Source organism: Equus asinus, chromosome 3, assembly GCF_041296235.1.
Source record: "Equus asinus isolate D_3611 breed Donkey chromosome 3, EquAss-T2T_v2, whole genome shotgun sequence".
Classification (NCBI taxonomy): domain Eukaryota; kingdom Metazoa; phylum Chordata; class Mammalia; order Perissodactyla; family Equidae; genus Equus; species Equus asinus.
The window spans coordinates 6,467,083-6,755,440 of NC_091792.1; the positions used below are offsets into that span (position 1 = coordinate 6,467,083).

Sequence of the window (288,358 nt, forward strand, 5' to 3'; positions counted from 1 at the left end):
ACGTTTGATTGAAAAACAGCTGGCTGCCAAGAGGAATTTCCCATTAGATGTTCACCTTAAGAAGTGTCTTTATTTTTATGTCAAAAAAATATAATTTTTTTTCTTTTGACAACAACTTGGACATATTTATTTAATAGAAGTGTTAATAAATCATGTATCCTTAGAGGAAAAGTTATATAAAATTACAGATGTCTTTGTGTGTTCTTAATAACACCAAAGTGGTTTTCTATTCTACCACTACACTGACTTTTAAAGAATAAAGATGGAACTGTGTGCTGCGTTGAAAAGTCCATGATCGGCAACCAGGTGCCCTGAGTGAATTCCAGATCTGTCATAAGCCATGTGAAAGACCTTGCACAAGTTAATTTTGCTCTTTGAGCCATAGTTTCCTCATTTTTAACATCGACAGGAAAGAGCTGGTGATTTTTTTGACCCTTTTGAGTCCTATATGGTATGTACGGAGATAACATATTCCTGAACACTAATATGTTAATATATTAGCTATGGAAGTAGGATGGCCTCGGCACTCAACTGGCCTGGTGGACAGCCGGACTTTCTGCTAAAGCACCTCTGGCCAGATGCGAGTTTTATGTAAAACTGATGCAGTCTTTCTTCTTATTCAAAAGACTCACAGGATTTCTGGAACCTCTTCAAAACAACTCCTACCAAACACATTTTGATGAGTTATGTCTACACTGATCAGAAACACATGGATTGAATTTTCCTAAGGTTTAAAACTTAAATGAAATGAGCACAACAAAATGAATTTTGAATCTTGCCAAAGCTAAAAAATTAAATCACTTAAGATACTCTGTGGATTCAAGAAGCCGCTGGGCTCTTCCCACTCTGCTGCTGGGTCCCTGTTAGCTGGAACGGCTCCTTTGCTCTCCAGTCTATGCTATTTCTTTTTCTTAAACTATGATTAGAGCACTGAGCATTCAGTCAGTTTTTTAAATTTTATACTGGCTAGTGTTAGAAGAAAATCAGACTCAAACTCATGAGATCCACACGCCTAGAGAGAGCAGTTATTTCTAGCACTCCTTTTGGTGAGATGGTCTCCCTAACATTTGTCAGCAGCCTTGAAAATGTGTGCCCTTCACTACAGAAGGACAAGGTCAAAGAGGATGGATGCATCAGATCTATCAGCATCAACAGATGAACGACTCCAAGTGCACCCCTTTCCCAGAGGACAATCAAGGTATGAAGGATGGTAGGGTACAATGGTACAGTGTCTGGGGCTGTGTCATTCAATACAGGAGCTGCCAGCCACAACTGGCTATTTAAATTTAAGTACTTAAGTTTAAATTAAATTAAATTAAAAATTTGTTCATCAGTTGCAAGAGCCACATCTTGAGCACTCAGTAGCCACATGTGGCAGATGACCTCGTCTGTACTGGACAGTGCAGATGTAAACCATTTCCGTCATCATAGAAAGCTCTATTGCCCAGTGCTGGCCCGGTTTAATGCCTGGCATATAATAGGAGCCTGAAGAAAATTAAAGGAAAAAAACATGATAAACAAATGAAGACATTTGGAATAGCTAAAATTAATTGAGTAAAGTTTGTTTCCAAAGGAAATAAATTTCCTTTTTCTGCTTTCGTACATACTCAAAATTTGCTTAAATCAATCTTCAACTTTTGTGGATATCTTAATATATGTACACTATGCCAGAAAGATCATTATGCTGATCAGTTGATATAATTAAACTGATTTCTAACAATTACCATAAAAACATCAATTCAGCTATATTCTTTCTCAATTATCATTAATACTACCTTGTATTTGTAGAAATTTAATTATATGGAACTATTTAGCATAGATAACTTTGGATATTTATTTTGGATTCAGAGAACTCTGAGCACTAAGAATTATCATCTCTGTTTTACAGATAGTGAAACATGTTGATGGCACCAAATGACTTTTTCAGGTTACACAGCTATATTCAGATTTAGAGGAATTAAGTGTTTGTTTACAGTAGCACAGTAAGAACAGAATGCATCCGGGACTTAATCCCATTCTTCTGGCTTACAGTCCAGAGCTCTTGACACTAAACTATGTACCTCCTCGGCAGATCAATCAAAGGATAATGTGTGTGCTTAGATGAACACATATCTTTATAGTTATTATATCATTTATTAGTATAAATAAAGATATTAACTAAAAAGTTACTATAAAAAATAGATGCCTAGATGCTGAATTTGTAAATTTTAGCCTAAAATGCCACATCTGAAGTAATGGCCTGTAAATTTGACACTATCCATTGGTCACATCGCACAACGCCAGGTAACGCATTCATATTGTGGCCATGTGGACAGTTACACACTTCACATCTCCAGGGGATTTCACTCACATAGACCACAATGTGCATCACTTCCTGAAGTTGGGAAATATCACAATCTAAATTTGGCAAAGTCAACCTTAACATTTGGTAACATATCCTTTGCACATCAAATGGGGCTGAACTGTAGATCTATACTGAAGCATTTTGGGAATAGTGGTAAAAATATTCAGGGATATCATATCATTTTAAAATATTTTCTGACACTTTACTTAGCAGAGGCTTTCAGGTGCTATAGATATAGAGAGAGAGACGGAATTTTACATTTCTATGAGGGAAACAATGCAGCATTGTGCTCACTAGCACAGGCTCTGACAGAAGACTGCTTGGGTTCAAATTTCAAGAGAGGTAATCTTGAGCAAATTACTTAATCTGTCCAGGCCTCAGTTTTCTCTAGATTTAAATAAATTAACACAAGTTAAATACTAAGAATAGCATCTAGCCAAGGGAAACAATAGAAAGAATAAACAAATGGGACTTTGTCAGACTAAAGAGCTTCTTCAAGGCAAGGGAAAATAGGATTGAAACAAAAAAAAAAACCCAGCAATTGGGAAAAAATATTTACAGATCATATATCTGACAAAGGGTTAACCTCCATACTATATAAAGAACTCACACAACTCAACAACAAAAAATCAAACAACCCAATCAAAAAAATGGGCAGGGGACATGAACAGACATTTCTCCAAAGAAGGTATACGGTTGGCCAATAGGCATGTGAAAAGATGCTCATCATCATTGATCATCAGGGAAATGCAAATCAAAACTACACTAAGATATCACCCTACACCCATTAGAATGGCAAAAATAACCAAAACAAAAAGTAACAAATGTTGGAGAGGTTGTGGAGAAAAAGGAACCCTCATACACTACTGGTGGGAATGCAAACTGGTGCAGCCACTATGGAAAACAGTATGGAGATTTCTCAAAAAGTTAAAAATAGAAACACCATATGATCCAGCCATCCCACTAATGGGTATCTACCCAAAGAACTTGAAATCAGCAATTCCAAAAGTCCCACGCACCCCTATGTTCATTGAAGTGTTATTTACAATAGCCAAGACATGGAAGTAACCTAAGTGTCCATCAACTGCTGATCGGTTAAAGAAGATATGGTATATATATACAATGGAATACTACTCACCCATAAAAAAGGATAAAACCGTCTCATTCACAACAACATGGATGGACCTTCAGGATATTATCTTAAGTGAAATAAGCCAGTCAGAGAAAGACAATCTTTGTATGACTCCATTCATATGTGAAAGTTAAACACATAGACAAAGAGAACAGATTAGTGGTTACCAGGGCCAAGGGGAGGGTGGGAGAGGGGCACAAAGGGTGAAGTGGTGCACCTACAACACGACTGACAAACAATAATGTACAACTGAAATTTCACAAGGTTGTAAACTATCATAATCTCAATAAAAAGTTAAAAAAAAAATAGCATCTAGCACTTAATAACAGCCTGATAAATATTGTGTTGTTGTTGTTGCTAGAGTTGTGATGACGTTGATGAGAATGATAATGATTTAAAATCACCTACTGTAATAATTAGTTTCCAAAGATGGTACCCAATGAGCAACGGGCCTCCCAGCATTCCTGCCTTTGTGTAATCTGTTTCCACATTGGATCCTGGGCTGACTCTGTCACGGGTTCAACCAATAGAATGTAGTAGAAGTGACACCATTCTAGTTTTAGGCCTAAACCTTAAAAAGTCCTGACATCTTCTTCTCCTCTACTTTTGGGACTCTTTGAGCCACCATGTAAGAAATGCAGGTAACCTGATAGAGACCATATAGAGAAACCAGGTGGAAAGACCACAAGGAGAGAGTGAGGCCTTGGAGCCCGCATAAAGAAATAAGGAGGCCTAGGCATCCTATCGTCCCAGCTGAACCCAACTTTCCAGTCATCCCTCCCAAGGCACCAGAAACCATCCTGGATGTTCCAGTCCTATCTCTCATTTGGCTACAGCCAGGTGAGTGACCTCAAGTGAGACCAGCAGAAGAGCTATTCAGCTCAGCATTAGTCAATCAGCAGAAACATGAGAAATAATTGTTACTGTTTTAAGCCACTTGGTGGCGAAGTGGTTAACAAACAACAACAAACAACCAAAACACCTAATATTAGTTACAAAACTACATATTAATCATCAGAATCATTGTAACCAGAGATGCTGTTTAAGGTTCTCTACACATTGCTTTCTACTTTTGATGATAAGTTTTTGTTTATTATATCTGTCACATCTACCTCATATCCAATTTTTCCTAACACAGACTCTTTATGTTTTAAGCAGATCTGCTTGACCTATTCTTCATGTAACCTCTTTCTTTCCGTTTTTATATCTCTTATCTATAGCATTTTCATTACTTGTGATATTCCTCTCTTTCTGAGAAGCCAATTTTCATTTTCTTCTTCAAGGAACCCTTCTTTAACTTTACTTCCATTCTTCCTTTGCTCACATAGACACATTTTGTACCACATAAATGCACTGACAGGTAGTTATAGTATATAGTTTATTTAGGACTGTCTCATTTGTGCCTCAGTCTGATCTCCTCTTTGAAGAACAGCAGTATATTTGTTTTCTATGCCTATGCGGTATTTAGGATATTGCACTACTCCGTATACAGACTGTCTCCCAGGGACGGAGGAACAGAAACAAGCTCTAGAAATAGCTGAGTATGAAACTAATGTTAGTTCATTAATTTATAAGAAGAAGACTGATTTCCAAGGTAAATGCACCGTAGACAATGGTTTCCTCACATTACGGCATTTTTAACATACAGGCAATCAATATGGGAAGCCAAATTATAATCAAAAGTTTTCTTGGTGAGGGTGGAATGTTACCTCTATGATTTGCGTGTATTATGGCATCTGTCTAAGAGAGTCTTATGCACAATAGAGTTATGCCCATTGCCTAGCCGAGCAAAGCCTCAGGCCAGGCATAGTCTTTCCTAGACTGTGTTAAATAAACACTCTTCAACTGAATTTTCATTTATACAAAAATATTTACTAAGCATCAACCAAATGTCAGGCATTAGGGATAAAGCAATGACCTAGGACAAAAATCCTCCTCCTAGTGGAAGTTACATTCCAGGAAAAGTTTCTGGCTTACTGCTAATCTCCCTAAAATAAAGTCTAAAAGGACAAACGTGTTCACGTGTATATAGATACGGTGTTTCTATACTAGAAAATTTGCATTTTACCTGGAATTTGGAAGCTGTAATACCACCAAAATAAGCAAACATCCTGCTGAGGCTGAGATTAAGAACTGCAGTTTGCCAGACGTGCAAATATTCAGCCACACTTTCTAGTGTGTGAGTTGTAAAGCATTCAATCTTTGTATTAACTTAAGTATCATTATAGCCTTTTATTTCAAAAAAAGAGTTAGAATGTTTAGACAAATCCAGAGCAAGCGTCTAGTGCAGTCCATGTTCTCTGACATATGTTTTAAACTAATGCTTATTTCTTAAAATTTTACCAAAATATCTCGAAAGTAAAAGGAAAATTTTCTTTAGTACAATCTAACGTTATGTCACTTCTGTCAGTATGAGCTTCATCATTCCCTAACAGGAAACAAACATGCTCTGCATTTTACTAATGTAATAAGTTATCCAGGGGATCCTTTATATGCAAGGATTTTAAAAATATTTAACTCAATTTCATAAAAATCTGTCCCACCCTGCCTACTACTCTCTAAAAGTCTAAGCATTTTTGCGTTCAGTAATACAGCTTGAAGGATCTGAAAATGTCTATAAACACATTTTCCCTGCTTATCTAGGGCTCCTCTCTGTTCATTGGGATCAATGTTTAGATTATTTCCAGAGAGCGGACAGCACCTTGTCAATGCCTGTAAAATGTCAAAGGGTCATCTGAGCTTGAGTCCACCATTGGAGCCTGGAAGGAATGCATTTACTTTTAACAGGCTACAGTTTTAGCCTGTGAAAAATTAGTATGTCAATGGATAGCCATTTGAGGAGGGTTAGTGTAAAGTTACTCCACCATTAAGACTATTGGAGTGAAATGACCAGCACTTTATGGAGGCTCCAGATCATTAGTGGAAAAAGGTAATGATGACAACAAGGCAAATGGTAAAAATACAACCTACGTTAGTAACAACGCTAATAATAAAAATAGCGTCTAGGCAACACAGAGGTTTACCAATTTGAGTTAGTAGATGTGATTGCTGAAAAGATTGCTCACTATAACTTTGTGCTGCTTTTCCCTAAGTTCTTTTGTAACAGAGATACCTTCTCAGCATGTTTTTATTAACACCTCACATTTTCTATTTTATAAAAGTACAAGACACATTGTAGCGGTTCTTATTTTTGTCTCATTTAGACTCTTTCTACTTATCAATGCAAGAATGTGACACAAATTTCTTGGCTGAAAGTTTTTACTACAAGTCTTGTGAAAAAATCAGAGCATTTATGATCAAATTCAGCAAACTAGTTAAAGAGAAAGTTATGTATAGCTCAGTAATACAGTAGAAAGAGCGTAAAGTCAGGCATTTATTAGCTGTTTCTCATTGGATAGGTACTTAGCTCCTGTTTCCTCATCTACTAGAATGAGTGTAATAATATCACTTCAAAAGGTTGTTATCAGATAGAATGAGTGTGAAATGACTCTAATGTTGTCAAATCCATGAAGGTTAGTTACACATTTACTATAGAATTATATGAAAAAACAAGTCATACTAGAAAGAGTGAAACTGAAGAAATTTCTAAGCACCCAAAATACTTAATATTAATCATCACTATCATGCAATCCAACCAGACTTTCTCGTAGGACTAGCAGAGTCCCATTCCACACTAAATCTTTTTATTAAGTGCACTAGCTTCAGCGGGATAAAAACACTCTGAGTTAGCAATTCAAAAGCAAAGGTACAAGGGTTTCCTTAATGTAATGTGTAAATATGGATTTAAGCCAGGAGCTCCCTCGGCCCCCAGGGCTGCCTCTGCTCTCTCTAACGAACCCATCCTTTGGAGGGAGAATAGAGTAGGCAGTACAGCTTGAGATTCAGTCTCATGCGAAAGTTCCTGACCATCAGGTTTGTACAGCCAAAACAGTGTTGACAAAGGAGCTTGTGAACTACAAAGATGCTGTGGACAAGGCTAACACCCATTCTGGTTTGGTTTGAAAGCAGCTCTTTGCAAAATCCTGGCTATGGGTTAAATGATTTTCAAAGGACAGAAAGCTGAATGAGTTTTATGCTCCTTTCTTTTCTATTATCTTTCTAATACATCATCTAAATCCCTACCACTACAGTCCCTTCCTCCTCACTTCAGTGGAAAGGGAACAATTCAGAACTCAGAAGGGTGAGTTATTCCTAAGAAAGCCTGACCTATGCAAAATCTAGTAAGGGGATTAGCACGGACTTCTTGCCCGTTGCACCTTTATTTACGAGTAGTTCACAAAGGCGCACTGCTGATTCCCATTTAGTTTGTTATCCATTCTAATCCCAGTATTTTTCTGCTACTCTTGCTTCACTCTGAAATGTTTAGTCTGTGTCCTTAGGAGAGCTTTCTCTTCACAGGTGAGTTCTTCTTTATTGTCTCTATCAGACATCATCCAACCTGTCAAAGGCAGGCAATACTCTTTTCCAGGATCTCACTTTCTAGGTGCAGTCAAAATGCCTGCAAATATCTGCATAACTGACAAGTGAAATTATCTTCAGCATATGCTGAATAAACATCATGAAACGGTTATGGTATTGTATGGATCACAGTGGATAACATAAAGACGCATCATGCATTGTCCCCACTCAAGGTGATCTAAACTGTCTGGAGAGGCCTGACATCCAGAAAAGATGACCAGAAAAACAAAACAGTGTATGGAGTTTGGGAGAAGAGAGCCCGCTAAGAAGAGCCTGAGATGGCTAATAGACAGCTTCAAAGGAAGGTTACGATGTTGTTGAAGACAAAGAAGGGAAATTCCAATGACAGGGGTGAGGGAAACAGTTTTAGCAGAGACATAGAGGAATTCTGGAGCCCATTTGGATCATAATGAGAGGACGAGGGTGCCTGAAATCAAGACTTCAACCTGAGGCTTAGGGAAAACCTAGGCAGATGGGCTTGTACCAAACTACAGAGAACATTCCATAGTAGATCAGTCTGTCAAAAATATTCAACCAGGTGATATGGTGTGGTGGTTAAAGTACCATCTGAAAAATTGAGTCCAAATCCAGGCATTGCTTCCAGCTGGTTGTGAGTTCGTGGGGAAGTTACTTTCACCGGGTATCAAGAGAGGATCCTAGTAGTTTCCACTTACAGAGTAAGCGTGGGTAGATGGATATCACATATAGGGTGATTACCAGGACCAGCCTGGGCCAGGCCCTGTGGAGGCCCTGAGGATAGAGGTGAGCAAAACACATCTGATCCCCATCATACAGGGCCTAGGGCGAGGAGCTTGCATTTAATGGATCAAATGAAAGGCAGCAACATTTCTTGTTGCTGGTTTTAAACAGAGAAGTGTCATAATGAAAGTAACTTGGAGGCAAATAATCTAGTGATCAGGTGGTGGAAGATTCATACAGGGCGACTACAGCTCACGGCAGGTACCAGCTGGGGGTTTTGTAGCAGAAATATTAGAATGACTTTCTAGTTAAAAGCTATGAAAGACCAAAACTCTGAATTAAAAGGCATGTCATTCATTTGTATGTTGGCTGAGCTCTGAAGTGGTAAAACAGAAACAACATAGTTACAAGGGCACAGAACCTTTGGCATGATTCACCTTATATTTCACAATCATTATCTATATTCACTAAGGAAATGAGAAATCATTTAATGACTCATTACTTAGTCCTCCCAAGATTTAATAGTTGATTATAACAACTGAGCAGCAAACTACCTTTGTCAAGACTAAGGAAAACCCAGGCAACTCAAAATCATCTCTTGAGGCACTCATTAAGAAACAGGAATAAGTTAATGGAAAGAGCGCTGAGCTGAGGCCCAATAAATGTGTCGGGTCCTATTGCTGCCATTGTAACCTTGCAAAAAAATTACCTTGTCTTTTCGGGTCTCTTTCTTCAACATGAAGATGTGGAAACAGAGGTGCTCAAAAGTCCACTCAGCTCTCAAATTCCAGAATGTTATGACTCCAAATGTTGGTCATTCCAAGCAATCTACTCTTGTAGAGAGCATTATTATGTTCTCTTGATGGTTGTCGTAATTTTGAGTCATTTAATTAAGGAAGGATTGCACATAATAACGTAGAAGATATAGATGTAACAGTATTTTTCCTGAGGTGTACAGAAGCCAGCCATTGCTAGAGCCTATTATTAAATTTTTAGGAATATTAAAAGGCAGTTTGACATCAGGCTGTTAGGCTGGAATTGATTGTGGTGGGAGCATTTATACTCTGGACATTTGCAAATGCTACAAAGCATACTTTTTTTTTAAACTGGAGAACCAGTTGTTAAACATTCATCAGCACATTAAGCACATTAAGTGAGTTAAGTAAATCAATACTGTTAAACAACAAAGATCTTCTACTTCACAGTTTTTGAATTATGATTAGCTCCACAGTAGAAATAGAAACTGTTTCCAAGGGTAATTCAGAACAAATTAAGTACATTTAAGTAATGTGGAGCAAGACGTCATAAATAACAAGAGAAAACTTCTACTCTTCCATTTCATCTTTTTCCTATTGTCTTGAGATAATTTTGGTTTGTATAAATGAAAGCTACTGAGAAGATAGGGACCCTAATTCCATACCCCAGTTGGAAATCACAGTCAAGACTGCTAGCTATTAATAGAGTGACTTGTCCTCAGCGGGATGTCCTAGGAAGTGGATTAGCTTTGCATTAAACATCATTAGGGATAAACAAGAAAAACTCACCGAGGAGCACTGCCAGTGGCTTAACGTCAACCCGCAGAAAAGAGCTCAAGGCAAGCGTTACTCCTAATAAATATCCTGATACTGAATCTAAGGGGCTCTAAATTTGGTTTGCAAGATTGCCAACACATGTTACAATGCTTCCTGGGGCCCAGCACCACCACAGGATCGTTCTAAAGAGAGCCAGCAGTTGTGGGTGAGAGAAGAGTTTTAAATCTGGATTTAATTTCTCAAAAATGAAATAAATGTGTCTCTTTAAGGCTTTCGGCGTGCCTATTGACAAAAAAAGAATCACTGCCGATTTACAGGGCTACAGCACTGAAGTTTCATAAGTCTTTGTTTGAGAAGAGTGAGATGTTCGAAGCTAATTCATTACAAAATCCCTCCAGAGCATTCCAGATGATAATTAGAATTTGTATTGAAGAGAGTGACCAAGTACGATAATCCAAGGAAGATTTTATCTCTGGATTCTTGTATTTTTCTCACTGCTTTTTATCAACATGTGTTCTGTACAACAGTAAGAATAACAACAAAGATAAGTGGAAATATTAGTACTCGGTAGCTCATCTCATGGTAGGCAGTGCAAGCTATTTCAGATTGTGAGTGCTCACCCACATGGGAGTGCAATTTTTAGAGAAAATTTTTTAAAGAAAAATTGCTTAAGGATCTAGAATAGAAATCAAATCATATATCTTAAAACTCCATTTCTATCAGGAGTGTGAACTTTATATTCTCCAATTGTGTTGAACACAGGACCTCGTCTTAAGTTCCATTCCTAAGAGTAAGGCCCATAAAATGAGCAAATCATTCCTTTATGGACCTATCAAACCAAAGACTATTAGAATTATTAATAGCAGGAACATTTTGAAGTGTAGACCATTTGGAAATCACCAACATTTACAAAGTAGTCCTGTAAGCATTCTTAGGAAATAAAAGGATAAAAAGATTTTTTTCCCCAATGGAAAAGAATAACAAAGAGTTAGTGAAATCTTCAGCTCAAAAATTAATGTCAATGTTGTATGCCCAGCCAGGAATCTGTTTTCCTCTTCTAGTTCCTATGTATGTTGAATCTATGAATAAACATTTCCTGAGATAAGATGAAGAGGACAGAAAATAGTTGTAAAAACAAGGAAAGCATCAAATTAAGCTTCACAAGTGTAACCATATTCTCTCATTGATGTTGGCTTTATTATTATTAATTATGAATATTATTAGAACAACACAGTAATATACTTTTAACAGAAAAATGAGCAAAGTTTCTGTCATATAAAACATGAAAATCTCCTGTCACTCTCATGAAAAAGAATTATTGGTTGTGTGTAGTGATTTTCATTTCTGCTGGAATAATGGTATCTGTCAGTTGGGCAGAAAAAAAAGAACCATATTATAAAGTAAAAATGCTCACTTGAAATTTCCATGAAAATTCGGCAATGAAAAAAGACCTGTAAACAATATAGGCCTGATGCAGGGGATTCCTGCTGCCGCTACAAGCCAGCCCAGATGCATTAAAGGCATCACACTAACCACGCCTGACAGCGCAGGGGCGGGAGGCAGACATAATCTCATTATTTGGCTGTAGTTTGGACAGCTTCTAGGCACGACTTTAAAAACAGAATTCAAAAGATTGCTTTCTAAAATGGCTTTTTTTCCCATACAAGCTTCTGTTTCCAATTTGTATTCTCTCTCACACTCCACTCCTCTCCTCTCTCCCCTTCTTCACTAGCCCTCTTTTAGCTCCCTTGGTCACCTCCCTGCCTTCCCTCCCGACCTCTTGGCTATTTGTGGAGTGGTCACACACTTCCATGGGATTTCTTCTTTGCCTGTTATGAGCTAAATACAAATTGTCTCAATATTATGCTAACCAGGGAAGCCTGGGTTAGCCAACGACTCTCTCACATGTAAAGCTGTTGTTGTGTAGGGAAATGTTGGTGTGGGGCCAAATTTTTCTTAAACGATTTTACCGAACGCCATTATCAAGACACTAGATCTTTGGAAACATTTATACAAAACATGGTGATAGTGGGAACCAGATGCTTTAGCTTCTATTACCACACTTTTGGGAGGAAGGTCTTTTTCTTTTTTGTCCTGGTATAAAGAGTTAGTTTCCACACTTTATCATCAACATGTTGCAGTAAACTGTACCAAAGTTTGCCTCCATTAATCTGTGGCTGTTATTAATATCAAGGGAGAAGAGCTATAAATTCCCCTCTGACACGGTGTCAGTGGCGTGAACCCCAGATCGTCTCTAATCTAGAGATTAGATACTGAAGTGCTGCTTCAATTGTACAATATTATCACATCCTATCACCTGGCCCTGGTTCAAACTGGAGCATTTATTGACAATACTTCCCAAGCTGTTGCTAAGTTGTGAGCACTCCAGCTTATCTGTGCCTCCTTTTACAGCCTTAACCAGCAAGTCTCTCTCAGAGGAAGTGTCCTGCTAATAATACCACCAGAGGCAACCAGCCTATTTTCATTCCCCTTAATACAAATGGCCCTTGATAGTCATAACCATTTATTTACCCAAAGTCACCTTTTTTTTTTTTTGAGGAAGACTGCCACTGAGCTAACATCTGTGCCAGACTTCCTCTACTTTATGTGGGATGCCTCCACAGCATGGCTTGATGAGCTGTGCCAGGTCCTCACCAGGGATCCCAACCTATGACCCTGGGCATGAACTTAACCACTGCACCACAGGCTGGCCCCACTCTCAAAGTTACTTTTTAAAGTGAAAAGATCAGTCTCCTCTGATTTTTTTTGGACCTGTGTTAATTTCAAATTCCTGTCTCTTTCTCTCCTTGGATTTTTTATTGACCTCCTGAAAACCATATGAAGATACCAGGAACTATTCGTTGTCATCCATGGCCTTTCTTTTCCCCCCATAGAAGATGACTTAGGTGCATCTCTTTAGTAGGAATGGTGACTCAAGCACTTTAGGTAAGCAAGTGGATGCCAGTGACCTCGCTATAGTAGACAGTGAAGGTAGCAAAACAGCTGGAGATATCTGAGGTGAAAACCTGTCTTTTCTACTGAAAACAAGACTTTCCAAGTTTTGGGGATCATTGGAGTTTTATGAATATACAATTGTATACATACAAAACACTGGGTAATGCTGAATCTGCTTGGCTTCTCCACTTGCACGTCTACGTGAAGGTAAGGTGTAAGGCATCTCACACTCAAAAGGAGCAAAAGTGAACTGCAGATCATCCCAGCAAATCCACCCTCGACAATATTCCCCACCCTAGTTTCTAGCAGCGGCATGCTCCTTGTTGTTTAGGGCATAATCCCAGCATCTTCTCTGATTTTTTTTCACCCTCCATCCAGTCATTCAACAAATCCTATGGGCTTACCACTCAAATCCAACCACTACCCACCACTACTTCTCGGGTCTAAGCCACTACATGTTCTTACATGAATTTTTGCATTCACATCTTGATTAGTCTTTAGCCTTTCACTCTCCCTCCTTTCAAATCTTTCCTTAACAGAGCCGCCAGAGTGATTCTTGTTTTTGCTTTATTTTATTATTTTATTGAGGTCATATTGGTTTATAACATTGTGTAATTTCAGGTGTACATCATTATATTTCAGTTTCTGTATAGACTGCACTGTGCTCACCACCAATAGTCTAGTTTTTATCCGTCACCATACATTTGTGCACCTTTATCTCTTTTGCCCACCACCTTATCTCCTTCCCCTCTGGTAACCACTAATCTATTCTCTTTATGCATGTGTTTGTTTATCTTGCACATGTGAGTGAAATCATGTGGTGTTTGCCTTTCTATGTCTGGCTTATTTCACTTAACAGAATACCCTAAAAGTCCATCCATGTTGTTGCAAATGGGACACTTTTGTCTCTTTTTTATGGCTGAGTAGTATTCCATTGCATATATATATCACATCTTCTTTATCCATTCATCAGTTGCTGGGCACTTGAGTTGCTTCCACATCTTGGCTATTGTGAATTATGTTGCTGTGAACATGAGGGAGCACAAATCTCTTTGAATTGTTGATTTCATGTTCTTTGGATAAATACCCATTGGTGGGATAGTTGGATCATATGGTATTTCTATTTTTAATTTTTTGAGAAATCTCCATACTGTTTTCTATAGTGGCTGCACCAGTTTGCACGCCTACCAGCAGTGTGTGAGGGTTCCTTTTTCTCCACATCCTCTCCAATGTTTGTTATCTTTTGTCTTGGTAATTATAGCCATTCTGACAGGTGTAAGGTGATATCTCGTTGTAGCTTTGATCTGCATTTCCCTAATAATTAGCAATGTTGAACACCTTTTCATGTGCTTTTGGCCATCTGTATATCTTCTTTGGAAAAGTATGTTCATATCCTCTGCCCATTTTTTGATCGGGTTGTTTTTTGTTGTTGTTGTTGAGATGTTGAGTTCTTTATATATTTGGAAATTAACTCCTTGTCAGATATATGATTTGCAAATATTTTCTCCCGGTTGCTGGGTTGTCTTTTCATTTTGTTCATGGTTTCTGTTGCCTTGAAGGAAATTTTTAGTCTGATGTAGTCCCATTTGTTTATTTTTTCTTTTGTTTCCCTTGTCTTAGTAGACCCGGTATTGGAAAAGATGCTGCTAAGACCAATGCCAAAGAATTTAATGCCTATATTTTCTTCTGGGAGTTTTATGCTTTCAGGTCTTACATGAAGACTTTAATCATTTTGAGTTGATTTTTGTGTGTGGTATAAGGTAATGGTGTACTTTCATTCTTTTGCAAGTGGCTGTCCACTTTTCCCAACACTATTTATTGAAGAGACTTTCCTTTCTCCTTTGTATGTTCTTGGATCCTTTGTCAAAGATTACCTGTCCATAGATGTGTGGTTTTATTTCTGGGTTTTCAATTTTGTTCCATTGATCTGTGTGTCTGTTTTTGTGCTAGTACCATGCTGTTTTGATTACTATAGCTTTGTGGTATATTTTGAAGTCAGGGATTGTGATGCCTCCAGCTTTGTTCTTTTTTCTCAGGATTGCTTTGGCTATTCAGGGTTTTTCATTGTTCCATAAAAATTTTAAGATTCTTTGTTCTATTTCAGTGAAGAATGTCATTGGGATTCTGATTGGGATTGCATTGAATCTGTAGATTGCTCTAGGTAATACAAACTTTTTTTTTTAAAGATTGGCACCTGAGCTAACAACTGTTGCCAATCTTCTGTTTTGTTTTTTTTTATCTTTTGGTTTTTCTTCCCAAATGCCCCCAGTACATAGTTGTATATTTTAGTTGTGAGTCCCTCTAGTTGTGGCATGTGGGATGCCACTTCAACATGTCCTGATGAGCAGTGCCATGTCCATGCCCAGGATCCAAAAGGGTGAAACCCTGGACCACCAAAGCAGAGCACGCGAACTTAACCACTCAGCCCCGGGGCTGGCCCCAGTACAGACATTTTTAACTATGTTTATTCCTCCAATCCACGAGCATGGATTACTTTTCCATTTCTTTATGTCTTCTTTGATTTCCTTCAATAATGTCTTATGGTTTTCATTTTATAGGTCGTTCACCTCCTTGGTTAAGTTTATTCCTGGATATTTTATTCTTTTTGTTGCTAGTGTAAATGGGACTGTATTCTTGACTTCTCTTTCTTTTAGTTTGGTATTAGTCTATAGAAATGCAACTGATTTTTGTAAGTTGATTTAGTACCTTGCAACTTTGCTGTAGTTGATTATGTCTAACAGTTTTCCAGTGGATTCTTTAGGGTTTCTATATAGAGAATCATGTCATCCCTAAACAGTGAGAGTTTCACTTCTTCCTTCCCAATTTGGATCCCTTTTATTTCTTTCTCTTGCCTAATTGCTCTGGCCAAAACCTCCAGTACTATGTTAAATAGGAGTGGCAAGAGTAGGCATCCTTAACTTGTTCCTATTCTCAGAGGGATAGCTTTCAGTTTTTCACTGTTAATTATGATGTTGGCTGTGGGTCTGTCATATATGGCCTCTGTTATGTTGAGGTACTTTGTTTCTACATACTCATTTTAATGAGACTTTTCAATCATAAATGGATGTTGGATCTTGTCAAATGCTTTCTCTGCATCTATTGAGATGATCATTGTGATTTTTATCCCTCATTTTGTTAATGTGGTGTATCACATTGTTTAATTTGCAGATGTTGAGCCATCCCTGCAACCCTGGTCTAAATACGGCTTGATCATGGTGTATGATCCTTTTAAGGTATTGCTGTATTTCATTTGCCAATATTTTGTTGAGGATTTTTGCATCTATGTTCATCAGTGATATTGGCCTGTAATTTTCCTTCTTCATTTTGTCCTTGTCTAGTTTTGATAGCAGTATAATGTTGACCTCATAGAGTGAGTTAAGAAGCATTCCGTCTTCTTCAATTTTTTGGACTAGTTTGAGAAAGATAGGTATTTAATCTTCTTTGACTGGTAGAATTCTCCAGAGAAGCCATCTGCTGCTGGACCTTTGTCTTTTGGGAGGTTTTTGATTACTGTTCAATCACTTTACTTGTGACTGGTCTATTCAGATTCTCTATTTCTTCTTGATTCAGTTTTGGGAGTTTCTATGAGTCTAAGAATTTATCCATTTCTTCTAGGTTATCCAATTTGTTGGCATATAGTTTTTCATAGTATTCTCTTATAATTCTTTGTATTTCTGTGACATCCACTGTAATTTCTCCTCTTTTGTTTTTAATTTTATTTATCTGAGTCTTCTCTCTTTTTTACCTTAGTGAGTCTGGCTAAGGGTTTGTCAATTTTATCTTCTCAAAGAACTAGTTTTTAATTTCATTGATCCTTTCTATTGTTTTTTATAGTCTCTAGTTAATTTATTTCTTCTCTAATTTTTATTATTGCCCTCCTTCTGCTGACTTTGGGCTTTGTTTCTTTTGCTTTTTCTAGTTCTGTTAGGTGTATTTAAGATTACTTATTTAAGATTTTTCTTGTTTGTGAGGTAGGGCTGTATTGCTATAAATTTCACTGTTAGAACTGCTTTTGCTGCATCCCATGAGAGTTGATATGTTGTGCTTTCATTTTCATTTGTCTCCAAGTATTTTTTTATTTCTCCTTTGATGTCTTCATTGATCCAACAGTTGTTCAGTAGCATGTTGTTTAGTCTCCACATATATGTGACTATCCCAGCCTTTTTCTTGTAGTTGATTTCTAGTTTCATAGCATTGTGGTCAGAAAGATCCTTGATATTGTTTCAATCTTCTTAAATTTATTGAGGCTTGCCTTGTTTTGCAACACATGGTCTATCTTTGAGAATGTTTCATGTGTACTGGAAAAGAATGTGTAATTTGCTGTTTGGGATGGAATGTTCTCTGTATATCTATTAAGTCCATCTGATTTAGAGTTTCATTTAAATCCACTATTTCCTTGTTGACTTTCTGTCTGAATGATCCATCCATTGATGAAAGTGGGGTGTTGATGTCCCCTATTATTACTGTATTGCTGTCAATTTCTCCCTTGAGGTGTGTTAATAGTTGCTTTATATACTTTGGTGCTCCTGTGTTAGGTGCATATATATTCATAAGTGTTATGTCCTCTTGGTGGAGTGTCCATTTTATCATTATATACTGTCCTTCTTTGTCTCTCATTGTCTCTTTTATCTTGAAGTCTGCTTTGTCTGATATACAGATGGCAACACCTGCTTTCTTTTGCTTGCCATTTGTTTGGTGTATCATTTTCTGTCCCTTCTCTGAGCCACTATTTGTCTTTAGAACTAAGATGTTTTTCCTGGAGGCAGCATATTGTTGGTCTTTTTTTTTTAATCCATCCAGCCACTCTGTGTCTTTTGATTGGAGAATTCAATCCATTTACATATAGAGTGATTATTGATATACGAGAGCTTAATACCACCATTTTATCTTTTGTTTTCCAGTTGTTCTATATTTCCACTGTTTCTTTTCCCCTATATTTCTGACTGCCATTTCAGTTGGCTGGTTTTCTGTGATAGTTTTCTCAGTTTTCTCTTTATTTATGATTTGTGGCTTTGCTCTGATTTTTTGTTTTGTGATTACCATGAGGTTTGTATAAAGATCTCATTGATGAGATAGTCCATTTTCTGATTGCCTCTTATCTCCATTAACCTAAGTAGGTTCCATCTTTTTCCTCTTCCCCTTCTGAGTTATTGTTGTCACAAATTGTTCTTTTTTGTGCTGTTAGTTTGTGACTAAATTGATGTGTTTATAATTATTTTTGATGCTTTCCTTCTCTTTATCTTTTATGTTATAATTAAGTGTTTACTAACATATTCTGATATAGAGCTGCAATTTTCTGATTCTATCTGTCTACTATTCCTTGTTCAAGGTTTTGTAAACTTTCGCTTTTTAGTTTCAGATGGGAGGGCTCCTTTCAATGTTTCTTGTAAGGCAGGCCTAGGGCAATGAACTCCCTCAACATCTGTTTATCTAGGAAGGCTTTTTTTCTACATCATACCTGAAAGTTACTTTCTCTAGATAAAGTATTCTTGGCTGAAAGTTTTTGTCTTTCAGTGTTTTGAACACATTATTCCATTTTCTCCTAGTCTTTGAGGTTTCTGCTGCAAAATCCACTGAAAGCCTGATAGGTGTTCCTTTGTAGGTTATTTTTTTCTTCCTTGCTTCTCTTAATAATTTTTTTCTTCATTGACTTTTGCCAGTCTTACTATTATATGTCTTGGAGAAGGTCTTTTTGCATTGTGTAATTAAGAGTCCTATTGACTTTATCTACTTGGAAGTCCAGTTCTTCCCCCAAGTTTGGGAAGCTCTCAATTATTTCTTTGAACAAGCTCTTTGCTCCTTTCTCTCTTCTCCCTCTGGAATATCTATGAGATCCTTACATTTCTTTTTCTAATTGGGTTGGATAGTTCTTGAAGAATTTCTTCATTTTTTGTAAATCTTAGTTTTCTTTCCTCCTCCACTTGAAGCATTTCTATATTTCTATCCTCTTAATCACTAATTCTATCCTCCATAAAATCAACTCTATTTTCTATGATTTCTAAATTGTTTTTTAATCTCATTAATCGTGGTCTTCATATCCAGAATTTCTGTTTGGTTTCTGTTTAGAGCTTCAATTTCTTTGGTGAAGTATTCCTTCTGTTCATTAATTTTATTCCTGAGCTCATTGAACTGTCTTTCTGAGTCTTCTTGTAACTCATTGAGTTGCTTCACGACAACTATTTTGAATACTCTGTCATTTAGATTGTAAATTTCTGTAACATCAGGATTGATTTCTGGAGACTTGTCTTTTTCCTTCTGCTCTGAAGTGTTACGGTAGTTCTTCATGGTGTTTGATGAATAGATCCTTTGCCAGCACATTTGTGGTAGTTTCAGGTCACAAATTCCACCTACTACCACTTGGGGGGGTAGGAGCTACGTTTTCTGATCCCACTCCATCTGCTCAAGTTGTTTCAATAGGGCTGTTCTGCCTTTGCATGCTGGATGCAGCCACTTGGCAGGTCACACACGCCTGCACAAGTAGGGCTTCAGTCCTCTGCTGGCAGGTTGCTCTCATGTGGTCTGGACCATTGTGCTTGGCTGAGCTGCTGGGCTAGGCAAGAGAGAAGGGTTTCTTTCTTTCTCAAGTGGGCCAGCTCTGCACTCAAGCACAGCTTGACTGAGCTACTGTGCTTGGTCAGCAGGGCTCCTTCTCAGGGGCTGAGCTGCTGCCAGTTGGTGGGGAGTGATCCCACAGACAGGGCCTCTGTGGCACAATGGGTGTTCTTGTGCACCAAGCTGGGAAATGTTCATGCATAGGCCAGGCTGCCCTTGCCTCCTCCTATAATTGCACCAGGCACTGTGTGAGGACCTGTGACCTGGATCACTGCTACTGGGGAGGGGGTGGTGTCTGCTCACCCAGTTCCACTGTTTCCCGGGGATCCAGTCCACCCACCTTCAGATGGATGGCTGCACGGATCTATTAGGTGTCCTATTATGTCATGTAGGGAATCCTCTGTTGGTTAATGAATATCCATTTAGTTGTAACTTAAAGTGGAGAGACAAAGGGAACAACTCACTGCACCATGTGACATCACTCCTCCAGAGAGATTCTTTTTACAGCACTTCAGATTGCAGCAATCTTATACTCGACAGTGTCCCTTCCCTGACAAAGGAACAACAAACCTTGAAATCCATTATAATGGTCTACAAGGCTCTGCAAAAGCTGGTCATCAGGGCTGGCCCCATAGCTGAGTGGTTAAGTTTGCACACTCTGCTTTGGTGACCCAGGGTTTCACCAGTTTGGTTCCTGGTCACAGACATGGCACTGCTCATCAGGCCATGCTGAGGCAGCATCCCACATAGCACAACCAGAAGGACCTACAACTAGAATATACAACTGTTTACTGGGGTCTTTGGGGAGAGGAAGAAGAGAAAAAAAAAAAAAAGATTGGCAACAGTTGTTAGCTCAGGTGCCAGTCTTCAAAAAACAAAGATGGTCATCATCTCCTCCTACTCTCCACCTTTCCAACTTTACTCCAGCAACAAAGGTCACTTTGTTTCAACAGTGTCAATCTCCCCTGCAGGGTGTTTGCATGCCATGTTTGCTGGCATCCTGAATGTCCACATGGGTCACCCCTTTGTCTCTTTTAGGCGTCTACTCAAACATCTCTGTGATGCCTTCTTCATCTAGATATTTAAATTTTTAAGCCCACATCCCTCTGTATCCCCTTTCTCCATTTTCATTTTTCTTCTTAGAACTTTTCACAATGTATTATCTATTTATTATCTATGATATTTATTGCCCATCTCCCCTCACTAGATTATCAGCTCCATGAGGGTAGGTATGTACATCTGTTTCATTTGCTACTTTATTCATAGAGCTTAAGAAATGCCTGGAATGTAGAGGCACACAATAAATATTTGTAGAATATTTAGGTGTCTCTGTATTTATTGCACATCATTGAGTGTGTCATCTGTGTTTGGTTTGTTGGCATGATATGTATTATTTTTGGGAGGAGGGGATGAGTAGAATTACTAATATTGGAATAAAACTTGAGAAATCTAAATTGGCATGCCTTTACCACACTTCCTCTCTCCCAAGACTCCTTCATAATAGTGACAACATAGAACAAAAAGTCTGTTGTCATTCAGTCTATTGTCACAGTTGTTTACACTGGTGTCAGTTCCCTGTCTCATTTTTCCTATGCTACATGGGTCTTAAATATTTTGAATATGAACCTTAGATCAAATTCATGGTCATTAACTAGGAATTAAGGTATCAATAAATGTCTAAAAAATGAAAAGCAGACGGAATTATGTTGAAGGACAAACAGGCTAGAGGAAACTTCAGCCCAGAGCACTTGCATGAGGGGCTTGCAGTGGAAGAAGAAGTTATTCTTTCAAGAATAATCTTGGAGAGGCCCATGACTCCATCTTGGCAATAAAAAAAAAAGAAAAAGAAAAAGAATTAATGAAAGAAAAACATGTGTAAGAATTGGAGCTGGACTATGGGGCTTAAATGAAGATCTGTTTATGCCACAGTTGTATCAGTTGCCTTGTTTATACCACTCTCACCCAGATAGCTCTTATTGACAAACAAGAACAAGTGGTCTTCTCAATTGAAAAACTGAGCTATCTGCCTAGGAAGATCAAGTGTGCATGTTTGGGACTCAAAAAGACCTTGATAAATCTGTCTTTTTACAGAACCCTCAGTAAACTATTGTTTTCCTCACCCTATACCACAAAGTGAGGCCTGTCAGCCAGCCAATTCCACCCATGTACCCAGAATTCCCAAGCTTCTCATTGGTGGGAGAGTCCCTGGAACCTGTGGACGACCTGGAACCATGCCTACCTGAAAAAAGGAAAGAAAACTCATCACAAGCTATCTGAAATTATCACTTTTTAAAATTTCATTCTCAAACATGAGTGAGCAACAAAAGACTTCAAGACATATAGGCAAAATCAACTTGAAAATCTATAGTAGATAGGAGAAAGTACAGACTTCTGTCCCAAAGATGGGCAAATGAGTTCCTTTCCGGGGATTTTTGGATATGGGGCCAAGAAAGTTAGCATAGTCTATCTACAACCATTTAAGACTGAGAGATGCAAAATCCATAGCTTTTGCTACCTATGCTTTTTCGCTACATGGAGAAAGCTAATCTATAGTAAGAAAGAAGGAGAAATGAGCACCCAAAGAGAAGCAGAAATGAGAGACAGAAAGTTTTATCAGCATCTAAATTATATTTGTTTTAGCTGTTTCTGAGGCCCAAATATATCAATGCTTTGTCAGTAGCTTGACATGCTCATATAATTGTACTAAGTTCCTTTCTTTAAAGAGTTAGTTTGAGGTAATTCCTAAAAAATGCATTGTCTTTATATATTATCCAAGAAGACATTATACATTTTTGTGATAATGCACCAAAATTAATTCTTCAAGAATAAATGTTAGAAGTGACAAGTCAAAAAAAAATCACCCTGAATTTACTTATTTAACCTATATTTTCCCCTTTACACTACTAAGATGCTATACAGATATTCCAATAGTACTGCTGTTTTCAAAGATGACTTTAGGACTGAGTTTTTGGAATAGTCTTCTGAATATTTTATAGAGAGCATTACAGTGTTTCTAAAGATTCATGTCAGTGAAGGTGGTAAATACCATATTATTTCAATTTCCACTTTTATAAATTAGTCAGTTAATTAGTCAGAATGTGATATCTTCCTGAGTACACTGAGTACAGATGGGAGAATTAAGAATAAATGAGCATATTTAGCCTCAATCACTCAACATCTTAATCTCACCACTGAGTGTCAAAAGCCACTATGATGTGCTTTTTCTTTTCTTGGTGAGAAAGATTGTCCTTGACCTAACATCTGTGCCAATCTTCCTCTATTTTGTATGTGGGATGCCTCATACACAGCTTGCTGAGCGGTATGTAGGTCCACACCTAAGATCCATACCTGCAAACCTCAGGCTGCCAAAGCGGAGCATGCAAACCCAATCACTATGCCACCAGGCCAGCCCCGACTATGAGGGTTTGACCATAATGTTGTAAATTATTTTTGTCCTTAGTCATAACATGATGATTTATTTTGAATCCATATTGGACCCTTATTTAAATATAATTATAAAGTAATAAAGAATTTACACTTGTTTAGATAAGCTAGGTTATGCTGTGGGATATTTGGCAATGGTCCCAAATTCTCAGAAGTGTTTTTTGTGTTCATTCACAGAATATATCCAGGATCTCATCAAGATGGCAGTGTAAGCAGACTCTGAACTCATCTGCTCCCACGAACACAACCAGGTTACAACTATTTTTGGAAAAATTACCCCAGATTGAAAACTGAAAACTGGATAAAAAGAACCCCCACAATAAGGGACAGTCTTGACTAAGGCAGAAGAGGCAGAAATTCCTGCTGGAGAGGAAAAATCCACCTTTGGGAGCAGAGGAGCTTCTCAGCTGGCCAGGAGGGAGACACCCTCATGTACTCAGCCCTCCCTGGAGGAGTGAGGTCTGGAAAGGGGGCTGATACTGCTATAAGCATCCTTCAGACTCAGCCCAACTGAGACGGGGGTCTTACTGTCTGGCTTTGCTGGCTATTAACTGCAGCGAGGATACCCCCAGAAAAGCTGTGGGCTGAAAGCCGAAAAGACTTGGGTCTTAAAGGGCCCACGCACAAACTCACTCATTGAAGCAAACTAAAATCACCAGAGAGAAGGCTGACAGTCCTTTGGTGAAACGACACTCACCTGCTGGGCTCTGGGGGCATCTTGGTGAGAGGAGGGACCTCTCGGGAGACTGAGACATTGGTGGGTGCCATTGCTCTGAACTGGTCCAGGCGTGCTGATGCACACCCTGGTGTGTGCCAGTGAGGTTCATCCCTTGGCCTGTTAGCCCAGGGGCCTGCCATGCCCACTAGAGCACAGATTTAACTCAGTTCAGCCAGGGCAGGCAGCCCGCCCTAGGGACTGGCCTCACCTAACAGCAAGCCCTCAGGCTACTTTTCAGCCTGCATTGACTGGGTGCCTTGATCCTCTACAGGCAGGCAAGGGTGTCTGCCTCTGTGGGGCAGGGCCTGTGTGAGGACCAGTTGAACTGTGGGGAGCATTGGTGGAGAGGTGGGAGCCTCTGCAGTGCAGTGTCAGGGTACACTCCAGAGGGTTGAGAAGTTTGCAAGGACCAGGACTATGTTGATGGTGTGTGTGGTCCTGTAGGGGGTGAGGCTTATCAGCTTGGCAGAAGACCTGTGCTTCACAAATAGCCATAAAAAGGATCAGCCCCACCTTCCAAAGCCTGAAACAGTTGAGTGCCCCCATGCCTAGGGCCAGCCCCACTCAGCTGCACTCCTAAGAGAACTGACAACAGCCTTGTAGGTCTGAGGCCTATCACAACTGTAAGCCCCTGAGCCTAGCAACCAGCTACACTGGGTACCAATGCAATTAGAGGAAAATTGCAATAGGAGTGTGCTGGTAGACTTTGTAACCAACAGTGCTGAGGCTCCCCAAACCAGATTTACAAACAGCTGGCCAGGGAAGGAAAGACTAGACTCCCTGGATACCTGCAGTGGGAGCAACTCTGCCACAGCAGAAGGACACAAGTAGCCCACAAAGGGGTCAGTCCTGGATCTTCTGGACTGGTGACGAGAAGGAAGCACACTGCTGGGCCTCATAAGGCATCTCATACATAAGGCCACTTCTCCAAGATCAAGAGACATAGCCAACTCACCTAATTCATAGAAATAAGCACAGAGAAAGAGGCATAATGAGGAGACAAAGGAATACTTTCCAAGCAAGGGGACAGGACAAAACCCCAGAAAAAGGACTAAATGAAACAGAAACAAGCAACCTATTTGACAAAGAGTTCAAACAAAATATCATGAGGATGCTCACAGATATTGGGGAGAAGACTGTATGAATACAGTGAGCACATCAGCAAAGAACTGGAAGATATAAAAGAAAGCTCAGAAATGAAGAATACAATACTGGAAATGAGAAATTCACTAGAGGGACTCAATAGCAGAGTAGAGGATGCAGAAGAATGGATCAGCGAGCTAGAAGAAACACTAGAGGAAAACACCCAAGCAGAACAGAAAAAAGAATTAGACAGAATGAGAACAGTCTAAGGGAACTCTGGGACAACATCAAGCGTGCTAACATTTGGATTATAGGTGTCCCAGGAGAAAAGAGAGACAAAGGGGCAGAAAATTTATTTGAAGAAATAATAGACGAAAATTTTCCTAAGCTGAGGAAGGAAGCAGACATCCAAGTTCAGGAAGCACAGAGAGCTCCAAATAAGATAAGCCCAAAGAGGCCCACACCAAGACATATTATAATTAAAATGTCCAAAATTAAAGATAAAGAGAGAATCTTAAAAGCAGCAAGAGAAAGGCCACAAGCGACATACAAAGGAAAGCCCATCAGGCTATCAGTGGACTTCTCAGCTGAGTCCCTACAGGCAAGAAAAGAATGCCACGATGCATTTAAAGTGCTAAAAGGAAAAAACCTACAGCCAAGAATACACTATCCATCAAGGTTGTCATTCAGAATGGAAGGAGAGATGAAGAGCTTCCCATACAAGCAAAAACTAAAGGAGTTTATCACAAAGAAACCAGTTCTACAAGAAATGCTGAAGAGACTTATTTAAGTGGGAAAGCAATGACCAACAATAGAGATAAAAAAAATAGTTATCAAAAAAGAAAACAACAACAAAAAACAGTCAATAAAATCACTTGTAAAGGTAAAAATATAGTAAAGGTAGCAGATTAACTACCTGTGAAGATAATATGAAGGTTAAAAGACAAATGTACTAAAATCACCTATTTCAATGATAAGAGGGTAATGGGTAGACATACACTAAACAAGAGACTATATATGATTTGAAAAACATAAAATGTGGGAGGAGGGGAATGAAAAAGTAGAGCTTTTAGAAAGAGGTCAAGCTAAAGAGTCTATCAACTCGATATAGACTGCTATATACATAGACTATTAAATAGGATCCTCATGGTAATCACAAATCAGAAACCTATAACAAGCAAGAAAAAAAGTAAGACAAGAGAAACCAAACATATTACTAAAGATATCCATCAAACCACAAGGGGAAAGAGCAAGAGAAGAAGAAAGAAACAGAGAAGAAGTACTGAAACACCCAGAAAAAAAAGTAACAAAATGGCAATAAATACATAGTTATCAATAGCTACTTTAAACGTCAATGGACTAAATGCTCCAATCAAACGCCATAGGGTGGCCAATTGGATAAAAAACAAGACTCAGGTATATGCCGCATACAAGAGACACACTTCAGACCTAAAGACACTCACAAACTGAAAGTGAAAGGATAGAAAAAGACATTCCATGGAAATGACAAAGAAAAGAAAGCGGGGGTAGCGATATTTACGTCAGACAAAATAGACTTTAAAACAAAAACTGTAACAAGAGACAAAGATGGGCACTACATAATGATAAAGGGAACAATCCAACAAGAAAATATAACACTTGTAAATATCTATGCACCCAACATAGGAGCACCAAAATATATAAAGCAATTATTAACAGACGTAAATGGAGAAATAGACAGTAACACAATAATAGGAGGGGATTTTAACACTCCACTTACAGCAATGGATAGATCATCCAAACAGAAGATCAATAAGGAAACATTGGCCTTAAAGGACACATTAGACCAGATGGACTTAGTAGATATATACAGACTATTCCATCCAAAAACCACAGAATACACATTCTTTTCAAATGCCCATGGAACATTCTCCGGGATTGATCACATATTAGGCCACAAAACAAGCCTCAATAAATTTAAGAAGATCGAAATAATACCATGCATCTTTTCTGACCACAAAGGTATGAAACTAGAAATCAATTACAGGAAGAAAACCAGAAAAGCCACAAAAATGTGGAGAGTAAACAAAATGCTACTGAACAACAATTGGGTCAATGAAGAAATCAAAAGAGAAATAAAAAATACCTGGAGACAAATGAAAATGAAAATACAACATGCCAAAATCTGTGGGATACAGCAAAAGCAGTTCTAAGAGGGAAGTTTATAGCAATTCACGCCTACCTCAACAAACAAGAAAAATCCTAAATAGACAATCTAAAAGTGCATCTAAAGCCACTGGAGAAAGAACAACAAACAAAGCCCAAAATCAGCACAAGGAAGGAAATAATAAACATCAGAGCAGAAATAAACGAAATACAGACTAAAAAAAAATAGAAAAAATTAATGAAACCAAGAGCTGGTTCTTTGAAAAGATAAACAAAATTGACAAACCCTTAGCTAGACTCACCAACAAAAAAAGAGAGAAGGCTCAAATAAATAAAATCAGAAATGAAAGAGGAGAGATTACAATGGACACCTCAGAAATACAAAAGATAATAAGAGAATACTATGAAAAGCTATATGCCAACAAATTGGATAATCTAGAAGAAATGGATAAATTCTTAGAAACACACAACCTTCCAAAACTGGACCAAGAAGAAGTAGAAAATTTGAATAGACCGATCACCAGTAAGGAGATTGAAACAGCAATCAAAAACCTCCCAAGAAATAAAAGTCTAGGACCAGATGGCTTCCCTGGTGAATTTCACCAAACATTCAAAGAAGACTTAATACCTATCCTTCTCAGACTCTTCCAAAAAACTGAAGATGAGGGGAGGCTTCCTAATTCATTCTACAAAACCAATGTTATCCTGATACCAAAACCAGAGAAGGATAACACAAAAAAATAAAATTACAGGCCAATATCACTGATGAACATTGATACAAAAATCCTCAACAAAATATTAGCAAATCAAATACAACAATACATTAAATAGATCATACATTATGATCAAGTGGGTTTCATTCCAGGGATGCAGGGATGGTTCAACATCCGCAAATCTATCAACGTGATACACCACATTAACAAAATGAAGAATAAAACTCACATGATCATCTCAATAGATGCAGAGAAAGCATTTGACAAGATACAGCACCCATTTATGATAAAAACTGAATAAAATGGATATAGAAGGAAAATACCTCAACATAATAAAGGCCATATATGACAAACCCACAGCAAATATCATTCTCAATGGAGAAAAACTGAAAGCTGTCCCTCTAAGAACAGGAAACAGACAAGGATGCCTGCTGTCACCACTCTTATTTAACATAGTATTGGAAGTCCTAGCCAGAGCATTCAGGCAAGTAAAAGAAATAAAAGGGATTCACATTGGAAAAGAAGAAGTGAAACTGTCACTCTTTGCAGACGACATGATTTTATATCTAGAAAACCCCAAAGAATCCACTAAAAAACTTTTAGAAACAAAAAAAGAATACAGTCAAGTCACGGGATACAAAATCAACGTACAAAAATCGGTTGTGTTTCTATACACTAACAACGAAATAGCGGAAAGAGAAATTAAGAATACAATCCCATTGACAATTGCAACAAAAAGAATAAAATACCTAGGAATAAACTTAACCAAAGAGGTGAAAGATCTCTACACCAAAAACTATAAAACATTGTTGAAAGAAATCGAAGAAGACACAAAGAAATGGAAAGATATTCCGTGCTCTTGGATTGGAAGAATTAACATCATTAAAATGTCCACACTTCCTAAAGCAATCTACAGACTCAACGCAGTCCCTATCAAAGTTCCAACAACACTTGTCACAGAAATAGAACAAAGAATCCTCAAATTTATATGGAACAACAAAAGACCCCGAATAGCCAAAGGAATCCTGAGGAAAAAGAACAAAGCTGGAGGTATCACAGTCCCTGATTTCAAAATATACTACAAAGCCATAGTAACCAAAACCGCATGGTACTGGCACAAAAACAGACACATAGATCAATGGAACTGAAGTGAGAGCCCAGAAGTAAACCCACACGTTTATGGATAGCTAATATTCGACAAGGGAGCCAAGAGCATACAATGGAGAAAGGAGAGTCTCTTCAATAAATGGTGTTGGGAAAACTGGACAGCCACGTGCAAAAGAATGAAAGTAGACCATTCCCTTACACCATGCACAAAAATCAACTCAAAATGGATTAAAGACTTGAATGTAAGACCCGAAACCATGAAACTTCTAGAAGAAAACATAGGCAGTACACTCTTTGACATCGGTCTGAGCAGCATATTTTCAAGTACCATGTCTGACTGGGCAAGGGAAACAAAAGAAAAAATGAACAAATGGGACTACCCTACATCAAACTAAAAATCTTCTGCACATCAAAGGAAACTGTCAACAAAACGAAAAGACAGCCTAACAATTGGGAGAAGATATTTGCAAACCATATATCACATAAGGGGTTAATATCCAAAATATACAAAGAACTCTTATAGCTCAACAACAAAAAAAACCAACAATCCAATTAAAAACTGGGCAAAGGATCTGAACAGAGATTTCTCCAAACAAGATCTACGGATGGCCAACAGGCATATGAAAAGATGCTCACCATCATTAGCTATCAGGGAAATGCAAATCAAAACTACAATAAGTACACCTCACTCTAGTCAGAATGGCTATAATTAACAAGCAGGAAACAAGTGTTGGAGCACATGTGGAGAGAAGGAAACCCTTGTACACTGCTGGTGGCAGTGCAAACTGGTGCAGCCGTACGGAAAGCAGTATGGAGTATCCTCAGAAAATTTAGAATAGATCTACCATATGATCCAGCTATCCCACTGCTGGATATTTATCCAAAGAACTTGAAAATGCAAAGGCATAAAGATACTTGCACCCCTATGTTCATTGCGGCATTATACACAATAGCCAAGACTTGGAAGCAACCTAGGTACCCATCAAGGGACGAATGGATAAAGAAGATGTGGTATTTATACACGATGGAATACTACTCAGCTATAAGAAATGATGAAATCCGACCATTTGTGACAACATGGATGGACCTTGAGGGTATTTTGCTGAGTGAAATAAGTCAGAGGGAGAAAGTCAAATATTGTATGATCTCATTCATAAGTAGAAGATAAAAACAATGACAAACAAACACATAGCATTGAAGACTGGATTGGTGGTTACCACAGGGGAAGCGGGGAGGGGAGAGGGCAAAAGGAGTGATTAGGCTCACGTGTGAGGGGATGGACTATAATCAGTTTTTGGGTGATGAATATGATGTAATCTACACAGAATTCGAAATATATTATGATGTACATCCGAAAAAAAAGAATATATCCAGCATGGGATGGTGGGTTTGGGGGAGACAGAGGTACTCTGTTAAATGCAGTCACTCAAGCACCAGGATGATGGAGATGACGGAGGTGTCACCACCTTGTAGCTGTATCATCTGGAGATGTGGCCTTCTTGATCACCATGGCAAAAGAAGAGAAAAGGCTAGAGCATCATACATAGGCTTTTCACATCCTTGGCCCAGATACATATGCCATTTTATCATCACAAAATGCCCATTGGCAAAAACTAGTCACATGCCTTGCCTACTTGCAAGGAGGCTAAGAAATATAGGGAAACCAATGGAAAAATCTGCACATTACTGTCTTTGCCACAGAGCCCGAGTAATGACCCTACAAATGCACTTCAAGTTACTCTTCACTAGTTCCCTATAATAAGTAATCTTATCTTATACATCAAGATGCCCCTTTTATAAAATAAATCCATTGTTTAAAAAAATTGTGACAATTATTTCCAATTTGGCTTTTTGCTTATGAGGAATACCCATGTTGGCAATGTCATATCTATGCAGAAAAGCTTTCCAACGAAATGACAGCCTAAAACATTTTGTCTCCTCAATAAGAAAAAAATTGACTAAAGATTACAGAAATAATTTCATTATTTTGTTAAAGAAAAAGAGAAAACAAAACTAACATTTTTCATGTTAGCAGTTGTTTTTTATTTCGATTCTGTAAACTGTACTTAGATTTTATTTTAAATGTTCCCAAATCAAACGTGAAATGTTAGGTTATTTTCAAATTTATTGGTTAGCAATATTATTTTTCTTATATAATTTATTTAAAGTAAATTTAACTGATTTTTTAATTTATTAAATGAAAACATGTTTCATATTATACTATTAAGGATTGAATAAAAATACTGTAGAATAAAACCTTTAATAATGCACTCATAAAAGATTTTTATTTATTTAAAACCATTGCTTATCAAGTATGAGAAAAAGAAGTTTTTCAAAGTTCCTAGTGATTTTTAAAGATTATCTATAGGGATAAAATGGATTGCTAGGAGAAAAAATATATATATATATTTCGAAATTGCTAATATAGAAGAAAGATCACTGAGCTGATATTAGGAAATCCAAGTTCTCAAACTGGCTCAGCACCACATTTCACCCGTCAGTAAATCAAGGGTTCACTGGAAGATGACTGGGGTACAACAGTGGACCTCACAGGAGCCTTTCATCACTCCACGGCTCAGCAGTAGGCAGGCACGGAGAGCACTTCTTCAGACCAAAGTGTAATTCAACAGGCCAGAGCGCAAGTTCCCTTCGTTCTACATTCTTCTTCCCTTTTCCTTATGCTTTTGAACTATTTCTTAGGATCACTCCATTAATTAGGTAAAAGGTAAAGTATAAAACCTATGGGAAGAAATGGGATAGGCAAATAAAATTTCAGAAGGAAACAAAACCCTAAGGATAATGAGATTAGAGAAAAAAAGCTTCACCACAAAAGACTAGTCACCCAGGATATGATTGTTTGACATAGTATGGAGAGTATGATTAGAAATGCATTCTCTGTGTCTTAAAATGATTAATAAAAGTTTAGCAAATTAGTCAATGTGGAGAATTTGTAAAAACAAAAACAAAAATCGAATGCCGGCATTTGGATTTTTGTTCCATCAAAGTATCACAGTGTTAATAGAAAACAAGGATCTTAGTTTGTAGATATTTTATGGGCAATGTTGGAAATTATGGGTATCATAAGAAACTTTATCAGAAGAATTCAAAATAAATTTCTCTGAAGCTGAGCATATTTTCATGTATTTGTTAGCCATCAACTTATAATTCAATCACATTTTTTACCCATATTACTATAAAGTTATGAGTCTGCTTATTTTCAAGTTGTAGAAGCTTTTGCAAATGTAGGCATTAAGCCTTTATCTATCATGCATTAGAAATAGTTATTTTTTCAATCTACAGAATATCCTTTGAAATTATATTTTTTCCACAAATTTAAAGAAAAATGGATGCAAATATTTCCTTCATAATTTCTAGATTGCCTGCCTTAGTTAAAACAGCCTTTTGAACCACTAGGCAATACAAATAGTCACTTCACTTCCTGTTTTATTTGTACATAAATATTTTAGTCTATTAGGAATTTATTTTTGTGCATGATATGAGGCAGATTCTCCATTTTATTTTCTTCCAGATAGAGAACCAGTTGTATCGACACTATTACTTAAATAAACCTTATATTTCCCACTGTGTTGAAAAAATGCATTTATCATAATTTAAGTTTCTATATATAGTGAGATTGATATCTGAATTCTTCTTTGTTCCACAGATCTATTTCTTTAGTCTATGCCATACTGGTATAGTATCTAACATCATGCTGGTATGACCATAGTAGCTCTGCTTTATTTTAATATCTTTAAAATAAGTTCCCTTATTTTAAATTTTTAAATAACTTTCAGTTAACCTCATATATCTAATCATCTCTGTAAACTTTATCTTGTTTTAGCCAAATCTGAACAAAATAATCATTAGGATTCTAATTTAATTTCATTTAAAGTATATGTTAATTATAGAAGCAATAATTGTTTATGATATTGTCTTTTGTCCAACAACACAGCGTGTTCTTTCACTTGTTCAGTTCCTATATTATTATTTTAAAACATTATGTACCTTTATTCGTAGTTTTGTGGTTAATTTCAAAAGACTTAAAAAAGGTTTTGTCAATAATATGCATGGTGTTTTTATAATTTCATTGGAGTTAATTGTTGCTAGTATAGAGGAAACCTATTACACTGTATGTGTTTATTTTTATTCACCAAAGTTTTTTAATAAGTTTAATATTTTTTATGAGATGCTATTAGAATTTTTCTAAATATTAAGTAGTCAAGTTATATGGCATATATAAGATGCATAAATAATTCAATCTCTACATAAACGTTAATAATTTAACTTTCTTTTCCTGGTTGATTGACAGTACACTGAAGAATTTCACTCCTCAAATACTAAACAAGTTGCATGCAAAAAAATAATAATGATAACAAAATAGGCCAAAAATTTTCAGTTGCAATAAATCAAAGAAAATGGAATAATATTTCAAAAATTGGTGACCAAGTAAGAAAACAGAAAATTCTAACATATAAAAATCACAGATCAATTTCTAATCCTCAAGAGCCTTGTTGATGAGTCAATAAATCCCGAGATTCTTTATTGATACTCATAAATATGGACTTTAAAAACTCAAATAAGTTTTTTATTTTTTCTTTTGACCACTGAGAAGTGGAAAAGCTTTTTGGAAAATGAGCCATAGTGCTGACTCTTCTTCTCAATAGGAGATGCACTTTAGTCCCATGGGGGATAGGCTTGGGTCTCCTAATATTATTTAATTAAGTATATAGCTCCAGAGGCTTCATTTCAATCAGATAGGGTCAGCCCTATGGTTTACTCTTCACTTCCCCTCCAACAGTCTTTTCCACTTCTCCTCAGTACAAGGAAAAGATCAATTCATTCAAAGGCAAAGAACCCAATGCAGAGGAAAATATAAATCAGTGGACAGATGATTCCTCACAACTTCTTCTTTGCTATAGACTGAATGTTGGTGTCCCCCCAAAATTCATATGTTGGAACCTAATCCCACGCAATAGTATTTGGAGGTGGGCTCTCTGGAAGAGGATTAGTGCTTTTAGAGAAGAGACCCCCATCAGACACTGAATCTGATGGGGACTTGATCTTGGACTTCCTAGCCTCCAGAACTGTGAGAAATAAATTTCTATTGTTTATAAGGCACCCAGTCTGTGTTATCTGTTATAGCAGTCCAAATGGACTAAGTCATTCATACTGTAAAATACACAGTAAGAATGTGAATTAAAGACGTATCAGAGTTGAGATGTTAATATCCAGAATAGGCTAGGAAGGTATTTAATATTGAGGAAACAAATTGAGGAGGAAACAACTTTATTAAAGAATTAATAATAAATTAGAAGAAGAATGACCAAAATATGCGTGTTTCAAAAGTTAATTGGCATAGATAAAAGACTTCAGATGACCGACATAAATGCAGGATTGGCAAGACCAAAATCTCAGAGAAACTAACAAGAAGATAATATGCATGAAAGAGGAACAAGATGAAGTAGAAAACTAAACAAATGGACCAGAAGATGTGTTTGATGTTGTTTACATGAACCCGAAAGAAAGAAAAAAACCGAATCTGCCGTTTGAAGAGCACAGAGAAAAATTTGAGACAGAACGTTCAGTCTTAGTTTACCCCTAGAATTTCAAGGATTAGGAAAGAATTATTCAAACATCCAGATAGAGAAAGCAATTCACCTACATGGCTGGAAAAATCAAGCAGATTTCTCCACAGAAATATGCGGCGCCAGAGAACAGTTGCACAATGTGGACAAGTGTGACGCAAGAACATAATACCCAGCCAAGAAGTTATTCAAGTAAAAAAGCAACAGACAGATATTTTTACACATGAAAAAATTCAGGAAATGCAGCAGCCATAAGTCATTATTGATCAAAGAGAAAACGTTTCAACAGCGAAACCCAATTATTTAAGAGACGAAGGTCAAGAGCAGTCATTCCTGACTTTATACATTTAAACTAAGAATTTAAAAACAAATTGTACATTTTAATTCCTGGCCTTTTTTAATGCTGCATTTAAATCTCCTTAGATTCTCTTGTTTTTTTTATTGTTGCCGTTAAAATTGCCATCTATGTCTGTAGAAGGTTACTATAGAGAAATCAAAGGCCTTCTTTCCTTTTGTGTGTGAGGAAGATTGGCCCTGAGCTAACAACTGTGCCAATCCTCCTCTATTTTATGTGGGACACCAGCACAGCATGGCTTGACGAGCAGTACTAGGTCCATGCCTGGGATCCGAACCTGCAAACCTGGGACCAGTGAAGCAGAAAGCGTGAACTTAACCACTACACTACCAGGCCGGACCTCCAAAGGCCCTGATTTTCTCCCAGAAGTTTTGCTCGTGCTTTCTCTCTCTGGGTGCTGAGAGCCCTTAAGTGTTCTTCCAGGTGAACAGCCTCATCTGTTTGGAAATTGCAGCAAAGTTAAAACGGCTGCACCATGTGGTTAGGCAGAGAGCAGGCCTGAGTCACCTTTAACTTTCCTTGACTCTCATACAGCCTGGAAAGAATTGAGAGGTTTCTCTATGCCCCTCTATGCTGCAGGACACCCCTATCCAGCCTTCTCTAAGAGCCATCTGTTCACAAATCTATTCCAAGGGAAGCCAAGAGTATGCTGTTACTGTACTTTGAGACACAGCAAACTCACTACTAATGGGAAGTGCTGCTGTTTCTGCTCTCGTCAGCCAGCAGTCCGATGACTTGCCATCACTTCTCTGCTAAAACACCAAGAAGAAACCTCTCTTCTCCATGGGCTCTTATTAGTGCTCTCCTGGCCCCTGGGTAGGAAGAATCTCAGCCAATTTGTACACAATTGCCCGCCCTTCTTTTATAGGCAGAAGGCTCGCAGGGGTCCTACTAGCGTAGGCACCATCCTTCCAGTAACAGTTCATGCCCCATGGACCACGTTCTATGCAAAAGCACCAGGTTCTCCTCTTCTCTCAAGCCCTTCTACCACCTCAAGTCATCAAAATTTGGTGCAGCTTAGAGGGAAGCAAAGCCCTGTGCGTACTCTCACCTCTCGGTTCTGGCATAGAACAAAGTTTTGTACTCATTGCCCAGCCCTAGCCCACCTTCTGCCCTACTCTGGAGTGGTAGTGAGAGTGTAGCGACAAGGAAAAAAGTCAAAGATGTGCATTCAGCCTGAGTGGCAGTCATGAAAGCGCACCACTCAGAGTGCGCAGCCTCCACGGTGTGGACAGCCTTTGCCGCTGGATCTACCTCCAGCGTCGCCACCTTGTTTGCATGGAGGCTACACTTCCCACAGGCTGCTCATAGCCCATGACTGACAATGGTGCAGGTACCAAAGCAGGCCTGTTGCCATGAAATGCAGGATGCTTTCAATGGGCATCTTTGGCTCGACTCTTTGTGGCCTGGCAAGTTGGAGACCCTTCCCATCCAATCATCCTCACTTCCCTCTCTCCCATCACAAGTATCAGACCTGCATCTCCTCCTTAGTGGGGCAGCGGGAAGGATGAGAGGGAAACCCTGAAAAACTGGTCACTTATCAAACAACAACAAATTACAACCACAAAGTTTACCCAGAAGGCTATTTCCTACTGAGAGAGTCTTAAAACTGGAAGATAGCATACCTGCTGAGGTTAATTTTTTCCCCAACCATCTCATTCTGTAAGTTTGGATATTTTATGAGCATTTAGGCAAATCATGAACTTTTGCCTGTGGCTAAATGAGAAATAAGAATAGACAATATTTAATATAAATGAGGTATCATTCTAAGCACTTTTTATACGTATTAATTTATTTAAACATCATAAAACTTTGAGATATTAAAATTATTTCCCCCATTTTACATCGAAGAAAATGAGGCCCAGAAAGGTGAAGTAACTTTTGCAAGGCCACACAGCCAGGAAGCAGAAGAGCTGGGGTTTAAGCCCAGGGTCTCTGTGTCTTCCGAGGGTAAATTTGGCCATTAAGCCCCTCTGTCTCTTCACGTACTTCACAAACCGAAGGGATCTGCAGTCTCCCTGTGGAGGTACAAAGTAAGTACAAGCTACTGCGTCTTGCATTTAAGACCTAACAAGCTGTCCCCGAGCTCCTATTCCTGCTCCGTTTCTTATTACTCTACTGCAGGAAGTTTAATTGCAGTCAGGGGAAATGGGATTATTCTCAGTTTTCCATACCTAAATCTCTCTTTTCATATGTTCCTGATGTCATCTGTGTTCTGGCTCCCCAGCAAGTACCATAACCCCCAAACACACGTATGTGTATTTTATCACTCAATAATTATTTATGACTACCTATCATATGCTCAGCCCTCGGTAGACAATAGACATACAATGGTGAAAAAGACAGGCAAGTTCTTCATCCTCAGTCCAGCTTCATAGCCTAGTGTCAAAGACTAGATGAATCATACAAGATAAATACAGATTTCAGAGAATGCTATAAACAGAAATATAGAGGTGGGTAAGAGAGAGTAACTTGGGAAGAGAATTCTCTGGTCAAATGGCATTTTAGCTGAAATCTGAAGCATGAGAAGGGACTATCTGTGCAAATAGCCCAGATTAGGGCATTCTAAGAGGAAAGGAAGCCATTAAAAGGTCGTAAGCAGGAGAATGGCTTTTGGAGCTCTGGAAGTGAGGTCGTGTTGGTATAGAGGGGGTGGTAGCAGTGATGACAAGAACCAGAGAGATTCAGTCAGGAATTGGATGGGTGATGCTGGAGCAGGGTGTTGGGGGAAAGAGGAAGAATAAAAAGGATATCTCCCAGGTTTGATACTTAAACAACTAAGAAGATGTTGGTACCATTTGTCATGATGTGAAAGACTGACTTTATGAGAGAGAACTCCAAGACTTCTATTTTGGACATGAATTAGAAATTCTTAACCAATATCCAATCACAGATACCAACTAGGTAAGACACGGAAGTCTGGAGCCCAGGGTCTGGCTCTCTGAAGTGTTTCTGAATCTCTCCACTGCCAACAAGGCGAGATCTTTGGATTCTCCAAGCTCTCATCAGCTTTGTGCCTTTCTTTTGCCATTTGTCACACGAAAGCCTTTGAAGAATATTCTCACACACAGGGAATTTCTGTTTGACTCAAGCTAAAACATGCAGACAAATAGAAGATATTAAAGCCTTTCCTGCCTGAATCTCACAATTTATCTTCCATCTACCAGCATCCAGAAGATGGGAGTTGTCCTTGTTATTATTTGTTATATCCACCCACTAGATAAAGCTGATTGTTCACATTTATATTTCTTGTAGCTCCAAAGACAATGATTTGTACAGAAATTTTGCTTAATAATGCCATTATTGATGTAAATGAATATCTACAAAAAAAGGGGTTTTGTAAATTACTTTTGTTTATTTTTCTTGTGAGGTACTTATCTTTAGATAAGCACCAACCATTAATGTTACTCAAAGGAAAGAAATGACTGACAAGTTCTAAAAATGTCATGCTGTATTAAAGGAAGAAAAAGTAAATACTGCCCCTGCTAAAGAAGCAACAGAGCCAAAACCCCTTTGTGAAATTATCTGATAACTGATAAGCATCTGCAAAGGGTGTCAAAAGCAAGAGGCAAAACTTAATAGAGAATTTTGCAAATTCATAAATAGGTTTAAATCACTGTATGATAGAATTAACCTGAAATGTAAAAAAGATTTTCTCATTTTTATAAACATATCTCAGGAAAATTTTCATGTATTAAATCTATATATCTCACCTCAGCTGCATAATAACATTCACTAAAATATTTTGTCATCCATACAAAATTATGTAAATAAAGAAAACCATTCTTTTCCCTTCTCTGCTGTGTTTTTCACTTCCTTTCTTTTGTTATTTTTTTCTCTTTTCTTTCTTTTTTTTGAAGTGAAAGATATTTCAAAGTCATTCAAGAGGCTGAACTGGTTTTAGGATTAATTGTATAATACAGTGCTGAAATTACAAATTGATTTTAAAGACTCTGCAAAGAGTCTCTCTGTATTTTCAGTTGTCACCCAAGCTCTAGGCTGAGAGCTTGGAAAGGCAATAAAAGTAACCTACTTACCCTTTAAGTTTATTACTTTTAAAAATTGCTAGTGTTTGATTTCACGTGATGTTACATAACACGACTCCCGAGAAGGATTTATAGTTTTGACATACTGGAGAGGACTGCGTAAGCTCAGTGCAGTGCTGCTGTTTTATATCAGTAACTATCAAGCATATTTATTATCAATACCTACGATGTGCCAAACAGCTGCACTTGGTCACCTTGAAACATTTGGAACAGTTTTTATGAGACTATTAGCACTAATAATAATTTTCAACGTGAATTGATAATAGAAACAGATTTGCTGTCATTATGACCTCTCTAGCAGGAATGTCTTTTCTTACCTGAATGCATATTTCTCTTTTTCCAGTTTGATCCTTTAAAACAAAAGTCCAAACTTCAGCATCTAGTGCTTCACCAGCTGTGAGCACTAAGATATGTGAGGTTCTCCTTTGACTATAATAATCACATCTCCCCATTGTGTTCTCCATCCCTGTGTCACAGCGTCCAGCTGGACATTTGCTCACATAATCACTTACATTCACTCTTTTTAGAGACATGAGAGAGAAGCCAGAATTGGGTTATTACCTAGTATTGACAGTAATAATGATGACGTCTTAAATTGATTACTGTATAAAATCACAAAATTATGTATATAATCTACATGAATTGTTTCATTCTCTCAACCATCCTTTGAATGAGACACTATTACATCTATTTTTGAAGTAAGAAAACTGAAGATCTGTGGGCCAAATCCACCTGCCTCAAGTCAAACAACTGAGAAATAGCAAAGCCAAGACTCCACCCAGGCCTGTCGATTACACACATTCCCACCATCCAATGCCCTAAAGTTCAGCCCAAGCTCGGTTCATAACATTAACCAAGAGAATCAGAAGAGGTATTTGAAAACTGTTAAACTTAGCTGTTTAAAGGGTTCACGTGATTAACAGCATTTCAATGGCCTCGACAGAAGTACCAAAATTTCTCTGTAAGTTTGCAAAAGGATGAATTGGAATGGAATTTTGAAGAACTAGAAGTTTTTTAAAAGAATCACAAAAGTTTTATGAAATGGCCTTTCTATTGTTTTAAACTCAAAACATTTGTTTTTACTGGACCTGAAAGCAAGAACAAAGCATTTTGAGAATTTCCATTTTGAAGAAGGCCTCATACACTTACAGATATCCTCATGTAAGTACAAATATAGCACAGATTCTTTGATGAAAATTAATCTCATAGGGTAGGGCCAGAGCTTTCAGAGTTGATAAGAAAGTTTTCCCTTATAGACAAGGACTAATCTTCTCCCCAAACACAGCATATCACTTTCCCAATAAAAATAGTGCCCCAGTTACGTTGTATTCACACCCACTTACTTTTAATGCTGTACCTTAAAAAATCTCAGGACTATGCAAGGAGCAAATATCTTATTTTAAAGAGGGCACACAGGGGGCTGACCCAGTGGTATAGTGGTTAAGTTTGCGTGCTCCACTTCGGAGGCCCAGAATTTGCCAGTCTGTATCCCAGGGCACAGACCTACACACTGCTCATCAGCCACACTGTGGCAGCATCTCACGTACAAAATAGAGGAAGATGGGCACAGACGTTAGTTTAGGGACAATCTTCCTCAAGTAGAAAGAGGAAGATTGGCAACAGATATTAGCTCAGGGCCAATCTTCCTTACCAAGAAACAAAAATAAAAATGGCATACGATAAGCAGGATTGTTATTATCCCTTAGTAAATGTGAAGAGTTTTCTCAGTTACTCAGTTCTTTATTCTTAACATATATTTCTTCACTTTATATATTTTACATACATTTTTATTGTATCTCAGAAAGGCAGTACAATGTTATGTTAAGACAACAAAAGCCACATGAACTATTTGCAGAGTTAAAGATACATAATATCAAAGATAAGAGAAAGCTAATTCACAAAATTCCCTTCTCATTTTGATTGGTACTTTCCACTGTGAGCGATGCTGTAAGCAATAAGGGGAAACAGAAGAATGCGTAAGTGAATCTGCCGCAGTAAAACCTTTGATGATAACTAAACCTCAATGCAGTGTGACAGAGCTGACTGACAGAGTCTTGGGGTTGTAAATAGGAGACGAAACTTAAAAATATGTCTCTCAGTCAAAATCGGATTCAGGAAGAACGAATGCAGCATGAAGATTTAAAAGATAAGATGCAAAAACAATCTCATTTTCTTGTAAGAGATGAATTCAACAATTTCAGGAACGTGTTGAACTTAAAAAGTGTTTAAGTGCTGAGGTTGTCAGAACTGAGCCGTGGTCAGCCAAATACGTCACAAAAGTGTGGCTTTTGCTGATGCAGGAAGAATATTTGTATATGTATATGTATTATATGATACATACGTATGTATACATTTTATATACTCATATATATATATGAATATTAAGATATAATAGTGCTTGCTTCAAATTAAAGAACCAGTATTGGCTGCATATTTCCTACAAAATTATTTTAGAATAATGCATGCTATTCTGATATTTATACATGTGTACATGTATGTACATATATATGTATATTTATGTGTGTATTTGCATAGAGAGAGAGAGTGATGTATTTACCATAATTCTTTATGTAACTCAGGTACTTCTGTATAAGACAACTCCTTGTGACACCTACATGTTGTCAGCACTCAGCATCCTCAAATGAATGACGTTTGGAAGTCCTTCCTTCCTCTCCTGTCTCCATGCTGCGATGGTTTATCATAAGTTTAGTGTTTAAGGCTCCATCATAGTCACATAATCCATCTATCTAGGAAAAAAAATTCTTTTACAAAAGTGACTAACCTATTAAAATTGTGAGAATGAATGTATTTTAGCAATATTCACCGTAGCAATGACTAAATTACAAAAAAATTGGCTCACAGAGATCAGACGCCTGTTGAGCTCTCTCTTCTGAATTTTCTCGTGTCTCAAACCCTTTTGGTTTTACATGGGCATCAGACTAGCCATCGTAAAGTGTGATTTCATTTATAGTCATATCACAGAATAAGATTACTTTCGTTGACTGTGAGATTAGAGTCTCCCCCATAAATGTGTATTTTATAGCTATTGTTAGGTGTAAGCAATCATAGCTTAAAACTGGAAGCAAACACACAGAAATCATCCAGTTGTTTCAGGCTAGAGGCTCTTAGCAAGTCACTCTTCATTTGCCCGAGTCAAGATAAGCAGTGTTAACATTCTCATTATTCATCAATAAAACAAGAAGGATGAAAAGAATGGAAGGGTACTGAATGTGATAAATGCCAAATAAAATGTTTGGAAAAAGTGAATGTAGCAGTCAGGTGGAGATTAAAATACAGCATATCCTCGGGTCACTCAGTTAAAAGGCTGAGTACATTCATCAAGGAATTCTATAGTGTTTGGCGAACATGTTAATTACAGACCTAAAAGAATCCTGACACAGGTAATATAAACACCCAGCCCTTATCATATATCATCACCAAGTATTATAAACTATCCCCAGGAGAACCAGGGTTTTTTTTTCCAGCATAAAAAATGTGCAAAATTTGAGGTCATGGTACCACCCTGATGTGGAGAATTTTTAACCTAGTGGCACTCTTGTCAAGCACAGCTTGCAATAAATATTGAGATGAAAAGTTCAATCAAAAGAATATATTTTTAATCATATACTGCACTGTCTAAGAAAAGTAATACAGCTGACATCCCCAATAAACAAAGACGCGAGACACTATATCAAGAACGCGATATTGGCTCTTTCGGAATTTAGCTAACAAAATACGTGGCACTGTTTTAAACAAAGGAAAATATGAATACAGTGGGGGCATGTATGGACTTGCAACATGTAACACACTCAACTTATCGAACACTAATATGAAAATACTATGGTTTCAATATTACAGACTCACCAATAGAAATCTGCACTGCCAGCAGGCCGTCCTCCAACATTTTTGCTTGCCCACTACAGAAAAATGAAACATCAGAAGAACTGAGAAGAAATAGAAGAAAAACAAATAATCATAGGGTTCCTTCTCAGCACACTTAATAAGGTGAGCAGAAGGAAGTTACTAAACCTTTAAGTAAATTAAAGTAGTATAGCATGGCCATTAACTATTGGAAAGTGTTAGCAACCGACACATAGCAAACTAGGGGTGTCCTGTAGACTGTGATAAAACAACACAGCACTGTACACATAAATGAGACCCATAAAGAATGGCCAACCGGCTGACACATTACAGGGAAAATTTACACTTGAAAATAACCTCAGTCATTCGTCTGCTTTTACACTTTTATCCAACAAGGGAGAGTCAAGTATTTCAACTCCAGATGCAAAATCTACATCTTTAAAATTTTAGCACTGCCTAGAGTCAGGTCTGCTGTAAAACTATTGAAACTTCAGCATACCTCACTTTTATCTGCCCCTTCCATGACCCTGAAGGTTATGTGGTTTTGCAAAATCTTCTAAAATTAAATATTTTAGCTGAATTTTGTTAAGAAATCTGTCTCCTTCTACTCCATTTCTATCCTCTGATTTTGGATGACAAGAGAGTAGCCAAAGATATTTTTGAGATCCAGCCAAGGGGAAATTATTTGGAGACACATTTAGTTTAAATTTACTGGAGCACAGTTTTCGGATTTGTCATGATTTCTGTGTACGGTTAAGTTATTGCAATCCGTACGATGGCTCCCAGAAGTCCTCCTACCAACTACTGACAGATCCAGAGGTGGTACCATGACACGAACATGTTTTTGAAGGCCTAGGACCAGAAGTATGTGGGTAGCAGAGCAGGAAAAAGAGAGAAAGAAGTGAATGACCAGAAACTAGCTTTTAGATAGTTTTCCAATCCCCAAACATGTAAAGTTATAGGTGAAAGATTTGCTTCTCATCAATGCCAAGACAAAATGTGAGTTCTCTCTGATCCGGTAAAGAATGTACTCAATAATGCAGCATGTAAACCATAAATGTGTCACATACTTTATTTCTTTATGAAAATTACATCAGAATTTTATCAGAAGTCCTGTGTTTGTAGCATACAAGCTCCTTAGTACTGCTTCAACGGATACGTCTGTCGGCCCAATCACCCACTTTCTGCATGCCAACACACCGGATCACGTCTAAATGCATCTGACTCATCATGGCCTGATGAAGCCTGGAGGTTCCAGAGGAAAAAGCATGCAAACTTGCTGCAGATGCTGTAAGCAGATGTGAAGAGACAAGTCTCAGTGACAAAAGTCCTCACATATTCATCAATCAAGCAATGACTGTAGCAGCAAGTGTTTGCTTACATTATTGTGTAACTGCAGACTCCAAACTTGGACACAAATGAAGGGTAACTTTTTTAGTCATCCTTAAATTTATTTATGAAAACAACCAAGAAAATTCTGATTAAAAATTAGTAGAATGTGAAACAAAATGATAAAATGAGCAAGGAAAGCAATAGATCTTATTCTGACATTGAGAAGTTAATTATAACAAAAAATTAGACCATGCTAAAAGCACTAATTTTGAAATTTTGAAAAGGAGTAATGAATAGACTCTTAGATTATTTGAAAGTCTAACGAAGAAGAATAAATCTTATAAATACTTTGGCAAAGACTCACAATTTTTGCTGATTTGACAGAAAATATTGACATGAACAAAATAAGACAAAACCCACAATAAGCCTTTACAAGAACATAGTAGAAAAAAAAAACTGGTTAATGCAAACAGTATTTAAGATAACTTGTTGCATAAGTAACCTTGAAATGCCGTGAAATCTTAGAGCTCACACATGTAAGAAAGTTGATAGTTTTCCAAAATTTGAGACTAAGCCTAAAAATTTACTTGACATTACTAAAATAACTTGTGAAGCTGAAAGTTTTCTGATCCATCAATTTAAAAAACAGAAATTTCCATCAACTATTCCAGAAGATAGATTGAATTATTGTTCATTTAAAGAAATTACAAAATCATTGTTATATAAAGAGACAAAGAGTATGTAGAGTATTTCCTACAAAAAATTCAGGATAAAAAGAATTATAGAGATGTGTCAGGCAGCTAATTAATAAAAATGCTGAACTTTTATGGACTTTGAAATGTTTGTTATATTTGTTGGCTTTTTAAAAGTTTTACTTCTCGTTATATCTTTCCTTATTCTAAATGATTACTTCTGAATTTAAATTTATATTTTTAGTGTTGTATTATTTATGGAGGGCTCCTAAAATTGCATAATTTAGGTTTCACATGTCATAAAACTTAGATTCATACCCAGACCCCCTATATATTTACCTGTATATTATATAATTTGACCTTATAAGAGCTGAGTTCAATCCTCAGTCCAGCAATTTCCAGGAGAGGTGATATTAAGCTATTATTTAGGATAATAAGAATACCTCTGTCACAGATTGTCGTAAAAATTAAATGACATGCACATATTGTAGTGTATTGCAATTTATAAAGCTCTATAATGTAAAGATGTTACTTTTACTATCATGCAATCGAATTCCCTTTTAATATGATGATTATTCTTGTTTGCACAGGACATGAAACTGCATCTATATTAAGGGACAATCAAGAAAAACTGGCCCAAACCACAGGATTTAACTTAAGTATATGGATGAGTTTCCCAACAGAGAAAATTTTTAAATGTGTCCATGAATTACTATGGGAAATCATCAGGCTATCATATACTCTCTTGAAATTACATCTCTCTGAAGATTCAAAGTAAATGGTTCAAATTCTTTGTGATCTAAGTTAGCCTGAAATTTCTCGAAAAAAAAATGATGACTTACCTTAAGGGCATTCATGCATTTTTTCTTACTATAAAAATAATACAAGACCACTTTGGAAAATTATAAAATAATAAATGACAACATTACTATCATCCATAAGACAGTGGTTTTAACTTATATAATTAGAAGACACATACACATTAAAAACTTTTGAAATATAAGTCAAAAATCAACTCGTGGTTTCACCATGCAAAATGTCAGCCCACCCATGTCCTCATTACAATCAGTACCCCCTCTGGTATCTGTCTCTCAATTTCTCGTGTGTCACCTACTTCATGTCTCATTATTGTCCAATTCTTTTCATTTATTCTAGCCTCTTCATCTGCTTTCCATCACCAACATGTTTTAGTTGTCGCCTTTAAGTCATTTGTCATGGAATTCTCACCTTGTGTGTATTTCCTAAGGTGTGGAAGATTTGATAGCCTCCACCACTATGTGATAATTTACTTTTACATTTATACCTGTTGTTACATAACCTGGCAACTGTTTTATATCATCTTCTGTACACATATTCATTTTCCAACTGGACTATAAACTTATTTCAGATAGTGTATAAAACCGTTTAGACTCAACTACAATTAATACTAAAATATAAATTCACAATGTCCATAACAAGAAGTTTGTTTCTTAGTATGTGAATTCTAGGGGTGGGGGACTGGTCTAATGACTGTGCCCCACAATGTCCTCAGGGACCTAGCTCTGAAATCTGCTACATCAACCAGCTCAAAGGGGCACTATTCATAGAGGCCACGATGTGAAGTGGTGCCCCCTGGAGTTGTGCAACAGCGCAGCCCCCTGGAGCTTCTCCAGTCACTGCTCTAATACGCTTGGAGGTGGTCTCCTGCTTATGGTACAAGATGGCTTCTACTCACGCTCCAGGCAGCAAAAAGAGAAAAAAAAAAAAAAAGAAGAGGACAAAGGCTATGCTCATCTCTCAAAAAATATGTCCTAGATGCTGCCATAGAGCATGTCTGCCCGCAGCCCAGTGGACAAAGCATGTGACCGCCACATGCCACACACATCTGGAAGGGGAGCTGCACTGCATTTTGTGTGCCTGCAAGCCCTGGGTCACTGCAGGGAGAGAGAAGTGGGAGCAAAGGAAGAAATGAAAAGAAAGCGAAGCCATCATTGTGAGGAGGAGAACAAAAGAAACGAGATTTCAAAACTGAGAAAGTTTTGTCCTATTTTGCTTAGAATATACATCAACATAAAGACTTCCTGGAAAGCAAAACTTTCGTGTGAAATATACAACCTCACAGTAAACAGAAAACATGCATTTGTGTATCTCTTAGTAAGAGAAAAATTTTTTAAGACACTCCTAGTTTACGGTAATATAAAGGTGCATTTGCAAAATCAAAGACAACCATTATGAGGGAGAATGCACATTCTTTAAAAAAGTTTCCAATATGTCAGTTATGTTCTATTGTGGCCTAAGTGCTCAATACATGCCAGGTACTATTTGCAAACCAAGGACTTCTGAATGTATCAGATTAAAAATGTGTATTTCTGCAATATGTCAACTGTGCAAATTTCTCTTGGAAGGTGCTGATGGGAAGAGGAGAAAGGGCAGTAAAAAGTGAAAGGATGAAATTGAATAGTTTTCATTGAAAGAGATGATTCCAAAAAGTGCTGGAGTGTCATACTTTACATATTACAGTTCGTGTGCAAAACCATCTCTTCATCTCCTTCCCTAGAACTGAGATAAACATGAGCTTATTGAAATAACATACCCAAGAGGACACAAAGCAAGATGTGTCCGGAGATGTTTTGAAGTTAACCTTAAACTAGAGAATAAAATGGTCTGTGCAAGTTTAAAGACTTCAGGGGAAAATGAGAGGAAAGAATATGAATACAATTTTCTTTGAGGAATAAAGCATTCTTTCCTTTCCACTCTGCTTCTCTCTTCAATTCTCTAAGAAAGGGGTTAAATCTAAAACTAGAGCTGGAAAGTAACCCTTTACTAGCACATGGCCCCGTGTGCACCTTGAGCCACCTTTCCTGGGGCTGCAGACACAAGTGGGACATGTTCACTGCAGTTTAGAACAGATGGAACCAGTACAAGCAAAGAGTAATTTCTTATATAAGCTCAATGAACTTAAACCTGTGTGATGTTGTCCAACGGCAATTTGGAGTAGATTCAGATACTTCCAAACCACAGTATTTGGACTTTAGCATGCTCTTGTCTGGTAACGATTTAAATTTGATACCAAGCCAGAGTTCCAATTTTTCTATCCCCTCTTCCCCCAAATTGATGTAGAGAGCAATGAATTTATCATGCAGGAAAATCATTTTTGTGTTGGTGTCCTACCATTTTATGGATAGATCGTATTTGCAAGAAAAAGAAAAACTAATTTCATGTTCATATTTTCCATTCGTAGAACCCATAACAAATATTTAACGTTCTGAGGGCTAACTTTCTCCAAGCTTGTTTCAGTTAGTAGAAAGAAACGTGACTCTCTCTGTGGCTCACCAAGCCTCATGCGTGGCACAACACGATTTTGGGAAGAGACAGATGGAAAGAGTTTACTCTCAGTGTGAAAAGCTATAATTTATTCTTTGGTAAATAAATAAATTAAAGACCATTCGCATTTGGATTTGACCAGAAACAAATGTGAAGGGCCTTCTTTAGTATACAATGGTAGCTTTCGCATCCTTTTATGTAAACAAGACTTGAGCCAGCCATTGGCATTGGTATTAGATGAGTAATAAACAGTGGAGGGCCTGATCCTTCCTGTTAGCCATTGGGAGCCTGTGACAGTCTAGTCCAAGTACTAAAGCCATGCGCTGGGCTCTGGTTAAATAGTTAATATGACATTCACATTGACAGAAATAGAAGATGACAGACTCTTACTGTGAATGTCATCATGTTACGTGAAAAAGGGAGGAAGGGATTGGTGAATACCAGTCTTCCCAACTTTATTAGGAGAAATTCTATTTCTCCAATCATTTCACCACATTTTCACATTGCATGGTTTCAAATCTCCCCAACATCCTGGTCATTTCTGAATAAACGGTGCTCTATGTCTCTCTTAAAGTATAATACCCCAAACCGAGCAACATGAGTTGAGCATGATCTGACCATTGCAGAATAGTGGGTATTATATGAGCCTTTATCTAGACAATTTTTTAATCAAAGCAGATATCATGGTAACTATATGTATAAGACAAACAACAGCAATAATGATAATAAACAGAAGGGAGAAAAACCAAATCATGCAAACTCACCAGGCTGTGAACTCCACCTGAGACAAGGACGACGTCTGAGTCCACTACTTCCGCAGCAGCTACATTCTGGCTGGGAGATAGTCAATGCTCAATAAATGCTTGCCGTTTGAATTCTACTTTAGAATAATGGATTTAGATCAGATTAATTATCAGAGTTATCCAGATAAATCAGAATAAAATCAGAATAAAAGGTGACCTGTGGAGAAACAGGCTGTCCAGGACAGCGGCAAGCTGAAGGCTGAGAAATTATTCAAAACATCTGTGCGCAGATTCTTATATTTCCTCAAGTGAGCATGTGGCCTTGCTAACACTGAGCTTGGTGCAAAAACAAGGAAAATCCAGTGTTTGTAAACTCTCCCTGAAATAGACATACCTAGTTTGTTGGTATAAAGCACTCCAAATGGTGAGCATAAAGTGATGAGAACTGAGCACCTCAGATCTGGCAGGTACAAGTCACTGTCTTTGCTCTGTAAATCAAGGGAAGCTCAAATGAGATTTGTCCCATGAATTCCTGCTCTATGTGAACTTAGTACTTCCAATACGAATTTACATCTTTACCTAGTTAAGCTGGAAACTTCATTTACTCATACTATATGTGTTTGCGTGTGTTTGCACGCACATACATGTGTTTTCTGTGGTCTCTTCCTAATCACCTGGAACTCACCGGAATTCTTGTGGCTAGAAATTTAAAAACCAATTATATTAATAAATATTGACATCTCCTGCAACTAAGTAGAAGAGTCTTAAAATTCAAAAACAAAAGTTATAATATTTTGCTTTCAAAAAATATTAAATGAGACATAGAAAAAAATGTTTAAATGTAAATAATGAAAAACAAAATGTAATTATATGAGGCAAGAATAAGGAAATCAGGATTTGTAGTTGTGCTGACAAAAAACCATAAAAGACCAAAAGATCTTTTGATATACATAAGGACAAAATTCTAACAATTATCAATACCCACAGATGATAGTTAGACAGTGATGACAGATAGATAGATAGATAGATAGATAGATAGATAGATAGATAGAAAGACTCATGTGCCTTCAAAACTACATAAGGTTAAGTACACAGGATTTCAGGGCCTCACATATGGGCAGAAGCTGGGTTTTTCATGAATAAGTAAGGATGAGAGCCAACACTACAGACCTTGTACAAGGGAAGAAGCAAGAACTTAGAAGCCAGAGTTTATCCACAAATCCAGGAACCAGAAAGGAGTTGTCTCTTCCATGAAAAGAGAGCTAGAGTTAGTGAACTAGAAAAACAAAATCTGCCCTCTGGCATGGAAATGTAACACAGATACAGGCCACATGCTCTGGGCCATGAGATGAAAAAGAATATCCACCCTGTAGAAAAAGTGTGGAACCCAAACTCACACTTACTCCTAAGGTAAAGAAACCTGTGTCAAGAAGCAAACAAAGGAATAACCAGAACCAATTAAACCCGTAGGAATATGACAGAAATAAACTTGGGTAAAAAATTGCTGCCTCTACAACCTAGGTCAAGCACAGGACTCTCACGTGTTGACAATTTTCACTGAAGAATACACAATTAAAGTTTTTAAATAATAAGAAGGCAAAACCATGAGAGAGTCAATAGATTCAAAAAAGAAATCTCACACTCAAAAGTGTAGGGCAATCTGAAAATCATGTTAAAATAAGTATTGTTAAAATGTTTAATTGAACAAACAAGGTAATAAAATCAGTAGGACGATTAAGATATTAATTTTAGACATTGTTCACTCACACGTATAAGTGCTTACAGAATATATTGATGTAGATTGTTTAAACTTCAAAATTATATGCACTGGGTGGAGGAGACCAATTCGCAAAAACAAAGAGAGATGCAAACAACAACAGTCAATAAAAATTCGGGAAAAACACCCATAATACCTTAGGAGATTTTCACATGCTTCTCTCTGAAATTGATAGATCAAACACATAGAATATTAGCAAGGATGTACATTTAACACAATTACAACCTTGATCTAACATATATATGTAGAACCGCACACCCAACAGATAGAGAACACATATTCCTTTATACACATCAGAGTTATTTCAGAAACTGATCATATAGCAACCAAAAAGGAGGTCTCAATTAATTCTAAATATCAATATCGAAATCCTATTGAGAATAATAGAGCCTTGCAGACTCTTTTAAGGGAAGCCATTGGGGGCTTTTACCAGATGAGTGATGTATCTCTTTTAAGTTTTAAGGGTCATTGTGACTGCTCTATTGAAAAGAAATTGTAGGATTGAGGAAGGGTCAAAGATGAAAGCAAAGAAAACAGATTTCTTGATGGATGGAAGGTTAAAGAATCCAGACACAAAATTAATGCAAAAAAACAGTGGAAAAACTAATCACGGATGAAATGTTCGCTTCATAGAAATTACATAGAAATATCCATTACATAGAAACACTAGTTCTATGTAGAAGAAAATTATAGCCCTGCTCCAGAGTTAATGCATGATTAGGAAGGCAATGTATGCAGGTTTTCTGAACTATTTTCCAGTTTTAAGAAAAACAAATTTAAGAAAGTTGGAGTAAAGCCCAGAAACCACACCATTGTGGCAGCCCTGATGAGTCAGACTGCCTGGTAGTTTCTCCGACCACCCTCTCTTTCACAGTCTTTGAAATTGATTGCCGTGTGATATTGGGGTTTTAAATATCACAATGGCTTCAAAAGAAAAAATGACTCACTGTTTACTTACCAACATGAGTTAATTTGTCAAAAAGAAGGTCACTTAGCAAAGTAATTTATCATCTTTTACCATGTATACTGCTCATATTCCAAGTTCTCTAAAGAAACACTAAAATCTACTATCTTCTAGATAAAAAATAAAATGAATAAGGAAGTGGCCAAAGAAGGATAAGAGAGAAAATACCCTGTGTTAAACTGCGTGGCTGTATGTTAAAGACTGGAACAGGGTTTTCTTCAGTTTGGCCCCTAAAGGACTTGGATCTACTTTACCACATTTTTCTAATTTTGAAACCTCTCATCCCACTTCTTTTCCCTTCCTTCTAAGAAGCTGTGTGGGCTGAGCTTAGATTAGATTTACAACACAATTTTTTTTAAATTTTAAAGCAATTAAGAAAATTTCTTAACCACCTTTTTGTTTGTTTTTTTTTTTTTGTCCCCCATAAGGGCATATACACACACATTCGCACACTACAAATTCTTTAATTTTCTGATTCTAAAAGTGCTTTTTTTCCTACCATCTACATAAAGCTTCCCTGTTACTCATGAGAGCTATTATCCTCACTCTCTTGCTATTTCACGAGTTCCTTACGGGGGCCTTATTAAGAAGGAAAATGCAACTTCTTCCTTTATGTAGTCGTTTAATATAATTTGGGATTGGTGATCTTCCCCTCAACTCTCCTACGCCACAGCATCATGATAGTAAAACACCACCATAAAACCAAGAATTATATGCTCTTTAAACTATCTTATATTATCAACTGGAAAATATACCATAGGAAAAATGTGACCATTAAATTTTTTGTTGAACAACATGTCTATAAAAAGAAGACAATTTAGATTTAAGCTGGTAGTCCTATAGAGTGAAAGAAATGTTTGGATGTTCTTTGGTATTATTCATTTCCACAAGGTCTGTTATGCTCACTCAGTTCCAAATGACAGTGTGGGAACATGTGAAATTGAAATTAGGCTGTTGGAGAAATCTGAGAAGAGACATGGAGAGTCAGAGCATGCCATGCACAGCCCCTACTAAGTCCAGACTCTCGTTTTCATTATCAGTCACCTGATAGCTTCTTCTCAGATTATCCTAAATTGTGCTTTTTCTTAGAAACTAATAAACTTAGTAAATAAATTAACCCTAAGTGTTTGGAACTGAAGTATTTATAAAAAGCATTAAATTTATGAAAAATGATACCTAAAGTTTCAAAATATCGTAAATGATAATACAAGTCATTTTCAGTTGAATTTTGCTTGGAGAAGGAGTCTTTTAAAAAGGAATAATGATTAAATGTATTTAATTAACAGTTCATCACTCTTTTATATGTTTATATACCAAGAGGAAAGCCCAAATTATATTTAACCAGATGTATTTATATTCACATATTCAACAACTATTTATCAAGGTTTTACCAAATATGAAACACTATGCTAAGGATTGCGCAGCAATTTGAGTGAATAAACTACCATCTCTTTCCTCAAAATCTTTACAGTAAATAGGAGAGCTGTACACACAAGTAAATATTTTAACATGGAGTCTGTTAAACTTGCCATAGGTGAGATTGATATTGTATTATAATTCATTTTTTCATTCAATAATTCAACAAGTAATAAAGGAACTCCTCCTAAGTACCTGACACTCTTCTGGGTATGGTGGCTAGAGGCAACAAGACCAATAATGAAAAAATTAATAACCTCACATGATTATCCAAATAATAAGTGCAATTACTAATTTAAGACAGGGTTCTAGTAAGAGATAGGAGTAGAAGGTAGTTTAGTGTCCTATGATGGAAATCTATGGAACTGGTGAGGCTCCATTACCTGCTTTGAGAAGAGAGATTATTTTGGTTTATGTTTCACAGGAATCAGCCATTCAAAGCCCTATTCTTTCTGTGAAATCGCATTTATGGTATTGTTGTCACATAGACTATAATGCTTCTCTTAACATACATCATGCAATTATTTTACACCAAGGAATATAGCCATAGGTATACAGGATCAATTCTAGTTTCATCTTTTTCTGATCCCTCATAAAATATTGTCATTCAAATATGTTCCCGAATATCAAGATTCTACAATTTCTGATGCTATGGAAAAAGTCCATTTGTCTCTGATCAAAGCATGTGCATATGTCACATTCACATTTAATTCATTTAAAACAAATGACCTTTAAAAAAATGGAGTACTGTGTAGCTTGAGCAGTCCCAGGTAAATACTAGCTTCTAGGGCAGTAATTCTGTCCTCAGGTAGAGGTATCTATGGGCTTCTCACAACGGCTCTTGGCTCCCAGGACTCATGAAAAGGCAGTGAAAATCATGGCTATTATTTCTGTACAAACATCTCACATAAAGTAAATGCCAGGGCAGCTTCTATTATTAGAAGTAATTCCACATTTTATAAAAGTTGCATTTAACACAATTTTAACTCTCAGTGAAACATACGCCCTGTTATTGCAATTCCACACAACCCCTGATATCTGTATGGCTCTTCAAGCTTTACTCAATTATTCTTCCCAACTACTTAATAAAGTACATACAACAGTAATTATTCTGTCATTTTCTCCAGAGGAGTAAACTAGAACTCAGGCAGGATAACACAAATAATTGTAGATTAAGAACTCGAAACCAGATTTTTAATTCTTAGTCCAGTGTTCCTTCCACGATATCATAAAGCCTTTGCAATGATAAAAATTGATATAGTGGACCAACAGTTCCTTTCACTTAAATGTAAACTGTACATGTGCAGAAAAATTAGAGAATTTTTCCATATAGAACAAAATGGTAAAATGTATAGCATTTATACAGTTTTGAACAGTGACATCGATGCTAAAATCCTAAAATTCATACTATAAACATTCTGGGTTTATTTTTCATGTAAAAGGAAGATCACAATGACATTCAGAACTATTTCCTTCACTGATAAAGTTTCAAAAACCAAATTTTATATTTTCTAAGATTTCACCATCTTGCTTAAACGTCTTAAATTAAAACCTCTTTTTGTATGATAATTAACATTGTATTGTTTTTACATAATATCTCATTTGACCTATAAAAAACTCCATAAATTAGGAAAATATTATCTCTGTCTTTTGGATGTCTTTTGTCATAGTATGATAAAGTGACAGGCTACTAGGCCAGCCTTAATTTCACTGCATTTTGCACAGGCTGAGATTTCTGCTAGTGTTGAGACCAGTACATCATCACATTTAATGCAGACAATTTGATCTACTTTGAAGAGAAGTAGGGTCAAAGAGCAGCTATTGGCAAAGGGAAGCAGCTTTAGGAGATTCCAAAAGTAAAATAAACTTCCCCGATTTTTGAAACTCCTTGATTGGGTTGTGCTCTCATAGCAAATGCTTCCATAATGTCTTATACACGTTTCCATCACTGAAGTTACTGGCCCTGAGGGAGAGATTTATTCACCAGTGTATCTGCTAGACCATCTTAAAGTCTGGCAATAACAGACACTCAGTAAATTTGATGTGGATGAATCAATAAATTAACTGTACAGTTTTTGCTTTTAATATTTTTAAATAATAAAAAATCTTTAGTTAGAGACATTAACCAACCTCAACAAAACACTGATGAGACTTAATTTAGTTGCCTAAGGTAAACACATGACATCTTACCATTCTTCACCACCATGTTTCCAAAATAATCTAAATAAAAATTATTTTTACAAAGTGTTTACAATGATTTTTAAATAAGTTTTTTTACTGTAAGTCTTCTTTTTTTTTTTTGAAGTATCCCAAAATTCCTGTACTACATTGAGATCATAGTGATTCCTTAAAAAACAGAAATTAGGATATCTGTGATTGTATATGAGACAAAAATTTTTAAATTACTGATTATCCAGTTGGGATGGAAGAATAAAGAGCATACGACCATAAGTTCTTATAAATCACCCTTTCTTATCATTCAGAATGGAAGGAGAGATACAGAGTTTCCCAGAAAAGCAAAAACCAAAGGAGTTTATCACCAAAAAACTGGCTTTACAAGAAATGCTAAAGGGACTTATTTAAGTGAAAAAGAGAAGACCACAAATAGGAATTTTCACAAAAAAAAAAGAGCAATAAAATCACTGGTAAAGGTAAATAAACAGTAAAGGTAGCAGATCAACCACCAATGAAGCTAATATGAAGGTCAAAAGGCAAAAGTACTAAAATTATCTGTCTCCATGATAAGCGGGTAATGGATACACGCACACAAAAAAAGAGGTTACATATGATATCAAAAACATAAAATGTGGGAGGAGGGAAGTAAAAGAGTAGAGCTTTCAGTAAGAGGTCAAACTAAAAAGATCATGAACTTAATATAGATTGATATACATGTAGGTTATTATATATGAACCTCATGGTAATCAAAAACCAGAAACCTATAATAAACACACAAAAAAATTAAGAGAAAGGAACCCAAACATACTACTAAAGAAAGCCATCAAACCACAAAGGAAGAAAGCAAGAGAAGAGAAAGAAACAGAGAACTACTAAAACACCCAGGAATAAGTAACAAAATGGCAATAAGTATATACTTCTCAATAGCTACTTTAAATGTCAATGGACTAAATGCTCCAACCAAAAGCCATAGGGTGGCTGATTGGATAAAAAAAGAAGACTCATATATATGCTGCATACAAGAGACACACTTCAGACCTAAAGACACTCACAAACTGAAAATGAAGGGAGGAAAAAAGATACACCATGTAAATGGCAATGAAAAGAAAGTTGGGGTAGCAACACTTATATCAGAGAAAATAGACTTTAAAATAAAAACTAACAAGAGACAAAGAAGGGCACTACATAATGATAAAGGGAACAATCCAACAAGAAGATATAACACTTGTAAATATCTATGCACCTAACTTAGGAGCATCTAAATATATAAAGCAATTATTAACAGACATAAAATAAGAAATAGACAGTAGTACAATAATAATAGGGGACTTTAACACTTCACTTACACTGATGGATAGATCATCCAAACAGAAGAACAATAAGGAAATATTTGCCTTAAATGACACATTAGACCAGATGGACCTAGTAGATTTACACAGACTATTCCATCCAAAAACCACAGAATACACATTCTTTTCAAATTCACATGGAACATTCTCCAGGATAGATCACGTATTAGTCCACAAAACAAATCTTAATAAATTTAAGAAGATTGAAATAATATCAAGCATCTTTTCTGACCACAAAGGCATGACACTAGAAATCAACTACAGGAAGAAAATCAGAAAAGCCACACATATGTGGACATTAAATAAAATGCTACTGAAGAACGATTGGGTCAATGAAGAAATCAAAGGAGAAATAAAAAAATACCTGGAGACAAATGAAAATGAAAATACGACATGCCAAAATTTATGGTGTAACTGCAAAAGTGGTTCTAAGAGGGAAGTTTATACCAACTCAGGCCTACCTCAACAAACAAGAAAAATCTCAAATAAACAATCTAACAGAGTACCTAAAGAAACTGGAAAAAGAAAAATAAACAAAGCCCCAAATCTGTAGAAGGAAGGAAATAATAAAAATCAGAGCAGAAATAAACGAGATAGAGACTGAAAAAAAATAGGAAAAAATCAATGAAACTAAGAGCTGGTTCTTTGGAAAGACAAAGAAAACTGACAAACTTTAGCTAGACTCACCAAGAAATAAAGAGAGAAAGCTCAAATAAATAAAACAGGAAATAAAAGAGGAGAGATTACAACAGACACCTCAGAAATACAAAAGATTATAAGAGTGTACTACAAAAAGCTATATGTCAACAAATTGGATAATCTAGAAGAAATGGATAAATTCTTAGAATCATACAACCTTCCAAAATTGATTCAAGAAGAAACAGAGAATTTGAATAGATCAATCACCAGTAAGGAGATAGAAACAAGAATCAAAAACCTCCCAAAAAAATAAAAGTCCCAGACCAGATGGCATCCCTGGTGAATTCTACCAAACATTCAAAGAAGATTTAATACGTATTGTTCTCAAACTCTTCCAAAAAATTGAAGTGGAAGGGAAGCTTCCCAACTCATTCTGTCAAGCCAGCATTATTCTAATACCAAAACTAGACAAGGATTACACAAAAAAGAAAATTACAGGCCAATATCACTGATGAACATCGATGTAAAAATCCTCATCAAAATACTAGCAAATTGAATACAAGAATACATTAAAAAGATCATACACCATGATCTGGTGGGATTTATTCCAGGGATGCAGGGAAGTTTCAAGATTCATAAATCAATCAACATGATACAACCACATCAACAAAATGAAAAATAAAAATCACATGATCATCTCAATAGATTCAGAGAAAGCATTTGACAAGATATAGCTTCCATATATGATAAAAACTCTGAATTAAATGTGTATAGAAGGAAAGTACCTCAACACAATAAAGGCCATATATGACAACCTCACAGCTGACATCATTCTCAATGGAGAAAAACTGAAAGCTATCCCTCTAAGAACAGGAACCAGACAAGGCTGCCCACATTTACCACTCTCGTTTAATATAGTATTGCAAGTTCTAGCCAGAGTAATCAGGCAAAAAAAAAAAAAAGAAAGAAAAGAGATCCATATTGGGAAGGAAGAAGTGAAACTGTCACTATATGCAGATGACATGACTTTTTATATAAAAAACCTTAAAGAATCCATCAAAAATCTTTTAGAATAAATGAATGCAGTAAAGTTGCAGAATACAAAATAAACATACAAAAGTCAGTTGCATTTCTATACACTAACAACAAAGCAGCAGAAAGAGAAATTAAGAATACAATCCCATTGACAATTGCAACAAAAAGAATAAAATACCTAGGAATAAACTTAACCAAAGAGGTGAAAGATCTATACACTGAAAACTATAAAACATTATTGAAAGAAATTTAAAAAGATACAAAGAAATGGAAAGATATTTGGTGCTCTTGGATTGGAAGAATTAACATAGTTAAAATGCCCATACTGCCTAAAGCAATCTACAGATTCAATGCAATCTCTATCAAAGTTCCAATGACATTTTCCACAGAAATAGAACAAAGAATACTAAAATTTATATGGAAGAAGAAAAGACCTTGAATAGCCAAAGGAATCCTGAGAAAAAAGAACAAAGCTGGAGCTATCACACTCTCTGATTTCACAATATACTACAAACCTATAGTAACCAAAATAGCAGGGTACTGGCACAAAAACTTATACACAGATCAATGGAACAGAATCAAGAGCCCAGAAATAAACCCACACATCTATGGACAGCTAATTCTCAACAAGGGAGCCAAGAACATACAATGGAGAAAGGGAAGTCTCCTCAACAAACGGTGTTGGGAATACTGGACAGCCACATGAAAAAGAATGAAAATAGACCATTACCTTACACCATACACAAAAAATAACTCAAAACAGATTAAAGACTTGAATGTAAGACCTGAAACCATTGAGCTTCTAGAAGAAAACATAGGCAGTACATTCTTTAACATTGATCTTAGCAGTGTATTTTCTTGTACCATGTCTGACTGGGCAAGGGAAACAATCGAAAAAATAAACAACTGGGACTATATCAAACTAAAAAGCTTCTGCACAGCAAAGGAAATCATCAAGAAAATGAGAAGGGAACCTAACAATTGGAGGAAGATATTTGCAAACTATATATCTAACAGGGGGTTAATATCAAAAATATATAAAGAACTCGTACATCTCAACAACAAAAAACTAACAACCCAATTTACAAATGGGCGAAAGATCCAAACAGACATTTCTCCAAGGAAGATATACAGATGGCCAATAGGCACATGAAAAGATGTCAACATCACTAACTATCAGAGAAACGCAAATCAAAACTACAATGAGCTATCACCTCACACGTGTCAGATTGGCCACAATTAACAAGATAGGAAATAACAAATGTTGAAGAGGATGTGGAGAGCAGGGAACCCTCATACACTGCTGGTGGGAGTGCAACCTGATGCAGCCACTATGAAAAACAGTAGGGAGTTTCCTCAAGAAATTAAGAATAGAACTACCATAAAATCCAATCCTGTTATTCCACAGCTATTTATCCAAAGAACATGAAAACACGAATGTGTAAAGATACATGCACCCCTATGTTCATGGCAGCATTATGCACAACAGCCAAGACTTGGCAGCAACCTAGGTGCCCATCAAGGATGAATGGATAAAGCAGATGTGGTATATATACACAAGGGAGTACCATTCAGCCATAAAAAATGATGAAATCTGGCTATTGGTGACAACATGGATGGACCTTGAGGGTATTAATGCTAAACGAAATAAGTCAGAGGGAGAAAGTCAAATATTGTATGATCTTACTCATTAGTAGAAGACAAAAACAACAAACACATAGATACGGAGATCTGATTGGTGGTTACCAGAGAGGAAGGGGGAAGGGGGGAAGGTGAAAGGGGTGATTAGGCACCTGTGTATGGTGATGGATTATAGTTAGTCTTTGGGTGGTGAACGTGATGTAATCTACACAGGAATTGACGTATAGTGATGTACACCCAAAATTTATATAATATTATAAAACAATGTTATCGCAATTAAAAAAGAGAAGGAAATAATAATAAAGTAAATTACTCTTTCCTCGCAGTTGCATAAACTGTCAGACTCTCCTTCATCCATGATCACTGAGTGACTTTTCAACCTGAAATACTGTTGAGATGGCCAGTGTGGAGATCCAGACCTAATCATTTTCCCTCTATGAACAGCTTCATAGGATGAATGTGAAACAGAAAGAAACGTGATCTGCAACTGATTCCATTTGGATTTAAATTAAGATACACTATGTGCTAAAAGTCACTTTTAAAGCTTAAGGGATAAATGAACTTGTGGCTTGCCTCCCAGGTCTTTCTTCCTAATTTATCACTGAAGCGAAGCCAGTGTAAGAACAGTGTGACAGTGACGCTTGCCAATGACTAAGCTAGGTTTTGAACAATTGTGGAAAATCCAGTGCCAGATTTTTCTCAGAATGACAGTCACATTGAGATATCTGTAGCACACACTTTCCCGATACTCCACCCCCAACTCCTTCAGTTACAGAGAGAAGATGTGGACAGTTCTCCGAAGGATCTAGGAAGAGATGCTCATCAGCTCAGGGACAGTCTCGCCGAGGCAGCAAGTGCTGGAACAAAGACATTTGAGTACACTAGCAGAGCTCAGTGTGCATCCGTCAATACTTCTGAGGGGGCCTGGCAAGGACAGGGCGGTCTTACCTGGGCAGCTGTGCAGGTTCATGGGATCCGTATGGTTGGGCCTGCAATCTTTAGATAGAATACACATATGATTTTGCTGAAAACCAGGATAATATTAGTCAAATAAGCCCCCTCATTGATTTTCCAAAGAAACCAAAGACGTAAAGGAAAGCTTTTGAAGAATATGGTGCTACTGCTCACATGTGGTTGCTGAATGTTTTATGTACTGTTTCTAACAATAAGAACTGCAGGTGAAATGCACTTTGATACGTTTTTCACAGAATAATGTCTTCCAAGCTAAAGGTTGAAAGAAAAAGACGTAAAACTTTGTGAGAGTTATTAATTCCACAGATAATTGGGTGAAGAAAGAAGGCAGACGAGAGCAAACGTTTTGAATGATTTAATATACCAAAGCAAATAATAATCTAAATTACCTAATTCTGGAACTATTTCTTTCGGTATATGTGAAAGTAATAATCAAGATTATAAAAGTGATTTAGCGAAAAAATAGTTTTCAAAGCATTAGACAATAATCCTAATTATGTCAGCTATCTTGAGATGATGACAAGTAAATTTATAGGTGAGTTAATAAGACACAATATATATCATCAATGAAATTTTTTAGCTACATTCTGTGATTTATGTCATTTTAAGAGTCTAACATTGCAATGAAACCATGTTCAAAAGCCAGAGAGATACAGGGAAATAACTAGGTATTCACTTGAAAAAAAGGATAGAGCGCTGTAGCTAATAGAGAATCACCCAGCCATCCATCACTCTATGTTTGACTAACTGCCCGCTTCTCTCTTCAAATACTCATCTACTGGAGAACCGCCCTCCCTCAGAGGCTGGAAGCCAGCTCACACACAGTTCTAATTTAGCCTTTCCACGGGTTCCCAAGGTCTTGTGTTTCCTCTTCTGAATAGAAACCTAGGTAGACAGACCGGCAGACATACCCTTTCCACAGTACCGGAAAGAACTTTACTACAGTGGTGACCAAATGAAACTCTGAGTTTCCCTCAGTGCTGAAAAGAAAAAGAAGAAAAAAGGGCAAAATAGTGAATTTTAAATAAAATAAAATTTATTCATTTTTTGTAATTTGTGCTTTTTCATTGTTACAATGCCCTTTATATAATCAAAAGATGTTAATAAAGGATAGTAGCTGTTTGATTTTGTTCTTTGTCTTGATAAAATAAAAATGTCAAAACTATGCAGTGTTACCCTCCAGCTTTATTTTATTTTTACTCATCTCTAAAAGCCAAGAGTCTTGAAATAACTTGTGCAGAGTTTCACATGGAAATAAATGTGTTGCCTGTTGACCAATATATTTAATCACACTATTGTTTTTTAGTAAATATAGCTTTTGTCTGCCCCGAATATATATATATATCTTTCTAGTAATGTAAAGCCCTAAACTGGGTTTTTCGTGATATGGTTTCTGACTCTGCATCCACATGTGTTTTTGTCTGTCTTTCTCTTTCTCCCCATGACTCCTCCAAGCACCTACCCACATTTTCACAGACCATCAGTAAAAGAACTTTGTCCAAACTTCTGAATCTGGAATTTTCTTGCTTACTACAGTTAAATGTACTGATGACAAAAGAAGGCAAACATGTTTTAAATCAAATACACTCTAAATCAACTTCTTGATCTCTCGCTAGTAATTAGAGCTGAGTTTGAACTGAGACAAACAGCATGCCCTGAAACTGGAAATGAGTGACCACCACCATAAAACAGGGCTTCCGAGGATTTGGGACCACCATTCACAGTAAGAAATTCATCACACTAGCGCTCAGAACGCACATTCACAAAGACACAACCAAACATATGCAACTCAAGTTAAAGTCTCATAAAACAATGCTTATTCTTTTTTAGTGCAATGCACTCTGACATGTTTTATTCTATCATTTTTTAAGCTGACCACGTTGCCATATTGATTTCATGATCCACTAAAGTGTCGTGGCTTACAGCTTGAAAATTGTTGCCATAAAGCATATGTCGTAAGGTGGCTATTGAATTGTATAGCAATATAAAGTTCAAAACAATTAATTTCCATTAAATCAATATAAAATTAGAAACAGCCTTATCAAATCATTTTCTAGTGTGTTGCCTTTGAATTCCTGAAGGAAAGAAGCAAATATTTTTATCTCAGCTTTCTCAGTTTCCCTTCATCTCATCTAAGTGGCTCTATCTCTACCCTCTGTGATTTTTCTCCAGATATATTTCTTCTAAACTGGAAGAAGAATGGGAAAGAGAAGATAAATAAAAGTGCTTTTTTTAAAGGAAACTTTGAGGAGCCTAGTTTTAGCATCGATGATGACTGAAACCTGGACTAAGATTCTGAACTATATGTGTGAACTTCTCAGCAGATGTTCTTAAAAGTACTAAAGGAATAAGTTATTTTAAATAGCCTATTTCAAGTTTATATAATAAATTCTTGACAATGTTTTCTGATTTCTTTTCAAATAAATAAAAGGTAGGTAAAATTTTAAATTGGTAAATATATTGGTTATGTATACATAGGTGTGTGTGTGTGTGTGTGTGTGTGCGCACGCCACACTTACTATGGCAGGAGCCCAGGCTTTCGAATCCAAAGAGAAGTAAGTTCAAGTCCTGGTTCTGATCTCTTTTCTACTGTGTGATTTTTAGAATTTCTTCTAAAGTTTCCTCCACTGCAAAATGGAAAAATAATCACACTTGCCTCACAAGCTGTTTTGAGGGACAAATTAGACAAAGTAAGCAAAATCAAAGTGCTATTAAATTGTTCATTATGACCATAGATTTCAGGGGATGATCTGTTTAAGTGTATTTCATGCTTGTAAAAAAAATAAAATAGGCCTCCTTGGCCATTTCAATTGATTTCCATGCATGACTCTAATCTTACAATTCACTTAATGCATGTAAGTAGAGAAAAAGAGCCCCTTTAAGACAAGGAAATTATAGGGAAAAGATTAATAATATAGTTGAGGTTAGAAGGATATCAAATTCTGTACTTACTTCCTAAAATCTTTAGACATTTGAACTTGACCATCAAGTGATTGCTACTGAGAAGCTCCCATACTCTGAAGGACTTAAAATTCCAGCTCCTCTTGGCTCCCTTAAATTAACGACCATATAGAAAGTCCAGCCTGTGGAGTATGTTCTGTAGACCACATGAGGCATTGGCACATTATGGCCCACCACCTATTTATCTATGACCTGTGACTTAAGAATGGTTTTTATATTTCTAAATGGTAAGGGTGAAAATTAAAAGAAGGAATATTTTGTGACAATGAAAATTATACGAAATTCAAATTTCAGTGTCATAAATAAAGTTTAATTTGAACACAGTGTAGGTTTTTCATTAATCTATTGTCTGTGGGTGATTTCATGCTACAATAGCAGAGTTTAGCTGTTACAATAGAGACCACACAGCCTGCAAAGCCTAAAAGTAAATATTTATTATTTGGTTCATTATTGTTTGCCAATCCCAGACTACACAGGAAAAAGAAACTCAGGGACAAAATGTGGATGATGCTTATTAGCTCCATAATAAACCCAATATAGTTATTTTCAAATATAGCAAGGATGATTCTTAACCATAATTAGTATATTTGATACTTGATATAAAGAGTGTGCATCTGTCAACATGAACTACATAACCTATTTCTGAACAATGACATCGTGTTGTGCTTCCAAACCTAGTAAAGAAAAACAAATAGTTTTTATCCACCTAATAGTTGTAGCACACATCCAGTCAATGTGATTAGATATTATTACTATAATGGGATAGATGCCAGCTTAAGAGAAAGCCCCAAACACTATTTTCCACAGGACTTCCATCTATTATCATAAATGAAAATTCAGCATTCCTCCAAATCAAACTTTAATTCTGATCAAGCAGTACTTTATTAAGCTGCCAGGACTACAAAAACCACTGATTTGACCCGAAGGGAAGTGCTAGCATTTGAAGGAGTGGGAGGATTCTGTTTATGTATTTAACAGTGCCAATTAAACAGAGACTAACAGATAAGGCCTTCTTATTTATTATTTGCTGGCAGTTACTTGAGCAGAACAGTTAAAACACCAGCCAGACCAAGGAGTTCCGCTCCAATGGACCTATGAGTCAAAAGAGAATGTTGAACAGGAACATTCAGAATTCGCTTCTTTTAAATCTCAAGCACTTTACAATTTTATCAAATAAATAATAAATCATCACTAAACCTTGATTTAATATTTGAAACTGACAAGAGTAAATTGTCCACCAATAAGATAAAAGTATGAACTATTACATAAATATAAAATGTAATGTTTTCCCTTCATGGTTTACAGTGCTTCCTAGACTGGAGGATGCCCACACCTCCTCCACCCCCACAACACAACACACTGGAGTGTGAGAAGAAAACATTATAAAAGTCTTATTTCCCTTTTTGGTTAACTTTTTATGATGTACATTAGTATAATAATACTTTTATATAGTCATAAATGAATAAATGTACTGGGGCCGGCTGGGTGGTGCAGCGGTTAAGTTCACACGTTCCGCTTCGGAGGCCTGGGGTTTGCCAGTTCGGATCCCTGGTGCGGACACGGCACCGCTTGGCATGCCATGCTATGGTAGGCATCCCACATATAAAGTAGAGGAAGATGGGCATGGATGTTAGCTCAGGGCCAGTCTTCCTCAGCAAAAAGAGGAGGATTGGCAGCAGTTAGCTCAGAACTAATCTTCCTCAAAAAAAAAAATGAATAAATGTACCCATAATGAGAGCATATCACAAGAATATTTCACTTACGGGTAGATATAATCAAAAATAATTGAAAACTATTGATCTAATTTACTCTGGTTTGGTACTGAAGCATAATTAATTGCAATAATTGAAAGATTTTTGATATAAGCTACGCGAATAGATCTTACAGAAAATGTTTGGTTTCTCTAATACTCGACTGTGGTCTCTAAAAACCACAGCCCACTGGAAGGAAGCAGGGCTTTTTGAAGAAATGACTGATTGCAGTCCTGCTCTGGGAAATGCATAGGATGAGCATGGTGCAAGGGTGAGAAAGCTGTCAAAAACTACTGAGGGCAGGTCCAAAGGTCTCAGGAGTCAAAAGAGGCTTCCACTGACCAAGAATGGGACCATGCGGGCATCCATGAGGATCGTAACTGCAACAGACTGCCTGTTTAAAAAGTGATCAGATGCAGCGGTCACTTTTTGAGGATACTAGGAAACTAACATTTTTAAAACTGCTAAATAAAAGAAAGGATGCAGAATTTATCTCACCTTTCCTAAAAATAAAATAAAAATACTCAAGGCAGACAGGATAGGTGACATTGTGCACTTGAAGTGAAAAACGGCACCTTTTTTCCACAACCAACGGCATAACTTCTAATCTTCTTCTCAGTACAGGAATATTACTGAACCAAAAGAAACACAGTGTTATTTTTACAAGGAGTTTAGAGTCTGATGCCCTGACTGGTTGATTTTGTAAAGACAAATGATTCTGCTACCTAATTCAAAACCTCTTGGAATCTATAGTTGAGATCAATTCTTCATAGACGGTTAAAGTGAAGAAGTTTTAATAAAATTGTCTTCTTTCCAGTGGTTAATCCTTAAGACCTGAAAAATCCTTTTGAGCTGATAATGTTTCTTTTTTTTTTTTCTCCTGCCGGTAGAAATGAAGCCAAATAAAATACCCTATTCCACAGTTCCCTTCAAGGATATAAATGAGACCACAAGTGTCCTGGCTTTGCCTGCTAAGCTGGCTAAAATCCCTATAGCCATTTGCTTACCTCAGGGGGACTGGATAGCACCTTTAAATTATGTTGTATATGGTATGTCCTCGCGTTTTAAAAACCCTCTAAGCAGCAGTACAAAGTCTCATTCCTTAAAGTGGTGCAATGAAGATGCCGGCTCATTTCCCTTTGTGCCTTCCAACATGCTCGACGCATTAATATTTCTCCCTGCCACGGTCCATGAGCGCTTCAAGGTGAGGACAGGATGCAGCCACAGGACAACAGAATCCGGGAAATGAGCTACGAAAGAGGACATCATTTTCAAACAAAAAATCACTCTCTTCTTCCTCTTTTCCCATACTGATCACTCTATACAGCACTTGAGAGAGAAACAGCCTCAGATACTTGGAATTAGATGACCTGATTTCATATCTCCAATTCTTCTATTGAGTAGCTGCAAATAACTTAAAATCTCTCCGGCTCCCTTTCCTTATCTGTACACAAAATAACTGTTATTACTATCAAACTGAAAACTGGAAAAAGAGGAAATAAATATCAAATTGCTTGTACAATAAACGTAGTCAATATTGTCATCTTAAAAATCTCATTTGGAGAATAAAAAAGTGCTGGATTTCCCATAGTCCACAGTATCTACATGCCATAGACTGTGCTGAGCACCTTACATATATTACCATGTTGAATTGTCCCCAGAACAGTGAGGTATGTGCTAGCATCCTCAGCTTACTAATCAGGAAGTTGAGACTCAGAGAAGCTAAGTAACTTTTCAGAAGACACACGTGGAATAAGTAGCCCGAGGTTCACTGTGAATCCAAATCTACCTGACTCCACAACCAAGCTCTTACTCTTACCTTATTCTGCATTTCTACACAGACAGAAGGGGAAAAAATGAGACTGAGAGAGACAGACAGAGAGAGAGAGATTTAAAATATAAAATGACAATTTTTTTAAAATGTAAGCAATAGATATGCTGAGACAAATGGTACATCAAACACTTGAAAGAAGTTTACATAAATAAGGCTGCCTTCGTGGAGTATTGTATAATTTTGCTAAACAAACAATTTCAGTATAAATGTAATAAATTGAACTATGTCTATTGTATTTGATTCCTTAATAATCTCTCTTATTTGATTAAGACCTACTAAAGATATTATTTTCTCGCCTGCTCTGCAGGGATTATTTCAAGTGTTCCAGAATCCTCATATGCCTGAAAGCCTTTTTGATACAGACATGTCAAATCCTCTTATAGTCAACCTAACGTGAATTTAGAAAAAACAGTCTTTAGAGTTTGTTCAAAAACACCACGGGAGGTTTATACTCCCCCATGGTCATCAGCAAAGTGCCAAGTTGTTTGGCTGCACGTGCCGACGAGCGAAGGGCAGACTTGCTCTCCGAGCTCTGCTTCTCCTGCTCTGCTCCTCCTCTGCCCTTCTCCTCTCCTTTTATTTCGGACTCTACTCCCCAACAATACTCACTGAATTATTTGTGAAACTCATTTCATATGCGGATTTTTAGCTCAACTCCTCTGCTTCTGCTTCTGGTAAAAAAGAAATTTTTAACAAGGCAGAGTCGTCTCAAAATCCCTTCACTCTTACACATGTTCCATTCCAAGTATATGCTGACAAAGCAGAGGACTGAGACATCATCTAGTGAAGAAATAATCCAAAGGCTTGTTTGACATGCCTGAAACATAAGTTAATGTTTCTTGTGTTAGTCCCTCTTTTCCTTCCCCAGTCCATTGTAGTACTGCCCGCTAAGATGGGAGAAAAGGAAAACATTCGCTTTCTTTGGAGGGGAAGTTTGATGCCAGGAACATGTACTTAAAGTACTTTATCCAAATCCCAAATACAGGGCCTGGGGCCATACAATTTGTGCTTGATATGGTTAGGAAGCTCTCCCTGCCTCGGTCTCTCTGGTGTGATAGTCTTATCCCCAGGTGACTTTGGGGAGAATTCACCTGAAACTTCCAGAGCCTCCAGTGTATGGACTCATGTCATCTGAGGATTAGTAAAAATAGGTCTATTTTTCCAGGTCCAGCTTAAATCCCAACTAAGAAGCCTTCTTTGATCACTCAAATCCACAGCAATCCCATGGCACTTATCATCTGTATAATTCACAGAAAACCTGGAAATGTTTTTAGAATTGATATTTAACACTTTCTTGGTCATAGAGCAATTTCCCTCTCTTTTCGATATTTAGTAAAGAACTGAACAAAGCAAAACACTTTGACATCTACTAATTGTATCATAAATCAATAATAATGTCTATTAAAATGAGTACGGTACCAAGACAAAGTAGTCTTTATCTAAAAGAATTCAGAAAAGAATGGGATGCATTTTAGAAAGATTTCCATAGAAATAATTAAAATATTTACAAATTAGTGTTCTTAGCAATTACAGATAACCGATGCTCCCTGATGATGACAAGAATGCTGCTGCAAATACTAATAGCAGTGAACAAAAGCTAGGTGTTCTTCCCTTGCCAGGCACTGGGCTAAATGCCTTACACTCCCCCTTCCCAAAGCACAGTAAATGTGTTATTGTAATTTACATATTATGGGTGAGAAAACTGAGGGAGTTAAGTGAATGTCTAAAAATTTCAACTAAGTGGTTGAGTCAGGATTTAGAACCCAGGCAGTTTGACTACAGAACCCATGATTCTAAATCTCTAACTAAAATGAATAACTTTGGCTTCATAGTAATTATATTATGTTCCACTTCATTTGGACAATAGAATAAGTTAAGAAATAATGCAGTCTGTCCTACTGACAGATTATCATCTTCCAAAGAAATCTTACATTGAAACATTGCCTTGTAAAGACATGTAAAAACAAGAAGGTGAAATGCGTATTTGAGAGTTTCAGACAAGAGGTAACTATGCTATTTTTCCTGAAGAAATGTGAATAATGGAGAAATTTAAAGAGTACCTAGTGAATTACATTATTACAATTCAAAAATAATAAATACATTAATGAAAATTGAGAAAACAAGCCTAAATACCATTGATTATTTCTCTGCAGCACATAAAACCCAGAGGCCTAACGGTGTGAACGGAAGGAGTAGTTATTGGAACCTGGAGACAGATGGGCCTGGCAAAGTCCACCTGAGAAAGACCCACAGTCAGCCCCCAGTGGCCCAGTGGGGAGAAAGTAAAGAGAATGAAGAACCTGGCTCACGTTTCTCTTTGCCCTCTGGGCTCTCGCTTATGACTGCCTTGGTCTAATCCGACCAGAAGCCAGAGGCAAGGGAACCCCCGAATGCAGTCTACTGCAGGCCCATAATGTAGGTGGAGAGCAGGCTGGAGGGGACACTTGGACCCGAGAGGCCAACAGAAGGAAGAGAGCCAGCAGAAGTGTCAATCTGTGCATGTCTTCTACGTTTCTAAAGCCGCCTTCTCCTTCCGAGTTAAAAATATATAGTTATATTTGTACCATTCTGGAAAATCCCCTTACATATTAAAAATCTGAATCTAAAGCAGTCATTCAAACATGCATAATAAAAACCATTCACCCTAAGAGGCAGTTTTATCTTTGCTTCTTTCATCCTTACTTCTTCATACTTTTATTATTTCCTATCTGCCAGGTGCTGCCAGGTGCTGGGCATCAGACGTGACAAGACAAGCAATACATGCTCTTTGTTTTCAGAAACTCACATTCAATAGAAGAAAATAGCTAAAGAGTTAAATTACGTGGTGACTGGCTAAGTGACTTCAGTGGTGTTGGGGCCATTGCCTGACTTACTACATTCCTGAAAAGTGCTTTTCTCCTTACTTCTGCTGGAGTTGAATCTTATAAGCAATGAACACAATGCTTGGATAGTGGAATTTGTGGTAAATAACAATGAATACTTGCTCTATATGGCCATAAGATTAAAACTTGGTGCTCAGCATTCTAAAGCCTTTCTTCGTCAAGATGATTTTGCAGCAGGGTTTACTGTTCTTTTCTTCAATTTGTACTTCTAGAGCTCCCCACGGGGCTTCCTGATGTTTGTAAAGTCTTTGCTGAACGCAGCGTGGGGATGTAGGATGGTTATATAACAGGAACACGGCTCTTTATAACACAGAATGATTATTCCTGGGATTTGAGCTTAGGTTCCCGAGTCTTACTGGCTTACAGCATCTTCGTTTTTCTGGACTGGAGGTAAATGTACAGACTTACAGAAGAATGGGTTTAAATAAGCAACAATAAACAAACCCTCACCTCCGTGCCTCGGGGAGGAGCGAGAGGGACTAAGTCTCCTTAGCTTGCCTGAGATCATCTCAGGCATTATTATCAATGATTTTTAGAAGAGAATCTCCTATTCACAGGGCTAGTGATGTTTTACAGTTCGACAGTGCCCCATATGTAATAAATCTAAATCAAGCCAAGGTCAGGGAGTTGCTGGGTAAAGCGATTGGGTGAAATATTCAGAAGAAACGTGAAAACAACTTTTCTCTCCAGCAAAAGTGCCACGGAAAGAGAAGTTACCTTGCCATCGGAGGAATCTGAGTTCCCTTCCAAGCTCTCTCACTTTGTTCTGCAAGCAAGAATGTTAACTCTGTTGTTTTCAGATCATTTCTTTGTAAGGGAGAGATTGTAAGGCCTACCTACTCAGGGGTCTAATGAGACGTCAGTAGGATTATGTTTCTAAACAATGCATTGCGTGCTTTATACAAGGTAGCTTCTCTGTATTATTGTGCTTGTTGTGATTCCATGGTGCCCTAAAAAAAAGAGGCTGCAGTAGCAACAAAGTCACCTACAGTAAGGTCACTGCAGCTCAGACCAGTGCGCTGAGAGGGAGAGGAGTAAACAGTATGTATAATTTGTTCACAGCTTCCAAGTCAGACTGTGACTTGTTTCCATTCTTCTCAGCTGTAAAACACAAGTGCTCATCAGAACAGAGCCTGAGGGATAACGAACCACCAGCAGCCTGCGGAGCTCCTGGGGGCCGCCTTCAATCTCACTGCAGAAACTTCTCACTCACTGATGGAGATGCTGAAGCCAAACGGGGTCGGACCGGCTTCCCACTACCACAGTGTTCCAGCCCCATCCCATCCTCCAAGCAAACCACAACCATACACTCACCTCCCATAGGGCCAAAGCGCTCTCCCAGAGTGGGCTCCAGACATTTCAGATTTTCATTCCGAGTCGGTAAAGAACCTATGGGCAGGTACCACTAACACAACCATATTTGTTTATTTTTAAGGTATTCTCATTGAAATTGGAGTCCTCATACATTGGTGATGGGAATGTAAAATGATGCGGTCACTCTGGAAAACAGTTTGGCAGTTCTTCAAAAAGTTCATATAGAGTTACCATATGATCCTGCAATTCCACTCCTAGGAGTATGCCCAAAAGAATGGAAAATAGGGACTCAAACAGATACTCACCACGACTACCCACAGCAGGAGCATGCGCAAGAGCCAAAAGGCAGAAACAGCCCAAATGTCCATCAATGGTGACTGGATAGACAAATTACAATATACACAGTCCATGGAATATTATTTGGCCATAAAAAGGAACAAGGTACTGATATGTACCGCAATGTGAATAAACCTCCAAAACACTATGCTGAGTAAAAAGAGCCAGACACAAAAAGTCACATATTACATGATTCCATTTATAGGAAATATCCAGAATAGATAGCTCTGTAGAGACAGAATGCATATTGGTGGTTGCTAGGGGCCAAGGGGAGGAAGGAATGGAGACGAACTGTTTACTGGGTGAGGGGTTTTACGTTGGCGTGACTGAAATGTTTTACAACTAGATGGAGGTGGTGTTTGCACAACACTGCAAGTGTATTCAATGCCACTGTCTTGTTCACTTTAAAATGGTTAATTTTATGTTATGTGAATCTCACCTCAATAAATTATTAAAAATTTAAATTATACAAATATAATATGCAAATTTAAACATAAGCAAAATAGAAACTAAAATAATGAGCTATAGGTGAAATAAACAATATTTTATATATTTATTAACAGCACTAAAGGCTTTTGCTCTCACAAAAATCTTGATTAATGATAATATTTTTAAGTAGAAACATATCACTGAATATGTTTATTTTTAATTAAGTTTAAAAGATATTTTATTTTAATGGTAGTTATAGCTAAAAGTGTTACCTCGAAAAGAAAAGTAGATCCAAATGGAAGGGCATGTCCCAAAGGACATTGCCTAAGTTTACCAAGTCATGATGCCTATTTCCATAACCCCTTAATATCATCTCTAGTACAATAAAGTAGACAGTATTATATATTACATAACACATAATATGTATGATGACTACCGTATATTATTAGATAATCTATAACATATATATATGATGTTATATATAGTTACATATAATTCAGAAAAAACCTTATTTAAATTTAACTTGGAAATTCTGTCTCTCTCAAATCAATCAATTATTCTTATAAACCATGTGGAAGATATTGCCTTTTTATATCCTTAACACATACATGATTCAAAACCTATTAAAACTCCTCATTTTGAAAACTCTTAAGGAAGTTTGAAATTTCTACTTCCAAACTTAAAAAATTAAAAAGTGTGCAATTATGAAGGTTTTTATAGGTGATAAGCATATTTTTAAGAAGAAAATTACACGATTAAATTTCAAAATCAAATTTTTAAAATACTTTCTCCAAAATCACAAATTTATTTTGAACAGCACTTATTCTCTTAAGCACTACTCCAACTGTTAACTTTGTCTTGTGTATTATTTTGATAACACCTATCAGGCAGCATAGTATCATCATCTACTTGATTCTACAAAAAATGTCAGGAAAATTGGATCACTTTAATTTTAAAAAAGAATGTGTGTAACTCATCTTTGACAATTCTTGAGATAAGCAATAAATTTCTGTGTGGTACAAAAGATTTTCATATCATTCCACATAATACTAAAGATACTCAAGTTTGAAAGTCTCGGTTTCATCATAACAGAATCAATGACACCTTGTCACACAAACTACGGAGCCTCACAATAAGCCGGGAGTGAAGGAGCATGGGAGCGCGCTGCTGTCAAAGCACCCACCCTCCCTTGAAGACTTTGCAAGCAGCATGTGTGAAGACCAGACACAGGGTGGGCCAAAGTGGCAGAACACACACTAAATGTTATTAAATTTCATTCTTTTCCCATTTAGATGAAAATCAACATAAGTGGAATTTATCATCTTGCCCTCTCCCACCCCAGTGGATCCTCCTATACACTCCCAGGGGAGGCACCCCCACTTTGGAGACCACTGTTCCACTGGGCTAGTCAGGTGAGGCGGAGGGATGCTGGACATAGATTTACCCGTCACCCAGGTGTAAGCATAACCAAGCTCTTACTGATCTTGATATTGGCTCAACTATGCAACCAATTTTGAGATGAATTGACTTTCTAAATAAAATGTATACCCTGCAGCTATTGCCCAGAAGACAAGAAGAGCTGATGAAAACTCTATTTTGATTAAATTTTTGTGTTAAACAATTTTTGTTTCATTTTTAATAGAAATCTTTCTTATTTTAAAGAGTACTGATGAGAGATATCATGAAATAAGACTTTTTGCAAGCAAATAACTTAGAAAATCAAATAACGAAAGACAGAAGAATCCAGCTTTCCAAGCAAATTACAGAATTTTTTTCTAAAAGTGCATTACTATAATCTAATGTTTTGTGATTTCTGAAACTTTATTAAAGGATATCAAGATATTAATAATAAAACTCACATAGTTGCAGATATTGTATTTTAGGAAAAATTTATTTGAAAAACTCAACCTGAAATAGTTTATTCTTCCTGCATTGGTTCTTGTCCATGTAGCTTGCCCACGAATCAGCTAAGAGCTCTTGGGAGGGACCACCCATGAGGAGAGAACCCAGACCTCTGCGAGGCTTCAGGTCACCGAATTATTACTAATCATGCCCACTTTGATGCCCAGCATCTGGTCAACAACCTGCTATAAAGCACTACGCCTTCATAATTCTACTATGTTTTTCTTTTTTTTCACCTTAATTAATTGACGCACCTCATTATGAGAAACAAGAGGGAAATCAGAAATGGTATATTCCATTCCTTAAACAAATAACTTCTAAAATATTCCTGCCATCGAAAATTGTTAGCTATTCTATCTTTCCACCCACTTGGCACTATGCCCATTCCAAATAAGAATCCCATCTTATCTTTCTCGCGCTCTTTTCTACCTGCAATATGTCCATTATATAAAGAATTTCACTATCTATGTACATATACAATGATATATCCATAGTCAATAGATTTCAAGGATTCCAGTAGTAATATCTTTCAAAGAGAAATATTAAATCAATCTATTTAGAAGACAACGGTCATGGGAAATCTCTTACCATCGGAAACATGAAGTCAGTCCTAGGGAGACACAAACGTTATTTTTAACGTTACTAATAATTATCCTATGTCTCTGCTTACTTTTTCCCCACATTTCTTTCTGACTGATGACTCTACATATTAATCTCACTCTCTCCTGCTGTCACTTAAAATAAAGTGCTTTCTCTGGATAGTAACATTTTAGCCCCTCACCTAAGAACTAATGGACTAATAAATTTCTAAATATCTCCACTACAAGAAAATGGATGGTTTTAATGCTCAGTTGATCTAGACACGACCAAATCTGACAGTGTCAGTGACATAATTACTGTGAAATCACACAATCCCATGCCCCAAAGGCAAATGGCTCTTTATGTCCTCTGATCCTGATGGTTCCTTAGTCACATATCTTATCATGGAATGTGTGAAGACATGGAAGCAAAAAATAGCATGGTCACGTGTCAGCTTAGAATTTCAAGTTCCACCCCCTCCATATATTTGAAAGTCACTCTCCATTCCTCTCACCTCTGCTTTAGTTTTATCCACAGCACGATCACCACCTGGTGTGACTGCTATTTATTTATCTATATTCATTCATATTTCCTTTTGTATATAAACTCCAGGAGGGTGGAGACTTTCTCTTGTTTGCTCTTCTACCTCCAGTGCCTAAACTAGCTCCTGGCGTATAGACAATACCCAACTGATTACCACTGCGTGACTTTATTAAGAGTTTAACACTGTAAATTAAACTATTTTTCTTCTCTCTAGTTAATTCACTCTAGAGAGTTTTTGATACTTATGAGTGTTTTTTTATTATTATTCCTCTAGCAATGTTGGTTTCTTCTAATTAAATTACTTCCTTTTTACTTTTTATTGAAAAGCAACTCAAAGATTTGAAGAATTGCTATATTTATACTTCTTTCGCATAAGTTGGTTCTATATTATTTTTAGCAATAATATAATTTATAATGCTTTTAGAGAGGAAGATTAAATTCAAGCTTCCTCCTTACTATTTTATACATGTGGCAATTGTCAATAACACCTTTATCGAAACATAGAAAGTCCTGCATTCGACTGTCCAGCCCAATATCATGGAGACGATTTTCAGTCATTCTGTTATTCAAAATTCTGGAGATTTAGCTTGATAGAGATAAGTGCTAGGAAATCTTATTTTCATTCCACATCTACCAGTTGATTGTCAATATCTCTAAAGTTTGTTTCTGATAGAAAAATAAATTGATAAACAAACAAATAAAGATTTCATTTGTCTAATATGCTTTATCTTATTCAGATGGTTTGCCTAAGTGACAGGCCTGGAATTTGAAGGTCCTTAATACATATAGAGTCAGGTACCCTGACTTTTCTCAACTATAACTTTTCCTTAAACTTGAATAAAGAAAAGAGAATAAATTGGTAAACAGCTTGGACTTTGAAATCATATTATCTAAGTTTGAATCTTGATTCTTATGCTTACTCTACTGGTAACCTTAGGGAAGTTACTTTATTTCGCCAAGATTCAGTTTCCTCATTTATAAAATAGCAATATTCTTGTACCTATCTCATGAAAATGTGGTCAAAAGTAAGTCCCTGTGAAGTAGTTAGCACAATGCCTGGCACAAAATTATTGCTCAAAATACATTAGATGTTGTTCGTATCATTCCCCCAAATGCATGGAAGTTCTTTCCTCTTGAGCCCCCAATGTATTTTGTGTGTGTGTATCTCAAGATATTTTCACATCTATCTAGTACTAAAGTTCTTTGTATGTTTATCTTTTTACTGTATGACCCTCATATAGGAAATCTTACCCTCTTCATCTCTGAAGTGCCAGAATTGTGTCTTGAACATGTTAAGACTTTAATATATTTTTTAAAATTGAATTAAACTAAAACAGGACACACAATCATACGTCTGCACTAGATTCCTCTAAAGTCAAAAATAATTTCACTTGCTTCTTGTAAATAAATAAAATTACATTTAAAATCTTTTTAAATATTGTTTTCATAAAACATGAATGATAAATTAACTCAACAACTATGGCCCGCTCTTGTATTCACCACTTCAAAAGTAAGTATCTATCGTATGTTACTGCTTTTAAATGTGTCACACTTGAGCTTCATGAAAGAGTGAAGTAGAATCAGAGGTTCCATACTTAATCATAGACATGCAAATTTAATGCATGATATTTCAGAACACAGAAACTTCCCAATGGATTGAAACAGTACAACCAAGACCCTATTGAATTATTATAACTTCCCACTTTCCTCTCTTGTTCAATTAGTACTTTCTGCATTGGTCTAAAGGTCATAACTTCTCATATTTCACAGGAAAACTGGAACCCAAAGAGAATAACAAATATGTTTAAGATTTTTCAAAAAGCAGGAAACGAATTGCAGTGTTTCATTTTTAGTTCATCTAGTTTGGACCATCTCCTGATAATTATAACAACTAAACTGGCAACAAATAATGTAGCTAATTGAATTTTGAAATCTATGTAATTATTATAATTTTGATATATAATTTTTTTCCTAAAATGTCCTATTCCAAGACAAAAGCTAGTACAAAAATGTTAAGTATGTTAAGTATTATGATGACTAAACTACTACTGTTATCAACAGATCTGATTGGATAGAAAACAGGATTGATATTTTCCTAATTGCAATTACAAAACTGACACATAAGCATGATTTATTTATGATTGAAAATGTCAACCTCTCGATGACATCTGGAAGTCTCACGCTGCTAAAAGCCACGCATCTGATAAATCCCGGCCTTGTCTTGCTTTGCTTTGCTTTGCCGATAATTTCATTTCTCCAAAAGCTAAGGAGGCAAGAGTTGGGAAACTGTATTTTGAACTGAATTTTACTAAATCCTACATATCAAGGGTGATATTCAAACTATTTCATAAGTAGTACTGAACAGGCACCAACCATCAGGTCCTAGTGGCCCTCTATGCTCCAGCAGATACTCCATTAGCTGTTGGATTGTGGGTGTCCTGGACCTGGAGGGGGTCAGGAACCCAGTGAGTTGGGGACACATGAGTGTCTCAGGGAAGTGGTATTTATCAAGCAGTATTCAATACTACAACACTATACTCATATTGTTACACATCTGCTGCATATCAGCTTTGCTGATAATCCCGCCCCCTTATCTCTTGAATCCATCCCGACTCTACAAGCCAGGACCACTTCTTTGTTTCTGAGTCTCACTGCTCCCTAAACTAAACTGTCAGCCTCAGGGATTCCATCTCCTCAAAAGCATTCCAATTCTTTTCCAGACTCTAGAGTCTCCATTTTCTAACTCATCTTGGCCTCTGATTGTTACACTCTCCAGGTCAAAGTCATCAGTGTTTCTCCAATATCATCAATACGAAACCCAAAATTCTTAGCCTAAACATTAGGACACACCTTTCATCTGATCCCAGCACATCATTGCAAACTGTTTGTTTTCTTTCTGCTTCTTTTTATCCAGTCTATGATCCAGCCAAAATGAGCAATTTGTTGTTCTCTGAATAAAGGGCACATTTTTCACACTCTCATTATTATCTTTTGCCACTACTTTGAACTGGAATGTGGTTTCTTTCTTCTGCATCCAAGCACTTCATAGTCCACCTCAAACATGATCTTCATCACTGTCCTCAATGATTGCTACACCCATTACAATTTTTACATTGATTTATATACACTGATGATGCAAATAACCATCAAGTTGTGCAATTTATCATATTTATTTTTGCATATGTCTAATCTCCCTTTGTAGATTGTGAGGTTTTTGGGTATGATACATAGTTGATTCATTTTTCTAACATGATAGCTCTTAGCATAGCTGTTGTACCCACAGCAGCTAGCCAAGTGTGTTTGGCAAATGAAGAAATGAGTATAATTAAGAACAGGAGAAAAAAATGAAATTGGTAAGAATGTTGGCAAAGAGGGATTCTCATCTCAGAACTCATCTAACTGAAAAAATAAATGCTAGCTATAGTAAATAATGTGTCTTGGTCTCTAAAATGGCACATTCTTATATTGACTAAAAGGTAGATAAAACTGGAAATTCCAAAACAGTTAAGTGACCAAGGAAGATGAAAGTTCATAAAAAAAATAAATATGAGCATAAAAGTAAATTTTAACTATACCAGACAAAGCTGAAGAAATAAATCCACACGCACAGGAGTTATTGTGAACATCAGTTGGAAGGGAAATCTCATGATCCAAGACTCTTGAAACCAAACAACAGAACGGCTGAAACCCAAATAGAACTGAGTATTCTGAAAAATGTTGAGAACGAAAAACAATTGTGGAGTGGGGAGTAGGGAGTTACATGTTGTTTTGTTGTTAGGTGGTTTTATTTGGTTGATTAATTGAGTATTACTTGACATATTTCAACTAAGAAAAGAAAAAATATATAGGGAGAAAGGGTAGACCACTGTGTGGGGAAGGTAGTGATATTTACATAGAATCATATACATATCAAACTGTCAAGAAATGTATACAAATGTTTAGATTAAAATGGAATGAAATCCCAGTGTAATCACGAAGAAAACATCAGACAAACCCACACTGAAAGACATTCTACAAAATAGCTGACCAGTCCTCCTCAGGTATGTCGGAGTCATGACAAATAAGGAAAGACTGCGAAACAATCACAGATCAGAGGCAACTGAGGGGATATAATGACTAAATTCAGTGTGGTGTCCTGGACTGGATTCTGGAACAGAAAGAGGGTATAAATGGAAAGCTGGTGAAATCCAAATAAAGTGGTCTAGTGTCTGTCAGCATTCCCTGAAACTTCCATCTCCTGCTGGCGACGTGGGAATTTTCCTACTTCTCCTGAGCCAAGGGAAATTGTGAAAACAGTTAAGACCGTTTGGCCTCTTCCATGCTATGACTGAGTGACGGGAAACCAACAGAGAAAAACACCAACAACCTCCTCTTTGACTTCTCTGATGTAACCATCTCTCTGGACTGCCGTCTTTCAAGTGAATTTGATGTCGTTGGAAATGGGAGAGATCGCACCTACATGGGCACATCTACTACTTGGTCTTATCTCTTTCTACCTATAGCACTATTTATGACTTCCCATTCCCACATTCAGACATTAATGATATTACACGTTTTCATGCATCTGTTCATTTATTTAACAAGTATTTATTGAGTGCTCACTCTGTGTCAATGTACCAGCCCTTTTCTAAGAGCTAAAGATATAAAAAGACCAACAAGGTTTTCTTATTCTCAGGCAGCTTGTGTGCAACGTTTACCAAATGCCTGCTATGTGCCAAGAAGTATAATATGTACTTGATTAGATTATATAGAGATACAATTAAGACCAAAGACTGTTAATTAACGCATTAATATGAACTTGGAGGGAAGACTTTAAATAAGATCCCAATAGATTGGAACATTTGGACAATACTAATGAAATTAATTTTAAAGTCCTATGTGTAATTTTTTTAAAGAGCAAAACTCAAATGGAAGCCTGTTTTAACAGGAGCCGATCTTAATATATATTAAAAAAAAAAAGCCATAGGGTGTCTTCGATGGATCTCTACTTGAATGAATATGAGTCAACAAGAAATGATTACACAAAAAGGTAATGTACAATTTAGAGTTTATTAGGTAAAGTACAGTTTCCACTGCACTTTGAATGCTAGATATTAAGGGGGATACTAAAACAGTGGTGCACGTTCTTAAATATATTTTCAAAGACCATTTCATTTGAGGAGTGGTTGAAGGAACTAGAAATTTTCTGCAACTAGAAGACATGCCTTAGAGAAACTCTGAGAGGTTTTGAAGAATTGCCTTGTCAAAGAAGAATTCTGCTTTTTCTGGACAGCGCCAAGACACCAAACTAGAACAAGCAGGCCAAATTTATATAGCAACAGATGCCAGATCAGTACTAGTTAGAACAGGATAAAAACAAAGCTATTTGGAAAATCAAAGTGCTTCCTCAAGTGATAATAAGCTTCTCGTGTTAAAAATGTCAGAGACGTAATAGATTTGTAGTGGGTCACATTCAAACACCTTTGCATTTTCTCCCAACTTCAGAATTCTGTAGTTCTAAGAAGGCGTAGATGTCATTATGTTTGATATAAATAAAAGCCAATGAATTTGCCTTCTGTGGATGTTAATAGTACCAAGAATTTGCATCTCTTGCTGCCTCTCTGATCTGCACAAAATCAGTCCCCAAGAATTGATTTGGGTAGTCTACCTCAATTGTTCCTTTTGTCAATGACTCAGGTGAAGCCACTTTACTGTATTCATCTACACACTTCAAGAACCAAGAGCAGATGACATCCAGCTACGCTTAAGGAAACAAATGATATTAAATCGCAGTTTGTTTCTGTGAATATTGGACCTCTGGCCTACCTCCTTTAAGCTCTTGATGTGGGAATTTGACAGTAATGATTTGTAAATCTTCTAAAGAAAGGTGAAAATCAGAGAAGCAAGAATTCCTGAAGTCATGATGTTTCACAGATTAGTAGTCTGCCATTAAGAAAGTGTGGGGCATTGGGTGAGTGAGCTGAAGCCATAAACATTATCAGGTAAAAGTGAGGTTTCCTGGGGCTGCAGAAAGAAATGAGCTTGTTACTACTTCTGGTATTAATCATAATAAGTGTTTTATCTAAGCCTGTCATGTTTAGTTTCTCCATGCAATTTACCTCTCAGGCACGCTGTTCACAATATCAGTTGGCCTTATCTTTTAACTTATAGTCTTCAAGTACCTAAATGTATTTCCCCCCAAGTTCCCACAGTTAACATGACAAAAGTCAACATGAGAGCTATTTTAAGACAATGCTGCACTTGCATTATAAAAGACAGAGTTGCTCATGCCTGGCTGCTCCTATCATCTGTTGAAAAGTGTAACAGGCAGCACTGATTCTTTGCCTAATTGCAGTTTTTCTGTGAGATTTGCAAGATTCTAAATGGGGATCCCAAGTGCTTTAAAAAATTCATTTATTTTATTTTTTATCTTTAGCAAAGAAATAAAATAGAGATCTGCTTATGCTATACCTGCTCCTCTTTCATCAACTGACATCTGTTAGCCAACACGGTAAATCCACAGGCTGCCTTTGAGGGATCACATTAGGAAGCCCAGCTTCTAAGCATTGCAGAACACTACTAGGAGAAACCCAACCAACCAGACAATCAGACAAGAACAAATTCAAACCAACAACGATGCAGAGACAGACTTTTTACTAAAAATATCGGGGAAAAATACTGCTAGCCCTTATAAACCTAGTCCACAGTTCACACAGAAAAAAGTGTCAACCTGAGAGGATGATATGACTTGAAGATTAGACAGCTAATAATATTCCACTCTGCATGACCCTATTTCACTGTAGTCCTCTTATGATCTGCTAATAATCCTTTATAATTAAGCTTCCAGCATAATATTAAAATGTAATCCACATGAACACCAATCGCAGGGTATTTCAAAGGCTGAAGTGGTTCCTGCTTCCAGCCATGCATGACAATCACAGTGTGGCTTTAATTTCATATTTTTTAAATGGTTTGCCCCAAGATTTAAAGAAAAACTAGGATTCGTTTCTATCGATAAGACCAATGAAATAGGTCTCATTTAGACTCAAACCATTAAAAGTATGTCCAAGGTATAGGCCTTATGAATTTGCATTCTTCCCTTTAGAACTAAAAACCTTTGCTACATCCCATAGAAGTGAGGTCATCTTTTGAGGAGTATCTTGTGAAATGTTTACAGCGAATGAAGCTGGTGGTACCAGAAACTGCAAAAGGATGTCGTGGAGCAACACAAAAAATTCTTGATTCCACATTATATGTAATAAGATTTGATTAAACACTAGTCCATATTCAACTGTAGTACATGTAACATTTTCTGTTTCTTCTACTTCAGTGTTTTGTCCTAATCATATCTTGAAAAATTCATTTTTTGTCCAATAACTAAATAATAATTTGAGCTATATAATAATTATTAGAAGTAACACATTAAAAACATATTTAGTTTAACTGAGGTAGCTTTATCTTCCAGCATAGCTGGATCATGAACATAATCTACTTAGTAACTCTACTTCAGAACAGAATTGTGGCTAGAATCTTGTAAAAATTGATGCCAGGTCTAATGAGTTTCCTTCAAAAAAATGATTATAAGCAATTTAACCTTATGAGCCTATCTGATTCTGCCTCTCATATGAAAACAAGGGAGTTGGGGTGATGTTAACGATTTTCAAATTTAAAATGTTGGTTTTGACTTCAATAAGGAAAAAAAATGCAAGATTGTTGCACGATCTTTTAAAAGATTTGATTTGATTTGTAATCTACAGATAACGTGGTATTAGGGTATGTTCTTTTCTGAGTTGAGTGTCACTATCGATTAGGAAAATATGCTGTCAGATAGGAAATAATGACTAGCGACCATTATGATCTAGACTCATAAAGCGCTCTGAAAAAATAATGTTCCTCAAACAGCTATTTGGAGAGATTACTGTTAGACATTTGACTAAATGTGAACATTTTTGCTGAGGGGAAAGATTTTCCTTAAATTTTTTATGTGCTTTTAAACAAAAGCAAGTTCTAAGGAAATGAGTTACGAGTGCCATCTAAGCTATTTTAAAACGGTTTGTGTCAAGGTTAATGATCATGTTCTTTCAAAAATCTCTTGGAAACATTTAATTAGAGCACTTCTATTTTTATAGAGGTTTTATATAATCCTAAGCATTAAGAAAAACAAACCAAGAGATTTAAAAAGCCATCTTTTATTTAATGCTAACTATGTGCCAGGAACTGTGGCATATGGAGATGAAGCAAAAAGATGAATAAACTTAGGGTCTGACTTCAGAGAGCTTTAAATCTAGCTGTGAGGTTTCAGGAGGGGTGAAGGAGAAAGAATGCAAGGGAGAATATGCAGAGGGTCAACAATTCACAAGCCATAGAGTTCAGCTTCAAAAGCCTTCCAGATGACAGGCAGGAAGTACAAATTCAGGAACTAGCTAAGGGTAAGGCATTAGGGAGTGGTAGGACTTCTAAAGAACTGTGGAGTGCATGCCCCATGCAGAGGCATTCAAAATAATTTATCTTTAAAACATTGTGCCAGTAAATCAAAATGGTCTACCAGCTCAATTCAGCCTACGATTTACAATCCTTGTTTTAAAACTATAAGAGAGATTAAACTGTGGTAGGATACGTGTTATAGTAAAGGTACAAGTAAAATTTACCAAGAGCCTGAAGAGTAGTGAGTAAATCCGCGTGAGGGATTGGTGAAATCTTCAGAGAAAAGGCAAGATTTAACTGAATCTTGACAAACACGGAGGATTCCACACAGAGTGAGTGTTGGATGCAATATGATGCAGTGGCTAAAAACCTGCCTAGGTTCAAATGCTCACTCTGCCGTGGCCCGTGCTGCAATCCTGGCAAGTTACTTAACCTCTATAAGCCTCAGTTTCCTCATATGTAGCATGGGTACTTACCTCAGTGGGTTGTTTTAAAGATTAAATGATAAGATGCACATAAGTTACTAGTTTAGCTATTATATTTATACACACAGCTATGATATTAGCCATTTTACTGATCATTTCTAGAATTTAGCAAGGCCTCCTGTAAAAATGGCTCCCAGATCTCACCTGTCCCCTCCATTTTGTTGCAGGGCAGCTGCCATGAGCCAGTTGAGTTATCAGACGTAGAGCCAGAATCATCAATGAAAGGGCGAAGGAGAGGAGAGAGAGCAGTGTAGTCAACAAAAGTAGTGAATGCCAAGAAGTGTCACCCTGTGTTTCATTACATGGAGAAGGTCTTGCTATTCTAGAAGTTACAAGCTGTGGCAAGACAAACCTTATCTTGTACAATGTTGGACTCATTGGTTGGAAATGCATTCAATCAGACATAGGCGGTGCTGACCGGCACAAAGCAATTATGCCAAGCACTTGTTCATCTCCTGTAGTTTGTCTCTAACGTTGACTCAACTGCTGTGAGTAGATCCCACCTCTCCCACTCAGAACAAGGGGCCGCAAAGAGATTTTCATGGAGAGGAAGTTTTGGCTTTTCCTCTCAGGAGATTTATATTGAAAAGGCAAACATGGGGTAAGCAAATAGAAAAAATAATTGAAAACAAAAATACACCAAGTTTCTTCCCATCTTTATTTCATGCCTAATTTCCTACAACACATTCCAAATGATTTCATAGCATCAGTACACACTCCAGGGGCCGACTCCCAAGGCCCTTCTTATTCAGAGCTCTCAGCTCTTCCAACAGCACAGTCTGCTCCCAACAGCCCAGGGGGATCACTCTGCCATGCAAACATCTTCAGTAGCTCCAGGCCACTCCACAGCCCCCTCCTGACCACTTCCCCTCTGCTAAAACCATCCTTTCCTTCCCTTAAGGACCAGTTCTGGTCCTGGTGTGTTTCCCTCAACTGCTGCCATCCAAAATGGACTCTCTTTCTTCCACATTCCTATTTAATTATATCCTATTTCTTTACACCTTATTTGCCTCTATCAATCCTATTCCTATCAAGTATACATTCAAATCTATAATGACTTCAGTTGCTTCTAAAACTTGCCAGTCAAATGCTTACTCTTTCTCCCCAAAAGAAAAGTTAGATAGCTATCATATTTTATTTATTTTTAAGTGTTTCTATATTTTTGAACTGCTTGATTTGACTTGATATTTTTATATAAGATGTGAAATGTTAGGGCTTAAATTACTTTTTTTTCAAATGGCCAGTTAATACTATTTATTGAATAATGCTTCCCTTTACAATTCAACTCTAATGTCTTCTGAAGCCCAATCGTCTATTTCAAGGAATCCTAGCGCATTGATCTGCCTGTTCTCAACATCATTACTAAAATGTTTAAATCATTCATTTATATCTTGTGTCTTATCATTTCACTTTTTTCTGAATATATGTTCACAGGTTTATTATTCTAGATAAGTTTTAGAACACTTTTGTTAGTAAAACAAACCCTAGGTTTTCATAAGAGTTACCCCTATATACCTGGCAATCTGGTAAGGAGCATATTACTATATATTAGTTGGTAATTAATGCAACCTTTAGAAACATGTTAAGTCTTTTCATTCATACACATTCAATATTATGTTTTACAACTCCTCTACATTGTCTTTATGGTCTGAACAAACTGAATTATTCCCCATTCTCTGAACATACCCGATGTCTACTTTTCCAAATCTACTCACTTTCTTCTTCCCATTGAAAGTGTCCTCTATATGTTTCTGTGATCACAACCTAGCTAGAAACTGTTTAGTCTTTGGAAATTTTTAGATATATAATTGTGGAGAGGATTTACTTTACTGCTTAATCTCTGTCTTATTAAGTAAATAAAGAGGGATAAAATATAGGATATCTAAATAACTTAAGATTAATGTATTAAATTCAATCTATAACTAACAGAGGACATATTTTCTTTCCTGAGTATTTAATATTTATTAAAAAATGATTGTGCATTACATCACAAAGAAAACTGCAAGAGAATCCAAAAAGCAGAAATTTCACAGGCCATATTCTCTGATCATAATGCAGTAAACCCAGGAATCGAAAAACACAGTGACAATTGAAGAAAGGATAAATACTTGCAATATATAATGAAACTACATTTACTATCTAAACATATATATTTATTTCATATTTAAGTAAAGTAGAAATATATTTACTATATAAAAAATTCTCACAAATAAATAAGAAAAAGTTTCACAAATTGGAAAAAGTGGGCAACAGCAAATAAAATAGAGAAGTCAGAAAAAGTAATAAAATGGCCAATAGACCTGAAAAGTTGTCACTCTCATAGTCAAACAAGAGCAAATTAGAAATAAAATATCTCTGAACAGACATTTTTCCAAGGAAGATATACAGATGGCCAATAGACACATGAAATGATGCTCAGCATCACTAGTTATTAGGGAAATGCAAATCAAAACTACAATGAGATATCACCTTACACCAGTCAGAATGGTTGTAATTCCAAGAGAAAGAACAACAAATGTTGGAGAGGATGTGGAGAAAAGGGAACCCTCATACACTGCTGGTGGGAATGCAAACTGGTGCAGCCACTATGGAAAACAGTATGGAGATTTCTCAAAAAATTAAAAATAGAAATACCATACAATCCAGCTATCCCACTACTGAGTATTCATCCAAAGAAATTATCCTTGGAAATATTTATCCTTGAAATTAATGATCCAAAGAGATTTTATGCACCCTTATGTTCATTGCAGCATTATTCACAATAGCCAAGACATGGAAGCAACCCAAGTGCCCATCTATAGATGTATGGAGAAAGATGTGGTGTATATATATATATACAATGGAATACTACTCAGCCATAAAAAAGACAAAATCGTCCCATTTGCAGTAACATGGATGGACCTTGAGGGTATTACATTAAGTGAAATAAGCCAGACAGAGAAAGACAAATACTGTATGACTTCACTCACATGTGGAAGGCAACAAGTATATAGATAAAGAGAACAGATTAGGGGTTACCAGAAGGGAAGAGGTTTGGGAGGCTGGGTGAAAGGGCTAAAGGGGCACATATATATGTCAGATAAAAATTGGACTACTGGGGGTGAACATGATGAAGTGAATTCAGGAATTGATAAACAATAATGTACACTCAAAATTACACAATATTATAAACCATTATAATCCCAATAAAATTATTTGGGGAAAAAATAAATAAAATATCTCTTTTTTATCTGTCGGATTAGAAAACAATAAAAGGAATGAAAATAATTAATATGATGGAATATTGACACTAATAATCATGTGCAAAGGAAGTTAAAGCATAAAGTAATACTCTTTTCAAAAGGTCATACAGTAATATATATTGAAGTTTTAAACTTGGATACTATCTAACCTATTCATTTCACCCCTAAGACTTTATCCTAAGGAAATAAGTGTGAACCAATGCAAAGAGAGTATGCACCTGAATGGTCAAAATAATGAACACTTGAGAACAATCTTACCCTTCAAAAGGGAACTGCTTAAATATCCGTCGGTACATTTATACAAAAGAATACTCTTAGGTAATAAAAGTAATGAAGTTAAGATGAATTTTAAGACTGTCACATATACGTATGATCTCCACTTAAAGAAGCCAGATTGGGTATGTGTCAAATAGCTGGGGGAGGTGAAGGATGTAGAAATCTGTTCATTAAAGGTTTCCGTTAGTTCATTGGCTCTACGTACTTTAGACTTTTCTCTCTCCTGTTTTTTTGTTTGTTTGTTTGTTTTGTTTTTTTTGTTTTTGGAGGAAGATTAGCCCTCAGCTAACTACTGCCAGTCCTCCTCTTTTTGCTGAGGAAGCCTGGCTCTGAGCTAACATCCGTGCCCATCTTCCTCTAGTTTATACGTGGGACGCCTACCACAGCATGGCTGCCAAGCAGTGCCATGTCCGCACCAGGGATCCGAACCAGCAAACCCCGGGCCGCCGAGAAGCGGAACGTGCGAACTTAACCGCTGCGCCACCGGCCGGCCCCATCTCCTGTTTTTAATTTGCGATTATTTTTATATTTCTAAATATCAACTTAGAATTCATTTAGTGAAAAAATTTACATGTATTCGTTGAATAATGTGTGTTCCAAGTATTAGACAAATTTTTATTCTAAAAGCCCCAAACCACAAAAACTTAAGTTTTTGAGATATTTCATCCCAAATTAAAATCAGCCACATTTTATTCAGACCATTCTAGGGTCATCCCATTATCCACTGGCTGAAAGAAGAGGCAAAATTCTGACAGAGATTGGTCTCCTCATGTCAGTTCTAATAAATGAGTACAGGTCCTCTTTTCTGAAAAAAATAATTGACTTAAAAATTCAAAGTTCAAATTGTATTCTCATCCATCGATGTGAACATTGTTGTACCCTCAGGTAAATTGTACTATCTAGTTTACCTTCTGGGCTGTGGTCATTTCAAATTTCACCAGAGAGTGAGACAGAGTTAAAAGTTCTTTAAGCGTGATCAGTCTTCTTGTTTCACTGCCGTTTAGACCCAGATCTCAAAGGTCAATGAATTAGGCCAGTATTGTTTAGATTATGTTCCAACTACAAACATGCCATAATGTGCGGAGCTGATAAGAAACATGATCAATAACCAGATAGCATCTTACACCTGGTACTTTAGGAAGGAAAGATGATCAAAAATGACCTAACATGTTCAGCATTTGTTTACAAGGTATTGATCAATTGTATAGCAGTCAATGCATTTTAACCAGCATGACTGCTCCAGCTGAGGGTGCCGTATGTCATAAAAACCAGGCAGAAATCCATGAACCTGCATTTCTCAGTGTGGCTATAGATTTTTTGTATTTCTATCTAATATATAGCCTTAATGATGCATCCTGGCACATTTCTTACAACTGTTCTCAAAACAGTGTGTTCTTCACTGAGTAAATAAGTCAAATACAAACAAAAAGTAGGTCAACTTAAGCCCTGAAAAATCTCAGGTTAAAGGAGTATATGAGTGTTTTAAAATCAATTTACTCAGTATCCCAAAGGATCAGAGCTCTTTTCTAAAGCTCTAAAGCTCCGGATAAAATTCTGATAGAGCGAGTCTACATATTCCATCTAATATGAAACTTAAACCACTTGATATTTTCATTAACAAAATGCCAGCCTTGGATTCCTGACTAAAAAGTCCTAACATTGCAAGTGTAAATGAGACTTATGTGCATTTGTACTCAGGAGTAATTGCTAAACTGCACCAAGCACATTCTCTATGCCAGGCTCCATCTGAAGTGCTACATGTATACTATTTCGAATAACCTGAACAGCAACATTGTGGGACAGGATTCCCCATTTTAGAGAAGAGGAGAATAAAGCATAGAAAATAAGTTTCTCCCAGGACCAACCCCATGGCCTAGTGCTTAAGTTCAGCACACTCCTCTTCCGCAGCCCGGGTTGGCAGATTTGGATCCCAAGCACAGACCTATACCACTCGTCAGCCATGCTGTGGAAGCAACCCACATACAAAATAGAGGAAGAGTGGCACAGATGTTAGCTCAGGGCTACTCTTCCTCAAGCAAAAAAAGAGGAAGATTGGCAATGGATGTTAACTCAGGGCTAATCTTCCCCAGCAAAAGAAAAAAGAAAAATAAATTAAGTACTTCCCTGCCTACCCAGCTAGTGGGTGGTGGAGCTGAGTTTCAAATCATGCCAGTCGCACCCTCTAGTTCCTACTCTTAAACTCGGTGCCTTGGTGTAACCATTCAGGGATCTTTCTTGTATTTTGCACATATATGTTAAGGTATATATGTCTTTAAAATGGCTTTCCTCTAAGCCCACCCCATCCCCCCACCTCCCTTTACCCAAATGCTTATTTCTTGGTCTCTGGCTCCGCCCCAAGTGAGCGATTCAATTATCATTCTTCAACAATCCTAAAATTAAAGCCTGCTGCATCTCATCACAGAACTTAGAGGCAGTGCTGTAATAAAGTTGTCTTTCAAACACATTTTAACAGTGATCAATATAATCTTATGGAAGACTGAAGACTTTTACACTAGCGGCCAAATTTTTCAATTGCATCTTGTCTTTCTGATTTCAAATTTTATTTCCAAATTTCAGTTTAATAACTGTCTAGGTGTCAATCAGAACATAAAAGAATTGCTCTGCTTTAAAACAGGCTTTATCTTATATGGTGGAGTTTGACAATTAATCCCTGTTCTCACCTTGACTACGGAAGTCAGCTGCTTCATGATAAATTAGTCTGACACCCTAGTAAACTTTACCACCAACAAAACAAATAGGAATTTAAAGGAGTGAAAGAAAAGAAAGAACAAGGACAAGGGAAAGAGAGAGGTGAAAAGGATGCTAACAAAAACAAACCAAAAAAGCGTGAGAAAAAGAAAAGTCTATTTTCAAAGAAATACCAACAGTTATTGCCTGTTGAATAGAAAAAAGCAAAAGCTTTATATAAAAAAAACTATTGAGTATTCAAACACCAAAATGCTTATTCTCATTTCTCCTGCATAAGTTTTAAAATATAATTATTTGACAAAAATACATCCATCATCACAGTAAATAAACCAGAATAAAATTTTTAATTTCAAAACCGGCTAGGTCAGAAATCATCAAGTGAGCGGGGTGTGTGTGTTTATATGTGTACAAGTACACTCACACTTCATTGAACCACTTCTGGGTGTTTGTTTCGCATAAGGAACCTTCCTCATCTGTCATCTTCGGCTCTGTGGGAGGGAATAAGTGGGGAGGGGGCAAATTTGTCCTCTCCCTTAAAGAAAAGCCTGCAATTAAATGGAGAAAACTAAAGACACTCATTAGAATCGCAGTGATTCTGCTTCTCTCCCGAGGGATGGGTGTATGCTTCCCTCCTCCCTATTCACCTGGATCTCTTACCTTCCCAATATTGAAAGAGCTGAGTGACATTTTGCTACATTTCTCAGAAGGCTAAACTTAGTGGAACTTTTAAGCTCGCCTGGGGACACCGTGTTCACACAAGTTTTTTTCTGCTGTGGAATGTTGATGCTGCACGAGCAGATGGACTGACGTGCCTCGAATTCCAGCAGGAGAAGGTGATGTGTCATTCTTTTTGAATAAAGAGTGAGTATTTTTAAAAGGCTTCTTACTTTAATGCGCTCCATTTTTATTCTTGATCAATTCAGTGTGAGTCATTTAAATGCCATGCAAAATTAATTTATATTTACTCATTTGAAAACTTTGTCTAGTTATTTGCTCATATTGGAATCATCTGAGACCAATCTGTAAACAATATTCAAATTCACTATCATGCAACAAGAATTAACGAGTGTGCATATACAGCTATTGGGGGAGGCAAGGGATAAAGAGAAGGTAAATTATTGGCAAGCGTATTAGAAATTAGCAAAGTGTGAGTCTTTATAGTAACCAAATCGAGGTCTTTTTCTTTCTCTTCTTTTCTCCCCTAAATCAGTTTTGACCTCATCCTGACAATTAGGAAGTATTTATAAGCAATGAGTTGGCTCCTGGAAGTGATGTATATATTTTCAGACTACTTTAGAAGATTAAGACCTTTCACTGTATATGATCCATCTGCTTCTTTAGGGCCCACATTTTGGAGGAGCTGTCATGTGATTTTACGTAGGGATGTTCCTAACCTGAGTTCTTAAAGCTGTGTATGAAACAGATTTTAAGGGATCCAGGCCTGATTAAAACAGTTAGCCTGTTCACATCCTCCCTATTTACTGTGGATTATGGGAAGGGAAGTTGGGGTTAAATCAGCAGGTCTTCCTGCCTCCCCAGAGGTTAACCTGGCAGCCGGTTTGGCACCCACAGGAGGGCTGACAGGTAGCAGGATTTGTCTAAGCAGGCTGCCTGAGAGCCAACAAGGAAAGCGGAATGCTCTGGATTAGTTCTGGATTATGTTGTCAGAGTGAAGGCTGATGGACAAACTGCAGAGGAATAAAATGCAATCTGTTTGGGGAGTGAGGCAGCGTGCATAGCTTTCATTTTTCAAGAAATGACAAGAAAAATCATTAATAATTTGTAAATCCATGTCCATTAACTTTTCTCTTTGTTATCCCAAGACAGCCTTTTTAACATGAGTTTGCCACTGTCCTATATCTCTCCTGTCTAGTGACAGATGGCAAAATAGATATGAAATTGGATTCATAAAATAATACCCCCACCTCCAAGAAAGACAGAGCCTTCATTCTCCTCACACTGTGTCTCCCCGGTGCCCTCCTCTACACCCCCCAGGATGAAAGGAAACTGACATCAGTGAGAGGACCAAATGTGTGCTTGCTTTCTTCCCTCTGTAATACATTTTTAAGATGATGGTATTACTTAATGAAATTTAAAGCCAGAAAGAAGTAAATAATCATGATAGTATTAATATATTTATTATGATGATAAAATGTGGTATGGGATTTCTTTTTTTTTTTTTTCCTCACAAAAGGACTGGAGCATCAGTTCCAGGAACCATCTGAGATAATAGTTAATAGATATGCAGACTCAAGTAGGTTTAATAAAAACAAATTTAGGTCTCTATAGAAAGGGTTTACATTTTTCCAATATCAGAGTTACTAAAACTCTTAATGAGTAGTTATGAAATAATTATGGTGACACAATTTCTGTTTACAAACAAATCTAACATTCTAAAATGTCTTTTTTCTTACAAGTTTCATAATCTACTTTAGTATTTCTTAAAGTGAAAATTACCTTATCAAAAGATGTTTAGACTCAGTTGAAACTAAGAAATACTTTTAAGTGTTTCTCAAATATCAAAAATTTGAATGCTTGGATATTTTGGCTTATAGCTGAATTATTATTACTTCACAATAACCTCAAAAATAGAGCTTTTTGGGCTTTAGGCACTCTGATTCGTAGACTCTAACAGTAACACGCAGGATTCTTATGCTCTCCTCCAGGATTTCAGCAACAAATTTGCTCCTCTCCTAAGTAGAAAAGTTTATTTTCTTCTCCACAGGAAACAGTACAAATTAAGTCCCAGTTCCTCAGGATAAACTCAGGCTGGGTACTTTCGCATATATCATTACAAAAAGAAGGAATCCACAGCCCCAATTTAATATTTTGAGCTCAAGAAGAATTCCACCCTGAATTTCCATTGCTCTGATATATCACCACTTCTAGCCCATAGTAGGCAGTCAATAAATAGATGATGAAGAGATAAACCAATAAAAACATATTTGATGCAAAAATATTAAATTCACTTTGATCCACACAAAGCAAAAAATGCCTATTAGAAATTTTATTTTGCATAATATTGCTCTATTGGATAATGTTAATACATAAAGGATAAAAGAATAATAATGACTAAAAAACATAGACTCAAAATGGTTATTTTGCATTGTAATAAAAAAGCTCTTTGTTGGCCTGGCTATGTGACTTTTTTTTTAAATTAGAGTCAATTAAGACAGTCTATATGTATAAACACGCTTTCAAACCTGTGTTTACTCATAAGCCAGTTCATCCATAGACTATCATTATACAAGGTATTATGCAAAAAAGCAAGTGCTGATAATAATTATTCTCACTTTTAACAATGAGCATCAAACTACTTGCACATGTAAATATACAGTTTTATATTACCAGTTGATGACCACTAAAACAATTTTAATCTCTTGGTTTCTACTAAAAAATAATCTTTATTTATTTAATTATTGTGTAGTAATATAAACAGCTGCATCAAGGAATATCAAGATTTTGGTTTTCTCCATAATTGTCTCAAGATAAGTTCTGCTTTACTGTGAAGTAGTGCTTCCTGATTATTTTTGCATTGTGGTATACAAAGGAAATGATCATATTTCTTTGGGCGTTGGTTTAACAGAGAAAGCACCATTGGCTGAGAGGCTGCTTTGTTTCCCCAGGGCTGAAGACATCAATTTCTCTTCACACGTTTAAACCACGGGCAATAGGCCTCTGTGCCACAGCACCCTGGGTAGAAAGTTCCAGAGTACTGGATTTTTTTTTTTAAACCTCAGGACAAGCATGTGATGAATTTAGTTGTAAAAGCAGAGACTGGTTTATCTTTGTTTCTGAAGAAATATAAGCAATAAGCAATAATAGAGGATAAAATATATTTCTTCATTTTAAACGGTGAAATAGTAGTAAAAATAACTGCATGAATAATAGAACTTAGAAGACATTTTGAAATATAAAAGCTTATGAAAAACGTTATCCTCAAAGGATGTTTATAGAATAAGAGAACTCTATTTAACTGCCATTCATGTTATGTACATAGACGAGTCAGTGTAAAAACAAACAAATGGGCTATGGTTTAAAGTTATATAAAAACTCCAAATATTTACAATTTTAAATATGTGAAAAGATTGGCAGAGGAAGGAAAGGTTTTACAGATATTACTCGGGTGGCAATTATTAAGTCATTCCATGAAGCCACCTACAGTGTAGAATTTCATCCAAGTCTCTAAACTTTCCCTTCAAAGGTAAGAAGAATACCACATATTCTAGGCCAAAGAATTGTCTCGTCCATGACTATGACAACCCATATATGCTATAGGCCTGGATAAGTTATAAGCATTCAATGACCAAAGGTGAAGGGGTGGGAAGAGGAAGCGAAATCAGGACGCATTTAAAGAGTCTCTGAGCTCCTTGAGCCAGATGACTGTTTCCTAATGGAGTGGAGGCCTTGCGTCGCTTCATTACCCTTCTTTTCAAAAATGACAACAGCTCATCCTGAAATTCCGTAGAGTCCATGTTATGGCAGTTTTCCTGGACTAATGAGTTTTGTAGTTTTTGTTTTAGATGACGTTATTGTTTTGTATCTTTGCAAACCTTCTTTTGTATCTTTGAAACCTGAATAAGAACATCAAATTGTAGAGATATTTACATTGTTTCGAATTTTCTAGCATAAAATAAAATTCAACTAAACATCTGGGCAATTCAATGATCATGTAATATATGTCTTTTTATGTCCAGTGTCCACTCCAGTATTATCAGAATGAAAAACGATTATTGGGTTTGGAAAATTAAAATATGTATGTGTTACCTTAATAAAAGAAGTTTCAGTATAGTGGTTAGGGATAAAATCACATTTCAGAGAAGTGAAAATTTAAATTAAAGTAATGATTACTCTTTTGTAAAGTTTGGATGAGAAAAGGAGAAGAATAAAATGAATCACCCGAGAGACCCCAGGGCTAAGAGACATTTTACTACAATGGGAGAGAGCTGAGCATCCCTATGGGCTTATGAGAAGGACCCTCTAGAAAGGGTGAGTTTGAAGGTCGGTTGGGGCCCAGAAAAGTGGAGTAAAGTCCAGCAAAATGGGGAGATTATGGAACCAAAGGATAGGGTGGATGGATACATCTTCTGACTTTAGGGAAAAGACTTTTAAGATTGGTATGGACGTAGATAGCTTATAGGCAGAAGGATGAATTATAAGAAGAGTTTCCAACATAGTTGTGATGGGCACAATTTTCTCAATAGATCAAGAGGTCATTAGCTGACAGGAGGAAAAGGTTGAACAGGTCACATGAGAAATGTGACAAATGTTTAAATAGAATGTTAAACTGAAAAGATTGGGAAAGACATTAAAAGAAGGGGGCATTTTACAATGACTGGTCAAATCGGGGATCATATTTTCATAATGGTTAATGTCCAAGTTTATGTGATTATCCTTTAGTAGGTTCAGCTGCCTGGATATGAAAGCAGAGAAAGTGGATGAGGATTTTGTAGGAGGTAGAAGAATAGGAATATGCAAGAATCAAGGATGTTGGTGAGAGATAACTTGGAAAACCAGTCAAGAGTCCAGCCTGGGAAAAGAAACAGGGCAGCGGGGACCCAGGGACTGGGAAAAGCCACATTGATCAAGAAAATGAGCACCATTTGCACAAATAGTAGGAATTTTTTTAAAGTCAGGTAGTATGTGAGATAGCCCACGTGTAGGAAGGCTAAGGACAAAATACTGGGAAATGTTGACATTTAAGGAATAGGCAAGCATATTTTTTGTTCTAATTGGTGGTATTAGAGGAAAAATTTTAAATTTTCAAAATAGTCATAAAACATGAAGTCTGATGAATGCATCCAGAAATACCTCCCAAAATTTTTGCTGTAGAGATTTTGAAACAATTACATGAAGGAATCTGAGTAACCTCAAAACCGTTTTGTGTCCAATTCTATAAATAAAACTATTCAGTCCCTGAACAAAGTTTTAAGGGGACACGACTGATGGAGAAGTCACCGGCAAGACTTGCCCTTGAGGTAAACGGACTGATTCTTTGACCAGAAGTGTTTCCAGAGCTTCCTTGGGAACTACTCCCAAAACACAAGAAATAAAAATGTGAGCACCCAACATCCAAATCCACCCCTGCAGCATCTTTGCCTCATGATTCCACCAAAGAAGCCCCTGGAAACCTCCAGAGAGAGCGTGGGCACCTCACACACACACACAGGGCTAAGGACAGCTCTGTTCGCTCACAATAATCAATGAGCAGGAAGTCAACAGGCTTTCCACAGGACATTTCTTTCAGCTTCTAAACCTCTGTAGGCTGGCACACTCCAAAAGTACTACCTTGTGCAATTATAATAACTCCAAAGGAAGAAAAATATTATTCAGATCTCTTAACAGTAAAAGCACAACCATGAAATTCCAACCACTTCTAATAGGCAAAACTAAACCTGAAAATTACGGATTCAGTTTGATTTGAGAAATATTTACTGAGAAAACACTGTGTTTTAGACACTGAAGAAAGTGTTCGGGGGGTGAGAAAACAAAGAAGAATATACTTTAACCACAGTAAACTCAGGCTCTAATGTACAACAAACGGCAAGGGCAATAAATATCTCAGGGTGTGGATCACAAAAGAAGAGGACCTACTTAGGAAAACACACACACAGATGTGAGGAAATATCATCTTTTTTGCCAATATTCCTAAAAGAGACTTGGCAGAGCAACACAGTAACAGGTGTAGGAAGTTGAAACAATGTAATGCTTATACAACAGCTGATATGCAAGTTTTCCCACTCTTGCAAAGGCATATAATCAACGCCATGTTTTCAAAGACCCAAGTAAAGAAAGAACTCTGTGACTGTGTGTGTGTGTGTGTGATTCCTCTTAATAACACAGTCCTGATGGGTTTTAAGGATGATCACCATCATCATCAGAAACTATAGCAGCAATAGGTAGTACAGAGAAAAGTTACACAATCATTATTCTTTTTACTCCACCTCTCTTTCTCTATCACCATCCCATCTTAACACAACAAGTGCACACACACACGCCCATACACACACACACTCCATCACCTTCTCCTGCCTTATCTTTCTTCACAGCACTTATTAGCACCTGAAATGATCCATTAGGTTAGCGATCTTTTCTGTCTCATTTATGGCTGGACCCTCAGAACCTAAAACAGGACTGGTACATTGAATTGAGCAGCCGAATGAATGAAACCACCCAGCCCAGTGCTCCCCAGACACGACCCACAAACATTTTGAATTTCAATTCTGGCATGGCTACTCTTGAATTTTTTTATCCGTAACTTTGTTTTCCTTTTGTTCCTACCTCCTCCTACAAGCAGGTTTTAGAACTTACATTTCCAGAAGATAGAGCAGAATGCAAGAATTGACAAATCATAATTCACACCTGAAGACATAACTTGAGAGTCCTATGTAGACACATGACAAGTAGCTACTTATGTGATTTTTGCTATATTTTTAAAAATATTTTTTCCAGGGCATTTTTTATTGTGGTAAAATATATATAACAAAATTTGCCAATTTAACCATTTTTAAGTGTGCAATTCAGTGGTACTAAGTACATTGAACTGCTGTGCAACCATTACCAGTATCTATCTCCAGAACTGTCTCATCTTCCCAGACTGAAACTCAGTCCCCATTAAACTATAGCTCCCAGCTCCCTCCCTCCCCAAGCCCTCGGGAACCTCTCTTCCTGTCTCTGCGAATTTGACTATTCCAGGTATCTCAGATAAATAGAATCGTACAATATTCGTTGTTTGTGTCTGGCATATTTCATTTAGCATACTGTTTTCAAGGCCATTCATGTTGCAGCATATATGAGAATTTCATTCCTTTATAAGGTGGAATGATATTCCATTGCATGTATATACTATATTTTGTGTATGTGCTGATTGGCATTTGGCTTGATTCCATCCTTTGACTATTGTGAATGATGCTGCTATGAACATTGGTATACAAGTATCTGTTTGAGCCCCCTGCTTTCAATTTTTTGGGATATACACCTAAAAGTGGATTAAAGATTGTATCCTTGTAAATGATCTTGGTTTTTGTTCTGTTTTGTTTTGGTGAGGAATATTGGCCCTTACCTAAAGCCTGTGCCAATCTTTGTCTATTTTATGTGGGATGCCATCACGGAGTGGCTTGACGAGTGGTGCTAGGTCCGCACCTTGGATCCAAACTTGCGAACCTGGGCAACCAAGGCAGAGCACACCAACTTAACCACTATGCCACAGGGCCTGTCCCAGTGATCTTGTGGTCTGTTTTTTGTTTTTTTTTTTTTTTTTGAGGAAGCTTAGCCCTGAGCTAACATCCACTGCCAATCCTCCTCTTTTTGCTGAGGAAGATTGGCCCTGAACTAACATCTGTGCCCATCTTCCTCTGTTTTATATGTGGGATGCCTGTCACAGCATGGCTTGATAAACGGTGCATAGGTCCACACCCAGGATCCAAACCGGAGAACCCCGGGCTGCTGAAGGGGGAGCACATGGACTTAATCACTGTGCTACTGGGCCAGCCCCCAATGATCTTGTTTTTCACTCAAGTGAACTGGTAAGACATTGAGGTGCTTGAGCAGACAGAAATAATCTGACTTATGTTTTACCATTATTACTCTCACTATAGTTTGCAAATTTTAGGGAATTTACAGATCAAATAAAAAATTTTTCTTAAATAACAGTGAAATACCCAAAAGAGTATAAAGCAACATATCACCAAGTGAGATGTCGTTAGGCAGCTGGGGAGTCTAGAAATGCAGAAATCATGCAGAAAGTGATGAGATTCTCATTGGTGATGTTAAATTGATGGGAATACCCTGGGACCCACTTCGAAGGCCCTTGGGCTGTCATAATGAGCAGGTAGCTTGAAATACACTTTGAGCCGGGGAGGGCGGGGGGAGAAAAAAAAGAAGTGGAACTGCCAACTTCTACTGAAAAAGATCTAAGACCTGAGCTACCTGTGTAAGCCATTCAAAGCTGACATACAAACGTCATCATTACTTTTAATTTTAAAAGTAATACGGTTTGCCAAAAATTCAAATATTTTACAGATTAGAAAAAGTCTCCCAATAATCCCACTCCTCGGAAATAACCAAAGTTAACTATTGATTCTATTGGCCTAAATTTGATAGTCATCAAGAGAATAAATGAGCTCAGCAAAGGACAGGTAAAAATGGACCTAAAACAGAATAAGTAGGGAAATGTAAAAAAAAAAAAATTAAGTAAGATTCAGGAAAGGAAAGTAGAAAAACTCGTCAAAATATGAGGAGAATTGGAATAATGACATACCAGGAAACCGAAGGAAAAGAGTTTTAAGAAGGACATGCAAGTCTAGAATCTCAAATTCACAAAGAGGTCAAGGGAATGTGGACAGGAAAAGTCAATTTGCTTTTAATGCAGTTCTCGGTCTTGGTTGTGTGCAACTAGTACAAATGTCATGAATACTTATTCAATAAATTCAGCTAATTTGAATAATAGTAATAGTATAAGAAACAAGCTCTGTCAGGAAAAACAGAAATTTTCTATTCTTTTCTTTGGCACACACTAGTAATTTTGTGCTTTGTACAAGAGTAGAACTTTTACAAGTACAAATTACAACTCGGTGCCTGTCTACTCTTTTTTTTACTGTAAGCACTAATCATTTTGTCGGAACAATTACACACATTGACAGAAAGATTGCAATCTCTTTTACCCAATAATTTGTTTTTGACCTGCTGAAAGGCAAGAGCAGCTAAGAGTCTTTTTATCTACAAAAACATCTGAAGTATAAGCTGCCATATATGCCACATTCAATGGCTTGAACTAATGGAATCTCTGACAAAATAGCAATTTCTTATGTTATTTTTTCTTTTCATTCTGAGGCTCTATATTGGAAAAACAATGAGGACTGGTTCAATGTACTAAATATTTGCAGAGATAAAATGGCAGAGCCACGTAGCCTCCAAAAAAGTTTTGAGTTACTCACGAATGAAAACAGCACTGAACAAGCAGAGGAAATGAGTAATGACACAGAAAAAACAGCAAGCAAGAAATTGCTGAAAGAGCAGTCTCTGCAAGCTCCCATCCACAGCACACCAAACTCCTGGGAATCAAGACGGTCCAAGCATTTTCAGGTACATATACACACTTACATTGAATCACCAACATAAACCTTAATATATGTTGCCTAATAAATATAGGCTTAATTGATGGTTGGAATTTTCCACTTCTAGGGAAAAGCGGTAAAGAATGAGCACATGATTGGGTTCATGTATCTTACTGCTTCTCATATTCCAAATTAACATATTGCTTTCCATAGAAAACTCATCAAATGCATTAGGATATTTATTTCTTCTTAAAATATCCTTCTAAGAGGTATTAACAGTGGTTTTCTTAGCTTGGTCATAACATGAGTCAAAATTCTCCTCTGGAAATCACTCCTACAATGAGAATCCACAGTGTGTTATGGAACTCAAGAAAAATCATATATATGTGTGCCCTACAGGAGGTTTCTGACTGTTGAAACTCAGAAGGAAGCTCCAACGGTAGAAAGATTAGGGATTGATTCACATTTGATCTCATAAAGCCTTGACCTAGAGCCCTTCAGAGCCCACTGTGAACATCATTATTATGACTTCATGAAAGACTGAGATAGTCTTCTTTCACACTCACATATATGGAGCGTTTACTAATTTATAAGTAGATAGAACGGGGCTTCTCCCATCCCTCTTCCATGCAAATATTTGGTGTACTTATGCAGATAAGGAAACTCAGGATCCAGATAATCAAGAACTGTATTAAAGGAAGATACAATCAATTCCAGAATGTAAGGCTTATTAGCCAGTTTTTATTCTATTCCACCCAATAATTACAGATTACACTAACGTTGCTTTTCTTTCTCTCTCACAATTGCTTTTTTATTTTAAAAAAACATTGCTTTAATCATCTACGTATTTCATTTGTCATGCAAACTCGTCCCTAATTGCCAGGGGTAATTGAGGGTTAACTACAGATTGGAATTTTATTCATTATACAGTCAGCCCAACGAGAAAAAGGAATCAGACACCATTATGTTTACCCACACCAACCAGTCAATATGAATACTTTGTCAGAAAACTATAACCAAAATCACAGAAAGAGAATTAAATAACAAGGGAAATTTTTTCTACCTTCAAGTCTTAACATTTAAAAGCAAAACGTCTGACACTTGTAAGCAATTATACAATGTTTGTAAATGGCATTTTTGTACTTAAAATAAAAAAAGTTTTAAGTACTTCCAGCAACTTGTTTTATTAGTAAATTAAAACATTTATTTGACGAGCAGAAGCTGGACATTTCTCGAATGTCTTCTGCACATGTTTTCCCCTTGCGCTGTCCTGAACCACAGAGGCAGCTCAGCTGGCTGAGAAAACAGCGTCACTGGGCCTTTTGTGCACCAGTCATTGTGGGTCATCTAAACACTGCTCAAGTAGCAGCTCAGAAATGCCCCAGTTGAGGAGGGCCGGGAGGTTAATTCTGTCATTACCGCGTTGACATGAGGCATGTTGCAGCCTTCAGCACAAAATGTTACTCGTAATCTTTTAATCCCAAATTAGGTCAATATTTTATCAAGTTAATCTAGCATGAAGATTAATTGCATTAGTTACACACACATACACGCATGCAGGTTATTTGTTTTAGAGATATTTTTAATCAAAGAGAAAACCCTTGGTTACAATAGGCGATTTTTTAAAATCATCCTTTCTCCAACAGTATTTATCTTTATAAAAGAGACATTTATTCTTTTCATTGATCCTTAGTTAAGACTGATGTAAGAGAAAGGATAATGGTCTTATAATTACTAAAACAATGACCATTTAGAAAAGCTATTTATGAAGAAATAATGACTTCTGATTGAAATGTTTTTAATAAAGTAGCTCCTTATTTGGCCTCATTTCAATTTAATTCTACTTGTTTTCTTAAAATGTGTGATTAGTCTTGCAAAGAAAGCCTATAGTTTTCCGTGCATTTGCATCTTTGTATCTCTAGGCATGTTTAAAAATATTGTAACAGAGAATATGAATTAGAGTGGTTTTACACAAATTATTATCATGTTTTTTTCACTTATGAAAGTTAGGATCGGGCACATCTTCCTTTTTTTTCTTCTTTTTTCTTTTTTTAATCTAAGAAGTAGAGTTTAGGGGGTAGGAAGGTGGAAATATATTGATCTAAGTGGCATAAATCTGCTAACAGAAGCCACCAGAGTGGACAGATGCCTTTCTCCTGAGTTTCTTAGATAAGAACTGTCTGGTAGTTTAAAATTCCCAGGCGTCATTCCGGGTTGTATTACAGGCCCCCCTGGATGGCAAGCCAGAGTTCATGCCCTGTTTCACCAAATACCCAATGGCATTCCCCAGGGTCATGCTAATTATAGGAATTTCACAACCAATGTTTGAGAAGAGTGCATCTCAAAATTTTAGCTCTTGTCTTCAAATATTGGTTTTCTGGCATTCTTTGTTAATGAAAAATAAGAGGTAAAAGGATTCGGAAATACTTTCACATGACTAGCCTTTTGAATTAACAGATTAATATCAAGCCTTTCACATGAAGAATAAACCAACAGCAATCTCAGTGTTGCATCCTCTAAGAAGAGGATACTTGAATTGGGAAGCAAAGTTCACAATCCTGAATGTCAACCACAGAGTTATCATGAAGTTCAGACAAGCTAGGCTGAAGACACATGCCAAAACATTCTGTTTTTCATTTACTACAATATAATAGTCTTCCCATAATAAATATTAAGAAAAATCCACATTCAACTTGCTAAAAATCAGCCAAGTGCACAATAAACATAAAATGATAACCAATATTTTCAGGAAAGGGTACTATAAAAAAATCCCAAATGAAACCAAAAAAAGAATTTAAGGTCCAAGTTTCACTTTTTATTTTTTCTACTTTGTTCTCAAATTCTAAAAATCTTACATGTCCCTTGTGTCAATTCAAACAGCAACAATTATCAGGACAAGTTAAGCTTCTTCCTTGCCTCTGATCTCACCATCAGAAGCACCCAGTAGCAAACCTTTAGTGTATAGCCTTCTCACTTCTTCCCGTGTTAATTTAAATATAATTTTATATGTATATACACATTCATTTATAGGCTTCTTTTAATTTCTAATTTTAAAATGTACAAATATAAAAACTCATTGTTTTCAAATTTTAGAAATATATAAATATACACTGCTTTTATCACAATATTCTGTATATTTTTAACTAACAACTTCTTATAAACTCCTTTCCTCATCAAGACTGTAGACCTAATCCACTATTTGTAACAACCCAAATAGAAACCACCCGGTCCTGAGAAAACACTGCCTCATCTCTACTAAATTCCTCGTTAATTTTTTACTGTGAACTTATATTATGTGTACCTGTCACATATCATGTTTTTGTGGTATACAACAAGAAGGACAAGATAGAGTTCCTGACAATATACTTTAATTTATAAGAGGGAAAAAGACAAAACAGAAACCACACCGTCCTCAGTGGTGTGGTGCAGTCTGGTGCTTAAGAACACGGATTCAGGAGCTGGGCAGACCTGGTTAAGAACCAGGACTCCACGACCTGCCAGCAGGGTAACCTCTGGAAATTCCCTTATCCTCTCTATGCCTCAGTTTCCTTATCCGTAAAGCAGGAATCGTTAACAGTAGCTTGCTGAATGAATAAACGAGACAAGGAAAACAAAGCACTCAGTGTAGTGCCTGATACTTGAAAGTTTTTGATAAATTTTAGCTAATATTTTTGTCACCGTTATTTAGGCGATTCATGAGAAAGAGCTAAGTTGTGAGAGAGGGGAGAGTTCCAAAGGTATGAACTCTAGTGTGTAAACTCAAGACTCTGGGGAAGTGTCACAAGATGAGCCTGAGATGAATCCAACTAGGCACATGTGAGCAAAATCCCAGAGGATTAACCTCCCCCTGCCCACAGTTCTAGGCTCACTGTAAGGGGGGAGGGCTGCCAACGTGCGGGCCACTCAGCTGAGAAGGAATGCAAGGATGGAGGTAGGAACATACAGGTCAGATTTTGCATAAATTCATCAGTGAGATTATAGATTTTTGATGACAGGTATATGGGATTTCACAGCCGGAGAGAACTTTATGATTCCACTAGTTTCATTTTGCCTAGAAGGAAATGGAGACTAGAAGGACACGTCCAAAGTCACTCAGCTGGCCGTGGCCGAGTCAAGACTGGAATCTAGGCCTCCTGTCTCCTGGTTTATCTCCCTCTGCTCCATTTGGCCTGCCATATCAAGGGACTAATGTGATGACAGCAACGTTTTAGGAAGATCGATTTAGAGCCTTGTGTAGACTGAATTAAAGAAGGAAAGCCGGGGGGCTGGGGGAGGACAGAGGCTGTAGTAGTAATCCAATCAGGAGGTGACAAGGCCTCCGCGAGCACAGTGGGAGCAGGATGGAAAAGGAAAGAACAAATCCAAAAGGATGCCCAAATCATGAGATGGAAAAGTCAGCCACTCTTCAATACAGCTCAATCTTATGTAACTAAACATTATCTTCTATAACTTCTTGTCTTAATACAAAGTAAGCAGGAGCACCAGGAAGTCACGTAAAGCTATGACACTGCTATTTTTCTGTATTTTATCCACATCCCCACAACTCACCACTACCCCTCACACCAGAGATGGAGACTGGTTCATCTCCATCCAACATCTCCATCTCCATCTGGCATCTAAATGAAGGTGACGTTGAAAAATATGTGATCGTTGGAGAATCTTAATTCCTACAGAATTTTATTTCAATTTTTTTTCCCCTCTGAATGGGCATGTCAGTTATATGACTATTCATAAGTAGGAAGATGTCTTGAAGCAAATTATTACTTTTTTTCCCACAGAAAGAGAAGTGGCATTTTAGGAGATGACTCAAAATCACGAAATAAGCTTGCAAAGGCCCAGCTATTGATTCCAGATTAATAAGTGTATTAAAATGAATTCACAGGAAGTCGACATGTTTCCTACTCAAGACAGCTTAAGAATCAAGCTCTGCGGTCAGCAAAATCCTAAGAAAAACCGTTCCCCAAGATCCTGCCCGCCCCAGTGTGCACACACCTTCTCCTAATTATTGAAACACTAATCAAGGCACTGCTGTGAAGGCATTTTGCAGATGTAATTAAGGTCCCAAATCAACTGACCTTAAAACAGGGAGATTTTCTAGGTGGGCCTATCTGAATCAAATGAGCCTTTTAAAAGCAGAAAATCTTCTCCTGCTGATCCCAGAAGAGGAGATCAAAGATCCGAAGCACAAGAAGGATCCCACGCACCATTGCTGGTCTGGTAGGGAGTGTTGGCAGTCTCTTGGAGCTGAAAGCGGGCCCCAGCTGACAGACAACAAGAAAACGGGGACCTCAGTCCTACAAATGTGAGGAACTGAATTCTTCCCTGAGCTTGGAAGATGACCCTGAGTCCCAGATGAGAACAGTAGCCTCAGCCAAAAGTTGATTTTGGCCTGGTGAGACCCTGAGCAAAGAATCCAGCCACTCCATGCCCAGATATCCAACCTATATATATGTGAGCTAATAAATGGGTGTGGTTTTAAGTTTGCTAAGTTGATGGTAATGTGTTCCGCAGCAAGAGAATTCTAATACGAGTTCCAATCATTTACCTTTGAGCTTTTCCAGGGCCCTGACATTACATTAAATAGATAACCAGCCCACAAAATACCTGCTCCCTATTTTGAAAAAGACGTAACTCGAAAAACTGCACTTCATAAATTTATTTCATTCAGAAGTATATATCACTATTCCTAGTGTTATGTATAAATAAGTTCATCAAGAGGCTAGGGAAAATCGGCAGATTCAAATTTCAGACTTTCAATGATAAATAAGGTAAAGATCTTTGTAAAAAGAGAATCTATTGTTAAAGAGAATATTAGAGGCAGAAAGTATAAGAGTAATTAGATGAAGACTATACTGAAATAGATTTGTAGTTCTTACATATGAGGAATGTCATCTGTTCCGGAATACACATGTATAGGTACCTAAAAGTATGTATCCCAATTATTTGGCCTATTTGAGCTCAAAGAGAATCCAAATATGGCTACTCTGGTGTTAAGAGAAGCCACTTACTCTACCTGAGTCCTGGAGATCCTTGCTACTTGGTGTGAAAATTGGCATATGCTGTTCACATGTGACCAAGGATCCTGGTTCTAAAATAAGCACCGAAAGTTTCTCCTTCGCGTACTACTCACCACCTCATGGGCTGCCTTGGGAGATGGTGAGCACCTGAAGATGAGCAGCGCCAGGTGGGAAAACACTCTTCAGTCAGCAGTATTATTGAGGGGGCCAAACCTGGTGGTGAGCTCTCAAAAAATGTCCATTTGCAACATTAGAAACATAAGGAAAAGTTCTTTCATAAAGATAAATCAGTTCAAATAGAAGATATATTATAGTTATTAATCTTATCATAGGAGAACTTAATAATATGTCCGTTAAGTCTGAAATAAAAAGAACACATTCTCCCTCTCCCAAAGGTCACTCAATGAGATCATTAGCAAAACAAGGTTATACCCTTGAATTCCTCTCTTAGACACTTTAGTGGCCATTTTTATCATTCGCCATCTAACATTAAAACTGCAACATTTGAACTTGACTGTACTGTATATTAGTTCTCACATGTAGTTCTTAGAAAAGTAAAATTGTTTCACCTGTATTGGCCCAAAAGTTTCAGCTGGACTCTGTGTGCTTTCTTGGGAAATGGAAAAACAATTTTCCATTTGCTCTCCGCGATTATTGTTAGTAAGATCTATGCCAAGAACATAAACCATCTCCATATCTCAGTTCTATGGAGAACCAGATATAGAAAGAAATGCACCATAATTTAATTCTCTTAACACAGTAAAGGCAGAAATAAATTGAGTTAAAATAGAATTGGCTGCTTCTTTATAAATTTCATAAAACTTTAGAGGCTATATATATACTTACGAATAGCCTGCTCTTTTTTCTTTTTTTCTTAAAGACAAACCACTTGATTTGCTTTAGATACCTATCAGACGTGGCTATTGCCAAAAACATCTTGGGAAGTAAATCTAAAGTATTCTAATATAGTCTGTAGAAATTTGACTTAGTTCTTTTTGGTAGTCCTGTTAGAGAAAATAAAATATTATAAGATAATAAAAAGAATGCTCCTACTATAAATTTTGGTTTATCATAGCAAAAACTACGTTGTTTTAATTTATTTTGTGATGAAAATTCTGTCTTTTTGTGACCTAAAATAACTATTTTTTTTGTTTTGTCCTTTTTGCCTTCTATTTATTCCATTTGCTTTGACTTTTTTCAATAAAACTGAAATGCTATTTTTATAAATGCTTCAAAATGATATTTGATAGACAAAGACAAAAATAGATAGAATTGTGATAGAACTTGTGATAGAAGACCAATAACAATTTTCATGCATTAAACTTCTGAAGCATCTTTGTCCACATTGTTTAGTTGGCTATGTATTTCTGGAACAATTGATGTATCTTGTCTGACACATGTATGGGATCGCTTCTCTAAGCAGTGCATATGTTAGACAAGTGAGTCATTTCTCTACAATGCCACACTGTTCATTTTAATTAGAAAGTTTTCTAAAGTATTTAATTATTTTGGCTAGTAAATGAAGTTTCTTGCAAGTGTTTATGAGCGTTAAGTTACAAAATAATCATCTAGAAGATAACCAGAGCCCCCAGCATCCATAATTTGATTTAACTGTATTGTGTTTAGATTAGCCCAATTAATGTATAAACACTCAAGTGAGGAATTCGAGGTCATAATCCCATTTCTTTTTTATTTTTACCATTGTATAGCTATGCATTTAGTAGAAAACAAATTTTAAAAGAATATGCAATTCTCATGCATTTTTCCTCTAACATTTTACTTTGAAAAATTTCAGACCTATAGAAAGGTTGCAAGAGTCATAGTAAACAAGCACCCATTCACCTTTACCAGGATTTACCAGTTGCAGACATTTTGTTAGGTTTGCACGCTCTCATCACGCGTGTGTGCGAGTGTGTGCACACCCATTCACATGTGTTATACATACGCACATATTTATGCACACACATATGTAGATATTTATGTAGCTGAATCATTTAGGAGTGAGTGAGACGTACATTCATTATCTTATCCCTAAAGCTAGGTCTTATCAAGTGGCGTGAGTAAAATGACATTTTTTACTTCTGTCTTAATAAATGTATTACCTTTCTCATGAGAATTTAACCACGTTAATACAATATACTCATAAATGAAAGGAAATCTTAGGTCATCTTTTTCCCAATTACCACAGAGTTAAATTACACTTTATTGTGTCATTTAAACTAATGTCCAGAACTGGCCTCCCAGAGGCCACTCTTGTCTCCCCGGCCTTCAGATCTATTCACTCAGCAGCCAAAGATCCTGCAGAACTAGAACCAGGTCATGTCATTGTCTGCTCAGAACCCTCCAGGATTTCCCATGTTAGAGTGAAGCCGATGCTCTTGAATGGCCTATGGGAACCTGCACTGGCTCCCTGGACCCCTTTCACCACATCTCCTGATGTTCCCAAAGGACCAGGAAAGCCCCAGCCTCAGGGCCTCAGCACCTGCCACTGCCTCTGCCTAGAACATTCTTTCCTCAACATCCTCATGGCTTTCTCCTTCTGCCCTTTTAGGTCTTGATTTAAATACTACCTTCTTATGGAGAAGAATAAATATTACTTTCTCCTTCCTAGCCAACCTTTTTAAAACTATAAAAAATCAACAGCACACAACCTGTCTGCAAGGACGCCCTACTCCCTTTCTTGGTTAAATTTTATCATTAGCACTTACCGAAATCTGATATACTCTATCTTTTATTTATTTACCCACATGTAAGCTTCAAAAGGACAAGGATATTTATCGGTTTTCTTTGCTGCTATATTACCAGCCCTACAGCGGTGCCTGCCACAAAGAAGGTACTCTCTAGATATGTTGTTGTTATTGTTGTTAATGAATGATAAATACATATGAAGCAAACAATAAAGTAATATAATTTAGTAGTATTTTGCATATATTACTTAGTATCTTTAAGGCAGCTATTAACAATATTAATGCCTCAATTTTACAAGCATCTTGTGCATTTCCAGTACCTTCCACAAATATTAGCTTATTGATGTATGTTATCTGTTGCTGCGTAACAAATTCCTCAAAACTTAGTAGCTAAAAACAAGAAATGTTTATCGTCTCAGTCACTGTAATGAGGAATGTGGGTGAAGCTGAGCTGGTGCCCCCAGTCCCGCGTCTCTCCTCACATCACAGTCAACCAGTCAGCTGGGTCTCCCGTCACCTCAGGCGTGTCAAGAGCTGGGCATCACTTTCAGGTCCATTCACGTCATTGCTGGCTGGTCTTGGATCCTCACCATGTAGGCCTCGCCATAGCTGCCTGAGTGTGTCCTTGTGACGTGGGAGCTAGTGCTCTGAGAAAGAGCTAGCAAGGACCTCCAAGACAGAAGCCATCTCTTATGACCTAATCTTAGAAGTAACGTCTCAGTCCAGCCCACAGTCATGGGGCAGGGATTACACGGGTGTGAACACCAGAGACAGTGGTCATTGGACCATCTTATAGGCTGCCGAAGTGTTTGGCCATTTTACAGATGGAAGTGGAAACGTAGAGATAACAACTCTTCCCAATTTGTACGGTTAAAACGAAGAAAAACTCTGATTCCTTGCTTAGCATCCTTTGACAATCACAGACAAATTTAAATATAATAATTATTTTCAAAAAGTCAAGAAATAGATTTTGCCTTGCTATATGCCAGATGCTTTTTTGCTTTACATATGTCATCACATTTAATCCAGAAAACAACACTATAAGGTAGGTAGGCTTATTGTACACATTTTATAGATGAGAAAAATGAGGAATAGAGAATTAAAGTAACTTTCTCAAGGTCATACAGCTGAAAAGTGTCAAGATTGGCATTCTGGCTTGAGAGGTTGGCTTCACAACCAGTACTCTACACCACATGCCTCTCAGACACAAAAACTAAAGCATTTGACTGTCTTCACTTTATCAAAATCCATTTTGTAACTCTTATCTTCTAAAATTAAAAAAGGGAGGCATGGTGTTACTTTAAAATTCTCTGGTGAGGAAACTTTCATACAACAGGCAAAAGCACCTGAGATTAAAAATATCCACTGTGTGTGCTGAGCTGTAGGGAGAAGTCAATTGGACCAGCACATGTCCGCGGTCGGATCAACTCTAGACAGAACGTCTCATCGCTGACTGTGATGTTCTCTGGTGAATATTGCTTCTCCCTTTCAAAGGAGTAAGAAAGCCACACACAGAGAATGCCATCCAGTGCATGGGAAATACCTCTCCTCCTCTCTTTCTTCTTCCTAGCTTATAAAAGTTCCCCTTCCAAAAGGCAATAAGTCACTTCAGAAAACGCGTTTTCTAAAGGATGATTGCCCCTTTTGAGTAGTGACGCACTTAAGGCAGGCATTCAGTAATCCCCAGAAATGTGCTGCCTGGAGTGTCTTATTGCTTAATTAGAGCTGGCACTGGGCCACTGTTTCTCAGCCTTGAACCAGTGCAAGAGCACTGGAAAGATGCATGGCTATTAGAAGTGCTATTTCAGGGGGATAATAAAGGAATGGCACAGTGCCAACCTGCAGCAAACCAAGCCAAATTCTCCCACTACCATGATAAAATGCCCGGCTTTGTTGTAGTCAGCGATTAAATCCATCCCTGTGCCCACGGTCAGGGTTTAAAGATGATCTCTGTTGTTCTAAAAGACTTTACAATCCTTGCCCAAAGGACCATTATAACAATAAACATAACTTCCCCAAAAAGTATTCACTGAACAGAGGAGGAAGCCATTGTCATAATGACGTAAACACATTCTCTTACTTTCTTGAATAGCCTATCATCTTGTTTTTTTAAAATAGTACTACATTTTATCAAAGAATAAATGGCTAGTCCATACCAACTGGACGATAAACTTCTGTGCCTCCAGATGATGCCACCCCAGCATCCACACCTGCTCAAGAGGCTCCAGAGAGGTTTTACAAACATCAGCAACACTTTACAAGGCACAGGAAGTTTTACTTTTTCATGATTCCTACATTAGTAACTTCCTATTTCAGTACTGAAATAGGCCTAGGTGGGAGCCACAGCCCAGGTGGGCGCTACAGCACCCTATTAACTAGATCCTTTGTTCATTCCTCAATAATTGGTTCCCGCTCTGCTTTCTCCATCTCTTGTAGTAGTGGAATTTTCTCCTGATTATCTCAACCCCTTCCAGAACAGAATTTCTTGCCCCTAATCCTGCGTTTCCATGAGTTGGTCCTAAACCAACTCATTGGCTTAGGACTATTGGTCCTCACTCATGCTTTCTGCCTATCTACTCAAAACTCCATCAATTACCTATCCTGAACTTTCTTGAATAGACAATCTGAGTCTCAGACTAAACTTGATTATTTTGCCAGTGGTATTTTTGCCTCTCACCTCTTCCTTCCTTGTGTTGACCATCTCTAATTTTTAGATGACTAGTTACAGATTGCTAGACCAACAGTGTCGGCCTGAAAACAACTGACATTTTTCCAGCCCCACATTCAGATTCCTGCAGTGTCACCAGGTGTGGTGGGGTCTTGCCCTGGCCTTCAACTGGCTGGCCCTCACTACCACCCTCCCAGGCAAAGTCATGACAAATGGATAGGCAACCATCAGAAGAGGTGATGGTTTCAGGTAGAAAGTCCAGAAAGAAAGTTATAGAGTTCACAAACATTACATAAAAATCCACTGTAGAAACACAGGTGAGAGAAGACCTCAACTGGAAACTGTGTTTTATAGAAAGCTATGAGGTGAGGTTAAACAAACCTTCAGTGCTCATGCTTAAAAAAAAAATTAACTCAATTTTAAATTGCCAGAAGGCAAGGCAGCTGGAGCTTCAAATCTATGTTAAATTTTGATTTTTTATGAAGACAGAATAAATTGCTTTATTTAAAGTTCTCAAATGGAAGTAAGTGAGGAAAACTACAGGCAGATCCTCGAGCATCGATGCAGAACAAGGCAAGCTCCTTAATTTAAACTCCTCCTCACCAAAGGATTTCAGTTTGTCTACTGAGAGAATGGTCCATAAGTACAAATCCTTGTTTTCACAATGAAAGTCAATGGAAAAATCTATATGGTTATTCTTTATAAACAATCTCTCACAATCATCAGGCACCTGTGTTCCTCTTTCAAGATCAGGGCTCTACCTAAACCAAGAATTTATTGAGTCCCCAGTATGTTCTCATGGACAACAAACCAGCCCTCCCTTCCGGTAGCAATGTACCTGGAGGCCTAGAATCTGAAGGAAATTATCAGTGGAAGTCAAGGCCAGCTATATAATTTGGGGGACCCAGGGTGACATGAAATTCCTAGGGCCTTCTTCAAAAAGTATTAAGGATTTTAAGGCAACAACAGCAATGCATAAACCAAATGGAAGGCCCCACTGCATGCAGAGTCCTGTCGAACCGCATACATATCCTGCCCTTGAAGCTGGCCCCGCTGGAAGTCTAAAACACAATATGGGAAACGCAATTACATATATACACTCAATAGCACTGTTACATAGGTAGTTTTTCCCATATCCAGATAGCCTGTTAATCCACTCCTGACTAGTCAGTTCAGCAAAACAAACAAAAACATCTTCACTTCCACCAAATCAGCCAAAAAAACAGTATCTTAAAACAAGAGAACTCATCCTCAGATAACTGGTGCTCATGCCCTGCTGGCAAGGCCAGTGAATGGTCTAAAACTAAAATAAAGTTTGTAAAATATAACTATGCATGTATTTTAGTCTGTTAAAGAGAAAAAGTCATTAGCGAATAAAACTTTTTTAAAAAGGAAGACATGGTAAGTAAAAAAAAGTGGTGTGTGCGTGGAAGGGGTCCACTTAGGTATCAGTGGAGGAACTCTGACAGAGGCCTGGCTTCCTGGTTCCAGGTGTGTCTTTCATGGCCTCACATTTTGGAATTTCACTTCAAGTTTTGAATTCAGTGTTGATGTTGCTCATATTTGAAAATACTACGAGCCTCCACAGCCATTTCTGTTTTCCTTTGGACAGTGTATATTTCTCCACTAAGCCGATCTGGGAAAACACGTGGCATCAGTCTCAACAGTGTTGGAGGCGCAGGTTACAAACAGTCTCCTGATGGAGAGAAGCAAAGAGCGGAAGATGCCAGAGGCTGAGGTATCTCATTACTAATATCTGCCCAACAAGGATCGCAGTTAGATTTACGTGCTGAGAAATCAAGTTATCATTGATGTTCTAGGTAAGCGTCTCCAAAGCTTGGATTTTACTGGATCATAAATGAGGGAGAAGAAACAGATGTATCTTCCCAAATGAGGAAAAAAAGACAGGGTTATGCCTCAGAAAGAAACTATGTGTGGTGCATATGTCCTGATTACACTACGAGCCCCCTCCTTTTCACTTGTATCTAGAATATGCAATTTATTTCAACGTTTATGTATTGCTTGATATTCTATCAGTTTGGGAAAAAAATGACTGTTCCTATAAATGTCATCATGGAATAGAATTATAACTTGTTTGTTTAGATAACTTTTGTTTATCTCCTTGAGTTATTCCAATGCTGACAGAGACTCATCCACTCTCTCTCCAAACAAGGAGTCAGGAAAGACTCTTAGGAAAGTAGCTTTTTCTTGTTTACTTAGCACAAAATACTATTTTCTCCCTTTTACATCTTCTTTACAATCTCCTAATTTCGTAGTCACTTCATATTTTGAGAGTCTTTAAAAACCTTAGGACACAATATTTTTTCACTGGATAAATCATGTATGCATATCCTACTGATGTGAGAAGCACTATATTGCTCCTTATTTTTAGTTTTAAGTTCAGAGTTTGCCACTGATTTGCTGAATGAAAATTTTTACCTTTCAAAACCAAGCCGAAGACACTCAACAACATAAAATGGGAATATTGTACTCCAGTCCCTGACACAGAGGACTGTGTCTGTCTTTAGGTTTAAGACCAGAGGAAGACTGCACAAATCTTAATTCCCCCTGCTCAACATTTGTATGGAACGTTCCTCTATATTCTTTTTTAACCACGCAATCTACGAGTTTGGAGCAGACCATATGCAGCTCTAGGAATTAAGAGTACAATTTAAAAATCCCTTTCTATAATGCTGTAAATCTAATCTTCTTACCCCTATTAATTCCATAGTCTATGTATAGACAGAAAATTTCTTTTTACCCCCCTTTCCTTCACTCCTTTCTGTTCTTCCCTCCCTTCCTTCCTTCGTTTCTTCTCATTTTTATCAAGTTCTTGTGCAGACAAACTTCTGTAGAGATCATGTGACTTTCTAGGGCCACGCTGGCTTATGCCGTGGTCTAGGAACATAGTGACGGGATAAACAGGAGGCTGGACATTATTTGCATTCTTCCTCCATGGGGGGGGGGGTGATTGGGCTGCTTACATGCTCTTTACTTATGCAACATCCAAAAAGTCAACTACTATTAAAAGACATGTTTAATTAGATGTCAACGAAGTAAGCTGAATTCACACAGCCATAAATTTAAATTAGCAATTCTAACAGTGGTCCCTTCTGCCTTCGATTTTTTCAATGGTTTAGACATGATTTTGTTCAAGCAGTAATATATCAGTGCATGCTCTGTAGTGTGACATTACTACTTCAAGATGAAAACGAGTATGGGACTTTTTTCCAGAGTAGCCATAAATTAATGCTTTTTTTTTCTTAAGAAGTTTACGGGGAAAAATATGATCTCAGCCTCCTGATTTCTTTTTCTTGTTCACTTTCTTACAGTTGAAAACTGACTGCCTATTGTCTTTATTTCCATAGAAGCACCATATCCTCAGTGCATTTCTCCAGCCATATTAACAGTTTATGAGATGCATTATCCAAAAGAACATACATGAAGTACGTTTGGTTCTTTCTGTCTTCCTTCTTTTATTTGTGCTAGTGGATTCCAATTGAAACCACAGAAACAGAGGTGTTGAAATATATTCAGTTTTTTAAAAGGAAAAAACACTATTTCCATCAAATCATTATTTTTCTTCTATTAACATGAATTTAGAAAATCTTGCTAATAATTTTGCAAAATTGTGATTGTAAATATTCAAAAAACCTAAGTGAGTGCTATCAATTATACCTAGAGGTCTTAGTTATCATATAACATTTGGTCCACTTCACACTTCATTGACCAAATAGGAATTATCTCTTATCATCCATTATGTAGGTGTTGTCAATTTGAGATACTTGTCCTTAGTAAAAATGCAGCAGGAATGGCTACAACATTTGTGAGGCCCAGTGCAAAATAAAAATGCAAGGCCTCTTGTACAAAAAGTATTAAGAATTTCTAGACGGTTATAGTAGAACATTAAACCAAGTTCAGGGCCCTTCTAAGTTTGGGACCCTATGCAGCTGCACAGTTCAAAAGCCTATGGAGGCAGCCGTAACTGTGGCATATTTTAGTTACTTCTAAATCCTTTGCTCTATAATCACATTTCCTACCACCAATCTGCACTAGTGATGTGCAAACCTCAAAAAGTTTGGAGCTTTTATTTCTATTTCCACACATCAAGTAGCTATATGTTTCCACAGATTACTTTGGTTAAGAAACTAAGATTGTATTACATTTCATGAGCTGTTGGGTTTCATCCAGTTTGGTAAAAATCTCAGTAATCTTGCTCTAAGGTGGAAGAGTTCCAGTATCTCATGTGAACATACTGGGGGTGGGGAAAGGTAAAGCCTTCAGATCTGGAATTTACTCACTTCATTTGGAATGCTTCCCCCTAAGTTTACACGAGTTTATTTAGGAAAAATACAAGTTCTTTGTTGAGAAGACACAATTAGGATTTGCAGAATAATCACCTCAACTTTCACCCATGCCACGCAGTCATTTACTTAGTCACTTAGTCTGGTAGTCATGAGTCAGCATTTTTATTCCACAGGTGTAGCACCTTCAAAATGAAGGTCCGAAAAGGAAAAGGGGAGAGAGTCTGTAAGGCAAATGCTGCCATCTAGAGAGAGAGAGAAAAGAACATAGTGACAGTGATAATTTTCCAAATATAATTCAAACAAAAATGAAAAGCCTCAGACAGTGAATGTGAAAATTTTCCAAGAAGAGATCATCCCCTGGAAAAACACAGAGGCAGTAAACTCTTTGACATTAGTCTTAGAGATATATTTTTGGGTCTGTGTCCTCCGGCAAGGGCAACAAAAGCAAGAATAAAGAAATGGAACTACATCAAACTAAAAGCTTTTGCATGGTGAAGGAAACTATCAACATAATGAAAAGGTGACCTAGTGAATGGGAGAAGATATTTCCAAAGGATATATCTGATAAGGATTTAATGTCCAAAATATATAAAGAACTCATATAACTCACTATCAAAAAAAATCCATTTAAAAAATAGGCAGAGGATCTGCATAAACATTTTTCCAAAGAAGACATAAAGGTGGCCAACAGGCACACGAAAAGATGTTTGACATTATTAATCATCAGGGAAATGCAAATCAAAACTACGATGCGATGTCATCTCTTACCTCTCAGAATGACTGTCATCAAAAAGACAACAAATAACAAGTGTTGGTGAGGATGTGGAGAAAAGGAAACCCTTTCGCATTACTGGTGAGAATGTAAATTGGTGCAGCCACCATGGAAAACAGGATGGAGGCTCACTTCTGGGTATTTACCCAAGGAAAACAAAAACACCAATTCAAAAAGATATATGCACGTCTATGTTCACTGCAGCATTGCATTTACAGTAGCCAAGATACAGAAGCAACCTAAGTGTCCATCGATAGACGAATGGATAAAGAAGATATGGTATATACAACGGAATATTACTCAGCCATAAAAAATAACGAAGGCTTGCCATTTGCAACAACATGGATGGACCTTAAGGGTATTATGCTAAGTGAAATGTCAGACATAGAAAGACAAATGCCATATGATCTCACTCACATGCAGAATCTAAAAAACAAAACAAAACAGAAACAGACTTATAGATACAGAGAACAAACTAGTGGTTGCCAGAAGGGAGGAGGGTGGGGGGTTGGCAAAATAGCTGAAAGGGATTAAGAGGTACAAAATTCCACTTTTGAAATAAATAAGTCATGGGGATATAATATACAACTTAGGGAATATAGTCAATAATATTGTAATAACTTTGTATGATGACAGATTGTTACGAGACTTATCATGGTAATTATTTCATAATATATATAAATATCAGATCACTATGTTGTACACTTGAAACTAGCATAATATAGCATAATATTGAATGTCAACTATACTTTGAGTTAAAAAAAATGGTATTGTACAAGCTTAGGTAAAAGGGTTGGTTAGGTAAGTCTGAATTTTCATGGGTTCAGTTACAAAAATCCTGCCAATTTTGGTAAAATTTTTGGACCATGAGGAGTCTGGAACCTTGCCAAGATCTTTCAGTTATGTCTGCTTTAAACATATGCTTCCCCAAAAGACAGTGTCCGAATCAGCTATGACCTCATTATGAAGATGGAAATCCTGTGGAATTTCAAGGAATAGGCCTCACAAGGAGCATTTAAACTGGTAGTACTGATTACATGAAAAATCTCTTTACCCAGCAAAAATATTCTCCAAAAATAGAGACAATAAAGACATTTTGCTAACAGTCTACTTATTTGAAAGGAAGTACTAAAGGGTGTCCTTTAAAAAGAGGAAAATGATTCCAAAAGGAAACTCAGAGACTTGGGAAGAAATGTATGGCCATGGAAAGAGTAAACATGGGTAAATCTAAATGATTACTGGGTGGATAAACAAGGATAGCAATGGATCATGGGATCTAAAACAGATCAAGCCTTTCCCTCCAGCAGGGCCTGAGATGCCAGCATTCACAGCACAGCCTCTGAACTGCAAGAGGAGCTCTCCGCCAGCTTTGAGTTCCGGATGGCAGCATGCTGGCTGGTTTGGGGAGTTCTCTTTGCTCTCTAGGCCTGTCCCCTGCTTTCCGGGTCTTGAGCGGTCTTTTTCGGCCCTGGGGCACCCCTCTTGCCTTTGGAGGGTGGCTATGGCTAGCCCACACTCTGTGCCAACAGAGATTTCCCCCGGGGAGTGTTCTTTCAGCTGTCCTGCCCCTCCCCCAGTCTTCCTTAAACAGAAAACCTGAAGGGCCAAGGGTAATTTCTCTCCACTCCTCTTTCCTACGCCAATGTTAGGGTACCACCCCCAGTAAAGATGTGGGGTAAAGAGTTGGAGGGGCGGTGCAGCCTTCCTTTGTGTCTTGGGCTCCTCGGGACACTAACCCATCAGGCCAGCTCACACGCAGCCCTAAAATGTTTGTGAACAGTTGGGCAGGGTACTCATTACCTGTGTCACAGCGGACTGCTCCTGCTCTGTGGTTCAGAGAGGAGAGCTGCTGTGGACTGTTTTTGTCTTTTGAGGACTTGTCATTTTCTGGAATTTGGTTCATTTAGGTTTCTTTTTGTACTCAGTTCTTTAATGGATTTCAAAAACAGCTATACTTCTATATCTTATCTGGGTTGTTTGGGTTCTTAGAGTGTGTTATTTATTTTTCATCCTAATTTACCAATGGCAAAATAAGCCTTATGCTTATACTTGAAAAGACACGCCTTCTTGGAATGGGATAGTAGTATAAACAAAGTGGTGATGATGGTGTTGGAAGTGATTTCGGAGAAAAGATGACTAATAGATTTCATACCAGTTTTATACAGATGTTAAATTCGAGAATATTCTCTATTGTATGATAATAGAGAAACTGATTATATAGAACTTCTATTGCATGTGGAGGTATGATTGCAACTGAGGGTAAAATTCTGTCGAGAATGTGTTTCTGCAAGAAACAGTTTGGTCTCAGGTTTTAAAACTGGGCACTAGACTTGCTTATTTATCTGATATTTTTGGAATTTTTAATGATCTTATTGCATCCACACAATGAAGGGATGCAACACATTGTTAGTGGCAGAAAAGACTGAAGGACAAAATTTAAAGTTAGACGTTTAGAAGACAGAGTTTCGGTAGATTCTATAACATGTTCCACGATTTAAGCAATAATTATCCAGGAAGCAGGTGACAATCTTGTACTGTTCATCCACAAAAGTTTATCACCAAATACTTCATGAATTTGACGGAATGTTTTGAATTTTATTTTCCATCACAAGAAGATCTTGCTTAGGAAATTCACTTCTTTCATAAAATTATATAACAAATTTAACTATAACTTTATAAGACAAATTGTCAGAACTGGTTACCCATGAAGGATTAAGTATGAAATTTGAAAATACAGGATCGCTTGCTTGATTTTAGATAAAAGTTAAAAAATAATAACTTGAGCTTGTTGAAATTTTTAAAAAATCTCTTCTTCCATTCCCATCGACACATTTGTACTCTGGTTTCTCTACTGTGTTTTTATACTAATAAAAAAAGAAACAGTTTAGACGCATTATCTCTTGCAAGTAGCATTGCTGTCAGTCCAATGTAGATTAGATGAATTAACAATCAAGATGCAGTATCAACTGTCACGTTAAAAACTTTAAATCTTGATCTACATGCTGCTCATTGAAAGTATGCATATAGGTGTTTAATATAAGGAGACATTTCAATCATAATTTCTTCTTGAGTTGTAATTGCAGAATGACAAAAAGTTAGGTGTCTAATAGCATTTCTGTGTATTGGTCTCTTATATGCACAGTTTCAAAGAGCAACTTGTACAATTATTGCAATTCTTTTATTTTTCCTCTGTTATGATTGCTCTAATTATATTTATTAAAATGTAATTTTGTGTCCATGAAAGCTAGTGAGAAAGAATGCAGGCTTGAATTTTGTATATCTTTTTTGTCTGTTTCATTTTTCTTTTAACTTACTTTCATTGTAGTTCACAAAAGTGTTTTGTGAAGGACTGGAAATTTTTTAAAAATTGGTTCTTTGTCACAGATAGTTTGGAAAGCACCATTCTAAAACTCAATTATAGAATTTCAAAATTTAATACTGTATACCATTTGTGCTCTTATTACGCAATTTGTTCAAGGCTCCCTTGCTATTAAGCAATAAATTTTAATGCCTTTAGAAAAAAGAGATCATCCCTTAGAAGAAATCAGCATTTCATAAAAAGGAGCCATTAAGAATTCACTTAACTTGAGATGAAAGGTTATTCTGTTAATGATTTTGTATAACAAGGAACCTATCGAGAGATTTTGTTATTATTGTTATAAGCAGGAAGCTTTAAAGATGATTTTCCTACAGCTGTACAAAATAACTGCATGAGAGCTCATTGTTTTACTGTCTAAAAAGTAAATAAGCATATACCTTTGTTTCTAATTTATCTTGTTTAAACAAATGAAAAAAGTCAGAAGAAGGCCGGATTCTCTGTAGTATATTGGTCAGCTTACATCGTTTCCATGACACCGTACAAACACACTCTGCTTACTCTGTGAGTGGCTTTAGAAGAACGTGAATTGTAAAATTCAAAGAGACAAATACAAAGGAATCGCTAGAAATACCTGAAAAACCAAGGGAAAAGGCAGGGATCTAGCTCGTCTCTATATATTACCTGTGCAGACATTTAAACAATTCACCTTCTAAGAAAGAATGGTGCATGCTGAGATGGCAACACCAAAGTCAGTTCACTTAGATACGCCCCAAACACGTCTAGTAACTCTTATTTGAGTACACATTGTCTAGATTCCTAGGAAACAATCAAATTCTTCTTTAAGAAATATCCCAAGTCATTTTAAAATCTAAGCAGTATGAACTGAAGGCGGTTCTACAGTTCTCTTTTTCAGCTGCTCAGTATTTGACTCTGTGAGAAGTTTTGAAATTTAACATTACATTGTAAATTTCTAATTTTTCTGAGCTATATATTTACCTGAGGTATATTTTGATAATAAATTGATATATACACATATATAAGTATATTATACATACACTTGATATATTTAAGATTCTAAAAATGAACAAATTGAGATCTGCCACTTAAATTTGTTTACCTAGAAAAGCTCATGCTTCTGCTTATCTAACAATAAGAAGAGTCATAATTAGTTGAGCAATGTTATCAGCATTATTCATTCATTCAGCAAATACACATTAAGGACCTACAATATGCCAGGCACTGTTATAAGTGCTGGGGATGCCATGGAGAACGAATATTGGTGCACAGCGCCATGGAAGCCTCCTAATAGGCCATAAGCAGTAATTGCTCCCCATTTTATAGAAACTTGCACCAAGATCTTACCACCTGCAAGTGACGGGTTAGATTTAAATTCAACCTCTGCTTACTTACGAATCATATTTTTTATGTCAAGTTATGTTGCCTCCCACATAGTTACCCCTCCCTGCTCTGATGGAAGCTTTAAGAAAAAAGTTTTGATTTTCAATAATTTGAGAAGCTGTGACAGATGAATATCAGTGTGGCTCCTGGAAACTTTCTTATAGTTTGGTCAAAACACTCAAATCCTTCACCAGCAACATCTCTAGTCATCAGAGAAATACAGAAACACAATGAGCCACCAACTCACACCCATTAGAACGGCTAGTATTAAAAAAATAAATAAGTGTTGATGAGGAAGTGGAGAAAAGGGAAGACTTGTGAATTGCTGGTGGGAATGCAAAATGGTGCAGCTTCTGTGGAAAACAGTTTGATGATTTCTCAAAAAGTTATTTAGAATTATCACAAGATCCAGCAATTCAACTCCTAGGTATATACCCAAAAGAAATGAAAGCAGGGACTCAAATAGATACTTTTACACCAATGTTCATAGCAGCATCATTCATGATAGCCAAAGACGGAAACAACCCAAGTGTCCATCAACAGATCAATGGATAAACAAAAATGTGCTATAGACATACCATGGAATATTATTCACCCTTAAAAAGGAATGAAATTCCAATACATGCCACAACACGGATGAACCTTGAAAACATTATGTTAAGTGAAACAAGCCAGATATAAAAGGAAAAATATTGTATGATTCCACTTACATGAGATACTACAAATAGGCAACTTCATAGAGACAGAAAATAGAATAGACGTTACTGGGATCTCAGCAAAGAAAGGAGTAGGGGTGTTTATTGCTCACATAGAGTTTCTGTTTGGGATGATGAAAAAGTTCTGGAAATAGTGGTGATGGTTACACAACAATGTAAAAGTCCTAACGCCACCAACGTGTATGCTTAAAATGGTCAATTTTATGCTATGCATATTTTATCAAAAATTTTTTTTTAAACCCTTCGAAGGCAGTAACAGAGTTCTATACATCCCCAAATCACTGGGGACCAGAAAGGGCAAGCAAGCAATAAGAAAAGGAGGATGAAAATATAATACGGTGTCTCTCTTAACACTGTTTTTGAACAAAGAAGCAAATAAGTGTTTGCCTATTTCAAAATTTAATAAGGTGTTTCCCTTAATACATGGTTTAGAATAAATCTCTTATCCCTACTATAATTTATTATCCATAGATTCAGAAAAAATATATCCACTTTTGGCAGCAAAATTCAGACAAGGTCAACCAGAATGCATTTGGGGTGAAGGTTTATATTAGGATACTATTCTCTGAGTATTTATTTGAAGACTGCAACACTGGTTAACTTTCTTAAAAGATCATCCTGTGAGGGGCTGGCCCGGTGGCACAGCAGCTAAGTTTGCATGTTCCCCTTCGGTGCCCCAGGGTTCACTGGTTCGGATCCTGGGTGAGGACCTTACGTTACGCACTGCTTATCAAGCCATGCTGTGGCAGGTGTCCCACATATAAAAGAGAGGAAGATGGGCACAGATGTTGGCTCAGGGCCAGTCTTCCTCAGCAAAAAGAGAATTGGCAGCAGATATTAGCTCAGGGCTAATCTTCCTCAAAAAAGATTATCATGTGGAAAAATGGTGTATTAAATGGTGTATTACCTCCCCTAAAAAGGAAGTATTAAGGGCTTTTTTATCTTGTTCATTTTCTTGCTTTCTTATTTTCTCCATCTCACATTGAGATACAGATTCTCTCTCACTCGTGTGTGTGTGTGTGTATTCTAAAACTGACAGAACCAATAAGAATTTTTGTATCTCCCATCTCATCTTAGGAATTTAACACAGAGATCAATGTGTACCAAGCAATTTCCTCCAAAAATGATTTTGTACTAGAAGAAGTTTAATAATTTGAGGTGATGTGTATTGCTATTCCCTATAAAAGTAACTACAAAAATGCAAAATATTATGAAGTACTCATGTCAAAGAATTCAAAAATTATATGTCCATGTGGTGCTCAATAAAAAGCTATTAAATCAACATCTTAATATCTGGCACTTAATTGGCCATCATGCATGCCCACTAATAACATATGCCTGGTTTTATACGAACCAAGGAAGAGTGACATCAATTAAATGTTAATATTCTTATATACAATTCACAACTAAATTCATATTTTCTTTTTCAACATCCATTTTTTCCTTTGACTATTTCTACACATATTAATGTCAATCCAGAATCTGAAAGCCTAAAATAAATTATGCCAAATGAAAATAAACTTGCATTTCAGTTTAATTGGGAAGAATCTCAATTGTTATACATCTTTAAAATTCACCAGAATTAATATCATATTCATTATTTTTTAATCTAAGTCTAAAGAGCTAAAGAAAGTTGTGGAAGAGGATAGATTTTTCTGAACTTATATACAAATATGAAGCATCTACTACTTATGGGAGCATCTATCCTAATCCTTAATTCATGCTTAGAATAACTCTAATGCAGAGGGTTAAATGATTAAGAGTACATGTACTCAAGTAGCATTTCCTGGGTTCAAATCCTGGCTCTGCCATTTCTTAGTTGTGTGACCTTGGATAAGCTACACGCCTTTTCTTGCCTCAGTTACCTCATCTGGAAAATGGGAATAATAATACAGTGACTTCAATGTATTGTTGTGAAAAGTAATAAAAGACTTAAAATAGTATTGGGCAAAGAATAAACAGATAATAAATACTATGTATTATTATTAGTCTCCTGTTTAAAATTAAGGAAACTGAGGCTAAAAACTTGATACTTTGCTCAGCCAAGTTATACATATGGTAAGAAGTGAGACCAGATCCTACTTCTCTACAAAATCTTGATATGTTGGAAGTAGAAAAAGGAAACCATCTACAGAACATTTCATCATTGGCAGGTTATGATCATTAAAATTATATCAATGGCATTTAGGTAGGAAAATTATAACACTTGTTGCTTCTACTTAGCATTACAATAACAAAATTTTATTGGGGACAAAGATTAACGAAATTTCAAATCAAGGCATCTTTCCTCATGCAGACAGCCGAAGTGCACAAGAACTTATTTTGGCAACAGTTCATACATTTTAAAGTTTTCCTTTTGTAACATTCTTTGTTATAACTCAGACGCTTTGGCCAAAAGCCAATTTTATGGTAAATAACAATAAACAGATGAAGTTCTAGTTTGGTCTGTAAAATATTTGTTGGGTTAGTGTTAGAATAAAATCTTCGGACCAACCTTCTCAGTGATAAGGCACTCAGGTTTTGCTGTTAGTAGAGATCTGATGCCTTCCCACATATTTATGGAGTTTAGCATAAACCAAATACATTTTAAACCTTCAGTAGTTATTCTACCCCAAAAATATCTTTCACTTAAATATTGCTGATTAAAATAAAAAGAATTAGGAAAATGTTAGGGCGAAAGTTAAGTTAACAACGACATACCACCATAAACAAGGTGGTCCAGCCTTTTCCAAACCAAAGTCGTCCTTGCCCAGGGCTTTTCCATGAAGTTATTTTCTTACGGGATTAACCAACGTTTTGTTTTGCTCGTTTGTGTGCTCCATGAGTCTCCTGTTTGTTTTCTACCTATCATGATTTTGCGCTCCTCCCGAACGACAGACTCTGCATTCTACTAATAGTATCAGCTACAAAAAATTAACCAAGCTAACTTTTATTGGCTTGTTTTCTTGGACTACAAACATGATGAGATGAGATGCACCCCTGACCCTCTGGACTATCAAGTCAAGTCATATGACCGGAATGATTGGCATCTTTGGAAAGATCTGTTGTCAAAGAATTGTTTAAAAACTAAATGAGGAAATGTCTCTCACCTACTATGATAGGATAGTGAGTTTTCCTACTGCTTAGAATCTGGGCTAACATTTAGTGCTTGGGTTTTTTGAAAGCTTTGTTAAGGCAATTTTTATAGTCATCTAAAACTTAAAACGTTTTTGTAAGTGTGAAAAAAGGTCTTATTTTTTCCACAGTACTTTCACCATGACCAATGCTCCTTTTAAAGAAAAAGTAAATGAGCTTTTCTATATTTAAATAAAATTTTTTTTCAACATCTGGGTTATGGGTTTGAGAGGAGAGAGGGAAGAAAGTAGAGACAATATGCCAACTCTAAAAATCATCTAAACTGCAATAGAAAGTAGCAGCAGGAAATTAATAGCAGGTTTTGAAAGAAAAAAATGCTAATGTACTGAAGCAAATGTTCAGCCAGATGCTACATATGAATGAGCCTCTCTCCTAAGTGCTGGCTACTTTTCCAATAGCCAAGTGGTCCCATCAGGGTTGACGCCCTTCCTAAAGTTCCTGACTGAAATTCACGGTCACTGACTTATTCTCAGGATTTGGCTCAAGAAAATTCTAGACTTGCAAAAACCACCATCGTTCTGCTTTGTATTTGTCAAAAGTGATGGAATTTCTTCTAATCAATACATTCCATTTGAAAAGCCAAGTTTGTCATTTTTCTATTGCTCCCTTTTGCTCATATAGGAAAACTTGTAATCTTCTAAAGCTCACAACAAGACTTTACTTCAATATGCTTTCAAGTCAAAAACTTAGTTATAACAGTCAGAAATGTGAATAATATTAGCATTTATCTGCCTGGCCATGCAAACTCAGCCTAAATCAGTTCTGGGATATAGTCATTCAAACTGAAGGAAAATGTCAAAATTCACCTTGGATACCTACCAATCAACTAATATCCTATGGTCATAACTGGCTCCTGAGAATATCTGATAAATGCACCATAACTTTGGAAACAATAGTAAAAACAGAATAACAAAAGAGAAGCTGACGAGTCTTTTGAGAACCCCATTATTGGAACAGAATGTGATAATGTTGATTAAAACGCTTCATAGGAAGTTTGCCAGTCTAACTAGACTGAAAAGCAACCCAGTAATTTCCACAACATTGTTAAATCATTAGCAAATTCCTTTGGTGAACTGCTGACATGAACCATAGAGCAGCCTATTAAGATTCACTGGCATGTAAAGCATATGCATAACTGAATGCCTTTAACCAAGCTTATTAAGATCTACCATCATATGTTTTCAAATACACTACACAAACCCCTGGAGGGCCAAGGCCAAGGCCAGATGTGGTATTTTATCTGTACTCTACTTTTGTCTGGCCCTTTGCTAACATCTCACTGAACGCAGTACACAGTTCAGCACACAGGGTCAAATAATTGTTGACTCACAGAGTGCACACATCCCTCTATACATAATAGCATGAACTGCAGATATTCCAAGTATAAAAATGTACATCAACTTAAGATAAAAGAGAACAAGTGAGAAAGAGTGAAATGAATTTTATGTCCTTTCACTTAACTTTTCTGGTCTTGAATGTGCAAAATCAACTATTTCAGGAAAAATATACATAGAACACAAACTTTTCTAACCATGGAAATGAGAGACTTTCAGTTTATAGAAGTAACTAAAGACAGATTACCAAGGACAACTGATCTCTTTTTTTCACCATTCATCAAATATAGCACTTAAAATTACTTAGAAAAGCACTGTGGTAGTTTGTTGCTCCAAAATGTTGCCAGTTAGAAACACATTTTATCATCGGATGGGTCCTCATTTCCCCAGCTCTCATTCATCACTAAAAAATACTTCTGTAGTTTGATGCATTTTTCCAGAGAGCAATGAATAGGCGAGATCAGCCACTGACTTTATCCACTGACATACAGACTGACTGATGGAAACTTCTAACAGCCTTAAGACTTTAAGCCTTGGTACAAGGGTTTACATCAGACCGTTCACAAAAGAGGAAAGCCATTTAATCCCAGAAACTTGCTAAACTTCCTACAAGACAACCAGAGATTTTGTGTTTTTTATTAATTCCAAAAAACCAGCAAAATAATACTTTTACATCTCTGTGTGTTCGTATTTCTTTTTTTCCCCTGTGTCATTGTGTAGAGGAGAAGACAAGTGTTTAAGACTCAGCTTCAGGTGGCAACTCCAATTTTACTCGCTACCCTGCACGATTCTTCCTATTAACTGCTACTGCTTATTGAGGTCCCTGAGAACAATTGCTACCCCTTCTTTCTGAAATGACATGCAGGTTGTTTGAAAAAGTAGAATAAAAAGAGAGAGAGAGAGAATGCCAAGGGACACTGCGCTTATCCTCCAAAAGCAAATTCAAAGGTATCATAATTTAAATAGAAAGTGACTGTAGCTCACATTTGCCCACATGCTTTTTATTAAATTATTGAAAGCCTTTTTTTATTTCTCTGCATTTTTTAATTCTCAACTCCAATGTATATTTTCCATGTATTTGCATCGAATGAGAAAAAACTCCCCAAAGATTGCATACCAAACAGCATCGCCTCCTGTTCCCTGAGATTGATGTAGGTTTATGAGGAAATCCAGCATGCAATTTTCAAAACCTGCAGGTTCATTGTAAGTTAAACCATGTGGCCTCCACTCAAATCATTCCTTCCCTTCAAAATCACTCATCAGAACTCCCAATTGCCCTGCTCCCTTGCATCTGTCTGCGCTGATCTGCTCCCGCCAAGCCCCAGCTCTGTGCCGGTGAAGCCACTGGGGGTGGCGGTCCACCAGCCATCTGGGGGACTCCTCTCATCACACTACAGCGCCCTCCCAAACACTGAGCTTTACCTATCTGTCTTTTACTCTTTTTATTTCAGATAAGAAATTTTTTAATTAAAAAAGAAACTTTCTTCAATAAGAAATACAGAGAGTGTTTTAAGCGTGCATCCAAATCACCTGGAGGGCTCGATAAAAATACAGATTTCTGGCTTCATTCTAGAACTTTGGAATCAGACTATCGATGGGTATACAGGGATTTGCAGTTTAAATTTGAGAACTTCTTATAGGGGCACTGATGTTATTATGTCATTAGGAGAGTTAGGAAAATACGATCAAAAAGATACAGTTCTTTTCATAACAAAACCCAACTATTTCAGAAGTTTGTATTGCTGAATGGATAAATGAGAAGCAAGAATACCCAGCCTCAAGCCAAAGTCAAAATTTTAAGCGCTATATGCAACGTGTCCTCAGTAAATTTAAAAAAGAAAGAACAATAGAAAACGCAGCTTTGGATTCATTGCCTGATTTTTAAATACAGCCATGTAGCTTTGTGCAAAGTCTGAGGGCCAGACATCATTGTTTGAAGATGACATATGACCTTAATTCTCAGATAAAAGAAATAAAAATACAACTTGGGTAAAGAATTTGCTGTCCATTTTGAAATCTTTTCTTGGGTCATTTTCACTTAGCTTAGGCTTCATTTACCTCGGGATTTGCACAGGATCCTTCTGGAGGGCCTCTGGGCTGTTAAATGACAACCTAAAAGCCAATTTAGGTTTAGCGCGTTTAACCAGGTGAGCCTATGGTTTCACTTGGAAGGAAAGCCGCCGCTCTGCCAGTAAGTCCGTACTAGGTGGCCAAAGGGCTTTACTGGCCCCAGAGGGGAGCGTTTGGGAGGATGCAGGGATTAACACGTCCACGCTGCCCCGCGCTGGGAGCCGCCAAGAAGCAAAGAGGACACCTGAAACGCAATATTGCACGACCCTCCTTTCTGGGGGAGCTTGTCTTTGAATATAAAAACAATCACTCCAAAATAACGTTGAGGACGTGCACGCGTTGAGAAGAGTCATGGCAGAAATCAGGCTGGTTTGTAACCTACAGAACCAGCCAGGAGGCTCCCTCTTGGGCCTTGTTTCTTAAATGCCAGAATTACTTGATTTGTCCAGCCTGAGACTGTTTTCCTTAGTAGAAAAAGAGAAGGGACACTTACGATACATTTCTCAATATTTTTATAGAAAGTCTTATTTCAGCCAAAAACTGTATTCTCAATCTGTGCCCGCCCCTTCGGTGACTTATAGTGTTACTATGTCACGTGACCACACTCAGCGAGGCCTGGAGTCTTTCCGTGACCCCTGGATTCTTGACAGTACGAGGGCGTGGTTCAGAGAAATAAGAGAGCAAGGGATTTTCCTTCAAGGATGCGGAGGTATACCGTGCCTGTAAAAAAAAATTATCACGTTCACTTACATTTCTGTAGATAAATCTGAGAAAAGAGGTATACGTGACAGGGCATGGAAAAAGACAAGGGGGCAGGGCAGGCAAAGATTGTTCAGTGGGGTAATGAGTAGAACAAATGGCTGATTGCTAATGTAATAGGCTCTAGAATGGAGAGTCTCTGCTCACAGTGTGGTGCGAGGGTCAGCATCATCAGCATCACCCGTCGCCTTGTGAGAGCTGCAGCAACGTGGGCCTCGCCCTAGACCTACTGAAGCAGACCGTGTATTGTAACTAGATGCCCAGGTGGATCACGTGCATGTTAAACTTTGAGGTGCTCTGCTCTAGAAATGACAGCAGAGAGCAGGACAAGTAGGGATATGGGCCTCGAGCTCCTGAAAATATTTCACATTACATTTCTAGAGGAAGGAAGGTAAAGGAAGAGTTTGAGTAGGGGAGTTATTTTAGAAAGAGTAATATGCTATTGCATCTTAGTATTTAGAAATATATGTTATATGCATATTAGATAACATAAAAAGAATTAGAATCCTATCGAGCTCATTCATTTGACAGCCACGTAGGATAAATAATTTAAGAAGTATTTAAATGTATCATGCTTTATCCTATATTTTCTTTTATACTAATTCCTAAAGAGTAACAGGAATCCTTGCCCCTAGTTTCCAGGAAGCTAAATAGTCCCCGGAATGTCATTCTCAGGCACCGTTTTATCAAATAGCAATTCGACAGAGCCTCACTCCCTAGATGAGGACACAAAACACACGTCAACCTAGTCAGCCCCTAAAAGAACCTATCGCAAAACTGTGATAACATCATGAAAAGCAAGAAGCACCACAGAAAGGTTGGAGGGAAATTTGGGTGTGAGAAAGAGAAGACCAGAAATCATACATGTGTCCCCTGCTATCCAAATTCAGGAACTTGATGAATTCTGATAGCAGGGGATGCTTGCACTGTCACAGAACTCTGGGTAAGAGAGAGGCAATGGTGGAGGGAACGTAACCAGTGCCATTTACCTAGAAGTTCACTGACAGAGAATAGATAGAATGTCAAGATAAGATTTACCCCAGCCATCCTTCCTATTTATGGATCATGATAATGATTTATTGTTACAGCAGTATGATCCAGAACTCGAGTATGAAGTTGTGAGCTTTTTATCTGTAGCTTCTTTTCCTCTGTGCCTTTAGTCCTTTTCACATGAATAAGTCCTCTCTTAGTTAGAGGCGACCATACCGGAATCTTCTGTAGTTGTGGATAGAATTGGTGTGGGAAACCAACTATTGAGGACTGTTACCTATGCTAATCATACCTCACTCAGCCACTGCGTAGAACAATTTTCCTGCCTCAACTGATACACCACACTAATTCCTTCAACCTGACTTACTCATATGCAAGGCTGGTACCACCTGTGGTCAATGATAGCAGCTCGTCTAACTTGAAGCATGTGCCCAGCTAACAACCATCTCTGAGTTTGCTATCAGTTCCATAAGCTTCATATTAATAGTCATCACTGTAGAGCCTCGTGAAGATCCATTTCTTTGCTGGCGGTACACTACAAGAGGCAGTCTAGAAGGCCACCTAAGAAGCTGTGTCATCTGAGCAAGCTGCTTGACGCCTCCTTGGGCCCCAGTTCCCTCATGTGCAATATGGGGATAATACTCATGCCTACTTCATAGAGTTGCTATGAGGATTAAATGATGTGTGTGCTTGTGTGTGCATGCACACACAGTACCTGGCACATAGTAAGTGCTGTGTGGATTAGTTGTTAGTACTCTGAAATGCCGGCTCCCCCAATATTAGTAACACAACCTGTCAACAAGACAGAGCTGAGTTTATTGTTTACCTCGGTAAGAGAGAAGACCACCTCGGCAGAGATTTGACAGTGTCTTGAAGGGGGAAGGAAGCAAGGACAAATTTGTTGAGAAGTGAAACCTTGATTTATGGTGGGTCTTTCAGTTAGGGGTTTGATTAGAATTAGGTAAAGATTAGGACACAGTTGTCCAGTCCTGTGTTTTGATACTTTCCATTGAATATTTGGTGGGTCTTTAGGGAAGTTCTTGTATGAATAATCAAACCTTTTGCCTGGACAGGATCTCCTGAAATAGTGATCATGTTAATGTAGATACTAACTTTTTTGTTGTTTCTGTGGGATTTGGGCAAGGATAGAGGGAGATGTAGAAGTGGGTAGTAGGAAGCTGCAGTCCTCAGTGTCAACCTGTGTATGTGGGTAGATGGTTTTGGAGGTGATTATTACTGTTTATTCTTCTCCTTAGTATTATTATTGTTACATTTCTTAGAATAGGTACAAATTAGCTCACTACCACATTAAATAGATTAGTAGGATAAACTGTTTTTACACAGTCACCCAGGAAACATTAAGGCCTTGAGAAATCAGACAAAATAGAGGGATGTGCCTGGGAAGTCAGATCTGATAAAGTAGACTGTGGAGGACTCCGAGGGGGCTGGGAAGGAGTAGAATAGACAAAAGGGGTAGAGTAAACATAAAGGGTCAGGTAGACAGAAGATGTAGAGTAGACAGAAGGAGGAGAGGACACAGAAGGAATGGAGTCGACAGAAGGAGTAGAGCAGACAGAAGGAGAGGAGACAGAAGAGGGAGTGGAGACAGAAGAAGTAGAGTAGACAGAACAGGGAGAGTAGACAGAAAGAGTAGAGTCGACAGAAGGAGTAGAGGAGACAGAAGGAGTCGAGTAGACAGGAGGGGCCGAGTAGACAGAAGTAGCAGAGCAGACAGAAGAAGGAGAGCAGACCAAAGGGGGAGAGTAGACAGAAGGAGTAGTGGAGACAGAAGGAGTAGTGGAGACAGAAGGAGTAGTGGAGACAGAAGGAGTAGAGGAGATAGAAGGGGTGGGATAGACAGCAGGGGGAGAATAAACAAAAGGAATGGAGTAGACAGAAGGGGTTGAGTAGACAGAAGGGGAAGTGAGAGGATATCAGAAACACACTGCCGGTGGCACAGTGTTTTTCCTAACCTCAGCCTGCTTTGTTCCAACATTTAATCATTACATTGGTTTGGTTCTTAGATGGCAACAAGCTTCAGCCCTTTTATTTGTTTCACTTTGTTTTTCCTATGTAGCCGTTAGGGTATCTGACAGATCCTTTGAGACAGACATCCATCGTACGCAGCATTCTCAGAAATAGGAGTGACATTTGCAGATAGCTACGTGTAGATCTAGTCAGGGAGGCGATGCAACTACCAGTGAACGGCAAGGGCTTCAGATCTGCCTTCACATCCCGTCTCTGCCACGTACTGGCTAGGTGGCCTTGGACATGTAGTTTAACCTCCCTCAACTTCCCTTTCCTCATCTATAAGCTAAGACCACAAGATCTACTTGCAGGGATGTTAGAAAGAGGTAATTATTAGCAAACAGTTCTCAGTAAATTATAGTTATATGAGAAGGCGCAGATGCGCTTTGTATTTTATAGCTTATGTCTATCTATGCACTCTTGTGACATATACCACTATATAGTAGTCGTGAATTATGTATTATATAAGCACAAATTAGTAATTGAAATATATGCCATTTGTTTTAGGTAAAACTAATTCCTTATTAATTATACGTACACTCAAAATCACAGAATTTAGCTTTAATTCTCAATTATAACTGATCACAGTACCTAAAATTTCACCTACCTAGCAAGTAATCCTATTCTTATTTATACTCAAGGCATTCAATTTTTATATTAATTATTCTCATTCATTTCTACAGATAATATTTGCTTTTGAGCATTTTCCATTTTCATAATACCATAAATTCCAGATTATCAAAAAAATCGTTCATTATCCCGAAACATTTTTTTAATCACTCTTTCAGCTACGGCACTTTTAAAAGGAAAACTTATTTTAGCTTATAATCTACTTAATATAGCAAATAAATACCAGATCCACATGCTTGACTAGAGGAATTGATTGATAAAATGGATTTCAGAGGCTACAATAATAAAGTAATTAAAGCGAATTGCAATTCTAATTTCAAATTTTACAAAAGTGTTGCTTTTTTCTTTTTGGGTGTCTGTTTGTTAGTTAACAGCCTAACTATGTTTTTCATCTCTGATTTTCATTTAAGATAAAATTTTCCCCAAAGAGGTTTACAATGAAAAGGGATAAAATTGGCATAAAAAAAATGGTGTTTTGGAACACATATAATATGTTTCACTTTAACACTCTGCTGAAACTGAATAGCATCAGTGTCTTTTCTCCTTCTCTTCCTTTCCTTGGTGCCAAAAGAGCCCATACATCCAGGTAGCCTTCAGATACAGCGTCAGAGAGCCCCATTTCTATCACTCCCTGATGATGAACGAGGATCTTCTTCTAAACAAATAAGCACTTCAGAGGGTTCCCCTTGACAGGGCTGTTAATCCAGAGAGCGTGCCTTATCGCCGCAGAATTCAAGGGCTGAAGTTTTACAGGATCCCTGCACTGCCTGGCTCTTGGGCAGCTGTCTGGAAGCTGCATGGCACATGGCCGCCCTTTTCAAAGAACAGCCAGGCTCTGCCCTTCTCTTCAATGTTCTCTCTGTTTCCAGATCTGATCATCAGCTAACTTGGGATTTTTCTCTTAGCAAATTGAAATCCTTTATATTATACATGCAGCAAGTGGTTAATATGCTACATTAACATAGCTTTCATTTTGTCTCCAGAAAAGCAACTTGCCAACATAAATTCTCATGCATGCAAAGCAAATACAAGACAGGCAGGTTAAGTGACTGGTCTTGGTCTTACAAGAGCAGAACTAGAAACACCATCTCTGGATTCCAGCATATGAAACAGAGACAATTTCCACCTCTTATCAGCAATGTGTAAATTTCTTACCAAAACTCTCTGGCTCTTGACTTTGCTTCCATTGACCTCTAGACTAAAGGTCAGCATTTCTTTTACATTCCAGAAGCTATTAGGAATCAACTTCAACTTATATTCCTGTTAAGAATTGATGAGTTGACCTTAATTCAATGAGGTTCAACAAATCTCTCAGTAGCATCTCTCCAAATATGTGTCCAGATGATGATGAAGTCAGAAAGAGGACTTTTTAGCTAGCATCCACTCTCTTGATATTTTTAAAGTACCAATATATATATTTTTTCAATAAAAGTAAAAAGCTAAAAATCAGTTTTGCCTCTGTAAATGATTAGCAGCCTCTCCAGAACTCCTTCTAACCTACTCTATTCTTCCAGTCCCACAGTGAGTACCGCAGGAGATATGCAGAAATAAAGAATGCATATTTTTTATCCCAGTCACAAGCCTTATGTCTTAAAAGGTTTAGGAAAGGCATGTGACAAAGCCTGTTTGAAAAGCAGAGCATAATGTGTTTTCAGTTTATAAATTATAAAATATTCAAAAGCACAGGCTAACACCAAGGAATGGTTACTGCTCAATATCTGGAACTGTTTTTTCTTTCTTTCTCTTATCTCCTTGGTTTCTCTTTTTTCCCATTAAGAACAAAATGCAAATAAAATACAAATGAAATGCCTTAGGCCTGAGAAAATAAGAAGGAAAACAACTGTGCCAAAAAGAGAAAGAATATGGGGGTCTCTGAATGCTTATCAAACAAATTGTTTAATCATAGGATTTTTTAATTGACCAGTTCCTAGGATGTTATTTTCTAATTTGCATGTTGCTTAAATATTAAATTTTACAACCCTATGGTTAAGCAAAACAGACATACTATTTTGTATTTTGTTTTCAATTTCCGGCAGAAAGAGACTAAAAATTATAGTTTATAAATAATGCTGTTCAGTGAAGAAAGCTTGCTACATTATTTCAACCCAGAATTGCCGCTCAGTACATATTACACAAAATGGGGACTCAACTCTCAACATCTGATTAGATTATGTCATAGCGCTTGCTAAGAAGGAAGAGCTGGAATATGCTCTATCATGATGATAATATTGAGCTTCCTAATACTCAGAATCTGTGTGGGTAGCAATTTAAGCCTTAAACTGGGATCTGCAGGCCTTTCTGAAGATTCAATATAAATGAAAGATTAAGTGGATCATGTTAAAATGGCTCAAGAAGATTCCACATTAGAAGGAGAGCCCAGTGTTTTCAGGTTTCATGGAAACCCATATATATGCACGTCAGATCTAATTGAAAAGTTTAAAATCTTAGGAAGGATCAATTCTACTGTAATGCTCACAGAGAGAGTTTTTAGATTCGCATAATACCCTTTCATTCAAATTCCGTGGCAGGTTTTTTTAAAATTATTTATGTTATTATGAACTATAAAAAGGGAAAATATTATGTAAGTCTCAGTGTAACTAAATCATAGTAAAATATTGCAAGCAGAAAGTTAAGCATAAGCCCCAACCTCTCCCACCCTGTACCCCCTCAACACTTTATTTTGTGGCTAGGTCATACTTTTCTTAGACTATCTTCAATCTTCATGGCAAGGAAAAATGTTCCCCTCAAGTTATAAGACTATATAAGTACGTCATTATGATAGTCATATTTATCAAAAAAGTCTGTTAAATATATTTTTGACCTAACTTGAGACTCAATTCAAAACATCACCATGATATATCTATCATTGTAATTCTTTATATATTTCATGGAGAATTCAACAAATAGATGAAATATATTATTTCTAATGTCAAGCATAAAAACTATATTATAATACAGTAAGTATTAAAAGGAGAAAGAACTTAATTTCTAGATAGATTTTAATCAATGCCCCCTGTATCAAGATGGACGATGTTGCTGAAAGATACAGGTAAATGCACCTAAGCTAAATATACAAAGGAGAATCTTAAGAGAGATTAGATAAATGAGGGACGATTCAAAAGAAAAGTAAAATATGAATTAGAGGATTGATTTATTCAATTTCAAATGCCTTGGCTTCAGAAGGTTATGACAAGAAGTTGACTATCATTTTTAAAAAGAAAGGAAAGAAAAATTTATGTTCAGAAATAGAAGCTTTTTAAAATTGAAGTAGAGATGATGAAAATTAAAGGAACAAATCTTTTCTAAGCAATGGAAAAGATTTCAAAATAATGCCTCAAACAAACCAGTGACAGAGCTGTGAGTTTAGAACCTTCAAATTTTGTAGTGGAAATAAAAGGATATCTTATAAGACACTTATCTTTGCTCTTAAGTGTCTTTCTATAGTCTTAGCTCTATTCTGTTGAATAAATTAAATCTTATGAGGAAATCTCGTTTCTTAAAAGAATTGCTATGTCTATCTTAAGTGAGTTTACAGTCCCTTATCTTAGAATAAATAAGTGATTGGAGAGTTATACTCCAGTCAATGACATTTTCCTGGGAAATTAAGTGAAGACAAAGAGGTGAGCTTGAGATGTTTGGATAGAGCAGAATCTCTCAGGCTTTTCATAGGGTGTATTCCTTTCCAATAATCAGGCAGATGCACATCTCAATTGCTCTTTATTTCTGCATATCTATTGACTAGGGCATTCTGCTAAGGAACAAACACAATAGCATCCATGAAAGAGCTATCAAGTGTGATGTAACTGCCCCATAGAGAGATTGTGTTCTTGTTTTCCTCCCTCTGTTATCTCACTAGACAAATCTCTCCAGCCTTTAATTGCAGGCTTGACTGTGCAATAATTAACAGTTTGGGTTGGGGGAAGGGTCTTTTAAAAAAAACTATGTAATAGAGTAGATGTTTTTACCATATACCTCAAGTTAGTATGGAATTGATTTGTAAAATAGAAATTGCTTGGCAACTGTCATTTAATGGTCTGCTTGGACACTGCCGGAAAGCATTTACATTGATTGTTTTTTAAAAAGAATGTATAAAGTTGATTTATTTGATATCAGAGTCTCCTCACATTTATTGTTAGATACAACATGTGTAGCTGCATAGTACCTTATCTTCTTTTTGAAAAAGATCAACTAAAGTGAAAGAGATTCTCCCTTTGTAGTTCCCCCCAAAATAAACATTAACTCCTGCATCAGAGACAGGAGGATGAGGACAGGCTCCCAGTGCAGTTTGTAGCGTACGTGACATGCAGGCTGCTCCTAAGAAGCTCAGATTAGAGAATTCCCTTTAATACTGAAGTCACATAAACCCCAGATGAGATAATTCACTGGGCTTTCATCAGTTACACTAATATCTCATTTTATCACAGGACAAAGTAAATGAATTGAACAACAAAGTTCTCCAAAATAAAATGAGAAACTGACTTCATAATATAGCAACAGGGCTTGCTGTCAGACCAGACCTAGTTTAAATGCTTACGAAAAGGAACAGCTCAATATTATAAAATAGTTTAGCAAGAATAAAGTAAAAACAAATAGTGTTCTCCATGAACACTTTTTAATGGTGTGATGACAATATTAAGAAAGTTTATTCCAAAGGAAGACTCGACATAGTGGAGATTTATTTTCTTAAGGAGATGTTATGAGGTTATATCTCTTCATATGTATGAAAATTCTAGGCTTGATCCAGTTTGTTTTTATATTGTAAAATAAAATTGTGATTTTAAAATAATATGTAATTCTTATCACTAAACTTTTCCTAGATGTGTATGTGTGTACATCTGTGTGTGCATGCCTGTGTTAGTTGTTATAGAGAATATAATAGTTTCTACTTAGTAACACAATCTAAGAATTAATTTTTTATTTCATTCTGTCTTAAACATGAGTTGTGATATGAGATTATGAAATATGATCTCAACTTCTCATCAAATTTGGCCTTGCTTAAATAAACCTCCTGGGCCTAGAGGAAGCAAAGGTGGGTCAGATGTCAGGTCCAAAAAGAGGCTAACCTCTCTCTCCTTGCTGACCACCATGATGTTTAAACCATCCTTGGTTTCAAGGACCATGTAAATCCACGGTTTCAGAACTGAAAAGTCAAAGTGTCATGTACTAAAACACAAGAAATACAGGTCCAAAATTTACTAGGCGGGCTCAGACTGGCTACATAATTTGCGGGACCCAGTGCAAAATGAAAATGTGGGGGAAGAGCAGAGCATTAAATGAACTCCAAGTCCTGTGTGAGTGCACAGGTCACACCACACATCCATGAAACGAGCCCTGGGGGTGCTGCAAAGTGTAAGTGAGGAATAGCTTAATTTGCTACGAGTAACTTCCCCATACTTCATATTATTCCCCATCAAATAGTCTTAAAGCACAAATCTACGTCTACATTGACTGGATATGCATCCAGAGACCTTTTACCTGGCCTCTGTTTGTGTGGCTTCATATCTTTATGACATGGAGTGAACAGCTTGGCGCCACGTTGCTGTTACCCATTAACCATTCCTGTTTTCCTAATCATCTTTGACTCCATCGTTCTCTGTCCTATCTGTTATTGTCTTCGGAAAAGAGATGTGAGGTTTCCTTAGCCTGTTCTGGTTTACATGACATGATTTGTGTCTCTGCCTACAAGAGTTTCTCAAATGAACCCTGTGCATTATCTTCTTTCCCCAGCCCCTCCTCCTCTGAAGAAAGAAGAAAAAGGTCATACATCTGTAAAATGACAGCACTTATGAAAAATGAGAGTTTGGCCCACATGGCTCTCATCAGACACAGACTCATCTGCTGTGCCACAGACACTGCTCATTTCCTTCAGAATCAGACTACAGTTAAAAACAGGAAACACCTAATAAATTGCCTGGTCTATCAAATTAACAAAGCATAAAGAAACTTTCCAGGTAATCAATGAGTATTGCTGGCTTTAAAAAATGCAAGTGTCAAACATAAGGAGTGTAGAAATGCGACCACGCTTTTCTCTATAAAACAACTTTAAAATGTCAACCTTAAGTTAAATTTAGAAATAAAGAAACTGCTCAGAGAAGGTATGGAAAAACGAATTTCTACCTAATTTTCAGTCACAGACGAACTTAGAGTATTTCAAAGCAATGAGAGATTTTATCATATATTCATTGTGCTAGGATTTTTAGGCATACACATTTTTTAAAAAATAGGATAAACTAAATATATGATAACCATACAAGTGACAGAATTCTCAATGTAATCTCCTTTTGTGTGAAATTAATCAATCTCATTTTTTTTAATGGGAAAACAATCAGTATTATGAAAAATCTTTTCATAGCAAAATCTAATTACTAAGAGCTTCTTGTTTTCATATATTCTTGCCTAGAATGAAATCAGTACTAATAAACTATGAAGCAACAGGATACTTTCCTGAGCTATATTTTGGATAACAAAAATACAATGAAATTTGGCAAAAAATATGCTATGCAATTACAACCCTTCCCACCCCTGCTTCTAAAAAATCCTTTCTCCGTGAGAAAAATAGAGGGTAGAAGTCTGAAAAGACCCTGCCCTCATTTCCTTCAAACCCTTTTGAAGTCTAATCTCTCTAAGGCTTCTGTGTTCTGGGTTTCATTCCTATCCTTAAAACAAGCTTCTAGGAAAACATCAGGGAAATAAAAACTTTTCAGAATTGGCAAGAAGAACATCCCTTAAATTCTTAAGTTTGAATGCACTCATTAGGAAAACAACCTTTATTTCCAGAAAGAATTCAACTGCTCTGTCCCTCAGAAGTGACAAAATGTTTCTACCACCACTTAAAGACATTTTGCTATTGAAATCAAGAGCCTATGCCACCAAGAGTATTTGTCCTGTGCTTGAGTGACCCCTTCAGGTGCTGTATTGAAAAGACTATTCTATGCACAGAGTGGGAAAGGTTGCCCTGACACAACGTATGAAAGCTAAGAATTTTCAGAAAAATTTCAATGGAGTAATTCATTCAAAAGTTCCCTGAGAATAATAATGATTTTAAACAATCTTCTTTAAAAAATGCTTCCTCCAACCATGCATTTCATATACCGTTCATATATATTAACCAAGAAACAAATTTTGAATACTATGTGCAAAAAACGATGCTAAAAATAAGATAAACATAGTACTCAGAATACAATATCAGGTCCTATTTCAAATAATCCATGCTCTGACCCTATACGAATACTAGAATTTATTAAATAATGTATCTGACCCTATACAAATACTAGAATTTATCAAATAATGTATCTGGATCTTTTCCCAAAAAATATGGTTAGTACTACAGTGAGAGATATAATAATGCATAATTCCTGCCATTCAGAAGTTTGGAATTAAATTGCCAACTGCATGAAAAAAAAATTAATAAGTAAGTAAGAATTGTCCAGGAACACATGATAATTTCTTGATCTTCATAGCCTCAGATAAAATGTCTACGGCCACCTGAACACCAGGCTGGCAGGAAAAAGCAAATGTTTGGAACTGAGATCATTGGCAATCTGTGAAAAGCGAAATGACTTTGGAGCTGGACCCAAGCAGAATTACCAACAATCCAAACTAAATGCCTGACGGGGGGCTCATGAACTGGGGTTCCACTCAAGCTCACAACATGCAAAGTGCCCTCTGGAAGGCAGGGTCCTAATGAAGTGAATCTGGAAAGTGGCAGTACCTATCTGTGGCAAGAAGTATCTTGCACCAGGGGTAGAAGCAGAAGATGGGATGAGGCAATGTCTCAGTGGGCGTGGCTGGGTGTTACATTTGACCGCAACTTCTCAGAAATAAAGGGGCAGTGAGGGTAGCACAAATCAGCCAGGTGTTCAGGGCAAGATTTCCTTTTGGATATTTGGACTATAAACTAGTAGTCACAGATCCACACGGAGTGGCTCGGAAGAGGCAAGCTGGTGGGCTATTAGGGCTCAGCTACTGAACACCAGGTTCAAGGTTGAGGGCAACAGAGTGGTTCCTTATCCCTTCTTCATGGCAAGACTTAGGATCCTTAATAATTAGTCAAAGTCGATTTTCATTGCCTCAGCAACTGTGCCAAATATCGGACAAACTGGACAAGCAGGAACAGACACACAGAGAGATTTGGTTAGGGTCTTTGAGTGAGAATGAGATTTTGGAAAGGGAGCAGAGGAATGTGGGGATTGTTTGTGGGGGAGGAGTGATATTTCACGCTGTATTTAGGAAGTAAAACCTGTTTATTGTGCATTCTGCCAACCATTAACCTCAATAATCAATACTTTAATACATGAATGGTATAAAAATTATTAGCATATAAATGATATATAGAGACAATAAAGATCTTCAAATGTGTCATGAATGATTTTAAATAATTTTTTAATTAAATTCTTTGTTAAAAATATAGCTTTTACGTTAAACAGAGTTAGAGATTACTTGAACCTCTTAAATAGATCCCAAATCTTTGCCACTAAATTTCATACATCATATGACTTTGTATCCATGGCTCTGTCCCGCTAACACTTTTAACAATTATTTTGCAGAACACGTAAAGACATCCTCGTCAAAACTGTTGAAGCTAAGCAGATTGGGTTACACACCCAATATAAAATAGGTGGATGGTTAAAATAAGATTAAACATTATCTTGATAGACATAAAAATGAGCCCAAACTTCAAATATGAAATTGAACATCCCTAGATATAATGTCCTTCCTTAAAGTTAAAGAATAATTCAATATTCTTAGATGAAAACTAAAAATTGTACTGATTTAGTTCTCTGACATGTATTTGTATATTTAATGTTATTCAAATAAAAATATAGTTTGGGATGAAGGTAAGGGGATCTGACAAAGTTATAGATTTTCTGAATGAATAAATACATAATAATTGACATTTTTTAAAAAGAATGATGTTTGGGGGCCGGTCCAGTGGCTCAGCAGTTAAGTGCACACATTCTGCTTTGGCGGCCCGGGGTTCGCTGGTTCAGATCCCGGGTGTGGACATGGCACCGCTTGGTAAACCATGCTGTGGTAGGCATCCCACATGTAAAGTAGAGGAAGATGGGCACAGATGTTAGCTCAGGTGCAGTCTTCCTCAGCAAAAAAGAGGAGGATTGGCGGCAGATGATGGCTCAGGGCTAATCTTCCTCAAAAAAAAAAAAAGAATGATGTTTGGAAATTTGTTCTATCAGCTGGTGAAAAATAATATAAAGCTACAGTAATCAAGTTGATATGGTCAAGTCCTTGCATATGCTCTTAATTGTTTGGGGATAAGTTCTTAGAAGTCAGAAAAACCTGTTATTTGACTCTGCTCGATAACTAAGTTCTCTTTTTTAAGTAGGGCTAATCAATGAATTATTCTTTGCAATCAAATATTCCCGCTGTTGGAATAATGTATTTTCTAGATTAGTAAATCTCTATAAAAAAATCTTTTGGACATTGACCTTTTTGAGTCATTCCTTCTGCTGCCACAAACTAAGCCTCCTCTATGAGACTTAAGGACACATTTGGGGCAACGTGGGCAACCGAAACAATTTACTTTGTGACCTTGCATCTCAACCCCTGTTCGCCCTCCATGACTTTTCCAAGAGAAAGTAAAACACTTTTTCAGTAAAAACCTGACCTAGAACCTGCTGAGTCCCGCCCACCTCTGCCATGAACTTCCAGAGACAGAAAACAAACTGCAGCTCAAAGAGAATCATGACTGCCAGGGTGAAACAGAAGATGCTTCACACACAGCATGCAACATCAGAGCCCCTCTGATGGTCCAGCCTTTGCCTGGATCTGCAGGATTACAGGAAGCAAAGAGAGAATGTTAAAGATAGAACTTGGAACACTTGCAGGAGAAACAGAATTCTCCACAATCTATGTTTAATTCTTATGTGAGGAAACCAAGATTCTGACGCAGACCAGTCAGTGAAGAGCCCACACTGCCATCGCCATCTGGCCAAGGCATCCACCCATTTTTAGTGAGCAAGGACCATCTTAACCACCCTGTTGGTTATCTGTATTTTGTGAACTATATGGTCCCATTAATTTAACTGTTAATTAACAGTGTACATTGCTCACTTCATTGTACATGTTCAGTTATTCTTAGCTAATCATTTTTATGAGCTATAATAAACTTCCAAGTAAAAATATCTCTTTCTAATAAATATCTTGAATGAGGTAAAAGTTATATTATTATTCAACTCAAGATTATACTTTAAAAAAACCCATAAACAAGTAAGCAATGTCCCTTATAGGATGCACCTTAAGAAAAATGATTTCTATAAGCCTATGTCATGTATTACATTAAAATGCTCTAAAATTGCATTACCCAATCCTGTCATGGACTCTCTGTAGTCCAAACTGGGTAGTTTTTAAATTGGCAAACAGTGCTTATGAGGCCAATGCGATAACATCAACATCCATTAAAGTACTGAGATTAAGTAACTTTAGGGTCTTTAGGTGTATGAATGTGGGCACATGTGCACATGCATACAGGCAAACACACACACACAAATATATGAAAGTTACAGGAAAAACTATGTTAATCATTTAGGGCAATCCCTTACTACTTTTGGACAAAGCAAGCCAACACATATCATGCCGGCGTATTTTCATTGAACGAAAACATGTCCTTTTTCATTGTAGGTCTAAAGAAATACCAATTTGAAGTAGTAAATCATTTGAATCATAAAACATCCCAAGGAATTATAGGTTTATTTCTCTGGATACACGTAGCAACAACACTAAGATGCATTCTGTTAGGGATTCTTAGGAGTCAAATGAACCAAAGATCGTGACTTGCTATGAACATATCAATTGTTTGCCTCACCTGGGTCTATTCTAAGTTCTTGAAAGCAGGACTGCCTAGTTGCAAGCAAACCAGCTAGTGTTATTAAACATTAAACAGCAAGTCTGTGCCAGGCCCTGTTCAAGTGCTTCACCCCACATTTACAGTCAGTCCTCACAACAACCCTACGCAGCAGAGGTGAAAGTAAACTACGCAACCTGCCCAATATTATGCAGATAGCATTACGAAAAGCTAGGGCTGAATCTCAGGTATGCTTCAGAGCTCAAGTTCATTTTCTGCTGCATCACGTTGGCTCATGAAAATATCAAATATCCAATCCACATCTGCTATATTCTTAATTTTTAAATAGACTATTTGTCTTTAACAATGGATAAACTTAAATTTAGCTCTTGTTTCAAATCAGTTGGTCCACAATATTGTTGGAGCCATATTTTATTGTTCAGTGTGGAAAGGAGATTATCATTGAAATGATAATATTCCCAAGCAAATTGTCTACATTGTCTAAAACCCTCTGTGGGAAAAGGCAGGTTAAAATAACTGAATGCATGCATATATAGAGAGAGAAAAATACCTGTGGATGTCTCTCTCTGCTATGAATGAAACAACAGAAGTGGGTCAGATAGACTTGGGAGTTATTGAAAAAGGAAATTCCAAGCCCACAAACCAAACGGAGCAGAGAGGAAGGTGAAGCGCACGCCCTGTCTGAACTCTCATCCCCTTGGAAGGCAGAGATCTTCCCTCGTTATAGCTGGGGGATTCCTTACTCCATACAGGTGTTGCAGTGGTGCAGAAGCCCAGGGTCAGCACATCTGGAAGACTCCTCTGGGCTTCTTTCTGAATAGCGTGGTGCAGAGATGTCCCTTGTCCAAGTTCACATGAGGCCCCGGCAGCTGCTGCTCTTCTGCCACAGGTAACAGAAGAAAATCTTGCCTGAGGCTGGAAACCAGAGGTCACCAGCTCACCTCTGGGGCTTATCTTGAGGGCCTTGCCCTCTGAGGACTTTCCCCCTCCCAGTTGGGAAGCAGATGGGTTCCAGGCCCACCCCAGCCTCAAGGAACGTCCACGTTCCCACCTCCTTCTCCTCAAAGAACTCAAGCTTCTAGCAAACAAAATCCAAAGACACAGGTTTTTTATAGATACCTTCTACTTTTGCCCTCTAAACAAACTTCTTGAGGGCACCAGAGCGTGGCTATAAGTTTGAACCTGGGGAAAAATAACAGAGAAAAAGCAAAAAATAAATTACTATCTTAATAAATTTTCTTGCCCACAAATAATATGCAAAGGTAAGGAAAATAATATTTTTGCCTCTTTCCTCTCTACCATTCCCTACTTCTCATTTACACTTGCTTCATATCTCACTTTTTCTCTAACCTTTTTTGTTTCTCTCCTGTTTTCATATTTCTTCTCTCTTTCCAGGACCCATATCTCTCAGAGCGGATAGGAAATAGCGGGGCGTGAAAGGGCCTGAGCGTTGAGTACGGCACGAGTTAAATTAAACTGACGAGGAATCTGTAGACGTATTTGCCAATAACTAATTCTATATCTTTTACATTTTAGACTGTGTGTGTGTCTGTATTTATCATTTTCCTTTTTATTCTCCAGCATGTTTGGCAATAGACATCCCCGTGGTCTTGAGGATATTCTCGTCAAAGCACGCTATCCCCCACTCCCAAGTGGTGTTTATAATTTAGATGATAAAACAACCACTTTAATTTGCAAAAGCTAGTTCTCTGGCTCTTTCAAACTTTCCTCAGACACAAGCGCTTTACTTTTTCCAGGTTTCTGAGCCCAAGTTAAACAAGTTAACTGTTTAACTCATCCGAGTTTTAGAATGTTACAAAATGAAGTTGCATTTAACAGATGTTCGTTTCAAGGAGTTCTAGAATGTTATAAATTATTGTAAATTAATTTGCTTGTTTCAGAGTTTGACAAAGCAGCTCTCAGGGCCTTCCCAGGTCTGTGCTGGGGGAAGGGAAGAGGGAAAAAAACAGTAGGTTGTGGTCCCAGGAAAAAGAGTGTCTCCTGTGTTTCAGTAAGTAGCTGTGTCACATAAAACTTATGTCGGCTGTTAAGTGGCCAAGCCAGCTGCATCCCATGTGCCACAAATGCTCTGGCCTCTTATTTCTCCCGTTCAGTTATTGTGTCTATAAATTCAATGGGCCACCTGTGCAATGTGCTCGTCCAGAAGAGCCCCAGAGGAAGCATTAATGTATCAAGGCTCATAAAGCACAAATCCTTAAATGTAAAAACCGACACTTTCATCCTCTCCAGGCCACATCTATATAGATTTCTTTTTAATGAAAAAGAAAAAAGGCTTATTTTTCTGCTTACAGTAAAATGCCTATGAATGTTGTTATACAATTAATGATCGTATTTTCAAATTTTCTACCATTGTGTTTCTATTAATTTTATTCTCCTCTAAACCTATGTCAGTCCATAGTCAGAACACCCATCACTATCAATAATTCACCATTCAATTTAATCATGACATGACCCGTGCCAAGTGCCTGACAAGCATCACATAGGACCAAAAAAAGGAAAAAGAAAAAAAACTTGCTAACTTAAAAAGCAACTGAATACATCTTTTTCTCCTTTCAGTTCTCTTTGAAATTATTTTTCCAGAATATCTGTTATCTCCTGGGAAATCTGTCTAATAGAGAATCCATTCCTCTACTTTGCCTCTTCACTCTGACAATGTGAGCCAAACACTCTAACATATTTAGTAATATTTTGAACGTACCCGATTAGTATTTCACCTGGAGGGTGTAATCATTTATTTATTTCGCCTGCCTCCTTCATATTGTAAACCACTGAGAGCAGTTCTTAATGGTGGTTGGAGAGGAGGTGAGTGGATCATTTAGAAACCTCTTTGTATATACAGATTCACCTTCCGGGCACTTCCTGCCCCATCCTAAAGACTAACAGAACACAGGAAAGTAAGGAGGAAAGAAGAAAGAAGAGAGGTCATGTGTATTTTTACAAAGTTCCCCACTGTAGGGAGGAGATATATTGCCGTTATATTCGTGCACCTCTCAGTACCTGGCACTTCACAGGAGATTAATACACTCTGGGTGAATAAGTGAGTGGAACAAGGTAAAGCAGAAACTTTCAGCTCGAATAATTCAGTGCTAACAATTTTGAGTCAAGTCATTCATCAAGCCTGTTTTTGGTAAAAAAAAAAAATTATTTTATTTTGATGTATTATTTTCTAATTAACATTTGTACCCTCTAAACCAGTGGTGGGGAGAGCAGAGAAGAAGGTGATGCTGTTTAGGGGAAGAAAACAGGCAATATTGATGCATAAGGGCAAGGGTAATATATAAAAGACAAACACGGTTCAAAGGCTGTGTTGGTTCTCAGGTTCCTGCATGAGAACCAAAATATTAAACTTTGAATACATGCTAAAAAGCTGAAGCCACACACTTCCATCGTTTCTCTACTGATAAAACATTGGGAGTTATCATCAAAACGTGATAACTACTTAAGAGGAGGCAATAAAACACGTATTTCGTGACATCTCTTGAGGGATCAGGACCAACTCTTCTCCTTACCAGACATTCGAGAAAGAATGTGTTTATTAACCTGGGGGCTTTGGACCACACCAGACATTCTAAGGATGTGACATGATGGGGGTTTTGGGCCATATGGTATCCACTATCTCAAGGGGGGCTGGAGATGAAAGGTGTCAGCTCTACCTCCAGAGGGACTGGAGACTCAAGGTCAGCCACTTGGGCAGTCAACTCCATAACTGAACCCCAAGAAAAACCATGGAAACAAGCCTTAGGTGAACTTCCCTAGGTGACAGTACTCCATGTGTATTTTCACGCATCGTCACCAGAAAAGTAACACTGTTCATGACTCTGTGAGGAAAGGACAACCGGGAGCTCCTTGTTTCGAACTTTCTTGGATTCTGCCCCATGAGTCTCTGCCCTTGGCTGATTTTTAATCTGTATCTTTTCACTGTAATAAACTGTAACCGTGAGTATAACAGCTTTCCATGAGTTCTGTGAATCCTTCCAGGGAACTAGCAAACCTGAGGGCAGTCTTTGGAACTCCCAGCTTCTGCAGTTGGTGTCAGAAGAGAGTCATCTTATGGACTGTTCTCTAACTTTGTACAGAGCCTCTCTGATTTTCTTTTCTTTTCTTTTCTTGATATTCACAGACTCTCAGGCCACTGCAACATAGGAATTAAATGAGCAACAGAACTGCCTGAAATCAGAAGGTTTCTGTGTATCCTGTCCTGGGCTACAAACACTGCGTGGTGCTCCAGAAGTCCTGACTCACTGTCAGCAGCGTCTCTGGTGGCAACAGCAAACCAGGGCTTCACAGCTTTAGAAAACACCATCTTTCTAGACTGTGTTTCATTTATTTTTAAAGCTTCTGTAGTAATCCTCTAATTGCCTTATGGAGAGTAGATGCACTACTTTATTTTTTTAATTCTCTATACGAGGGACTCGTAATTGAGCATTACTGTAATATTTAAATAAATAATAACAGATTTGACAATCATAATCATAATCATAATACATGCATATTCAAATAGTCTTTACTCTCTGCAGGGGCTATTCTGAGTGCTTTAAATAAATTAATTCTCAATCCTCACAATCACTAATCCCTGCTATGATTGACATTCACCCACTGATAAACTTTTTACATTAAAAAGAAAAATAAGGCCATCCAATCAAATAAATTTTTAGTTGTTTGGTTTAAATAATTCAGTGGCATTTGAAAAGGCCACTTTGTTTCAATTAGGTTTTCTTCTTAGCCTGTTTTAGCTTGGATCTCCATCGGGAACTTTCAGTGCTGATCTTCCAGAAAGGGCATCACAAATCAATAATCTTCTTGGAAATACTATTTCTTATCCTGGTTACAAACAAGGACTTACAGGACATCCAAAAAGGCTTGACAGAATTGGGACTTTGGTAAGTAGAAGTGGTGAAGACCCTCTAAGATGCTATTGGGCACTTGTGAAAAGCAAAAAAAGTGTGTTCAAAGATGGCAATTTTTCCTTATCTTGTCTAACAGAAAAGTTTCTGATGAATTTTAGACATTTATGAGGTCTAGCTCTCAGAACTATTTTGTACATGTGCAATAGATTTTTTCTTTTCTCTTATTGTAATTATATGAAACGTTGTTGTGATTTTTTTTTTCTGGAGCATGCACTCTTCCATTTATCTATTGCTCCATAAAAAACCACCCCAAATACTCATTTTCTCATGAATCTGCAATGTAGGCAGGACCCAGTGGGGACATGTCATCTTTAATCCACTTAGCATCAAATGGAGTGGCACGAAGGCTGAGGACTAGAAATTGTCTGAAGACTCCATCATTCACATGTTTGGTGGTTCATGTTGAGAGTTGGCTGACAGCACAGCTGAAAGCTCGGCTGTGGCCTGAACACCTAGATGTGGTTGTTCCATGTGGATGCTTGGTTTTTTCACAGCATGGTGTTTAGGTTCCAAGGACAAGAGTCCCAAATGAGAGAAAGCCAGAAAGAAGCCTTATCATTCTTATAACCCAACTTCAGAAGCCATGCACTCTGAAATATTATCACTTGCCTGCATTTGGTTTGTGGAGAGTCTCACAAAAGCCTGTCTAGTTTCAAGAGAAGGAGAAATAGACCTCACTTCTTGATGGGGGGTAGTGAGGTTGTGGAAGAGCATGTGGGACCAATAATAATGATTGTGCCATTTTGGGACAATATCATCTACCACAGCAACTCCCAATAAGAAGAGAAAACTAGCGACCTGTGTTCATTTTTCCGTAAGGAAAAAAGAAACTCTAGCATCATACTTTCATTCTATTTCACAAGATAACATAGCATACACATACATTAAGAACTTCAAATTAAAGTTGCCAAGCTTTTATATTCTTGATGACTGAAGTGCCACACTTTTCTCTGTTCTCTTCTTGGCCGGTTGGTATTCAAATGATCTGGGTAATACTCAGGGCCCGAATACGAGCAAAATTCTTCTAAGCGCTTTAGTCCTGAAAGAATCAGGCCAATAAACAAGGAATGGCTCCTTCCTCTCCTAACTCATGCTAACCTTTTGTGAAATAACATTTCAAGGAAGAAATTATCTATGTTTAAATGCCTTAACAAAAAAGTGAGATATTCCATGTGATATATTGCTAAAAATGGTCCTTTTTTGGGTTTTGGAAAGAGCTCTTTTAGCAGTAGTCAAAAGAGAATTCTGATAGACACAAGACATCAGACTAAATGAATCGTTGGCAATATCTAACTTGCCAGTTCCAATATTGCTAACCCGCTTTCCTTGGTCAGGTATTCCAGGAGCAGCAGCTTCCAAAGCCGTGGCTTGCTTAAATAGCAGCTTAAATCAACTGATAATACACAGTTTTTCCCTGACGGTAATTTTTAAAGCTGTTTTAATATCTAACCCTGGCCTAAGATCAAGGATTCACTGTAGTCAATAAAATGCAAAATCTGGAATACTACTCAGCCAGAAAAAAAGACAAATTCATCCCATTTGCAATAACATGGAAGGACCTAGAGGAAATTATGCTAAGTGAAATAAGCCAGACTGAGAAAGACAAACACCAGATGATTTCACACATATGTGGAATATAAACACATGGACAAAGAAAACAGTTCACTGGTTACCAGGGGAAGCGGGGTGGGAGGTGGGCACAGGGGGTGAAGGGGAGCACTTATGTGTTGACAGTCAAGAAATAATGTGCAACTGAAATCTCACGTTGATGTAAACTATTATGAACTCAATAAAAAAATAATTGAGAAAAAATAAAAATAAATAAAACAATAGCTACCATTCAACAAGTGCTTACAATATGCCAGAAGTTGTAAAATCTCGTTCTTGTAAAATGTGGATGATAAAACCTACCTAATAAAGTTATTGTGAGGAGTCAATGAGACAATGTACGTAAAGGGCTGAAGCCAGATCCTGGGATATTAAAAAACTAATTAATTAATTAATTAATAAAATAAAATGCAAAATCATCTTATACGGTTTTTCAAGTTTTCCTCCATAAGCCAGTTATCCCTTTGATTAATTTCTAGACTTTTACAAGTTTTCCTAAAACTCAGTAATTGAAGATTCTACCAATATGGAGAGAGGCTTACAATCTTGGATACCAGTACATCTCTCTAATGAAACAGTGGTATTTCTTCCTCTTTGCCAGTTATATGAGAACCACAAAACAGAATGTCAAAAATATTAAAGATGAAACAAACCTTAGAGTTTTAAACTTTTTCACAATTGTCTCCACAATTCAGGATGCTAAACTGTGGGATGTGTAAGGAAGATAGGAACATGGGAAGGATGGGAAAAACACAGAAGGAAACATATTGGGGAAGAAACAAATTTTGAGTGTGATTTGCTTCACGGTGATATTTTTTAAATATGAACTCACATTAGAAGAAATTTCCTTTGAGTAAATGATCAAAATTTTCAAACTACAAGGACTTTGAATGTTAATAAGGTTATCCGCAAAATAGTTACTCTACTTCAAAGACAAAATGGAACAAGATACTATAGTTTTTTAAAACTGAGATTATTTCAGTTTAATAAGTAAAATTTTACAATAGATGTAGAGAAATAAAATACGAAGATATAAAAAATTTTATCATGGATATAAAGAAATTCCCTATATATTTACCAGTAAAATTTCCCATCAGTGAGACCCCATACACACAGCTCATTGTGCCCCTTCTGGTAGGCTCGCGTGGTGGAAAGTGAATGGGATCTCAAGGCAGGAGGGCCCAACTTACTACTCAGTTTTGAAAATTCCCATCACTCCCCTAAACCCCAGTATCCTTATCTATCAACTAAGACATAATAAAAATTAAATCACGTGTTTATTTTGAGAATTAAGCAAAAACGTGTAGATGGAATTTAAAAGTTAAAAAGTACTATACTAAATTATACCATATTAATTATGTTTGTCATTTTGAATACAACGTTGCAAAAAATGAGAAAATAAGAAATTATCTTATTTTTCAGATTTATTATACATCTTTTCCAAAATTAGTTTTGAAGTTACAAAATAAGAGATGGGAGAAACCTACCTGTTAAAATGCGAACCAAAACCCACTTTTTAAGTCTCTTATGACTTATCCTTAAAATTTAGTAAAATTAGTCCTCTGCTTTTATTCCAAAATAATATTTTTCAGAAACTCTGGTATTTTACATTTCAAGATACATATTACCGAGGCAAATAGTGAGGTAACAGTGCACAAACAGAATGTAGATTTTTTTGAAGCACTTTCATACTAACTGATGTTTTACAAGGAGAGAAACTTGGTCCTCTTTCACCTTAGTATTTTAAGTTTTCCTTCCTTAAAATAAATCCAAAGGAAAGAAGAGTTGGGGAAACTTAGCTATAATTAGAATTTCTCAGCATCGTTTTTGGAGTGGCATCAGCACCAAAAACAAATCGCGATCAGTTCTTCCAAATAAACATTGTATGTCATGAATTAAATTGCCCTGCTTTAACTACTCCACACTGTGTGCCCTCTCGTCCAGTTTGAGGTCACACTGTCAGTACAGAGCCATAAATGCCCCTCACACCCAATGGTCACTGCAGTGAGAAAATCCTGGACGTGGTAAATAACATGGCCAGTGTGGCGGGCATCTCACCAGAGAACTAGCATCCCAGTCTGGCGTCTCCAGGACCCTGACTTGGTGCCCTGAATTTGACAGGAATCCAAGCTATGCCAAGATTCACATTTCCTGCCTACCCACTGAAGGGAAGTAAAATAATCTTGCCCTTTTAAGCCAGTTACTCCTAAAATCAGGCAGCATTCACATCATGAAGTTGTGTAGCAAAAGCCTGGGTCTGTTCCCCAAGCCCCAGTTCTCATAGTCTGAGTCACTTTAACAAGCCAGGCAGCAAGTGTGGAAAGAATGGCAAAACTTGGAGCAAAAAGAATGTGATTCAAGTCCAAATTCTGTCACTGAGATTTGAGTGAACTTGAGCACATCAACTTCCCTAAAACTGAGGTTCCTAAAAACAAAATCAGCGCCCTACCACCTAATGCCAAAGTGAAAACACTTCAGAAACTCTGAGGTGGTGGTTGTCAAACTCTAATGTGCATCAGCATCACCTGGAGCACTTGCTAAAATGCAGATTCCTGGGCCCCACTCACAGAGCTTCTGACTCAGTAGGTCTTGGACGGGGCCTGGAAATCTGCATTTCCAACAAGTTCCCAGGTGATGCTGCTGCTGCTGCTGGACCAGGAACCACACTTGGAGGAAAGTGCTCTAAAATACTATGCAAGTATAAGTAAATGACGTTAGCCTAGTAGTAGGTGCCAAAGTAGCTATTAATCGTTCATTGGAGAAACAAGTCTTCTGAAATAAAATACAACCCATTGCATAAGGGCTGGATACAGCATGTTGCCACTGCATGCAGAAACTTCTCAGATCACTACAGGGTTTACCACACGAGGCGTGGACATGCTGGGGGTGTATTCTCCGACCAGACACCACTGTACTCAACAAACTGAGCGACGGGAGGGGAGGGCCTCTGACACCCAATTCTTATTAAAGTCTCAAAAGGCTGTCTTTCTAGTAGAGATCAATTCCTCTGTTTGGAAATTTGACTTTATTCTTGTTTTTGCTTTTAAAATCCTGCCAATCAACTTGTTTCTTTAATGAAGTTTTGACCAAGAACAATCTGGACTCGGTGTTTAATGGAAATATTTGGTAAATAGTGGTATCATTTTCTACGAAACAAATTGAGGGACGTCAAGCTTTGATAGTAGTGGCGAATTGTAATTCCGCTCCCTCACATCTAGTTCACTAGTACTAAAGACAAAAAACACCAAATTATAGTCTCAAGGCTGCTTTTTGGACAAAATTCAAAAATTTAATTTAAAACTTTCAAGGACTCTGTGGAAATGTTTTTCTCTGTGAAACTCACTTATTTTAAAGAAAGCCAGAAAATACAGTGCTTTAAAAAATAGAGCAGTATTTATTATTTGCAGTATTTACACACAGACTTCTACGGTAATGTTAAAGTTACTATTTTCTTCAAGAACCCCTCCAAGGAATACAGTTTGTCTTCCTAAATGCATCCTGGACAAAGAGGTTCTGGGAGAGTGGTCTATACACGACAGTGTCCTGTGTCCCTTTAAAATACCCCCAGGGCTCCAGTCTGCATCAAGAAGAATTGCTTTACTTTGCTCAATTTTACTATAAATTATTATCCTGCAACATGAAAATCATAAGGCATTTGTTAACAGACCAAAGTTTCTTTTTCCCTCCATTAAGACTCAGCGCCGTATCAATTTATTTCTACTGAGTTCCACCTGTGAAAACCCAGCAGCCAGGACATGCTCCAGTCCACAACCCAGTATCAGCTCCTAAGTCAACTTTCTTATTACTTTTCTGTATTATTTAAAAAATGCTATAGGAGATTTGTGCCTAGTAAAGTATAAATCAGAAAGAATTGAGAAGAAAAGTGACACTTTATGTCATTGTGCTGACAATATGGGTGCATATGAGCTTGCTGAAATAAATGTCTTAAATTACAGGCAAAATTCCTCAAGGCCTTTTCCAACAAGCCCTGCAACAGCTCTCTCAAAAGCTTTTGAATAAAAAGACATAGAGAAGAGTCATCGTTTACCTTTGTTTGAGTCTTACTGGAAAATTGATATCGACCATTGACATAATGAAGGACAATAAATTGACTTTAGAACTACTTCTTCCATGGCGAAGGGGGTTGGGGGAGTCGAACTGCAGACGATTGAACTCTCTATAGTTCCAAATTCCAAAACTTAACATGCACCCGTGCTTATTATAAAACATTTACATTTTATTGCTCAAATGCAGAAATAATTTACAATTCCAGCAAAAAGGATATATTGTGACTCCAACTGTATACATTATGAACATTCCATTCAACTTATCCTTAACACGAGTAAAATAAGCAACTTGTAACTCTGAAGAAATCTCAAATAAACTATTTGATAATGAAAAATGATCTAATGTGATATGATAAGAAAAAGACATCTTAGGGAATATATGAAAAGCTTGCTCAGGACTTAGGGTCAAAGCATCGAGGCAGCTGAATAATAGACACAGTGCCATACAAAAGGGGGGGTCTGTGTCCTCCAGGTCCAGGACAAGAGAGCAAGGCCAAGGTCCCTGGCTTTCTTCCATCATATTTTCTCAGGTTCTGAAATAAATATGCTCAAACCAGTTTAACCGTTTAGGAACAGGCAGCCTGTTAAGGAGCAGGTATATCCTGGTCAGATTCTCTACACTCTCTTAGCGTGTCCTAAATCTTGAGTTCTTTTTGCATGTGTGTGGTGGGGGGGCTGACACAGTGATGCCATGTACTGTTAGCTTCCATGAGAAACAAAATATATGATGGTTCAAGCTTTCTTCTCACATTAAGGTATACAAATGGCTTTAAGCCTCATTCTCCCATCATGAATACTGAAGTCATTCTCCGTGAAGAATGTTTAGATTTTTTTCCACTCTTTTTTCAAAATATGGGAACAACTATAGGTCCATAGAGAATAAATATTCCAAGAACAACTAAAAACAGTGGGATGCAAAGCTTTCTGGCACATTACCATACGTCAGTCTTGTAAACTCGCAAAACTCTTGGACAGTTCACCTTGAATTTATCTTCATTTAAGTTTTCAAGCTACCCATCATACTGAAAGTTATTTATTCTGTTATGCACCAAAGCAAAAAAACCCCACAAATATCATATACGTATATTATATAAAAATATATAATTGTATAAAATTATACATATATAAGTAAAGCCACACACACACATGTATATGGTTTTCCAATACACAATATAAAAAGGTTCTGTTTTCACTCCTTTGTTTTATTGGTTTAATTAATAATTATTGAGGATCTGGTAATGTTGGACACTAATTACTGAATAAAGATAAATTAGAACACACTATCCAACGTTGTGAACCTCACACTTGCTAAGAGAGACTCAAATATATATATATATATATATATATAAAACAAGTTTTACTTATTTATTTTTTAAAAAAAGAGAGCAGACTCATGAACAGATATTATAATATAACGTGAAAAGTGCTATATTAGTGTTTTTTGCATTTTACTATAGACGCTAAACAAGTAGATCAATTGAGTTTCCCTAAAAGCTCTGTGTCTAGGTCTTTTTCCTCATAACTCACCAGTTTGTAATACCATCCCCATCTACCACACCAACCACACACTCCAAGTGTTAAATATGAAAGTTACTTGGAGCTTAACAGCCGATCTGCAAACTCCCATCGCTGGCAGCAGTTCGTTATCATTATCAGGTGGTTTCACACCTGTCCCCACCACAAACACACCCACCTATCAGTGAGCAAAATCCATTCTGCTGTTCCTCCCGGGCACATCAAAGCAAACATAAACATTTTAAGTGGGTCACAAAGTGAGAATGGCATTAGGAATCCAGGACTCAAAAGAACAAAAGTGTTGGCACCAAGGCCTAAGGACTTTCCTCTTAAACACTGATTTGATACACACCCACTAAGCACAGGCTCCAGGCTCCGGGCTGGGTACTGATGGCTGCAGTAGAGGATCGCGTAGTCTAACACTTGATACTCAAACAAAGAAACTGGGACCAAGACATCTTGTATTTGTAACAGAATGAATAATTGTTAGCAAATCAGACTACACAATATATTTCCATAAAAACTTTCTCCCTCATTAGCTACCAATTTAAAATGTTGAAGAGAGTTTTAACTTCCAAAAATTAATTACCAAAAATTAGTTACCAACTTTAATTACCAATTTTCAATATTGAAGATGTGATTTAATAGTGAGTGGGGGTAAAGATGCTCCTTAATTAGTAGGGTTGAAATTTTCTTTCTTAAGGAAGGTCAGTAGTGTGGGGAACATTACAGAAGGTCAACACGTGCTTCAGGAAGTGCTTTCCAGCACTGTTTGGGCAGAAGTCTCTACGCTAGCATATTAGCTCCTCTGATTTTGGTCTCTCTCCTCTTACACACAATCCCTCTGTCTAAGAGGTCCCTCAAATCTCTAGTTCCACTTCCTGAAACAGTCCGTTTTTCCTCTAGACTGGATGCATTTACAATTTCTAATAAATTTAGGTGGCATTATTGCATTTCAGCAATAGTTCTCTAGTAAATACCCAATACAGGTTTTAATTTGAAGGTTAATTCATTATGAAGTAAGTTTGAAATTCTGCATGTTATATGTTATTATCAGTGCAACTTACAGAAAGGAGACAAAAAGTACTCACAAATTTTCAGTACATCCATGCCCTAATTGTCGTGAGCTTACAGTGAGTGCTTTGTATGGAACATGGTGGGCAAGCACGACATTTAATCTTTGGCATTTGTGATTTGTTTTTTCACACTACAGAACTTCTGTAAGGCGTAATCATTGCACTATTTCTAAAGCTCCAATGCTTGTCTTTGGTTTGGTCATTTGGGAATGTCTCCTAACCAAGCAAGGAGAAGAGTTCTTTCCCATGATGGATAAGAGAAAAATAACTTTTTTCCCCCAGAAATCCTGACTGTAAACACACGCCTGCCCCCCATGACCCTGGATGCTGCCAGTCACACGCACTCACAGAGCATGGGAACCCTCTCCGCTGCAGCCTTCACCTGCCACTTCCATCAAGCTGCAGCCCCAGCTCCCAGCAGGCAGTAAATCTGTCAGTGGGGCCCAGCACCAAATGGCACAGGGTTCTATCTAGCCTTTTAAGACAAGCCTCCGAGCAATTTCTTCCCTTTAGATGGACATAAATGCTACACTCAGAAAAAGACTGATATCAAGTCTTTACTCAAGTTGCTTTTTCTCTTAAAAAATTTTATCAATAGAAACCGATAAGAACAAATTTCAAAGAATCATCTAAATGTATCCATACTTGAAAAATCAAGGACACTCATTTTGTTTTGATTTGCCCATTAATACTGCCTCGTGCCTGAAGAACAGAAGATAAACTGAGGGACATGCTCAGAGTGATCGCTTCGCAGTCAGGTTTGAAGACTGTACTTCTGAAGCTCCATCAGCTCCTTCAAGGAGAAGGCCTGTGTTTATCCACCTTCAGCTCAGAACTCTGCAATTTCAGCTTCCCTTTCTCCCATTAGTTCAGCTCGGTGCTGTTATCAATGATGTATTGAAACAGAAAGAGGGTCACAGGTAATCTGAGACGGGGGAAAAAGCAAGACTCTACATTCCAAATATTGCAGCCATTTGGAAAAAATAACTTTAACACAGAAATCCCCAAATCTGTCCACTAATAATATAACTACCTTCCCAAAACTGAATTGATTTGTAGTATTTTAGACATATACTTCATATTTAAAATCAGTTTAACGGTCTGTTTTCTTGAGATCTATATATATATATATGTATAAAATAATTGCTCCCACACTATAGTGGGAAGAAGAAAATTTTGGAGTGAGACCTGGGTTCAAATTCTGTCCTGGTCACTCATACATAAGTTTCTTAGGATATAATGATACAGTGTACATAAGTATCTGGAATGTGACATGTGATTAAAAAAATATTATTTCTTACTTCTTCATTACCAGCCATAAAATATTAGAATTAAAAAAAACATTTTTTATACGATCAATGTAAATTTGTAGTGTTTATAACCCCTCATAACTATGACTTGATTTTTGATGATTTAGTACTATTCCTTTTGATTTTATTTTTTTCTGTATTGGCTGACATTGTTTCATTCATAAGCTAAATCAGGTACGGTGAGCAAGAGAATTTTAAGATGGTCCCAAGATTCCTGGCTCCTGTGTAATCTCCTCAGGTGTAGTCAGAACCTGCAAATGTGATGGAATAATTGCTCCCTTGATTAAGTTATGTCTTCTGAGCAAGGTGATGGGATAGTCACTTCCTGGTGTGTTATGTCTTAGCGGACTAGAGAAAAGAGATTCCCCTGTTGTCCTTGACCTTGAAGAAGTAAGCTGCCTGTATTGATAGGGGGCCACGTGGCAGGTGCTACAGTGGCCTCTTAGGAGCTGAGACCAGCTCCTGCTGACAGTTAGCAAGAAAATGGAGACATCAGTCTTGCAACCGTGAGGCTGAATTCTTCCAACAACCATATGGTCTTGGAAGAGCACCCTGACCTCCAGAGGAGAATACAGCCTGGCCAAAACCCTGAGTGCAGCCTTGTAAGACCCTGAGCAGAGGACCCAAGCTCCTAACCCAGACTCCTAATCCACAGAAACTGTGAGATAACATATATGTGTTGCTTTCAGCGCTGTTTGTCGTAATTTGTTACACAGAAACAGTACAAGAGAAAACCAATACAAGAAGCAAATTAACATTTCATATTAAGCAATTAATGTAAAAGTCATTCCTTCAAGGAGAGATTAAAGTGAGGGTAATTGGCTCCTTAAGCCCTGACGTGTTAGGGAAGGCATGCCAGCTCCTATCCTTTAGAAATCAGTATCAATTGGCAGTGAAACAGAGGCCCATTAAAAAAAGAAAAAGCAGTTAGCTACACAACAAACAGTATATAGGAGTAATAGCAACAACAACTCACATTTTTTGGTCATGGCTTGTGTGCAGGCACTGTTCTAAACACTTGACATGGTTTACACTTGCAGGTGTTTTCCCACGGCTTAATAACTGAAAATCAAACAAAAAAAATCAAGAGTTTTTTCTCAGTCAGTTCTAATGTTTAGAACATCTAGATTAGATCCAAATTTATAGCTGTTAAAATTGAACTTATTCATGTGACATCTCAAGGGACCCCAAATAGCCAAAACAATCTTGGAAAAGAAGAACTAAATTGAAAGTCTCACACTTCTTGATTTCAAAACTCACTACAAAGCTACAGTAATCAAAACAGTGTGGTGCTGGCGTAAAGACAAACGTATAGATTAATGAATAGAATAGAGAGCCCAGAAATAAACCCTTGCATATATGGTCAAATGATTTTTGACAAGGGTGTCAAGACCATTCATTGGGGAAAGGACAATTTTCAACAAATAGTGCTGGGAAAATAGGATACCCATATGCAAAAGAATGAGGTTGGACCCTTACCTTACACTACATATAAAATTTAACTCAAAATGGATCAAAGACCTAAACATAAAACATGAAACCATAAAACTCTTAAAGAAAACAGGGGAAAAGTTTCATGATATTGGATCTGGCAATGATTTCTTGAATATGACGCCAAGCACAGGCAACAAAAGAAAAAGATAAACTGGACTTCATCAAAATTAAAAACTTTTGTTCATAAAAGGACACTTTCAACAGAGTGAAAAGACAACATGCTGAATGGAAGAAAATATTCACAAATCATATATCTGATAAGAAGTTAATATCTAGAATTTATAATGAACTCATAACTTAACAACGAAAAACAAAACCCACTTTAAATATGGGCAAAGGACTTGAACAGACATTTCTCCAAAGATGATATGCAAATAATCGATAAGCACAAGAAAATTTGTTCAACATCACTACTCATTAGGAAAATGCACATCAAAACCACAATGAGACACCATTTCCCTCCTTAGGATGGCTATTATCCAAAAACAAAAAAGTAACAAGTGTTGGCAAGGAAGTGGAGAAATTGAAACCCTTGTGCACTGCTGGTGGGAATGTAAAATGGTGCAGCTGCTATGGAAAACAGTATGGTGGTTCCTCAAAAAATTAAAAATAGAACTACCATATGATCCAGCAATTCCCCTTCTGGGTATATACTCAAAAGAATTGAAAGCAGCTACTTGAACAGGTATTTGTATACCCATGTTCATAGCAGCATTATTCACAATAGCCAAATGGTTGAAAACAACACAAGTGTCAATTGATGGATGAATGGATAAACAAAATGTGACATATGCGTACAATGGAATATTATTCAACCTTGAAAAGGAAGGAAATTCTGACATACGCTACAATATGGATAAACCTTGAAAACATTATAAGTGAAATAAACCAGCCAAAAAGGACACATATTTTATGATACTACATAGATGAAGTACCTAGAATAGTCAAATTTACAGAGACAGAAAGCAGAATGATTGTTGCCAGCAGGTGGGAGGGAGGGGCAATGGAGAGTTATTGTTTAATGGGGAGGGAGTTTCAGTTTGGGAAGATGAAAAATGTTCTGCAGATGGATGGGAGTGATGGTGGCAAACACAATGTGAATGTACTTGATGCCACTGCATTGTACACTTAAAAATGGGTAAAATGGTAAATGCTATGCTATGTATATTTTACCACAATAAAACAAAATCAATTTTAAAAAATCTAACTTATTTCACCCAGAAGATAGTTTTAATCAACATATGGGAGTATGATAAGAAAATTCGTTCACCCCTGTAGGTTAGCACCACACTTTTAACAGGTGATTCCAGTACACTAACCAAGTTCCCCAATGAGTGTTACTAATCACAAATTTAAAAATAAAAAGAGTCCTTGCTCACTTGAAAGGCCATAGGTAGCCCATTTTAGTGTGGTGGTTACTAAGGATCAGAGAGAACTAAGTTCAAATTCTCGTTCTACCACTTAGCGATGGAAAACTGAACAAGTACTTAACTCTTAGTTTCTTCACCTATAAAAGTTTATCCTTTTAGGACTGCTATAAAGATTGCTATAAGATAATATGTCTATGTGTATTAGTCAGGGTAATCTCAGTGGCTTAACACAAGACAAGGTGTTCACTTGGCATCCTCCTACGTGGTTATTCAGAATTCTGGTTCCTTTATCTCATTGCACTGCTGTTCACTGGCTGCTCTGCATTTAACCAGCAAAAATGTTGAGAGTGAGGGAAATCCTGCAGTACATCTTGTGGGCAGGCTTGGAAATGGAATTCAACACTTCCATAAACATTTCACTGGCCAGAACCTGATCCCCCCGGTTCCAATCTACATGCAAGGGAAGCTGCTAACACAGTCCTGTTTGCCTGCAAGAGGAAAGGAGATTGGTGAGCATCCGGCCCAACTGACCCAGGAGAAAGTTGGCTCGTGTCTCTTAAGGCACATCTCCAAGAATACAGTGAGAGTGAGGCTGCAGACTATCCCATCCTTTCTTTGATCATTTGCTGGCTCCTCGCATCAGGTATTTCTCTCTTTATAGGTGAGATTCATTTGCCCTCAGAGGTACCCAATTGTTCTTCCAGGCTATTTAAAGCCACAAGATAAACATTGTGCATTTTCCTGGAACATCTAATCGGTTAGGGGAGAGGGGTATGGGTGGAGTCAGAGGTGAGTTAAGTAATTTAGCTTGCATATAATTTAAAACTTTAAATTTATAAAGTGAACTCGAATATAATATGAAGTAGAATGCAAAATTTACATAAATATTTAAATAGAGAAAACATGAAATTTCGAAGAAATTTCATACAGGAAGGGGGTCCTTTATGTTGAGTTTCTCCCCATGCCTATGTTTCCGTGTTCATTCTGCTTTAGGATTATATCAGAGGAAAGGTATCAGAAGCACTGGATCATTCCAGGCAAACATACTACCTTTTGTATTTTTAATGAATCTTTCTACTTCTTTTTGTGTGTCAAATATTTTATGTTATATATATAAGTATATATAGACTATATATGTATATATAATTACTAAATATTAGCATAATATGAATATTACACACTAGATACATAGAAACTTACACTATCATTACACCCAAACTGCTTTCCCACACCTTTGGTATAAATATACCGACACATTCTTTCAGCTAAAAACAGTTATCACCAGAATGGTACTATGTCTGCAATGCCATCCAACTGTTAAGAGCAGTTCTCTCTTGCAAGTGTTCAAAGATAGGCAGGTGGAGAGGTGTTGTAAGACAAAGCATAGCCAAGCCAAGCAACTGGTTCAATTTTGGGGCTGTCAACATTTCAGAAGAGGCAGCTGGTTGTTCACGGGATTTCCCCCCTAAGACATTTGTTTATTTGAATTTGTAACGTCGATAAAAGTTGACTCATTCACTTCACATTTTATTATTTCATCTTAGAAAAGAAATTCATGCTAATGGTATCCAATGAAACAAGCTAAGATGCATGAAGAAAGAGTTTACGATTTCCCTTTCTCCTTCCAGCCCCCACCCCAGGTAATCAATGTTACCATTACATAGAATTCTTAAATGTTTGTTTTTACAAAAATGGGATTATACCAAACTGGTTGTATTTCTCACTTAACATATTATAGACGTTCCTCCAGTTCATAAATGTTGATCTAATTCATTTTAAATTATAGAATTATATTCTCTGATAGACCATAATTGATTCCTGGACATTCATGGGCTTTTTTCACTTCTATATGGGTTTGCAAACCACTACAAAAACATTCTGCAATAAATAGACTTGTATAGACATCTTTACATAATGGAGCTTTTATTTCTTATTACAAACTAGATTTTCAAAGAGCCAATGAATATATTTATTTTTAATTTTGAAATTGATCTAATATGCATTGATCTAGTCTTTATTCTACTTGCCTGGTTTAGTTATCTTTTCCTATGCCAGTAACACGTCGTTTTGATTACAGGCTGTGGTAGAGATGACAACTTCTCATCAGTATCTGTCTTTCTCGTCTTCCTGGTGCACAGCTAGAAGACATTTCTCATTCCTCTTGCATTTGGTAAGGCCACACGCTTAGTGACTACTCACCAAGGAAGTTTAGGAAAAGTGAGACTTCTCCATCTTTTTGCCAGTTGCTGGATGAATGAAGACTTTCCGAAGGAAGGAAAGACCGCAAGATAGGAGGAACACAGGTGTGCTGGTTTATCAGTGCCAAACCCACTCTTCCTTGCCCTGCTTTGTTAGGCTGGAGCCAGATCCTATAAACAAACACTTCTCCCGTTCCAGGTGGCACAAGGTCAGGCTACTCAGCAGAAGGTCTTAGAGGGAGACTCCTAGAGGAAGGGGCTTCTCATCCTGGTTCTGGGGCCATTTTTCCTATTGATTCTAGCAGAATGTGGCAGCAAACAGCAGCCCGGACTCCTAGAGGCACTCATCCTCCAGCAAGTTTCCCTGGCTCTCCAGCGCGCAGCCTCTCAGTGAGTCTCACCAGCACAGCTGGCAGTTTCTTGCTTGCTAACCCCAGCTGTGGCACCTCAGCAAACCCTCCCACCTTCCAGAGGGCCACAGCCACATCCTCTCCAGAGAGCTCTGACTCGCAGCCTTGGGTGGGGGTGGGGATGTGCTTCCATCTCTATTCCTCTCTCGGTGCTCTGCCCCAGCCCCAGAGGTAGAGACTGTTCCCCGTACGCCCATTCCTGTATTCTTTAGAGTTCTCTCTATGCCTTAGTAATTAATCACCCAAGTTAATAAATCTCCACACTAAATTTTCCATCTTCAAATTACTGATGTAATTTCTGTCTCCTGATTGATACAGCATATCCCTGACTGACCTGACCGCTGGAAAGGAGCCTCCGGCCCCCACAGCCTGTTACAAGAGTATGAACTAACCGTGTTCAGCCGCTAAAATTTGGGGCTGCTACTTAAAGTAATTAAACTACTTTGAACAAATAGTCAAATGACAGAATTGTGGTAGCAATTAATACTTGGTAAATCAAGTACTCTAGGCTTTTCTTTTTCAAATTGACATAGCTATTCTCAATAATACTTTCACATGAAATTTGACTTAATTTTATCTCATCCCAGTAAATGAGAATTCTGCTCCCCTGGAATTCTGATTGAAATATTTACGAAAGTTAACATTTTTTAAATATTAGCTCTTTCCCCTGGGAAACATATTGTGCCTCCATATTTGTTTAGACTTTATATGGCGTCTTCCAGTAACGTTTTATAATTTTTTTGTGTAGGAAATACCTTGCTTGTTAAACTTATTTGATCACTACTTCAAATGAGATATTTTTCTGTTTCTATTTTAAAGCATTCTTTCCAATTCAAAGAATTTCTATGGGTTTTTGTATATTGATTTTTTTTAATCTAGCTGCCAAATTTTCTTGTTAATTTTCATAGTTTTAAGAAAATCCTTTGGGTTTTGTCATCTGAAATAGAGATAAATCTAATATCTGCATTGATGTTTTCTTTTCTTATTACATTAGTTAAAGTCTCTCAAAAATGTCTACATAGGGATGAAAGTAGGTATCCCAATATTCTTTCTGATTTTTATGGAAATAGCTTAATATTGTACCATTTATTTTGTCATTTACTGTTGGGTACAAATTAACCTGTCCTCCTCTTCTTTTACTTAGAGTTTTAGATAAGAAATACTTGCTTGGTTTTTTGACATTCATTGCTGTACTCACATAGTTTTCTACTTATGTGGTTGATATAAGGAATTAGACTTAGATTTCCTCCTGGTAACAAGGGGCCTCCACTGGCCACAACTCCCTCTCACAGGATCTAAGGCACATTCCTAGCCGTGAAATTGTCTACATAAGACTCGGTTGGGAGGAGGAACCACAGAGCTCCAAGTGTTCCGCACGGGACATTGATTCCTTGCCTCAGCACTACCAACACAATTATAAGGTACTCAGAGCTCCACATGGTCCCACCCCATACTCTCCCATCCCATAAAGCTCACTGCATCACCAACACAAATTGCTTAAGAAACCATCCCCAAAGGAGAATATAATTAGAACTAACCATGTACCTCTTCCTGAGAGACCTTTAAGACTAATGCCATCATGTCCTATATCCCTGGTTAATTTAGTGCCATCACTGAAAGCCCAAGCCAATGTACATTCTTTAGGCAGTCTGTATTCCAAGACCTACCCCCTTACAGCTGTACAGATTCCCTAATCTGACTCAAGCTCTTAGTCCTAACTGACTTCCCAGTGGGTCTCAGCTGAGGTGCCACTGGCATTCAGCACAGGATCCAGAGATGCTAGAAGTCCTGCCATGCACTGGACACTTCTACACTATAAGAATTAGCTCCTTTAAATTGCCAGTCATTTAGTGCCAATGCTAAATTTTCATAAGTGTCCCCTAAAACTCCTGTTTTTCATCAGCAACATCTTCTCTGTCCTCAACCTCATCTCTGAACATTCGTTTTACCTTCTTGCTCTAAGAGCAGCTGGGCTGGCTACCCACGGAGGGACTCTTCTCAAGCAGAAGCTGTTGTAGCTCCTAAACCCCAAGCTCCTTGGTTTCAGCCTCACCCAGACATCAGTCTGTGCTGCCCACTATCAAAATCCATGACCTATGAACTTCCATTGAAAGAAACTTCCCTTTTACAGGCGAAGTATGTTTATTTCTATGAGAAAATTCACCTGTGCATATTGTCACCTCTCTCAGATCCTGGCATTTGAGAAAGTCTTGTCTTCTCACACAGAAACGTGCAGTGGTAGTAGACCCAGGCAGCAAGCCTTATTTGAAGAGTGTCTACCTTTCCCCCACATCTAGCTTATTGAGAACTTCCTAATTTCCCTCTGAGCCTGTGTTGTCATCTTCCTACTGTTGCAATTGAGCATGGCCTATGTCTCACAATAGAGCTGTCACATGCTCTCGTGTGCTGGTGCCACCACCTCTTGCTGTGGAATTTCTTCTGCCTATGAAACCTCCCTCCCAGGGAAAGTTTCTCCCATATATCCTTTTTTTTTTCTGCCTGGAAAATAGCCATTCAGTAGAATCCTTATCTGAAACTTCTACTGATGTCTCTGAAGTCTGGGACCCCTAGTGCCTAATGAGGAAGGAAACAATGCCCATTTGCCCCTAAGTTGAGCCTTAATTAGGCATTATCCTCTCCTGATCTGCTCTAGCTGTTCTCCACCTGGTGCACATTACAATCAGCATCGCAAATGGCCCATTGCCAAGACTCTGCCGCCAGACACTCCAGTTAAACTGGTTTGTGGTGAGGTCAAGGCCTCGGGATCTTTTAATTCCTCCAGTGACTCTAATACGCAGCCACCACTGAAAACCACTATTGCACCTTTCAGCTGAGTTTGCAGCAATTCCATCTTCTTTGCTAAGAGTCTTTCCTGACCTTCCTCATGTAAGGCAAATGCTGTCTGTTGGTCTTGAGAGCTTTTTCTCCTAACTCCCTTTGCATTGTGGTGAATGCATTGTTTTTCTAATACAGTACTTTAGATTTCATCTTGTGGACAGTTATGTAATCAATGAATTTTCTGTCTTCCCAAAGTATCTGTTCACTTCATTTTTATCCGTCATCACTTTGGAGCCAGATAATTCCACTCAGGCTTATTCTCCCGTCCAAGCAAGATCTAACTCAACTTGAATCTATTCTTATCTTACCAGGCTGCTGGCAGAAAAACCTCATCATGCTGTGCCTCCCCGTAGAGTCCACAATTTTCAGGCGTGTTCCCACAGGGCACAGCCTTGTCCCTGCAGTCACCTGCCATTATCTTGAAACTCATCTGGATATTCTTTGAGAATTTTACATTGATCCTTCAAGTTACCTTCTTTCAAATCTCGGATCATGTGGTATAGTGATCTCTCTGAGTTTAACATAACATAACTACTTTTATGGAGAATACAGAGTGTAGGAAGGGTGTGTGCAAATTTAAGAGATCACCTTTTATTACTCTCCTTCATCTTTCTGCTGGAAAGTCATCCCAGTCTGCTCTCCATGATCTTCGTCCTATTCTTCTGATAAATTTCCTTGGGACAAATTCATACTTTCTAATCAGTAACAACTAAAATTTGCCCATTCTCTGACTTTTCCAGGGCCCTCTTTTAGAGAGCTTAATCCTGGGTATCTTTCTTCTATTCTCTCTCTCTTTTTCACGTTATAGTGGATTTTAATATCCTATTTTCCCTTCTTTTCTGTCCCATGTGTCTTTGAGAATCATGGCTTTCTCCTACGGAAATACCTCTGTTCTTTTAATTTAGTCGGTCTTATTTCCTTATTTTCCGCTTTTATAGTCTCCCTCTGCTCTTGTTATGACTAAGACTGAAACATGTTTTTTAAATCACTCTAGTTCATCTTTGATATCCTGACCAAAACCTGATTCCCAAAAATAGAAATCAAGAGTTTTTTGTAAGTAGTTTTTGTTAATAAACTTTCGATTTAAAAAATAGCCTAGATTCAGAAAGATGTACATAAATGAATAGTTTGGTGACAGTAAAAAATGAACATACCATGCAACCATTATCCAGGGCAATACACTAGATCTACGCCACCAGCAACCCAGAAGTCTCCATCTCACTACTTTCCAGTCACTTCTCCTCCTTACTCAAAGGTACCCGCTATCTTGACTTACATCATACCCCATTTTTTAACTTTATACAAATTAAATCATATAGTAGGTTTTTTTTAAATTTCTGTCTTCTTTTACTCAATGTTATGTTTGTAAAATGTGTTCATGTTCTTTCATGTAGCAGGAACTTAATTATTTTTATTGCTGTGCAATAATCCATTTTATAAATATTCTAAGGTATATTTATATCCACTTTGCTATTAATGGACATTTACAATTGAGGACAATTGCTTTTATGAGCAACTTATAGTCTATAAATTCTATCTACAGCTATAAGAGACTACCTTGGCTTTGGACCATTACAAATAATGCTGCTTTGAATATTCTTATACATTCCTTTTGGAGGCATATGCATTCAATTTCATTGGACACACACCTAAGGAGTGGAATTCTTGGCCATAGGGCTTCACTGAGCCAGGATCTAGTTGATGCAGTTTCACGAACAAGACTTTGGTATACTTAAAAAAGTTAAATATTGACTTTTTTTTTTTACATTTATAGGTATATATCCCACAGTGATATAACTGATCTAATAAAATCCTATGCTGTGGAGGCAAGTGATAAAATTATTGCTGAAGAGTTCCCACTAGACTTGAAAAGGCAATTAACCAGATATCACAGTTTGATAGGCCCAGATTATAGACAGCCCTGAGCGTCAGGCTGTGCATTCGATTCTCCAGGTAGTGGACACTCAACAGCTGAGTGACCTGGTCAAAGCGTCACTTTAGAGAGAGACTGGCAAAATGGATGGCAGAGATTGAAGTGTGAATTTAAGGTAGTGAGCCATTTAGAAGCTGCTTGGGAGTGATCTTTTTTGGATTTCAGAAAATGAAGGAGACAGAGGGAGAGCTTCAGAAATGTTGCACCAAAGTCAATCCAGAACCTTGCCTTCCTTTGTAGTTGTTTCATCACATTTAAATGCAGCAAGAATGTCACCATCAACTTTTCACAGGTTAACTTCATCTCACAACTTCTAGCCCAGATTTCAAGTTTGGTCCCAACCTTGCGTGAATATCTAAGAACAAGCTAATTGAATTAAAAAAGAAAAAGAATTTATTCTTTTATATAATAATGACAATTGCCAGAAGGCTTAGGGGAAAAAAGTTTACTCCTCCAAAGTACAGCAGACATGCACAGAATTGTTCCAATGATTTGACTCATGCTAATAAAGTCACTGGATTTCCAATCCTTGAGGGAGTTGCTTAAATTACTCAAAATCTTGCTTTGGGTATTTTTGCTTTGAGAAGCCCAGGAGGTACTGGCGGAGGATAATTAATACCCTCCTGCGGAGACAAGAACAGAATCCCCAAGAGAATCAAATGAAAAGCAAGGACAGTGAGCATTCAGTGCACTGGAGAAGCTGCCTGCCAACGTGATGCCAACCCAGCTGCCACTTATATCCACATCCGCTTTGAAATAGAAACTTAAAAAAAAATAATTTTTTGTCACAGCCAGGTAAAGGAAGACTTGAAAACAACACTGTCATCAGAAAAATGGGATCCTATCGGCGCAATTTCTCCTGCCATTTTTGTCAGTTGCAGGTCAAGATATAGAGACATCATGCAGAAATACACCCCTGCAAGTATCTGTGTGTGGTTTTACAGGAAGTCTTCGCGTTTCTATGTGGCATTCTTCACTCTCCCCAGATGGCCTTAGGGACCTCTGAAACCGTACCAAAATTTCAAAGTGTCAAGTCGTTGCCCCAAAAAGGTTATCTCACAGTTAGGTTTTTGGATATGCTAAATTCAGTGTCCCAGAGGCCCCACTTGGAGCTGAGTCATTCCTGTCATGTAGAGGAAGGGACAAGTATATAACAGGTCAGGAGCCTCCTCGGAGTTCCTTCTGCCAAAAATCACTCAGACGTGATGTTTATTTGCAATGGCTTTTTTGCCTGGAGGAAGGGAAGATGGATGAACTAAGCCTACTTGGACTTGTCATTAATGGCCCAAATTAATCACTGCAAAAGGCCACTGCATTACCTCAAAAACAGATTGAAATGAAGGCATTCTGGTAAAATGAGAGATGACAACTTTACTATGCTGATGCTTATTCTAATCATAAATAATTTGTTAAAGCATTCCATTGGTGCTAGGCAGATTATTGATTTGTATTAGTGTGACAACATTGAATCATTAACTTTACAGGAAAATTAGAGAAATTTTAACTCTAACAAAGGTGGTATACAAACAAATATATTCTGTCCTATGTGGTAATAAAATAAATCAACAAACAAGAAATTTGTACCAAATTTTCCACAATACTACCTTACAAAGCAGGGCATTGATACTTAATGTGCAGAAACTCAATTAGACCATGAATTTAAGGTAGGGCTGTGGGAGGTTCTTCAAGAGACCACATTTATAGTTCAGAACTGCCTCAGCTGGGAACTATCTTTCATGTGTACTCCTTAAGGAAGTAAACAAAAGAAGCTTCATGAATGTAGAATTAGTATATATCATCTCTGTATTCTTGGTTTCCTGGCCTTTGGGCCCATTGACAATTGACATTAGCAAAGACAAGACTAAGTAATGGCTAAAATACTATTGTGCACACATTCCCCAATCTTGCAAGCTAGAAGAGCTATTTGCCATTATATTGAACACATGTAAGGGATGTATGTCAAAGAGAGTGATGGATTATTTGTCTTTGGGAAAACTCCAATACTCAGGGTAGAAACATATCCCTCTTCTCTAGAATATGCCCCCTTTCAACAATGCAGATGAGCAGACAACAGGGAATACTTGGCCAGGCCTAATTGTTTTCTCAACTTTTGACTCCAATATATTACAACCCAGGATACTGAAATAGCTTGCAAATAAGATTGTACAATCACGGACCACATAACAACATTTCAGTCAACCATGGACCGCATATACGATGGTAATCCCATAAGATTAGTTCCATTTAGCCTAGGTGTGTAGTAGGCTACACCATCTAGGTTTGTGTAAGGACACTCTATGATGCTCGCACAATGAGGAAATCACCTGACTGTGCATTTCTCACTGTTAAGCAACACGTGACTGTCACAGGTCTATCACTGAACACTAGAGATTGAGATATGCCTTGTCTCAATTTTAAAAAACAGAAGAAAATAGGAAATATGAATAGAAGACTGGCAAGCTTTGTATGGATCCTGGTTGTATGTTTGAAACAGACCATCAGCGGGTGGTTTGTGAGCACTGTGAAGGAAGCAGTCACTAGAAGACAAGGGGTTCAAAAAGAGGAAGACATGTTGTCCTGCTCCCCTTTCTTTTGTTTTAGGGTTATAATAGCAGTTTATTTCTCTGGGAAAGCATCCCCCCAAAAATCCAAAGACTAATGCTAATTAAAGAAGTAAAGAATGTTAAAGGTGATGGTTCTTTGCCAGAACATGGAAACTTAGAATTATCAAGCGTAACAAGACAAATTTGATTGTATTTCAGATACAGGACATGTGCTCTAAATGTCCACTATGTGCTCTAAAAAGGAATGAGAAGAAAATTCCATTAAAGCAATTCAGTAAGTGTTCCAGATAAAACAAATAAACAAAAAGAATGAAATTTGCTCAAAGATAGCATTTGCTACAGTAGTATTTGAAAAATTTGAAATTTACAAGTCTCAAAACATGTCATTATTATTAAAACATAATTATAAATTTTTTTCATAGAATCAAAATTATTAGAACTGAAAGTTTCCTGAACTTGTTTTATTATGTAACCATCAGTCTTCAAATTTAAAAATGTTGTCTTCATTTGCAGATGAAGCAAATGAGAGAGACCCAAATGTTTTAAATAAAAATTAATAAATAAAAAATGGAATTTAAAATCCAGGTCTCATACAGACCTATGTGCCACACCTTTACAAAATATCTGAACATTCAACTTCATTTCTATTTTCATTATGCCCTCTCATGCACTAGATGAAATTGTTTCTCTTCCCCTTACTAACCTACCCACGATGGTTTCATAAAGAAAAAATAGTGCATAACTTTCAAATGTAAAATTCTAGGTAAGGATTGCAAATAATAATGATTAGAGGGGAAAAAAGGAAAGGTGTTAGTATTTTTATATCAATCACAGAGCCAGAGATAAAAGATCTTTAAAATCTATATAAATTTTCATATGGAGAATATCACAGATTTGAGCTATATTTTTGAAATGAAGAAATAGTGTATCTAATACCCCCCATCTCTCTCCATTAGTTATTCTCTCTTCCCTTACTCTGATGTTTCTCTCCTCAGCATTTGCATTTCCTCACATTATACTATTTGTATATTAATTTATTTGCTTATTCCCTGTGTTCCCATTCGATGTAATTTTGTCTCGTTTGTTCACGTCTAACACCTATGCAGTGGCTGAAACAGTAAGAATTCAATAAATATTTGCTAAAAGAATCAATTAATTTAACATATTAAAACATGCACATATATTATATGATATGTATATTTGCTAGATGAATTGCATTAATTTGACACAGGTGCATATTTGCTAAAATCCTAACTAAATAGCTTCTTTTTAGCATTTTTATTTTTTCTAAGAAGAATGAGCAAGTCAACCCTTCTTGATTAGCAGGCTTTCCATGTTTTCTAGAACACTAATAGAGAACTCTAAACTTCAAAATGATAAAATGATGGCCTACGAAATGTCTGAATATATCAACATTCCTCATGAAAATCCTAGGAAAAGACATGCATTTTATTACTAGGTAAACTTTGAAGCAGGTATATTTAAACATACTTACTGATTCTCTGAGGGTCATATGTCAGATTTTAGGACATTGGGGCCTATTTAGAAAGAACAGGGAACTTAGCCTCATAGCCTGACCAGACCCGTAAAATAAAGGATGATCCAGTGGGAAAATGGGGGCAAATTTAGAGATTTGATGGGCAGAAAACAAATGCAAACACAAAGACTAAATTGAAATGTAATAGACTGTTGATCCCAGGGCAGAACTTAATTTAAAAATAAAATAAAACCTTAGGAATTTCTTCAAATGCTTCTGCAGAAGCACAATGCTCTCCTTCATGTTGTCTAGTCACTGTGTATACCATTATCATTGCCAACTGGGTCTACAGTAAACATCAAGTCAAAATCATTTTCTGAGAACTTGTTCCAGATCATGGCAGATGTTTTGGGTTGCACATTTTTTAAATAAATGACAAAATACAATAGTAGCCATCTGTTTTAGAATTTTCTGTTTATTGTTCTCTATGGAATAACAGTCAAAAATAGAAACAAATAAAAGAAAACAGCTGTCATGGAAAACATTGAAAGGCCTAAAATTTTGCTTTAAAACTAGTATTGAAACTAACAGATCAGTCATTTTGAGTAACCAGATTTGTTTAAAAAAATAGTTATAAAATTTTTTATTAAATTGTCTGGTTGCATTGGCATCACTTTGTCTCAAGCCATTAATAGCTGAAGAAGAATATTATAAAATCGTAAAATTTATATAAAGTGAAAATAGCTTCCCACTGATGTAGATATATAATGCACTGACATTTGTAATAAAGATTTTATCTACACTTCCATTTACAATGGCAGTAGGTTGGCAGCCTGGTGAATTGACCTCTCACAACTTCGCATTTGAAATGTATTCATACTGACACAGATGATAACGCCAGAATTTTGGAGGAATTTCTTCAATCAATAAGATTGATCTAACTGGACGGAGAGAAAAATATTTTCCTACCCAAAGAATACAGGAAGAAAGTATTTTCTCTTCCATTGTCCTCCGAGATTCAGAACTCAACAAAATGTACCTTTGCTTCTAGACCGTTACTGCATCCACCCCCATCATACAAAACCCACCCTTTGAGACTCATGAAATTTTATTACACTCTCCACTGCTGTTTTGTTACTATAATCAAATGAAATGAAGGCCTTTGTCATCCTGCCCTGTCTTCCTCTCCATGTAAAATCCTGCCATCTGACTGAAGGACCCCAGTGTCCATCAAAACCCAGCCCTTCAGTTGCCTGGCCTACTGGTTCCAAGTAATCTTCTCTTCCACTTCCAACTCAGGCACCCACAACCAGATTTGTACCCCAGTTCTTGTCACCATCCACAATTGCTCCACCTTCAAAAACACTCATTCGAGTATCCTGCTTTCTCACCACAGCTGTTTCTCCTTCCACCATCCTTGCTCAACTTCTCCCCGCAAACAGTGCTTTGGGCCTCATTAGACAACCAGCCTGTGGATGTATCTCTCACAGCTCTTCCAACACGAGTAATCTCCTTTCTTTACTTTCCCAATCTCCAAGTATAACACTCTTGCCATATCCCAAAGACCTTAGACACCTGACTCCAAAACCTAAAATCTAGATTCCAAAAGTAAAACCAAATAACTTATGTAACAAAAAGTTTGATGGAAAGAGGAGAAAAAAGATGAAAAGCAAAGTCCTGTCTGCCCAGCTTTATATTCCTGGAAAGACCATGCTGAGGACTGGCTCTACTGACTTAGAAAAAATAAGGGTCAGTAGTGAAAGGTCTTGAAGAGAATAAACATCTTTTTCAAAAACTCTACTTCAGATAAGGCCTTTGCCTCCACGCAATGGGAGGCTGCTGTCCTCCAGCGAGGGGGGTGGGGAGGTGGTTTAGCCGGCCTGGGGGATTTCAGGTTTTCAAGAGCATCTACTGAAATGTCCCCATTCCAGATCTTTGACTTCAGCATGAATTCAGTCTCGTGGAACTCTGCCAGTCTTAGCATCAAATTTCAGGCCTTGTTTCTGCACAGGTGGCTCTCTAGCTGCAGGACATGAGGCTCGCTTTAAAATGCTGCTCTGGAAGATTTCTGGCTTTCATGATGTGCCCTACATTGGTAGTTGGCTGACCTGAGCCTGTCATTCTTCTCCTATGAAACTTCTGCAGCAGTTAACAAATGCAAATCATCTCCACTATTGTTATGATAAACATTGTCGTCCATATCTTTCAAGTGCGAAAGCTTTCACACAAATAGTGCTTCCCCTTTCTTCTGCATCTCATCCTTGTTCCCTAACTACTACAGACAATATGAAAATTCAGTCATGTAGTAAGGCACAAAGTGAGTATATCAATAGATTTTATACATAGAAATAATAACCAATTAGAAGATATAACGAGAAAAATATTTCATTTATAATACCAATAAGAGATAATTTTTAAAATGCTTAGCATACAAACTAGCATTAGGCCCAGCTAAATGCAACGTAAAACCCAAATAAACAGTGGCTTAGACACACAAGTGGTTATTGTTTCATGTGAAAAGTCCAGTGGTCGGGAGTTCAAGACGAGAATAGCAGTTCCACGGATCCCTTAGGGTCCCAGGCTCCCTCCAGCTTTCTGTTCTAGCCATAGCGTCCCACTCTCACCACAAGAAAAAGGAAAGAGAAGAACATGCCTTCTCCCTAAAGAACACCCCTTAAAACTGCACATACTACTTCCACTTATATCCCATTGTCCAAAACTTAGTCACATGGCCAGGCTTACCTGCAAGGGAGACTGTGAAATGAAACCGTTATTCTGGATGGCCACATGCCAGCTAAAATTCAGGGCTTCTACTGCAGAGAAAGAGGAGGAATGATATTAGTGGGCAACTAGCAGTCTCTGTCAAACCTAGGAATGTTTAAGAAGAAATATGTAAGATCTACCAAGAGATACTAGGGGGGCGGAGCAAAATGGCGGGGTGAGCTGAGCCGGGATTCTCTCCCCTCCAAAATACAACAAAAGATTGGAAGAACTGAATTTCAGAGAATAAACATAATGCCAGCTCGTTAGAGACCTACAATACCAAGAAGGCGGAGATCATAACCTTGCTTTACACCTTTGGAGGCGCTGGAACGGTAGGAGAGAACATCGCTCCCTCCCCTAGAGTCTGCGAGCGCTGTGGCGCGGGTCGGGAAGGAGCGGGGGAGGGGCACGCGACCAGGGGATCATCCAGGACTCCTGCCACTGATTCAGTGGAGACCTGCTGACGGGGGGGAATGCTTGTGTCTGCAGGGACCCCATAAATCAAGGGCCTTGGGAGACCAGAGAACAGAACTGATCTGAACCCAGACTGGCGCGTGTGAGTAACAGCCCCTCCCCCCCCAGCAAAGCCAGCGGGCGCAGCCATCTTGCCCCAAGGCGGAGAGCTAACACGCCGCTCTCGACCCCCATCTAGTGGTGACAGGCTGTAACTGAAACCAAATTCTACCACCATGAGAAAAAACCGCTCCTCTACCATCCAGCAATTTATAAAAGCCCCAGACCAGAAGGAAAACAATAAAAATACAGAATTAAGTCCTGAGGACTTGGAATTAGGTAAACTAAGTGATAATGAATTCAGAGCAGCTATAATCAAAAAACTCAATGAGGTAGAGAGAAAGATAGAGAAACAAGCCAAGTTCTGGAGTTACCTCACAAAAGAGATTGAAAGCATAAAGAAGAATCAAACAGAATTATTTGAGATGAAAAACACAATGGACCAGATAAAACAGAATACAGATTCCCTGAATGCCCGTGTAGACAACATAGAGGAGAAAATTAGCATAATCGAGCATAGACAGGCTGAATGGCACCAGACAGAGGAAGAAAGAGAACTAAGAATTTAAAAAAATGAGGAAAATCTCTGAGAGATAATGGATTCAATGAGTAAGAAGATAAGGATCATAGGAATTCCCGAGAATATGGAAAAGGAAAATGGAGCAAAAAGTGTGCTTAACGAAATTATTGAAGAGAACTTCCCAAATCTAGGGCTCAACGGAGAAATGTGTGTAGAGGAGGGTTTTAGATCTCCTAGATTTGTCAATGTAAAAAGACCTACTGCAAGGCACATAGTAGTAAAGTTGGCAAATAGGAATGATAAGGAGAGAATACTCAGGGAAGTAAGGAAAAAAAAGAGAATAAATTATAAAGGAGCCCCTATCAGACTGTCAGTGGATTTCTCTACAGAAACCCTACAAGCTAGGAGAGAATGGAGTGACATATTCAAAGCTTTAAAGGATAAAAACCTTCAGCCAAGAATACTCTATCCAGCAAGAATTTCCTTCAGATATGAGGGAGAAATTAAATCTTTTCCAGGCAAACAAAAGTTAAGGGAATTTGTAACTAAAAGCCCTCCATTACAAGAAATCCTCAAGAAGGCTCTCATACTTGAAAAAAGAAAAAAGGGAGAAAGGGGACACAATCCACAGACTAGGGAGACAGATGGATAGAACCAGAACAGGATAGCAAATATTCAATTATAGCATTAGGGTAAAGGTAAGGAAACTACCAAAACAAGGACGATCTTAGCACTCTAACTACAAATTAATAAGACGAGTTGGAATAAAAAATGAAAATAATTATTTAGGAGGGGAAGAGCAAAGGGTCTAAATCAGTATTGGTCAAGTAGGTAAGAGACCACCAGAGAATAGACTATATTATACACGAGGTTCTAAATACAAACTTCAAGGTAGACACTAAAATAAAGTACAGAACAGTCACAAATCATAAATAAGGAAAAATCTAAGAAACCCAGCATAAGAAATTGCAGTATTAAATGGGTAGTCTAAAGCACACAGGAAAAGAAACACAGGAAAACAAGATAATGAGCGACAGATTAACAGCATTAAGTCCACATGCATCAATAATCACTCTCAATGTGAACAGATTAAACTCTCCAATAAAAAGACACAGAGTGGCAAAATGGATTGAAGAACAAGATCCAACAATTTGTTGCCTCCAGGAAACACACCTCAGCCCCAAGGACAAACACAGACTCAGGCTGAAGGGATGGAGGACAATACTTCAAGCTAATAGCAAACAAAAGAAAGCAGGTGTCAGAATACTTATATCAGACAAAATGGATTTCAAAATAAAACAGGTAAAGAGAGACACAGAGGGACAATATATAATGATCAAAGGGACACTTCATCAAGAAGAAATAACGCTTATAAATATCTATGCACCCAACACAGGAGCACCAAGATTCATAAAGCAACTATTAACAGACCTAAAGGAAGATGTTAAAAACAACACAATAATAGTAGGGGACCTCAACACCCCACTCACATCAATGGACAGATCATCCAGACAGAAAATCAACAAGGAAATAGTGGAGCTAAATGAAAAACTAAAACAATTGGACTTAATAGACATATATAGATCACTCCACCCTGAAAGAGCTGAATACACATTCTTCTCAAGTGCACATGGAACATTCTCTAGGATAGACCATATGTTGGGAAACAAGGCAAGCCTCTACAAATTTAAAAAAATTGAAATAATAACAAGCATCTTCTCAGATCATAGTGCTATAAGGCTAGAAATTAATTACAAGAAAAAAGCTGAGAAAGGCACAAAGATGTGGAGACTAAACAATATGCTATTGAATAAGCAATGGATCATTGAAGAAATTAAAGAAGAAATAAAAAGATACCTGGAAACAAATGAAAATGATAGCATGCCATACCAACTCATACGGGATACAGCAAAAGCTGTATTAAGAGGAAAATTTATCGCAATACAGGCACATCTTAACAAACAAGAAAAATCCCAAATAAGCAACCTTAAAGCACACCTAACTGAACTAGAGAAAAAAGGACAAATGAAGCCCAAAGTCAGCAGAAGGAGAGAAATAATAAAAATCAGAGCAGAAATAAATACTATTGAAACGAAAAAGGCAGTAGAAAGGATCAATGAGACAAAGAGCTGGTTTTTTGAGAAGATAAATAAAATTGACAAACCACTAGCCAGACTTACAAAGAAAAGAAGGGAGAAAGCTCAAATAAACAAAATCAGAAATGAGCGAGGAGAAATAACAACAGAGTCTGCAGAAATACAACAGATTATAAGAGAATACTACAAAAAACTATATGCAAACAGAATGGATAACCTAGAGGAAATGGATAAATTCTTGGACTGCTACAATCTCCCAAAGCTCACTCAAGAAGAGGCAGACAATTTGAACAGACCAATCACAAGGAAAGAGATTGAAACAGCAATCAAAAACATCCCAAAGAATAAAACTCCAGGACCAGATGGCTTTCCTGGGGAATTCTACCAAACTTTCAGAGAGGATTTAATACCTATCCTTTTCAAGCTATTCCAAAAAATTAGGGATGATGGAACACTTCCTAACACATTCTATGAGGCCAACATCACGCTGATACCAAAACCTGACAAGGACACCACGAAAAAAGAGAACCACAGGCCAATATCACTGATGAACATAGATGCAAAAATTCTAAACAAAATTTTGGCAACCAGAATTCAGCAATTCATCAAAAGAATCATACATCAGGATCAGGTGGGATTCATACCAGGGACACAGGGATGGTTCAACATCCGCAAATCAATCAATGTGATACACCACATCAACAAACTGAGGAATAAAAACCACATGATCATCTCAGTAGATGCAGAGAAGGCAGTTGACAAGATCCAACAGCCATTTATGATAAAAACTCTGAACAAAATGGGCATAGAAGGAAACTACCTCAACATAATAAAGGCCATATATGACAAACCCATAGCCAACATCATACTCAATGGGCAAAAACTGAACGCCATCCCCCTGAAAACAGGAACGAGACAAGGATGCCCTCTATCACCACTCTTATTTAACATAGTACTGGAGGTCCTGGCCAGAGCAATCAGGCAAGAAAAAGGAATCCAAATAGGGAGGGAAGAAGTGAAACTCTCGCTGTTTGCAGATGACATGATCTTATATATAGAAAACCCCAAAGAATCCATTGGAAAACTGTTAGAAGTAATCAACAACTATAGCAAAGTTGCAGGGTATAAAATCAATTTGCATAAATCAGTAGCATTTCTATACTCCAGTAATGAACCAACAGAAAAAGAACTCAAGAATACAATACCATTCACAATCGCAACAAAAAAGAATAAAATACCTTGGGGTAAATTTAACTAAGGAAGTGAAGGACCTATATAATGAAAATTACAAGGCCTTTCTGAGAGAATTGGATGATGACATAAGGAGATGGAAAGACATTCCATATACATGGATTGGAAGAATAAACATAGTTAAAATGTCCGTTCTACCTAAAACAATCTACAGATTCAACGCCATCCCAATCAGAATCCCAATGACATTCTTTACAGAATTAGAACAAAGAATCCTAAAATTCATATGGGGCAACAAAAGACCCCGAATTGCTAAAGCAATCCTGAGAAAAAAGAACAAAACGGGAGGCATCACAATCCCTGACTTCAAAACATACTACAAAGCTACAGTAATCAAAACAGCATGGTACTGGTACAAAAACAGGTGCACAGATCAATGGAACAGAATTGAAAGCCCAGAAATAAAACCACACATCTATGGACAGTTTATCTTTGACAAAGGAGCTGAGGGCATACAATGGAGAAAAGAAAGTCTTTTCAACAAATGGTGCTGGGAAAACTGGAAAGCCACATGTAAAAGAATGAAAATTGACCATTCTTTTTCACCATTCACCAAAATAAACTCAAAATGGATTAAAGACCTAAAGGTGAGACCTGAAACCATAAGGCTTCTGACATCAGTATTAAAAGGATCTTTTCGGACACCATGCCTTCTCAGAGAAGGGAAACACTAGAAAGAATAAACAAATGGGACTTCATCAGATTAAAGAGCTTCTTCAAGGCAAATGAAAACAGGATTGAAACAAAAAAACAGCCCACTAACTGGGAAAAAATATTTGCAAGTCATATATCTGACAAAGGCTTAATATCCATAATATATAAAGAACTCTTGCAACTCAACAACAAAACATCAAACAACCCAATCAAAAAATGGGCTGGAGACATGAACAGACATTTCTCCAAAGAAGATATACTGATGGCCAAAAGGCACATGAAAAGATGCTCATCATTGCTGATCATCAGAGAAATGCAAATCAAAACTACACTAAGATATCACCTTACACCTGTTAGAATGACAAAAATATCTAAAACTAATAGCAACAAATGTTGGAGAGGTTGCGGAGAAAAAGGAACCCTCATACACTGCTGGTGGGAATGCAAACTGGTGCAGCCACTATGGAAAACAGTATGGAGATTCCTCAAAAAATTAAAAATAGAACTACCATACGATCCAGCCATCCCACTACTGGGTATTTATCCAAAGAGCTTGAAGTCAGCAATCCCAAAAGTCGTATGCACCCCAATGTTTATTGTAGCACTGTTTACAATAGCCAAGACGTGGAAGCAACCTACGTGTCCAACAACAGACGAATGGATAAAGAAGATGTGGTACATATATACAATGGAATACTACTCAGCTGCAAAACAGAACAAAATCATTCCATTTGCAATAACATGGATGGACCTTGAGAGAATTATGTTAAGTGAAATAAGCCAGCGAGAGAAAGATAATCTGTGTATGACTCCACTCATATGAGGAATTTAAAATTATGGACTAAGAACAGTTTAGTGGATACCAGGGGAAAGGTGGGGTGGGGGGTGGGCACAAAGGGTGAAGTGGTGCACCTACAACATGACTGACAAACAATAATGTACAACTGAAATTTCACAAGATTGTAACCTATCAATAACTCAATAAAAAAAAAAAGATCTACCAAGAAATAATTTTAAATTGCCTGAGAGACACAAAAGAAGATCTAAGCAAATGAAACAGCACACCACATTCTTGGAAAAGCAAAGAGAAATGTTTCCTTGATAATCCACAGATAAGTTGTAATAGCCATGAATTTTAATGCCTCAAATAAAATAGCAAAAACAGATATAAAATAAGACTGTTAAATATATGGGTAAATAACAGAAACACAATTATAGGAACAAATAACAACCTTTGGTAGGTCAAACAAAAAAATATAAAAAATACTTTTAACAATAGAATAAATAACATCCAGATGTCAGCTAAGGTCATCTTTCTCTCAAAAATGAAATTGGCAGATGTCCCCCATTACATGTCAGGCAAAGGTTCAATGGCCTCCCTAAGACTTCTGGGAATTCTCATGTCTTTCCTTCTCAAGATTCCCTGTAGCCTCGTTCCTGCCCTCTGAACCTCATGAGATTCTTGCCTTCTGTCTCATTCTTCTTTATCCACTATGCATGGGACCAGACATGGGACACAGATGACTCCTTTCTTCATTTATCTAACAGCTCACAGAGCCCTTTCCTATTTATGGTCAAAATAATGGAAAGTTTGGGAAAGTGAAGTAGAATTTTGCCCTGACAAGCAAACTACTTGCACATACTAGGCAGCCTGTTCTTAGAAGTCACTAGTGCTGGGCTACTCCACCACCATGAATTTCACACATTTTTCTGTAAATTTAGCTTCTTGCCTTGTTACCCAGCTCTGCTTCCCCCAGGAAGACGGCCCCGACATATCCCTGTTGCTCTGTTTTCAGGTCTATCCCATTTTGCCTCATCTCAGAAAATAACTTTTTCACTTTTTTTTTTTTTTAAATTAGAGATAGCTCCAAATACAGCTAGGGTGGAATACATCAGAAGGGTTACGATATCACCATAATTTCCGTCAGACTCCATAGTGTCGTACCAAATAAGCATCGACCCAGTGATGCACTGCAGCCAGCTCGCACTGCCTCACGAGAGCCAATTACGTGAGCCTTTCCTGTTCCCCAGTCAGTGTCTTCACATCAGCAGACTGAAATCTGCATAGTGAAAGTATTTACACCCCAGAAGTCAGCAAACACTACACATATCAGTGCTTTTGTTTGGGTTGGGGCTGGGTGGGGTTTTGTGGTTCTCTGTTTTTTGGGTTTGTTTATTTGTTTGGAGGGTCAGTTTACCATTGCAACACTTCATACACTCTAGAAAACTCTGGATTTAATGTGCAAATGAAGATTCAAGTCTTTTGACTTCCTCCCACATGAAGCAGCCTAACCCTCAAGGACAGTAAAAAGAACACAGAGAGGATGCTAAGCAACAAGATGACTCCATTGCTTGGATTCCACACAGACCATGGGAACATAATACTCTGCCTTATTCTAGTCCATGATTTTCTCCAGGCAACAAGATTGAATAGAACAGTTCAAACAACATGGATATGCAACTGTATAATTGATTAATTTGTTAATTAAGCTGAACTGATGAGAGTTCAAACTTGAGGACAAAGAAGTGCTCTTATCCCACATTCTAAAGAAAGGCTCTGGGGATCAATAGCTCACACAAGATCTAATGAAAAGCAAAAGAATCTGGCCTACAACCCCCAGCCAGGCCCCACTCCCACCGCAGCCAACCCCAACCAATTACATAAGGAGATGACTGGAGGGAGAGAAGAGAAGGTTGTTGAAGTCATTGTGTTTGTGGGGAATGTAGTATTCATGGACAAAGGTACCTCCCAGCTCTCGAGACAATTCTCTCGGAGATTGTTGAATAGAATTTCTTAGCCCTTCCAAGATGAACAACTAGAGAATGTATTTGGGGAATGGCTATCTGCTAAGACTTGCTGAGCTGTTGCTGTGAATTAAAGAGAGATGGTGGTAGACTAAGAAAGAAGGTGACAATAGAGCAGCCAAGACTCTTATCCTTTACTGTGCTAAGGGTGTGTGAATTTCTCACAGGTCCAGGAGACACCAGAAAAGGAACTAATCATGAGATCTTTTTGCCAGTACCTCAACCAAGAGGGCTACCCTCCAGGCTAAGGGACTCCAGCACGAGGAGGTTGTGGGATATACCACTATGGATGGGAACTGAGTAGAAGGAATTAGAAGTGCTTGTGCCAGAGAAGATGCCCCATGCCAAAGAAATGAGCCACTGGGAGATCTCACAGGACAGGGCAGAGAACTCACACCTGCCACTCCAAGAGGGATCAACTTTTTCAGTGCCTTTAACACACAGAAGCCGCCATCGGCAGCCTGTCAGGAGAAGCCAGAGGAGCAGCATAAACCAGTATAAACCAACAAAGGAAGAAGCACAACTCTACCCAGTTAAAAACAGGTTGACTTTTCAGCCCTTTCTTCCTCTTGTCCCCAAACACAGGAGTTGGAGTCTAGATGAGGAGGTGAAGGGAAGGGGGTACAAGAACAGACCGTGTTAACCTCCCCTCTTAGAGAACCTTGAATCATAAGAGGTGATTTGGGATGGAAAAGCTTTAGACCAAGTATGAGGGGAATTTTAAACTTGACTGGGTTGAGTTTTTAAATCTGAGAGTTTTCCAAATGTTATGAATCTGTCTATAATATCCTTAAAGAATGAAATGGAGGATTTGATAAATGTTAAAAGCACTGATTAAAGAAAAATAAAGCTTTTCATGTTTATACTCTACCCAGTTGAGATCCACCCCTTAATAAACAGTTCTTATTTGAATTTACACAAAGCAGAAACAAACTAAAACAAAACCTTCTTCCTTTATTTCCTTTTTTGTCTCCACCCAAATTCCCTTCAGTGTTCCCTCACTGTGACAGGATGCCCTGTTGGTTTGTGCTGGTTTCTGCTGCTCCTCTGACTAATCCCATCAGGCTGCTGATGGTGGCCTCTGTGAAAGGCAATGAAAGAGCCGATCCCCCATGGAGATCTGTGATGTGTAAGTTCTTTCCCCCTTCCTGTGTCTGTTCTCCGGCGTGGGACATCCAGCCTGTCCCTCCAGGTCTTTGTTTGGCATGTCTCTATATTACAGTAAATGGTTAGGCTCCGCAGGCTATCTCATCTGGCACGTACACAATCATTGCTTTGTGGTTACTGTTAGCTGATTTGATTCCAAGTCTATGCAAAAAGCATTGAACACTGATGAATGAAACAATGCAAAGAACCAAACACTTATTTGCCATGAAGACACAAGTTGGTGCTAACTGGTTTATCTGATTTCACTTTCCTTGTATTTGGAGTCCTGAAGGTTTTGTTTTATTTTAATGCAAGTATTTTCCATTTAGATAATAGTCTACTTATTTTTAAAGTATTATTTAAACTTAAACATATATTGTTGCAAACTTTACATCTCATCATTTTACTTCTCAAACAAAGGCCAGGTCTCTAATTGCTCCCTCCACTCACCCCCGTTGCCACCCTGGAGCCTCACTACTATTTATTTGCACAGTGATTGAGCTTTCCAAAAGTCCAAAGATCAGATCATGTGCTCTGATAAGCAAATGACCCAACAGTTTGAATTAAACAGAGAAGAATTAAGAAGCTTTGAAAGTTCAGTCTTTCCTTTTTCCTCCAACTCCAATCTCTTTTCCCAAGAAAATATGTACCTCATTCTTGCCTCCTCTCAGAAAGCAACATCAGTTACAATTGTTTTGTTTTGTTTTAAATAAAATCCCCTCATCCAATATAATCAGGCATACCAAGGTATGCAAATGAAGAGACAATAAGCTAAATTCACTCTATAAATATAGAGGAGGCGGAGGACGTGTATCAATTACCTTTTAAACAATTACTTTTTTAAACATATTTGAGTTTGTGCCTTTAGGCCAGGTGTGTGCCCTCCCTGCCACCTCATTGGCACCACTCCCTAAAGAATTCCACCTGGTTGTGGAGCACATTCGTGTCACCTACCTGATTTCTGAAGGTGTCTGGACTGACCTGAGACCAACACTGACTATATGCACGCAAGTACGTATGTCTTCCACCAACAGGGAATATGCCTTCTTCTCAAACCTCCAGAAAATATTTGTAAATATTGTTTCAAGAACAGGTAAACGAATGAATGGAACATTAGAGGCTATCTTAACATCATTAAAATTTAAAAGATCATAACAGATGAAGAAGAAGCACTGAAAACTAAGCGTTGCATATGGAAGAATTATCCAAAGGTTTCGGGGAAATTATATTTTTGAGGACCAGATTAAGTTGGATCACAATTTCAAACTATCATCCATTAAAATAAATTTCATTTAAAAATAAAAGCAGAAAACAGGTGGAAATACGTCTATTTAACTGATCTCAGAATGGATAAGCCCTTTTTAAACATAGACACAAATTAAATACATTGTTAGGAAACGTTGTTAAATTTACCCACAGAGAACTTGAAGCCCACTCAAGGACAAAACCTGATAAAATGATAAGACAATTCAAACGGAGAAAATTATTTCTATCAACAATGACAAACAGACATTTAATAATATTTACTATATTAAAAACCCTCAAATGTACAAAAAGGACACTGAAATTTTATTGAAAATGGACAAAGCATGTGAATAGAAAATTCACAGAAGAGGGCATATAAATGCTTAACATGAAATAAAGTATTCAAGGTACTAATAAATAGACATACCAACTAAAACAGAGAGAAAACATTGATTGTGTTGTCTAATTGTTCTTTTTTTTAAGATAAGGGTGCTGCCGAGAGTGCAGCGAGTAGGGTGTTTCACACCCAGCTCGTAGGATAAACTGGTATAAACACTCTGGAAAATAATCAGACAACGTGAACAAAGATGACTGAGTGCGTTGCTGTTTAACCTAAAAGAAACAGAGATGAGAATAAAGATTTATACCGAAGGAAATTTATGACAGAATTTACGTAAAATCAAATATTGGAAACAACCTAATTTCCAATAATAGAAAAATAATTAAACAACTCATCTTTGAAGAAGATTAAATGACATGTAAATATAGTATAGGTATTTGTATATGTCAACTCAGAAAAATTCTAAATCATATAAAAATCACATAGGAAATGAAATATTGATTGTATTTAGGTAGTACAATTATAAAAGTTATTTTCTCCTAAAAACTGTTTACTGTTTCTAAATTTTGCAATATGTGTGTATTAGAAATACCTTTATAAAGTATTTCTTGAGTACTGAGTGTATTTTTTCAATGGTTTGGAAATTGCTAATGCAAACACTTAAAATATAGCTTTATACCACAGTAGGTTTGCCACTGCTGTCACAGCACAGAGCTCAAATCCAAAGCATCTACTGCAATCCTAGGTGTTAGAAACAGCAGACGGACAAGAAATTTTCTGGCCCTTGGAAAGTGTCCAGTCTAATGAAGAGACAAGAAAGTCAACCATGAGAATGCAACGTGCTAACGGCTGTACCTGCGGCATTCACAGCCTGTAGGACAAGCACAGCTGAAAAACAGTGAATTCAGCCTAGAAGACGGTGTCAGAAAAATTTCCGAGAGGGTGACCTTTGATCTGACTCATTCTTCCTCATCTCTCTTTTCTTCTTTTCCCAGTATATTAGAGACAGAGGAGACACAGTAAAGAGATAGAGCCTTTAAATTTGGCTCTATCATTTAATACAGTCATGTTATGAAGGATTCTTAAAATCAGCTGGAGAAAGGGTTATTTTTACTCCCCTGTGGCAAGTTGTGGAGCAAGAGACCACCAGCTGCCAGCCATTAACTATATCAGGGTCTGTTTCAGCTTTCCAGCCAAAGTCACTCTTTTCTGAGAGTGGAGGAGACTAGCAATGAGTCAATAAGACAGTGATACAGGGGCTGGCTACTTCCACCCAAAGTGGGGCCCCTGGAAGGGACAATTGTTGCTCCAGACCTCTCTGTTGGGTTGCCCCAGGTGAACATCTCGGTCTGAAGGCTTCCCCTTGTCCGTTTCTGCCTCTTTCCTTCTCCTTGTGCTCGTCTACTCAGTCTCCTTATCTGCTTCCCAGAGAACCCAACCATCACACGGGAAATGAGTCAAAAAGGCCCAAAGTGTGGGTAAAGAAAAGAAAAGGAACAGGACCAGAAGAAAAAAATATTTGGCCTCACATGAGATGAAGTTGGCCAATAGCAGTATAATTTTCTTTCTGGTAATGTCCTCTGGTCTGTGGCAGGCATTAATAAAAAGCGCACAAGGGTCATAGTGGGGTGATGGCAAGTACAGCCGTCAGGAGCAATTAGGACATTAAGGGACAGTTGTCAATTGATTGGTTTGCATGAATAAAGCAGGAAAAAATGAAGATAGGAAGATGGCAAGAATTCAAACTGTAAAGTCAGGAGCTAGGCCATGGAGAATGTTGCACCCTAAGTCAAATAAATGAGCATCTTTCCTTTCAACTTTCTTAAATACCTTCTTTTTCACTTCCACTGTTTCTATAGTCTTACAAGAGGACAAGGGAATTATAACATGAAAATCCCGAGTGAAATTGATTGATATTATCATACTTTCAGTGAATACTGGAAATAAACTTGAAATATCAGAAAGGAAGTATTCACTTTCCAAGGACTGCTAGAATATGTACTTACCCTTGTGTCTGGTGTAATATTTCATAGGCACACATTAGACTATTCACTCCAGTGATGACAAAAAAGGTGGCAGGTTGAGCACATATAAGATTTAGTTAAGATATGAGTTTTAAGGTTTTTATCACCAGTGTCCCCTCAGACAGTAACAATTTTTCTGTGATGTGGTCTCTCCCAGATCAAACTTTCCGGATGTCTGCGCAAAACTGTATGTGACCATCCAGCCAGAGAGCTCTTCTTTTCTGTGACATAAGTTTGCCTTTCAGACGTGTCACAATCACTTAACCATCACTCACACCCACTTTGCATGGACACCTATATCAAATTGATTGTTGTTTACAAGGCCTTGGAACTAGACTAGTTCCTCATGGCCCTTACTTCACTGTTATGTATCACACAATGACAAGACAGTAAGTATATAAATTCATTTTGTTTCTAGTGTTATAAAAAGCAGAAGAGCTCAAACAGTCCATAGGTATTCTCCTAAATGGGTATCTTCCAGTGACATGCCGTGGCCCTCACTGGTTGACACTGCCCTATAAAACATTCCTAATACAGATGTCTGTGTCCATGGTGATGACTCAAATGGGCTTAAACTGAGAATTGCTTAAAAGCAGGGGTTTTGTCTTAATAATTCTATCTGTAGTGCCTAGGACAACCAACAGAAAGCAATTTCTGATTTTTGTTTCAGCTTCGCAAATCAGAAATATCTCCTCTGAAAGTAGAGTAATATGCATCGTTCTGGGGACTATGCCCACGAGCTAGAAATAGAAATGAAAAAGAAAAAAATCCAAGAGCTTAGTAAATTATAATTTTTAGTACAGGTCTTTATGAAGCAAATGGCCCATAAGAATCCATCCTCAGTGGCCTTCTCTCCTCCAGTCACATGTAGTTAGCCTCTGCAAAGCCTGATGGGCCACTGGCCCAGCATGAACTTCATAAAATGTGGGATGCTATCATCTGCAAATACGCTGCGCTTCCTCCAAATTAATTTCTCTGACATTAATGAAAGTTCTGCAGTTGTGAACGTTTATTACCAAACAGGTTTAAAATGTCAGTCTTGATTTATTTTCTATTATAATTGTTTTATAGCATGTTTTTTGCCCCCAACAGGATTGTCATCAGTTAACCAATAAGAAGGACAAAAAATAAAGAAAAGAAAAGGAAACTGATATGGATAAACTTAAACAAAATTGCCAAAGACAACACAAGTTAAAAATGTAACGCCACTTGATTTGCCTTCCCTTTCTGTTTCTCCCACTATTCCTCTCATTCCTCCAAGAATTTCTGTGAACTACACTGGACAGATTAACACATTAAGGCCCTGACTCTTGCTCTTGGGATCTTGAGCACGAATTACAATTGTGCAGATCTTTTAAAAGGCTTCATCTGAGAGCTTAGCTAAAGCGGAGATGCAAGATCAAAAATAGTAATGATTTCTAGAAAAACAGATAAACAAACAAAAGTAGAACTTAACCATCTAAGCAAATTATAAAACTAGCAGATTGCTCAATGTTTTTCATCATATTCTTTAATTAACAACATGACAGTTGACTATAAATTTGCATGCTAACCTTGACCAAAATGCAGAATAAAAATCTAGTTTAATTTGAACCAGGGAGGTTAATAGGCAAAGCTTTATTTGAGAAATCCTCTTGTTAAATTCATCAGAACTTAATGAAAATTACAAAGTAAATTAGTTTGCCTTTGACATTTTTCCCAATTTAAGAAAGAATCTTCTCCTCACGTTTGGTTCTCCCTCTGATCTATCTCTTGCTCCCTTTAAAACAAATTGTTATGTTTTCTTATTACTAAAATAGTGTATGTCCTTTAGACAAGATTTAACATGGGAAAGTGCTATGTATCTCCATGTTATCACTTACCAATTATATTGACAAATTTATGTGACTCCTTCCCCAGAATATAAATTCTTCCTGTCAGAAACAGACACTTTGAGATTCCAGCGCCTTAAACAGTGAACAGCACATAGCAGAGGCTCAACATATGTTTTTTATTAAAGTAAACAAACAAAAAAATACCCATAAGCTCACCACCCAGAATTATTTACTTATTTTTTTTTCATTTCTTTCCAATTTTTTATTCTATTCTTTCTGGATCACTTTTCTAAGTTGGAAAATAATTCCAAAAAAATTTGATAAGAAAACTCTAACATTCAAAAAGCCTCAAGAGCCAAAGAAGTAAATCTCAAGTGGTAGAAATGAAGGCACCAGAAAAGGAATATATTCCAGAAAGCCAGAGAGTTTACTGTCATTACTGAAATTGTGACACCCACCACTGCACTTTCTCATAATGGTAACGCTCTGCTATTAAGGAATCAAGAGTTTCGCTATAAGGGAGAAAAGATGCAATATGTGATCAAAGAAGGTAAAGAAGAGCTAAGCAATATTAAATGCAAACTGGAAATATTAGTAGGGGCTCGAGATTTTTTTATATGTGTTTTCCAGCTCTACTCTCTGGATGGATGTAGAAACAATGACATCTCTGTAACAATGAGCACATTTTATGTCCAGACCTTGTATTCTAAACATCATTCTCCACTGAAAGAAACCAGAGAAACTTGGAGAAATGCTTATTCCAGGTCTAAGTCAGGGGAAATATAAAGTAAATCTGAAAAATCTTGTTGTACTAGAAAGAAATAAAAGTGCTCAAAGACTTGTGGGGTTGTATTAGTTAGCAATTGCTATAAAACAAACTACTCCCAAACTTAGGGGCTTAAAATACTAAATACTTATATGTCCCAGTTCTCTGGGTCAGAAATATGAGGGTGGCTTAGCTGGGCCTCTGGCTCAGGATATCTCCCAAGGCTGCAGGAAAGTCATTAGCCAGGCTGCACCCTCTCAGGCTCATCTGGGAGAGGGTTCGATTTTAAACTCACTCATGTGGCTGTTGACAATATTTGTTTCCTCGTGGGCTGTTATACTTAAAGCTCAAGTTTCTTGCTGGTGATTGATCAGAGGGCTCCCTCAATTTTTAGCCATGTGGGTTTCCCCATAGGGAAGCTGACAACATTGTGTCTAGCTTTCATTAGTGTGAGCAAACAAGAGAGTAAGAGAGAACGAGCAAGACAGAAGCCACAGGTTTTTCATAACCTAATCTCTGACATGACGTAGCACTGCTTTTGCCCTATCCTATTTGCTGGAAGTGAGTCACTAGGTTCAACCCCCACTTAAGGGGAAGGATTATACAAGGGCATGAATATTAAGAAGCAGGGATCACTGGGAGACATTGCAGTGGCTGTCTATCACACAGACCAGGTCAAAGATCAGAGGAACAAGCTTGAATGGGCTCCAATTGAATGGGCTATTTAGAAAGATTTGATCATTAATAAAAATAACTATGATAATTGATTATGATGCAATGAATTAAAAAAAAACATGAGTCTAAAGCTATTAGAAAAGCTGGGGGAAAAGAAGAATTTCAAAGTGAGGAAAATGTATTGTTTGGATTCAGATTGCCATTTTAAATGGGAAATCTAGACTTCTCTTTTGAAAACTCACAAATTATCTTTAAAAATTCTATATTTCACCCAGTTTTCGTGGAAAGTTTATTCATATATTTGATCCAATAAAGATTTTGGTCCATCTCTAAAAAAAGAAAAGGTGGGAAGTGGAGGGGAAGTACAGTCTTATTTATAAATGAATGCCAGCCAATAAATTTAGGAGGAATGAGAGAATTAGAAAATCACCATTTTGTAACCCCCAATGTAATAAATGATTCAGGCAAGGATTATTAAAAGGAGCTAAACCATTTGGTGAAACGTAGTTATTTAACAGAACAGTCAGCTAGTGCAAAATATCATCTAATAGATTAAATATTAATTAAAAAGAGGAAAAAGTAAGCTTTTTTCAATACTAATTCTGGCAGTCAGCTCCTTAGCCAGTCGCTAACAATAGGACAACCATATATTATGTGCTTCCTGATATAATGTAATACAAAGTATAGATCAGTGTCTACAAAATCTTCTTGCCATAAATATTTAAACTTTATCTATTCAAGCTTTTAGACCAAACATCCAAATTACAGAAAATACAAGGGACAGAGAAACAACTTAAATGACACCATGAGGAAGTAATCAGACAAATCCAGAATGTGTGACATCTAAGAGAAGATTACCCTGGACTCCTCAAAAGTCACTGTCATGGGGTAAAAATAAAAGAACGGAGGCCTGTTCTAGATAAGACTAAAGAGAGATCAAAACCAAATGCAATGTGCATATCCTTATTGGATTGTGTGTAGGAAAAAATAAATTGCTGAGGTCTCTGGGGGATGCCATCCAAAGAGGTTGCAGACACATAGTATGAGGATATAAAATAGCATTTATTGAGTGAAAGGTTTAAAGCAGAGAAACAGTAGAGTGCATATATTTCCCATAACTCTTATAATCTCACAGTTTAGGCCGGGCGTTGACGACCTCTAAGTGCCTGGCCAATGTGCGGTAGAGAGAAGCCCCCCTCTACTGAAAAGGCTCTTCCTGTTTATAGGATGTAGGTTGGGCAGGAATAATCTATGCAATGATCCAACGCTGGAAGCTCCCCGTTTGAGGAAATGGTCTCACGAGAAACACGGAGCCTCCAGGGTCCAGTGGCTGGAGTCAGCCTCTTCGTCCCTGGAGCTAACTTACGCTTGCTGAGAAGCTCTCTGCTAAGCTACTGAAGAGAACCTCCAAGAGCATTGGGGAATCTCATCAGAGGACAATTGGAAAATTTTAAAATGCACTGGATACTAAATAAAATGGTTGAATTACTGTAACTTTTCTTAAGTGTGATAACAGTTTTGTGGTTATGCATGAGAAAGTCCCTTATTCTTAGAAGGTGCGTGCTGAAGTATCCAGAGGTAAAATGCCATGATGTCTGCAACTTATTTTCAAAGAGAAGTAAAAAAAAAAAAAAGGAAAAAGTGGGTGTGTGGTGAGAGAGAGGCAGAGACAAAGAAATAAAATGTGGCAAAATGTTAGCGGTTGCAGAATCCAGGTGACTGGTACGTAAGCGTTCATTGTGCTGTTGCTTATACCTCTCTGGAGTTCCGAAATTTTCAAAATAAAAAGTTGGGAGGAAATGAGGATTGTCTTAACTCTTACGTAAATTAGAAGTAAATTTACAAAGCACGTGAAAACATGCTTTCTAGTTCTTCTTTTCTAATTTAAAAAATCAGTAACGTAAACTCAGAGGCTAGACGGCTGGCTGCAAATAATTGACCTTTGGAAGCCAGATTAAATTATTCAAGACAAGTTGGTTCCTAGAACACTGAAATGAGGACGTGGCAAATGTGTGCTCATGGGGAAATTTTATCCAGGTCATTTTGAATCTCTGTTTTGTATTTAATTTAAAATTTATCTATTACACATAGTTGGCATATTGGCTATTTGATCGCCTCGGCTGTGACATTAGTCCAGCAAAATTTGAGACAAAATCCACTGTCATTGAAAAGTATTTCTCTTAACTCTAGTAATGTTTATTCCTCTAATAAAGTATCCCTTACTCTCTACTTATTGCTAAGCCATCATTTGTTAAACTAAGGTGTTTTGTTAAAAAACGTGATACTGGACCAAGAAACAAACAAAGGGAATAAAAGAAGACCGTTTCACTTGCTGGCGTTCTCCGGCTTCCTACGACTAGCTCTTCAGTACCTGTGATTAAAGCAGAGTTTATTGTCCTACCTAACTTCTCCACCATGACCTTTTTCTCACTCTTGTCCAATAAACATCTGCTTCAACTGAATATTTGAGCTGCCTAAGAAATAAATAGCATATTTTGCCCCTCATTCTTTCTCTGATATTCACATGTGCCTCTCATCTACCTCTAAATCGTTAGATAGTACTCAACACTGAAAAGGGGAAAAGAGGCTCATTAGAACCAAATTTACCTATACACGTGAAGCTCAGTGAGGTAGTATGCATTAGATACTGGGGAAGATGCCTACATTTACGTCTGCACTCTGAGAATTTTCATAAATCTAAAAGTCTGAGTTCTGGGAAAAGGGAACCAGTGAAACAGTTAATCATCACAGCCTTCAGAGAATAGAGTACAAGTTTCTTTACATAGTTGACACGAGTAGAAAATATGGATTTGTTTTAGACTATTTTGTCATATCACTCAAAAATTAACACAACATAAATTTACATATATAACAATTTAAACTAAATGGTACAAAGTAAAAACAGAAAAAAAATTTAAGTAAGAGAGTAGATGTTGGTATCACAGAGACCTGTTGGACTATGTCTTTGACGCTAACTGTGCAAACTCGTGTACGTTATATAACGCGCACTTGAGTTCCCCAGTCTGTAAAACAGTATCATTTTCGTTGTGTTATTGGGAAGAGTAAATGAAGAAGTGCATATAAAATGCTTGGAATAGAGCAAACTCTCAACAAATGCTAGTTTTTTACCAAACTACTTCCCCAAAATGATCCACCAACACTGTATCTTTCTTTACGAAAAATAGCATCTTAATAATTGTGGTGAACAATCAATTTTCCAATCACATGTATAACTAAATTTGACTCCCACAATTAAGTCAGGAACATGGGTATGACTTTTTTTTAATCAAGAAAAACCAAAAGGGTTTGATTTAGATCATCTTTTAGGTCATAGGATTCTAATTCTGTTTAATTTTAATTCTTTTCTAAAGAAGATTCTGTGTCTTCAGATACAATGAGCATTAATACATAGTTCACTTGCTGCGCCAGCCCTGGTGGTCTAGTGGTTAAGATTCGGTGCTCTCGCTGCCGCGGCCCGGCCTGGGGTTCGTTTCCCCGTCGTGGAAACACACCACTGGTCTGTCAGTTATACTGTCACGGCAGCTTTCATAGACAACTAAACTAATAACTAGGATATGCAAATATGCCCTGAAGCTCTAAAAAATATATATATGTATATATAGTCCACATAAATCTAGTACAGCATTAATCTGATTAAAATTTTATAATTTTGGGGCTGGCCCCGTAGCCGAGTGGTTAAGTTCGCGCGCTCCGCTGCAGGCGGCCCAGTGTTTCGTTGGTTCGAATCCTGGGCGCGGACATGGCACTGCTCATCAGACCACGCTGAGGCAGCGTCCCACATGCCACAACTAGAAGAACCCACAACGAAGAATACACAACTATGTACCGGGGGGGTTTGGGGAGAAAAAGGAAAAAATAAAATCTTTAAAAAAAAATTTATAATTTTATTCCTCAAAGAGATAGCTAATTATACCACAATTAAATGGAAACAGGAACAAGATTTGGAACTCGGGAAAGTGCATTGAGGGAAAATGAAGAGAGTACACTACAGTCGAATGAAATGAGAGTTCCTCCTCCCATGAAAGCCAAGCAAAAGGGTGTCAGGCACCGGTCCTTCTGTTTGCATCACATTAATCAAGGTCTCAAGTCACTGGCTTTCCAACCTTCTTAAATCCCACATCCAATATTTCTCAATATACATTTGACCCCAATCCTCAAAAAAAGACTCTTAAAATAAATCCCAGTTCCGGAGGTGGAATACCGTTATTTTATTTCATCACTCTTTCTCAGTTTTTTTCTCGCTGGGTTCAAACAGTACACAAAACAACCACTGTTCTGCCCCGACGTAGGAGTACGGCCCTGAGCTCTCTTCCACTCTTCATCTTCTGCTTCCCATAGTGTCGGAAATCTCTTGACTCTGTGATTTAAGGTTGTTTTTAGATGATGGAGTTAAAAATACATTCAATTTGGAGATGGTTGAGAGATGCAAAACAAACAAAAAAAAAGAAATTAAAAATATGCCCTTTAATGCTATTTGTCTAATCTTCCTGGAGAATATGAGAGCATTAATCTCTACAACATGTGCTTATAACCTAAACAAGATGAGCGTGTTAGGAGTTTTAACCACCTCACAGCTACTAACCTCTGAAGCATATGCCAAAGGAAGACAGGATGCAATGCCTTGAAAGTAGGCATTTCTCCTTAAAGATGCTTTCCCCTTTCCAATTGTTTCCACATCCTCTGGAGAAAGTCAAATAAAATTTTTGCTTCAAATTTAAACCCATAAATTTGTCAACTTGAATTGCTACTTTCTATCCAAAGGCATTTAAAACAATTTACTTTTCATGTTGGCCATAAGCTAAATATGATCCCAGCTTCCTAAAAGGGATGCTGTTAAGGCTGAGAGACGGCAGGTGTGTGGCTCCCCCCAGCGGCCACGGAGGATGTCAGCACAGTTCTCAGATAAGGCGGGGAGAGTGGTGCTTTGAACTCTCGCCAGCAAAGACCCATTGTCCAATCTTCTTCGCCACCTGGTAACAGCTGGTGTGCATGTAAAGACTAGATGAAAAACGGATAGGGGTCAAATCCAGGAGGACTTCTCTTGTACAGAAAATCAATCTAAAGTAACAAAAGTACCAAGATAAAATTTCCAAGAACTTCTGAAGCTTAAAAAGCGGCTAAACTTTAGGGAGATGAGATGGCAAGGGAGAAGATAGGAGCAAGGCTTCACTCCACCTGGCTTTTCGCTGACAGTTTCAGATTTAGAAAAGTAGAAGAAAAACTGTAACACAAGGGGAAAGCTAATGCCAGAATATTCCCAAGCTGACAAGCCATTTGGAATAGAAACTGACACAATAAAAACTTTTAATGCACAGAATATATTCCAGCTGAGAGTCTTCAATACCAGCGACTCCCAGAGGTTCTGGGCAGGCACTCGGAGCTTCACAGCATCAGAATTTCTGGGCCTTGGCCCAGGTTTCAACTATGTCCCACAGACAACATTGCCTTGGTTCTCCTGAGGGTTCAACCTTTATAGCAATCTCTAAATTCAAAGCATAGCTTCTGAGAAGGGAAAATGCTTTGGAACAAAGATAGGAAGATATATCTGCCTTCCAAATGTGCAAGCCATGATATTCTCCAGCACAGGCAGCCCACATGCACAGCACTATGCACAGACAATTCACAACCATTGCTAACTGCTCAGGTGAGAGCTGAGGGAGGCTCGGCTGACCCCCTCCTACCTACAGCCTGACTCAATTCTCATACCACATTCCACCTCTTAAATGGGTCTCCCTAACTAATTCGTGCATAAAACCCGTCCTTACCTGTGTCTCTTTTCTGATTTCTGTCTTCCTCTGTTTTTCTCCTCTACCTGGCCTCTTCCTCCTGAGACAGCCACCTCTACCAGGGCACTTTCCCCACCGTCAAATACCGTTCTTTTTGAGGTTCAGAGCTTGACTCTTCTCTCTTGACTTTGATTTCCCTTAATCTTCTTCTAATGAATGTTCCTCAGCCTCCTGTGATTACTAACATGTGAAGCAGTCTGTTAAGGGATAAATTACTGAAGAGACTCTACGTAAGACCAAGCGTCACAGAGCCATAGAGCGCAGAGCCCCAAAGGGTCTCAAAATAGAATGTGACAGAGCCTTTCGCTTCAGGCTGGTAAGGTGCCTCTTTGAATTTTTCAGATACTGAAATTCAGGCTTAAAGCAGGTAAGTGGCTTGCCCACTGACAATTACCTGGAATTTGCAGCTTCTTAAGACAGAATATTTCCCATTATCAACACGACCTCTTACACATAACAACATGGAAAAAGTTTTGAGGAAAGGGTTAGGTTTTTCATACTGTTTGAGCTTTGCCACTTAAATAAAAAGCCACCTGACAACACTTATACCTGAATCCCAGTATTAGAAACAATCTACTTTCTAATTATAACTACTTTGTCTTTTACATTCTTCCTTTTTGTTTCTTCACTTCAATATGAATAATTAGCCCTTTTTTGATAAATGTCTCTTCCCTGGTTATTGTGCATGATCACAAAGATGTTCTCATTTCAAGGTAGATTCTGTTCACCTGCCAGCTGTCATTAAACATTACATCTGCAAAGGCGAGCCTTCCTGGTTGTTTTTTATGTTTTGTTTTGCCCGTGAAGGTTAATTGCAGTTCTGCTTCCATAGCTTCCTCACTGCTGTGGAGGTAACCATGGGTTTGCTGCGCTGGGACAGGTTCATCAAAGGTCTGGAATCCAAAACAACGGCAACACTAAATACCAATTAGAGCCAGGCCCTCTGCTCCCACCGCCTTCACAGGTTAAAGTGGCAAACCCGGCTTTTGACTTTAGTGGGACTGGACTCTCCAAAAGCCACTGAGGAGGCTGGCTGAGGGACCTGTTTTCCGGGTACCAGTTTCCCTTCCTGACTGAGGTGATAACGTGGAGGCACCGGCGAACAGCATCCCTGCCCTCCACCATCTCGAAACAGCTTCTCCTGAGGGTTTGCAATTCTATCAGGCCTTAACCAACCAATTAGGAGTCTAAGTGACATATGCATCTGTCACCTGAAATTTATTTTGTCACAGGCTAATAATTTGAGAAATTGAAATTGGGACTTGACAGTAGGACAAAGAACATACAAAGAAAAAGCTGCATATACTTACCTATTTTGACTGAAATATGCATTTCTCACCTGTCTCATATATTTCCCTTTTTAAAATTGTTTGCTTTCTGAAGCAGAAACATATAGATGTAGCTATCTAAAAACATATAAAGATTTAGAAATATGTGAACTATTCTATCACATCAGGAAGATGGGGTTCCTTTTAAAACACTCAATAATTTAAGTAAACAGAAAACAGCTGGTAATTTAACCAAAAAATGATTGAAATGGTGACACAAATACTAGCTACAGTGACCTCTAGTGTTCCTATGGCTAAACACAACCAACAGTTATAAAAACAGCTGCTTGCCCCTTTCCTAGTGATTAACAAATATCAAGTCAAATTGTAATTTCTGAAAACAAAAGAGATCAAACTAGTAAATCTAGCTTTAGGGGTAACCACCTCTGTGAAAAGAAGATATAACAATAAAATTAAAGAATTTTTAATTATTAACATCTCAACATCCTAACAATATTTTTCATTTTTGTCTTTAACTTTCCAGTGCCGGTTCACATGAATACGTATTAATATAGTCAACATTATATATTTTGTCCCACGTAGTATGGTCATCAATTTTTTTGTAATTTTAGAAAAATATTTTATTTTCTTGATTTTCAACTTGGAAATTACAAGTTATAAACAGACATCAAAGTGTTTATTGGTGAAAAAGTGTTAGGTGCTGACACTATACATAAGTGCTTTTTGTGGCATGATTTTAGCTGCATCTCCCAAAATATAGGTCCTATTAGCCACAAAGGAGATCACTAAACATCAAAATCGGTTCATCAGAATAGAGAGAAGGAATATCCAATGGGAGGCTTTCTAAGCTACAGGATGCCTGGAGTTCTGCTGTTCAGATGCTGCTTACTGCAGGAGTGACGCATCAATCAGCTTGCTGCAGTTTGCCCTAAGATGCACCTGGTGTGCAAAACAGGAATTAACTATGAGGTGCATTCTTATTTTAGTCTGATAACCTGGTAAAAACTCTTGCAAGCTGTGCTCCTTCAGAAGAACAAATTCTATCCACTCAGGTCCTACAAATTGATAAGCAAGAGTTCAAACTGTGGAATAAGGGATTTACATTCCCCTTCTAACGAATCTTATCCTCCAAAAAGAAACAGTGCCAGAAACAAACATTTCTAGAATGTCCTTGTTTGAGTCTCTCATTTGCTCTGATGGTAGGGCAGTCCTTGCATCCCACCCATCCAGTAAAACAGTTGGCGCAGTGATCCCAGAATAAAATGGTAGGTGATAGTGATGTGTGACCTGGGCTCTTGGGACTGCAGAAAGGCCACTGCTCATCTTTGTATGAGGGCACTCAAATAATTAGCTCATATTTCATGAAATAGTGCACTTTTATCTTATCCTTTTCATTTCTGCTGCTGTTACGAATAGAGACCTAAAGGCAAGAGAAATAAAAGATTAGAAATAATTTACCTTAAACTAAAATTAGGAATGCTTTTTACATAACTGTTTCCGACTATGTCTCTCATTTAGCTGCCAAGTCATTGGACCAAGTCTGATTATTATCATATAGGTTTATGGGGATTAAAAAAAGAGGAGAGAAATTTGTGATTAGATGGGGGAGATTTTAAAGCGTACATAAACTGAAGGTGAGTTCAACACTCTCTAGTAAAGAGGCACAGAAGTTGAGATATTGGATCACAAAAAAAAATTAAAGTCAAAAGTTGGAGAAAGATCAACTTTCCTCTTTCCCTCTTTCAAGTTGACAAATAAAGATTAGAGTGATGTAAGAGCTAAGCAAAAAACCCTGAGGGTTGTCTGGGAACAGAGAGTTAGCAGTGATGCCCAAAAGGGCTGACCAGGAGATATACAGCCAGAGAAGCGGAACACTGAATCCATGACGATGCCAGAGACTCCAGAAGGGAAACTGGATCAAAGACATTTCCTGTACCTTCAGCAACCCCAAGTATAAGGAAGAGCATTCAAAATATTATGATATTGGGGTCTATGAGAATTCCTCTTCTGTGTTATCTATTGACTTGATGCTTGTTATAGTGAACCTCTTTTTTAATAAATTTGTAACAAGGACTCGAGAAATGGAAAGGTGAAAAAAAATATGTTCACTTATGTTCAAGAACAAAGACAAATCTGTGCCAAGAAGATGATATTTTTGAGCTAAGAGATCTTAAGGCCTTCATGGGTCTGACGAAACAATAACAATTTTATACAATTTTACCTTTTTTCCAAAAGGCAAGGAATCCTTAAGTTGTTTTAAGTTAACTTTGAAATTACTTCTCTAACCTTGAGCTTCCATTTCTTATGTGTTTAGCCGTTTTAGTTAATATTATAAAATATATACTGAAAATTACAAAACTCTGATGAAAGAAATTAAAGAAGACACAAACAAATGGAAATGCATCCCATGTTCATGAATGAGAAGACTTAATATTGTTAAAATGTCCATACTGCACAAAGCAACCTACAGATTTAATGCAGTCCCTATCAAAATCACAATGGCATTTTTTAGAGAAACAGAAAAAACCAATTCTACAATTTACAGAATCACAAAAGACCATGAACAGCTAAATCAATTTTAAGTGGAGAGAACAAGCTGGAGGCATCACACTCCCTGATTTCAAAATATATTACAAAGTTATGGTATTCAAAACAGTACGGTACTGGCATAAAGAGAGACAGATAGATCAATGGATAGTATAGAGAGCCCAGAAATAAATCCATGCGTATATGGTCAATTGATCTCAACAAGAGTGCCAAGAATATACAATGGGGAAAGGATAGTCTCTTCAACAAATGGTGTTGGGAAAACAACATATCCACATGCAAAAGAATGAAATTGGACCCTTATATCATACACGAAAAACAACTCAAAATGGTTTAAAGACTTAAATGTAAGACCTGAAACTGTAAAACTTCTAGAAGAAAATATACAAAAAAAGCTTCATGACATTGGTCTTGGCAATGCTTTCATGGATACAACACCAAAGGCACAGGCAACAAAAGTAAAATTAGATCAGGGGGGCTGCATCAAACTAAAAAGCTGCTGCACAGCAAAGGAAACCATCAACAGAGTGAACAGGCAGACTATGGAATGCACAAAAATATTTGCAAACCATGCATCTGACAAAAGGCTTATCTTCAAATTATAAAAGGAACTCCTACAACTCAATAGCAAAAGAACTAATAACCTGATTACAAAATGGCCTAAGGGAGTTAATAGACATTTATCCAAAGATGACATAAAATGGCCCTCAGGTATGTGAAAAAATGCTCAATGTCACTAATCATCAGGGAAATGCAAGTCAAAACCACAATGAGACATCACCTCAACATCGGCAGAATGGCTATTATCAAAACACAAAGACAAGGATGATGAGGACGTGGAGAAATTGAAATCCTTGCACACGGTTGGAGGGAATGCAGAATGGTGCAGCTGCTGTGGAAAACAGTATGGAGGTTCCTCAAGAATTAAAAATAGAACTACCATATGATCCAGCTATTCCACTTCTGGATATTTATCTAAAAGAGTTGAAATCAGAATCTCAAAAGAGATATTAGCACTCCCATGTTCATTGCAGCACTATTCACAATAGTCAAGATATGGAAACAACCTAAATGTCCATAGACTGATGAATGAATAAAGAAAATGTCATATATACGTATAATAAAATACTATTCTGCCTTTTAAAAAATGGGAATTCTGCAATATGTAACAAAATGAATGAACTTTGAGGACGTTATGTTAAGTAAAATAAGCTGGTTCCAGAAAGAAACATACTGCATGATTCTACTTACATGAAGCATCTAAAATAGTCAAATTCATAGACTCGAAAAGAGTGTAATAGTGGTTGCCAGGGGCTAAGGGGAGGGGGAAATGGAGAGTTACTAATCGACAGGCTTAAAATTTCGGTTAAGCAAGATGAATAAGCTTTAGAGATCTGCTATACAGCATTGTACCAATAGTCAACAATAACATTTGTACACTTAAAAATATGTTGAGAGTAAATCTCAGGTTAACTGTTCTTACAATAATTAAATAATAATTAAATAATAATAATAAGTAAATAAGTAAAAAAATGTAATAAAATAAATATTTTTTTAAATGATACTAGAAAAAAATTATAAAATATAATGAATGTACTAAATTCCTATCTGCAAAAAATACTAGTGAAATTATAATAAAAACACTAAATATTTTGCAATAGTATGACTCATCATCAGATAAAAAGGATGTTCCTGAATAATATAAACGGTCCATTCAACCTGCTTCATCAATCTTTTTTCTATTTATATGGAAAAATAGGAGAATGTACTAGTTATTGTTTGGACATATAATGTCAGGCCTTCTGTGCTCTAATTACAGCCTATGTCTAAACAAATCATCCTCAAAATATCTGTTCCTCTTGAAATGTACCATCTTTCAAATGAGACTAATAATATGCACTTCACAGGGATATTTTGATCATTAAATGAGATGATAGTCACTCAGTGCCTTGAATATTTCCTAACACAAAATAGGCATATAAGGACTGACATTGATTCCACTTTTCAAAGACAACATGCTTAGTCACAATACAGACAAATTTACTGTACATTATCTTATGACATCTTTAGGAAACTGCCCTAAATCCCTATGACTCCTTAATTAAGGCTTTTTGGGGGAGGGCTTCCCTTTTGTCATTGGGTTTTATTTAATTTTTAATCAACTTTATTGAGGTATGATTTACATACAATAGAATATGCCCATTTTAAGTGTACATTTTGATGAGTTTTGACAAATGTGTACACCCGTGTAACGACCACCACAGTCAAGATATGAACATTTCCACTTCCTTCAAAAAGTTCTCTTGTCCTCTTTGTGGCCAATTACCCTGGCCACCTGCAAGTAGTGATCTACTTTAATCATTATAGATTAGCCTGTTGTGTAATTTGTTATAAATGGAATTACACAGCACGTACTCTTTTGTGTCTGGCTTCTTTTGCTCAGGATAACGTTTCTGAGATTCATCCACGTGTTTGTATCAGTATGTTTGTTCGTTTTTAGAGCCAGGTGATATTCTATTGTATGGATAAACTACAATGTGTTTACCCATTCTCCTGTTTATGACATTTTGTCTGCTTCTAGTTTTAGGCCATTATGAATAAAGCTGCTATGACCATTCCTGTACAAATTTTATGTGGTCATATATTCTCCTTTTGCTTGAGTAAATAATAGGAGTGGAATTGTGAGTCCTGATAATTCAACTTCATGTGAAACTGTCAAACTGGTTTCCAAATGTTGCATCGTGTTTTTCTTCCGCCAACAAAGTACGAGAGTTTCATTTGCTTTTCGTCCTTGCTAACACTTGGTATCGTCAGTCTTTTCATTTACACATTCTAACAGGTAGAGAGTAGTATCTCATTGCGGAATTGAAATATTTTGAAACTTCTGTTTTCTGTAAAGAATAATCTGCCTGATTATTTAAGAATAGCCTGGTGAATTTCAGCTGTCCAACAAAGACGGAATGTTGGAAAGCAGCATGCCAGCTCCTATGTTTCAGGGGGGGTTAACAGCTGCTGTGGGGAAAAATGGAATTCCATGATCAAATAGTTTGATGAACTATGGGTTAAACAAAGTTTCATGTTTCATAAACTACAGGACTTGTCGGAGCCTACACTATGCCAGTGTGCTCTGAATATTCTAGATGTGAAGGAGCTAGCATTGCCTGACTTCATCTCACTATGGATACCATTCATCAACAAGAACTTTGGGAGACTAGTGTTCTTTCATATACACTTCCAAGAAATTCTACTCTAGGTCAAATGTTACCATATCCAGTTGATCATCAAATTCACCTGGAGATATATCTAGATATAGCTAGCTAGATATATATATCTCTGGGTATATATGTCTATCTCCAGGTATAGATAAATAGATAGACAGATAGATAGATAGATAGATAGATAGATAGATAGATAGATAGAATAGATAAATAGATAGATATAGACCCCATGTGTGTGCCATCTAGATTGATGCCTACATCCAGGCTGACAGACTCAGAATTTCTGGTGGAGATGGGGAGAAGAGCATAGGAAGCCCAGAAATTTCTGTTTTTAATAAACTCTCCAGGTAATTTTGTTGATTAACCCAATCTGAGTATCATGCCTAGATAAAGACTTAGGTACACAAAGCATTCCAAAAGTCTTTGTATGGTTTTAAGCTTTAATAACTTCAGAAGTATAATGTTACATGCTTAGAAAAAACATTTGAAACTTTATTTAAAATTTTAAAACATTGATGTTATCAATATTTAACATGACCACTGTCTTGTACTCTACAGTACTGTAACCAATTTTCAAATTTTGTAAAAAAAAAAATTACAGGGACTGCATTTGTAAAGCTAGCCTTAACATCATTCAGAGAATGAGGGATACATACATACACAACAGTTTTGATGTGACCCCACAAGACTCTAGGGAGAGAGAGCAAGTTACTGAAGAGGCCAGGGAAAAGAACTTTTTCTACCAAAAACTGTGGCACAAAAAAGTTAAAATGAACGACTTACTTTTTACTATTATTTACTTATGCTAATACTTCAACCATCTGTTATTGTATCTGAGGTATAACAACATTAGATGCTCATGATGAATATTGTGAGGAATAAGAGGACCCAAGTTGTTTTCTAAATTAGCAAAGTAAATTTACACTTAATATAATTGTAAGGAGCATTATACTCTTAAAAAGCTGGTAATCTGTGCACTAAATGAGGTGCACTGAATGATTCTTACATTAACAAGATATTCAGTTAACAAAAATATCCAATCCACAGTCATTGTAGCTAAGTAGGAAATTACAATTTTAATTTAACCAACTTTGCAGGAAGAAATATGTATAGAGAGTTATTCAAAGAAAACTCTTTAAATAACGGTAATAATTTTGATTTAAATAAACCTTTTTTGTTGTTGTTGAGAAAGATTTGCCTTTAGCTAACATCTGTGCCAATCTTCCTCTATTTTGTATGTGGGACACCACCACAGCACGGCAGCTGACAGGAGGTATAGGTCCATAGCTGGGGCCAGAACCCACAAACCCAGGCCACTGAAGTAGAACAATCCAAGATTAAGCACTAGGCCATGGGGCCGGCCCCTAATTAAATTTTTAAATTATGGTTTTTGTAAGTTTGTAGCATTTATAATTCTGACGTTATTAAATTGTACTTTAATTTTTAATTTTAATTTAGGAATCCTCTATGAGCCATATACATAAAACTCATAAAAATGCCAGTATAAATGCACAATTTAAAGCCACTTACTATTCATTCATTCAGTGAGACATCATTATTCAGCAAATGTTTACTGAGTGTCATCTCCATGGCTGGTTCTGTTTGAGATAGAGTTTATTAACTAAAGAAACAGGGAAAGTCTGTGTCCTTATGCTGCTTACATTCAAACAATAAACAAGTAAGCAGTTAGAACATATTGTGTGTTAGATGCCAATGGGTGCCACAAAGCACACTAAAGCAGGGAAGGGGGACGGAAAGTTCCAGAGAGGGGAAGAGGGGAGAGTTCCTGTTTCATTTAAGGTGATTAAGGAAGGCTTCCTTGATGAAGTGACATTTGAACAGAGGCCTGGAGAGAGGAAGCACAGCATATTATTATTTGGGGCAGGACAGTTCCAGACAGAGGAAGTAGTAAATACAAAGGGCCATAGGGAGTGTGCTTGGCAGAAGGAAAGAAGTCCAAGGAGCCGGCATTGCCGGGATGCAACAAGAGATGGAGAGAAGTGGTAGGGACTCACGGGAGGGGTTTGAGCAGAGCGGCATGAACTGATGTACATTTTAAAAGGAAACACTTGCAATAATCTCAGCACAAGAAGTTGGTTACAAGGACCAGTGTAGTAACGGTGCCTGTGGTCAGAAGTGGTGGAACAGGGTATGTGGTAGACTGGATTTGGGGCTATGAAAGAAAAAAAGGACTGGAAGATGGTTTGGGACCTGAGCAAACTGAAAAGACAGAGTTGTCATTTACAGAAACAGAAAAAACCCACTAGAGGATTAAGCATCGTCGGGGAGGGAAGGTGAGAAAACAGGAGTTAAGTTTAAATTTTAAATACTTAAGAAATGTCAGCATTGATTTGTAGAGTAGGCAGCTTGATATCAAGTTTGCACTTCAGAGTAGAGGGCATAGATAAAGATGTAAGGTTGGGCTTTGTCAGCAAAACTGATATGAGAAGAGATTACCTTGGGAGTTACAGACGTCAGAGGCACTCCAATGTTTAGAGGTTGGGGAGTGAGTTGAAACACTCAAAGATGCAGAGAAGGAGTGGCCACTGTGACAGATGGGAACTAAGAGATAAGGATGCTCATATTCCCTGTGTAAGAGAGTTTCTTAATGCTTTCCTCCAGCACCTGACAGAGATACCAAGATTAATTACAAAATAATGATGTAATTGAAATTTTTCCAAAATCCAAAGGGATATATAAAAATATAATTATACTTCTTTCTCTCTGATGGATAAGGAGGTAAATGAAAAATAAATAAACTAACATGAGAGATTTTTTTTTAATTCAGATTGGATCATAAACTCAGTCTTGGTTCCTGTCACCTCTATCTCCTATACCTTCTACATTTGAAGAACAAAAGCATTTGATGTTCATCATGAGTATTCTGTAACACGAGAGAGCCCAAAAGGTCTTCTGAATTATCAAACCAAATTTACATTCACTGTAGTTGCAATGTGCATTATACTTTTAAGAAAAGTAACAATCCCTGAGCTGTAGAATTATAATTCTTACATTAACAAGGTATTCATTTAACAAAAATGCCCATTCCTTAGCCATTGTAGGTAAGTGATAAATTAAAATTCTCATTTAAATAAACCTGCAGAGAGTAATACGTGTAGAGAGGTATTTTAGTAAAACTTCTTAGTAACAAAAGTTGTAGAGATGATTTTTTAAAAGACCTCAATAAATCTTTACTATACAAATGCATAATTTTATTATGGTATAAAAGACTAGTAATGAATGGAATGTATCAAATGGAGATGGTTAAAGATTAAAAAATATTTCAGGAGGACCAATCCAAAGTGTATGGATAGGTATCTACCCACACGGAGTGACTTGAAGAGCATCGCAATCTGTGGAGGATGCAAGGTGTAAGGGAAAGAGGAGGAACTTGGAAAGACTTGGTTTGATGGGGTCTTATGAATTGTGCTGCCGTAGGCGGGTTTACCTATCAAAGGCCTTACACATAAAAGCAAGATCAGCCTCTCTATCAGAGCTGTCGAAGGATTATATGAGGCCACTTGCTCATTTATTCATTGCTAACTATGTTTAGATACCATTAGACCCTGGTGGCAATCAGAAAAGGAGATAGAGTCATGTGTGTGTAGCTGTGATGAGTAGACAAGGAAGCCCAAGACACGTGAGCTGAAAGAAAACACGAGAAAGCCTTGGCACGTATTACTCACTCAAAGCAAATGTATTTTATTTTCACAAATGTCCCAATTTTGTCCCCAAATATCTTCCACAAACAGCTAGACATGACGATAAAAAATCTCATCCAATTTTGGTATGAAGACGTGGCTTCAAAAAAGTCTCATTGAAATTCAGATTAAAGAATACTGTGGATGCAAGGGTGAAGGAGGGGACTAACCATTTCAGGGAACACACTATTACTTTTAATGCTCAAAACAATCCAACGAGGTTGATTGTTAATATTCTCATTTTAGAAATGAGGAAACTGAAGCTCAGAGAAGCTAGATGATTTTCCTAAAGTCATACAGCAAAAATGTAGCGAAGCTGAAGTTGGAGCATGGATCTGTCCAACTGCAAAGGCTTTTCTTTGCCAACATTATAACCAGAGATGAAGTTACCATGAAAAATGATGTTTAAGCGTCTTAAAGGCCCCTTAACCACATGAGACTCTCCTAACACCCTTGGCAGGGCCCTTAGCAATGTGGATAAAGAATGTCATCAGTTCAAAGAGACTTCAGATTGGCCACTGCTCAAGAAAATTTCACACATCTGAAAATTTACTGCTACTCATGAAAGAAATTTGATAGAGTTTTTTCTCAAATTTAACAACAACTTTAAGCATTTACATAACATTACCAATAATAGCATGTGAAGTGGAAACTATCAATAATAAGAAATTTGATACATTATGCCAGAGAAAAAACAAAATCTTCTCATTTTCTCTACAGAAACTGATATTACAATATTGCTCTATCATATGAAGAGGCAATCAAAATACATGCTGCCGAATGTGTAGGGAAAAGATACAAATGTGTGACAGTCCATTAAAATAAGTATGCCATTTTTCTAAATTTTGTAGTGTTTGCCATATTTGCCAATTTTTGAAATTTGTTAGACTTTTGCTCATTTTAAATAAATGTTTCCCTTTGTACCAACTTTTGTATTGTTTTTCTACAAGAGGGCCTCCCAGACTGTATAGAGCTCCAGCCCTACGAAACCTGGACCTACCAAGTCCCCAGCTTCTTGACAAAGCATCAGTCCACAATGAAACAGCCCAGTGGATGGCCAGGTATGTGGCAAAGGGAAAGAAGCTCTCGCTCTCAAAGATCGCAGGTCTGAGAAAAGCCGCAAAATGAGCGATTCCCATAAGTCAGAGAAGAGCAGGAGAAAAGAAGCCACCTTAGGAGGGAGTACCTAGCAGGGGACAATGGCCTTGAGAAGGGAAGTGACCAAATGCAAATGCTACACTGCACAGTCTCTTTCTATGGTACAGTCTCTATTCCAAGATCTTCGCTGTTTGGGTTATGCGCCAGAGATCGTAAAGTACCTCATCTTTACCTGATGAAATATTTCATTTATATACTTTTCAAGAAACTGGTTGGATTACCTTGAATATTTAATTGAGGGCTGATCACAGAATCCAAGAACAAGAAAGAATCTTAGGAATCCTATAGACCTGGCTTCATTTTACAAAGACGAAACTTGACTTATGCAAGACCACAGAGCTCGTTGGAGACAAAAGTTCAATCAATCAACCAGGTAATCAAATGTAACTGAATATCTCTTCTGTGCTTAAGACATTGAGAGAAGGAGAAAAAATAGGAAGAACTGGCTTCATATGTTTAACACATAAGGTTAAAACATAATGTTTAGGGCCATTAATAATATACATAAACATTAGATATGTATGTGTGCACAAATAGAACATATATATGTATTCCCCACATATATGTAATATATATATGCACACATATATATCTAGTATTATGTATTGTACATATAGGATATATAGTGTAGTGAGTTACTTTATTTTTTTTTTTTAAGATTTTATTTCTTCCTTTTTCTCCCCAAAGCCCCCTGGTACATAGTTGTGTATTCTTCGTTGTGGGTTCTTCTAGCTGTGGCACGTAGGACACTGCCTCAGCGTGGCTGGATGAGCAGTGCCATGTCCGCGCCCAGGATTCGAACTAACGAAACACTGGGCCGCCTGCAGCGGAGCGCGCCAACTTAACCACTCGGCCACGGGGCCAGCCCCTGTAGTGAGTTACTTTAGAGCAACAAAATGAAAATGCTACAAAAATATACATGAGAAAACTTCATTAAATATCAACATAAGAATTTTTTTCATGCATCAGAGAATTCTAGGGCATTGATGTACTCAGCAATTGTTAACATTAGTATTAATAGGAAAAGTAAAAAATATTTTGGGGCCAGCCTGGCGGTGTAGTGATTAAGTTCACATACTCCAGTTCGGTGGCCCAGGGTTCGAGGGTTCAGATCCTGGGTGCAGACCTACACACCACTCATCAAGCCATGCTGTGGCAGCATCCCACATACAAAATAGAGGAAGATTGGCACAGATGTTAGCTCAGGGTTAATCTTCCTCACCAAAAAAATATATATATAAATATTTTCAAGACTGCCTACACAAACAAAACTCAGATATGATAGAATTAAATAATCTGTTACTTGTTCACATTTTTTTACAATTTAAATAAATGTTATACTTATTTGTAAAATCAAATGATTTTTAAATAAATGTCAACTAGACTATATATATATATATCTGAGTCCTCAGAAACATGAGCTAGATAAACATGGATAAAGACCTGCAATAGCTCTTGGGTGAAAGAATCGAAGGTGGTGTGGTAACGGCACACCTCAAACTGTTTTTCTGGCTGCCTGTGATTTTTTTTACTTTACTGTGATTTTTAATGTTTACTTTAAAATGTGGACTTTAACAGTGAGGAAGTCAAAGGCAACAAGATGTTTGTCACTTTGTAAATTGCCTCTGTCCATAGATAGCTCAAATTAGTTTTGCCTTTAGCTGGACTCATGAGAGCAATGTTTCACCAAATTAACCCATCAAAAACCAAACTTCAAAACACTAAAGAGACTTTCCCCCCAGTCTAAATTAAAACACTGAAAGAGACACACAGTTAAAACACAAAAAAGCTCATGGAAATTTCAAAATTATTCCATTTTACATTATCCCCATCCCCTACCTCCACTGCTCCCCATCCCCCAAAAACGTCTTGAAAATGAGTGTTGAAAGAGAGTCCAGAGCCTTCTAGTAACATCACAGCTGTCTGAGAGCTGGGGGAAACTCCAAGCAGGATTATGGTTTCTTCCCTTTTTGTTGTTGTTGTGTTTCATGCTGTTCATTTTGGAGTTTTTGAAAACCAGAGAAAGAATAGGCAGCTGGATGGACAGACAGACAATTGCTTGAAGCCAGATTATTAGCAGCTTAAGTAGTAATCTTTTAAGTGTATTGCCAAACATCCTGCACAGAGATCTGAAATAGCTCTTGCCTGAAAGAAGCTGAGCTGACGTGGTAACCGCATACCTCAAACTGTTTTTCTGACTGCCTGTGAACTTGAAATGCTACTTTCATCTCGTTAAAAGGGCCATAAAGTGTAGTAAGGATCTGGAGCCTTCCTTTGTTAGATGTGTCCCCATTGTGTTTTTCAACTGTTGCTTGAATTACTCGAATTTTTTAATAATAATGGAAAAATATTACTCCCCAATTCAAGTTGTGTCAACATAAAAACTACATTAATCCACCAGAATTAGAATAAATAAAACCATTTCAGTTGTATTTTTCCTTGCTTTACAAACCAATTGATTGACAGAACAAACAGGTGACTATGTAAACTATTCCAGTTAGGCATATTGGCCATTAAGATTTCAAGACAAGAAACCTTCAACAGAATAATAAATTTCAGTTCAAAACTGGAATAATAAAAATTTCCATATAAACATCAAAACATTAGCAGAGCAGAACAAATACTTTTTGCCAAAATCTTCTTCGGGAAATAGACATGATGCTTGTTTTTATTGGTATAAAAATAGAAACAGCAACAGAAAATAGATCATGATTTAGATTTTTGAAAGCATAAAAAAATCTTATGTTTGTTTCTTTCGACAGATAAAAGCAAAAAACACAAAACGGCTTATATACTGCACTCTCTTCTTATTTTAAGTCCTTTCATTGCATTTCTTTTGGCATGGGGGGTGCAGTGAGGGAAGCGCTGCAAAAATGAAACAAAAGTATTTAATTAGTATGTATTTATTGTAACAAACTTAGACAACACGAATGTATACAGTAAAAAAAACAGTCTCACTCTTCCCTACCTCTTCCCCCGAATGTTGATATATATCCTTTTTGTTTTCTATGCTTTTACAACATATATTTAATTACATATACATTACATTAATGTGATTAATGTAATGTAATTAATTAATGTAATATAATGTAATTAATTAAATTAATTACATATACATTATGTAATTAAATACACATATACTCTAACTTTCAAGTATTTTAAAACTTACTCAAGAAACTCTAAGATAGCCACAACACCAGAGAGACTAAACATGTTTTGGTCCAAAATAAATAAATTTGTGTTAGCATCAAACCAAGGTGTACAGAAGTTATACAAGGTAGGCAACTGTATACACAGTATATAGCTCTCTAGTCTTCTAGGCAATTTTTGTGGGAATGAGATTAGAGTACCTTGCCAAGTGCAAACAATCACAGTAAGAACTATGGAAGCCACTCAACCAGAAAATTTAAAAAGAAAGAAAAAACCAAAATTGAGGACAATATAGTATTTAATATCTCTATCTACTAAGGACTCAGATAAGCTTATATCATAAAATTTTCAGAAACAATGCCAGAAATACTCCTATTTGCACCTTCTCATAAAAGCGCATTATCAATTCCAGCACACGTTTTGCTGATTTTTTTCTTTTGCTTCTTGTTCTGAAAATGCCTCTCATTTAAGATCTCAGCAACACTCTAATTTGAAGCAAGTGCCTTGAATATTCATGCTATTATAAACAATGAAGTGTTTTGGCTAATGTTCCAAGTTCTAAACTATTTGTGGTTTTATTTTTGTTTATACAAAAAACCTGAATGTGACGCAAATTAACAATTGCCATATTACTTGTCTATGCATCGTTGATGTGACAACGGCAGGAACTGGGTTTCCCAATGTCTTTGAGCGATTTAAATTGGATTTATATTGATCGGTAGCTAAGTGCTAATAGCTGAAACTCATCGTCTTGTGGCTGTATGTGGTTGAATGAATCACTGAGATTCTAAATCTCTTACAGCCCGTGCTGGTTACAGCCCATAAATGGTTAACAACCAGTTCTCTGGGATGGGGAGAAGTCCATCCCTGATTTGTAGCATTTGCCAATTTCTATGGAGTAAATATTTCCACCATGGCCAATTTCAAGATACCGAAACAGGTCCCTGACTTCAGAGTTGGGAAGAGAGGTGTATAACCAGCTCTTGAGATGCTCTACAACCCACCTCCACCACACCACACCACTTCATAGCAATCTTGAAAATATTCACTTTGAGATTCAGTGACATCCCAACTTTTCACTCCAAATGGCCACGCTCACGATCACCAGGAAAATTAAAGGCACCCCAGTTATCTCCCTTCCTTTTCCTCTTCCCATCACGTCTCTCTCTTCTCTGAAAAACTGAGTCTAACTCTCAGCTATGCCTTTGATCTCAAACCTCTTTCCCTGAACCCCTAACGTTAAAGACCCAAATCCTCCCTCTCCACTTTGCACATCTCAACAACACCATGGTCTGAAGAAAAAGAAAAGGAAAGGAAAAGGCAACTTCTGTGCTTGATCTTTAGGCCAGAGCAGTGGCTGCTGTTATTTCCTAGCACTTGGACTAGAGTCAAGAGGAAAGTAGGTAACTATAACTATTCCCTAAGGTACGTTTCAACATGCAAGGTTGTGCTGATTTCAGAGCCTCCTACCGAAGTTCTTTCCCAACTCCCTCACCTGGAGGGTCAGCATGAATGGTTCCACATGGGAAGTAAACAGGCAAGTGCCTGCAACAGGACAGGCACGGCTATGTGTTTGTTGAATAAGTAAATGGACATTCATCTCCTCTCTCAATCTTGTGATACCCTTTTATGGACAGTCCCTTAGAAAGAAGTATCGATAATACAGAGGCACCTCCATAATGTATCCTCAGCTATTTAACAACGTGAGTAATACGAAAGCCCTTGATGGAAAGGAGGACTATGAAAGTACTTCTGAATTCAGCAGTGAAAGAATTAAGTTGCTATACCATAGCTAAGGAAAAATACTATATTTCTAAAATTGTCCCGAATCATTGCTGTCAGTACTGTCACTATTCCTCCAAACTTCCAGGCCTAGGTTCACTGAGAAGAACCTGACTGTCCTTCAGGAGGCCAGGTGATCATCTGAAAAATGGTCATCCATGAAAGTACCTGGCTCAGAAGTGCTCTCAATAGTACTTTTTTTTCTTACTTTCTGCTCTCCCAATACTTCCCCTGCCTTTTTTCTCCTCACCGACACTATAATCACATTACTACTGAAATAAATAATATCTCCCAGGAACCTTTCTCCACCTAGGGAGCCAGGCAACAACCAGCCTCATATTTTCATGTGTTTTGATAAATTTATCAAACAGGTAAATCTGTTTTTTCTTGAGCTGATGTGGAAAATCAGAAGATTTTTTTTTAAAAGATTGGCACCTGAGCTAACAACTGTTGCCAATCTTTTTTTTTTTTTCTGTTTTATCTCCTCAAACTCCCCTGTACACAGTTGTATATCTTAGTTGCAGGTCCTTCTAGTTGTGGGATGTGGGACGCCACCTCAACGTGGCCTGATGAGCGGTGCCATGTCCGCGCCCAGGATCCGAACCCTGGGCCGCTGCAGCGGAGCACGCAAAGTTAACCACTCGGCCTCGGAGCCGGCCCCAAAAATAAGATTTTTGAGGAAAGGGAAATTGTATAATTTCATGTGTTTTATTAAAAGTGCACAAAAGGATTCCAAATTCTATCTTTTTATTTTGTAACTAGCATTACAATTATCATTTTCCACCATTTTCTTTGGAAATATACTGATTTAATCTACATTACAAGTTAATGGTCTCTGATTAGTTAATCTGACCTTTAGCCCAGAGATTTATAGGATACCTGAATACATGCTAAAGGAGTTTTACTGAATTAATGAATAAATGAATGAATGGATATTATAAGATCAAAACTACCATTCTGGATCTAAATGCACTTTGATATGCAATCTAATTGAAAAATGCTCACTTAGAATACGTCCTCTGGCCATCTTGGAAATTGACTATATTTGATATAATTTCCTTCAACTCCGCATCTTGTTAGGGGCCAGAAAACATAATGCTTTTTCTCAACTGCCAGATCAAATTTTTATATACTTTGTGTTTATAGTCATTATAATAAGATCAAATTTTGTCTTCTCTGATAAGCTTTCCAAAGTAAATTTTGTCTTGATTAGATCTGTTTTTATCACTGTGCCTTATTTTAATTCAGTAACTTCCTTCAGAATTAAAAGTTCCAAACATATCTGAGAAGTCAGCAGTTCCTCCATTGTTCCTACAATGATAGTAAGTTTGCCAAAACCCCAAATAGCCTGTAGAGGTCCTTCCAACCCTACATCTATGAACACGGGAACCATCTCATTTTTGTTAAGAAGCAATGGAATCCTTAACAATTTACAGGGGAAGGGAAAACTACAGCCTTCCTAAATAATAGGAGTTGCATTTTAAAAATCTTTCTTTGTATTGCTTCCAGAAATTAGTGTCTCAATATAAGAAGACAAAGCCAACTAAAGTCAAATGACTTTTCAAGCGTTGGGTCATATACGATTCCATAACTTGTAGTACCTTCAAGATTCCTTCCTTCCTTCCTTCAGTGGACACTGACCAGCTATCATATCCAGGGATTGAAAATTAATATCTGTAAGACGAAATTCTACTGATTAAAAAAAATGCTGTTTTGTTGTGTTCAAAAAATAATACTAACCACAAAAACTTGTGTTCTTCAATAGCAAACACTTATTCAGCACCTACTATTGGGTTTTGTGGGTTTTGGCTTCAATTTTAGACATTGTTTAGTAGTATTGGTGCGCTCAGAACTGGTTGGGTTGCAATTCAACCTGTCTGCAAAATCCCCAATGGAGCAATAGTGCAGCTTAAGTCACTTTAGCAGACTTGTGCCAGCTATTCCTGACGACAAGAGTGCCAGCAGGGTGGGGCAGGTTTACAGTCAGATTAATAAGAAGTTTAATCCTCTACTTCCCCAATATTAACATAATGCAGGAGTTTCTCTTTCCACGGGGTACAATTAATAATCATTTCTCATTCAAGCAGCTGAGACACAACACTACCATTAGGCAGTGTTTCTGCAACAGCTGAGTCATCCCTTTCAATTGGTGTCAAATTAGGCTAATTAGTGGTTAGCAGCTCAGACTGCCCTTCAATCATTTGGAAATACTCTCCACACAAATGTCAGGCACTTGCTCTAAGGTTTTCTCACACACTGATGATATATGTCTTGGCAGCTAAGACAGAAGCTACAGGCTGGAAAGATGGTATTTGATTGGCCACTTGTCTGCTCACTGTCACAAAATAGAGCTCCTGTTGACCACCAACTGGCTCTGTGGTCTCTTGTCAGCCACGGCAGTGGGGCACAATTTATTGGCCAGTGATATAACTGGATCCTGACATCTTTTCATCTCACCAGCTAGGTGGTCGGGGTGTGCTTTCCCCTGAGGGCATGTGTACCTGTTAAAACACTATTTCTTTTGGCTTTGGTTCTAAACCCAGGCAAAGGGGATTAGAAACCTGGCTTTTAATTGTGCTTGCCTTTTTCTTTTGCGAATGGCAATCATTCTGTAGCACCTTTTGTGATATGAGAATGAACACTGGATTAAAGCATATTTTTGATTCCTCACCAACCACGCTAGTCTGTCAGGCACCTTGCTTAAGCCGGCGGGTGTGCTCACCGGGCAGCTCGGCTTTGGCAGCAAGCGAACGTTGGGCAATTTCAAAGCAGACCTGGCGTCTACTCCTAGAGCAGATCACTGGCAGCGAGCTTACAGAGGTAATTCAAAGAAGCAGTGCTGTTCATTTAGAAATAAAGGAAAAATCTTGAAAGTTTTGACACATTGATGATTTCCTTCATGAGATTTTAATAATCATAATATATAAACAAAGAGCCTGCAAAATTATAGAAAAACATAAAGTAGCTTGTTCTACAAATTAAATCTTTAACTGAAAAATATCTTTTCAAAACAAAGGCTGTGCTACTAGTTTTTAAAAATCTTTTGTATGCCAACATATCTTTCAGTATGCCTCATGAGATGGGAAAATTTCAATGAAAATAATCCCATAATTATGTCCTATCCTAAGAGTATAGATGCTTAAGTTACCTTATTCTATTGAATTAATTATGTTATCAACTTTTTGATCTAAGAAATTAAATCATGTGTAATAAGACTATATATGAATATATTTCTTAATATGATAATTCAAAAAAAAACTTCCAGGAATCGATATAAAATTAGAGAATTTGTCAATTAAATACTCATAATGACATAATAAAATATCTCAGTAGCGAATCCCATATCAGATTTGATGTAAAAAATATTCAAAATACTTTGCTGACAAGAAAACTATATACATATAGTTTAAACTTATCTGGAAGATAAGTAAAATATATAGTCTATATTTTCACTTTCTAAATGACACTTTAATTTTATGTACATGTTTAGAGTCTATATAATGTGTGTAAAATATATTTATATATTATTTAGGGTTTGGTTATATATGAAATTTTTTAATATACATTTGAATTTACATTGTATAATCAAATTAAAAGAAAAGAATTAATAACACTGAGATATAAAAAATGTAGCATCGATTATAGCTGTATGGAAATGTGACCAGCAGAAACCCAGTAATGCAAAGATCCATTTTGACTCAACATTGGTTCAGAAAATTAAACAATGTAATAATTTAAACCATCATATAATTTTTTAACATTTTTAAAATGTATTTTTGATAATTTTTTATTTTTTAAATTAATCATCTGAAGACAACTATTGCATGATTTTTTACATTAGCAATATAAATACTTGAAAATATTCAAATGTTTGTGCTCTACAAGCTGAGCTCATAGACTAGGCACAGGTAGGATGGGTACCGGATTGATTGGGCCTGTCCAGATGGAAACATCTTTGTATGTATAGCAAGTTATGGATCAGAAGCTTGTAAGGTTGTTTTTCTTTAGCTACTTATTGACTATCAGTAGGACTCAATCTTAGATTTTTTTTTCCCTTAAATATAAAATGATGCTTTGAGGAAATGTTTCTTAAGTAAATAGAATTACATAAAAAGTATAGAGCCTGCAATATATGGAACAAATTTTTAAAATATGTCCTATTTACAAAGTAAATTAACTTCTAAAACATGGGTGTGGCAGAGGAAAAATAATTTATAGTACTCTGCTATTTACTCTGCTAACAAATTTTAAAGCTTCAACATTTTCTCTTTCACAATATTTCAATAGCAGGCAATACATGCCCCCAAATTGAGGACGGCACCAATGAAACCAATCCAAAAAATGTCTGAAAAACATAATCTCTTTTCTATACTTGAAACAGTCTTTTCCTCATAACTCTTTTCACTGCTTAAGTGAATGAGTTTCATATCAATAACATGGCAAATTGTCATCGTAGACATCAATGTGAAAAATGACATTCATAAGTATGCATATTATCCAAATAGCTTTCAAAATACGAAATGAGAGAAAACGATGAAATAACATCAGAGTCTGAGAAAAGAGGGTAGAATAAGATAGGAAAATTAGAATTTACAAATCAGACCAGGGATTTCAGTCACAGAAAGAGTAATGCTTAAGGGAATGTATATATAATAAGGAACATAGATTTTGTGGATTTTAAAAACACATTTCAACATAGTTCTTTTTTTAAACCATCCATTTATTTTTTCTGTATGAAAAGGTGTAACCTGTATTGTCCAATATGGTAGCCACTGGCCGCATGTGCAACCATTGCTAATGTAGCTAACCCAAAATGAGATGTGCTTTAAATGCAAAATACACACTGAATTTCAAAGATTTGGTACAAAAACATATAAAATATATCCTTAATAACTCTTTATATTGATTACATGTTGAAATGATGATATTTTTGATATACTGGGTTAAATAACATATATTACTAAAATTTATTTCACCTATTTCTTTTTACTTTTTTATACGGTCACTAGAAAATGTAAAATTAATTTCTTGCACTGTATTGCGAGTGCATAACACTAGTGTAGACCGTACATACACAGCATTCAAGGGTCAGCGACTTGAATCAAAATTTTGATGTGACTTCTTTTTTTCTGAAGTGCCTGAGAGACATCCTAAGCAAACCAGTTTGCCTATTTTGACTAACATGACCAAAATTAGCCAAAAGAAAAATAAAAGTGAAGTAAATCCAAAAGCAGTGAAAAATAGAAAACACGGAAAGTTATATAAAAATGGGTCAAGTAAACAATGAAAACAATCCAGTCGGATTGGTTTCACTGGTCAAGACATTCTGCTAGCCAAACCACTTGTGCTTATTGCTGAAGCTTCAATGTTTTTATCCAAGTCAATCAGATTCATCCACCTAGGTAATATTTTACGTTGCTGTTACCCTCTTATGTATATTGATCACATATTATTCTAAGCAATCGCTAGAATATTAAATTCAAAAGCATAAGAATGATAATGTACACTAGGCTTGTACTACAAAATACCTCTACAAAACCTGGAATTTTAACTACAAATTAATTATTTAAAATTAAAAGTTAATTTAAAAATAATACCTTCATTCCATCAACAATCAGTAGCATGGTTATTTTATTGGCACGTATACTTGAGTAATAAATATGTTAAAATAGACATTTGAAAGCTGAAACTTTTAATCGACCAGCTGTCTTATACAGTATCGTACAATCATAGTCAATGGACTGGGCACATCCAAATAACAGACTGAAACTGACTTTGATATTAAATAACATGGGAAAGAAATAGCAAATAGAACTGAAAATTCTCACAGCTACATCAGAAATAAAGCGAAATTATATTGCCTATACTAAGCTTCCACTTCACAGCGTGCCTCCTCCTCTCGTACTCTGCTTCCAGTAGATTTGTCACTTAAAGTTCTGTTCACACGGAATTTGATGAAATCCCCAGCAGACCACAAGACTGGTAAACCTGTTCTAACTGCTCTTACAATATCATGGAACAGAGCTTGAATTACCAATCCACCAGAGAATGCTAATGCAATTATGAGTGTTTACTTACACCATGTGTTTCTCACTGAGCCTCCCCCGCTGTGTCAGGATAAACCAAAGGGAGCTAATGTTTTATAGATGGTAAGACTCTGTTTGTTTTCAGTAGGGCTAAGTCTCCCAAAGCACTCAGACACACTAATTAAAGTAAACTGCAGAGGCCCATAATAAAATATATGTGTTTGGAGACTGTGAGATGAACCCTACTGGCTTATTAAAAGTCAAAAGAAAAATATACATTATTTATGACTTCAAAGGGACACATTGTGAGCTCCAGTTTATTTAAAGGATTAACTAAGCAGTGGTTATTGGTGACCATCTGAACGCTTCTTCTTTCACAGTTCATTAGTTCTGTCATATATGTGAGAAGTCATCATTTGGGTTCAAATCAAATATTATTAATCAAATAAATTAAAGAGGGTACACCAACATTATTAAATGGAATCTTTGTGAAAATAGCTGCTAATAAATCTGGTACTTACTTTTCAACAGTTGCCTAGTGGCAACAATGTGATTCAGGTTTTCAAAATGTGTTATAAGTATTAAATAATATATTCTTCATAGATTTGGCCATCCCAGAAATAGGAAGCTGGGGAATACAATTACAAAACCAAGTTGCTTTGTGACTATCTATTTTGACAAAAGTTATTCTGTAGTCCCTTAATCCGGAAACCTGGAAACTTCACAAGAATGTCCACTTTCCCATTTTCAACACAAACTACAATAGAAGAGAAACTAATGGCACATGAAAATCATAGCCTTTTCAATCCTATATTTCCTTGAATTATTATTAATTGCCCTAAATCAAGCCACACAATTCAATCAAAGGACATTATTTACACTTAGCTCAAGTAAGTCTGGACTAAGAATGATCAAGACAAATCAATGCTGATGCATTTGTTATCCCACACGTGAATAACTGCAACGCTAACCATTATTATAGTTTCTATCAATGAAAACTTTATATTATTTAAGTGAATTTTAATATGCCTCTGAAGACTCCATATAAATAAAATCTTGCAAGCATTTCAGAATTTATTTCTCATGTTGTTCTGAGTCACCTTGAGATTTACCTAAGTTTATATTTTAAAAGGAAATAATGTTCCCCCCACAGAAGAAACTGGTCCTAAGATATCCCTTCTAGCCTATCTAGGAAACACAGGTCCCCTAGTTTTCTCAAGATGGCAGATATTCTACTGTAGATCTGACACTGCCTCCTGATTGGTCTATCAGGGCTTTCCATCCCAATTTTTCTTTATTCTCTCGCTCCCCCTCCCCCCCGGTTCATTTGGCATTTGTTTCCATCTGAAATTTGCCCACAGTCACTTATCATCACAAGCTGAGGTGGCGAATACAATAAAACCTAGGGGTATAAGATGACATTTTGAACATCATTGGTAATATTTCCAGGTAGTGAGTAAAATTATTGAGAGTTACGAACTAACAGAATATTTATTTTTTATTTTCTTAATAAATTCACTTTTATACCTCTATATTCTGCCCTTCATTCAGCAGAACAAGACAAAAAACCTAAATGGAATAAATTCAACTTTACCAAAATAGTGATTATTCAAAATTAATTTTATTTCTATGATTTATGTAGCTTCACCTCAAGGAGATTTATCTAAACTTAATTTTCAGATTTCTGAACCTATTGGAAGCAAAATTTATAATTTTAATATTCTAAAAAGTATTAGTGGTGGAAAGAGTATGTTATGCCTACTTGGTTGTAGGATGTCTCCCTAAATGCATACCTAAGGGAAGATAATAAGGAAAGTTTATTGCACTAAAGGCTGCTTGTCTTATTTTTCTTTCATCTACCTCTCTTTATTTTCCTCTTGCCCAATGGGCTTCCTAATTTTCCATAAGACTAAATTAAACGGCTTCCTTTTGCCTTCCCAATTTTGGAACTGTGATGCTTTTATCGCTGTTTCTTAAAAAGATGCCCCGTAGACCTATACCATACTAGTTCAAGAAGCATCACATGAGGATTCTATAAACAAAATTAAGCAAACAAACAAAAAAATCATTAAGGAACCCACACCTTCCTTCAAATTCATGCCCCTTTGAGCAGTAACAAGCAATTTGGGTGTAACTTACCCATGTGTGTGTATACCATACAGGTGCCTGTAGTTTTATTTCTTTGGGCCAAATACTATCCCCTGCTCTTAGCCCCACTTTAACTATCTCTGCTTTACCAGATCAAGATGTCCTTATTTCAGCATCAGATGGAAAGTATTTTACAAATACAATAAAAGTCCTACATTTTCCAATTAAATTTTAGTTGAAAAGAAGATAAAAGATTAGCTACATCTCTTCAGCGCTCACTATGAGGTGGATCTGTTATCCCCTCTACTTTATAGATAAGAACATGGAGAGTTAGAGAGACGTGGTTATTTTTTTAGCATCATACTATTAGTAAGCAGTGAAGGCTTGATTTTGATACTAGCACGGAGCTGAGCGAATCTAAAGTTGAGAGCTTAACCACTCTGATAAATTTCTTCTTCAATAATAGGACACCAGTCATCAATCTACAAGGCCAGAATTTTAGGCCTGTGATTAGAGTGATCAATGGATTGTACCCCAAAAAATTAAATTGAAAATATTCTCAGTAGATCAAAGTATTTCACTAAAGTATTTCCATTTCCTCTACAAAAATAAGAAGAAGAATAATTAATTATCTTAGAAACCAGAGACTTGGCACAATGGGATGACTCAAATTTCTCTGGCCACAGCATTCCTTAGAATTTTTATTATCTTCGCATTGTGTGGCCCTTAATTCTATCTTCTTAAGAACATTGCTGTTGGAATTTATATAAACTTATATCCGCTAAACAAAATAACCATGTTTGGATACAAAATTTTGATATTATCAAGACTTTTTCTGCCTCTCTCCTTAAAACTACTGCTTTCATATGGTACAAATCGTGTCTGATTCACACTCAAAGTCCACTATACTGTGAGATTTCAGAGTGCATTCAACAAATGTTTATGGAATTAACTCATACTACTTTGTAGTATCCATAACTCATTTCACAGACCTATATACACAGATGTTATTCAGTAAATATATATTAGAAAATTGATGACCTTTTTATGAAATAAAGAGGACATCTTACTCAAAATAGGACAATAAAAACAATTTAAGGCTTTAAGACTCAAGAACTTAAAAGATAGGGTGGTAAGGGCCGGCTCCGTGGCCGAGTGGTTAAGTTTGCGCGCTCTGCTGCAGCGGCCCAGGGTTCAGATCCTGGGCGCAGACATGGCACCTCTCTCAGGCCACGTTGAGGCGGCGTCCCACATCCCACAACTAGAAGGACCTGCAGCTAAGATATACAACTATATACGGGGTGGGGGTGGTTGGGGAGATAAAGCAGAAAAACAAAAAATTGGCAACAGTTGTTAGGCACCTGGGCTTTGAAAACAGCAAGAAGTAGAGGAAAATGCCCAATTATTCTCTGGTCTAGGACAATCATAGAGACCATTTTTAATTCATAACCCCACATCTAAAGGTTCAAGCATTTCTTTTATTCTATACTTATTTAGAAATGAATAAATATTGTCAGAGATTTATAAAAACTATTTTTTCCAACTTAACAGTTTTGATTAGGGGCTGAGATTCACAGTAAAGAGGTAGATAGAAGTGAAGACTCTGTTTCATACCATTTATCCCAGTTTGCATAGTTATGATTAATATGTGTCTCACCCATGAGACTGTAAGGTTCATTAGGAAGGTGATCATGTCTATTTTTCCTCTTTATTTTATCCTCAGTGCCTAGAATACATGCACATTAAACAAATACGTGCTAAATGTTTATTATTGAGTTGTAAATATAGTAAGCCCTGCAGGATTTCAGAGGGGAAGAGATTGCTTCCAGTTGGAGTAATTACGGCAGACAGTGTAAAGGAACTAGCCCTTGAGTTGACCTTGAAGAACGAGTTAGAACTTCAGTAGGCAGGGCTAAAAATGTGTGCTGGGGTGCTGGGGAGCAAGGGGTAGAGCTGGGGAAGGGAGGATATCAGGCAGACAGGATAACCTAAAGATGTGGAGGATGAAATACAAACATATTCAATTATAGCAAGCGAACTGGCTGAAACATGGGGTTGGGAAGAAAAAATTTGTAGAGAATAAGGGAAAAGGAAGCTAAGAGCAGATCAAAATTCAGGAAGCCTTAAAATTCAGACATGATGTGGAAGGTTTCTGAACAGGGGATGAAGTAGTGTTTTATTAAAGAACCTGAATCTGGCAATGGACCACAGAATACATACTGCCTTAAAATAATGGTAGAAGGAAAGCCAGTTAAGAGAGAATGGCAAAAATCTAAACAGGAAGTAAATAAAAGTCTGAAAGTCTTCCTGCTAATCAATTGCTGAAAGATATTTCCTTTAAATCAGCAAATTGTTTAATTGGGGGGCTAAAGTGATTTTACAGACCATCTTGTCCCAACCCTATATGTTATTGTTTAGGAAACGGAGGGCCAAAGAGATTCAATGACCTGCCCAAAATTGCAAAGCTGAGGCTGGAAGTGGAGAGATCCAATTGTTCTTTCCATTATAAAAGTGTGGTTCCCTCAAGGTGACTTTTTAAATTAAAAGGAATTAACAAAGTAACAAATACAGAATTAGGACCTTTATTGCTATTTCACTAACTGAAAGGTAACCTTATTTAATACATCTTCCTCGCCACACAGACATCCCGCTGAAGCATTGTAATAAATGTAATAAAAGGGGAGATTAGGGCAAACAGCAGCGAGAAGACATTAATTAGAGGAGGACTTCACCAATTCTCAGTTGACTAATCCTCAAACCCTGTAATTCTCATAAGAAAACTGGCAATCTTGCTTTACTTCTTATCAAAGAGAGTTTCCAGCCAAAGAGAGTGGCAGGATCAAGTAATCAGAATCTCATTAATTTTATTAAATATGCTATAAAGTCCCATAATAAATAATTAAGCCCTATTAAACAGATATTTGATAACACATTTTATCCCTCCTTATTTATAGACATAAATAAAATGACAGTGCTTACAATGAAAATCATAAAATGTAATTGTTGTTATTGATGATAATAATACCTTATGTTTGTTTTAGAGATTTTAAAGCTTTTCAAGCATGACTGTTGCATCATAATTGGCATACAGAGCATTTATGTCCTAATCTATATAAATAAAGTTTCCATCTGCTAGCGCTTACAGCATCAGTTGAAAATGGTTAGACGGTTTTTCACCACATTTGGCATGTATGTTTGTGATGGCCTGACTTAAGATAGAAAGTAATAATGGCTCAATACATCCAGTGAGGAGGGCACTGGCAGGGAGCCCTCAAGACGAGAAGCCATCATTATCCAGACACCACCAACAGAGTGCGAAGCTACACTAGGCAGTGTCCACTGAGATACATAGATGTAGTCTCCGCTTACCTTACCAGAGGACAAGCTAAGGCTTTTTTTTCACTACTGCAAATGTTAAAGGCTCTTGAAATTGTTTTGTCTTTTACCAATATCACCCAATTATGTTTATATAGGCAAATGTTTCTGGCTACTAGGAAAGTTCATAGTGCCACAATTTTCTTTGTTTTTGTCTGTGCCTAGGTTACAAATGCAATACAGAATTTTCATTTTCAGTTAAATCACAGTACTTTGCATATGGACATTAAATCAATTGCCTGAAGTGGTAGGCAGAATGCCCCCCCACCAAAAGACGCCCATGCCCTAATTCCTGGTCCCTGTGACTAGGCTAACTTGCATGGCAAAGGGATTTTGCAGATGTAATGAAACTCAGGAGCCCTAAAATAGGGAGGTTATCATGGATTTTCCAGGTGGGCCAAATCTAATCTCATGAGTCATTAGATGCAGAAAACTTTCTCTGGCTGTCATTAGGGAGATGCTACAGAAGAAGTCAGAGAGATTCAAAACATAATAGGAAATCAGCTCACCATTGTCAGAGGTGGCCTGATGGAAGGCATGAGAAGGAATGCAGGCAGGCCCTGGCCCCCAAGTGTCAGCAAACACTGGCCCCAGCTGACAGCTGGTGAGGAAATGGGGACCTCAGTCCTGCAGCCACAGGAACTGAATTCAGCCAATAACCTCAATGAGGTTGGAAGCTGATTTTTCCCCAGAGACTCCAGTAAGAAATGCAGCCCAGTCAAAACTTTGATTTTGGTTTTGTAAGACCCTAAGTGGGGACCCAGCCAAGTCCACCTGTACTTCTGATGTACAGAAACAGAAATAACGCATTTGTGTCATTTAAAGCTGCTAAGTATGTGGTACTTTGTTACAGCAGCAATATAGAACAAATACACCTGAGTATTCTGGTTGATTTGATTGATTTAGAAGATGCCCCGTGCAAAGGACTGTGCTAGAATAAATATTTTATCTTTCATGACGTACAACCTGGTTAGCAAGGTAAGATACTAAATGAACAGATGATTACTAAGTCAAAGCAGTAGCAAATAATGCGATAAATAAGAAATACATGCAAGAACCAAAAAAGAAGGCACGCCTATCTAAGTCATTTAAGGAAGTCTTAAAAAGTAGATTTTTTTCTATACATAGGGCACTGTTTCTCAACTTACAGGACATATCAGGATCACGTGGAATCTCCTGGGGACCTTGTTAAAAAGATCTCACTCAGAAGTTCTCTCAGGATTTCTGATTCAGGGAGTCTGGGATGGGGTTTGAGAAGCTGACTTAGCTAATTTCCAGGAGATGCTGATGCTGCTGATCTGAGAATCAAAAATTGAGAACTGCGGTGTAGAAGAAGAAACAGAAGATGGTTTATGCAAATATTTAAGGCTTAGAAGTTCAAGAATTGTTTAGGGACCATAAGTAGTCCAATATGAAAATAGTGCTTTGGAAAAATTAATAAGGCCATAAATATTCAGAAACTATTTGGAGTCAGAAGAGGCTCTAAAGCAGAAAAAAATAAGGAAGCGATTGCAATAATCTAAGCATGAAAAGCCTAAACCAATGAAGAATGAGCAGAAATAGAAAAGGGGATAAACGCCTGAGGATTAGCAAAAGACTATGAGCTAAGAAAATAATAATAATAAATAGAGTAACCCAGCATTCGATACTAAAGGTAATTGACTCTTCTAGCTTTTAGCATTTTATATTTTATGTTTTCTTCTGTCAGTTTTGGTTGTGTTTTTAGAGGAATTTATCCATTGAATCCAATTGTCAAAGTTATTGGTGTAAAGTGTTTCATAATGTCCCCTTCTTACGTTTTAATGTCTTTAATATCTGCAATAATATTGCCTTTTTCATTGCTGATATTGGTAACTTTTCCTTTTCTTCATCAGTCTTAAAAGGGGTTTTTCAATTGTATTAATCTTCTCAAAGAACTAAATTTTGACTGCCGATTTTCTCATTTTACATTTACTCTCTCCTTTATTTGTTTTGATTGTTTATTTCCTTCTTACATTTCTATTCGATTAGATTTGTTGCAGTTTTTTCTAGTTTATTGAGATGAAGCATTAGAGTCTTGATTTTCAGCTTTTCCTCTTTGCTCTTGTGTGCATTGAATGCTATAATTTTCCATCGAAGCTCTGCTTTAGCTGCATTCCATGCATTTTGATCTGCCAGATTTTCATTATTGTTTAATTTGAAATGCTTTTTAAAAAGCTTATTATGATTTCTTCCTCGACCTACAGACCTTTATTAGTATTTTGTTTAAAGACAATTGTGGAATTTTTGTTATGTTTCATTACTGATTTCATTAACTTCAGGAAAACATATTCTGAATTATTTTAATCCTTTGAAATTTATTGAGACTTTTGTATGGCGTTTGACATTTGATAAATATTTGATAAATATTCTACGTGCATTTGAAAAGAATGTGAATTCTGTCTTTGTTGGGTACAGCGTTCTAAATATGTCAATTACTCAAATTTGTTAATTGTACTATTTATGTCTTCTGTAGCTCCACTAAGATTTTCATCTGCTTTTTCTCTCAGCTATTGGGATAGTTTTATTCAAGCTACTCACTTTGATTATAGATGTGTCTCTCTCTTTTTCTTTCAGTTAATTTGTGCTTTATATTTTTTAATGTCATAAAACTATGTTATTTGCATGTATATAGATTTAAGATTGTGACATCGTCCTGGGTGTAAACTATTTGCCGTTTAAAATGTCCCTGTTTATCTCCAATAATGCTTCTTGACTTAGAGTGTAATTTCTCTGGCATTATTTTTTGTCAGTTATTGTATACATGATACATCTTTTTTCATCTTTTTACTTTTCATCTTTGTCTTATGTTTGAGATGTGTCTCTTTTAAGCATCACATAATTTCTTTTTCCCAAGTCTAACAGTTTTGGCCTTTTTCTTGGTATATTTAGTCCAGTTACACTAATTTGAGCACAGATATAACGAACTTTATATCTCTCTAGAATCTTACTATTATTTTCTATTTGATCTATCTGTTTTATATTTGCTTTTTATCCTTCTTTGCCTTCTTGTAGACAAATAAAACCTTTTTTAATTGCGTTTCCTGACATTAGCTTCTTAGATACACATTCTTTTAGCCATTATCCTATATATTACAACAAGAACACTTAACTTACTATATTTTCATGTAAATTATTACTACTTCCCTGAAAATGCTAAACTTTTGAAGTACCTTAACTCCATTTACCTCTTCCTGCCTTTTAAATTATTTTTACATTTTAATTTTACAAATATTCTACAAATATTTTAAACTCCATAACACATTATCTTGTATTATCAACATTTACACACATAATTACCTTTTCCAGTACCCTGTCTTTCTTCCTATATTTGTGTTATCTTGTCTAGGATCATTTACCTCTTCTTTAAGAGTGGTCCTTAGTATTTATTTCAATGCAGGTCTTCTTATAACAAATTCTTTCAGTTTTTATTTCTTTAAAATATCTTTATATCACTCTTCATGTTTAAAGGATATTTTCTCCAGGCATAGAATTCTATGATGTCAGTCATTTTCTTTTAACTCTTTCAATATTGTCTTCTGGTTTTCATCATTTCTATTGAGGAGTCAGCTGTCAGTCTTAAAGTTATTTCTCTAAAATTTTTCTCTTTGACAGATTAGTGGTTACGAAGGGAAAGGAGGGGTAGGGAGTGGGCACAAAGGGTGAAGTGGTGCACCTACAATGTGACTGACAAACAATAATGTACAACTGAAATTTCACAAGGTTGTAAACTATCATAATCTCAAGAAAAAGTTAAATGAAAATTTTCTCTTTGTCCTTGGTTTTCAGCAGTTTGACTATGGGGGGGGGGTGTGTGTGTGCATGTTGTTTTGTTGGCTTGGGTTTTGCATCTATCCTTCTTGGGGTTTGCTGAGATTTTCATATCTATGAGTTTATTTCTTTTATCAGTTTTGGAACACACTCGGCCATTAACCCTTCAAATATGCTTCTTCCCAATTTTCTCTCTTCTCTTTATGTCACTCTTATTATACATATGTTAGCTCTTTTCATGATGTACCACGTTTGTTACACTTTGTTCTATATTGCCTATGTTTTTTTGTGTGTGTTTTAGTTTGGATAGTTTTTGTTGACCTGTATTGTAGTTCGTTGATCCTGTCTTCTGGTATGACTAATCTGGTATCAAACCCACACATTGTCTTCTTAATTTCAGATATTGTGTTTTTCAGTTCAAGAATGTCCATTTGTTTTCTATTTACAAACTATAATTTTATTTTTAAACTCTCCTTATTTTCATCCATTTTGCCTACCTTTTCTTCTCCCTACCTGAATATATGTATATATGAATATACGTAAAGTTCTTATCTGCTAACTTCAATATCTGGATTCACCTATGGTCTCCTTTTAATATTAACTTATTTTCTTTAAGCTATTGATCATATGATCCTGTCTTTTCATATGCCTAGTAATTTTTAAGTTAATTCCTGGGATTATGTATAAAAAGTGAAGGTATATTTGATGGTGTTATCTTCCATCTTTTTGAGTTCAGTCTTTCCTTGGCTAGGCAAATACAGTGAGAGGCAGAGTGGAAAGCTGATCACCTGCTCGAATCAGAGACTGAGGTGGGTTGAGTCTGAGCTGCAGTATACTTCTGGTTCATCTCTATTTGTAGAGCATGGCCTTCCAGGTCTTTTAATTGAGACCATGTCTTTGTCTCCTCCAAGAGTTTGCTGTAGCCTCTGCTTTGCTTTTTAGAAGTCTCAGCTTCAGAGGTCTTATTTCTTTAGCCTCACACCTTGCTTAGCTTTAAATTTTGCCAAATATTTTAAAGGAGAGACCAGCTGTGTGTTTGAGACCCTTCAAAACTCCAATCTTATTATTCCAGTCCTGTGCAACTGACTTGGGGTCTAGAGCACTTAAGCCTAAAGCTTCTGGAAGTCATCTTGCTATGATGAGAAAGTAGTCTGCCTGAACATGGAGCCAATAGAAAGCAAATGTAGAAATGTAAAGATGTAGAAAGACTGGTTATGATGACACTGAGTCCCTGGACACAGTGATGCTTGGAGCTAGTCCTATCCCTGATCTTTTCAATTATGTGAGTCAATAAATCTCATTTTTACTAGTTGGAATTTGGCCTCCAATCACTTGAAACTGAAATAATCCTGAGAGGTACAATCACTAAATTGGCATTTACCATATCCCAGTTTTTGGTCCATTTTATCTTTTTTGTTTTCCTCAGGTGAAAGTCACTATTACCTTTTTCCTCTTCCACCAGTTTGGATTGAAACACATTTGTATGTGTCTAGGCAGTCCCAACAGAAATACAGTAATATAAGAGGCTTAGAGACCTCAAAGGAAGAACAGTCCACCCTAAAGAAAAGAAAATAGACACGAGCATGGTCCAGAAACAGAACTTCAGAGCTGTAAGGAAGGAGTCATTCTGGGTGACTGTTTGAAGTTCATGTAGGATACACTTTGGGGATTTTCAGCAATAGCCAATGGTGGAAGATTGGCTAGTGACTACGGTGATCTTATTAGGCAGGAGCAGAAACCAGTGAAACAAAGTCAATTATTACTAAAAATGACCGCATTTTGGACCCCAGTCTAGGATATAGGAGGAATCTTGGTTTATCACATTCTACTACTGGTTTACTACTAACCTGTTGCACCATGAAGGTGGGCTAATTTGTACCTTTAAACATCCTCAGAAACCTGATATTATCTTACACATAATAGGTTTATCAATGTTTTTGCAAAGATAGCCATTTCAATGTGAAATGGAAAAGGCCTTAAATTGGGAATGAAAAGATAAAGTCTGTCCCTAGGGTCACCAAATACATTTTTTGACACTAGCCAATCCACATAACTTCTATAAGTCTCAGTTTTCTATAGTATCTGCTGTGCCTGGTAGAGTTGTGAGAAAGATACAAGGAAAATGAGTATGGCAAACACTCTGTAAGCTGTACAATGCTTTACAAATGAAAGGGTTAATAATATTATTAATGTTGATAATGTTCAAACCTGCACATTTATGTTATGCAGTTTGTAATTTAAAAAGTCAGAAAGTTGATTAAAGCTGCAAGTGCATTCAAAGGTTAAAAATCTTATTCAGATTACTCTTAAGAACCTGTGAGATATAAATAGGACTTATTGGGTAATATGTTCCTTCATGAAGTTTACTATTAACTTACCAATTCTCCTTATTTTCATCAATTTTACCTACCTTTTCTTCTCTCTACTTTCCCAGGACATGGATATTTTCACTAACTCAGAAGCTCTCCAAATCCCATTATTTAGAGATTTTTATGGAGGTTTCATTATGTACACACAATTGATTAAATCATTGGCCATTGGTGATTAAGCTCAATCTCTAACTCCTCTCTGCTCCCCAGAGATTGGGAGGCAGGGCCGAAAGTTCTAACCCTCTAATCACCTGATCGATTTTTCTGGTGACCACCCCCCATCAGGAAGATATCTAGCCAACCCCCTACTGTGAGTCAATCTCATTAGCATGCAAAAGACAGTAAATTCCAAGGGTTTTAGGAGCTCTCTGCCAGGAACCAGGGTCAAAGACCACATATTTATTTTTTATTATATCACAATAAGAAATGCACATCACTGGGCCAGTCCTGATGGCCTAGAGGTTAAAGTTTGGCACGCTCCACTCAGTGGCCTGGGTTCATTTCCCAGTCACAGAACCACACCTCCCGTCTGTCAGCTGCTATGCTGTGGTGGTGGCTCACATAGAAGAACTAGAAGCAGTTACAACTAGGATATACAACCTTGTACTGGGGCTTTGGGGAGGGAAAAAAAGAAAGAAATGCACATTACTTCTGACAAGTGCACTCTGCAGTTATCCCTTCCTTAACCATATTCATTTAACAGACAAATTACAATACATCCTAAAGAGGAAACCTCACACTATTATATCATCTTGTCCCTACTACTAGGCAAGCTAAAATTTGAGCACCTGCACCAATGACTGAACTGTGTTCAGCAGCTACTGTCTGAAGTGGATTAGCACTGACAGACTTAAGGAGGCAACCCATGAGCTGATTTTTAAAATGTATGGAAAGCCAGGTTAAGGACAAAATAATCGACACATGTACAGGTGTGTTTATTTGCTGATCAATTCTCAATGTTCATTAAATATTCAACATCTAAATTGTATGGGTATATAATTTTTACTATCACATTAATAAAAGTTAAATTCAGTGTTAATGAGGGTGTGGGGAAATAAATACTCTCATTTACTTTAATGTGGTAGGGTAATACAGTAAAGAATTTTAGATGTTCGATTTGGCAATATCCATCAAAATTTTACCTGCAGATACGCTTTAACCCAGCAACTCCTTCTAGGTATATATTCTAGAGAAATATTTACCCTAGTGCAAAAAAGACTTCTATGATAATATTCTTCTTATTGCAGTAGAGAAAATGTGGAAACACTCCAAATATCCACCAACAAGGGAATGGTTTAAATAAATGCTGGCCCCATTTGGTCTATACTTAGCAGTTCAAAAGACCATGCGACATATTTCCTTGTCAATATCTCAAAGACATACTGCCAAATGAAAAATCAAGCTGCAAACATTGCTTAGAATTCGACCTTCATAACGTTAACAGAAAAGCAATAAGTATACATGACATACGTGCACAAATGATTTGTGTATTACTGTGATTTAGATATATGATTTAGTATTACTGTGAGGGGCAGACAAGAAAGACTCACTTTTTATTCTATGTAAGTCTTTTTTTAAACTAGTATAATGAAATTGTACTCATATGTTACTTACATGAGACATATATATCTCTGAATATCCTTGAAAAACAGAGAAATTGTCAGATCTGTTTGACCTATTCACATGCAGGTAGCGGCCCCTGAAGTCCTGGGACCATGGTTTTCCAGGTAGCAGTACAGCCCATCTGTACTCTGCCCTCAAAAATGCACCAGCAGGGGTGGGCCCAGTGGCCTAACAGTTAAGTTCAGTGGGTTCCACTTCAGCAGCCCAGGTTCAGTTCCCAGGCATGGACCTACACCACTCATCAGTGGCCACACTGTGGTGGCAACACACATACAAAATAGAAGAAGATTGGCACAAAAGTTAACTCTGTGGGCGAATCTTCCTCAAGCAAAATGAGGAAGACGGGCAACAGATGTTAGTTCGGGGTAAATCTTCCTCAGCAAAAAAAAAAAAAAAAAAAAAAAAGCACCAGCAAGTCATGAGTCATCAGCAAATTTGAGATGGCTGATTTCCTGTCAGTAGCCTTTGAGGTCACCCCACCACCCTCAGCCTACACAGTTAACGTGTTTATTATTTGGATTTGTCATTCACATCCTGTGGTATCTCTTCTACGCACTTCTCTGCCCCTACTCATTGTACCTGTACATTCCTCCATCTCTGTTTGTCCCGTGCAGTCAAACCTGCATTTGAGTCTTGGCTCTGCCACTATTTGTGTGGCACTGAGCAAGTTCGTTCAATACTATGTAATCCAGTTCCTTCAACTGTGAAGTTATGCAGATAATCTCTGCCTTCCAGGATTATTGTTAGGGTATTGCATGTGAAGCAAAGTGATGGACTCCTATTTAGGACTTAAGAAATAAAAGCTACTATTATTATCTTTATTTCTCTGATTAAGCCACTCCTTCCCTGGGTCAGGGACCCCGCAACTTGTTTATTCCAAAGTTCCTGAGCATTTAATCATAGCTCCTCTTTAGGAACTCTGTGGACCCCAACCTCCATCAAAGGGGAATAATGACAGATCCTTTCTGCAGGGGCGACATTACTCAGTCTTCATTGCTCAAGCTCTACAGTAGCAGTATCATTATATACAGTGTGTTCCAGAATCTGAAAGATGGCAAAATATTTCCTTATAATCAAAATAACATTGGATCATGAGCTTGTCTTGTTTTTCTCCTGAACACTAGGAGAGAGACATGCCAAAGAGTGAGCAGGGAGGTGACAGAACCTCTTTCTTGTAAGCATAAAAAAAGAAATGATAGTAGGATAGAGAGTGAGTATGAAGAATTCCTAAGATGAGTCAAGCTTTCCCCAGATCATTTCATATGAAGGCATATACACTTCTTATCGAGAGACTGTTTACCTACAACTGCATTGCATGGGTGGTTACCCCTTCCACAACAGTCCTGGTTACACAGAGAAACACATTTGAACTTGATTCTGTAAAGCATGTAATTTAAACATTGGCACAGTGTTGTAAGTGGGTCCATAAAATCCACTCTGGAAGGTCTACCATATAGGTAAAATCATGGTATGATGGAATTCTTTCAATTAATCAGGTAATTTTTACCCCAAACCATCACTATGCTTATCATAATATTAAAGTGCTATTATCCAGTGAAATGCTATTTCTTGCTGCTTTTTGTTATTTTCATTGTAAATAGATTCAAGAGCGCTACAACCACATATGAATCAGTACATTTTAATACTTTACTTAAAAATCTGTGCTTAAAGTAATGTTGGCTTTGTTACTACCATTGTAAATTTTTTTTAAAACTACACAAGTGGCCACCTCTTTTAACAAGAAAGGCACGATTCACAAATACTTTAAAGACATACCAACAGCACTGAACCAACATGAATCCTGTGGGCTAAGCGTATGGGTTCCCCATCAAAAGAGATGCCATCTCCCATAATGCCTGGTCTCTATGCTGGTATTCTTTACAATGCTGTTATAAGGCTCTTATTAGAGATATTCATCTGAAGTTTCCTTCTAGAAAACATATCCTATTTAATAAATTAGATATAAAGCTCTTTTAAACTGCTTTGGATTTTATTTATCTTAAATAAATTTTGCATAAAAATTTAAATCAGAAGTATTTCACCCAGGTGAAGACATATAAAAATAAAATGGCCTTTCTCTCATTTTATTTCTTCTTATTTCCCCTTACCCTTCCTAGATATAATGCCTATTTCTGAGGTAATACTTATAATTCTGTGACAAATCCATTTCAGCCGTGGTAATGCCCTTCGTTTTGACTTCAAAACATTCACTGGCTCTCATGGATTTGTACTATTTAACACCCAGATAAAGGTAAGCTGCCTTTTTTAATAATGATGGATTACATTTTCTCGTTACATGCTCTTATTCAATTGGATTTTTTCAATTTAAGCACATCTATTCTAGGGGAAAAATGTAATGTCAGTCTGCGAATAATTGTAGTTATTATAAAAGTAAACATGATGAAACACAAAGTAACATAAATTGAAATTATCCAATTAAATTACTATAAAAGACTAGTATTTCCGTAGAAAAATGCAGTATCTATGTGCTCTATATTTACCTCTCCTTTTTGTCGTCATGGGACTATTCATAACTTGTACCTCCTCATAATCAAATATTTATGGAGGATGTGGGGATCTTTTAAATAGAAATGAAAATTTGGGGCATGTGCAGTTAAAGAGGTACTATGACATCCAATGTTTAGTGCCTGCTGTGACAGTTCTTGGCTCAGAAATGCCTCCCGGCTCTGATAGACGTTCTTCCTGAATGATAAGCCCAGATTAAGCCTCAAGATTGTCCAGTGCACCAGTCCTCACATTCTGATACCACAGCTAAGTCCATTCAACTATTTTCATTGTGTGGAGTTCATGTAAATGCAAACAAAAACTACTTTTTTGAGACCTATTCCAGACAATTTGAAATCATTCAAAATGTGTTCCCATGTCACTGATAAATGAATATTTTAAATTGCTTACTTAAAATAATTGTTATTGATTTTCTTAAAAGTGGAATAAATCAGTACCAACCATAATAATGAAATTAGCTATGACTTTTCAGCATCTATCTGCCATACAGAGTATCAATCATTTTACCTAAATTTTCCCTAAAATCTCGCAACCATTCTGCAAGACAGGTCTCCTGACGCTTTTCCCAGATGAGGAAACTGAGACTCACAGATGTGAGTGTCTTACCCCAAACTGCTCAACTAGCCAGTTTTTTAAGTAGTATTTGAACCCTGATTGACCTGATTCTAAAGTGGATGACCAGTCCAGGGTACAACCTGGCCTCCCGCATTCCTGATATCCAATTCTGAGACTTGAACCCAAGCATTCTCTATGCTCAACACCTAGCGCACTGTCTAACATCTAGTGGGTGCTCAGTCACTGTTCAATGAGTGAATACACAAACAATATATCAGAGTTGGTAGAGTATAGAACATGACCCACAAGTCTGAAATGTACTGACTATCACAGTTCTTAAAGCCAGCATGCAAAATCGTGAAAATATACACCAATGGTATAAATTTCATTAAAATCACATTTATGGCAGCATATTTCTATTTGAAGAACTGATGGTACCCACATTTTAAAGCACCAGAATATGTAGTCTTATACATATATTTATATATATTGTATTGAGTATATTGATGTCTTCTACTATTTTCATTCAAGTTCAAATTAAATTATGATTTATTAATGGAACATTCCCTTTTTGCTGTGGCAGAATTAAAGCAATGCATTTCACCTTCATTCCTTTTTCAGAGATGCCAGTGTTTAAATCTTATATTTGGGTTTTAAATTATGTTTTCTGGCCAAAACTCCTTTGGAGAGCAGAATGCAATATTCAGTATTTTCAGGCATGCTGTTTTTGGACAGATCTTGCAGCCATGAACCCGAAATATTGGCAGGATGGAAGAGTAAGAGTTCAGAAGAGACAAAGTCGAGATGCCAAGATAGAAAGACAGCAGAGAGGAAGGGGACTGGGGAGACAGATTTGTATTTGTCTTCCTACCTTGTGAAAGCCATATAGAATGACATAATCCTGTTTTTGTAAGACTATTTTGTTAAAATAATAAGAATATTGTGTTTGTCTTCTTTAAAACATTTCATAACAGTGCACCAAAAGAAAGATATGGAGACCCTCCTGTTTCATTTCCTGCCTTCATAGAATGTTGCGTTACTAAAATATTTTTATTACAGCAGAACCTGAAGCAATATAAAATGTTTGCTTGAGGATTTATTTTAGTCCTTTTAAGCTGAACTTCTGTAATGAAATCTATTTACAGACATTCCACAGTGCCCTGTGGTTACTAGCTTATGCAAATGAAGTGTGACCCTGGGAATAAACCTCTTGCCCCTGCATCATGCTCCCTGGCTTCAAAGGTCTCTAGGCAATCACTTTTTAAGTGAAGAGATTTTTAAGCTGAATTGAAATAGAAAGAAAGGGAACATAACTTGATGCCCAATACTCATACAACCCAACCATTTACTATCTACTATTTTCCCATAAATATTTAGACACTAATTTATAAATCCATTTGGGATAAATGTGTTAGTGTGTAATGATTTTTTTTCAGCCTATTCTTTAACTTTGAATCCTAGAAACTAGAGACCAATATCAATCAATAGTCATTTACTCTAACTTCATTTCTTACTTCTTACTTAAACTAAGGGTCACTAGATTGGGACAGAATTGGTTTCGTGATAATAAAATCTTCTCTGCTGATTATATTTTCACTGAAAATATATTTGTGCTGAGCACCAGAATAATCAAATTAATCAGGAAGATTTATATAATTCCATGAGGACAATAATTAGATGTATGTTTAATATATTGCTTGAATATATTAGTGTTAGGGTTGGAATATATTAGTACTTATAAGCAATTAAGAAGAAAAATAGCAGATCCAATTTTTAGAGCAGAGTAATGAAACTAGATAACTGATTGCATTTTCAGATGTATTCATGGGAAAGAGCTGTCCAAAATTCATGAGTGACAATCATCATAACAAACTATGTAATTTTAAGGAGTTGCTTCTTACTAGACAACACCATAAAAAAAAAAAGTTATTTCATGGGACAAATTGCTTGAAGGCCAAATGGCTAGTGAATTCACATTGGCTCTTGGAAGCCTCAGAGATCTCAAGGACAAAAGTGTCATCACAGGATATTGCCAAAATTTAGAAATAATCCAGGATGACTCTGGGACATGTAAGCCAAAAGGTGTCCTCTGAAATATTTTAAGGGATGGTAAACCACAGATAACTAATTTTTTAACCTGGGCAAATGGCATGATGAAGTTAGAGTGCAAGAAGAAATTGACAATTCCCCGTAAATATTTTTTTTAATTCCCTACTTAAGTCTTCTGAATCTTTACCATTTTTGATGACATAAAGAGCTTTATTAAAATTAAAGTAAATGTTATCATTTAAACTCTGTTATTTATGTTCTGCTTTTTGGAAAAGATCATCAAATTTATGTCATGGATTTTATTTTAGGTGGTTTATGTTGAATAGTCAGTATTTTGCACAAATGACTACTTAGGCCTTGAAATGTATAAGACCCTGCAAAACCCTTACTTTCAAAAGGGTAGGACCTCAAGACCACAGCCATCTGCCTGGAAAAATCTGAATAAGTTTCAGAATGGGGTTAACAGTCCTGAATGCCTGGCCAATAACAAATGACTGAAAAGCAGGGAACTAATAAATGATGTCCTCAACATAGGTGCCGGAAGTGGGTGCTAAAGCTCAGCAGCTCACAGTGAGTAATAACGCAAAAGAAGTTTCTTGTACTTGTGAATTCTATTGAGATTGAAGAGGAAACATGCATGGAGATGGGGAAAAAAGGAGAACAGTGCAACAGAACTAAGAATCAGCAATTCAGAAGAAATCATAGCATAGCAAACCGAAATCATAGCTAAAATACACTAACAAATTATAATTTTAGAGAAACTAAGGGCCCAATAGAAAAACTCAGGGAGCCTCAACCTGTGAAAAGTAGGAAATCCAATGGGAAACATGCAATATTTAAAGAAAACACTCCTGAAAAAATATATTAAAAATTTATAAATCCAACTTAGTACTCATACAGACCATAGATTCCTTTCAGAAGCATTTCCCCAAACAGATACTTACCTGTCAAGTTTTTAAACTTCAAGGACAGGAAATATTTGAGAATAATTCCCACTGTGGACACTCGTCTTCAAACTGAGAAGAGGATGGGAGGATGCTCAAAGATAAAGAGCTACTCCTACAAGTGCAGCAAAGAAAGCGGAGGTCAGAATAAGGAATGGCAACATCCTCTGGAAAGATGATAGCAAGTCCAAGTTCAGGTTCCACGCAATGGTCATGCTCTCCAATTTCCTTAAGGTTCTGGCCACTATTTACAGAAGACACATTTTGTTTCTTACACAGTTTTAGAAACGACTGCTCTGAACCACACTTAGAAGTCAAGTAGCAAGACAGGATCCCTAGCAGCAAAGCCCTGGAACATATCAGCCTACCAGCTTTGCATACTGCTCATCACCACGTCATAAACCAAAGAATAGTAACCCGGGATATTTTTCACAGTGGGTTAAAAGTCTTAAACAGCAAAGGCAGAGAAAAAGCTCTAAAATTTCATAGAACTATATCATCAATGCAGATGGCCAGGAAATAATGGCAGGAAACAGAGGAGGGTGTTTGAGGAAAGGATTTGCCTTTTTTACTGAACCATGTGTGGACAAGGCAGTGTGCTGGGGCCCAGGCATTTCGGCCCACACCCCGCAGCAAGCCAAGTGCTTTTTGATAATGTTAGGTCAATAGGCATCACTTCAGGGTGCAGGAACCTAACATTTTCTCGCCTACCAACAGATAGATGCAAAATACAGTTGCCTTCTGGGTAGTTGAATCCTGGTTAATTTGAGTGTATATATATATACAGAGAGAGAGAAAGAGAGAAATCATTTAATTTATACATGGCCTCCAGGAAAAACCGTCTAAAATGTTTCTATAGATCCTGGAGAAAGACATTCCAAGATTTTATTTGACTTAGCACAGTGTCTCTCTATAACATGATTAGAAAATCACCATATTATAACCCACCCACCAAAAAGACAATTTCTCAAAGACTATAACCTATCTATACAAACATTTATCAAGCAACCCATTGTGGAAGCTATTTTGGTTGTTCTAAAAACAACTGACTGTGATTATTAGACGTTACAACTAAATGTCGTGTATTTAAGTTTTTGCAAAACACATACCATTATAAAAATTTTTTAATATAAAGTAATTTACATGGAAAAAGAGGAATATAGAAAAGAAAAACAATTACAATTCAAGGAACGTAATTTACTTAAAGCAGATCTCTTCAAAAACAAAATAAAGAACATTAACCACATTGTATTAAAAAAGCCCAAAGTATTTTAAGCATATTTTATTTATCTTTCCACTTCTCTTCCAATGGTAATGGTGATTCTCAAAGCTATTGTTTTCCATTAAGTAGTATATTAATAAAGATATAAATTACAATTAATCCACAAAAATTTCGAGGTAACAGGATGTGTTTTAGGAACTTAATAAAATAATATCCTAAAATAACATGCGGAGTCCTCCTGCATCTCTCTGTAAATTCCAACATCTCAATTAATCAATAAAAGACCTTCAAGGATCAAAGTTTCTCAATGCCCAGACTCTAGGATTACCTCAGGATATCACACGAGGCTCAATTAAATACAAGCTATTTACATAGATCTCTTCTTTCGCTGAGCACGACCAGAAAGGAAACTTTTAATTTTGATACAAAAGCAACAAGTAGGAATAAAACAACCTTCTCAATCAACAGACAAATCTACCAACCAAACTGAGGTGTGAGAATCGTGTGTGATCTAATGGTGTGTGTTCCTTGACGTGACCATCATGATTATCAAACAATTGTTGAGCATTTCCATGTGTTAGGTATTGTGGTAGATGCTGATGATAGAATGACAAGCAGAGGAGAAGAAATTAAGAGGAAACTTCCCAAAGAAGTTTGAATTTCAGAAAATTAATTTTAAAGAATGGATATGAGTTCGCCAGATGAGCAATGGGAGCTAGCAAGAAAGGAAGAAGGTGGAAAAAGAGAGAGAAGGTATTCCAGGCAAAAGAAACCTCATAGCCAAAAGCATAGAGACTCAAAACAACAGAAAATTCTTGGAGCTGCAGTTAGTACATTGCAGAGGGATGGCTATTGCTAGAGCATGGGCTGTGGGAGGTGAGGTCGTCGAAGGGCATGGGCAGGGACCATGTCTGGAGGGCCTCACGTGGCTTGCTAAGGTTTTTAGATTATCCCATGGGCAACAGAGCATCAGTGAAGAGTCTTAATGAAAGAAGCCACATAATAAATTGATATTTTGGAAAAATAATTCTAGCCAGGGTATGGAGGATGCATTGGAGGAGATTGGGCTGAAGGAAAAATATCAGGAGACTATTTTTAAAATCCAGGGGAGAAAGGTTGTTCTAAAAGGTCCCAACAAGGGTAGGAACAGTGGGTGTGAAGAAAGAGCCTGAAACAATAGATAGAGGTAGAATTGACAGGGCTCAGATATCTATTGGATGTGGAGGTTTGACAGAAAAGTCAAGCCTGCCTAGGAGAGACTCAAGTCTAGGAACATGGGAGGAAAGCCAATGAGACCGGTTTGGGATTTGTTACTTAGAAGGGGACTATTGGACATCCAAGCATCTATTGGAGAGAAGATGGAACTTTTCAGGATCCAAAAGTTCTCTGTTTAAACATTTCTTTTCCGCCAACAGATACTTTGAATGGAATTATCTTCTTACAAGATGAAATACCTTCTTACAAATGTTACCTTGAAGCTGTTTGAATGCTTATGTATAGAATTTGTTTGCTCCTTTAGGAAAATTGCCACAAATCTCTAATGCCTTGAACTAGGTAGGCATTTGGGTCAGGGCCTTCACTCTTTTAAGTGACAAATAATTGTATTTCCCTCTTGGTTTGGCACCTGATTCCTCCCTCCTACTGAGAGCATGTGTTTTCTCAGTACTTTTGCTTCCCACCAAGATCAGACTTGCCTGTGACCTATGAAGTAACTTAAACTGTTTTGTACTTTTAAAGACCAGTAGAGGAGACAGCAATGATCGAGTGTCCTCAAAATTTTGCCCACTGGTCTGACATCATAGATATTCCCTGGGCTCGTTTCAACATTTGACCAATTCTTCTTCCCACCGAGTCATGCTGAAACAAAATACGTTATTTCAATAATTACTATCTTCAGCAACCTAAAATTAAGCGTATTATCACAACACTGTGATACAATGAGAAAGAAATTCTCTCCTTTAAGAAAGCCGAGGAGATACTGCTGGCTAGGGAAGTTATACCGTACAAGTAGAAAACATTCTTCGAAAACATTTTTTGTAACTGCAGGAAAAACGTCTACCATGCCTCATGAAAGAACAAAGCCCCTTTTATCCTTTTTCTAAAAAAAAAAAAAAAAAAGCAAAACTAAGCATAGTTCTAAATACTGTCATTAGAAGTTGTGTTTGGATTTTAATTTCTGCTTATTTAGCAGTGCATCCATTCTTAGAACGTACAAATCATCACTACTAGAAACACAGCATCTCTCTAGAAAGTGACTTTTAACAATGAATAGCTTGTTATAACTAGCTAATGTTGCTTTGTAAACCCAAAACCTTTTAGTAAGTTTACATAAAAACTCTGTTAAGTTCTTAAAGACATCTGTGATGAAGATCACACAAAGCAGTGATACCCAAGGAGAATTGTTGACAGCAGCTTCTCACTGCCTGCCAATGTCCGTGACTCTTTCTTAAGATTATGGAAGGCCATTCATTTTGTTTTCATGAACTTAAAGATGACTTAACCAAATCCCCTAACAGTAGTTAATGGTTCTTAATTATATGATGTGATTTAAAAAAAAACAAAAAGAAGAAGAAAGCCTTATTCACTGAAAGGCAGTATTATTACTAAAATTGCCTAACTTTATATGACAGTAAAATTAAAAGATGACACAGCAAAGATGGAAAAATACCCCATGAAGTGGTTAAGCAGCACTCAAGATTTCCCTTCTCTGTGCCAAGTCTTTCTTCAGAGAACAAGTCTCAGTTGCACACAATTTCAGGGAAACATGAAATTAAATTTTGGAAGTAGATTTTACAGCTAAAGAATTTCATTCAAAATCAGTTCTTTTTAATTTACTTATGAAGAAGTACATTTTGCATTATTCCTTGAATCTGCCAGCATTTCCATGATTGAAATTTTGACTTCAAAGTTGAACGGCAGTATAGTCTATTTTGGGTAATCCTCATTGTTATACCCATATATCCAACAATATTTTCAACAAGAATAGAAAACAAACACCTGGCTTTCAAGGATTCTATAGGATTTAGAACACGAACATGATAAGCATACTTGAGTTTGCCTACACCATTTCTTTTGGGGACAAGAATTCTATTTCTTTCAAACCTATGTAAACACACTGGCAATTCAAGAGTTTCCAGTCCTCATCTGTCTTGAGACGTTATACAATAACTAATATTTATTGAGTGCCAAGTATGTGCTCATCTAAGTTTTTTCATTTGATGTTTCAGAAACCCTATAAGATTGATATTATAACCCTCATACTAAAGACAAAGAATTTGAGGCTCATAGAAGTTAAACTATATTCTCAAAACACATAGACTCTAAGAACAGAAACAGGACTCAAATCTCTCTTTTGTTCAACAAGGTTTCAAATTCAGATGTATATGACTCTAAAACTCAGGCTCTACCACTACACAAGGCTGCTATCCATATATCCAACTCCCCATGAGACTGTTCTACCTTAAACTAGGGTGACCAGACATCCATCCTATATAACTTTTACATGGCTTAATTATTAATTGTAACCCCCCTTCATTCACAAAAGTGTCCAGTTGGACAATAGTTTATATGGTCACCCTATTTTTAAGTCAATACATGTAAAACTAAGTGCATGTCTTTTCTACCATCTCCCAAAATATGTCCCTATGACATCTCTTACTACTGTGGATGGCGCCATAACCCTCATTCAACTGCAAAAGCCAGAAAACAGAGATAATTCTTAACTCTTCCTTTCTCGTGTGCAATAAATCACCACGTCTTTTCTTCTCTTTTACTTATTCTCTTTCAAATCCAGCTTTTCCCCAGCTACATTTCCACTATCTTGGTCCTGACCCTCATAATTTCTTTCCTGGACTATTATAAAAGTTCTCAACTGATATTTGTACCTACAATATGAATTCTCTCTAATCCAGTCAATACATCATGATTAATATGATCTTTCAAAAGGACACATCTTATCATGTAATCATCCCAATTTAAAATCCTTCAATAATTCCTTAGAGCCTTCAGGATAAACTTTGAAACCTTCTCAGGACTCTTAAGGCCCTTCATTTTTTCTTGCTTACCTCCCTATCTAGTCTCTCACTGCTCTCCCCATCACAGTCTACATCCTGCTCCACTGAATGATCTAGTTATCAAAATATGCTGGCTTGTCTCTTGGGTTTTTGTTTGTTTGGTTGGTTTTTGGCAAGGAAGATTGTCCCTGAGCTAACATCTGTTGCCAATCTTCCTCTTTTTGCTTGAGGAAGATTGTCCCTGAGCTAACATCTGTGCCAATCTTCTTCTATTTTGTATGTGGGACACCACCACAGCTTGGCTTGATAAGCCATGTGGAGGTCCATGCCTGGGATCCAAACCTGCAAACCCCAGGCTGCTGAAGTGGAGCACACAAACTTAACTGCTACACTACAGGGCCAGACTTTTGTCTTTTGTTTTTATGCCTTGGTACAGATTGCTTCCCTTTTTCCTCCTCTCTCCCCAGCTCCTCCTAATTTTTGCATCCTTCAGGATGCAGTTCTCACATTTCCTCCTCTGATTACCTCCTGATTAAACTCTTTCTTAACACAACACTGGACCTGAAGCACTCTAGGGACATGCTGTCATTATCAAGCTGGGCTTTGAAGTTGCTCCAGTTCTGCCTATTTTCTGATCTCCTAAGTGTCATCTCCTTGGGTGAGGGATAGTGCAGGGGAGGTCTGCCTCTCTTCTTTCACAATATTCCCATGTCCTTTTTCCCATTGCCTCCAATGTCACCCCAACTGAAATTAAACTCTAAAAAAAGCAAACTCCTGATTATTTCCCAACTCCCACTCAGTTTGGGCTAGATGTTTTTCCTTGGAGCTCCATAACACTCAATGCATAACCACATGATACAGTAATGTTCTGGTTACTTGTCTTTCTCAATGACTAGGCTATAAGCTCTTTGAGGTAGAGCTTTCATCTTTTAATTCCAATATTCAGAACTGGATCTGGCATATAGTCAGAATACAATAGGTTTTTATTGCTATTAATAATAGGATATTTGTTTATTGAATAGGATTAAATGAAAGATGATAATGATAGTGCTGAAGAAAGCCAATATATAAGGTTTAATGTACTTACGATTTTTATAATACACACTTGAAAATCTCTAAGAACTGGAGATACCCTACGTAATGAAATTACAGGGTTTTTTCCTCTTTTAAGCCGTGATAAGCAGCCTTGATTTATAATAATATCTATTCAAATGATACAGTCATAGAATGTCAGGACATGAAGGAATCATAGAATCTAGTCTAGTGATTTTCAATCTATTCTTTAACATTAGATCAAAATCATGCTTAGATCCCCAGACGATAAACAATTTACTCTGCAGCTATGGCCTGAGTTCAGGGGATGGGAACTGCCGGGGTACAAAGGTCTTGGTTCTTCTACTTCTCTATGCTCCTCTCACTGGGCCGCTAGAGAGTCTAAGGCTATGAACAGCACAGTTGTACAAACTCTAATCCAGTCCAAATCTTACCTGAAAAAAAAAGGGAGCTGAAGCCTTGAGAAGATTGTGATCATCCTGGGGCACCAATTGATGTAAGGCTGGGCCTGAGTCTCCTGGCTCCTAGGCTTACATTCCAAACATTGTTTCATACTATTGTTAACAGGAAACTAGCTTAGCTCTGGGAGCACTAGAAGAATATTCCTATTGCCCAGGTAAAACTATTTAAGGGGATGACAACTGTTCTAGGAAATGTGGACACCAAAGAAGTGTTAGAATAAATTACAGTGGAAACATTTTTTGTGTTACAAAGCACATTGTCTATGACACTATGGCATGGACCAAATATGCTCATGGACATTTTGGAAAGGACCAAATATCAAGGACTTTTTGACATGAACCAAATGTCTTATGAACATTTTGGACAGAACCAAATGTCTGCTAATCAATATGACTAATGTCTATAAAAATGGGAAATTTGGAGACACACACAGGGAGAATGCCATGTGAATATTGGAATTATGCTTCCCCAAGCCAAGGAATGAGCAGAAGCCAAGAGAGATTCCTGGAAAAGATTCTTTCCTAGTGTATTTGGAGGGAGCCGGCTCTGCTGACACCTCGGTCTCAGACTTCTTGCCTCCAGAACTGAAGCAATCAATTTCTGTCGTTTAAGCCGCCCCGTTCGCAGCACTTTGTTAAAGCAGTTCTTGCAAACGAATGCAATTCTAGCTCTTCAATTGTTCTCAAGGAGAGTTTTTCTCAATCATCCAGTTGAGTAAGTCACATGCCAAGAATTAGATCTCTTTACTTAAATTTTCCAGTTGCTAGAACTTGATCCAGAAAAAATAAGCAAAATAGCATTACAAACAATTAGATAATGTCTGCATGCACAGGATGAACTGAATACAAAATCATAAAAATATAGACAGTTCAAAATACCATAAAAATCAGCTATATCGAGAGCCAGGTCATACTGTTCTATTATGATTAAGCTTCATATAATTGGACACAGAACTTTAGGGCCTTCACGTATTTCTTTTCATCTATTTTATCATTATCGAATTACCACATTTAAAAACTTCATTTCCACCTATAGACTATGATATTTTGAAAAAGCATAAAAATGTTCCCAAATAAGATTTCCTTCATCTCCACTCCCCAGTTCATACAATCCTCTGGCCTTTCTACGTACAATTTCATATAAGAAATTTGGCCCCCACAGTAAGCCTTGCAAAAAATTAGTGACCCAGATATGTTAAATATTCTTAAAGGCTTCTTTTAGTTCAAGTAGTGATTTCAAAGATAAACACTTCGTCTAATTTCCACAAATTTAGCTGTCTGTTAATGGACTACTGCCATACTAAATGTCAAAACACAATCAAACTCACATTTTACGATTTAACACGTCATAAAACCATACAACTGGATTCTATCAATGTGAAATTAGTTCTCTGAAAACTTTTAAATATATCTCTACCAGTGATTTCTACCTTCTTTGAAAATTAGTAAATACTACTTATTTTATGTCTCACGTATACTCTAGAGAAGATATTTGTATTTTAATCAGACATTGAAATTAACTCCTTTACAAACAGAAATAGCATTTGAGTGTTAATTTGTCTTTCCTGTACAAATATATGAATCAGGAAAGAGGCCTATTACCCTTCCAAAGATCATTTGGAAGTTGACTCTTTGTATTTTTTCAAGAGACATACCCCTTCCTTTTAAGTTTTTACTTCTGTCCTATGTTATAAATATGTCACTGTTACTGTCTTCATGCTGAGAGAAGATGACCAGCACTGTGGTCCAGGTGACCATATTTCTAACTCTTCAAGAACTAGGTTGGTCATTGCTTTCCCACAGAACCCCACCTTAGCATCGTGGAGATTCAGAATCTCCCAATTATTACATAATCAGCTCACAGTGGAAACTGGACAAGTGTAGGCAAATCATTTGATTTAATTCAGTTCAACAAATACGTATTTATTGAGTGCTTACTATGTGCCATCGTTTTTCTAGGCGTGGGGTAACAGAGAGAAGAAAACTTTTAAGGAACTTACAATCCAGAGACAGATAAATAAACAAATTTTGACATAATGTGGTAAGAAGAGAGAGCATTCTGCCCAGTGTGCTATGAAGCCAAGAGAAGGTTGCTCTGAAACCGCCTGGCCTGTCCAAGAATTGTTCACAGATTTCCTGGAAGAGGTAGACCTGAGCTAATATCAGGACAGACAGATAAGAGTCTGGTCAGCAGGGAAGGTGGAAAGGTTCTCCCAGGTAATGGAGCAAAATGAAGTGAAATAAAGAAGTGTGGCCAAAATTTGGTTTCTCTGAAGTAGACACTAAGTGCAGGATATTATTAAGATCAAACCCGTGGAAGGGAGCAGACGGAAGCAGGATTGGGCAGAGGCAGAAACTGAGGTGTGATGCAGGCAGCCCAAGCCTCTGCCAGCACCATGGGAAGTTCTGGAACCAGACCTCTGCATCCTTGCCTGGCTCTGTCAGGAGATGCAGGATGCCTGGAAGGGTGCGACCTCTGGCAAGGCAGCACTCTGAAGCTGAGGCAATCAGAGAAGAGGCTGAGAGCTGGAGGCAGTTGGGTAGCAAGTCCTTCCCGGAAAGGGGTCTAGGCAGAGCATCTCGATGTTCACCACAGATGCACATCTAGTGTGTCCAGTGTTATTAGACTGTAAACATCCATGCGAGAGTGGCAAGAGAAGAAGTTGAAAACATAGATTCTCAAAGACATGTTCTCACAATGATGTGCTAGTCCTGTTTGAGAGGGCTGATCATGCACGTCTCTTCCCAACTCTGCATTCAGGGACATCATTTTGGTATCTTGAAATTGTCCTCGTATTGCATGGTGAAAGTATTTGTGCCACAGAAATTAGCAAAAGTTACAAATCAGGGCTTCATTTTTCTGAAAGCCCGTTTACCAGCACAAAATTTCACCATTTTCCTTCCTGTGTCCATAAACCCAGGTTTGAACCAATAAGAGAGCCACAGGCCAATAAGGCCCATCTCTCTATGCTGAGAGAAGTAAAGACTCTTCGCTTCTCCATTTCCTCCTCCTGCCACTAACCTCACGTCTGCCTTAGTGAGTTGTCCCAAAGGATAATTCATTCAATACAAGTACTCTGTTTTCACATGTGTCCAAGAATATGTACAGAAGGCCTGCTCTGTGTCAAAAATTAAGCTGGGTGCTGAGATTCAGTAATGACCAAACAACAGACTTAGTTCCTGTTCTTAGAGTTTATAGTTGAGATACAAACACTAATTAAATAAGCCTGAAATAAAAGTATAATCACAAATGGTGAATAACGCTATGAAGAAAAGATAGAGAATCAAAGATACTTAACATCTTTGATGTTTAACCTTCTAGACCACTTAAATAGTATAAAATAAAACATAAATCTTATTAGACACTTAGGATTAAAGAAAGTAATGATATACAGTTTCATAGAGCCAATTATAGTCATTTTTAAGAAATTCTTTCTTATCCATTTTTAGGAAAAACTCAGCTGCATATTGATATATTTTTTCCCAATATGTCCACGCACCTTGGCAATCACAGTGACTCACTTTGCTTATTTACTATATGATTACATTTGTCTGCTGTATCATTATGAAGATATAGACAGAGAAAAATTCAAATAATACTGAAAACCAAAATTTTTCTCCTCAGGCCATTGTTATCAACATTGTAAAGAAAATCTCATGTAAGAGGCATGAAATCATATTAAAATAGATTCTCAGCAAGGGCATTCAGTTTTTCTAAATATTTACCTTGAAGATTATTAGTAAAATTCTCTGATTAGGACAAAACATTTGGCAAAGAAAATGTAGCACTTCACCTTCAAATTCATACTCCTGGGCTGATTACGGGAAGGAAAAATCTGAATTCTATTTACTAGCATTATTTTAGGGAAGAAATAATATTTTGTTCTTGGAAAGGGCTGAGACTTATGCCTGATCTACATCTAAAAATATATGAAAGAAAAATTTGACATCCATTCATGATATCACGTTTCCTATGCATGTCCTATCCATGATGAGCATTCAATTAAAAGCACCTATCAAATGCTCAGTCCTTCCTGTTTTAGAGGATCTGGAAAGTAACACTTCCTTTTTGTGACACCACAATTATGTGCTTACGAACTCTGATCAGATAAAAAAATAATTAATCCAGGACAATCTGCCTCTACTTCCTATGGTCAAGATTTAGATTGAACAAGATTTTGCCATTTTTTAATATCTATTATCTTCACCCCAAAGTCATTACAAAATACCTCTCTAGAATGAGATAAAAATTACAAATGTTTCCACTGTGGATTGCACCAAAGAGTTAAAAGATCTCAACATATTATACATATATTCATTCATAGGGCCAAGGGATACTGTTCTCATTTTTCATCATCAATGCATTTATAAGACTTCTATCTTCTTTTGCTTTTGTGACCTCTAGCCAGAAAGGCCAAAGTAAATAAAGGTCAAGATAGATGTCAAATCAAGCAATTACTAAACAGGGAACTTGGCTGTGACCCTCAGATTAGAAATGGTGACCTGTCACAGCAACAGGGGAAAACCTTCCTGCAACTCTTTCTCCATCTTATGAAATATAATCTAGATTTGCAGCCTAGACTGAAAAAAATCGCTATCTTTCATTTGCGTTTTAATCTTTTCTACCCTTAATATTGGGGTTATCCTCCCATTTTCTCCTTGGCTATAGGCCCTGAATTATAGATATTTGAGAGGAAAAATTAGTAGGAACCCAGAATGGGGGCAGACAACACACCTATCATGAAAAGTGAGAATGAGCCAGCACAACACAAAATGTTGTAGCATCACTTTTATGCCTATCACTTTATTTGGAACTGCGTGAAAATGAGACAATTTGTGTAATAACAGTGACCTCAATCAACAATGTTCATATTTTTTCTGCAGTGGGTCACTTATAGAAGCAAATTTTTGAAATCTCCTTTGAGAGGTGACTGAAATTTGCAAATTCATTTGTATACCTGGACCTGGATTCATGTAATCTCTGGAATCTCGTTTTCCCTGTTTGGTCCCAAAAAACTGTCACCCTTCTCTCCAGACGCCATGTGGAAAAATATCACCTTTATTATCCATGTTAACACCACAACCCACATTCACTCCTGAATTGCCCCACTCCTTCAGCTTTCCATCCTTCAAAAGACCTAAATTAGTCCTTTCATTGTCAAAAAAGGAAAAGAAAGGATTTACCTATAAATTTTGAGTTGAGGCAGAACAAAAGAAGGGAACTCCAAGTCACAGAGACAGTTTGATAATGGTGTGGGACAAAGAGGCCTCTTGCTTTTCCTTCCTTGCTTCACTTGCCACAATTCACAAGGGAATATTCCAATTAAATAAAAAACGTTTCCTAGTAAATCACGTTTCCTTGTAAATTATTAAATTCAACCGAATTAATGGATTTTGGCTATTACATATGATTATTTCCAGTAAAATTCATGAAGTCAAAGAACCTCATTTGAAAATCTGACTTTGAAATAAGTTAATGGAAAAAATGTGAGAGCCAAAGACTAATTAAAAAACAAACAAACCAACCAAAAAGTGACACCAACCTGTCAATGAACTCCGTTGAGACAGAATTAACTGGAAAAAAAACAACTTTTGAAAACGAAAGTATTACTTTTCAAAGATTCTTACGTTAGCAAACTTTAAATATTTTAAATATTGACTCTAAAGGAAGAATGCAAATATATGTCTTTAAGGTAATTTTCATTTCAAATTCCACTCAAATCCAAGGCTTATGAAAAAAATAAGAAATAATTCGAAGACTTTCTTAGGTGCAGTCTTCAGAAAAATGAAACAAAAAGAGAAGTTCCCTTATCAAGATAACAACCAATGGGCATTAAAATCTATGTAAACCACACCTTTTAAGTCTAATTATTTTCTGCCCCTATACTCACTGCTTTCAGTTCTTTGTCCAAGAATTTAATTTATTAGATCCTAGCGGAAAGTTTGGCCTACTATGATTGTTCTTATAACTGCATCTTTTGGTCACCAAAGAAGCTAAAGTAGCCTATGCGCTTTGAATGGTCAGTTTAGAAGCTTTATAGAGACCAAGGATTCTTTCACAGATTACATTAATTTGGGAATATTACTTCTTCCAAAAGCATCAACACATGGAGATGGCAGCAGGGGCAGAGGCAGGATGAAGTCCTAGAAATTCCAAGTTGTTTCTTTGAAAGGAATTATCTTTATCTCAACTGCATGCATTTTTATTTACAAAATTCCCAGAGCTGAGGCTAAACTAAAGAACCCTGCTAACAACCGCGTTGAATTACTACATCTTATTTCTTCACTGTGTCTGCGGTTAACAAAACTGTGAATGAATAAGACTGTAGATGCAATCTGTGAAGGCTTGACATGTTTTCTGTCCTCCCAAGAGGTGTGGCCAGATCTTTAAAGAAAAGAACTTGCGTACCGAAAAATAATTGCCTAGGAGTGAGAACCTGGCATTTAAATAGGAGTGGATTCCCCCTAAATTTTACCCCACTGGCTCCGAGATATGAATCACAGAAAATGGGCAACTCCCTGTGGCCAGAATTCCTTCTACCCACCTTCAATAATGCCAATTAGCCTGGGTGGGGACAACATGGGGGTAATCTTACATACTGGACCATTTTAGTAATAATTTTTTCTTTTGGACAGGGGTCTGTGGTGTCAGGCAAACTAAAAATAATATTGGTTTAAGGATACGGAAAAGTTAGAAAAAAATGCAAACTTTACTAATTAGTGCTTATTCTTATGTCTTCTTCATTTTGTTTGAAAACTTTGAAATAACTCAAGAAAGCGTAATAACCTTCTCTGGAATTATGACTAAACACTAAGAATACCAAAGGTTTGTTAAGATGTTTGTTTCAAACACCGTCCTTTCTAGAAGTGTAGTTCTTAAGAAACTAGATAGGAAATGATGAATGCAAAATATAAATGAATTTAGAAAACTGAATTTCTTCATAATGAGTCATTTTAGTATGTCCTAAAGAAATGTATTTGTTAAATAGCACTATAATAAGCCTAATTTTTGTATATTTTCCCAAAAAATCTATAAGCACTACATAAATCAATGCCTAACCTTTACCAAAATATCCTAACAATCATATATATGATGGAATATTATTCAGCCATGAGAAGGAAGCAAATTCTGCCATTTGCAACAACATGGATGGGCTTTGAGGGAATTATGAGGGCATTACGCTAAGTGAAACAAGCCAGACAGAGAAAGATAGATACTGCATGGTATCACTTATATGTGGAATCTAAAAAAAAGTCAAACTCATAGAAACAGAGAGTAGAAAAGTGGTTGCCAAGGTCTGGAGGGTGGAGGAAATAAGGAGAGGTTGGTAAAAGCTACAAAGTTTCAGCTATCAGATGAATAAGGTCTGAGGATCTAATGTATAAGACAGTGACAGCTGAAATCACTGTACTATATAATGGAAATTTTCCAAGAGAGTAGAACTTAAATGTTCTCACCAAAAAAACACAAAGATAAAAATGTGAAGTGATGTGTTAATTAACTAGATGGGGGAATTGGTGCACAATGCATACATTTATCAAATCATCACAATGTATACTTTGAATATCTTACAACAATTACATCTCAATAAAGCTGAAGAAAATCCTAACAATCTATCAATCAACATGCAGTGAAAATATACATGTGTAATAACTCAGGGCAATCTCTAGGTAAATTCATTTGATCCTCTAACAGCGTTATAAAGTGGAAAATGTCATTTTCCCATTTTAAACTTGAGGAAATTTAGAGTCAGATTGATCATGTTTATGGTCTCAAAGTAATTATTGGAAGAGTCGGTTAGACTCAAGGCCTCCCTGATTTCCATATACTCCTTCACACCACCCTCTCAATGCTTAATTCAGCCCGGAAATTTTTATATAAACTGTCTGTTCTTCAGTAATTCAGAGAAAGCATTTGGTTAAGACTTCACAGGGATGGAGGGCCTTAAAAGTGGGCCAGTTAGGCTAGGTGAAGGGGCAGAGGAAATGTGCGCCAGGAGGGGGAAAACAACAGCGAAGGAGAAATAGTAACAACAGCAATTATTAAGCACATATTAGATATTGTGCTGAGCGCTTAACCTACATTACCTCGTTTGCTCTTCACAGTACACTTCCTATCAGGAAACTGAGGCTTAGGAAACTAAGTGATTTTTCCCGGGTCCCAGAGCTGGGAAAGGACAGAAGCTGGAGCTGGATTCCAGACCTCGTCTGTTTGACTCCCAAAGCCAGGCTCTTAACCTTTATTCCCTACAACTTGTGAAGCAAAGGCACGAGCAGGAGCAGGGCACGTGTGAGAACAGCCTGTCGAGAGAAGAGTCATGTTGACAGTGGAGGAAAATAAAATTGGATAAACAAATCTGAGCCAAGTTACAAACTGCCTGAAAATTCAAGAAAAATTAGATTTGATGTAATACGCAATGAGACTTCTTTATAGATTTTTGGACAGGAAGAAAGATGATAAAGGGAAATATTCAAAGAATGTTTGCCTTAGGACAGAGAGACTGGGAGGGAGGAAAAATCAAGACAAGGGGGCCAGTTAGGAAACTAATCTGATGGTTCAAGTATCAAATGATGAAGATCTAATCCAGAGTGGTCAACATGACCATGAATCAGAAGGAAAGGATGTAGAAAACAATTAGCGGGAAGAATCAACATAATTTCATGAGTAATTAGATACAGGGACTGAAGCAGAGGAATGATGAGTCAAAGATGACTGGATGGTTTCAAGCCTAAGGGACTGAAGAGATGGCGCCACAAAGAGTAAAACTGATGGTGGAAGAGCATGAGTCTGTGTTGAGGCATGTTGGAGTTTAGTGACTGCTGAGCAGGGACTTGGGCATGAGGACTCTTTCTCTTTCTGATATCAGAATTTATAACCATTAGAATCAAAGGCACAGCGCAATAATGAACATTATCTGAATTTACTGCTGAAGAACACAGAAAGAGAAAGAGTAGGGCTGAGAATTTAGGCTAAGAAGTTTCCATACATAATGGTGCCTGAGAAGAATGAGGAGACATTTGGGAAATAAGGAAGACCAATTACTTTCTTCCCTTTAAGGGGTTTACAATTTACTTGGGGAGGCATCATTAGCATACACAAAGCAGCATCAGTGTAATTGCTTACCTCCACTGGAAGATAAGCTCCATGAGGGCAGGGACTAGCACTTAACACAGGACTTGGCAAGGACCTTGTGTTGCAGCGGTAGTATGTCTGACTCCAAAACAGGATTTGGCGTATTTTGGTATTCCAACAAATATTTGTTGAGTAAATGGGTAAATCATTATACCCCATATCCCAGCAATTAGCACAGTGCCTGGCAAATAGCTGGTGCTCAGTAAAGCTTGCTGAACTGAATTGAACTAATTGAATAATTCTATCCTTATTCCAAAGGAGATCTCATCTTAAAAGCTAATTGTGAGAATTCAGACATGTTCATTAAGAATTCAAAGAAAAGACAGATTATTGAGGCATTGCAAAGCAAAAAATCATAGAGTGGCCTTAGAAGAAAGAGAAAAATCTAGATAAAAAGGAAAAAATAATCACTAAGGCACAGAGGTGGAAATGAATTTGAGGTATCTGTACGTCAGGTAAAGATTTTGATGCAAATGAAGAATACGAATTAGGGAACCATGAGAAATGCCATTGATTAGGTTCTGGTGCTAGTAACCAATAAGTATACCACACACCGTGATTGGCTACAGGCCATAAGAGAGAAATGGGTTAAAGACCATGCCAAGGTTTGTGACCTGAGTGACTGTAAGAATGATGGCAATGGGGAGCTCAAGTGGGAGAAAGATGTTTGATTTTACACATGGATGCCTCAAGGTCTCAATTAGGGATCATTTGAATGAATGAAGTTCACTCAAACCAGCTCAGGTAAAAATGGTATTCATTAAGGATAAAATACAAAATTTTGTAGATATCAGAGAAGAGAAAAAATGTTCAGCTTGGTCACATGGATGCATTCTACCTGGAAAGTCAAGAAATAAAATTGTTAGTCCTTTTCTTGGTCGTTATACTGCATGGTCTCTCGTGATTCTCTGTCTCTGTTCCATTTTCCAGCTAGTCTCTGTAGACCAGCTTCCTCTGGTTATTCAAGGCATTTCTACTTATCCAAAACTTTCAGCTTGGATACGACTTTGGTTTGCCAGGATCCTAACTCTATGTGAACATCTAATTTCTGTGCTTTCTTTCTGAAAAATGTCAACTCTCTCACATGCTTTCACAAGAAAAGTGCTATCACTGCTCTACTTTTTTATGAAACCATTTGAAGTAGATAATTATTTGTATAAGAAAATCCCATTTTATGTTCACTACCAACTTCAAGTATACACATTAATTCCCCCTTCAATTTGATACTCATTCATTTATTGTCTTGAAAACCCTACCTTCTACATCTCATGTATCAAATATCAAAATCAACAGATAACATTCACTGCCTCATTGACCATAATGGCCTAAAATTTATCAGAGGGATAAATAATCATCAAAATGTACCCAAAAGAGATAACAGGAGATAGAAGAAAAGTGACAAAACTGGTTAATTCACAAACCAGAAAATGAGACATTGAATAACTCAGAGTTTTATTAAGTAAGAATAACCCAATAGCACTGAAGATTCAGTAATTTCACCTCTATTATCCTAGGTAGGTAGATTTTGTATCCGTCCAATAAATGGAGCCAACTACCTTCCAAGGTGATGATTAAGATTCACCAATGGGCTCTGAAAATGCCTGGAAAGAAGTGGCAAATAGCCTGCATAAATATTTCTGAACTTTTACCCAATAGAAATTGATCATTGATAATTATCCCTAATGTATGACTGACCTCAGCTGACGTCTACATCCGCTTTTTAAAGGAAAGCCATGACTGACCTTAGTCATCTAAAAGAGCAAGAGAGATTTGAACATGCTTGATTTCAAGTGAATTTGTGCTGGCATTTAATAGGCGCTATAAGAAAAGATTGGTTGAGAGGAAAAGAAGGAAATGGATATGAAAATAAAGATTTGTCTCTAGACAATCACTTCTTCATGATATTTCCCTTTTCCACCAGCTTTAATAATCCGGATTTTATTGCATTACCTTTAAATTCTTCTTGAAATACTCTAGTAGCTACTCTACCGAATATAAAGCAACAATCCTAACGTGAGGGCCACCAAGATACGCGTGGGTCACTCGGAGACTGTAAGAAATTATATATATGAAGCACTTCAATTCAAAATGGATTTTCTGACAAATACTATGATTTCTGTTCCTCTTTACAGGTTTGTAAGATAGATCTTACAAACTGATCTATAATCTCTAAAAGGTAAATATGACCATCTTCTTCTGTGCTTTACACTGCATCACAAGGATTAGAACTAAGGTATTATGTCTATCCATTGGATAGCTAAGAAAATATCTCTAAACATTCCAAACCAAATAGGCAGAGCTTGCCATGACGGGATTTCATGGCTGCAAGAAAGAGGAGAGGCCTTCACCCACACGAAACTTTTCTCACTTGCAAGCCAATTACCTGAAATTTCGTTACCAGAATTTTATCCCTTTGGTTGACAACTTTGATCCTCATGAAAGAGCTTACTCTTCTGTAGGGGTAATAATTCTGCCTGTTCCCAGAAGCAGTTCGCAACTCCTCAGTTTTGCCAGGTCCAGCTTTCCTGGTGAGCTAAATCTTTTGCATGGGCTGTGATCAGGTCCAGCAAATATTTCAAGACAAAAGGCCAAATATATCACCGAACTGTAGGCCAGAAACTAAAGTATGTCAAACGTTAGTCTGAAACATCTCTTGCAATTTATATTTGTAAATACTGCATAAAGACTTGCTGAGAAAACTATTTTAATTTTATTAAGCTACAAACTGCAGAAGTTATGTTTTTGTATTATTCTATAATTTGTGGAACACAAGACCATTAGATCCAAATTTTAAACTAAAAGAAAAAATCCCCCCTTTAATATATAATATTATTGAAATTTTACAGAAAGGTAGAAGTCACTACCAATGTTTAATTCCCCTTCAAAGGACATTTTTCCATTCTTCAAATATATGTTTAATAATCTATATGGGAAAGATTACAACAGGCCGCATTAACATTTCTTAAATATGAAGAAAATAAAGGATAATTAAAATCAGTGAGTCTGTCATCATCCATGGCCCAAAATATACACACATAATGTATATCCCCAGGTAACACCTGCTTTCTTGCCTTATATATAGTGTTCCAGAAACATAAAAATCCTCAATGCCAAAATATACCACAAATATCTTCCAACTGGTCCATTTTCCTCCTATTTGTGTCTTGAAAATTTCTAATAGCACATTTTTAAAGCATTAAATTTTCTCTGAGGCCAGCCACTTGGTGTAGTAGTTAAGTTCAGCATGCTCCACTTCAGTGGCCGGGGCTTCATGGGTTCAGATCCCAGGTGCAGACCTACACCACTTGTCAGCCATGCTGTGGTAGTGACCCTGATATAAAAAAAATAGAGGAAGACTGGCACAGATGTTAGCTCAGGGTGAATCTTCCTCAGCAAAAAAAAGAAAAAAAAAAACCTAAAAAATAAAATGTTAAATTTTTTCCAAAGATAAAATTTAATTTAGTTTAATTTAATCTTTCAAAGTTTGGACAGTTCTGTTTACTGCTTCTTTTAATTTCAATGGTAAGGAACACAGGCATGCATTCCTATTTCTATATGGATAAGTGTGCAAATGCACACCATGATATAAGTTCTTTTATGTAAGAGAGTCATCAAGCGTGACAGCAGAGATTAGCTCTCCATTCCTCATCAATATTCAGATATTACTGACAGTTTTAAGGTAACTACTCAATATGAAAACCCAAATTATATTATGTAAAGCAACGTTAATTAAGGACTCAAGTGAAGCAGCTCTATAGGGCAAGTGTGTGTTGGTTTGACGCACTCAGTTTCAAATAAACATTTGACCAAGTTATAGGGTTTATTTTATAATCTATTCCATATCTTCAATCCTATAACTGTAGCTATGAAAAATCTTATAAAATCCTTGCAACTAGTAGTTGCAGAACCTGGAAAAGTCATGTGATTACTCACGAAATTCTCACTTTTCTCATTTGTTAATTGAAGAAGGTAAATCACAGAATTTTTCTGTGGATTAAATTGAAAATAAAAACAACTTTTTAAAAATGTATTGGTTGTGTTTAGAGCCCAAGCTTTTTTTTCAGTGAGAAAGTTCGGCCCTGAGCTAACTTCTGTTGCTAATCTTCCTCTATTTTTTTTTCCACCCAAAGACCCGGTACATTATTGTATATCCTAGCTGCAAGTCATTCTTCTTATTCTGTGTGGGACGCTGACACAGCATGGCCTGCTGAGTGGTGCAAGGTCTACGTCCAGGATCTGAACCGGCGAACCCAGGGCCACCAAAGCAGACCGCATTAACTTAGCCACTTGGCTATGGGGTCAGTCCCCTAAAAACAAGCTTTATCCCTTGTAAGTTAACACTAGTTCTAGGCTTCAACTGAAAATGTTTTCTTGTTGTATAGCTTGATCAAACTTTGAAGAAATAAAAGGACATGTTAAATGCAATGTCCCCACAAGAGCCAATTACCTCAATGGTTTTTCCGTAGGCCAGAGTATTAACCAAATCAACGCATCTTTCACGAACATCTTGCAGAAATGGGGCCTGGCCAACCAGCCCTGCCTGTGTTCAGTTGTCTGAACACGTTTGCTTTTGTGGTTGAAACTCAAAATCTTCCTCCCACACAATGGAACAGAAAATACTTTCATTTCCTTGAAAACATTAAGTATCTGCAAAATTTCATATTTATTTGATACTTTTTTCACTTTTGTAAGACTTGTATTTACCTATTTAGTAGATTGCTTTTCTGTCCTACCAAGATCAGAAGTGTACGTTTATTAAATCCGTTTCTCTAAATTTGCAGAGTATCGTGACATATCATTCAAAGCTACTCATTACACAGGTTCTCTGGGTTTTGCCTAAATTCTCTAAGTATTTTATGAAACTAAACAAAATACATAGTATATTTTGTGATTTGTAAACTTGGTCTAACATACTTTGGGAAATATTCATTTAGTGAGAGTATTTATAAGCATGTTTCATGCTACATATAGAGAAAGAGATCATATTTTAACATTTACTTTTTTAAGCCACAGTATAAAAAGGATTTGAGTAGATTTACAAATATTTGACAAATGAAATGGCATAATAATACACACACACATATACATGATGTGTCAGGTAGTGTTCAAAGCATCCCACATGCATTCATTATCTCATTTATTTCTTGTAACAGCCTTCTGAGGTCAATCAATTGATATCCTCATTTCTGGCAGATGAGAAACTGAGGCTAAGAGAGGCTAATGAATGTGCCCAAAACTCCAAAATTGAGAGCAGTGGGGACTGGGATTTGAAGCCAGGTGGTCTGCCTCTAGATCCATATTCTTGTCAGTACGGATAGAGAAAGAAAAGGAAGCTAGAGTTAAGGTTAGACTAAGAAATGTGCACTGAAAATGTTGTCTAATACAAAAAGTGAATCATAAATTTGGTTCTGATTTTCTGGAAGCCAAAGAAAGAAAACAACACAATCAGAAACAAAATTCACAGTGTCCATAAAATGAAAAGTATACCAACAACTCAGAAGATACATGGCTTCTCCTCTGGTGGACGTTATGAGAAAAAGCAAAGAGTATTTTTAAAAAACAAACAACAAAAAAATGTGGCACCTTATCATATTGCCCTTAAAGTCAAACCCAAGGAGTAACACCAGAACTTAGCTCAGAACAACCATATTTTTGATGCTCCGATGCAATATTATCAAAATATATATGCCCAATGGCGTGGTTTGATTCCAGAGTACAAGTTAGAATATCTCAAGGAATATGTAGACAACTATGGGCAACCTTCCCATATATAACAATGTAATAGCTCAGAAGTTGCTAAACATTTAAGGAGAGTTAGGAAGCAGATACTAATATTACATTCCCTGGTAAGAAGGTGAGATGGACCTATTTCATCTTGCTGATTTGAAGTGTATCTATTTATTTGATTCTTCGGCAAAAGTAGAAGGTAGAAAGGACACAAGTCACTTTGCCACTCTAAGCCTGAGTTTCCTCAATTGTCAAGTAAGGACAATAATAGTACCCCTTACCATGTTGCTCTGAAGATTAAATGAGATAATGCATAAAAAGTTTTTAGAACAATATCAGTGCTAGACACTGATTTAAATGTTTACTGTTAGCAACCATAGCACCACCCTTAAATCCATATTTATAAACTAAGGTGGCCCTTCAAAGCTCAATAAACCATATCAAATTGAAACAGAATTTTATGGCTTAAGGTATTAAAAGCAAAACCTTCATATTGTCTTAGGCACCAATTACTAGTTGAGACAGGATCCAACTCTGAAAAATCATATTTAGATTTTGTGATCTTTGTCACTTTTTCAAAATGTTTTAAATTATGTTTAAACTTTTGTGGGGGAAAAAATGATTGTTTTTTTCTTTAATTTAGCTGTCTAGACAAAATTAAACCCTCAGATCTATTAATAAAGTAAGGATCTATTTCTATCCAAACTGGGACGCTGTTGAGAGTGAAGGAGATGTTAAAATAATTAACAGGCGTTAACTGATCTACAACAGGTATAAACCAGGACATCCAACAAATCTGGGGTATAGGATCACCCTACCTGTACTTTCTTCTATATTTCAGTAATAAAGAGAATTAATGACAATGCATTATCCTTAAAATGTATTTGCAAAGGTCAGCTAGGCCAGTACTTTTTGCAAAGTCATAATTGCATTTCATTTCAATGTATTAATCTCCAAAATAAATTAAGTATTACCAGTTGTACTCAGATTCAAATATATTCTAACACTTTATGCAAAAGTTGGGGCCTTATAATAAATTCCAATGGATTACGGTGCTTATTAGTTTGATATCATATCTGGTCATTTAATATTACTCAGATTTATTTTGTCATATGTTCGCTCTTTCTCTTTTAGAATTTATGGACAAACAAATGCCAAGAAAATCCCTTCAGTGACTATGTAAGCACATATAATAGAATCAAACACGTTTCATTCCTTCTTTTTTTTCCCATTTGGAGGACATGACAATGCAGGGAAAAAATGTTTCTAGATTCTTTGAATCAGATATTGTTTTCCTTTCACAAGGATTTTTTGTTGTTTTGCTATCCCCCTAGTTCATTCTTTCTAGAGTCTTCATACTAGCATCATCACCTAAATAAACAGTAGGAAAAAAAATATTTATCTAACTTTTCAGATTAGTGATTTTTTAAAAAATCATCACAAAATAAACATACATGGAGGGTTAAAGAAGAGGACAGTGGGAAAACTTAAAATACATGAAACCACTGAGCATACTGAAATGTTTCCTGTGCATAGTTTGCAAATGTAATTCATATTTAAATATTTACAAGAGTGTCTGTGCACAGTATCAATAATAATAATAGAATAAAGAATGTACTAATTGAATGAGACTTTACTATGTATCAATAGAAATTAATTGATAAGGGTTTTAGGGAAAAAAAAGGAAGAAACTGATACTTCAAGGAGAAAAAAATGTAGCAAGAGAAGAGTTAGCATGAGGTTTTTCTTGTAAACCATGGACTCCTTTCCCTGCTTCACTTCTGATCTTTGAACCAAGTAGCATAATTCCATGCTCGCCCCTTGTAATGTCGCTTTTTTCTGAGGATCGAAGCTCCAAGAGAGCAGGTACTGTTTATTCATCACTGTGTCCTCGGAACATTATACAGAGCCTGACACAAGAGGTGCTCAATAAACATTGAGTGAGTGATAAATATAAAGCCCATTATTTAGGTTCCACACCTCAGCATTCAAAGTCCAGGGTTATAACAAACAATTAAAAAACAATCCTGAAAACTTAAATTAGCAGCAGGTTTACTAAGCCCAGAGTCGAAGGCAACCTTTGGTATAATTGATGCTGATAAAGTCCAGATCGGGGACGCTACCCTTGCTTCGTCCTGTCCTCATCAGATCATATGTTATAAGAAATTTTGACAAAGTGGAGTCAATAGGAGATGGGGAAAATAGGGTATTGAAGTCTTTAAATTAATCATTCAGGCATCATTAAAGGAATTTTAAAAAGACAAGGTGGGAATGACCACTCTTTGAATATGAATTCCACCCTTACGGAAGAGGAATTGGATTATTCCATATAACCAAGAGGATATAAGATACAGTGAGGCAAGTTGTAACTCAATATTAAGATGTGTTTTAATAATTAGAGCTCAGGAAGAATAGAATGGATTATCTTCTTTCAAGGTGCTATATTCTCTACCTGGGTTTATAAAGACTTATTCTAGAAAGATATATCTAAGTCACAGAACTCTTAAATTGCTACTTCATCACATGCATATGTATGTGAAATATAAAATAGAATGCTAAATTCCAATGCTTTTTATAGATAGCTTTTTGTAAATAGCTTTTAGGATATATAAAATAATGTTTGGATCTCTAATGGAATTTTTCCATTATTTCCATCATAATTTCAGAGATATGTACCAACCAAAAAAAAAAAGGAATTCTGTGACTCACTTCAAAAAGATGTCTGTATTTTTAGAACGCTTATTACATATAGTTAGTTGTTAACTTCTATAAGAAGTTAGTCAATGAATAATCAATTGGGATAAACTAACTCTCTCTGAAGTACTAGTCAGAGTTTATTTCTATTTCTTTGGAGCAGTAAGAATTTGTGATTAGCATACAAAAAGATGCTCCACATCATATGTCATCAGGGAAATGCAATTTAAAACAACAACAAGATACCACAACATACCTATCAGAATGGTCAAGGTCGGGAACATTGACAACACCAAATGCTGACAAGAATGTGGGGCAACAGGAACTCTCTTTCATTGCTGGTGGTAACAAAATAGTATAACCACTTTGGAAGACAACTTGGCAGCTTCTTATAAAGCTAAACATACTCTTACCATATTACCCATTAACCACATTCCTTGGTATTAACCCAAAGGAGTTGAAAATTTACATCCACGCAAAAACTTGCATGTGTGTTTACAGCAGCTTTATTCATAATTATCAAAACTTGGAAGCAACCAAGATGACCTTCAGTAGATGAATGGATAAATAAACTATGGTACATGCAGACAATGGAATGTTATTCAGAGCTAAAAAGATATGAGCTATCAAGCCGTAAAAAGACATGGTGGAACCTTAAATGAATATTACTAAGTGAAAGAAGTCAATCTGAAAAGGCTACATACTGTATGATTCCAACTGTATGATACTCCAGAAAAGGCAAAACTGTATTAACAGTAAAAAGATCAATGGTTGTCAGGGGTTGGGGTGAGGGACAGATGAATAAGTGGAGCACAGAGGATTTTTAGAGTAATGAAAATGCTCTGTATGATACTATAATGGTGGATACCTGTCATTATACATTTGTCCAAAGCCATAAAATGTACAACACCAAGAGTGAACCCTAACGCAAAGGGTGGACTTTGGGTGGTAATGATGTGTCAGTGCAGGTTCACCTACTGTAACAAATGTACCACTGTGGTGGGGGATGCTGATGATGGGGGAGGCTATGCATGGGTGGGAACTGGGGGGATATGGGAAATCACTGTACCTTCCTCTCAATTTCGTTGTGTACTTAAAACTGCTCTAAAAACATAAAGTTTTAAAACAAACAAACAAAAAAGAATTTGTGCTGGCCCTATCATTATGTCATATTTAGTAGAACTACTCACCTAAATAAAGCAGGGCAAAGTCTGTATAGAATGATTACCAGCAGAGTTTTGTAGTCAAAAAAAAAAAAAAAAAAGGTCTTGCAGCAAAGTTTTGCAGAATCTCTGTAACCCAGCAGTTCTGGGCTCCGGTTCTCCTGCAGCCTCGGCTGCCCACTGAGCATGTGCTACAGAACCTATGCCAAGCCTGGTACAGTGCAGATGACATCTTTTAAAGATGTTGCCAGTCCTCAAAGTGAGACTGATAAACCTTAGCAAATATTTATTCATATAAATGCCCTGTTAAATAAGAAGCAACATAACCTCCTTCAACCCTCCATCCATACCAGGAGCCAAGATGCCCTCGGCTCGTCCATCTTCTCATCCCCACTGCCGCCTTCTGTGTCTCCAAGGTTAGGCACACTCTACGCTCCCCATTTGATTTTCTTTCACTACTGGCTACTCATATATATATCATATGCGTAAAAAAGTATGATCTGATATAAAAATAATTATTGATGATAGTGTTCTTTGACAAATTAATAATACAACAAGCCACTCATGTTTTTAAAACAAACACAATTTTTATTTGATCACATTCTAAATGGAATATCAAAGAAATGTAAAAATCTACATTTTATATTCATTTTAAGTTGTTAATAGCTAGATCACCAATAAAAACTGTGTGTGTATATATACATATATATACTATATATTCTTTAAAAATATGTATATTATATATACATACATAATTTTTAAAGTATATATTGTATATATGGACTTTAACCTCCACTTTACTTCTCTCTTGGCACTCTTATTCATATAATCAGGAAAATTAACTTCCCACTTTATTTTAGATTCTCTTTGATTTGTAAGTTGCGGGGAGGAAAGTGTTGGTGAACTAATGATACATTGCCACCGTATCTTAAGTATAGAATTTTGTTTTTAAATATATCGTCAATATGTGAAGTGCTTAACATTTTTTCAAGTGGCCATCATCACCACCACGCTCCTCTTACCACACAGCCTCTCCTCACATCCTGACATTCAAAATGAAGCCGCCAGAGTTACATGATTTCATGGTTTTTCCGTTCCGTAGGATTAGTGTGCTGCTTTGCCTTGGCTGACCACACCCCACTGTGAATTAACTCTGATTTGGATTACTCTAAAAACCCAAGCCTGTTTCCATGTGAAAATGTGTATAGCTCATTTTAGTAACAAGAATGCTCACTTAAATTCTAATTATAGCCCACTGTTCCCTGCGAATCTTTCTTCCTACACAGCAATGTCTAAGTCAATCGTTTTCATTTTGTATCTTTGTAGCTCGCGCTTTATTAATGATACTTTCCCCTGTGCTGCCTGAAATCATAACAAAATAAAATAAAACTTTGTTTTTAATATTTTTAAAAAGAAGAAAATAATTATAGTGTTCAAAGACGTCACAGCTACTGGGTATATAGATAAAAATAAAATTTTCATTCGAAAAGTTTCAATTAAGTATTATTCTATTTAGCCTAATTTTTTAGGACTGGAAAAACCCAGAGACTCTTAATCTGCTGGGCTAATGTGAGATCTATGAATAGTTCTTATTCATCTGTCTTAAACAGAGTAATTAACCGCAGAACCCAAGGCAAAAAAGATTTGGAAGAGGATGTGGCAAGGTGGTAAAGGAAGTAACTTAAAATGTTTGTAGGTCTCTTGAATAGCAGATTTTGAAAGAAGGGAGAAAAAAACACCTTTGTAGGTTCCTTGGCTGATCTCTTAAACATGCAAATAAGTGACTAAGGTAGAAAAAGTCAAGTTAGCAACGGATGGGGCATTTTTCTGTGGCATTTTGAGATCATGTTAAAACTGGTGAGAATTAAACTTAAATCTCAAGGGTCTCATCTACAAAGGTAGAAGTAAATGAGGAAGAAACCCAAGGGCTGAGAAGATGACTGGACCGGGGTTTCATCGCTGGCACCATGTCGGATTCTCCTTCACTCCATCATGCCCTGGGGGGATTAGATGATTTCTCTGTCTTTTGAATTTCATGGGCTCCAAGTGGACTTTAACGCATTTCAGATGATTTCATTACAGTGCTGAGGAAAAACTCCACATTATTGAAAGCGTAAAACCAAATGGACAGTTTTACAGTGTATTTCCGTTCATTCATAAACTACTATGACAATGCCACTCATTGTATCTCTCCAAATCTCATATAAAAATACTCACGACAATGTTATATCGACAAATTAATAATACAACAAGCTATTTGCCTTTTTAAAACATACATGATTATTTTAAATCAGGTTCAAAGTGGAATTTGAAAGAAATATAAAGATTTACTACTATGGAAAAAGATTATTCATTTTAAGTGTTGAAAGCCAAATTGCCAATAAAAAGACTTTCAAACTGGAGCTATTGCTAGTTTCAGCAAAAAAAAAAGATTCAGGTTTCTAAATTTACATACATAAATGGCAGTATATGGAAATGGTAACTGCAAGAGTAATCATCTCATTTGTGCGCTTGTTTTGAAGAAGATCATGTGTTTGCAGGCAGATATTATAGAATCCTGATGTATTCATTAATAATTATTTGATACTAATATGTGCTCTTCAGTGGGTTAATCTTTGGGATAATATAAAACATCTTCTTGCTCTTAATCTCTTGGGGGAAAGGAAAGAGAGCGATAAACAGGAGATGACAATACAGTGTTAACGAGCCTTATGGAAGAATCACGTACAGGGTCCTGTGGGAGCAGTAGAGGGATGCCTGGCAAAGAACAGGGAGAGACCGGAAGTTCAGCAAGCTCTCCTAGGAGGCTTCCTGCTAAAAGAAAGAGAGTTCTAGAGGCCAACACCATGGCCAAGTGGTTAAGTCTGCGTGCTTGCCTTTGGCGGCCCAGGGTTTTGCTGGTTAGGATCCTGGACGTGGACATGGCACCGCTCATCAGGCTATGCTGAGGCGGCGTCCCACATGCTACAACTAGAAGGACCTGCAGCTAGAATATACAACTATGTACTGGGTGGCTTTGGAGAAAAGAAGAAAAAATTTAAAAATTAAAATTGAAAAAAACGGAGAGTTTTACTTGCAGAGAGGTCCACATTTCCTGCTTGTCACCGTTCTAATTAAAGCAAATGGACTCAATCTGGCCTTAAAATGTTAATGCCAGGTTGAAGCGTTATGTGAAAGCACTGGTATAACCAAGGTCATCAACGTTTGTTACATCTGCATCTTTCTCAAGAAAAGGGGTGATTTGAGCTTGCCTAAAGATTCAGCTCAATACAAAGAAAACCATTAATCTGGTGAAGTTTCTGTATAATAAAGGACCAACAATTATTATAATATTTTTAAATGGCTATTTAAAATTCTTTGTCAAACTGTAAAAATTCCATATTTAAAAGTACTCAGTGTATAACCTGCAACCATCTGTTTTTCATTTATTTTGAAAAAGCAAAAACAAATTAGTTACTACCACACATGAGGTATTTTTATCATTTTTTTCATTCAACTGTAATCAGACATCCATTGTTCAATTTGTTTAAAAGTCATCTCAGTATACTGAGCGTATTTCAGCCTAATGTATGTATACATATGTATGTGTGTGTATATCTAGTTAAAAACACACAAACAAATTTGGCAAAGTGATGGTTATCAACTACACCAAAATATGCCCCCTGAGACTTGTATACATTTTAATTTTTGCTTTGAGACAGTAAAGCTTTAGGATTTCAGTTCAGTAATTAAATGGAGTAAAGATGATATTTTCTGGTACTTATGCAGTGCTCTTTATAATCTAAATTTTTTTTAAAAAAATGAGCAAGGAGCTTGTTCATAACTAGAAAGGTTGACAAGTTTAATTCTCACCAGACGATCTTTGACGATTGGTTAAATATCTTAATTAAATCACCACATAAGAATGAATTACGGAATAGCCATGACAGGATGTGTTTTACTCACATTGGAGACTATCTCACCTGTGGTTTAGAATGACTTTATACTTTGTAAGCTAAAGTTTTAGAATTAAAAAATATTGCCTCTGTTTATGAGATATGATTATAATTAATTGAGTTATCTCAAGCAACGCTCAGCATGCAGCTTGACTAAAACAAAAGAAACAGAAAATATTGAAAGTAACTTTTTCTCATAAAGAGTGTTCACACTGAATTCTAAATGAGCAAGATTTTTTTAAAAAATGAATGTATTCCTATCCATCCTAAAATCTCACATCAATAAAAATCTCCATTCCTAAAAAAATCATAGGTGTATAAGCATACACATATAAACGTGAAAAAATGGGGAAATATAAAACATCAAAAAGATTTAGCAACTGTGTGCTAAGAAAAATGAGTAACAGTAAGTTTCTTTTAATAAGTATGTGAGGAGAAAATGAAAAGAGAGGGAATAAGGGCACTCATTCATTTTGAAAATAAAACTAAATAACAAATTGCCATACAATATATTTCCTTTAGCTCACAGAACAGCTCTAAAACATTGCTAATGTATGTCTGGATCATATGTGGGGTTTTTTTTCTGTATATGGTATCTCATATCTAAAAGGAAAATAAGTAGGAAAGATAAACACACTAGCCATGGAAAAGTAGGTATCAAGCACAATCAAAGGAAGATGTCCACCATGAACATTACATAATGACCTAAGATCACTATGACCAAAATGAGGCCATGGAGGTCTTAGAAGAATACACAATAGGAACAACTGCTAAGGGTTGTTTTAAGATAGAAATTAGGCTACCGTTTTCAGAAATATGACCCAAAAAGCATAGCTTTTGTGTAATTTTTCCTTAGATTTTGGCATTTAAAAACACAGTGCCTAAGTTTACATTTCAATAAGATTATAAAACAAAGTCTAGTGGGAAAGGTAAGTTTTAAAAGACTGTAAACAAGCACCAATAACCAGCTGCCGGCTTCACATTCTACACAAAATCTTTGCCAAGAGCTCCATCTTCAGGCTGTTCGGCATACACTGAGCTCGATTATAATGGTGTCTATTCCCACTTTCCCTAAATAGTTCCTCCATTGCTATCTTCTTCTGATTTGTTATGTATTAGCATGGAAAATGTTAGACTGAGTAACTCCATTGAATAAGACACAAAATTTCACAATTTTCCCCATGCACGATAATTTCTTCATGGATCAGGTTATCGTTCAAACACGTCTATGCACGAGGACCCATCAATGGGAGAACATTGGCTCCAGAGTCATTCCCTGAGGTTAATTCTAAAGCAGGAGGGCTAAAGGAGAAAGTGCTCTTTACACTTCACTTTCTCATTTTAAAAGCAGCTGTATTATTACATTTTTCCCATCTTCCAATTTTTCAAATTCCTTATTAGAGTTTAAGTTCTTAAAGACAACATTTACAAGCTTGTGACTGAAGCAAAACAGAGATGACTTAAGCAAGACACTCCTATTTTCCCCCGGTAAATAACACTTGTTTCTTTCTCTGCTTCTCCTTTCCCCACTCTTGCTAAAGTCTGAGATAGCGAGCATACAAAAGAACCTGGAAGGAACTGCATGGAGCAAACGAATCCAATATATCCCTCAATCCTGACTTATTAATCTTCAAACCCCTATGCAAGTCATTGACTTCTTATCTCAAGGAAAGAGACACATTCCCAGCAAACCTGCTTTCAGATCTCACAGGTCTGAAAATCACCATATTTATTCATTAAGCCAAGCAACTCCTAGAATCAGGGTAGAAAAGAAAAGAAGAGGACCCTCCAAAGCACTGCTCTTCATACCAAAGAGAGCAACACAGAGTGATTTAGACAACCAGTCATAAATATTTACACAGTTAAGCATACAAATCCACCACTGGCCACAAATTTTGACCATTAAAATTTCAAATGAAGTTTTATGAACATACTGTAATGGCTTCCATGAAGATATTTCCATATAAAGATTACATAAGTTAAAACACACATTTGACAACAAGAGTCATATCTGGCATGAAATATTAAATATTTTCTTCATGCAGACAATTATGGAATTCCTGTATTAGAATGCAGGATAAGTGTGCAAATTTCTAAAAAAAAAAAAAAATGTGAAGACAACAGCTGCTCCAGGCCTCAGCTCTTCAGAACAAATCTGACACAAGGTCAAAGAGAATCACAGAATCTCAGATTTGGAAAGACCATTAAAGATAATTTAATCCAATCACACTTCTAATGACAGAGCCATGCCTTATCAAGGGTTTGTGCAAGTTATGCTCAAACCCCTCACTGCTCGTCTGAGTGAATGTGACCACATGGAAATTCATCTTTAGAGCTAGACAGAATCCTTCCATCACAGCCTCACCATTAGTCCTGTATCCATCTTTGGGGCTATGCAGAATAAATTTAACTCTCTTCCAGGAAAAAGGCCTGAGATAGTTGAAGATAGCTCCCGGCCATCCCCCTGGCCTCTCCTTCTTCTCTTAAGTGCTCACAGTTCTGTTCACTCTTCCTATGTGAAGAGGTTTTAAGTCCCTTGTCTTCGTGGTCCTTTTCCCCAGAAGAAGTATAATTTGATATATTCTTGAAAGTGTGATACCCACGGAATACAATCCTCTAGAAGTTTCCTTTTCAGAGTTGGATGAAGTGATTTAACACTTCTTGCATAGTAGATGATAGATTTTTATTAATATAAATTAGCTTACTTAGATCCACTTTAACCAGGGTAAGGGAAAGAGAAAAGAGTAGGACACCAAAAGTCTATCGCTTGCTAAGCATTCATGTTTACTATTCTTACTTTCTTTTGTCTGCCACAGTTTTTCCAACAAAGAAAACTGCAATCATAAATAGACTCCCTAGAAAACAATATATCAAGAAATAAATATGATACTTAGAAAGACAAATAGATTTTCCTTATGCTTAGGTATTAAGCTTGATACAGAGTTTTTGTAGGATTTGATGTGTTTTATAGGAAAAAATATAGTAAAATATGCCATTTCTTTTGTATAGAAGGAGTTAATGTTTGCTAAAGATTTGCATGTAAAATATAATTCCAGAAATGGAAGAAGTTGACCTGATTTATGACTACATCACTACCATAAAACCAAGCTGGAAGAAATAATTTAGGATATCTCTCCTTTATTATTGAAAAAGAAGATTAATACCAACCAAAGCATTCATTTTGTTTCTTATCTATCAGTGATAGCATAAATTTAGCCCAGCAGAGTCTTATTTTAAGCCTATAAAGTCAATAAAATCCATTATGTATACATATACACACACACATAGATACACACACATATACACAGATATGCATTATATAGGTATGGATAGATAGATATCTACATATCTCAATCAGAATGTATACATATATACATGTATATACGTATATATAAAATACTTCCTTGTAATGTTTTAGAAATAGGCTCTAATGCGAGCAAGCAAAATACAAAACTACAAACATGAAAGACTTGGCCCTCTTGAATCTTTTCTCCTCCCTAGACAATTTACATTCTAGAACCCTAGAGTATTTTCCCTTACTGCGCTTAGATCATAGTTTTGCTATTATTAAAACCAATCTCTTTATATCTATAGTCTCTTTAAGATGTGGTCGACGCCATTTCAGTGTCTGACATTGAGAGCATTGATGAAGCTGGAATTATTTGGGCGCACAGTTAAAGAGCGGAAAGAACTCTGTTACCCTCTGATATTGGTGACATAACCCGAATTCTGGCCCTCCGCCTCCAGCCATGCAGGGACTGCAGGGGCCGTAGTTCACGCTCTTAGGAAAGGAGAGAGGCAGGGAGCGGAGAACAGCACACTCCCTGCCGGGCGGAGCTCCCTGAATAACCAGCCGTGTGGGCGGGGGCTCTGCTGCTAATGAGGCGGATAAGGACTGAGACAGAGGATGAACAAATGGCATTTTTTTGTAGTCTGATGACACTGTGCAGATATATTTTCTTAAACGAGTGAAACCAAGTTGCTGTGATTTCTGCATTGGTCATCTAAAACTCCTTCATCAGCAACCAGAATCTTCCTCCAATTTAGGGGACCTGCTTGAGCCAAAGCACAAGTCTAAGACCTGTTGGATCAGATTCAATACTATAGGCATTTCAACAAGCTGAGACATTTTAAAAAGCACAAGACGGGGGCTGGCCCGGTGGCCGAGCGGTTAAGTGCGCATGTTCCGCTTTGGTGGCCCCGGGTTTCGCCAGTTCTGATCCTGGGCGCGGAGATGGCACCACTCATCAGGCCATGTTGAGGCGGTATCCCACGTGCCACAACTGAAAGGACCCACAACTATAATATACAACTACGTACTGGGGGGACTTGGGGGGCAAAAAAAGAAGATTGGCAACAGTTAGCTCAGGTAACAATCTTTAAAAAAAAAAAGCACAAGACAATAAAAAGAGGGAGAAAATAAGGCTTCTCAGTAGAAATGAGGCTACAACTTGTAATGTTACACATCTGAAAGATTCTTTCTCAGTGAAGATCTAGGATCAAATGTATTTCATTACATTTAATTTAATCATTGAAATTTTAAATTGGGGAGGAAAATAACTTTTCATAAATCAAAGATGAAACAGTAAATGATCTTTGCATATCACATAGGCTAATAACTTAATCAATTATGATATTTTCAGCTAATTTGGATTTTTAATGGAGAATACCTATAGTTGACCAAAGTAAAATAATAGAATTTAGTTCACGCATATCATAGAAATCTACTTTTTATTTCTCTTGAGAAAAATCGTATTTCTTATGAGTATAAGTTGAAAGGAAAGAAGCAGGAAGAGAAAAACATAAAACAAATCAGAAAAGCAGTACTTCTTTTTGTCTATAAAAATATAACCATATAAGAGTGACAGTTTAGTTATATTTTTGTAGACAAAACAGAGAAATATCGAAATAAATAAGTTGATAACAAACATTCAGAGTTTATTGCACTGCCACTTGTAAATAATATGTTCTTCTTCGGTAGAAACTCAGAATTATTGGTTATCAGAGCAGGAAATATTAAGAGAAGACAATATGATTATTATATATCATTATAATCATAACAAAAGCTATCAGCCTTTTTGAGCTCTGACTATGTTCTCAGCATTATACTAGGTGCTTTAGAAACATCAGATAAGTTTATCACCACAACAACAAATGTTGTGTGTATCCTATTATGTGCATTTTTCAGATGAGAAAACTGTAGCCAAGAAGCCACATTCTCTGCCCAAGGCCAACCTGACCCCAAACTGATGCTCAGTCTTGCCTCCCTGCCTTTAAAACACCACTTTTCAAAAGTCGCACTCTGTGCTTAACAATCTTATTGAAACATGTCTTAAGAATTTGAATTTAATTTTACAATTCTGTATTCCTTACTCATAACATGTTTAAAACTAAAACTACATCATACTTTTATTTTTATAGAATAATATTTTATTGATAGCAACAATAACTAAATGGAATTTAATAATACAAAATTTAATCAAACATTAATAGTTTTACTATATTTTAATGCTATAATGGATCATAATATTCAGAATTGGAAAATTAAATTACATAATAGAAGCCAAACTTTGAGGACATTGAAGTGGTCGCTAAGTAATGAGTAAAAGAAGGATCCGAACTGGCGAACCCCAGCCCGCCAAAGCGGAGCGTGTGAACTTAACCACTCAGCCACAGGGCCAGCCCCTTACATGTGAATCCTTAGGGGGAAAACACATAATGAAAGACAAGGAAGAGTTCCATAAATTAATATTCTAATTTTCTTAGTTTTCTAAGTGAAGTAACATAAGTACTTGAATGCAAGTGGTTTAAAAATGGAATAAATTAATCTAGAGCATAGTATTATACTCTTGATAAACAAAACAGTAATTTTGAGAGCAGAGATGCATTTAGCCACATATTTGCTTTTTCATAATTATTGAAAAACATGGTTTTAACTTTTAAGATTAATTTAACTTTACTATTAAAAGTTTTCACTTGCCCTCTGTTGAGAACATTTAACCATTATCTCATACTTTTGAATATATGTATATTCATACACATTCCATGTATACATATACACAAAATGATACTTGCTATGAAATTGGAAATTTCTCTCTGAAGGTGCACCAAACAAAGTTATATTTTTTGGTAGCAATCAGAATTGGCCTGTCCCTAAAGGAAGCAGTTAGGAAGGTCCTAGCCCATACCTATTTGGAAAGGTTCTTAGTCTGAAATGTCCCTCAGCAGGACAGAATGGCTGACCCATTTGCAACTGCCACTAGGTGGAAGTCAAGGCGCCCCCTCGGTGCAGGCACTTGCCGTGGTCCCAGGTCTGGCCTTGCCAACATTTCATCCAGACCCCTGTGTGGAAAGGAGGGGCCATGCCCGCCTCACTGCCAAGTGCAGGCCCCATGCCCGCTCAGATGCCCACAAAGATGCTGACAGCTGCGTGGAGCCTTAACCTGCCACCTCTCTGAATTTTGAACCTCAGCCAGGAATGTAAAAGAAAAGAGTGAGCATCTAATAACCATAGCCAAGCTCGTGACAGCCTGATCACTCCAAGCCTCAAAATCATTCTGAAGACTATCCACATAATCAGTTTTGCTGATAAGCTTTCTTTTTTTAATCTTTTCTGCCAACGTATTTGAACAGCTCAACAGCTCTTGCTGTTACTCCTTATTCTAATCAGGCCTCCTCACACTTCAGATATCAGTGGTTTGTTCAAGAGCACCCGAATTTATATTTCTACCCAAACAGAGTTAAAACACAATGTCCAAGAGCTAGGCACTGTGGAGGGCCACTTGCTGCATCCGTCTGAGGAAAGCCAATCAATGTGAATTTCTGTGCAGAACTCAGACTTAAGATAGCCCACCAGGCGTCATCATGAAGAGGGGTAAGCCTGGCATATGCACCATGGTCATCAGAATCTTGACCATAATAGTCAAGGCAGGGCCTGCCTAGTCCAGCTGGGCAGCTCAAGGTACAATAGCTCAAAGTATCCTTTAATTCAGGCTTCATGAAGAAAATAAAGGGAATTACTGAATAATTACTAAATTTATAGTGTTGAATGAGCTCTAGTTATAATTATATCTAACAGATAACAAGGATAATTATATGTATACACCAAAACTACAATGCATACACTGTAAGGCTTCAACAGAAATTTCCACTTATCTCCTAAGAATTGATGAAAATTCTTGACAAATATAACCAAAAGTGTGGTCTCTGTTCTGGTGCATTCTGTCTTCTTTGTCTCCTTGCACTGCCCATGTTTTTTTGACCTCTTCTCTGTATTTCAGTTCTTTTCATGTCATATGAAAGCACCAAAAAAGCGTGTTTTTGTATTAGAGCCATCAACAAGTCTCTGCTTATGAAGCTGGTCAGTGTATTTCTAGTGTAGTTACTCTCAGTTGATCCCTACTGGGGCTTGCTCCCTCTATTAAGCTCTAAAAAACATGCCAGCCACAGCTCACTCTCTGTTAATGTGGCTCCGTGACCTGGGACCCACTTGTCTGAGGCCTCTGCTCCGAGCGCTCAGTAACCTGCTTCTTTATTCAGCACCCAGGATGGTATTCTGGTGAGAAGATTCTAGGGCCGCGCTCTCTGGATCTGAGCTCTGGCTCTGTCACTAACTAGTTATGTGGCCTTACGAGATCTATTGAGCCTTTTTCTGCTTCAGATTCCTCATCTGTCCAATGGGGATAATTGGACTCCCTCCTAGGGTTCTGTGAGGATTAAATTACCTGATTCATGTAAGGCATTTGGAAGTGAGCTTGGCACATGGTGAGCATTTTATAAACGTTACCTACCTTTATTCAGCCCAGTTGACGTCTACTACCCAACTCATTTAAGAGCAGATGACTCAATGCAGTACAGAAGTGGTGGCCCTGAGTCCTTTCACTTGAAAAGGGGATGTTGCTCACCCAACTAGCTAGGTGGTTGCATCATCGAGAAGGCATGACCAAATTCCAACTGTATCCATAGTTCACCAGTTTTGAGAGACTACAGAGCTCAATCACCAAGGCTAAATCAATGTATAAAGTCCCCAGAGACCATCATTAAATTGTGGAAACCATGTCAAATAGTTTTTCTCTACCTGCTGAGCTAAAAGAAGGAATTCCATTATATTTCGACTCACCTCTGCTCTAGAGAAGCTGTCAAACCAAATCATTAAATCCTGGTGGGCAACCAAGAATCCTGTGTAGACTTTACAGAGAGGACATCCTGGATGAAGGCTAGGGAGAGTCTACTGTAGGCAATAATCAGGAAAAGATGCGGGAAAAGTAAAACTCCGCTTGTTTCCTCCGAAACTGTGAGATTTAGGTGTTCACATTGAGAAGAACATTATTGAGCTTTGGATTAAACCTGGATTTTCTCTGTGTTACTGACACTCAAGCTAGTAACTACCTAAAGGAAGGAGTTAGTAACTGGCCTAGTATAATGGTCAAATTTATGTGTCAACTTAAGGCCATGGTACCCAGATATTTGGTCACCTGCATCTGGATGTTGCTGAGGAAGTGTTTCGTAGATGAGGTTGACATTTCAATCAGTAGACTTTGAGTAAAGCAGGGTACGCTCCATAATGTGGGTGGGCCTCATCCACAATCGAAAGCCTCAAGAGAGAGACTGGTCTCCCCTGAAGAAGAGAGAATTCTGCCCGCAGACTATCTTTGGATTCAAATTGCAACATCAGCTCTTCCCTCAGCATCCAGCCTGTTGGCCTACTAGGCAGATTTTGGACTCGCAAGTCTCCACAATCACATGAGTCAATTTCTTGAAACAAATATTTCTCTAGAGATAGAGATAGAGAAAGAGGTGGATAAATATACATCCTATTGATTCTGTTGCTCTGGAGAAGCCTGACTAATACACTGAGCTTCTGAAAGTAAATTCCTGAATGCCAACAACCTGTACTATGTCCAGAAGGAGAGTCCCCCTGCCTTCAGTTTCCCTCAGCTGGTATCAGATGATGTGTGCTTTGTTGGCCTTTGTAAAAGGCCAGAGATTGCCCAAGTCGTGGGCCTCCAAGCAGTGAGAACTCATCCGGCACTGAAAATAGCTTGGTTAATTTACATAAAAAACACTAGATTCACCAAAAACAATGGAAAGATATACTTTACCTCTACCTCTTTTCAAACAGCATGGGCTCTCAATGCACTGCAAATCTACGGTATTTTGGAAGAACTTGGTGTAGCCTAATTTTTGTTTTGTAAAAAACACAAATTTTCATATAATTCCAAACTACCAGCCAGGTAGCTTCTTAAATCGCAATTGCATGATGCAATACTTTTTTTTAAATTGCCTCCTGTATCAGTAAAGAATACCTTTGACTGCAAGTACCCGTGCAGTGTGCTGCAGAGGAGTTACACGTGTGCTGTGATTGTATCGCTCCCACTAGCTCTTGGATCAGGTGGGAAGAGTCTAGGTGGTCGAGTCCCTGGGCCAACCACCTCCAGCCATGAGCAGCTTTTTCCAGAGCTCCTCAAAGAGCTGCTTCAGTAGAGAAAAGATTGATGGTGTGCCCCACGATTCCTAGGGGCAGCAAAAACTAAGAGTGACATGCAGCCATTCACTGTTCTACCATGACATGCTACACACAGCCACGTATGCTACAGTACATGAACATGTACTTCAGCAGCCAGCACATTGCTGCCCATCATGGACAAGGTGCCCAAGGAGCTACTGAAGGAGGCTATGTTTCAGGCCTGTGCATCCAAAGAGTTCATGTTACACGGACTGTAGCATGCAACCCAAGGTACAGCTGCAAAGAGTGAGCTGCTAAGCTGAGAGGGAGGTGGCAAGCACACCTCCAGCCAGTGGCCCTCCATCCTCACTTTGTTGAATACTTCTCTTTCACATTACTTATATGCCCTTGTAGTAGTAAACAAGTACGTTATAGGATGTCCACGCTAATTACCTATGCATTTCTACCAATTAGAGCTTTATTATTTTAAATGCTTGATATGGAAAAGTCTATTGGATTCTATATCTGTTTACGTTATCACAAGATATTTTAACATTACCTCTGTCACCGAAAGATAATTAAAAGCTTTCAGATTCTTAGATAATAATTTCAACTGGTATATATTTTTAAAGAGTAAAAACATGTTTTAAAAATATTCTCTGCTATTTATGCAAATTATTTCTTATCATTGATTATTACCAAGAATTTGAAGACATCATAATTTGTCTTAGGAAGATTTTTCAAATGATTTTATCTAGATCTTTATGCAAATTAAATATTGATTTTTCTTCCATACTACTCTATATTTTGTTATAATCATAAATTCTCTGCAGAACATCCCAGTGTGCATTGCAAACATTATCATTGTCTATGTGTATTGTGATTAGATACAGGGTAAGAAACACTGGTTTAAATAGACTTTATTTTTTGACATATATCAAGAAATCCCCAGATTGTTGCTGTAACATCTACTCCTTTAAGCTTCCTAAAAGCAAGTTATATGCCCAGTTCATCATCCTATCCTCAGTTCCTTGTCTGTTGACCAGCCCAGTAAATAAGTGCTAAAGGAAAAAATAAATGATAAGTATGGAAAAAAGTCACCTTCTTTCAAAATAAAATTTTAAAAATTAGCCCTTTCCTTATGAATAGGAGAAACTTTCCAAATTCCCCAGGGAAATTCTTTTTATTTCCTCAAAGAAACACTTTAAACTTTGGATAAGGACCCGTACTACTTAGCAAGGAAGAAGGAATTCTTCATCAGCGTTGCAAAGAGCAGAGATAGAGTCAGCATCAGCTCTGACCCTCCAGAGTCCCTCTATCTCTTCACAGTATCTAACTCCCCCCAAATTCTGCCTCTTTCCTGATCGGGTCCCTAAGAGTGACTATGTGGAATAGTTTAAGGTTTTCTCTTTATAATAAAAAACAAAGTTTAATTAGTTTTTTTTTAATATATGAGTCCTTAAAATATTTTTCCTGTAAGTCAGTTACCACCTACAAAGAAAGATTTTCCTACTCTTATTACAATGTTTCTCACAAAAGTTTCCACCGTCTTCAATGAGGTTGCCCACCTGGCCAACTTCTTTGCTGAATTTTCACTTCAAGTCAAAATATGTTCATAAATTTTATAATTTATAAATTATCAGTAGGTGAAATAAAAAGAGACAAAAGAGCAGAAAATATGTACAACGTTCCTATTGCAAGAGTAATAGGAAAGCATCTGGTTGATAGGGTGAGGCTGGATCAGTTCATGAAGCTTCCTGGTATGCCTACCATCTTCACCACAATCGGAGTCAGAAATGGAAACACGCTTTGAGATACTTCCCTTCTAAGACCAGCGTCTACCCACAAGTAAAAGCTACATACATTTCAGGAAAATTCAATTTTGACTTCAGATAAAAAGTTCCTGCAGGCGTAATAGACAAACAGGCAAACACACAAGGGAACAGCAGATATTTTGGCTGTGAGGCTGAGGTAACCTGTCATTTTACTCACCCACATGCACCACATCTGAAAAGTTGGAATATGTTGTATTTGTTATAATTAATTATCATTTTTCCTAAAATCTATGGCCCACTATACCTCATGACAGTGGAAGCCAAAATGGTATGCCACCTTAGGAAAAACCTAGGCAGACTTAGCAGAGCCGGATTCACCAAACTCAATCAATCACGCATTCCTTTGGTACCACTGCGGTTAATCTGTTTTTAATTGAGCTCCACTGTGGTCATATATTTATTAAACAAATGAGCATGGGTGCAAACATCATGATTGTTTACAGCACAAATATTATGCAGCTTGCAGTCTTGGAAGACCCATTGGCAAGGCTTAAAGCTAAAAGTGTTTAATGTTCAGACATATTCTTTTCTTTACAGTTTTGTTGGTGATTTCCTTGTTTTCTAAACATCACAAACTAGGCTGTTTAGCTTATGTGACATAGCAGCTGAATGGGCATACCACTGAAGCTCTTTTATTAAACAAATTCTTTCTGGTTCCAATTTCTTTCCCTACTAAACAAAAGGCAATTTCACACCTGCCTGGAAAAGACCACTTTGATTACTTCACAGGGAGGAATTCTTTATCACTTTATTGACAAACAATAGCTCTCTTCATGCATCAGTCTATTCGGATTTTCTCACACATAAAAGGTCCATCACAAGAAAAACAAACAAAAATTACCTTAACTTGTTTTTGAGGCATTACTAGTTTTGAAATTTTTTTAAATAATAATTCTAAACAGTTGGATGCCTGTTGTTGCCCCCAGATATAGAATTCCCTCCAGAGGATAGAATTATAGAAGAATACTATAATTATCTGAGTTTGTTGCCCTTAAGAAAAAAAGCTGTGATTATATCAAAGACTTTCCCCCAAAATCTTAGATCCCTCTGAAAAATAAGAAAATAATAATATTTACAGAAGACAGTTAGACTTTTGTCTGTCATTTTCAAATAGATTGGAAATATGGCCCAAATCAAGAAAGGTCAGCACTGCTTGCACTATAAGCCTAATAAATTAGATATTGAAGATAAAGAAAGCCCAGGACCTCGAAGTGAAGAGGAATATATTGCTCTTTCGAATTTCTCATTCCAGAATAATACGCAGTTGTCTGATGATGCTGGCCTGGTAAATGGTTGGTTAGTTTTCAAAATTCCCCAAATTCCTCTTCATTTTGCTAAATTTCATTGACTGCATATTTGTGTAACTTATAACATGACACAACAGTACCAGAGGCTTTTAGAGTGGGAAGGCTTTTAGAACTGACTGTTGAACGTGATGTCACAGGCAAAGCAATGTCTCTAATACTTAATCCAGAGGTCTTAAGGGACTGGCTCAAGGTCACACAGCTGGTTAGCAACCAAAGGAGGACAAGACCCAGACTAGACCTCTGGAGTTCTGGTTCAGCGGCAAGCATTTCTCATTTCCTGCTACTGTTTAGCATGGAAGGGTTAGGGAAGAGAGGTGTCAATTGTCATCGCTCTACTACTGAGGACAAATTTTGCGTCACTTAATCAGAATGCAGTCCTTCATTGAACAAAAGTCTCAAAGTGACATCTAGTGGAATACCCAGTCTCTGTGGGAGAAATTTAATTAAACTGCAGTCCCTTTATACCAGCACAAATATTGTGAGGGAAAACAGCTCAACTCCTCTGACATTTTTGCAAATAGGTTTAATGGAATCCATTCTGTTTACTTTTACTGACATTTGTTTTTCAGTCAATTATCCCACATGGTTTTTTTTTTCCTTTCATAATTTCTCACTAGCAACTTAGCCATAAGAATAAATACAAGTAACTCCTTTCTATGGGACAGGCACTGGAGCTCAGGTTAATACTAGCTGAAGAAAATAAACACTCATTTCACCCCTCCTCTTTCCTTTTCCTAATAGTTCTAGTTTACTATAAATCAGACTGTTGACAACACCAGAATCCAACTAAGGAGAATTTAACCTGACGTGCATCAGGGATTTCTCCTCACACAGCCCTAAAACTTTGGAAAATAACACCCTGTACTGGATTAGCCATCTGCCAGATATGACAGCATTTTTTAATCTCTTACTCATGTGTCTCCAATTCCTGCCCATCTTTATTTTGAAACTTTCTGTGAAGTCTTGAAAGGTTCAGAAAGTCTGTATCATAAAAAGTTCTGTTCCTTTTTATTCCATAGGGTCTCATTGAGCGAACAGAGGAAAACTAACTTTGAAGAGGTTGAAAAACGTGAGGTATAGACCAGTGCTGCTCAGACTCCAACGCGCACGTGAACCCCCTGGAGACCATGTTAACAAGCAGATTCAAATTCAGTAGATGCGGAGTGAGCCCTCAGCGTCTCGTTCCTAACAGACTCTCAGGCTAGACCACAGTCTGCACTTCAGATGGAAAGGGGACGCGGGAAGGGCATTTTCTTTGGATCTGCGGAGACCTGAACTGAAATGCGACTTCACTGGTTCCCAGCAGGGAGAAGTGAGAGAGCCTGCCCCTCCGCCGGAGCCCTCCTTTCTCCCCTACAGCGCTCACAGCCTCACCACCACCATCTGCCTTGGGCCCGCTGGGCCCGACCTCCTCATGCCCTTTATCCACTCCATGGCGGGTCACGCCTGGACTCCCAGGCTGCCTCCTAGCTGCCACGACTGAATTCCTGTTAGCGTCTGTGAGCCTATCCTGTCCCCTTCTCCCATTCCTCTCAAGTTGTGAAATCCTTCCACTCTATCCTCCAAAACTCAGTCAGCCATCAGCAAAATCCCCGCTGTTCAGCGTCCAATAATGCTCTTTTCCTCTTCTTACTTTGGGGGCAAACTTGCTCTCCACTGCAGAAACTGCAACCCCTGCAGTCCTCTTAGTGGAGTTTACTTTCTCTCCCACGGTTCTCACACCACTAGGCTTAGAAGTAGAGGACATGTCCTCCTTGCTCTTTATTGCTGTTTTCAGACAATTTTCCAAACCTCTCTCATTCCTAAAACCCACCCATTTTGAATCTCTGTCATCAGATTATATCATCCACGACTCCTCATTATTGTTGTCACCAAACACCAAGGATCCTCTTCACTTCCTCTACCCAAGCCGGCCACTCACTCCTCTGGTTGTTACCCTAGACCTCGCTCCTATTACTATCTGCATCTTCTCCTCAGTGTCAGTTACACGCATCCCACTCTCTGCCAAAACCTCCTCTCATTTCCTCTGCTTCTCCCTGTATTCTGCACCCCACAATTCTTCCATATCACTGATGCTAAGCCATTGATCCCACCATCTTTTCACAGTTCCTCACCCACTCAATGTCCTCGTTTGTCTCCTTACCCAACTTAAATTTCATTGTCAATGGTTATCAGCTCCCTTCCCTCTCCACAGTTTTGTTCCCCTTACTTTGCAAAACTATACTCCTATTTAAATCCAAACTTCTGCCTACTCTAAGCCTTCCTCTGTGCAGTAAATATGATGGCGAAAAATACAAACCAGAATGACTAGTCCTGCTATCAACATTTGATCCTAAATCTCAAGTAGGCCTGTTGTCCATACTCCATGTCTCTAGTCCATACACCCTTTTAGTCACGTAGGCTGCCATTTTGTACCCTCTCCTCAAGTTCCCAATACCTCTTCTCCCCCATTTTCCTCAGCTGATAACTTTTCTTCCTATTTTACTGAAAAAAATGGAAGCAATAGGAAAACAATTTTCACATACTCACAGCAACGCATCTACTCACACGCCTGCATCAGCAGACATCTTTGCCTTCCTGCCTGTTACCATTGTTGAATCATGCAATGCTCCTATTGAAAATCAATGCTTACCCTGATGCACTAGGTCCCGTCCCCTCTCACCAATCAAGGACCACATGCTGTCAATTCTTTATCGCCACCCAGCAGCCAGCATAATGTAATTAAAATAGAAGTCAAACCATGTCACTCCTCTATTCAAAATGCTACGATGGCTTCCATTTTACTCATTTAACCCAGTGTCCTGACAAGGGCCTACAAGGGCTTACAACAGGGGCCAGCAAACTTTTCCTGTATAGGCCTAGAAAGTAAATATTTTAGGCATTGCAGGCCACAAAACAGTATGCTCTTCCATATTCTTGTCCTTTTTTTTTTTTTTTTTTACAAATTATAAGAACAACTCTTAGTTCACAAGCCCTACCAAAACAGACTTCTGTCCTACATGATTTTGTCCCTTTTGCCTCTCTGACCTCATTTCCTAATACTCTTCCCTTTGCTCACTTCTCCCAGCTACTATCCTCTTTGCTGGGCCTCAAACACATCAGAAATTGTCCTATCTTAGAACTTTGCACTGACTGTTCCCGATGCTGCATGCTCTCCCCCCGAATACATTCACATGACTAACTCCCTCATCTCCTGCAAATCTTGCCTTAATTATTTCCTTCTCAAGCAGATCTAATTTTACCACTTATTTAATACTACAATCTGTCCCCAACCCCATGTCCCCAAAGCTCCCTTACTCTGCTCAATTATTTTCCTTTTCCATCTAACATGCATTGTCATTGTCATTTATTTACCTATCTCTTCATTACCATTATCATTATTATTATTGCTTTCTAACACACTACTTATCATGTTTACTGTTTATTTTCATTCTCCACCCACTAGAAAATAAGCTCCATGAGGGTGTACTTTGTCCATTTTATTCACTACTGTGTCTCAAGCACCTAAAACAGCTCCTGGCCATAGTAAGTGCTCAACAAACATTTTTTGATCAGAAGCCTTTTCCTCGTCTTTAAAATAAGGATGGACCTATCTACTTTTCAGGGGTGTTATAATGATGGACACAGCTAACAACTGGCATCAACTTGCCAGCCAAGTGAGTGAGCCATCTCGAGAGCGATCCCCAAGCCCCAGGCAAGCCTTCAGATGGCTGCGGCCCTGCCAACATCTGAGTGGAACCTCCTGAGAGACCCTGATCCAGCAGCACGCAGCTAAGCAGATTCCCGATTCCAGACCCACAGAAACTGTGTGTTTAAAAATGTTTATTGTTTTCAGCCACTAGATTTTGGGGTAATTTGTTATGCAACAATAGACATAATAAATGAATGAATGAAATGACAGATCGTGGATCAACCTCACATCCACTAGCTGCTTAGGAGGGATTACACACAAGTCAATTGAGGGACTAATTTTCAAGTACCAGGAGGAGAAGTGCGGCAGGCGCTTCTTCCTCTGGATAAACGGGGCTTATAAGGAAACTTGATAAGTTTCAGAGCCTTTACACAAAACTGTAGAGTATAGGGAAAACATCTTCCATTCTTCTGAACCCCAGTGGGAAAGAAAGAGAAAACTCTTAGCCAAAAAGATCTGACAGTTACGGACGCTCACTCTGTGGGCAGAGGTCACATCTGCTGTCAGTGTAGCCGGGTGGAAAGGGGGTCCTAACAGTTGTGGGGCCATTTCTTGCCTCTCTGGAGGACACACAGCATTTCCATGAACTGGTCCCAGAGGGTACAACAGCGGCAACCTGGGCAGCATGTGTCGTGTAGCCTAGGGTGTCCCCGAGAGAAGGTTACGGTTGCCTCTTTCTTATGGGGCCAACCAACCATACAAATTGTACAAATTCTTATTGGAGTGGCCGTACAAACCAGAAGCAGGCAGTTTGATCACACTGAGAGTGAGAGAGTGCCCAGGTGTTTAGGGGTCAGCTGCCCACCCATCACTGACAGCCAGGTATTCGGGGCCTGGAGCTCCCAGGTTGAAGATAACTCACATGCCCTTTAAATCACAATTAAAACGTCTATGATACTTTCACATTTGAAGATAATATTGGGGTCTAAATTCAAACCCCTGTTTGATGAAGAATTCCTCAATTAGTTTTATATCTAAGGCCTATGGGCTTTAACTTTAAGAAATAGTTTGAGGATCAGAGGTGAAAAAAGTCACATTATAAAGTATTTTTTTGTTTGGAGGGCTCTATGCCCAAGAGGAATTATCCCCAGAAATCGCTATCAAGATAATTGAGAGTATTTATCTATCAAGACATCCATTAATAGGTAGGTAGATAGATACACACATATTTAGTTAAATACATATAAATACAAATTTTTTATTTTTTTAATTTAGCAAGAAAAGGTGTTTAGCAAAACATAAGTAGAAAAGTATCAACTAATCAGAAAATGTTTCTATTTCTTTTAAAATTTTTTCACCCACCAGCAGTTTCCATACCAAAAGATGCATGTTCTCCCGGGCTTTATAAAGAATCAAACAATGAATTTGGTCAAATCTTACACCTGTAGTTTAGATGTTCCCATAGGAAAGTCTAAAAGTTTTTAAACATTTTTATCTTGTTTACGGAAAAGATACATCTGAATATTCAGTATTCCAAGTGAAAGATCTTTACTATCATAAAGCACTTAACATTTTCAAATAATTTTAATATTCCAAATATTAATGATATTTGTGGCTATGATTCATACAGAAGCTATCAAGCCATTCTACCAACTCATATAAAACACAGCTCTTTGAACTTCATCTTTCCTTTGGCTGCACTTACTCCCTTGATGATCTCATCCAGTTTCTTGGCTTTAAACATCATCCATATACTGATGATTCCCAAATTTATATCTAGAGCCCAGACAGCTCCTCTGAACTCCAGACTCATATATCCAGCTGCCTATTTGACATCTCCATTTAGAGGCCTAACATGCATTTCACACATATCTTGTCCTAAACCAAACTTCTGATCTTCTCTCCCAAACCTTCTCCTCCCCCAGGCTTTTTCTCAGTAAACAGGAGCCGCATCTTCCCAGTTGCTCAGGACAAAAATCTGGGAGTTATCCTTGACTCCTCTCTCTCTTTCACGTCTGACATCAAATCCATCAGCAAGTCCCGTCAATTTAACCTTCCATATCACCCAGGATCTGACTTCACACTGTCTCTACTCCCCCTGTGTTGATCCCAGGCACCATAATCTCTCACCTGGGTTACTCAGTAGCCTCTTCACTGGTCTTCTGCCTCTGCCCTTGCTCCCCGCAGCCTATTAGATATATGGCATGCAGAGTGATTAAGTAAAACACAAGTGAATAAGAAAAGCATGTCCTCCCTCTGTCCAAAACCCTTAAATTTCAGCAAATTTAAGCCAGTTCTACAAGGTCCTACATAATCTCCCCACCACAACCTCCACCTCCTCCGCCTTGTTACCTCTCTAGCTCACATCCTACTGTTCTCCCCATTGTTCACTCTACTTGAGTCACTCTGGCCTCCTTGTTGTCCCTCAAACAGTCAGGGCCTTGGCACAAGCGCATCCATTGCCTGGGATGCTTTTCACCCACTTAGCCACATGGCACATTCCCCTGTGTCCTCCAGGTCCTTGCTCCACAGTCAGCTTCCCAGGGACTCCCCTCCTGAAAGCACAATCCCCCACTGGGGGTACCTGTACTCCTTTGCTTCATTCGTCTCCATAGCCCTTTTCATCTAACACTGTAAATATTTTATTTAATTATTTGTGGGTTTTTTTATTTCTCTCCAGTACAGTGTAAACTTTCTGAGGGCAAAAGCTCTGTCCATGTTGTTTACTACCGTATGGCCAGCTCTTACAATATGTGTAGCAAAGAGCAGGTACTCAACAAATACTCACTGAATGTACGAATATTGAAGAATTGGAAACCTATTAGCACAAATATTTTATGATGAATATTTCAGCAATCAGTCACTTTCCTAGCTAGTACAATGAAAATTCAATGTAGTATTGTTTATTCGTCCTTGAAACAAACACTTTTTAACTTATAGTTGAATATCTAAGATCATTTTCACCTTAGCGTTATGAATCTTCACAGCAAAACTAAACTTCAATTTTATGACTCTTTTTCTGGAAACACTGGTTTCTGAATATCTCAGCGTTTTCCCGCATCTGAGAACCCTATTAGAGCTGATGAGCATATTGGTATTTGAAACTAGATGTACCAAGCACGTGTGGGTTTAGACCTCCTCCCCCTGCCACCAGTTGCAACCAGAGACCCATATTGCAAGAACTGAATGACTGCAGAATAGAAGCCTGCACCTATAGTCTGGA

General features: G+C 37.2%; 2 long non-coding RNA genes across 2 annotated transcripts; both read right to left on the bottom strand.

Annotated features, from left to right (window-relative positions):
- Positions 1 to 66,593: 66,593 nt before the first annotated feature.
- On the bottom strand, positions 66,594 to 197,446 carry LOC139044759 (uncharacterized). The gene is made up of 3 exons (XR_011501839.1): positions 197,307 to 197,446; positions 159,601 to 159,686; positions 66,594 to 66,729 (listed from the first exon to the last, which is right to left on the bottom strand). It is a non-coding gene; the product is annotated as an uncharacterized lncRNA (long non-coding RNA).
- Positions 144,864 to 146,977, bottom strand: LOC139044760 (uncharacterized). The gene is made up of 3 exons (XR_011501840.1): positions 146,840 to 146,977; positions 145,240 to 145,302; positions 144,864 to 145,000 (listed from the first exon to the last, which is right to left on the bottom strand). It is a non-coding gene; the product is annotated as an uncharacterized lncRNA (long non-coding RNA).
- Positions 197,447 to 288,358: the final 90,912 nt, after the last annotated feature.